Raw genomic sequence first — 242,682 nt, forward strand, 5'->3', positions numbered from 1 at the left:
ATTGTTGAAGTAGGAAGTAGGTACATGGATGGGAATTCATTATACTATTCTCTCTATTTATGTGTATGTTTGAAAATTCTATTACCTAAAGTCAAAAGTAAATTAAAAGAGAAAAAACAAAACCCTAACATTAAATGCAAGCAGAAGAAAGTGAACCTAATTGCATATTAAATCAATAACATGCAAAGAAATGAAGCAATTTAAATAACTTTGAATATGGTACAGAAAGCATCAATACTGGTGCTGAAACTCTTCTCCCAGCTCCTGTCCCTCATCGGAGAAACTCCAAAGTGTATTTAAGACAACAAGAAGTGAGGAACACCTGGGTGGCTCAGTCATTTGAGGGTCTGCCTTTGGCTCAGATCATGATCCCAGTGTCCTGGGATCTAGTCCCACATCCGGCTCCTTGCTCAGCAAGGAGCCTGCTTCTCCGTGCCTGCCACTCCCCGCTCTCCCCTCCCCCACCCCCCCACCCCCGCTTGTGCTGTCTCTCTCTGACAATAATTTTTTTTTAAAAAAGACGAGAAGTGGGTAGAGTGCTGTTGCGAGTGAAGGGCAACTGAGTGGGTCAAGGTGGCAAGAAGTGTCCAGTGGTATGCTCTAGCTCACTGAAAATTAGTTATTTTTAGTTTGCAAAGGAAAGTATTAAAAGAATGGGGTGCCTGGGTGGCTCAGTCAGGTAAGCATTCAACTCTTGATTTCCACTCAAGTGTTGTGAGATCAGCCCTGCATCAGGCTCTGCACTGGCCATGGAGCCTGCTTAAGATTCTTCCTCTCCCGCTGCACCTCCCCTTCCAAATAAAAAAATAAAATAAAAGATTAAAGTGCTTCTGGAAAAATTATAATGGAAATTATTTTTCATCACGGGTGAATTTAACCCATTTGCAGTTAATGTTTATTGATAGGCTATTATTTATTTATGCCTTTTTTGTTTACTATTTACCTTTTTTTTCTGCACCTTTCATCTTTCCTGATCGCTGTTAGATTTATTAAGTTTTCCTTATTCCTCTCTTCCGATATTTTATTTCTATGTTTTCTAGTTATCCTTACATTTTTTTACATCTTAGATGGCCTAAACATTTTCCCTTTTTCTAGAACATGAGGACTCCTAAACTCAGACTTCCCTTTTCCACTTTTTGTTTTCTTCTCTTCATTACATTTTCTGTATTTGAGTCTTAAAAATTAGCATATATGATATAATCGGAAAAATGAACCGTTTCATTGGGGGGGGAAATGCCAATCCACCATCCATGTATAAATAAAAGAGAGAGAAGGCATTTTTGAATGATCTCTCTATAGAGTGAAAAAAAGAAAATATCAAGGTATGACAAACTCTTAGAGGTGGGAAAAATCAAGGAATTTCTCACCTAAATGCTCTGTTTCGGCCACAGAGCACAAACAGACTAGGGAGTTCTGGGAATCCAAGATGTTTGGATAGATCCAAGCATAGTTTTGTTTTTCTTCTTGCCAAAATCTTGTACAGCCCAAGACAATGGGTCAGTGACAAAAGCTCCCTAGGAGGGAGTTTATATTTGCCCAATACTGGAAATAATTTTATCTTCTACTGTATTCCTACTTCCACGTAAAGGAGGGAGCAAAATAATTCATGAAACCCAGATTACATGCTGATCTATTACAATCAAAACTCCCTTATTTTATTCCGTTATTTGCAGAGCAGACCATTGCACACTTCTTGCCACCTCGACCTACACAGCTGCTCTTTCAAGGGGCTCACATCATACTGGCAACAGTAGAGCCCCCTGCTCCCTCTCTTCCTGTAGACTTAAGTAGTTTGGAGTTTCTCAGATGAGAGGCACAGGCTTGGGAAAGGGAGATAGGATGGAATGGCAGAACTAAATAGGACAAAATGAGGATTTTATGTAGGAAATGAGAAAACGGTTGAGCTGAGAAAAAGGCAAGTCCTGTGACTATAAATACCTAAAGAATTTCCTGCGTGGCTGTCAAACTAATTCTGAAGACAACTCCAAAAGAAAGAGGTTCCAGAAATTTCTGGAACTCCAAGAGTGAAACCAACATGTAGCCTCCTGAAATACCTGGGGAGTGTTGAAAGAAGATATTCAAGGACACTTGTTAAAGATGGCAAGGTACTTTATTCAGGACCATCGCAATAGGTAGAAGAACCACCGTAATGGAATTTCTAGTCAGATAGAGAATGGGCTCAACTGTGAATACAGCATGGTCAAGTGGGAATTTATAGCAAAGGAGGGGGGAGGGGAGGAGTGGTGGTCAATGGATGGAAAATTACTAATAGAAAACGACAGAGGTAAGGAGTGTTCTGGCTAAATTGACCTAAAAGGAATCCTTTCTTTTTTTAAGTTTATTTATTTATTTAATTTATTGGAGAGAGAACATGCACGTGCAAGGGAAGGAGGGAGAGAGAGAGAGAGCACGCATGAGTATGAGCAGGGAGAGGGGCAGAGGGAGAGGGAGAAGCAGACTCCCCTTTGAGCAGGGAGCCTGATATGGGGCTCAATCCCAGGACGCTGAGATCCTGGCCTAGCTGAAGGCAGCCCCTTGACCTAACAGGAGTCTTGCTGAAGAAAGGCCAGGGTGATCACACCTCACCTGATGGAGGGTGAGGAACCCGATCAGACATCAAGGGTAGGGAATTCTGGTTAAACCGACTTAGTGAGATTCTTGCTAAAACTAGATTCTACAAGGAAGTACACAGAAGAGAAGACCTAGGAGAAGGTTTGGGAGCCTGATTAAAGTTTGGTCAATCAAAGAATTTTTGTCAATAGACAAGATTTAATTTAGTTCCTTAAGTTCTAGTATGCTTGTTCAAAAAAGTACTATCATTCATTTATAATGATTACTCAACATTACTCTTCAAAAAATGGCTAATGGAAGAAAAACAACACAACAGAGTCGTAACTCAGCTTAAACTTGAAAAGGCATGCTATCCAAATTTAGGTTCGGGTTGTTTTGTCACCACTCAAGAAGGCATAAAGGTTTTTGACATTATCAAGGAATACTGTGGACAGCAATAAAAACTCAAGCTTAAATAATGGGTGGTTTGTCCTTTTAAGGGAATATGTGTAACTTACATAATGTCACATTCCAGAGGGAAGTTGCTAAGCAGAGAAACTGGCTCTTTTCAACTTGATTAATGCTGCCTACGCTGTCACAAAGACAATTCCACTTAGCTCCCTAAGAGCTAAACTTGTATCGATTTCTCACAAGAAAACAAAAACAGACACAAAAACTCACTCCCCAAAAGTTGCAAAGTATCATGACACCCTACTTATTAAAATCAAATACAGATGGTACCCGATAGTCACTACTTGAGCTACACTCACATCTTATGTAGATACGCCGATGAAAAAGAACAGGAATATTTGAAGTGCCAATGTTTTATTTACAAACTTACTTAAATACTTATTCTTCTCAACTGAATACTTATTGTAATACAGAATACAACTGCTTTTCCCTCTCAAATGGTGTCTTAAATTGGTTGTTTTGCTGTTTACATACATAGGAAACTGTTTTTGTAACAAGCTTTATAACTAGAGGAGACAGATCAATAACCCCACCTTGCCCATTAAAAGTGCCAGCAAATGGATAAAAATATTACTGAAATTCATATTTCATATTAAACATTTTTTCACTTGCATTTCGTTAGGATTGGAAGAAAAAAATGACATGTACTTCACTCTTGATACAATTTAATGTAATACATAAGCATATTTTATACTCACACTTGTGTAATTCTATAGTTATAAAAATAAAAACCAGAGCTAATAAGTATAGTTTTCACTGATTCCTTGATTAATTTATGCTTACTTTCTAAGCTCTATGCTCTATTATTTATAAATCAATGTTTTCTGTGACATTTTCTGTAAAAACTTTTTTATCACTTCCAGAATATGATTGGCATGGATTCTTTTTTACGGGAATCTACTCTTCCAAATACATTCAAAATGGTGGATTTCTCACTCTGAATTTTGTTTAGTAAGATTTATCTAATATTTAAGCCTTTGTCATATTCACAACGTGAATATTATGTATGAATTTTCTGATGGACGATAAGATTTGACTTCTGGGAAAATGCTTTCCCACACCTATTACATTCATAGGGCTTCTCTCCTGTATGAGTTATCTGATGTCTGAGCAGATGTGACTTCTTGACGAAGGCTTTGCCACATTCGATACACCCATATGGTTTCTCTCCTGTATGAATTCTTTGATGTGTAACAAGCACAGACGTGTTACCAAAGGCTTTGCCACATACAATACATCGGTAGGGTTTCTCTCCTGTATGAAATCTAGAATGTTTATAAAGGGATGAGCTATACCTGAAGGTTTTCCCACATTCCTTACATTCAAACGAGTTCTCAAGTGTGTGCGATTTCACATGTTGGGTAAAGGAGGAGTTCCAGGTGAATGACTTCCCACACTGATGGCATTCGTAAGGCTTCTCTCCAGTGTGGAGTCTCTGGTGGACCACCAGTTGTGCTTTATGCATAAACGCTTTCCCACAGTCATTGCACACAAAGGGTCTCTCTCCATTATGGATTTTCTGATGAGTTGCAAGGTGAGCCTTCCTGCTATAGGCTTTCCCACAGTCATTGCATTCAAAGGGTTTTTTTCTTGTATGACTTTTTTCATGTCTAATGAAATGAAACTTCTTTTTGAAGGCTTTCCCACATTCAGTGCATTCATATGAGTTTTCTCCAGTATAACATCTATTATAATTAAGTAAGTCTAAAGTAGGTTGCAATCTCTTCCCATATGATTTATATTTATATGATTTTTTTCTTGTAGAATTAAGACTTGTGCTCATGTTATAACCATGGAGTCTCTCCATAGTCAGAATTTTATTGAATGTGAACAAAACTGAATTCAAAAAATTGTCTTTGCTTTCCTGGTGCTTCTCTGATTCATCAACAAGTAGGCAATCTGCTTCTAAAAAGGAGTACAATAAAACATGCCTAGTTAATTTTTTCCATAACAGTTATAGAATGAAACATTATTTCAAATCTAGTATCTAATTCTGCAACAAATCCTGTATTTGCTTTGTTCCTGAGCTTTAAGAATAAAACTGCTGAAGAGGAAATGGGAGCAGATAAATGACAATAATGAGAACAGATGGCTTCACTTGTGACCTATGGAAAGATCGTGAAAGAGGCACAGGTTACAGTGCATAGAGTACAGACATCAAGGCCTGCTTATCTCACATGAAGAGAGCCCACTGTGGAGATCTGACCAATGGATGAAGGGACCTGAGGAACAAGAGACTAGGGAGCTAAGGGGAGATAGCAGAGGAAAACCTAGATCTGGAGGTGGCAGATCTAGAAACCTCACTACTCCTGTCCTAGATTACCCTGGTGGGACAGCTCCACATTTCCCTCATTCACAACTCTTTTTCCTCTTAACTACCTGGCACAATGGCAGCTACCTCCAGGAACATTCTTATATTTCCAGCCCTTGAACTCCATCCATATCACAGGTGAGCCATGCCTACAGACTGAGCTCCAACTCTACAACAGCTGGGATTCATTCTCCCATGTACTTGTAAGCCCAGGCACAGATTCTGTCTGCTTCTAATGCTTTTCTTCTGGCTGTGTTTCTTTTTTTTTGGAGGGGGGGCTCTACAGATGACCATTTGTCATATTTATATCTGACAAGTACTGTTTTTACATGTACAAGTACCAATGAACTAGTCCCCAGAAAGCTGAAGTCACTTTTTTTTATCCTGAAGTCACATTTTTTCATTCCTATCCTCAAAACCCTAAAAATCTCCACATCCCCAAAGGCAAGAGAAACAAAAGATAAAATGAATTTATGGGACTTCAGATTAAAAGTTTCTGCACAGACAAGGAAACAGTCAGAAAAACTAAGAGGCAGCCCACGGAATGGGAGAAGATATTTGCAAATGACACTACAGATAAAGGACTGGTATCCAAGATCTACAAAGAACTTCTCAAACTCAATACACGAGAAACAAATAAACAAATCAAAAAATGGGCAGAAGATATGAACACTTTTCCAATGAACACATACAAATGGCCAACAGACACATGAAAAAATGTTCAAAATCATTAGCCATCAAGGAAATTCAAATCAAAACCACACTGAGATACCACCTTACGCCAGTTAGAATGGCAAAAATAGACAAGGCAAGAAACAACAATTGTTGGAGAGGATGTGGAGAAAGGGGATCCCTCCTACATTGTTGGTGGGAATGCAAGTTGGTACAGCCACTCTGGAAAACAGTGTGGAGGTCCCATAAAAAGTTAAAAAGTGAGCTACCCTATGATCCAGCCATTGCACTACTGGGTATTTACCCCAAAGATACAGACGTAGTGAAGAGAAGGGCCATATGCACCCCAATGTTCATAGCAGCAATGTCCACAATAGCTAAATCGTGGAAGGAGCCGAGATGCCCTTCAACAGATGACTGGATTAAGAAGTTGTGGTCCATATATACAATGGAATATTACTCAGCTATCAGAAAGAACGAGTTCTCAACATTTGCTACAACATGGACGGCACTGGAGGAGATAATGCTAAGTGAAATAAGTCAAGCAGAGAAAGACAACTATCATATGATTTCTCTCATCTATGGAACATAGAACTAGGATGATCAGTAGGGGAAGAAAGAGATAAAGAAAGGGGGGGTAATCAGAAGGGGGAATGAAACATGAGAGACTATGGACTCTGAGAAACAAACTGAAGGTCTTAGAGGGGAGGGGGTGGGGGAATGGGACAGGCCGGTGATGGGTAGTAAGGAGGGCACGTATTGTATGGTGCACTGGGTGTTATACACAACTAATGAATCATCGAGCCTTACATCGGAAACCGGGGATGTACTGTATGGTGACTAACATAATATAATAAAAAATCATTAAAATAAAAAAAAAAGTTGTGGTCCATAAATACAATGGAATATTACTCAGCTATCAGAAAGAACGAGTTCTCAACATTTGCTACAACATGGACGGCACTGGAGGAGATAATGTTAAGTGAAATAAGTCAAGGAGAGAAAGACAACTATCATATGATTTCTCTCATCTATGGAACATAAGAACTAGGATGATCAGTAGGGGAAGAAAGGGATAAAGAAAGGGGGGGTAATCAGAAGGGGGAATGAAACATGAGAGACTATGGACTATGAGAAACAAACTGAGGGTCTCAGAGGGGAGGGGGGTAGAGGAATGGGATAGGCTGGTGATGGGTAGTAAGGAGGGCACGTATTGCATGGTGCACTGGGTGTTATACACAACTAATGAATCATCGAGCCTTACATTGGAAACCGGGATGTACTGTATGGTGACTAACATAATATAATAAAAAATCATTAGAAATAAAAAAAAAAAAACCTAAAAATCTCCAATCCATTTCTCCATTAAAAGGGGGGGCACCTAGCTGGTTCCATCAGAGGAGCATGAGGCTCTTGATCTCAAGGTCATGAGTTCGAACCCCACACTGGGTGCAGAGATTGTTTAAATAAATAAACTTAAAAAAAAATAGGGAGAAGAGGTTATATTCCCCACTCCCGAGTTTCCCACCTTGTGGAATGTTAGTACAACACCCCATCTTCTTGCTTCATGCCTCATTCTTCTCTGTGGGACTGCCCCGAGTAGTGGGCTATAGCCATTGGTGCACATTTCTTTATGGGGATTGGGGTTCCTGTCTTCTTTCCTCTCTACTTCAACAAATGCGAAGCAGCATCCTGTGTTCCCTCAACTAGCTTAGTTCCCTTAACCAACTGAAAAATCCAAGGCACTCAGCCTGGTGAACAAAACTACACATTATAATGAATTCACTCACGGTATCTAAGCATGCATTCTTCTCGTCCTGAACAAATACCTTCTGTTCCAAGAATTCTAGACTTTAAATAACTACAGTATTTTGCTTATGTTCCTTCCCCACCTTAACATGTCCTAGCTCATCCCCTCTCATCCTATCTAGTCCTTAGATATTCTTTAGGGAGGATCATTGTTCCATAATCTCAAAAAAAGATTCCTCTAATCTTTGTATATTTTATTTTATTTTTTTTTAAGATTTTATTTACTTATTTGACAGAGAGAGACAGCCAGCGAAAGAGGGGGAACACAGCAGGGGGAGTGGGAGAGGAAGAAGCAGGCTCTTAGTGGAGGAGCCTGATGTGGGGCTCGAACCCAGAACGCTGGGATCACGCCCTGAGCCGAAGGCAGATGCTTAACCACTGCGCTACCCAGGCGCCCCTAATCTTTGTATATTTTAAACTTTAAGCTCCATTTTCTCTGAATTTCCAAGATAGTCACCACTGCTCCCCGAAACCATTCATTCTGACAATTAACTAGAACAAAACAGCAATGTTATTGTGCATTGAACAAATATTACACACTTATAGACCTTTAAAATGTTTTATATGGTATTTTGCCTTTCAACTACAACTTGCACACCTGGAAAACGATAATAGGTTGTTTTTTGTTTGTTTTTGCTTTCTTTGAATCCTTCTCAGGAAACATAAAAAAGCCTTATTGAAAGAATAAGAAACACACTCACAATGCCTGACTTTACAACAGTGAATTAATGAAATGTTCATTAAATATCCATTGTGTGCTCAGCAAAGTTGTAAAAACAAAAAACGGTACAGGACTTTCGCTTCAGGGCATTATCACGAGCAAACATGCCTTATAAGCCACAGGGTTTAAAAAAAAATCTAAAAGAATATATATCAAGTTTTTAGGTGGAGTCCTAGGAGAGCTAGGAAGGAGGTTCCAGGAAGGTAGGGATTACTCTAGGCTGGAGTTGCCATGAAAGAGGAGAAGACTGAACCCAGACTTACTAGCACGCTGGCCTTAGGTAGGTAGAGCACATCAGCATCCAAAGAACTGACGCACAGAAGAAAATCAGGTACAAAGTTCACTAGAGAGCCCGACTGCCACAGCGTAGGGAAAAGACGGACCATTCTGGACAAAGTGGGATCACATCAAAGAGGGCCTTTTAAATATCACAATACAAGTTATAAAGAAATAATTTGTGTGTATTTGTCAGGAGACGGACAAGGAAAGTGTAATGATTTGGATACATCTTGCAGGAACATCTACGATAAACCAGAAAACAGGATAAAATTGGCAATATAGAATCATGAACAGCCTAGACATCATATCGGGAGTTAAAATTCACTTGGTTTATGTCATTAGAAGTTGGGGTCCCAGCGGATCTACAATACACTTAATTTGAGTCTTAAACATTTGAAACATGTCTTTTATGGGCTCTGTGGAAAAAGAAAATTTTATTTTAAATTTATAATATTTAAGGAATCATAATATTTAAGGAGACACTCTTGAGAGAAAAAAGCTAAGCTGCTTACCGTAGTGATTTGAGACTGCAAAGCTGCAGGCCAGCCATTATCCTTTAGTACAATGTAAACAAACGGTGAAGGTTGAAGAATATTACATAGTGGTTAGTACGAGAAAACAGAGATCAAGGCCAGGTGGGGAAAAGTATGGGAATGGGAAGCTGGAGATGTACAGATGCCACAGAGAGCACAAAGAAAATCACATTACTTCCTCAGAAGGATGCAGTTTCTGAGGGAGTTACCGTGAGAGAAGTTCTGAAGGTGGACACAAAGGCAAGAAGCAACGGTGGGGAAGCAGTAAGTGACGGCGGGGGGAGATTAGTGAGGAACCAACTCAAATGAAGTTGGGGAATTTCCAAATGATACCAGTATCACCAAGGGAGGCAGAGAGATGCAATGTAAGGTAGAAACCACAAGTCAGGAGTGGTACTAAAGATGAGCGAGGTGGGGTACACAGGTGGGGTATACGCTACAAGAAAAGAAGGAGGGTTTTTTTTGAAGAGGGGAAATAATTATGCTATAAGAAAAGAGGTTTTTTTTTTTGAAACGGGGAAATAATTAGAAAGAGCATAATGTTACTAAAAGTTCTGGAATAAAAACAACCAACATACACTGAACACGTACTATATGCCAACTATTTGAAGGGTTTTACAGATATTAACTCACATGATCTTTAAAAGAAATCTGAAGTGAGGATTAATATTATCCCTGTTTTATAAATAAAATTGTGCTACAAAATAATTAGGTTAGACAGTGACTGGTGGAGTAAGACTTCAAATCCACATGATCTGACTACCTTATAAGAACCAGATGTATGAAAAAGATCTGTGCTCATGCTGAGGAAAAAAAGAAGAATGAAGATTTTAGGAATTAAGAGAACAAAGCAAGGACCTCCATGGAACAGGCAGTGCAGGGAGCCAGGGCAGACAGGAGAGGGCCCTCCCTCCATACAAAAGCTGAGCAAACAGAAAGAGCAGCTATGCAGGCAGAGTGAGTGAAGGCGTCAGCTGGGGACCTGACAACATTATGTCAAGTGTACCCAGTCACTTCCAAAGGTGTGTGGCTAATTTTAAGAGGTGCTTCCTGAAAGACCTGCCTCACAGGTACCTGTCCCTCACTGACCAACTGGAATCTCAATTCCAAAGTCTCCCACCTGCCTGGTTTTCTTTCACTCACCTGGATAGCGCCAACGTGGGTTCTCTCTCTCCCCCACCCACGGCTCTTGTCCTTGCTCTGCCTTGAAGATCACTTTTGTTTTGGTAACTGGGCCCCCTGTTCATGGGAAACAACACAGAACTGGAGACCAACTGCTAGAGACAAACGACTATCTCACAACTCAGGTCTGCCTCCTTGAGTCTCAGGGCCTGGAAGGATGACAAACAGGCTTTAGAACAGAAAAGACCCTTCTCCTCCATTTGGGAGGTAGAAGCATAAACACACTATCTGTTTATGCACCATCTCAAAGGGGATTAAGAATCAGTGACCGCTAACAGTCAGGGCCAAACTTAGGAATGCTTCAGAATGTCCACATCCTCCACAAGTCCGAAAGGAAGGGCACTAGGAGTATCTTCTTAGTTCCACTCAAGAGTGACCACCCACTGTCCTTACCCACTGAGATGAGGTTTCTAAAGTTCTCCAACATCACATTCCAATACAAGGTTCTCTGATCACAGTCAAGCAGCTGCCACTCCTCTGGGGTGAAGTCCACAGCCACATCCTGGAATGTCACTGATCCCTGTAACAGCACATTCATCTTCAAACTAAAGTGTGCATCATTTGGGGACTTGCAAGAGAATCATGGTAGCCTCTTATGATCGTATCATATTCATTGTTGAATTTGCAGAAAGTTATATATGATAACTACTGTATGTTTGACTCAGAAATATATTTTGTGATAGAAACAGAAATCACATTAAAAATATTCACTAATGTCAGGACAGTTCAATTGGGTAGAATAGTCTTTTTAACAAATGGTGTTGGGACAGCTAAATATCCACATGCAAAAGAATGAAGCTGGACCCCCTTCACACACAAACACCTCATATCACACACGAAAATGAAGTAAAAATGGAGCAGAGACCTAAATGCAAGAGCTAAAACTATAAAATTCTAAGTAAATCTCTGGATTAGGTAGTGGTTTCTTAGATATGACAGGAAATATAAGTGACCAAAGAAAAAAAGAGGTAAAAAGGAAATCGTCAAAATTTAAACTTTGTGCTTCAAAGGACACCATCAAGAAAATGAAAAGACAACCTACAGAATAGGATAAAATATGTGCAAATCATATATCTTGATAAGAGACTTGTATCTAGAATATGAAAAGAACTCTTACAACACAACAATAAAAAGATAACCCAACTTAAAAATGGGCAACAGATTTGAACAGACTTTCTCCAAAGACACACATGGTCCATAAGCATATGCTCAACATCATTAGTAAATACAAATCAAAACCAAATGAGGTATCACTTCACACCCACTAGGATGGTTAAACTCAAAGACAGACAATGACAAGCAGTGACAAGGATGTGGATAAACTGGAACTCTCATATATTGCTAGTGGGGTTGTAAAATAGTGCAACACTATGGAAAACAGCTTTATAGTTCCTCGAAATGTAAAACATTGAGTTATCATATGACCCAGCAATTCTTCCTAACTATATACTCATTTTAACTATGTTAATTCTTCCGATCCATGAGCATGGAACATTTTTCCATCTTTTTGTGTCTTTTTCAATGTCTTTCAAGAGTGATTTGTAGTTTCTAGAATATAGGACCTTTACGTCTCTGGTTAAGTTAATTCCAAGATAACGTATGGTTTTTGGTGCTATTGTAAATGGGATGGATTCCCTAATTTCTCTTTCTTCAGTCTCATTATTCGTGTATAGAAATGCAACTGATTTCTGAGCACTGATTTTGTATCCCGCCACATTACTGAATTGCTCTATAACTTCTAGTAGTTCGGGAGTGGATTCTTTTGGGTTTTCCATATAGAGTATCATGTCATCTGCGAAGAGAGACAGTTTGACTTCTTCTTTGCCGATTTGGATACCTTTGATCCCTTTTTGTTGTCTGATCGCTGTTGCAAGGACTTCTAGTACTATGTTGAATAATAGTGGCGAGAGTGGGCATCCTTGTCGTGCTCCTGATCTTAAGGGAAAGGCTTCCAGCTTTTCCCCATTGAGAATGATACTTGCTGTAGGCTTTTCATAGATGGTTTTTATGAGATTGAGGAAGGTACCCTCTATCCCTACACTCTGAAGGGTTTTAATCAGGAAAGGATGCTGTATTTTGTCAAATGCTTTTTCTGCATCAATTGAATCATATGATTTTTGAATTTTTCTTTCTGGATAAAATCTAAGACACTGATAGATTTGCGAATGTTGAACCACCCTTGCATCCCAGGGATGAATCCCACTTGGTCATGATGGATAATCCTTTTAATGTACTGTTGGATTCTATTAGCCAGGATCTTGTTGAGAATTTTGGTGTGCAGATTCATTAGGGAAATCGGTCTGTAATTCTCCTTTTTGATGGGGTCTTTGCCTGGTTTGGGGATCAAGGTAATATTGGCCACATAGAATGAGTTTGGTAGCTTTCCTAAGTATATACTCAAGAAAACTGAAAATATATGCCCACATAAAAACCTATACACAAATGTTCACAGAGAAGTATTCAGCAAAGTGAAAACAATATGAGTATCCATCAGCTGATGCACAGATGGATAAACAAAATGAGATATATCCATATAACGCAATATTGCTTGGCATACATGTAACATTGATGACCCTTGAAAACACTGTGTGAGGTAAAAGAAGCTAGTCCAAAAAAATCACATATTGTACTGTCCTAATTACATTAAATGTTCAGAAAAGGCAAATCCATAGAAACAGAAAACAAATTAGGGCTGGGAGATGGGAGGAACAGGGAATGACTGCTAAAACGGGGTTTCTTTTGAGGTAATGAAAATATTCTAAAGTTAGATAGTGGAGATGGTTTTAATGAATAGACTAAAAACCACAAAGTTGTATATACTTTAAATGGGTCAATCTGTAATATTTGAATTATGTCTCAATAAAATTATTTAAAATATGTTTCTATGTCCTTCCTTAATTCACTCATAAAATGTTTAATAAGGACCTACCAGACACTGTACTAGTGATACAAAAAAGAATAAAAGTATTACTGGTCTCAGAGATCTTACAATCTAATAGACCAACAAAGTAAATATATAACTTAGAAGGGCTATAAGGTTAACACGTCAGACTCATGTGACCATAATAAAATAGAAAATAAGGACTCTTTTTTACATGATAAAATACATCCTCTCAACCATACAGCCAAAATCTTCTTTAACTAACTTAAGCTGAAATTAAAAAGACATGTAGTTACATGTCTATCACAAAGAGATAGTTAAGACCATAGAGAACAGGAGTCAGCAAACTACAACCCATACACTGGCCTGCTGTTTTTGTAAATAAAATGTTACTGGAACATTTATACCCATTCATTTACTTCAGCTGCAAAGTCAGAGTTGAGTAGTTGCCACAGAGGCTGTATGGCCTTCAAGCCTAAAATATTTACTATCTGGCCCTTTAAAAAGTTAGGAGACTAGCTAGGGTTTGTCCCATGAACGCATAGGTATTTCAGTATTAAGAAATGTACTAGAAATTCTTTAAATTGCTGTATTAAAGAAGACAAAATATATTATCAACAGGTATTCTTAAAAACATATATGGAAAAAAGTTTCCAATTTATGAAAACAATCTTAACAAGCTAAAAAAATTTAACTTGATTAAAAACAACAAAAAACAAAACAAACAAAAAAAAACACCCAACCATCTACCAAAATACAAGAGAAAATAATGAAACACTGGAACCATTCCCATTAAAATTGGAACAAAAAAGATATTGGCTAGTAATTACATTGAAAATTATAGTTCCTAGAAGTCCTATCTATTGCAATAAGACAAGAAAAAAAACTGAAGACATACACCTTGAGCAGTAAGGAACAATGCTCCATTTGAAAAGTATATGACTGTCAACCTAAAAAAAATCTAAGAACCAATTTAAAAATTCTTGGACTTAATAAGAGTCCTGTAATTGACATAAAGTCAAATAGATAAATGCCTATTTTCCAATACACCAAAATAGCCAATTAGAAAATATAATGGAAAAAGATCCATCCCATTCTCAACAGCAACCTAAACCGTATGTAAGAATAAACATTACAAGAAAGTACAAGAATTATAATAATAAACCTATAAAAATGTAAAGAAGGACCTATAAGAAAAATTGAACGGAGAATACATTATTGAAAAGTTATGAATTCTCTACAAATCAATGTAAAAGTATACTGCAATCACAATTAAAACACATAATATACTCCATTATAGAGCCTGACAACTGATTCTAAAATTCACACAGAAGAGAAAATGCTCAAGAATACCAGGAGACTCTGGAAAAAGGTACAAGGTTTACTTATGGTTCCAGAAGAATATTAGAAAGGCTATGTACCTGAACTTACAAATTGAGTTCATATAGTGCTGCTTATTGGCACTCTGTTCTCTCCTTACTCTGGGAACCACTTTAAGAAAGTCATAGGAAATGTGTTATATTTATCACAGGGTTGTTGCTGTGAATGTTATTTCTAGCACTATCTCTATGAAAACCCATTATAAGATTTTTTTTTTCACAGAATTGAATCAGGAATATCTTCACTCATCTGAGGAATTATTTTGCTTCATCCTCACAGATAATACCGATACTTTCGCTGGTTGGCTATCAATTTTCTATGATTGCTAGAAAGAAAGGTACACATATGCAGCTCAAATTTATTCCAACTATGTGCAGACCCTGTGACCTGGATATCAACTTATCAATTTTCTAAATTTCCTTTTGGACTTGATCTATTCAATCCACATTTTCCCTGTCTATACGTTTCCTTTTTATATGGATTTTTGAGAGATTTAAATGATGAATAAATGGATACCTTACCTGGAAGTTGATCATTTTCTGCAGCTCTTACACAGAGATCTATGAATGTAAAACTGGGAAAAAAGAATAGAAAGGCATGAAAAACCAGGAAGCAATGTAGAAAAGAAAAGAAGCACTATCAGAAAAGAAGGACTCACATCGCAGCTTCAATAAATGTCACCTAGTGGGAGAATGATGATTCTAGGAGACGTCAGAAAAGTCCATATTTTATAAGCACCAAACTCTACTGGTGGTTCTGTTATGAATATATGAAGGTTAGGTAAGTATGCTATACATTTCTGTCCTGCTGATCTAACAGCAAGTTGTTAATCTTTGAACCAGTGACATTTTTTTTCTCCCAAAATCTATCCTAAGAAAATAATAATAAATGAATTAAAAGACTAACTAAAAGCCTGGTCTCTGAAACTCGGTATCTCTGGAACTGTGTGCTCTGAAGCTGGGTTAAGAGAGCTCAAATTAGGTTCGGTTTTCTCTAGCAGGCTGGACCCAGGAATTTTTTTTTTAAAGCTGGAGCACCTTCAGTTTAAACTCTAAATCAATCTCTCCCCCCCTCCGGAAATACACCATTTCCTACGAGCCCAGTATCGGTTTTTAAAAATTCCAACCAGCTTTGCCTTTTAGAAAGGCTAAAATATGCAAAAGGGACTCACAGCTTTTATCTACACAGTCCTCACTGGAAGATCTGAAGATTCAACAGAGGCCCTTTCTTAAAAAGAAGACTACGAATCAAAATTTACTTAGCATTCATTGCTCAAATATTTCAGAAGGAGAATAAACCCAACTCTGTTTTTTTCACAGGATGCTATCTTGCAAAAAAAAGAATAAAATTTGGAGCACAGCATAAGGAATACAGTCGATGATACTGTAATAGGCACATAAGGGGTACAGATGGTAACTACACTTGTGGTGAACATAGCATAATGTATAAACTTGTCAAATCACTAAGTTGTCCATCTGAAACTAACGTAACATTGTGTGTCAACTATACTCAAAAGAAGAAGAGGAGGACGAGGAGGAGGAGAAAGAGAAGGAAGAAAATTTGGTGAAAACTCATCTGGGTTTGAATCTCAGCTCTTCCACTTAGTAAGCTGTCAGTCTAAAGCAAATAACTTAACCTCTCTCTCAGCTTCAGTTAATTCATATGCAAAATGGAGAGAAGACTTACTTCAGATTATTGTTGTGAAAATACACTAAGAAGAGAACATAGCAGTTTCTCTAGAAATGCTTTCTTCCTAGATCCCTTTTAATATTACCTTTTGCAGGCTCTGGTAGGGCCAATGATATTCTTGTAACCAGGAAAGGTACAGCTTGATGCACATATTCCTACACAGTCATCTCTACCTACAAGAGCACGAATGCAAACTGAGCCTGCCCCAGCCCCACCCGGAATCTGGGAACCCACTGAGTGGTAGTCAGACCCTTCTCTTGCTCTCTCTCTGAACTACTCCAGAATTGGACAGGACTCATACGCCCAAACACCGAATCACCGCACGTAGGGGTTGTGAAGTTTTATCTTCGGTTGGGTAAGCCAATAAACTGGTCCTTGTCTTTCTCCCCGCCCGTCCCTTACGTCCCCAGGCTCCGCAGAGTCATACCTGCCTTTTCCCCGACACGCTCCCAAATTTGCTTCTAAGAGATCAGGTTACAGAGCTCTCCTAGAGACTCGGCTCTCACCTCCTTCCACGCAGGTTGGGAGATTACGGAATACCGGCTACCGCCCCACTGCGCGTGTGCGGAAGTAACTGACGCCCAGATTCCCAGGTCCCTCCGCGGTGCAGGGTATTCATAGGGGACTACATTTCCCATAAGGCCTCTGGACCTCGTTTCCGGAAGGCGCCAGAAGCTTCCGCCTCTTTGCGGAGAGATTCCTGGGTTGGTTTCTCTGGGGCTTCCTTGAGAGCGGAGCTCGTTTATAAAAGGAAGGTGTATATATCATTTTCGTTAAAAAATATAAAAGACATCAGAATTTTTAAGAACTGGAAAATCTAAATCAGCGGTGTAAGATAATAATCTACCCTTAGTTCAGTTTCTTCTAGCAATGCGCCAGCTTAAGTCCCTACAAAGGAGATGAAGAGGACCCAAGAAAGAAGACGAAGAGATAATGTGTGAGACAGACTTAAAAGTAGAAGAGTTTGGATCTGCGACATCAAGGGAAGAAAATGTTTTGAGAGGTGGAGAGTGATCCACTGTGTTAAATGCTAGTGGATAATAACTAAGAACTGACCATTGGATTTAGCATTGTGGAAGCTGTTAAAACATGCCGTTTTGGTGTAGTGGTAGAAGTTTGATTAAATCTGATAAGAATCTGATAAGAGTGGGATGAAAGAATGGGAAGAGAGGAAGTGTAGAAAGCAAATACAGACAGTACTTTTAAGAAGTTTGGTTTTTTAAAGATGAGTAGAAAAAGAAAGTTGTCATTGCATATGGATTTGGGGCCCAGATTTTTTTTAAAGCTAGAAGAAATTATAGTATGTATGCTAATTAAAATGATACCGGAGAAGGGGAAATTGACAATATGAGAGACATGGGATGCAGGAAGAAAGTTCTTGAGAAAAGGGACGGAATCCAGTACACATTGGAAGGATCAGTTGTGTGTATGGACCATTAATCTATTGAAATAAAAAGGGAGCCAGAATTTATAGGTACAGAGACAGGCATACAGATTTGGTGGCGGGAGAATCAGGATGTCCTTTTCGGAGTGCTTCCGTTTTCTCAGTGAAATAGGAAGCTGGAAATGAAAATAGGGAGAAGGTATTGGAGGTTTGAGGCGAGAACGGAAATACAGTATTACATTGATTCTAATACACTTTTCATATTTCAACATCTGCGAAATTGCTTTCTTACAAATGTTGGCATGCCATAGTTTAACCGGCAGCATTTTTTTTCTTTTTTAGAGTATGCGAAATATTTATGTATTTTCTAGCCAATGGCATCTGAGATTCTAATGATAGTTATTTAGGAATGTGGGAGAGTGAATGGATTAAGGAAATATAGTACTATTGCTCAGTAGCAATAAGAGCCCACTTGATATTAGTAGCCATTGATTTTACTGGCATTTTCAATGTCATAAAAACATATTTTTATATCTCATCTTTTAAAAACATCCTTTTGGGGCGCCTGGGTGGCTCAGTCAGTTAAGTGTCTGACTCTTAATCTCAGCTCAGGTCTTGATCTCAGGGTCATGAGTTCAAGCCCAGTGTTGGGCTCCACACTGGGTGGGCATGGAGTCTACGTAAAAAAAAAAAAAAACAAAAAAAAAAAAACCGTTCTTGATCTGTACCCCACTTGAGCAATTGCACCATTTCCTAACTTTCCTTCATAGAAAAATTTTTCTTAAGAGTTGTTTTTTCTTGCTGCCTATATTTTCTCTCACCTCCAATTCTCTCTGCAGTCCACTCTAATGGCTTCTTGACTCTGCTCTCTTGAAACTGATCTTGTAAAGTTACCAATAAAATTCCAGTTCTGTCCTCATTATATTTGACCTCAACAGCATTCAACATAATTAAAACACTTTCTTATTTTGGTTTCTAGAACATCTCAAAAAAGCTAGTTTCTCCCATTTCACTAAGACTACTTCTGTATTTCCTTTACTAAAACTCTTCCTCTGTTCCACCTCCAAATGTCTGAATACTCAAGGGTTTGACCTTGGGACTTTTCTTTCTGAAATTTTCCTCTAAATGATCTCATTTGGTCCCATGACTTTAAATACCATTTACTTGATGATGACTGAAAAATCTTTATCTCCAGCTTTCACCTCTCCCCTGAAGAGCAGACCCTTAATTCCTTACACCTACCTGAAATCTCCCCTTAAATATCTAAAAGTCACCTCAAACTTCACATGTCCAAACTGATTAATTCCTGCCTACTCCCATCCCCCAATCTAGCACTTCTAGTTCAATAAATACACCATCACCACCTCATTACTCAAGCAAAAATTTAGGAGCCATCCTTGATTTCTCTTATTCCTTTTCCTTTCTTTCTCTCATTGTATATATTCTATGAAAGCACAGGTTTTTGTTTTGTGATATTGTAACTTATAATAAGAAATATATATTTCCTCTTCATCCCCATTTCTAGCTCAGAGCTCCTAAAACTCTTCAAATTTCCTAAGTGATAATGGTGTCTTTTGTTATATTAATGAAGTGACTTTTGGACTGTTACCTAAGGATGGGGTTGAAGCAGTTGAAGAAAAGCACAAAAATTTTCTCAGTATTGAAAGAAAATGATGAGAATAAAATAATGAGAAAAATTAGGAGATACAGGAAGTATATATAATAGAAATACATGCAACAGTTTCCAGAAAGAGAAAATAGAACAGAGAAGCAATAACCCAGAGAAGCAATAAATAGTTGAAAACATTTTTAACCGAAGTATTTTCTTTCTTATATTTTAATGTATTTTACAATGAGCATGTATTATTTAATATGGTGGGAAAATCTATCATAGAGGAAATTAAAAGACATGCAATAAACTGGCTTTTAAGAACATTTTAAAGGATTAAAATCCTCATTAAAAATGGGCAGTGAATATAAGCAATTTTTAGGGGAAATACGAATTATCAATAAATAACAGATACTCAGCTTCCCAGCTTATTGAATAGTGCAATTTAAAACAATACCAAATTGGGGTGCCTGGGTGGCTCAGTTGAGCATCTGCCTTTGGCTCAGATCATGATCCCAGGGTCCTGAGATCGATCCCTGTGTCTCGCTCCCTACTCGGTGGGGAGCCTGCTTCTCTCCCTCTGCCCCTCCCCAACTCGCTCTCACTCTAAAATAAATCTTTTTAAAAAAAAGAATTATAATACGAGTGTTAGGAAGAACATACATGTTTATGTACTTTTCTGGAAAATAATTTGAGTTAAATCAAATTATTATGATGATAATAACAATAAGTATAGAAGACCTTTGCTTTGGGGTTCCTAGAGTCTAAAGGTATATTTCTGCAGGGCAATCTGGATCCAGGTGTATTTTAAATGTGCACATCTCCTATCCCAAAATGTCTAGGCCTAAGAAAAAGAGGGAGAAAATCAGAAAAATATTTGCAGTATCAATGTACATAGACTGTGTACATTTATGTGTCTGTATCTATTGTTGTATATGCCTATTGAGAAGGGACAGTTAAGTGATGAATATTATACCCATACGATGAAATACTATATTATCCAGCTACTGATATACTAATATGAAAATATGCACATGATAAAACTTGACTTGAACAAGCATGTCACAGAGGATTTTTTTGTGTCTAATTACATGCACCCCACTACATACCTATTTGTTTTATATGTAAATATATATTGATATAGCCATAAAAACATCTTGAAGAACCTTATCAACTTTTTTTTTTAAAGATTTTATTTATTTATTCAACAGAGATAGAGACAGCCAGCGAGAGAGGGAACACAAGCAGGGGGAGTGGGAGAGGAAGAAGCAGGCTCATAGCGGAGAAGCCTGATGTGGGGCTCGATCCCGTAACACCGGGATCACGCCCGAGCCGAAGGCAGACGCCCAACCGCTGTGCCACCCAGGCGCCCCAAGAAGAACCTTATCAACTTCTTATCAATGGTTATTTTGGGGTTGATTACTAGGTGTGTATATGAGAGCAACTTTTACCTTCTACTTTATATATTATTATAGTGTTTATAGTAGGAGAAGATAGGAAGTAACCTAAGAGTGTGTGTGTGTGCGTGTGTATATATACATACATACATACATACAGGCCTGGTTAAACAACGGTGTATCTTTACAACGTAACCCTTTGCAGCTGCTAAAAGAAAGGAGGTAAACTATAAATTCTAACATGAAACAACTCCAAAAAAAATTGATAAGCAAGGTGTCTTGATGTAAGAAAATATATCTTAAATAAGACACGAAAAGCACTAATAGGGCATTGAAACATTAAAATCTTGTTCATCAAAAGACACCATAATAAAGTAAAAAGACAAGCCACAGATTGGAAAAAGATACTCTCAATAAAGATATCCAATGAACATTGTGGTTATTAGAGTCCTTAATGAAGGAGAGTGGAAGTGAAGCTCAGTGGAATTGGAGAAACAGGCTAAGATGATGATTCTTAGCTTACTTTTGCCCCACACTCTGATTCTGCTTAAGGGGTCTAATCAGTATTTCTAGGATACTGAACTGGAATTCAATAAAGCTCATCTTTCACTTCATCCAGATTGTCAGTGCTCGGAGCCTCCTTCTTTTCCCATGTCAACAGGACCTCTCTGCGTTTTCTGCTTCTACATTTGAGGGGCTGACAACCATACGACCTGGTGGACTGATATCACTACAGTATTTCCAAACAGATACTGAGGGACAATTTACACTCTCTGCCCTCCCTTGCAGCTAGCTATGACCAAGTGGCCAAGTTTTGGCCAGTGGGATGTATCTGGAAACAGTGGTGCAAATTTCAAAAGTGTCTCCAACATGATGCCCTTTTCTTTCAGCCTTCTGCTGAGTATGTATGGGTGACTGGAACCTGGGCAGCTGTTTTGGACTATGAAGTAGGAAGATACCTGTTGATGTCAGAGAAACAAGAGAGAAGGAATCTGGGTTCCTGACACCATGGAGTGCTACATCAGACCTAGACTATATTTAGAGTTCTCTGTCATAAGCGAAATAAATTTCTATTTTGTTTAACCACTATTGTTTTGGCAATTTCTACTATAAACAGTTGAATCTAGTCCTAATTAAAATAGTCAACCCAGGGGCACCTGGGTGGCTCAGTTGTTAAGCATCTGCCTTCGGCTCAGGGCGTGATCCCGGAGTCCTGGGATTGAGCCCCGCATCAGGCTCCCTGCTCCGCTGGGAGCCTGCTTCTTCCTCTCCCATTCCCCCCGCTTGTGTTCCCTCTCTCGCTGGCTGTCTCTCTCTGTCAAATAAGTAAATAAAATCTTTAAAAGAAAAAAAAAGTCAACCCATTCTCTGGCCCAGGAAGCGAATTTTTTAAAAATCAAGAAACAGCTTTGTTATGATGTCTCTTTTCATTTACCCACTCACTTAACCAATATCCAAGAGGTCCATAATTTGGAGTACAGATACCTTTAGGCAGAATTTCCAAGGGAGAGATAACATTATTAGCCATATGGAGGCTGCAAACCAGGGAAGCATTTGCTGTAGAGAACAGCATCAATGATTCTGGGATATCCCTACAAATGTCTCAACTTATCTTGTGAGAAACCATAAAGCGATGACAAGGAGATGTTAACTTAAAATAAGGATTTGAGAGCACAGGATATTACTGAACTACAGAACTACTGAATCCTGACAAGGTCATTGTCTGAAACCAACTGATTTTTCTTTTCCCTCTTTCTAAAGTTTCTAGTATAATAAAGATGATGCCAGCAGAACTCTGAGCAAGTTGTTTTCTTGAAGACCATTAATACTGTTTATCCTATAAAGTCCAGTTTACTTACTATGTCCCCAGTTTGATTCCAAACTTCCTAGGGCCTTGAATAACATACAGTGTAGGAGGCTTAACAACAGCAAGAAATACTTTACAGAATAATGGTTAAGAGCATAAGCACTGCAGTCAGATATATCTAGGCTGGAGTCTCCCACTTTCAAACTGTAGGATCTTGGGCAAGTTTTAGAAGCCTTCTAAGCCTCAATTCCCTCACCAGGAATAATAATGGATATATAGATTTAATCATAAAAGTGCTTAGCACGATGCCTGGCACATATCACTCATTCAGTAAATGAGAAAGAGTTGTTATCATAAGATTCCTATTGTCCATAAGAAAAGTTAAATGTGTAGCTCAGAACATCTCCAGAGGTAATCTACTATAAGAAGTGTCCAGGTTTTACCAGTTCATGTAGAACATGGAGTCACATTAACAATATTCACCATGTTCTGCTGGTTCTTGACCTTCTAGTTCATATGGAAACCCCCACCCCTGCCAACTCTTCTCCCCCCTCCATCTACTTATGCAAATTCTCCAGTAGTGTCTGCATAAACAAGCCTTCTCCTTTCAGGTGATAGCGGTTTCGTTCTTTCCTCTGGCCTCCTTGGGTGATGTTTGAGTTAAGGGCTCCTTCGCCTTCTAAAATGAGATTCCTCTCCACTATCTTCACATTTTCCTTAAAATGTTTTTAATTTTGTTGGTTCTCCCTTTACAAAAAGGGCACCATACTGTATGTAACCTTTGGGGACTTATCTTTTCACTTAATATTGTGCTAAGATTCACCCATGTTGTTGCACGTCATTGTGGCTCATTTCTTTTGGCTGCCATACATCATCCACAGTCTTCTGGATACCTTCCAGGTTTAGGTTTTGCTATTGTGAAAGTACTACAAAGTATACTCCTGTTCATATGTGTAAGAGCTTCTCTTGGCCTATCCCTAGGAGGGGTATTGTAAGGTATGAATGTTACGTGTTACTTCATACATTTTTTATGTCTAATGTTTTCATTTCTTATGATCTCCTACTCGGGCTTCATTTTCCCTTATTTCTTTGAGCATATTTATCATTTTAAATTCTTGGAGTGCTCATTCCACTAATTCTCCTTCAGAAATATGTTTATGCTATGTACTTGAAGGCTTGGAATAATATACACACAACTATTTCTAGTGGTCATCTTTGAAGGATTGAGATTATGAAAAAAAAACATCAGTTCCACTGACCTGGACAGCACTTCACTTTATTATAGGAAACGTAGAAAGCCTTGACTAAGAAAAAATGGGGAAGAGACTTAAGAGAAACTTCAAAGTCTTCTTAGGAAAGCAATGATTGCTGAAGGACACCTTTTGCTCCGGCCATGATGAGCAACTGTCTTCTTGGCAATTCACAGCAAAGTTCCAGAGACCATCTAATTCCAGATTCCTCCCACTCACCCCTGAACCTAGGTCATGATTTGAGTGGTTAGAATTTGAGGAAATACGAAAAGAACTAAAATGAGAACACTCTCCAGGAAGGCCAAGCTCAAAGACTGGTCCTCTTTTATTCTGCTGAGGACATTAGGAGCAGGAAGGAGCAAAGTTCCTGAAGAAGGTGTCCCATTCTGCTCATTTCACTTTTTTGGTTTGCGGCTCTAGACTGCAGCTGGGCATCCCACCGCCCTTCCTCCACTCACAGATATCTGCATAGTTACATGTCCGGCACTTCCAAGCCTCCTCCACATCAACCCCTTGAGGCTCTCGGTGGCCCATCCAGTAGGCCATATAGTGCTGCACTTTGCCTTTCACCTCCTTCTCTTCAAAGGCCACAGTCTCTGTGCCCAGCACAGTGGCAGTCTCTTGGTGGATATATTCAATCCTCAGGATATCAATAACTGGGAGGTCAGACAGTGTTAGAGACAAGAAGACTAGCTCCATGAGGTCACCCAAGGACTTCACAGAGAAGCCTCCCTGCCGGGCATGCCTCAGCACTGAAGGTCCCAGTGGCTTGTCTGGACATAATTTTGTGTGGTGGATTAGGCTAGCGCTGGTCACTTTTCCTTGAACCATGGCATCAAAGATATATTTGTATAGGCTGACTTGAAAGCGGTCTTTTTTTTTCTGGGCTTCCAGAGGGAGCATAGGGCGCCTGCGTGTCTTGAGTTCAGCCAGTTCCAGCTCCCCCTTGGCTGTATAGCACAGCTCATCAATTACTCCAACGAGCAGCACACCCTCCACTTCTCCAAACACTGGAAACTCTCTGGTGCGTCCTTCTGACTGCAAGACAGGAATCATTGATAATATATTCAGAAACTTAACTGCCCAAGCGTCTTCTTTGGTAGTGATGGGGATAGTCACAAGATCATGAACTTCTAGTTCTCTAGCTAGGTGGATGCTGGCACCAGTGTCCAAAACATTTGCCTTCTCAGGAGCCAAGAAACCAGGAAGCTCCTTCTCATATACCATGTGCTGTTCACACCAGTCTTGAGCAGACAGGTCAGTAACATACAAATATTTAAGATGGAATCGCTCCATAGGTGGTGAGACATCCAATCTTCTTTTCCACTTTGGTAAGTTTATGAGCTTGCCATCCTTCCCAGGGAGTTCAGAAGAAGGGCCAGGCTTGCTAAGTGAAGCACTTGACTCTTGAGTATCTTCCAGGTCCAGATACTCTAGAAACTCTGAGTCACTCAAGTCTGAGAACCCTGAGGCCTCTGCTGACACCTCTTCTGCTGACACCTCTTCCCCAGTCTCTGCCATGGTACAAAGCCCTGCATATACTGTGAAAGAAATGTGTTACCCAAATAAAAAATTTCTCCAAAGCACTGTCAAATTCTAATAAGGTTAAAAGAATCATGACTATTTACAATCTTTAAAGAAGCCTATCTATTTTTTTAATTTAAATTCCATTAACCAACATATAGTACATCATTAGTTTCAGATGTAGTGCTCAATAATAGAATCCTATCTATTTATGACCAATTAGTAATGTAACAGAGTTGCCTTGGCCTCAACTTCTTCCTTTAAAAGGAGATTTGAGGTTTGCCTTTTCTGTTTCAAAATTCTACTGACTGGGGACATTATTTCATTATTTTAAGTGAGTATAGATCTTTGTAAATGTTGGAGCAATGCTGGTAAAACCACGTCCACTTCTATGATTCCTTCAATACAAAGTCCTTAACTAGGAAAACAAAACTCAATTACAAACTGTTCCTTGAGAAAAATCAGCTCCATAATGACTGGGGTTTTTTTAATGATTTTTTATTATATTATGTTAGTCACCATACAGTACATCCCCGGTTTCCGATGTAAAGTTCGATGATTCATTAGTTGCGTATAACACCCAGTGCACCATGCAATACGTGCCCTCCTTACTACCCATCACCGGTCTATCCCATTCCCCCACCCCCTCCCCTCTGAGGCCCTCAGTTTGTTTCTCATAGTCCATAGTCTCTCATGTTTCATTCCCCCAAAGAAAGGGGGGTAATCATAATGACTGTTTTTAAACGCAGCTCTCAGGAATACAGTACAGCAAAATTCAAAGACGAACTATAGATAAATACAAATAGATCTGCTCACCCACAAATTAATGGCATGAAGTAATGAGAGAGGATGTTCACAGCAACATGTGGAAATCAGCTGCTTTTTATATTTGAGATACATCAAGGAAATGGCAAGGAGGAAAAGTTCCCGGTGGGGTCTACTTTACCCTTACAGACTTTATAAATTACCCTCTGAACATTACAGAAATTGGTGTTCCCCACTAAGTTTATTTTTTCCTTCCACAAGAAATTAGCTTATGATGGAAAATATCTGTCACTAAGCACTATAAAATATCACTGTATTTGCTATAATAGTGACTATTTTATTGTGCAGTTATTGAGTGCTAGACACCAAGCCAAGTGCTTCACATGCAATACCTCACTACTCTACTGCGGGACAGGGACTCTCTTTAAAATTTTTTACTGCAAGAAATTTCACATATACAGAGAAATAGAACAATGAACACTTATATACATACCATGTAGATAAATAACTGCTGACATGTTGCTGTATTTGCATCTTTCAAGTGCGCATTTTTTTGGCTATTTTATTTTGGCTATTTTAAAGTAAATTATAGATATCATAACATTTCAGGTATAAATGCTTCAGCATACATTTCTAGATAAGGACATTCTCCTACATTAACTACAATATTGTTATCACATCTAACAAAATTAATAATTCCCTAATACTACCATCCACACTCAAATTTCCCCAACTGCCCTAAAATGTCTTGGATAGCTTTTCTTTAAACCAGGAAACAAAGACCACACATTATGTTTGATTTGCTTTGTCTCTCAAACATTTTTAATCCTGAGAAACTAGGCAAATTATCTTGTAAAGATACTCTTTTTAAGCCTTCTTCCTAACCTCACATATCTAGTCTAGCATAGAGACAAGACAAAACAAAAGAAAGTATGACCAGTCCACCAGTATTCGACTTTGAGTGCCAGGAAAACAATCTGATACAGAATTTAAACTGATTGAGGTAATAATGAGCCAAGTTTTCTCTTTGCTAACCTAATAAGCAATGAATAAATTGAATGCACCAACTCCCATATTAAAAGCTTAAGAATTGATACCTTGAAAACGGTATTAATATAGTTATGGTTGTACTTAACTCATTTTTAAATAGTCTAAATGTCCTTAATGAAAGAAAACATACACATAGCTGGAAGGAAAGTTATTTACAATGAACAAAAGTAATCCAATGTGGAGACTTCTGCTTATAACCCATAAAGTTATTGCTTTATAGGATACTTTAATAGTAATAAAACACAGAAGCTACACATTTGTACAAGTGTCTTAAATTATAAATGTGCCTTAGATGATGACAGTTTCAAAATGAGTAATGTTAGTTAGACTATGAAGTCCCTGAGAGCTGGAGAGATCTTTACCCTCTGTCAAGAAACTGAAGTTAAATGGCAATTAACATGTACATTTGGGGTGTTTCCGAACACCCCCCCCCCAGTGGGAGGGCACTAAATCCAAATCAACTGCCTTGAAAATATTTTTTTTTCAAATATTTAGACCTGCGCTGTCCAATATGTAGCCATCAGCCACATGTGGCTATTTAAATAAACTAAAATTAAAAATAATTTTTAAACTCAATTTCTCTGTTGCATGAGGCACATTTCAAGGGCTCACTAGCTTACATGTGGCTAGTGGGTACTACATCATAAGGCAGAGATACAGAACATTTCCCTGACCACAGAAAGTTCTATTGGACAGTACTGTTTTAGATTAATGCATGTGTATTAACTCCCAAAAAGAGTAAGCTCCTGAAAGGTAAGGACTTTGCACTTGTTTTACATACTGAGAACAGGGTAAACTTGAACAGGTTAAGTGAAATGTTTTGTAGAGAAGACACAAAAAGGGGGCATTCTCTATAGAATTATTCATCTAAAAGAAGAAAACAATACACTGGTGATGGACAATTTAGATTCAGATGTGTTGCCTGGACTTTCCTATGCAGAAAAAAGCCAGGCAAGAGCACGATGCAGTGCATGCACTGTGTCCTTAATGCAAGTTTGTATCTTTCTGACACGAGATGATTTTACATGGCACAAAGGTCAACATTTTTAGACATAGCTCAATATAAAACTATTAGAGTTTCCAACAAATGTACAATTTCATAGAGAGTGTTTCTTAGGACAAATATGTAATTTAAATAAATGAAAGTTAAAAATTTAAACTATGAAAATAACAACACAGGTAGTACATAGGAATGACAACAATTATTAGGTGGTAAGCGAAGGAAATGAAATGTTCAGGAAATATCAGCAATACCAGTATCAAGAGTCTAGGGTCCTATAGATCTAGATTCCAAACCTTATCGTACCTAGGTCAGTAGTATTTAGTAAGATGCTACTTGCATTATGAGTACTCCTGGGCAAGTGTTTCCTTTTCCTGAAGTTACTGACTTAGAGTGCCCCTTCCAACCCTACTCAGCTACTCAAAATAATGATAAAACATTATATACATACTAACATTCAACAAATGTGGATCTCCTTCCCCTTCCCACGGAAGAGTCAGATTCCCTCTGACAAATGAGATTAACCTTTAGGAGAAAGGAAACTTTTACTCCCCTGGGACTTGGCTGATCTTTCTCCTCACCAGGAAGAGCAGAATGCTAAAATGACACGGCTAGGGGAGAAGAAAGGAGCCCTGAAAAACCAGGTCTCCACTTAAGAATCCAGATTAGCAACTCTGCGCTGTGCTGTGGTAGCACGGGGCCTGTTGGTCCTTTCTCACCTGCCCAGTCTCTCACATTGCGGCATTTCCTCCTCTCTGATCCACTCGGCACAAGCTGTTGCCCATCCCTGATGCTAGGTAATGCTTGCCTCTCTCCTGGATCAAATTCTCCATGACTTCGTTTCCCCCACAATCCGGATGTAGTTACTTAATCCAATCTTTGCTCCCTGCAAGCAAAAGAGTCAAAAATAACCAAAGTCTCCCAGGAGCTCCAAGATCGGTTCCCTTTCCCAGCCCCAAACCTCAGCCCAGGTGCTCAGCAGGGACCTCAGGTGAGAGGCTTTTCTTCTCGGATGGGTTCCTGCTGCCTGTGGGACTGCCACGACCTTCACCCTCAACATCCTGACTTGTATGGTGCAGCCCGGACTTGTGGGCTCCGAGGGCACTTGCCCTCAGCTGGGACCGTTCCAAGAGACCCAAACCACTGCCGACGGCCCAGGAATTCCACGTCTGCCCTCAAGTTTACTGAGCACTCCCTATAACGTCTTGGAGGAATCGGAAATGACAGCAAGGGGTCGGCCTCGGGAAGGGGTCCCAGTGGACCTCCACGAAAGGCCCAGAAACCACAGGAGCCTGTCCTGCGAAGGCAGCCACGACAAGCCGCTGCCCCTGCTGCTCCCAGCCAGGGACCGCGGCGACAGCGGGGACAGACCCCTGCGCTCCACACCGCAGCCCCTCAACTCCCCACCCCGATCCGCCGGCCTTGCCCTCACCTTAGCTACTCCTCCGAACCCCGGCTCGGGGGCTCCGAACTCCTCTTCCCGGTTCCACCGAGGCCTCGGAGCCGCTCCCGGACTCTGCCCCGGACCAGCACGGCGGGGCTGCCCCGGCCCCGGGTGGAACGCACACCCAGAATGCTCAGCGGCCGCCCGAGATCCGCCCCCTCCCAGAGGCCTCCGCGGCGTCTCCTGGTCCTCGCGAGGCCCCGGCTGGATCGGCCGCCCTCTCGCGGCGGGGCGAGCAGGCTGCTAAGGTGAGGGGCCACCTGGGGGCAGGCAGTCCCTGCGCGCCGCTGGTTGTCCGTGTGGCCTAATTCGGGACGGAACTGCGCTGTCGCTCACCCGGAAGCTCTCACTGCAGCGGGGCTGGCGGCTACCTCCAAGCCAGGGGCCGGGAGAGGTGTGGGCGCGTCCCTCCCCCCGTGCACCGGCCTCTGTCCGTTCGTGCGGCGGTCTTGGCTTTGTCTCTCCTGGTTTCCGCGCCACCTCTGCTCCTCGCGCCAGCCTTCCCAGCGGAGAACAACCACGAGCTCCCTTTGCAAAGATGCCGGTGCCTGGCCTTTAACCTTTGTAACCTTTATAACACAGCTATATTCTGAAATAGAAAATAAAAGTAAATATTAAGTGTTGAAAAGATACGTCATCGTTAGATCAAAAATAGAAAAGTGACAGGTCCTTTCCAAATACACTCCCATGCCCCCTTCCTGAGGAAACACGCTAGCCTGACTTTCAGGACAGTCATTTCCTTGCTTTTCTTTGCAGTTTTATCACATATGGGAAACTTCATTTACAATAAAGGTGGCATCACATAGCAACGGAGAAAAGATGGTCTTTTCAATGAAGGTTCTGTGACGATAGGGTATCCTTATGAAAAAAATATATGAAATGAGACCGCTTACCTTCCTCACAAAAATCAATTCCAGAAGTATTAAAGTCCTCAACGTGAAAAGATAAACTAGAAAGCTTTTACAATATAATATTGTTTGGACTTCAAAATAGGCAAAGATTTCTTAAAACAGAGAATACTAGAAAGTCCGGACAGTTGGGGAAATTAAATGGGACTTGTATATTAGATAATAGTATCTAACAATTTTAAGGGCCCTGGGTGTGATAATGATTTTGTGGTTGTGTAGGAAAACGTTCTTGATCTTAGAAATAGGAAAGTTGAGGACAATCTTTTTAATCAAGTGAAACGAGTAGGCATTGCTGGGTTGAAACTGGCGACAGTTTCTGCCTCCTCCCCAGTATAATCTTCTGTAGCCAAAATGTAACTTCCAAAGTCAGGAAAGCCTCTCCTCAACCCTTTCACACATGGACCTAACTTCAAATGAAGTTGTCAGTGCAAGGTATGCTGCTGGGGGGAGTGAAGCAGAAGAGATTCCCAAGACAGTAGGACCATGTTCCCCAAACCTTTCATTCTCAACACCGTGGGACTCGAATTTTAGAAAGTGACGCCCTTTCCCCAAAAAGCTATCCCAAGAGGTGTAGGCATTTGAGGCCCATTCATATACAAAACTCATTGATACCGTTCATCCTTCTCCAGGGATATCTGTATCCGTGGAAATGCTGTTAGGCACAAATGATCTGTTTGCCTCGCTTTCCATCTTTTCCTCCTTCCTCTTTCAGAACATGGGGTTTGTCCCTCTAACATGGCACCGATTACAGTCTACCATATAAGAGCCTGTATGATAAAAGTGTTTCTCTGTATTATTACTCTCTAGAGCTACACCATCCAATGAAGTAACCCTAGCCACATGTGGCGCTCTTGAACACTGGAAATGTGGCTAGCCCAAAAAGATCTACTCTAACTACAAAATACTAGATTTTGAAGACTTAGTACCAAAAGAAAAAAAAGGAATGAAAATAACACATAATTTTTTATATTGATTACATGTTGGAATTATAATATTTTGGGTATACTGGGTCAAATGAATATATTTTAAAATTAATTTTACTTATTTTTGTTGTATTAATGTAGCTTCCAGAAAATTTTAATTACCTATGGTTCACATTTGTATTGTGGCTCACATTATATTTCTCTTGGACAGTGCTGTTCTAGGGCATCAGAGCCTAAGGGCAGGGAATTTATTTTGCTCATTTGTGTTCCTCACAGGTGCTAGAACAATTATTAACATAATTTTTACATGCTCAAGAGAAGCCCATTGACAGTATTCTGCATTTGAAAATCTTTTCTTCCACATATTAAGATCAGCCTCTCTTTAGCCAATCACCTATTTCTGGTAATTGAAAAAGGCATTGCTTGCTTAGGGAGAGCCAAAGGAGATGGAAGAGGTTGAGGGAGGTGGTAAGAGCTAAGGATGTCAGACTGTGCTAAGGATGTAAGACTGAGGGATGCTTATTCTAAAAACAGGCAGCTTCAGATGTAGGACATTTGAAGCCTTGAATCAATTAGGGCTTATTCATTTATAAGAGATTGAAAACCCAGGGTTCAACCTTCAGGTGAGGCTTGATCAAGGGATCAAGTAGTGTGACCAGAATTGAGTTTTCTGTCTCTATTACTTGGATCTTCTGTGTTTGCTCCATTTCTAAGCAGCCTCCTTCCTTTTCCACTGCCAGTAACTTCCAGGAATATAGCCTTCCAGATTTGTGTCTAATGGCAAAAAAAGGAAGTCTATTTCCCTAATACCTCAAAGATAAATCCAAAAATTGTCCCCTTGACCCTGACTAATCAAACTGGGGTTATAAGCTTGCCTTAGCCAGAGTCTTCCAGAAAACATGGCCTCGAGCAAAGACTAGATTTTTTTCCTTTTTCTTTTTGCAAGTGCAAACCCATATAGTAGCAAGGATAAGAAAAGGAAGTAAAGCAAGAAACAACTTGAAGCAAATTGAAGTGGTGTGCTATTGTGTGGCTATGGCTTCATGTTGACCCCATGGTCTCACACCCTGATTCCAGAGTAATATTATAAAATCAAAACCTCATGTTGTCAGTCTTTGATTTTAAAAATACTATAAGATAAGGTCTATCTCTTTATTTAGTAAATTCAGCCAAAAATTCAGGTGTTCATTCCAAGAAGGCATAAATTGTGTGTAGTATTTCCTGATGATGTGACACAAATTTAATCTGGGAGGGTAGGTAGGAGCTAACTGAACAAAGAAATTAGGCAGAAGGAAGAAAAATAGCGCTGTTGAGGACCAGAAACCATGAAATATATTGTATGGAATATTTACAGACTATAAGATCTTTATGACTGGAGCAAAGTATGCTTGAGGGGAAATTTGGGAGCCATTACCAGAAAAATAGGTAATACTCTATGCCAAGTATGTTCTGTCTTAAGAATACAGAAGATGACGTTTACCTTCAAGTTATGAGAACCCACTGGGGGGTTTTAAGCAATGTGATTCAATTAATTAGATTAAGTTTGATGAAATGTGTGTTTTGGAATGATCACTTTAGCAGCAGTGGGGGGGATGGAAAGATCAGTCCAAGTCCGGAGGTGAGGCAGAAGTCTGAGCAGGTGGTATATTATGGCTGACATGCAAAATCTGGTAGAAAGACGGGACAGGGCAGAGGGCCGCCTGGAGGCAGCATCCCATGCCTCTGACATGCACTGTGGGTATGGAGACAGTGCTCCGAGAGCAAGAGCCACACCACATGTGCAAGCATTTGACTCACTACTTGCTGGTCTTATGACAGAGCACCTGCAGATCAGTAAAGACATTGGGGGAGATGTGTGGAAACACGCCAGATGGTCCACACGGGTCTGAAGTTGGAGCAAGCTCTCTTGGTTACAGCCCCTCAGTGCCAGCAGGCAGTAGGCTTTATAAGCTTTCCGATTTGTTGGCACCCATCTCAGAGCAGACCCAAGAAGTGGTAACCTTCCGGGCAAACCGAGGCAGCAAGTTGTTCCATCACGTGTCAGCTGTCAGTGAAAGTATCCAGGCCCTGGGTTGGGTGGCTGTGGCTCCCAAGCCTGGTCCCTATGTGAAAGAAATGAATGATGCTGCCATGTTTTATACAAACTTAGTCCTCAAGGAGTACAGAGATGTTGATGAGAAGCATGTGGACTGGGTCAAAGCTTACTTGAGTGTATGGACAGAGCTACAGGCTTACATTAAGGACTTCTGTCCCACCGGACTGGCCTGAACCAAAAGAGAGCCTGTGGCAGAACAGAGTGGATTGCCATCTGGCCCCTCTGCTGGATCAGGTTCCCCACCTCCCCCACCAGACTGACCCTACTCACCAAGTCCCCACCATTCAGGCTCAGATGAGTCTACTCCCCACTCAGCACTATTCGCACAGATTAATCTGGGGGAGAGCATCTGAACATGTATCTGATGACGTGAAGACTCACAAGAACCCCACTCTGAAGGCGCAGAGTGGTCCAGTACGAAGTGGCCCCAAACCGTTCCCTGCTCCTAAACCAGGAGTCAGCCCATCCCCCAAACCAACCATGAAGAGGGAGCCAGCTGTGCTTGAACTGGAGGGCAAGAAGTGGTGAGTGGAAAGTCAGGAGAATGTTCCCACCTGATGACTGATGACTTGGAGCTGAAACAGGTGGCTTACATATACAAGTGTGTCAACACGACATTGCAAATCAAGGGTAAAATTAAGTCCATTAGAGTACATAACTGTGAGAAACTCGGTCTGGTGTTTGATGACATGGTGGGCATTGTGGAGATAATCAATCGTAGGGATGTCAAGGTTTGGGTAATTGGTAAAGTGCCAACCATTTTCATCAACAAAACAGATGGCTGCCACGTTTACCTGAGCAAGAATTCCCTGGATTGCAAGATAGTTGCTGCCAAACCTTCTTCTTTTTAAAAAGATTTATTTATTCTAGAAAGAGAAGAGGAGAGAATGGGGGGGGGGGAGAGACAGAAAGAGAGAGAGTGAGAGAGCAGGGGATTGGGGCAGAGGGAGAGGGAAAAGCAAACTCCCCGCTGAGCAGGGAGCCTGATGCCGGGCTTGATCTCAGGACCCTGGGATCATGACCTGAGCCCAAGGCAAATGCTTAACTGAGCCACCCAGGCGCCCCAGTGCCAAATCTTCTGAGATGAATGTCGTCATTCCTACAGAAGGCGGTGACTTTAATAAATTCCCAGTCCCTGAGCAGTTCAAGACCCTATGGAATGGGCAGAAGTTGGTCACCACAGTGACAGAAATTGCTGGATAAGCGAAGTGCCACTGGCTTCTTTGCCCTCTCCCTCACACCATGGGATAAATCTGTATCAAGACGGTTCTTTGCTAGATTTCCTCTACCTTTCTGCTCTTAAACTGCTTCTCTGCTTTGAGAAGCACAGCTACCTGCCTTCACTGAAATACACCTCAGGCTGAGATTTGGGGCGGGAGCGCAGGTCAGTTGATCTTCTGCGGGAAGGTGCGGCTTTTCCCTCCCGGCTACACCACACCGCCAGTCCGTCCTTAGGGAGCCGCCCACCAGGACTGGCGTGTTCTAGCTTTCAGCCTTTGGGGGCCATGGGACCAACAGTCTTTTGGGAGGAATAAAGCAGTCCCCAGGGATTAACAGATCAGAATGTTCCCACAAGTTCGTCTTTTTCTAACAATGAGCATGAAGGTAGCAGAGGCTGGTGTGATTCTAGCTGGTTCTTCTAACCAAACTAATTTTTCTCTGTGGACAAGTGAGGCAGGGGTTGCACCCGACCAAAGGCTGAAGCTTGGCCAGCTAGCATTCCAAGCAAAATGGTTTCCTCTAAGCATTCCTTTTATTCTGCATCCCGTCCTGGGTCGGCCTGAGCCTGAGAGTAAGTTCTCCTGCGTCAGCCGCTGTGGCAGCGCCCTGCACCCAGGCCAGTTAGAGGAGTCTTGGCCCCTTCCTTTCACTGGGATCCCTGCCCAGCACCTTCCTACAGAGACAACTTAAACAAGAAAAAAAAAAAAAAAAAGAAAACACACCATTCCAAGGAATCTGGAATTCCTTCCTCCTTCCGTGCTAGGTGCCTGCCCTCCACCTTCACTGCCTCCTTTGCCCTGTCGTGCTCAACTGCTTTGGTTTCTGTCCGGGCACCTGAACAAAGGACTAAAATCTCCACTGCAGCCTGGTTTTGGGTCTTATTAAGAATCTCGCACAGCACTGCTAATGTAAATGACAGTTTTTCTCTCTAGGACACTTACCAAAATATGCAACGTTTTTAGGGGGAAGAGAGACTGTCTTGTGACTTCTACCTATTTCCTGAGGCCTGTAGAAATAAACCTTTATGTACCTAAAATTATGCAGAAAATAGAATCAAATTAATACCAAACTTGAAAAAAAGAGATGAGTCCAGATATAGCACAGCCAGTCGGAACCCTAATTAAGCAGTTAGGATGTGCTAACAGCCTAATTAAAGAACTGACAATGGGAATGGAGAGGAAGGTAGTAAAGAGATCCCAAGTAGAATATACAGGACTTAGTGGCTGAGGGAGGCGATGGATGAGGAGGAAGTGTAAACTGGAGAATTGCATGGAGGGCGGTACCACTCACTGGATTGAGGGTACAGAGTTTATTGAAAAGATTATGAGTTGAGTTTTGGATACTTTGAGGTGACTATGGGATACCCAAATGGGGATATTCAGTAGGACATTGAATAGAATGTTTTGGAGTTCAGGAGAGATTCCTAAGATATAGATATAGGTTTAAAAAGAGTTAGACATGGGGCGCCTGGGTGGCACAGCGGTTAAGCGTCTGCCTTCGGCTCAGGGCCTGATCCCGGCGTTGTGGGATCGAGCCCCACATCAGGCTCCTCCGCTGGGAGCCTGCTTCTTCCTCTCCCACTCCCCCTGCTTGTGTTCCCCCTCTCGCTGCCTGTTTCTCTGTCAAATAAATGAATAAAATCTTAAAAAATAAAAAAATAAAAAGAGTTAGACAAAATGTGTAGCTTGAGAAAAGAACATGCCTAAGGACACAGCCCCACGGAAGAGCATTTACGTGACCAGCAGAGGGAGAAGTGCCTGTAAGATAACCAGAATGAAGAAACAGGCAATAATAGGCTAAACCAATGGATAGGCTCTAAAGTTATTAAGACCTCCTGAAGCAGTAGCAGATCTAAGAAATAAAACTTAGAATGGCAAACAACAGCTTTGAGTAGCCATTTAGGGCAGGTGTTTGGAAAGCTAGACTAAACCTGGAGAAAAAATGTTTAAAAACACAACTCAAGTAAAGGACATGAATAATTAAAGGAGACTCTCCATTTGTCTATAAAGTGAGGAGTTGTTTGTTTTGTTTTTTGGGTGTTGTTGTTGTTGTTGTTTTATTTTATTTGTCAGAAAGAGAGAGGGCATAAGCAGGGGGAGCGGCAGGCAGAGGGAGGAGCAGACTCCCAGCTGAGCAAGGAGCCCGATGAGGCACCTGATCCCAGGACCCTGGGACCATGACCTGAGCCGAAGGCAGAAGCTTACCTGACTGAGCCACCCAGGCACCCCTAAATTGAGGAGTTCTAATTAAGTGAATTCCTAGACCCTTTCCAGTTCTAAAATTCTGATCCTATGAGCGGGTGTCAGAGTGAGTTAGGATCCAGAATTCATCTATCAACAGTAACCCTTTCTGCTCTCTTGCCCCTCCAGACATCCCATTCACACCATCTACATGGTTCCACAGAAGTCCTCTGCCTACCTACAGGGGGGCACCTGACCTGGCTGAGCCAATAAGAGATCTTCCCTAGGATTTTAAGATTGGAAATAAGAAAGAAAAGGCAGTATCTTTTTTTCTGGGTGATGGAAACAATGTATGTAAAATCTGGAGCTGATGGCAACTGTGATTTACTACAGGTGTTAAAAAAAAAACAACACCACAAAAAGCCAAGGTGAGAGATGGAGAGAAAGCTGCCTGGACTTCCTCAAATGCTTCAGGTCCTAGCTCCAGTCTGCTGTTAGAATGTGTTGCAGCCCATGAATTATAGGATACCCCAATATGCCTCTAACAATACCCCCACTTTGAGACTTAAATAGCCCCCAAATGATTAGTATTATCTGACCAAAGAGTCTCAACTAATCTACTGAGTGTAGTCAGAGCGCATATGGGAAGGAGGAAAATGGGAGATGGAATTATAAAGTAGCACTAGATACAATGGAGGCTCTCAGTGCCAGGCTTTGATTTGTAACTGGAGTAGCGGCTGTGAGATGGGGATCGGGGAAATCCATTACCATTTCACAGAATCACTAAAACTTTAATAAACGTTTACCAGATTGAAAAATGAATATGTACAAAAGCATGTGGTCCTAGTCTTGGTGCTCAGCTTTCACATTAGCAGTGTTAATTAATGCTCTCAATCATTAATTAATGCTCAATAGAAAGTCACACCCTACCTCCTTTCTGTCTTCCTCCATGTGTTACTTGTAACTTGCTAACATAACCATCCTGTAAAAGGCTGTGTGGTTGGTCATCCATGGTACACCCTGCCATCCTGAGTACCCTGACTCAACTGTCAGTGTTCCTCCATTCCATCCGAGGGGCAGCCGCCAAAATTTCACTTGCTAAGACAAGTGTATTGGTCTCCTTAAAGGGACTCTCCCTGATCAGGCAGCCCTAGCCTCAGAAATCAGAGACTGGAGCAGCTGGTGGAGAAAGGGCTTCTCCTTCTCCAGCTGAGACTTTGGTAGGCTCGGCTCCTGTCCAGGAAGAGGCAGATTCCTCTCTGGCTCCAAGAATGGCAAGCACCACTCTTCCTGGGGCTGCAGCTCAGCTGTCCTTCTATGCTAAGTTACCGAGACAAACCGATACTCCTTTGATGATTGACACGGCAGTTGTTCCAGGACATGCTTCAGCAGCAGGTGGCTCCCACAGTTCTCCATCTTGCTGGTAGGAAAATAATTTGGCCCAACCTCTCTCTGAAGACCAGTTTGGCAATATCCATCATGAAAACGCACATACCCTCTAGTGAGAGATTCCAGTTCTTGGAATTTACCGTACATATCTACTTACATGTGAAAGAAATAAAAAATGTTTATGACTATTCGTTGTAACAAAAGAACAGAAATCCAAAAGTCCATCCATAGGGAACCGGCTAAATAAATTAAAGTACATTCAAACCACAGAATACTACATCATTGTAAAAAGAATGAGTAGACACTGTATCTACCAGCAGGGAATGACCTTCATGATATATGGTGAAGTAATAAAAGTAATGTGCAGGGGTGTTTAAAAAGGAGGCTGCCATTTATGCTTAAAAAGAAAAACTCTGCATTTGTATTCTCTTGAATACAAATACAAAAATCTCTGGAAGGGTGCACACAAAAAAATTAGTTATTAAAAAATGGTGGTTGCCTCTATAAAAAAATTGGTGGTGGGGGATGTGGGAAAAGGATTTTCACTTATACAACTTTCTATGCCTTTTGAGCTTTACACCACTTTTAAGTTTCCCCATTAAAAAAAAAAAAAGTTTACTTAAAAAATAGGGGTGGTGGTATTTTCAAAAGTTCTTCCCAATTGTTAGTCTATAAATCAGTGAATGCCCATGGAGAATGATTAATCCACCATAAAATCAGAAAGATAACAATTATGTGTGCATTTTCCATAATGCTGAATTTCATTTGAAGGACCATTTAATTTCAAGGGCCAATTGTTCTTGATTAAGTACTTTGTATGGAGGTGTTAGTAGACAGTAGTTATCAATGTACTATTTACATAATGGGCAAAATTAAAAGCTGGCATCATGATATCAATTCCTCAAATTTGAATCCTGGAATTTAAAAACACAGAATCACTGATTTAGAGCCAGCTTTTGTTCTCATGTAGAATAATCTATTTTCAAACATTATTTCGAAAGGCATTCCTCCTGTGTATCTCATGATGCCGACTAAGTGAGGAATTATAGCTGAAGGCTTTTCCACATTCATTACATTCATAAGGTTTTTCTCCAGTGTGGTGTCTCTGATGTTTCTTAAAGGATGAATCATGCCGGTAGGCTTTCCCACAGCGGTTGCATTCATATGCTTTCACTCCTGTATGAACAGTTTTATGGTTGCTAAGGTGTATCCTCTGCCTAAAGGCTTTCCCACATTCCTTACATTTGTAGGGTCTCTCCCCAGTATGGATTCTCTGGTGATGTGTTAGATACGCTCTATGACTAAAGGTTTTACAACACGCAGTGCACGCATAGGGCTTCTCCCCGGTGTGAATTCTTATATGTTCACTAAGGTGTCTAATCTGTCGGAAGGTTTTCCCACATTCACTGCACGTGAAGGGTTTCTCTCCAGAATGAGTTCTCAAATGTTGGATCAAGCTAATGTTCTGGCTGAAAGCTTTCTGACATTTATCGCACACGTAGGGTTTCTCTCCAGTGTGAGTTCTATGATGCTGATTAAGAGATGAGCGATGTCTGAAGGCTTTGCCACATTCTTCACATTCAAAGGGTTTCTCGCCAGTATGGATCCTCTGGTGTGTAGTAAGGGATGCGCTTTGACTAAAGGCCCTTCCACATTCCTTACACCGGAAAGGCTTTTCACCAGTATGAATTCTCATGTGTTCAGTAAGATGAATGGGTTGTTTGAAGATTTTTTCACATATATTACATTCATAGGTTTTTGTTCTTATGTAACTCGGATGATTAATCAAGTCTAATTTGTATTTGTTCCCCTTTCTAGGTGTATCGCATTTACGGTGCCTCTGCTCTATAATAACATTTGAACTGACAATAGTTTCACCAAATTTGTTAGTTTCTTGGCCACTCTTGTGGGTCAGGAGGGCTTGTCTCACATCTCTTCCATGGGTTTCCTGGTGCCTTTCTAAGTCACCATCGTATTTGGAGACTTTTCTCAATGTGGAATAAATGACATCGTCTCTCAGGAACCCTTCCGTCATAACGCCATGATATAACTGTTCCTGCAAGATGTCATTCTTTGCAGCTGATGCATCGCTTTCTGTTTTATTCTTCAAGTCTGAAAGAAATGGAAAAAATGCAAGGAACTCTTATTCATTATGCTTTAAAAAATCAATTATTGAAACGAGTATGAAATAGAAATTTAGATAACTACACATATAAAGTACGAGTTTTTGATTATAGTTGACCCGTGAACAACATGGGGACTGGCATACCAACCCCAGCGCAGTAAAAAAAAAAAATCCATGTATAACTTTTGACTCCCCCCAAAACTTAATTATGAATAGCCTACTGTTGCCTAGAAGCCTTACTGATAAGTCAATTAACACATTTTTTATGTTATATGTATCATATATTATATTCTTACAATAAAATGTGAAGGGAGAAAGAATACACTTATAGTGCTGTAACAAACCCACGTATATGCAGACCCGTGCAGTACAAACCAGTATCGTTCAAGGCTCAACTGCACAGTTAAATATGGTTATGCAACCGGGGAGGTAATGGGAAGTTAAGAAACAGTAAATAAGGAAAATGTGTGATTTTATATAGAGAGTAAAATTTGAGGACTTTAGACCTGTTCTAATACTAAATAATGAAATTTCAGAGCTATGCCTTATGAATACCTTTTTAGTTGACAACAACTTTTGGAAAACAATCTCAGAAAGATAAAAAGATGTCCCTCTCTCCACACCAGCAGCAGCAGATGCTCGTTCGAAAATAAAGTCTGAACTAAGAACTTTCATAAAAACATTAAGCTGTCTTTTACTGAAACTTGTATTAATATTTACATTGTTCTATTTTCTTAGTTATTAGTCTGTCTCTAGAAAGGAGACTTGTAAGAAACCCAGACTTTGCTGCTATTATTGCTATGTTCTATGAAAGTATCTTTTATTTTTTTGAGGGGGGAGAGGAGTCCCAGAAGAAGACAGGGAGAGAATCTCAAGAAGGCTTCCCTCCCAGCAGGGCTTGATCTCACAACCCTGAGATCATGACCTAAGCCAAAATAAAGAGTCAAACACTTAACTGAATGAGCCACCCAGGTGCCCCCGAAAATATCTTTTAACCTTTAAAATTCTGATTGGCTTTTTTACTTGATAATTTGTTGTACCCATTACCAATATTTCAACTGATAGATCTGTATCCTGAAAGGTATAACGTCTTGTGAGATTTTTTTTGGTCAACACAAAAGTATATTAGTACTTTCAAATTCTTAATGAGTAAAGGCAATAATAGAGTCTATGTTCTGTGAGCTTCTGATTCTGAATACGGGAGGGGGAAGAGAAGAAGACCGGGAAGGAAAGAAGAAGCCACCTATGTCCCTTCCCCAAATCAGTATCCAGCCCTAAAAAAGGACGAGACTATTGAAGAAGAGAAGACTCAACTTTAAATGAAGTTGAGAGTTTTTGTTACTGCATTAAACAAAAGATTTTACTAAAATCAAACTGTTATTATTTAAAGGGACTGACCTTCTAGAAGATCATGGCAGCTTTTATTATTTTCAGTATTATAAGCTGAAAAAGAGAAAACCCAAGAGAATATATAAACAAATGACTGGAATTAATAATGGAGTGAAACAAGGTGGCTAGCTATAAGATCAATATACAAAATTAACTGGGCTATTACACACCAACAACGAACACAAAACACAAGTTAAAAATATATACCATCTACAATAGCAAAATATAAGGTCTTCAAGACGAATCTAACAGGAGATGTAATATGTAGACCTTTATCGGGAAAATTCTGAAACTTTATTTTTAAAAAAGTTAGGAAATATCAATAAATGGAGCAAAACACTATGTTCTGGATAATAAAACTCAATATGATAGTATTAATTCCCCCCAAAGTTGATCTATAAATTCCATTCCCATCAAAATACCACTGAAGTATTTGTGCGTGCGTGTGCGTGTATGTGTGTGTGAAATTGGAGGCACTCATTCTGTAATTTGTATGGAAGTCAAGAGGCTAAGAATAACCAGGACAATTGTGAAGAACAAAGTGGGAGAACTATCTCTACCAGATATTCAGATTCACTAAGAAATACAGTAATTAAGACAGCTTGGCATTTGAGTAGGGCTAGAATAGAAATATAGAACAGAATTAGAGAGTGCCTAGAACAGACCCAAGTATATAAGGAAACTTGACAGGTAACAGAGTGGCTACTGAATAAATGGTTCCTGGACTGATTATTCTTGTTGAAAAGTCAAAGTAGAGCCTCACCTCATATTACATATAAAATGATTCCAGGTGAATTAACTTTAAATATGAAAAACCAAATCTGAAAGAATATAATATATATTACATACAATTTTTCTATAAATCAAGAAAAAAGATAATAGAACAATTGGCAAAGATATAAACAAGTCATTTACATAAGAGAACTCCGGATGGTCAATAAACATGAAAAGTATGCTCCTCTTGCTAGTAATCAGGAAAACAAAAGAAACAACGAGATACCATATTCACCCACAAATTTACAATAATTTCATTTTTTAAAAGATATTTATTTATTTATTTATTTGGGCGGGGCAGAGAAAGACTCTGGAGCAGACTCTGCACCGAGTGTGGAGCCCAACACAGGGCTCAATCCCACAACCTTGAGATCCTGACCTGAGCTGAAATCCAGAGTTGGACGCCCAACCAACTGAGCCACTCAGGTGCCCCTACGATAATTTTAAAGTTTGACAAAGCTAAGTGTTGACAAAGAGGCTGAGCTCTGGAAACTCTTAAGGCTTGCCGACGGGAGTACAAACTGGTGCACCTGCTTTGTCGAGCAAGTCAGTAATCTCCAGCAAAGCGAAGGCGCATATACAGCATGACCCCACTAAACAGCTCCGGAATACTCGCATATGTACACAAGAGGACGTGTGCAGGAAGACACTGCATCTTGGTAACCCCCAACTTCAGAAACAATATAAATGTATATGAATAGGAAAATGGATAAATAAATTGTGATTTATTAATTCAGTGGAAATAGAAGAACCAGAACAACATAAATATCAGCCATGTTGAAGGAGAAAAGCAAGTCGAAGTAAATACACATTTAAAGAATAAGAACATGCAAAACAATACCATATACTGCTCTGGGACAGACACCTGTAATAAAAGTATGAAGACACGGGTGAAAATGACAATATTTAAACCTGGAAAAGTTGGTTATTTCAAAAGGTAAGAGGGTAGCAGGGCTTCAACTCTTTTTTTTCTTAATCTAGGTAGAAGCTACATAGAAGTTTGTTACAATGTTCTTTATGTCTTACTAAACACCTAAAATATTTCATAATAAAGCAAAATTTAAGGAGATGGTTAAAAACCATTGAATTGGGGGGCCCTGGGTGGCACAGTCATTAAGCATCTGCCTTCGGCTCAGGGAGTGATCCCGACGTTATGGGATCGAGCCCCACATCAGGCTCCTCCTCTATGAGCCTGCTTCTTCCTCTCCCACTCCCCCTGCTCGTGTTCCCTCTCTCGCTGGCTGTCTCTCTCTGTCAAATAAATAAATAAAATCTTTAAAAAAACCAACACACTGAATTTGGGGAGAAAGTGTCTTGTGGCAATTTCTCTTGCAAGAATTTTCATACAGTAGTTGTTACAAAAAATACAAAAGATACATGAGTTGAAAAGAAGAGTGAGAATCAAAGCGGAAATTGTAAAATGGAAGTTGGCAAAAAGTGGAAATAGAATGCAAGACAGAAAATTAAAGATCTGTCGAATGCAGTGAGAGTCCTGAAAAGAGACGTGTTTCCTGTGAGGAGAGACCAGGTACTTCTGACTGCTTAGAGAAAGGAGCTTTCAATTCAGAGTTCAGGATACTAAAAATAAGAAGGAAAGTCAAGTTTAACCTTAATGAAGACAAGATTCCCTTCCCTCCAATTGCGGAGAGACTTCTGCAAGGTCAGGTGAAGGACAGGGGTGACGGAGGGAAGGGTGATGTCAGGTTTAGCGCATGCCCTGTCCAGGGGCTGTGGGAAGACTGCGGAGACTCTGGCCTATGTTTTAAAATGTACTAGCTGTCTTGGTCTTACCTGACCTGGGGTCTCCTGGGCCTTCTTTCTCTGTCATCCATGGTTCTTGTCCTTTCTCCAACTGAGATATCACACGAGGTTTGGAAAGTTGATATCCTGCTTGTAAAGTAAAAAAGAAAAAAGAGCATGAATGGTTATGCTGAGTTCTAAGAACCATCCCCAGAATTTCGTCCTAGTCCTCTAACATTCAGGGTCTCTGATCATGGAGAGGGCACCACAGGACGTCTTCCTATTCTAGCTCTACCAAGTACAGCAGTTCCCCCAAGGAATGAGACGTCTCTAATACACAACCCAAGGCCAAGCTCCAGGGAACCCACAACCTTTAATAATTCAGAAATAATGACTGTCCTGTAATGGACAGGTTTTCTGGGAGAATGTTTCACCCGTCCTTACCCACTGAGACCAGGTTCCCATAGTTCTCCAGCATCACCTCCCGGTATAGATTCCGGTGAGCAGGGGCCAGGTGTCCCCACTCCTCCTGGGTGAAGTCCACGGATATGTCCTTGAAGGTCAACAGTTCCTAGAATATTGAATATATTCCTTTTCAGACGGAGTCCACCTCCACCAAGGTCCAAGGAGTTCTGACAGAATTCTAAGTTCTGAGAGAGTCTAAACTAGGTTTACCGGGAGCCTCCTCTGACTGTGTTTGAAAATCCTCCAGAGATTACCATAAATAAATATTTAGAAAAACAGATGGTCATAGGTGCCTTAGAAAACAATTAAGCAGGATAAGGGAGGAACATGGCAAACAACAGTGAGGGGAGAGGAGGATCTTTTATGCAGGGTGGTGGGGGAAGGCCTCTCTAAAAAGGCAATATTTGATGGGAGACATGAATTCAGTGAGGGAGAGCCATGTGGAAATCTGAGGGGAGAGCGTTCCAGGCAGGTACAAAGGACCTAAAGCGAGAGCATCTTTGGTTGTCTAAGGAACAGGAAAGTGAACAGGATCACTGGTGGAAGGTGGTGAAGGAAGGAGTAGGAGATGAGGTTAGAGAGGTGGGGGAGGGAGTGGTGGGGGTAGGGAGGGAGGGAGAGGGAGAGGCTTTCAGCACATATCGTCACGAAACCAATGCATTCCTGCTGAGCTTAATTTCTGGGGTCCCACTGGAGTTTAATGCAAAGATGAACAAAACAGTCTGGAACTGTGGTCTAACCCCATCCTAGCTCAAATACTCCAAGAGCTAAAAAAGATCAGTGTCCCCACCCCCAGCTGTGGTGGCATGGGCTTTTGTAGTTGGGTTAATCAGAAATGAACGCCTCAAATAAAAGCTGTATCTCAGCCACAGCTCAGCCACAGCTCTAGGGGGGATATGAATAATCAGTCCCTTGCCTTGACCACTAGACAGAGGAAAGGGCTTAGTCTCCTGGAAATAAACAGAACTAAACAAACAAACAAACTATATTTCATCCCTCACTGTTCTTTAATACCCAATATCTGAACTACTATAAAAAACTGTTACACATGTGAAGGAGGAAGAAAATCTAATCTATAATCAAGAAAATAAAAATCAGGGGCGACTGGGTGGCTCAGTCGTTAAGCGTCTGCCTTTGGCTCAGGGCGTGATCCCGGTGTTCTGGGATCAAGCCCCACATCAGGCTCCTTGGTTGGGAGCCTGCTTCTTCCTCTCCCACTCCCCCTGCTTGTGTTCCCTCTCTCACTGGCTGTCTGTCAAATAAATAAATAAAATCTTTAAAAAATAAAAATAAAAATAAAAAAAATAAAACTTACAATTAAAAAAAGAAAAGAAAAGAAAAGAAAAATCAATAGAAGCAAACCCATAGGTGACCAAGTCATTGGAATTAGCAGATGGGAAGTTTAAAGCAATTATTAAAATATATGTTAAAAAACTTACAATAGAGGGGCACCCGGTTAAGCATGTGACTCTTGATTTCAGCTCAGGTCATGATCTCAGGGTCATGAGATGAGCCCACGTCAGGCTCTGTGCTGGGGGTGAAGCCTGCTTGAGATTCTTTCTCTCTCCCTTTCTCTCCCTTTCCCTCTGCCCCTCCCTGCCCCCCCCACGCAAAAAAAAAAAAGGACAGAATAGGTGAAAACATGGGGGTAATTGAGAACAGAGAGAGAAATGCTAAAGAACTAAGTGAAAATTCTATGAATGAGAAATATAATACCTGAAAAATCCACTGAACAGACTTAGTGGCAGATTGAACCCTGACAAAGATGAGATTTGTGAAACTTTTTTTTTTTGAAGGCAAGAATTCTCTTTTTATTTGCTAATAATGTGATTATGTTCAAAGAAAACCTTAAGGAATCTATAAAAAGCTACTAGAACTAGTATGTTTAGCAAGGTTACAGAATACAAGGTCAGTATAAAAAAATCAATTGTACTTTTAAATACTAGCAATGGACAGTTGTAAATTGAAATTACAAATAGCAATTATAAGGGATCAGAAAATTATGAAATACTTAGGGATAAAGTTAACAAAGTAAGTACAAAATCTTTACAATAAAACCATAAAACATCGCTGGGAGAAATTAAAGATCTAAATAGTGAAGAGATATACCAGGTTATGGATGGGAAGACTCAGTATTTATAAGATAGCTATTCTCTGCAAAGTGACCTATTGATTACAATACCAATTAAGTTTCAGGATTTTTTTTTCTTTTGGTAAAAATTGAGATCTGTGAAACTTAAGACAGGTCAATAGATATTATTCAAACTGAAGCACCAAGAGAGAAAAGAAAAATAATCCAGGATAATACCAAGTGGTTTAATATCCATGCAATTGGAATCTCAGAAGGAGATAAAAGAATGGGCAGAAAAAATATTAAATAAAGGCTGAAAATTTTCCAAATTCGATGGAAAAAAAAAATCAAGGCACAGACCCAAGAAGCTCAGCAAACCCCAAAAAGAAATAAATTCAAAGAAAATCATCCGTGGGCACATCGTAGTAAAACTGCTGAACAGCAAAGACAAAAGGGAAGATCAAGAAGGTGGCCAGAAGGTAGGAGCGGAGGCACGAAACACAAGAAAGGCTGGTCCGTACAAACAGAGAGGCATGTCACCTGCAGGGAGAGAAGAGTAACAGCTGACTTCTCATTCGAAACAGTACAAGCTAAAGGATCATGGAACACTCCTAAGTGCTACAAGAAGCAAAGTCACCCTAGAGTTCTATATCCAACGAAAGAGTCTCAAGGAGGAAGACAATAGAAAGACATCTTTAGATCGGCAAAAGCTGTGAGAATCCATCAGACAGCCGCACTACAAGAAATGTTAAACAACATCTCTCTGAGTGAAGAGAATGATGCCAGTTAGAAACTTGGAAATAAAAGAAGGAATGAAGAGGGCCTGTATTGGTAATTATGTAGACAGATATGAAAAGACCTGTTTTTTTCTCCTTTTCTTAATCTCTTTTTTCTTTAAAGATTGTATTTATTTGAGAGAGAGTGCGTGTGTGCGAGCATGAGTTGGGGGGGCGGAGAGAGGGCCAGAGGGAAAAGCAGACTCCCTGCAGAGCAAGGAGCTGGACATGGGGCTCAATCCCAGGATCCTGGGTCCATAACCTGAGCTGAAGGCAGACGCTTAACCGACTGAGCCACCCAGGAGCCCCTCCTTTTCTTAATTTCTTAAAAGCAATTTACCACTAAAAATAAAAATAAGAGGGGAGCACGCTCTCAATGGGCAGCCTGCTTGAGATTCTCTCTTTCCCTCTGCCCCTCCCCCTGCTTGCATGCACATGTGCTCTCTCCCTCAGATAAATAAATAAATCTTTTTAAAAAATAAAAAAAAAATGAAAATAAGAACAATGTACTGTGAGGTTTATAACGTGTAAAGCGAAATGTATGGTAACAATATACAAAGAATGAGAAAGAATAAATGGAAATAGGAGGCTTTCATACCATGTGTGACAGCATAATGTTAATTCAACTGTGATATGTTAAAAACGTGTATTGTAATGGCCAGAACAACCACTAAAAGCAAATCAAACAAGTAGAGCTCAAAGGTCATCAGAGGACATAAAGTGGAATACTAAAAAACTATACAGTCAAGAGGAAGCAGAAGAGGATGAAAGAAACAAAGATGGGTGAACAGCCAACAAAGAACAAGAATATTCAGTTAAATCGAATATTCAGTTAAATCCCACCGTATCAATGATGACGGTAACTGGAAACGCACGAAACAAGCCAGACATGGCCATATGTAAGGTCACACTTTAAATATATAGACACAGATAAGGTTAAAAGCAAAAGAACTGAAAGAACACTGGAGGAACTGTAGTAAATCAGACAAAGTGGACTTAGGAGAAGGACTATGACTAGCCATAAAGAAGAGACACCTCGTAAACTGCCAGTTCATCAGGAAGGCAACAATCCTACGCATTAATGCATCTGATAACAGAACTCAAAGCAGAGTTGAAAGAACTAAAGGGAGATAAAGACGAAACCAAGATATAGATCTTCACACTCCTGTCTCAGTAATTGATACAAGTGGACAAAAGTGTATCAAGGATACAGATTTGAACAACCCATCAGCCAACTTAAACTACTAGACATTTACAGAACACTGTACCTATCAATTGCAGAATATAAATTCTTTTTAAACTTTTTATTTTGAGATAATTATAGATTCCCATACAGTTGTAAGAAATAACACAGATCCCATGTACTCTCTACTGGGCACACAGCGAAGTTTTGATTGGAAAGGGACACGGTGGAAATGGTCTATACTCTGGTTACAGGGTGTATACATATGCCAAAATAGAACTATACACTTTCTTTAGTGTATTTTCTTATATTTAAATTGTACCTCAATTTTAACAAAATTTAATCTTTTCCTAGCACTAAGAATCCCATTGGTTTTTGATAAATGTCCAGAGGCAAGGAATTCCAGATAGTGGAATGCAGAGATAACTCTTTAAATAATTACACTATTATAACTTCTTCCCTATTGCTGTAAATAACTCTGAAATGCATTTCAATCTTAGAAGGAATCAGCGTCTGAATCAGCTGAGGAAACTGGGATTGTAAACAGCTAGAAAAAACTGCCCCCAGCACCAAGCAAATAAATACAAGAGGTAAGTTCAAATCCTGTACCATCTAACTTCAGAACCCAAGTTCTTTTCACTTAAAACTCTTCTGGGAAGGGGGAATGAAGCATGAGAGACTGTGGACTCTGGGAAACAAACTGAGGGCTTCAGAGGGGAGGGGGGTGGGGGAATGGGATAGACCGGTCATGGGTAGTAAGGAGGGCAGGAATTGCATGGTGCACTGGGTGTTATACGCAACTAATGAATCATCGAACTTTGCATCAGAAACCAGGGATGTACTGTATGGTGACTAACATAATAAAAAAAAACATTAAAAAAACCCAATATTACCCCTTTACGAATAGCTGGTAGGAATACAGAGAGCTGGCCACACTGGATTATGGACAAAAGATAAAGGCACTGTATCAATGTACATTTTTGAAGTTGAGCAGTGGTTGATAGGTGGTAAGTGAAGTTGATCAGTTGATACTGTGGTTCTCTAAGGAAACAGTCTTAGGAAAAAACACGCCTAGGTATTTAGAGATCAGGGGTCGGGCTGTGTGTTACCCTCAACTGAATCTGAAAAAATTATGCATGTGTTCCTTGACCTATCTGTATTTTTGCAGTGTTTTGTAAGTTTAAAATTATTTCCAAATAAAATAAGTTTTTAATGGGAAAAAAAAAAAAAACTCTTCTGGGGTAAGGAGTTAAGATGGCGGAGGAGTAGGGGACCCCTTTTTCAGCTGGTCCCCTGAGTCGAGCTGGATAGGTACCAGACCAGCCTGAACAACCAGGGAACCAGCCTGAGACGCAGGAAGATGCATCTGGATCTCTACAAATGAACATCTCCAGCGCTGAGTATTGAGGTATGAAGCGGGGAGCTATGAAACCGCGCACAGATATCGGAAGATAAACGGAAGGGGGAGGGAGCCGCCGCGTTCTGGCGCCGGGAAGCGGCAGCCACCTGCACGGGGGAGCGGGCGGACTCACGGAGGGCACCCGCGAGAGAGCAGACTGAGACCGTGAGCCGGGTGCGCGCGTGACCAGACTGAAACGGAGCTCCGGTGCGCTCACTGGATCCAGACTGAGACCGGGAGATCCGGGAGCGCGCGCGGGGCGGCTGGCGGCTGGCGGCATTAGAAACACAAAGGACAGAGACGCGCCGGCCCTGGAAGTGAGGGCTGGGACGCCGGGTGTGGGGCGCACATCCCGGGACGCTGCAGGGTTGAGCAGCACCAACAGTAACAGAGTTAAAGTGGCCAGAACATCAGTGGAGAACGGGCCGCAATCCTTCTGTTCCGTGACAGAGGCTGAAATTCGGCCGCTGCTGCTCTGACTCTCAGAAGAGGCACAGCAAACCGCCAGGGAAAGCTGCCAGAGAACAAAAGCCTGGAAATACCGGCTCAGGGAGTGCCCATCCCCATCCTCCCTCGCAGGGGACACGGAGACTCTACCCAAACAGGGTTGCCTGAGTATCGGCGCGGCAGGCCCCTCCCCCAGAACACAGAAGGCAGGCTGAAAAATCAAGAAGCCCACATCCCTAAGGTCTCTATAAAACAAGGGTGCATGGCCTGGGTCCCGGTCAATAATTTGGGCTCTGGACAACCCCGCAACCTCTCCTCATCAGAATGACGAGAAGGAGAAATCCCCCCGAGCAAAGAAAAGACAGTGACTCTGTGGCCTCTGCCACAGAACTGATGGATATGGATATAACCAAATTATCAGAAATAGAGTTCAGAGTAACAATGGTCAAGATGATGTGTAGACTTGAAAAAAATATTAACGAAAATGTTAATGAGAATATAGAATCTCTAAGGGCAGAAATGAGAGCGAATTTGGCAGAAATTAAAAATTCTATGAGCCAAATGCAGTCAAAACTAGAGGCTCTGACGGCCAGGGTGAATGAGGCGAATTGGAGGATGGGTTAGTAGAAGAGAAAGCTAAAATAGAATCTGGACTCAAAAAAATCCATTCTCAAGAATGTAGGTTACAGGAGATTACTGACTCAATGAAACGTTCCAATGTCAGTATCACTGGCATCCCTGAGGGGGTGGAGAAAAACAGAGCTCTAGAAGAGATATTTGAACAAATTGTAGCTGAAAACTTCCCTAATCTAGCAAGGGAAACAAGCATTCATGTCCAAGAGGCAGAGAGGACCCCTCAGAAGCTCAACCATGATAAACCTACGCCACGTCACGTCACGTCATAGTGCATTTGGCAAATATTAGATCCAAGGATACAGTACTGAAAGCGGCCAGGGCAAAGAAATTTCTCACGTACCAAGGCAAAGGTATCAGAATTGCGTCAGACCTGTCTACACAGTCCTGGAATGAGAGAAAGGGTTGGGGGGGGGGGGCATTTTTAAAGCTCTTTCAGAGAAAAACATGCAGCCAAGGATCCTCTATCCAGCAAGGCTGTCATTCAGAATGGATGGAGTAATAAAGACCTTCCAGAATCGCCAGTCATTGACCAATATCATAACCACGAAACCAGCCCTACAGGAGATATTAAGGGGGGTTCTATAAAAGTAAAAATGCTCCAAGAGTGAGACGGAACAGAAAGTCACAATCGATAAAAACAAAGACTTTACTGGCAACATGGCATCATTAAAATCATATCTCTCAATAATCGATCTCAATGTAAATGGCCTAAATGCTCCCATAAAACACCACAGGGTTGCAGATTGGATAGAAAGACATGACCCATCCATTTGCTGTCTACAAGAGACTCATTTTGAACCTAAAGATACATCCAGACTGAAAATAAAGGGATGGAATACCATCTTTCACGCCAATGGACCTCAAAAGAAAGCTGGGGTAGCAATTCTCATATCAGATAGATTGGATTTTAAACTAAAGACTACAGTTAGAGACACAGAAGGGCACTGTATTATTCTTTTTTTTTTTTTTTTTTTTTTTTTAAAGATTTTATTTATTTATTTGACAGAGATAGAGACAGCCAGCTAGAGAGGGAACACAAGCAGGGGGAATGGGAGAGGAAGAAGCAGGCTCATAGCGGAGGAGCCTGATGCGGGGCTCGATCCCATAATGCTGGGATCACGCCCTGAGCCGAAGGCAGACGCTTAACCACTGTGCCACCCAGGCGCCCCAAGGCACTGTATTATTCTTAAAGGATGTATCCAACAAGTGGATATGACAATTATAAATATATATGCCCCCAACAGGGGAGCAGCAAGATACATACACAAGCAAACTCTTAACCACAATATAGAGACATATAGATAAAAACACATTAATAGTAGGGGACCTCAACACTCCACTATCAGAAATAGACAGAACACCCATGCAGAAAATCGACAAAGAAACAAGGGCTTTGAGTGCCATACTCAACGAGTTGGACCTCATAGATATATATAGAACACTACACCCCAGAACCAAAGAATACTCATTCTATTCTAATGCCCATGGAACATTCTCAAGAATAGACCATGTTCTGGGTCACAAAACAGGTCTCAACCGATACCAAAGGACTGAAATTAGTCCCTGCATATTCTCAGACCACAACGCTCTGAAATGGGAACTCAACCACAAGGAAAAATTTGGAAGAAACTCAACCACTTGGAGACTAAGAACCATCCTGCTCAGGAATGATTTGATAAACCAGGAAATCAAAAATCACATTAAACAATTTATGGAGACCAACGAGAATGAAAACACAATGGTCCAAAACTTATGGGATACTGCAAAGGCAGTCCTAACGGGGAAATACATAACCATCCAAGCCTCACTCAAAAGAATAGAAAAATCTAAAATGCAGTGTTCATATTCTCGCCTCAAGCAGCTGGAACAGCAACAGAGGGACAGGCCTAATCCACACACGAGGAAGCAGTTGACCAAGATTAGAACAGAAATCAATGAATGAGAAACCAGGAGTACAGTAGAGCAGATCAACAGAACGAGAAGCTGGTTCTTTGAGAGAATTAATAAAATTGACAGACCACTGGTAAGACTTATCCAAAAGAATAAAGGACCCAAATTAATAAAATTATGAATGAAAAGGGAGAGGTCACAACCAAAACCAATGAAATTGGAAGGATTATTAGAAACTTTTATCAACAGCTTTATGCCAATAATTAAGCAATCTGGAAGAGATGGAGGCCTTCCTGGAAACCTATAACTACCAAGACTGAAACAGGAAGAAATTGATTTTTTAAACAGGCCAATTAATTATGAAGAGATTGAGTCAGTGATAAACAACCTTCCAAAAAACAAAACTCCAGGCCCAGAAGGTTTTCCTGGGGAATTCTACCAAACATTCAAAGAAGAAATAATACCTATTCTCCTAAAGCTATTTCAAAAAAATAGAAACAGAATGAAAGCTACCAGACTCATTCTATGAGGCCAATATTACCTTGATCCCCAAACCAGGCAAAGACCCCACAAAAAGGAGAATTACAGACCGATTTCCCTAATGAATATGGATGCCAAAATCTTCAACAAGATCCTGGCTAATAGAATCCAACAGTACATTAAAAGGATTATCCATCATGACCAAGTGGGATTCATCCCTGGGATGCAAGGGTGGTTCAACATTCGCAAATCTATCAGTGTCTTAGATTTTATCCAGAAAGAAAAATTCAAAAATCATATGATTCTCTCAATAGATGCAGAAAAAGCATTTGACAAAATACAGCATCCTTTCCTGATTAAAACCCTTCAGAGTGTAGGAATAGAGGGTACATTTCTCAATCTCATAAAAGCCATCTATGAAAAGCCTACTGCAAATATTATTCTCAATGGGGAAAAGCTGGAAGCCTTTCCCTTAAGATCAGGAACTCGACAAGGATGCCCACTCTTGCCACTATTATTCAACATAGTACTAGAAATCCTGGCAACAGCAATCAGACAACAAAAAGGGATCAAAGGTATTCAAATCGGCAAAGAAGAAGTCAAACTGTCTCTCTTCACAGATGACATGATACTCTATATGGAAAACCCAAAAGAATCCACTCCCGAACTACTAGAAGTTATAGAGCAATTCAGTAATGTGGAGGGATAAAAAAATCAATGCTCAGAAATCAGTTGCATTTCTATACACGAACAATGAGCCTGAAGAAAGAGAAATTAGGGAATCCATCCCATTTACAATAGCACCAAAAACCATACGTTACCTTGGAATTAACTGAACCAGAGACGTAAAGGAGCTATATTAAGAAACTATAAATCGCTCTTGAAAGACATTGAAGAAGACACAAACAGATGGAAAAATATTCCATGCTCATGGATGGGAAGAATTAACATAGTTAAAATGTCCCTGCTACCCAGAGCAATCTACACTTTCAATGCTATCCCAATCAAAATACCGAGGACATTTTTCAAAGAACTGGAACAAATAGTCCTTAAATTTGTATGGAACCAGAAAAGGCCCCGAATCGCCAAGGAAATGTTGAAAAGGAAAAACAAAGCTGGGGGCATCACAATGCCGGATTTCGAGCTGTACTACAAAGTTGTGATCACAAAGACGGCATGGTACTGGCACAAAAACAGACACATAGACCAATGGAACAGAATAGAGAACCCAGAAATGGACCCTCGGCTCTTTGGGCAACTAATCTTTGATAAAGCAGGAAAAAACATCCGGTGGGAAAAAGACAGTCTCTTCAATAAATGGTGCTGGGAAAATTGGACAGCTACATGCAAAAGAATGAAACTTGACCACTCTTTCACACCATACACAAAGATAAACTCCAAATGGATGAAAGACCTCGATGTGAGACAGGAATCCATCAAAATCCTAGAGGAGAACATAGGCAGCAACCTCTACGACATTGGCCAAAGCAACCTTTTTCATGACACATCTCCAAAGGCAAGAGAAACAAAAGATAAATTGAACTTGTGGGACTTCATCAAGATCAAAAGCTTCTGCACAGCCAAGGAAACAGTCAAAAAAACTAAGAGGCTGCCCACGGAATGGGAGAAGATATTTGCAAATGACGCTACAGATAAAAGACTGGTATCCAAAATCTACAAAGAACTTCTCAAACTCAATACGTGAGAAACAAATAAACAAATCATAAAATGGGCAGAAGATATGAACAGACACTTTTCCAACGATGACATACAAATGGCTAACAGACACATGAAAAAATGTTCAAAATCATTAGCCATCAGGGAAATTCAAATCAAAACCACACTGAGATACCACCTTATGCCAGTTAGAATGGCAAAAATTGACAAGGCAAGAAACAACAATTGTTGGAGAGGATGTGGAGAAAGGGGATCCCTCCTACATTGTTGGTGGGAATGCAAGTTGGTACAGCCACTCTGGAAAGCAGTGTGGAGGTCCCTTAAAAAGTTAAAAACTGAGCTACCCTATGATCCAGCCATTGCACTACTGGGTATTTACCCCAAAGATACAGACATAATGAAGAGAAGGGCCATATGCACCCCAATGTTCATAGCAGCATTGTCCACAATAGCTAAATCGTGGAAGGAACCGAGATGCCCTTCAACAGATGACTGGATTAAGAAGCTGTGGTCCATATATACAATGGAATATTACTCAGCTATCAGAAAGAACGAGTTCTCAACATTTGCTGCAACATGGACGGCACTGGAGGAGATAATGCTAAGTGAAATAAGTCAAGCAGAGAAAGACAATTATCATATGATTTCTCTTATCTATGGAACATTAAGAACTGGGAAGATGGGTAGGGGAAGAAAGGGATAAAGAAAGGGGGGTAATCAGAAGGGGGAATGAAGCATGAGAGACTATGGACTATGAGAAACAAACTGAGGGCCTCAGAGGGGGGAGGGGGGAATGGGATAGACTGGTGATGGGTAGTAAGGAGGGCATGTATTGCATGGTGCACTGGGTGTTATACGCAACTAATGAATCATTGAACTTTACATCAGAAACCAGGGATGTGCTCTATGGTGACTAACATAATGTAATAAAATAACATTAAAATTAAAAAAATGTCAGAACCTTCTTCTCTCTTAACAAAGTTTGTTTTTGAGTTTAAAATACAAAAAAAAAAAAAAAAAAGATGTACATTTTAGACTCCAAGTGGTATCTGTTTGTTTTTAGGGGCTAGAATTCCATCACTCATTCTGCTTTCGCGCAGAAGTCAGCACAGCGCTAATCTAGATGTTGGTCATAAACAAGAGTTAATAGGAAGGAAGCCACCATGAGGAGGGGATGGCCACCACTGCAGCCCAATTTTCTGTAGAAGAGCATCTTGCACTGAGCTCCCTATGTTGAATCTGTTAGCCCCACACCCCCTCACACTTAAAAAAAAAAAAAGGCAAGTTAAAGCCTTAAAAACCAAACAGCATGGCAAGGAAATGAAAGGAAACCAACCCACCTGGGATTCTGCTGCTGGGGACCCAGATGGGACTTCATCCTTCAAACTTTCTCCCTGGATCTCATCAGCATCCTGAGAGAGCAGTGCTAAAGAAGGGAAAGAGCTATGAAGTTTATATCTCCCCAAATCTCCCAAAAAGAAAAAACTGCCTGCAGATCTGCTGAACATGGCTTTTCTCTCAAAACCTTCACAGAGAGGGACACGTAGAGCACCTCAGAGCAGTAGGAGCCTCCTTAATGAGGAGGGTCTGCAGTATGTTGCTTTGGGCATTAGTACTTCCCAACGGTCAACACTGGTCCAAAAGCACAGATTTACCAGGCCCCTCCTCTGTTCGAAGGATTCTGACAAGAAGGAAAAATCCAAACACTTCCCATGGCCTTCAAGGCGCTCTACAATTCGCCTGAAGCACCCTTTCCCAACGTTAGTTTCTGCTAGCCGCCATCCTTTATCCATCCCACCCGTACATTAGCCACTTTCTTAGCCCTCGGTTAGACCAGGATAGTCCCCATTCTCTGAACCACTCTTAAGGCAATCATTTCTGCACCCTTTCCCCAAATTTTCTACAAAAAACTTAAGATATCTTTCAAGACCCAATTCAATGCTATCTGCTTTGTGAAAATTTCTCTGATAAATACAATCAGAAGAATGTTTCCTGTCTCTTGTCTTCCAAAAGAAGTTTACCCTAGCATTTTCTTATGCTACCTTCTATTACTTTGATCTGGATATGTGTCTAGCTCCTTCAATTAACAACAAGCATTGGAGATCATTATTCATTTTTCCATCGGTCAAGACCCTTAGCAAGGTCCCTGCCTGCTGCAGCGAGAACAGATATCAGCTGGACTTGAAGTGTTAAAGGTATGAACTAAGAGACCGTGTGAGACACACAAATTCCTCTGTCCATCTACCTGTCCTGACCAGACCACCAGATAAGGTGTAACCTTGGACATGTTTCCCACTGATCTCCTGTAAACTGAGAGTCATCAAGCATGTCATTCCTTCCTCTCAGAAGAAAAGAACTGCTCCTTTTGAAAAACACTGGCTTTGGGCCAAAATGACCAAAGGAAGGAAGACTTTGGGAGGGCGTTAGGGAGTAGAAACCTTTGACCCCATATACTTGGGAGCCACTGGTGGGGAACACTGCTGTTGCTGTATCTGAGGACTGGAGATGGCAGCAGCATGGAGCACATGGCGCGAGGAGCCCAACATTTCCTCTCATAGCGATCCCCTCCCCAAAAGCCACAAGCACGAACCCCAAAGACCTGCTTTCCCCCAATTTTCTCCCCAAGAGATCACCTCAATGAAGTGTACCTATCCTTTCACACACAAATTGAGAATTCTTCTCTCCCCATTCCCCTCCCTCAGCCTGGTCTCACCTTCTCCTTCAAACATCTTAGTCACGTCCTCCCACAAGGGCGCCCCCTCCTTGGCCTTCTTCGGATGGCGCAGCTTCACGCAGGTGCCGGCCTCCGTGGGCAGGGTGATGAGGAGCTGCTGCAGCATGACGACGCCCCCCGCCCCCGACTGGGCTTGTCCACTTCCGGGGAGGAAAACGGCCAGAGCCTCTCCTGAGACGCTTCACAGGCGTGTCGTCTCCTCTGAGCACAACCTCCTGCCCTTGGGACTTTGGCGTGTCCCTGTGGCACCAGAAGCTGGGGGCTCCTAGAGGCTGATGTGACTTTAACTCTGAAACACTGACTTCTCTCTTGAATGAAGAACTGCCTCCTCGGGAGGCAGCCAGTTGAGTAGGCTAGAGTGCATGCCTCTATATTCTTCTAGAAGAGCAAAAGGCAGAAGAGGGATTCAGAAGCACCCACCACACAGCCAGAACTCCAGAACTTGCAGAAATCTATTCTAAACTGCAAAAGATCCAAAAACAAAGACTTGGCATCAACGTGGATTCTAAGTATAATCAGTGCTCTTGGACGTGGCTGTCTCCCCGTTCCGTAGGCACATAGGCAAACAGCCAAAGATACAAACAGGCATAGACACTGCCTTGACGTCCCTCCTTGTGAGCTGCAAGCACCTTCTGCCTCTTCGGAGTGAAGAGGGCAAGCTTTGAAATCACACAGCTTGGGTGAGAATCCTGACACCTGTACTTAAAAAGCTCTAAGGCACTTCAACTCTCTGAGCTTCAGTTTCTTCGTCTATAAAACAGGGATAACAATTATACTTTATAGGGCTCTAATACTAATGCAAACAATGTCAGGCATGCAAAAACCCTTAATAAATATTACTATAAACCTTTTGCTTTAATGCTGCACCACACACAGCATTATCTTTTTAAGCTACTTTTTAAAAACAATTCGAGATCTAAATTTAAAGTTCAAGTGTCATAAGTGATGGAATAATCACACAGCTGCATTTTCACATGACCAAACAGCGCTAGACACAACCCCACCCACGCAGATGCCCAGCAGCCTGCAAGTCCTTTTAACCTGTTAATACGTCTCCTGGTTTCAGAAACGTTAAAATTGGGTGAGGGGTGTGTGTTCAGATGGAGGAAATGCAGTACTCTGAGTATCATGAGGACTAGTGCAGAACTGTTTGTAAAAGGAAAATCTGGGAACAACTCAAAGCTATCATCTCATCCAACCCCCCGCCCCCCGCCCCGGCATCTGATTAGGTGCCTCCGCAGCGACCAGGTCCAGCACATCTGGGGCCCCACGCACAGTCCGAGCTCCGTGCAAAGGGAGCCGGCCCAACTTTTTGAAATTTGTGAGGAAGGGTACGTAGCTTACGGGCTCCCCCCGCCCCCGGCCCCAAGCTGCCCCCGATGCACAGAAAGGAGCTGCATCCTGCGGGCTGAAGCATGTGGAAATACCCTGCCCCGAATACGTAAAAGTAAACGTGGAGTTACCGAAGTGGGGAAACTTTCGAACCATCATTTAGAAGCTGGCCCTCCTCACTGCTCCCGGCCGTGCCTCCCCAGGACGGAGGCTGCCGACCCGCGAAGCCTCACCAGCTCGGCACTGTACACTGCTGGGATCAGGGACGCGGCCGCAAGAGCGCTCGCTCCCGAGGCTTTCGGCGCCACTGGTGTCTCTTCGGAGGACCGGGAGGTAGCAGATTTTGTTCTTCCCCAGCCTTCGTAGACCACATGCCCCCGCTCACCGACGATTCTCCGAAACACGCCCCACGTTCCCGCAGGCTTCCTTCGGGAGCCCGCGGGACCTCGACCTCGGCCTCCGCCCCAGACGCCGGGCTTCTTCTCCCCGCTCCCGGCTTCCCGCGAAGCCGGCCTAAGGCCGGCCGCCGCACCGCATCACGCCGCCGCCCTCCCAGGCGGCCTTCCGCGGCCGCGCGCCAGGCAGCGGGGCTCCACCGGCCGCAGTGGGAGGGCTGCCCCGGCCCCGCTTCCCGCAGACGCGGGCGAGGATACACCTCGCAGGCTGTCGCTCTGACGCTGGGCCCGCGGCAGCGGCGGCCGGTTCCACCCGCCGCCCCGCCTCGTGGGCCGCAGCCCCGGGTCGTCCGGCGCCTCCGTCCTCCCGCCGCGCTGCGCCCTCGCTCGCGGCACCGGTCGCCCCTGCACCGCCCGGCCCACCCCCGGCCCAGTCACCCCACGCGGCCGCGTAGCCACCCGCCCAGCGCGCGCGTCTTCCGGCGGCTCCGCATGCCCCGCCGCGGGCTCCGCCCACAAGGGACCGCCCCGAGCCCGCCCCTCCCGGGAAGCCGGCGCGCCCAAAAACCCGGCACCGGAGCGGCGGACGGCGCCCGGGGCGCCCAGACCTGGGGACAGCGGCCAGCCCGCCCACCATGGGTGGGGCCAGGCGGCCTCCGGAGGGACCACGTGGCCCTCCAGCTCTTCTGGTAGGAGGGCCCCCTTCTTTGTCATCCTGTCATTCATTCGTTCAGCAACTCTCTTGAGTGCCTACCATGGGTCCCGCATTGTTACAGGCTCTGAGCATATAGCAGTTATCAAAATGATCCCTGCTCTCTTGGATCTTAACTCGTGAGGAATTAAATAGATAATGTTAAACAGAAATTCAGCCCAGTACGGTTGAAGATCTAACTGGCTTGAGTGATTCATGAATCGATCCATGATCTAGCAAGTAGAGGGGAGCACTAGAGAGTTGTATAAAACAGAAGGTTTTCTAGGAGTGAGCGTGGGGCGAGGAAATTATTAGTGAAAGAAAAGAAAGGATTGTTCCATGAAAGGTCACCTTCTCTCAAAGGTTAGAGCTGGGGGTCTAATTGGGTGGATTACCTCACTTACCTTTGGGGGATGGAGAGGGCCCATGTGACATATTAGCTTAGTGGTGCCAGACCACAAAACTCCTGCTTGACTTGTTAAACACTACATTTCTGGGGGTGGTTGGAATTGCAATTAGCTTAGCTATTAAGCCCCGGTTTAATGACATGGCCTAAGTGACCCCATTTTGAGCCTGTGGTTTTCTTCTTAACAATAAAAAATAGAAAAATTGGTAACATCCCAGATGATGGTAAGGGCTATGAGGGAGCAGCGCGTGGAAACGGGATAATGACTTTCTCTTTCTGGTAATAGTGGGGCTAGAGTTTTCATATCAACCCATCTCAGAAAACAATAAATTAAAAACTGAAGTCTGGGGCGCCTGGGTGGCTCAGTCTGTTAGGCATCTGACTCTTGGTTTTGGCTCAGGTCACGATCTCAGGGTTGTGAGATCAAGCCCCACATCAGGCATGGAACTGGCTTGAGACTGTCTCTCTCTCTTTCCCGCTCAGAAAAAAAAGAGAAAAAAGTCTGGAATATATATTTCTAATGTTCTTAAAGGAGCGCATTAGTTTGTTAGGACGGCCACAACAAAATACCACAGACCGGGTGGCTTTAAACAACAGATGTTTATTTTCTCACAGTTCAGGAGGCTAGAAGTCTGGGATCCAGGTGCCAGCAGAGACAGGGAACCTGAAGGGACTCCATTTCAGAAAGGCTCCATCTCTGCTGTTTCTCCGCTAGGCCTCATTTACTCGGGATCTTTCACCTTGCATGTGAGTAAACCAAGGAAGCTGTATGTTCCCACTCCAAGGGGGAAGTAAGAAAGTTAATCATACCCTGAGTTTCATCCTAGGCCCCCACATATCTGATAACATCTAAGAAAAACCGGATCCTGAGCTCCAGGACATGAGCTTTGAACAAACCCCTGCCAACACTGGCATCCGTACCCCCCCCCCATCTTCAGTGATTTATAGAATAACAGCTCTTGTTCACCTGACACTCACCCTTAAGCAGACCTGGATTCCTGAAAGAACACATATCCTGGACCTCTTTCCAATATAAACACCTGACCCCAAGTGACACAGAGACTCGCTTCTCCTTTCAGGAGGCTCCCAGACACTCCATCTACTGTAATCTATCACTTACACCATTCAGTACACTCTGCTCTCACTTCCTCCTGCTTGAGCTTGATTTCTATCCTGTGCAAATCCAAGGACCCTCTTGGTTGGCCCTGCGGGACCCCCTCTGGGTCCTCAGACCAGGCCTGCCTACGTCGGCAGAGTTGGTTTCTCCTGAGGCCTTACTCCTTGGCTGCAAATGGCAGCCTCACTCTATGTCTTCACACAGTCTTTCCTCTGTGTGCTTGCAGGCCCCTGGTGTCTCTCTGTGTGTCCAAATTTCCTCTTCTTTTTTTTTTTTAAGATTTTATTTATTTATTTGACAGAGAGAGACCGCCAGCGAGGGAGGGAACACAAGCAGGGGGAGTGGGAGGAAGAAGCAGGCTCCTAGCAGAGGAGCCCAATGTGGGGCTTGATCCCAGAACACCAGGATCACGCCCTGAGCCGAAGGCAGACGCTTAACGGCTGAGCCACCCAGGCGCCCCCCAAATTTCCTCTTCTTATAAAGCACCAGTCAGATTGGATTAGAGCATACCCTAATGACTCATTTTCTCTTAATCATTCCTTTAAAGTGATTAATAAATTTAATCAGTCACATTCTAGGTACTAGAGGTTAGGGTTTCACCATACGAATTTGGCAAGGGCAGGGGAGGACACAATTCTGCTTATAACAAGGTGTCTAAGAGATGGCAAAAAAGAGAAAGCCAGGATCCAGGAGGTAATCCAACTTGTAAAATGCTTTTTTGTCCGAGGAAAGGTGTTAACGACATATGTATATGGAGTGGAGGGTGTTTGCAGCTGCATGACTAAAAGCTGGGTAGGGAGAGAAGGGAGGACATGACCGGTAGCAGTCAGTGAAGAAGTGGCATAGCATTGGTACAAGTGGGTTGGAGGAATTTTTCAAACTGGGTACTGGAGTGTGTCCCTTAGGAAGAAATACATCCAAAAATTGTGTGTGCGTGTGTGTGTGTGTGTGTGTGTGTGTGTGGTAAAAACACATAACATAAAATTTACCATCTTAACCACTCTTAACTGTACAGTTCCATAGCATTAACTATATTCACATTGTGAAACAGACCTCCAGAACCTTTTCAGATTTTTGAAAATCTGAAACTCTATACCCATCAAATGAGAACTCCCCCTGCCCCCCTCCCCCTACTCCCCAGGAACCACCATTCTGCTTTCTATTAATTTGACTACTTTTGATACTTTATATAATTGGAATCATATGATGTTGTCTTTTTAAAAGATTTTTTACTTGTTTTAGAGAGAGAGAGAGAGTGTGTGTGTGTGGCTAGAGGAGGAGAGAGGAGCAGAGGAGGGGGGAAGAATCTCAAGCAGACTCCCTGCTGAGCATGGAGCCCAACATAGGGCTCAATCCCATGATCCCAGAGATCATGACATGAGCCAAAACTAAGAGTCAGAAACTTAACCAACTGGGCCAACCAGGCACCCCATAATGTCTTTTTACATCACCATTTTAACATTGGTTTATCTGGGTTCTGTCATGTTTGTTTTCTTTATACACCTCTGTGATTTATATATGAGCATTTAGGAGAAGGGCAGTTAAGATGGCGGAGGAGTAGGGGACCCCTTTTTCAGCCAGTCCCCTGAGTCGAGTTGGATAGGTACCAGACCAGCCTGAACATCCACGGAACCAGCCTGAGACGCAGGAAGATACATCTGGATCTCTACAAATGAACATCTCCAGCGCTGAGTATTGAGGTACGAATTGGGGAGCCGTGAATCCAAGCACAGATATCAGAAGATAAACAGAAGGGGGAGGGAGCCGCCGTGCTCGGGCACCGGGAAGCGGTGGCCACCTGCACGGGGGAGCGGGTGGACTCGGGGAACGGCACCCGCAAGAAAACAGACTGTGACCGTGAGCCGGGGAACTCGCGCCACCAGACATCTCGCGGAACTCCGGAATCCCGGTGTGCTCACTGGATTCAGACTGAGACCGGGACTCCGGGAGCACGCGGGGGTGGCGGGTGGACGGAGGCTGGCGGCTGGAGGTGTTAGAAATGCAAAGGACAGAGACGCGCCAGCCCTGGAAGTGAGGGCTGGGACGCCGGGTGTGGGGCGCACATCCCGGGACGCTGCAGGGTTGAGCAGCACCAACAGAAACAGAGTTAAAGTGGACAGATCAGGAGCGTCTGGGTAGCGCAGGTAGTGAATTTGGCAGAAATTAAAAATTCCATGAGCCAAATGCAGTCAAAACTAGAGGCTCTGACGGCCAGGGTGAATGAGGCAGAAGAACGAATTGGTAAATTAGAGGATGGGTTAGTAGAAGAAAAACCTAAAATAGAATCTGGACTCAAAAAAATCCACGCACAGGAATGTAGGTTATGGGAGATTACTGACTCAATGAAATGTTCCAATATCAAAATCATCGGCATCCTCGAGGGGGTGGAGATAAACAGAGGTCTAGAAGAGATATTTGAACAAATTGTAGCTGAAAACTTCCCTAATCTAGCAAGGGAAACAAACATTGGTGTCCAAGAGGCAGAGAGGGCCCCTCCCAAGTTCAACCACGACAAACCTACACCACGTCACATCATAGTGCAATTCGCAAATATTAGATCCAAGGATACAGTATTGAAAGCGGCCAGGGCAAAAAATTTCTCACGTACCAAGGCAAAGGTATCAGAATTACGTCGGACCTGTCTACACAGACCTGGAATGAGAGAAAGGGTTGGGGGGGGGGCATTTTTAAAGCTCTTTCAGAGAAAAACATGCAGCCAAGGATCCTTTATCCAGCAAGGCTGTCATTCAGAATTGATGGAGAAATAAAGACCTTCCAGAATCGCCAGTCATTGACCAATATCATAACCATGAAACCAGCCCTACAGGAGATATTAAGGGGGGTTCTATAAAAGTAAAAAGGCCAAAAGAGTGATACGGAACAGAAAGTCACAATCAACAGAAACAAAGACTTTACTGGCAACATGGCATCATTAAAATCCTTTCTCTCAATAATCAGTCTCAATGTAAATGGCCTAAATGCTCCCATAAACTCCACAGGGTTGCAGATTGGATAGAAAGACATGACCCATCCATTTGCTGTCTACAAGAGACTCATTTTGAACCTAAAGATACATCCAGGCTGAAAGTAAAGGGATGGAATACCATCTTTCACACCAATGGACCTCAAAAGAAAGTTGGGGTAGCAATTCTCATATCAGACAGATTAGATTTTAAACTAAAGACTATAGTTAGAGATACAGAAGGGCACTATATTATTCTTAAAGGAAGTATCCAACAAGTGGATATGACAATTATAAATATATATGCCCCCAACAGGGGAGCAGCAAGATACACAAGCCAACTCTTAACCACAATATAGAGACATATAGATAAAAATATGTTAATAGTAGGGGACCTCAACACTCCACTATCAGAAATAGACAGAACACCCATGCAAAAATGGACAAAGAAACAAGGGCTTTGAATGCCAAACTCGACGAGTTGGACCTCATAGATATATATAGAACACTACACCCCAGAACCAAAGAATACTCATTCTATTCATTGCCCATGGAACATTCTCAAGAATAGACCATGTTCTGGGACACAAAGCAGGTCTCAACCGATACCAAGAGACTGAAATTATCCCCTGCATATTCTCAGACCACAATGCTCTGAAATTGGAACTCAACCTCAAGGAAAAATTTGGAAGAAACTCACACACTTGGAGACTAAGAACCATCCTGCTCAGGAATGATTCGATAAACCAGGAAATCAAAAATCAATTTAAACAATTTATGGAGACACAACGGTCCCAAACCTATGGGATACTGCAAAGGCAGTCCTAAGGGGGAAATACATAGCCATCCAAGCCTCACTCAAAAGAATAGAAAAATCTAAAATGCAGTTTTTATATTCTCACCTCAAGAAGCTGGAAGAGCAACAGAGGGACAGGCCTAATCCACGCACGAGGAAGCAGTTGACCAAGATTAGAGCAGAAATCAATGAATTAGAAACCAGAAGTATAGTAGAGCAGATCAACAGGACTAGAAGCTGTTTCTTTGAGAGAATCAATAAAATTGACAAACCGCTGGCAAGACTTATCTAAAAGAATAGAGAAAAGACCCAAATTAATAAAATTATGAATGAAAAAGGAGAGGTTACGACCAACACCAATGAAATTGGAAGGATTATTACAAACATTTATCAACAGCTATATGCCAATAAATTAAGCACTCTGGATGAGATGGAGGCCTTCCTGGAAACCTATAAACTACCAAGACTGAAACAGGAAGAAATTGATTTTTTAAACAGGCCAATTAATTATGAAGAGATTGAGTCAGTGATAAACAACCTTCCAAAAAACAAAACTCCAGGCCCAGAAGGTTTTCCTGGGGAATTCTACCAAACATTCAAAGAAGAAATAATGCCTATTCTCCTAAAGCTATTTCAAAAAATAGAAACAGAAGGAAAACTACCAAACTCATTCTATGAGGCCAATATTACCTTGATCCCCAAACCAGGCAAAGACCCCACAAAAAGGAGAATTACAGACCGATTTCCCTAATGAATATGGACGCCAAAATCCTCAACAAGATACTGGCTAATAGAATCCAACAGTACATTAAAAGGATTATCCATCACGACCAAGTGGGATTCATCCCTGGGATGCAAGGGTGGTTCAACATTCGCAAATCGATCAGCGTGATACATCATATCAACAAGAAAAGACTCAGGAACCATATGATTCTCTCAATGGATGCAGAAAAAGCATTTGACAAAATACAGCATCCTTCCTGATTAAAACCCTTCAGAGTGTAGGGATAGAAGGTACATTCCTCAATCTCATAAAAACCATCTATGAAAAGCCTACAGCAAATATCATTCTCAATAGGGAAAAGCTGGAAGCCTTTCCCTTAAGATCAGGAACTCGACAAGGATGCCCACTCTTGCCACTATTATTCAACATAGTACTAGAAGTCCTGGCAACAGGGGCGCCTGGGTGGCGCAGTCGTTAAGCGTCTGCCTTCGGCTCAGGGCGTGATCCCGGCGTTCCGGGATCAAGTCCCACATCGGGCTCCTCCGCTGGGAGCCTGCTTTTTCCTCTCCCACTCCTCCTGCTGTGCTCCCTCTCTCGCTGGCTGTCTCTGTCAAATAAATAAATAAAATCTTAAAAAAAAAAAAAAAAAGAAGTCCTGGCAACAGCAATCAGACAACAAAAAGGGATCAAAGGTATCCAAATTGGCAAAGAAGAAGTCAAACGGTCTCTCTTCACAGATGACATGATACTCTATATGGAAAACCCAAAAGAATCCACTCCCAAACTACTAGAAGTTATAGAGCAATTCAGTAACGTGGTGGGATACAAAGTCAATGCTCAGAAATCAGTTGCATTTCTATACACGAATAATGAGACCGAAGAAAGAGAAATTAGGGAATCCATCCCATTTACAATAGCACCAAAAACCATGCGTTACCTTGGAATTAACTTAACCAGAGAAGTAAAGGAGCTATATTCTAGAAACTACAAATCACTCTTGAAAGACATTGAAGAAGACACAAAAAGATGGAAAACTATTCCATGCTCATGGATGGGAAGAATTAACATAGTTAAAATGTCCATGCTACCCAGAGCAATCTACACTTTCAATGCTATCCCAATCAAAATACCGAGGACATGTTTCAAAGAAATGGAACAAATAGTCCTTAAATTTTATGGAACCAGAAAAGGCCCCGAATCACCAAGGAAGTGTTGAAAAGGAAAAACAAAGCTGGGGGCATCACAATGCGGATTTCGAGCTGTACTACAAAGCTGTGATCACAAAGACAGCATGGTACTGGCACAAAAACAGACACATAGACCAATGGAACAGAATAGAGAGCCCAGAAATGGACCCTTGGCTCTTTGGGCAACTAATCTGTGATAAAGCAGGAAAAAACATCTGGTGGAAAAAAGACAGTCTCTTCAATAAATGGTGCTGGGAAAATTGGACAGCTACATGCAAAAGAATGAAACTCGACCACTCTCTCACACCATACACAAAGACAAACTCCAAATGGATGAAAGATCTTGATGTGAGACAGGAATCCATCAAAATCCTAGAGGAGAACATAGGCAGCAACCTCTACGACATTGGCCAAAGCAACCTTTTTCATGACACATCTCCAAAGGCAAGAGAAACAAAAGATAAAATGAACTTGTGGGACTTCATCAAGAGCAAAAGCTTCTGCACAGCCAAGGAAAGAGTCAGAAAAACTAAGAGGCAGCCCACGGAATGGGAGAATATATTTGCAAATGACACTACAGATAAAGGACTGGTATCCAAGATCTACAAAGAACTTCTCAAACTCAATACGTGAGAAACAAATAAACAAATCATAAAATGGGCAGAAGATATGAACAGACACTTTTCCAATGAGGACATACAAATGGCTAACAGACACATGAAAAAATGTTCAAAATCATTAGCCATCAGGGAAATTCAAATCAAAACCACACTAAGATACCACCTTATGCCAGTTAGAATGGCAAAAATTGACAAGGCATGAAACAACAATTGCTGGAGAGGATGTGGAGAAAGGGGATCCCTCCTACATTGTTGGTGGGAATGCAAGTTGGTACAGCCACTCTGGAAAATAGTGTGGAGGTCCCTTAAAAAGTTAAAAATTGAGCTACCCTATGACCCAGCCATTGCACTACTGGGTATTTACCCCAAAGATACAGACGTAGTGAAGAGAAGGGCCATATGCACCCCAATGTTCATAGAAGCATTGTCCACAATAGCTAAATCGTGGAAGGAACTGAGATGCCCTTCAACAGGCGACTGGATTAAGAACTTGTGGTCCATATATACAATGGAATATTACTCAGCAATCAGAAAGAACGAGTTCTCAACATTCGCTGCAACATGGATGGCACTGGAGGAGGTAATGCTAAGTGAAATAAGTCAAGCAGAGAAAGACAATTATCATATGATTTCTCTCATCTATGGAACATAAGAACTAGGAAGATCGGTAGGGGAAGAAAGGGATGAAGACAGGGGGGGTAATCAGAAGGGGGAATGAAGCATGAGAGACTATGGACTCTGAGAAACAAACTGAGGGCTTCAGAGGGAAGGGGGGTGGGGGAATGGGATAGACCGGAGATGGGTAGTAAGGAGGGCACGTATTGCATGGTGCACTGGGTGTTATACGCAACTAATGAATCATCGAACTTTACATCAGAAACCAGGGATGTGGGGCGCCTGGTTGGTGCAGTCGTTAAGCGTCTGCCTTCGGCTCAGGGCGTGATCCCAGCATTCTGGGATCGAGCCCCACATCAGGCTCTTCCGCTGGGAGCCTGCTTCTTCCTCTCCCACTCCCTCTGCTTGTGTTCCCTGTCTCACTGGCTGTCTCTGTCAAATAAATAAAAAACTTTAAAAAAATTTATTACAAAAAAAAAAAAAAAACGAAACCAGGGATGTACTATATGGTGACTAACATAATATAATAAAAAAAAAAACATTAAAAAAAGAAGTTGTGGCCCATATATACAATGGAATATTACTCAGCTATCAAAAAGAACAATTTCTCAACATTTGCTGCAACATGGATGGCACTGGAGGAGATAATGCTAAGTGAATAAGTCTAGCACAGAAAGACAATTATCATATGATTTCTCTCATCTATGGAACATAAGAAGTAGGAAGATCGGTAGGGGAAGAAAGGGATAAAGAAAGGGGGAGTAATCAGAAGGGGAATGAAGCATGAGAGACTATAGGCTCTGAGAAACAAACTGAGGGCTTCAGAGGGGATGGATGTGGGGGAATGGGATGGACCGGTGATGGGTAGTAAGGAGGGCACGTATTGCATGGTGCATTGGGTGTTATACGCAACTAACAAATCATCGAACTTTACATCAAAAACCAGGAATGTACTGTATGGTGACTAACATAATATAATTTAAAAACATTTATATATATATAGGCATTTACTTTTTTATAGTAAGCAGAAAAGCCATAAAATGCAATATTAATAGTTTCTGGGTTTGAGTGATTTTGTATTCCTAGCATAATAAACCTGTTATGCCGTGTCTTTTAAAAATGCAAAAATAAAATTAAGGGGCGCCTGGGTGGCTCAGTCGGTTAAACGTCTGCCTTCGGCTCAGGGCATGATCCCAGGGTCCTGGGATCAAGCCCCACCTCGGGCTCCCTGCTCATCGGCAAGTCTGCTTCTGCCTCTCCCTCTGCCTGCCACTCTGCCTCCTTGTGCTCTCTCTCTGTCAAATAAATAAATAAAATCTTTTTAAAAAAGAAAAAATAAGATTAAGTTTGACTAAGATCACAAAGGTAGGGGTGGTAGAGTTGGAATTTGAATACATATTTTTATGATTGCTGAATGCAAACTCTTTCTACTCTGCTATGAAGGCTTCGGATCTGAGCACAACCTAATATTCAGTGAAAAACAAACCCAGTTCCAAAGGCAGCTAAACCATGATTCTAATTAAGTAAAAGCACACACAGAGAAGCCTTTAAAAAGCAAAAATAATCTTTGTTATCACTGTAATGAAGGACAGTGAAACATTATTTTAGCCCTATAGCATTATATACTGAATTGTCCAGGTTAGTGCTCCCCCTCCAACCTCCAAACACCACCCATGAGTAAGTGTTCCATTTTCAATATTCTGAGAAATTTCATGAAACCAGTAACCAAAGCGTTAATGGGATGAATTGCAGCTGCAGACTAATAAGCACAACCACCACTTTTTGCCCTTCTTGTTTGCCGTTAAGTTTCCCGATTCTCCTGGGAGAGGCAGGTTTGAGATTTGCCCTCCCATCTCCTCATTTTGCTGCCTCTCCAATAGCCCTTTCCTCGCTGCATAGGCAATGCCGGTTTGTCTTTGCTATCCATTACGTGGATGAACTTGGGCTCGGTTGCAGATTTGGCGAGGAGCTCTTTGTCCATGGTTCATCGGCCCTCAGCCTGTAACAGGAGTTCAGTGATGAGTCCTAGCAGCTGCCTGGGCTCTTTGTCTTGGGGACCATCCCCAGGGCTCCCCCCTGATTGGGCGCCTCCCACTTAATTGAACACTCGTGGCAAGGAAACAGTCTTGGGTTTGGTTTGGACAGAGGTCTCTGGGTATTTCATACCAGCACATGAGCTGCTTTCTCCTGTTTGGTGTCAATCTTAGATTTTTTCCTCACATTCAGATGCCTCCAAATAGGGGGCTAGGTTCTCTTAGCCTCCTTTTCTAAAAAGTTGATGAGGAAGCTGTTGGGTTGTCGGTGAAGCCCTGACTTTTGGGAAAGAACTAACGCTGAGAGGTTGGGCTTCATTTGGTTTGTTTGAGTAGCATCTTCTGGTATCTTTGGATAAATCTGGCTATGTTCTCATTGGAAAATGGGAAATGACAATTCGACCCCCATATGCAGCCCTTTGGGCTGTATTCTCCAAAATTGGGCAATCATTTTTCATAACACTGCTTGGCTACAATACAGAGAAAAATGACCAATGAATGGGTCCATACATTATAATACCATCTTGCCATTAGATTGGTAAAAGGAGACATCTGGAAATTGGGCCTTCAAGATTTTGCTTGTATCTTGTGTACTTGTGTGTCCATGGATATTATAAATGTGAGATATTTTCTCTAGCCCGAGGTGGTATCGCTAAAATTAATTTATAAAAGAGCTCTATTTAGTTGGTTTAAAGTAAGTGGTTTTAAGAGTTGGGCATTCTAAAACTCAAAGATAGAAACTAACCCAAATGTTTTATCAGTTCACATGATCTTGAAAATATTGAGTATTAATGCTAATTTAAGGTTGTTGGTTTAATCAAATGGACATGTCTTTAGAATTATCAGCATTATATATAAAAGTTTCATTCTGCATGTGTTTACTGAAATTCAAGTAAGTTCATGTTATCTCCATTGCAAAATTTGTCAGGAAAGAGGAAAAAAAAACCCTAGAACTTTATCTGGGCCTCATGAAGTTCTGTGGGTGATCTAGGAACAAAGAAGCAGATGCGATGCAAGGAAAGTGACACTGGATATTTAAAGAGAGAAAACTTAGGACAAAATCTGAATGTAAAAAAGGAAAGTTGTAGGTTTGTGAGAAGGGAATCTGGAAAGGAATTTTGTGCGTGGTCAGGACTAAGAGTGTGGAGATTAATATGTAAAAAAGGTTTATTAGGGAGGGATCAACATGTGGAGAAGAGAAGGGAGAGTAGGAGAGCAAGATTAGGCAGAAGTTGAGGGTCATACATTATCAACAGAAGCCTTCATTGACTCTGAGTTCGAAAAGTACCATTACCCTTCGGAACCATCCTAAATTGGGGCAAAATAATAGCCTTTGGATGTAACAACCTGGGCAGAGGGAATGCCCTTTGACAAGGCAGCTGTCTTCAGTTAAGGCGACCCCTGATGGTGTGTGAGTTGAGGACTATCAGCCACATGCCCTGCAGCAGAGACCTTCATTCCTAATGGGGAATCTGGTCAGCACGTCACAGCACCCACCATAAAGACTCAGATCCATGCAGCACCCTGCATGGCCTTGTCTCAAGAAGTATGTATCAACATGGGAGATGATAGAGAGGAAAAAGGAAGGTCTGCATGATTTTTAAAGAAGTTCATCTTATTGGGGTGCCTTGGTGGCTCAGTTGGTTAAGCATCTGCCTTTGGCTCAGGTCATGATCTCAGGGTCCTGGGATGGAGCCCTGCGTCAGGCTCACTGCTCAGTGGGGAGTCTGCTTCTCCCTCTCCCTCTGCCCCTCCACTCCTGCTCTCTTGGTCTCTCTCTCAAATAAATAAAATCTTTCTATTTTTAAGTTCATCTTGTTGAAATAAATTAATATTGGAAGTACACCAGTTAAGACTGGAATTTGTTTTTTCTCTGTTAAAATGGCAGTTTTCCTGGGTTATTAGTTTAAGTTGTAAACAAAGATTATTCTATATCTTTAATCAGCCTAGAAAAACAAAGTTTCTGTTTTGTCTTTAAAACGGAATCATCTCTTGGGGCGCCTGGGTGGCTCAGTCATTAATCGTCTGCCTTCGGCTCAGGGTGTGATCCCAGTGTTCTGGGATCGAGCCCCACATCAGGCTCCTCCGCTAGGAGCCTGCTTCTTCCTCTCCCACTCCCCCTGCTTGTGTTCCCTCTCTTGCTGGCTGTCTCTTTCTGTGTCAAATAAATAAAATCTTTAAATAAATAAATAAATAAAATGGAATCATCTCAACATTAAGCTAAATTTTATTAACAATGATATAATCCTCTGCATCTGCCATTAGAATCTTATTGCCCCCTTGGCTAAATAGATCTTTTTTTTTTTTTTTTTAAGATTCGAGAGAAAGTAGAGGGGGGAGGGGCAAAGGGAGAGGGAGAGAGAAACTCAAGCAGCCTCCCCACTGAGCATGGAGCCTGACACAGGGCTCGGTCTCATGACCCTGAGGTCATGACCTGAGCTGAAACCAAAAGTCAGATGCTCAACTGAGCCACTCAGGTGCCCCAATTATTAATTTTTAAATGTTCTATAATCTTACTTAGGCACGTACTTTAAAATCTTCTGATATTTCAGAAAAACTTCCCCAAATTCAACTTCTAAATGAAGTCTTTTTGACTAATTAGGCTTACTTGGTATGTCAAATCACACGGGAAGCACTGTCAAATAAGTGACAATAAACCCCCTCAGGTTAAATTACACGGTTGAATATTAGAACTATTCCAGAAATTATGTAACATTTCTAAGGCTTTAATATGACACTATAACAGGACATATCACAAGTTCCAGCAAAGCAGATTAAAAACGACGACGACAACAACCCTATAGGACCAATCACTATTCTTGCTGTGCCTATTCCAGGGCAGGAGGGGGCAGCTATTCACGCACCATAGAGCAGGAGTGGTAAACTGCAGCTCTCAGGCTAAATGCATCCAAACACCAGTTTTTTACATGAAGCTTACTGTTTATTGGAACAGAGCTACACCCATTCATTTAGGTCAGTGGTTTTCAAGTACTTCACAAGTACAATGTTGACCCTGCAGGACACATCTAGCAACGTCTGGAGACGTTTTTGGTTGTTACAATAGGTGGGGGAACTACTGGCATCTATGACTGGCAGCTGGTGGCCAGAGATACTGCTAAACCCACTACAGTGCCCAGGACAGCTTCCCGAAACAAACATCTGGCCCAGAATATCAGCAGCACCCAGGCTGAGATACCCTGGCTTATGTGTTTCTCTCGATGTTTTTGCACTAACATGTAGAGTTGAGTGGTTCTGACAGAGCTCGTATGGCCCACAATACCTAACATATTTACTATCGGGCCCTTTATGAAAAGTTTGCCAATTCTCTACAAGAAACCATAAAATATACTTAAGCATTTCATGTGTAGTAGGTTATCTATCAATTCTAGAAAGCTTCCTTTGACATTATTTCTTCTAGAAATGAGCCAACCAGTATTTTTATTTATACCTCTTCTAGCCATATAAAGGTCTATAGTAAAAAAAAATATACTTTATATTTCATTCTAATTATTTAAGGGATATTTAAAACAGTGATTCTCAAAAGCCAATCCAAGGACCAGTAACTTGCCATGATGAACTTTTCACTGGCCCATAATGAAATGAGAAAAATAAAGACAAATTTGGGAGATTTTCATAAAGCTAACTTAACTCAATGTTTAGGGTTATTCCTAATGATCACATCCTTCCTATATTTAAAAATATTAAAATGCCCTTTCTTTTCTGAATCAATGTTGATAAAAGGTAGTTTCTTTAACATGGCAAAACTGATAGCTGTAACACTGGATCGAGTCGTTAAAAAAAAAAAAAACTCATCGCTTCTTGAAATCCAAAAGTCAGAAAACCTCTGATTTAGAGGCTTTTGTTTCATTATGCAGATTCTCTGATGTTGTACATACATCACATATCATTGCTGAAGGTATTTCTTAAATGTGTTTTGCAGTGTCTGATAAGTGATGAATTACAGCTGAAGGCTTTTCCGCATTCATTACAATCGTAAGGTTTTTCTCCAGTATGAATTCTCTGATGTTTAGCAAAGGATGAATCATGCCTAAAGGCCTTCCCACAATGACTGCATTCATAAGGTTTCACTCCCGTGTGGACTCTCTGATGGATAGAAAGATGAATTCTCTGGCTAAAGGCTTTCCCACATTCCTTACATTTATATGGTCTTTCCCCAGTATGAGTTCTCTGGTGTTGAGTTAGGTATGTGCTATGGCTGAAGGTTTTACTGCATACGTTACAAATATAGGGTTTCACACCCGTATGAATAATCTCATGTTGCCTAAGGTGTCTAATCTGGAAAAATGCTTTTCCACAGTCTTTGCATGTGAAAGGTTTCTCTCTAACATGAGTTCTCAGATGCTGGATCAGCCCAATGCTCTGGCTGAATGCTTTCTCACATACACCACATTCATACGGCTTCTCCCCAGTATGGATTCTAACATGCTGAGTAAGAGATGATGGATGTCTGAAGGTTTTCCCACATTCCTTACATTCATAGGGTTTCTCTCCAGTATGGATTCTCTGATGTGGAACGAGGGATGAACTTTGGCTAAAGGCTTTTCCACATTCTTTACATCGGAATGGTTTCTCTCCAGTATGAATTCTCATGTGTTCTGTAAGGTGAATGAGCTGCTTGAAGATTTTTTCACAAATATTACATTCAAAGGTTTTCATTCTTGTATAACTCCTTGAATGATTGAGCAAATCTAAATTGTATCTACTTCTCTTTCTAGATATATCATATTTATGGTCTTTTTTTCTTGGAGGACCTTCTGGTCCGGGAATAACTTTTGAGCTCACATTAATACTTTTCTCAAATCTGTTAGATTCTCGGCCTTTTTCCTGAGTGAGTGTTTTCTTGTGGGTCAAGGGGATTTTCCCCTCACCTAATCCTTGGTTTTCCCGGTGGCTTTCTAACTTATCACATTTGACGACTCTCCCCAATGTGGAATATAACGTGCTTCCTCTCGTGGACTGTTCCATCATTAGGCCATGGTGTAATTCTTCCCATGAAATACCATTCTTTAAGGTTGACTCCCTGGTTTCTGTTTTATTCTCCAAGTCTGAAAGAAATCCCAAAACACAAATCACCCATATTCAGTGCACTTTAAAAAATAAATGGCCATAGTGAGAATAGGAGGGGGAAAAATGAACATGTACTAAGCATAGAAACCTTGGACTATCTTCAAATGTAGTTCTGCCCCCTAGAAAGCTAATATAAAAAGAAGTGAAAAAATGGTCTACAGAAAGAAGCTTTTAGAGTATGTAAGGTGACTTTCAGGCATTGGGAGGAGTTCATCCATGTGAATTCCAGAAGGAAGTACACTAAGAGGACAGCATCATTGTAAGGGCAAACATCAAAAGATAAGATTAAGGAACACAGGATTCTAGCACCATATCATCTCAAGCTCGTATTTCTATGACAAAATTTTCTCTATTAAAAAAAGTTTTTTCAAGTATTTATCTCATACTTTCTACACATTAAAATAAAACATTAAATAATATAGGAGAAATAGCCTCTCTCAATCTCATCTCCTTTCCCTTAGTGTCTTGGGATTTTGGAATACATCCATTTAGATATTCCCAACAGTATGTATACGTGAATGTGTGTGTTTATGTATGTACGGTCACAAATATACATTTGCACAAAAAAAGGGATCATGGCGCATATATATATTTCTGCATCTGTTTTTTTCTTAATTCACCTATATCTTATGGGCCCCCTTCCTTGTCTGTACATTTATATTTATCTCATTCTTTTTAACAAGTGCAGTGCATTCCACTGGATTCCACTGATGGGCATATCATAATTTGACTTTTCTTTACTGAAAAATATTTAGGTTGTCTCCAGTTTTTCATGTTATCATTATACAAACATTTGTTTACACTCCTGTCAATATTTCATAGGATTTACTAAAGAGAAATTATTGGGTTCTGGGTATGTGTGTTCTCAGTAGATATGGGTGCCCTTCCCAGCAAGTTCACTCGATTTTTATCAATCTTCATAATTTTTGCCTATATCTATGAGGTGAAAAGTGGGCTTCTTAATTTGTGACACATTATTAACTAAACTGTAAAATCTTAAAGGATAGAGACTATATAGTCTATCCATAGTATATATGGGACAATATTTTTGGAAGAGGGAGTTTCTCTAGTTTTTATTCTCTTTCTATTCCCTTCCATCCCTTCTGGACCCTGCCACCTTAAACCACCAATATTTTCTGTTCACAACAAACTCCTATTCCCCAGGATTTCTAACCTCACCTTAGTAACAGCACATACAAAGTGCTTGAGAATAGCTGGGTAAATCTTGGAGTAGACTTAAAAAGCAAGTAGAGAGAAGGGGTGCCTGGGTGACTCAGTTGGTTAAGCATTCAACTCTTGGTTTCAGCTCAGGTCATGATCTCAGGGTTGTGAAATCAAGCCCCGTGTTGGGCTCCTGCTTAGCAGGGAGTCTGCTTGAGATTCTCTCTCTCCCTCTTCCTCTGCCCCTCCCCCCTACTTGTGCTCACACTCCCACTCTCTCATATAAATAAATAAAATCTTTTTTAAAAAAGCAAGTAGAGATATTTATATTACTTATTATAGGGAATAAGGAGTCACTTAACTTTTCAGGGTAAGAACAAGAAATGTCGCATTTCAAGAGGTCAAATCTGACAGTAACATTCAAAACGATTCACAAAAATAATAAAACATCAACAAATACAACTAAAAATCATAGTAATAGGCATGAGATGATGGGAACTTGGCTTGGCACGGCATCAACAAAGATGAAGAGGAGAAGTGGATCTAGCAAGTAATACCAGAGAAGCATGAGAAATGAGGAAGCACTGAGAGTAGAAAAACATGATACATTCTCACTGATACCATAATTTTTGATCTTTGAGACTAAAGAATAGGAGGAGTCAGGATGAGAAATTTGCTTGGGAGAGAAGACGGTCTCTGTTTTCGGGCGTATCGGGTTTGAAGTGACAACAGTGCATCTAAACAGAGATGGGATATGTGGGAATAGAGTTCGTACGGCTGTATGAGATGAAGAGGAGAATATAGGTGGCAAAGAACAACTGAAACCATTACGATACATTTGTGGGCATTTGTGCGGATACAGAATAGCCGCGTAAAAGACAGAGGCCCCTCAGGGACTGTGGCAGACTCTGCTGGATATTCACCAAAATCTGTTCTTCCCATTACTGGGCACACAACAACACTCTAGTTCCCAATCTTGATTTTGATTTGAGTGAAGGTTTCTCCTGTAAGTGACTCAGAGTGAAAGTCATGTGAGTCACTCCAGGCTGGCCCATTCAAACCTCCCAGAGGAACTCTTGTGTGCTCTTATTCTGCTGCTGGCTATACTAAGATGATGAGGAGGCCTTAGGGGATGGTGCAGCCACCATGTGGAAGAAATCTCAACCCCAGATTCGCTAGGTGGAAAAGAACTGTCCATTGGCCTAACCAGTTCCCTCAGACCAGTGTATGAGCAAGAAATTCCTACTGCATTTGAGCCACCTTTTTGAGTCTGTCTGCTGTAGTAGTTTAGCCTATCCTGACAGAGGTGGAAATGGTGTATCTGCATTGAAAAGGGTATTGATGAGAAGCACTGGAAAGGCAATAAGAGAGATAGGGGAGATAACAATTATTAAACTGGCTGGTGGAGGAAAGGACAGATACCAAGAAGGCGGCGAGGTCTACAAGGCTAATGCTGCCATGGAGAATAGCGTCGTAAGAACACAAACCGTGGAGTCAGAAGGATTCAAATTCAAATACCGACTCCACCGACCAGTAGCTAAGTGATGCTGGACAAACTCCTTAACCTGTGAGCCTTCTTTTCCTCCTCTGTAAGATGGGACTAATGTACACACAGGACTCACGCAGGCCAGCTGGATGAACAGCTGTCGTTATTGTTCTTAGATGAAGAAAGCTATTTGATTTGGTAAGAAGGAATTCTGTGGGGATTTCTCACTGAGTCCTAAGTTATCTGAAATAAAAATTAAACCACACAAGTTATAAAGAGAATCAGAACTGAAGCTATGATTACAGAAAAAGACTCAGGAAAACATTTTATATGGAATCGTGAGAGTGAGATCCAAGATAAAATGACATGAGAATCTGGTGCAGGGTGCTGTACTTAATGAGGGGAGACCCAAGAACACCTGAATGGACAGGAGAAAGAAGCTATGATCAGGGCAAGGCTTGGAATGTTGGAGAAAGCAAGAAAATCATGAAAGTCGGGTCAGGAGAATTAGTCAAGAAAACTAACCCTGGTAGGAAAGGCATCTCTTTCTCCCCCTACTCCAGAGAAACTACCGAGAAGAGGCAAGTGCAGAGTGGTAATCAGGTTTCTTGTGCGACCCATCTGGATGGCATGGTCTTCCCCAGAGCCTGGAGAAGGCTTCAAGTGGAGCTCTCTAACAAACATGATGAAGGCCCCATCTGCCTTGATCTTACCTGAACCTGGACTTCCTGAAATCTCTCTCTCGATCAGCCATGGCTCTTCTCCTTTCTCCAACTGGGAAATCACACCAGGTTTGGAGAGCTGACACCCTGCTCATGAAGAAGAAAACACTGCATGTGCTGAGGTCAAAGAGCCATCCCAAGAATTTAAAGATAGTTCTTTGGTAATCAGGCCTGCTGAGGGGTAGAGTAGAAAGACCGGGGCAGAAAAGGACACAGCCATCCCGACGCTGTTTAGAAGGAACTAGAAACCTCTATCACAACCCAAAGCCCAAGCATAGCACTTTGGTTAGAAATAAAGATTTTCGTCCCATAGGCAGGTTCTAGTTGTAAGGGGAGCTCGTCCTTACCCACTGAGACCAGGTTCCCATAGTTCTCCAGCATCACCTCCCGGTATAGATTCCGGTGAGCAGGGGCCAGGTGCCCCCACTCCTCCTGGGTGAAGTCCACGGATATGTCCTTGAAGGTCAACAGTCCCTAGAACATCAAATATGTTCCTTTTCAGTTCTAACATTGCCTACATGCTAAGAGATTCTAGCCAAGTTTTCTTGGGAACTGTCTTGAAGATCGGTTGGCTGACTCTCTACGGGAGGTTACAACACAATGCAGAAAGCATGGAAGCTGTCTTCTGCAACTTATCATTTGGCTGAAGGAGAAATACTCATGAAATAGTAAAGAAGGTCTCAGAGCAGTATATAATAATTTGGATTAAGGACAAAAAAGATCAGGAATATTTGAGGAAGGGGAGAGTTCAAAAGAGGCTAAGGCCACAAGAGAAGACAGGGACCTTTGTTGGGCTGAGAGAATTGGTTAAAATGAGAACATTTCAACCGGGGATGTACTGTATGGTGACTAACATAATATAATAAAAAATCATTATTAATAAAAAAAAATGAGAACATTTCAGCATAGGTAAAATACCATTAGCTGGGTATTTCTGTTAGTAAGAGAAGTATGTGAGAACAGCACATTTCTGGAGGGAGCATGAATTCTGCCTAGTAAGGAAGATTTGACCAAAGCAGATACCATGTTGTGAAGTACAAGAGCCTGTCATGTAAGATCTACACAAATTTAATAACCATTTTATGATTATTTTTAAAAATATTACCAAATGCAAAGAAAAGCCGGAAGGCTAAGGTAATAACACATCCCTTAAGTATAAAGATGATTCTAATGCTTTTTATGTATTATAATAAGTCTGGAAGGCATTTCAGCCCTATTGGGCTGGCAATAGCATGACATTTAACCCATTAGGAAACTGAATTTGAGGAATGTTAAAGATATGGGATTAAACCCTATAGTATGTTATTTTGGAAACTAAGATCACTCCACTATAAGAGTCTTCTCTTCTCTAAGAATATCTCCTTCTATATTGATGTTCTCTGATTACTCTCTAATTTTCTTGAGTTTCCCTGTGATTCTGGGGTTTGCCCGTTACCAGTGCCAATGGTTTTCTGATTAGCTCATTTATGATACACAGACACTATTAAACTGCTCTTGGAAGTTTTCCTTCCCTTTCTGGTCAGCCTATTCAGCATGTGCCCTTCATGACCTGCCAGAAACTTCTCTACTCATCTCCCTTTTCATCTACAATTCTGCTCCAAAACATGGCCAGAAACCCTCTCTTAAAGGTCATTAATGAAGTGTATACATCTCCAGGAATGTCAGAACCGCACTCTGTTAATTTTTAAATGTTGCTTAAAATGTTTTACATCTGAAACTAATGATGTACTGTATGTTGGCTAATTGAATTTAAATTTTTTAAAATGTTTTACAATATTTGTCTTTCCCCTAGATGACATCTGTGAGGTTTCAGGGCAAGAACTACATTACGTACTTTTACAAACACACACACACACACACACACACACACACACACACACACACACCAGCAGGATTTTATTTTTTTATTTTTATTTTTTCAATTTTTTATTTAAATTCTAGTTAGAATATAGTAGAAAATGGTGTAATATTGGTTTCAGTAGAATTTAGTGATTCATCCTTACCTATAACATCCAGTGCTCATCATAACAAGTGCCCTCCATAATACCCATCACCCATTTAGCCCATCTCCCACAATTTTTAAATGTGTTGGATAAATGACCAGAGGTTTGGTTGAAACAAGAAGGTTCCTGAGGAACCTTCTGTTATGGTGAACCTCCTACTATGAGGAACTTTCTACTATTGGTGGGAAAATTACTGGTGAAACCAATCAATGTGGCCTAGTTTAGAACAGGCTAAGAAAATCAAAGTCCAGGGCTCTTAAAATCTGAGAAACAATTTTAAGAAAGGGACAGGAAACTCCAACCCACCTGAGACTCCACTGTCGAGGGCACAGAGGTGACTTCATCCTTGAAACTTTCTCCCTGGGTCTGATCAGCATCCTGAGAGAGCAAAACTGAGAAAGGAAAAGAGCCATGAGGTTTACAACTCACCAACTAGAAAAATGGCTTGCAGAGCTGCTGAACACGGCTCCTCTCTCAAAACATTCACGGGGAGGGACACTTAGAGCAACTCAGAGCAGGCCAGAGCCTCCTTAACGACAAGGAGCTACAGTGCGCTGCTTTGGGCATTAATACTTCCCAACAACCAACACTGGTCCAAAAGCACAGATCTACTGGCCACTCCTCTGCTCAAAAATCCTCAAGGCTTCCCCACTGATAAGAAAGAAAAATCCAAGCATTTTCCCATGGATTTCAAGATCCTTCCCAACCCGTCCATCATTGCTTTTCTAAGTATCATCTCCCTCTAAATACCCTTCTTCATCCACTGCACACACCCACCCACAGAGCCCCAGTCGAGTTCTTTGAACATACGTCCCACTTGGTGAAAAACCAATATCCTTCTGGACCGGTTCAGGTGAAGTTTTCTCAAACACTCTTAACGAGAAGAAAGCTTCCACTTCCCTGTACTCTTTCCAAAGCCTGTTTTTAATCTCTATTCGGATATTGATATCAGACTGCCTCCTGTTATATTTATTTATATAATTATCTCCCTCAATTGAATATTAGTATGAATAAATGGGTAGAAACTATCTGGTTCATTTTTTTTTTTCTATCTGGTAAAGTGTTAAGCATAACATCCTGCCAGGTTGCTAGAATGCCAACAATACTGACTGAATTTGAGGTATTAAAAATATGAACTAGGAATTAAGGCAAATGAATTGTTGTCTTTGTATTATTTCCCAACTTTTTTTTTTTTAAAGATTTTATTTATTTATTCAACAGAGATAGAGACAGCCAGCGAGAGAGAGAACACAAGCAGGGGGAGTGGGAGAGGAAGAAGCAGGCTCATAGCGGAAGAGCCTGATGTGGGGCTCGATCCCACAACGCCGGGATCACGCCCTGAGCCGAAGGCAGGCGCTTAACCGCTGTGCCACCCAGGCGCCCCCTATTTCCCAACTTTTTATCATGAATATTGAACACCCATATATCCACCACCTGTATTCAATGTTAACATTTGCCATATTTGCTTCATCTATCCATATATTTTTTGAACCATTTCAAAGTTGCAGACATCATGATACTTCATCCCTAAATACTTCAAATAAGGATCTTCTGCATAACCACAATACCATTTATCACACCTAAGCAAGTTAACAATTCATATTCAGATTTCCTCAACTCTTCTCAAACTGTCTTTTATTCTGGATTTATTCCAACCCAGAAGCCAACCAAGGTGCACACATTCAAAGTGCCTGTTATCTCCAGTCTCTCTAGAATAGTACTTCCCCTTTTTCTCTTGACATTGGCTTTTTAAGAGACCAACAGTCTGATTGTGCTAGGGCTTACCTTACTTCTTTAACTTGTATTTTCTTTAAACCAGAAGTTCAGTCTTTAAGCTCAATTTAGGATCAGGTTAAATATTTTGGCAGGAATTCTTCATGGGCGATACCATGTGCTTTATATTACACTACCCAGAAGATCCAAAATAGGAGATTATCCCATCACTGACACACTTGGTTAAGGCAATGACTACCAGGGGCGCCTGGGTGGCTCAGTTGGCTAAGCGTCTGCCTTTGGCTCAGGTCATGATCCCAGGGTCCTGGAATCAAGTCCTGCATTGGGCTCCCTGCTCACTGGGGAGTCTGCTTCTACCTCTCCCTCCCAAGTAAACAAATAAAATATTTTTCAAAAGACAGTGACCACCAGATATCGCCATTGGAAAAGAATGTTCTTTCCTTGGCATTTTGCAAGTAACTTATGGGGGCAATACTTTGGCACCCTGTGAACACCCTGTTCACCATTAACTTTTCAATTATTTCATTTATAGTAAAATATTCTATTGTTCCTTCTATTCTTTTTACTGGAAGATATTTTCTGCAAAAAGCTTTCCCTCAACAACTGAAAATGATGTAAAATGCAAGGTAAGCGCATTCTTCATTCCCATAATAATTTATTTTCAAAGTAAGAAATCAGTGTATGAATCACCACCACTGGTAAATGAGTTTTTCCCCTTCCTCTATTTTGTGTCATCATGAACTTCTGGAATCTTGTTTATTCAAGGTGTTACAATCAATCTGGATACTTCACAGTCCTGAGTTTGTCCAAACTTGGCATCCTGCTCGTACGTGTCCATTAGCCTTTGCACCCTTCCCTGCTTTCTAGCACAAGATACTCCAGGCTCACCTGGTACTTGCCCTGCTGCCTTCTCCTTCTGACCTAGCCACCAAATGCCTGCACAGGTCTCTCATTTGACTCACATTTCCTCAGTGTAAAATAAAGAAAATTAGGCAAGTCTTCCCTGCCCCACACCCCCATGGGGAAAATGAAAAGAAATAACATATACAGTCATGACACTTAGATAGTGGGGTCAGGTTGAATTCACCACTACTATTCAGGAAAACCCAAGGCCAGAAGCCATAATCAAGAACTCCAGAGACCTTTTACCCAATTGCCTCCCCAAGGGATGCTTCTGCTCAGGTGTCTACCTTCCTTCTCACACGAGAGGATGCCGCTTTTCCTCCTTCCCGCCAACCAGCCTATTCTCACCTTCTCCTTCAAATATCTTAGTCACATCCTCCCACAGGGATGCCCCCTCCTTGGCCTTCTTTGGATGGCGCAGCTTCACGCAGGTGCTGGTCTCCATGGGCAGGGTGATCAGAAGCTGCTGTAGCATGTTGACTTCAGCACTCCTTTCTGGGGCTCTCTGCTTCGGCCCACAAGGCAGAAGGTCCTATTTGGGCTTGGCCACTTTCAATAAGCAAACTGCTGGAAACTCGGGCTTCACAGTTGTGCTGGAGTGCTCCACTCTCGCGCGCCCAGGGAACACACAGTACCAAAATCCGGAGTCTGGATCTTTTAATGTCTAGGCTCCCAAGGAGCATCTCGTCTTGAGCTCCATCTGTCTCCTTAGCAGGCAGCTGGAGGCTCCAGGTTTCTAGGCAGCCACCTCTCTACAGTCCCCTGGTGATGCTGGACAGAAAACATTAGCCAGCAAAAGGATCTAGAAAGCTCAGTCGCACAGTCAGAATTCTAGAACTGACACCAATGAATATTTTTTACAAAAGGTAAGTGGAGACGGTGGATATACACAGCCCACGCGGTCCAAACCACTGCGCTGGTGTCACGCAGCACAAAGAGCTGAATAGCCCAATTCTTTGTTGCAGGTAGTACGACGTTTAAACTAGTCTTGAGATTTGGAATCCCAAAGGCGCTGGGTTTGAATTCCAGCTCCTTCGCTTCGCTTGGCCGTGGCAAATCACGGAACCCCTCCAAGCCCGTCTTCTCCTCCCGCAACCGAGAGAATAAACCTTTCTCCAGGCGTGGACCTCGCCGCAGTCTTTGTCTGAATGCGACCCCGGGCGGTTGGGCGCACCACGCGCCACTGAGAGGCACCAGGCGGGGCGGAGCCAGAGCTTCCCGTCATCCCCACCCCAGACCTCGCACAGCTTCCGGCTCACCCCGCAGGTCAGCTCGCCCCACTCGCCCTCGCCCCCTTGCCCCGCTGCCGGCCGCCCTCCGCGCAGCGCCGAGGTGCTCCCACGTAGCGCAGCCGTGGCCTGTGCGCCTGCGCGGCAGCGGCCTCCGCGCGTGCTTCCCAGCGTCCCCCCGGCAGTCTCCGGCTCGCGGCGCCTCCCGGGATGCTCGCCCGGCGGCCCCGTCACTCCAGGTTCGCTGCCGCCCGGGATCCCACACGCGGGGACGCAGCCCCACTGCTGAGGAAGCGGACGGAGCCGGTACTCTTGTGCCCACCCAAGCCCCTGAATAGAGCCCTCTCCCCTCTGCCGGCAAGAGGCCAGTGAATGTTTCCATGGGAAGATTGGAAACCCGTGACAAAAGGGAAACATCTGTATCACTTTTTTGTCCAAACAACATTGCTATAAACGAATCCATAGCATTTTACTTCATATGTACGTGGAAAAGACTGAAAATGGAATGGAATCCTGTGTTTTATTAAAATACCATGATCGGGTTGTTTTTTGTGCTAGCATTCAATAAATTCTTATGTTAGTTGACTTCCTTGTATTTCTGAAATGCCAGAAAATACACAAAAACAAAATAATTATTACCTAGAAGCTCATCAAGCAGAGATAAGCATTGCTAACATTTGGTGCAGACTTACACATCCACCCCGCCCCCCATCCACACACACATCCTATTTTTTTCATGCAGTTTTTATGTATTCTCTGCAAAAATGATTATACTGTAATGCACTTTTATTGGTGGGTTTGTCTCCTCAGCAAAATAGGAGTAGATAATTCCAAATACACTTCTATGTCAATAACTTACAAAAACAATTTAGAAAATAGAATGAAACTATGCACTTGCCAGCAGTTGTGGACTGAATCTTTGTGTCTCCCCACTCACCTCTGCAATTTCATATGTTGAAGCCCTAACGCCCTAGTGTAGCTGTATTTGGAGTGAGGAAGTAATTATGGTTAAATGAAGCCATAAGGGTGGGACCCTGGTCCCACAGGATTAGTGTCCTTATAAGAAGAGACACCAGAGGGCTCACTCACTCTCTGAAGGTGCAGGCACTGAGGAAAGCTCACCTGAGAATTTAGCAAGAAGGTTCTCTGCATGGCAGAAAGAGATCTCATCCTAAACTGACCCTGCCAGACCTTGATCTGGAACTTCTAGCTTCACAAATGTGAGAAAATAAACTTCTGTTGTTTAAGCCACCCAGTCTATGAGATTTACTTATAACAGCCTAAGGAGATTAACGCACTTGGCATACAGTATTTGCAGAGCATGAGGCTTCGTTCTCAGTGCATTACATATTTTAACCTATTTAGTCCTCATAAAACCCCTTGAGGTGATGCCCAGTTTTCAGGTAAGAAAACAGGTTTGGAAAAGTTAAGTAACTTGCCCTGCATTATACAGTTTGCAGGTGGTAAATCCAGGCAGTCTATGCTCCCATTCACTGCCTAACAAAAAACACTGCATGAAATAGAGTAAATTATTAATGGTAGGTAGTGGATGCACACTGTAAAATTACAACTTTTCTGTATGTTTGAATATTTTCATAATAAAATATTGGAAAATATTGTTAAGAATAAACAAGAATTATGTGGGTCATTATAAATAAAACTATAAAAGTTACTGATTTAAATGGAGAGAATAGTGACAAGCACCATATTCATGGATTGAAATAGAGCATTCCAAATATGTCACTTTTCCTCCACTTTAATGCTCCTCCATTAAATCTCAAATTTTCTTTTTTTACTCAGTTAAATGATTCTAAAGTATACTTGGAATGGTAGGTGTTCTAGTTTGGCCAATAAAATTGTGCAGCAATAATAAAGTCAGACTTGCTCTACCAATATGATATAAGATATAATCTTGTATTATAGATGGACAATAATCAAGATAAAACTAGTGCCAAAATACACTCATTAGTGACATGATTTTGGAAACCCAGAAACAGACTTGATAATTTATTTAAATTTAATATATTATAAAAGTGACATTTCAAATTAGTGGGGTAATGATGGATTGTTCAATAAGTGGCATTACATCACTAGTTAGCCATTTAGGGGAATTGTATTAGTCTGCTTGGGCGGCTACAACAAAATACTATAGACTGGATGACTTAAACAGCAGAAATTTATTCTCTCACTGTTTTGGAGATTGGGAAGTCCAAAGTCAAGGTGCTGGCAACGTAGGTTGCAATCTGAGGCCTCGTCTCCTGGTTTGTAGGTGGGTGCACTGTGTGCTCCATGACCTCTTCTTGTGTGTGTGTGGGAAGGGAGAGGAGCTCTTTGGTATCTTCTAATAAAGATACTAATCCTATCCTTATGATCTCATTCAACCTTAAACACTTCCATAAAAGCCCTATCTCCAAATATAGTCACTTTGGGGTTTCACCATGAATTTGAATTTGGCTGGGACACCAAACAGTCTATAACAGGAACAAATAAAATGGGGTTTCTACTACACATGTTATACATCATGTAATTTCGGGAAAGTTAAGATTCGCTTTAAAGCAAAAGCAAAGCTATTGAAATATTCAAAGAAAGGTGACTCTATACAGAGTTCTGTGATTAAGCCTCTTTTATTTGCAACTAACAAGTTCACCAGAATTGCTTTCTAATTTAAAAGGATGATGGTGGTGATGGTGGTGGTGATAATAATTGGAAGGATTCTGGAGTGTCTTTGGGAATCCAAGGAAAAAGTGATTAGCTCAGTCTGTGGAAGGCTAGGGACCAGTGTTTCTGGCTGGTGCCCAAAGGGATGCCCTCGACACTCTATACCACCACCCTTAATATGGTTCAGTTTTAGCAACTACCAGTGTCCGTTACTCAATTCAAAATTCTAGATCTTGGCAAGATCATTTAATCAGTGAGCTGTGACCAGGTGGGCAAGCAGTGTCCTAGTAGACCTGGTTACTGGGTACTTACCCCCTGAGTAGGGGGCAGTTCTCAACAAAGGAGAAGTGCTCCAGACTGAGAAAATTATGTATGTTCCTTGATTCATTTAATGACACAAGAAACTTTAATGCTAAAACATGATTTTTTAAGTACAAAAAAGAACAAATAGATAAATTTGTGACTATTTCAAATATTCTAAATAAAATATTAGCAAATAAAGCCAGCAATGCATTAAAGACATAATATATATGATCAAGCAAGGTCAAGAGCAAAACCATATGATCAAAAGGCATTAATAACCTCTAGCAGTCATTACTAATATACCTTCATTTGCTTAACAAGTACTTATAGAGCACTTACTCTTCGTCAACTATTGTTCTAATTAATATACTGAAAACTCAAGGTAAAATAAGAATAGAAGGAAACTACTTGAATATTAAAAAAAGACTACAAAAGACCATAGCAAATAGTATTCTAAAATGATGCAACACTAAAACCATTTTGATCAAAATCAGAAATTTGCCAGCGCGTTTTTAACCTTGTCTTGGAGGATATGTTAAATACAATAATATAAGGAAGCTAGCAAATATACTGGAAAAGAACAGTTAGAGCTGTATATATCCTTCTGCTAATAATATAGGATAGACCATCTAGAAAAACCCAAGTCTTGAATAAAAACGACTAAAATAAATAGGAGACTTTCATGTGAGGGACTTGCCTCATAAGAAATACACACAAAATAAATATCTTTCTTGCTCTAGAAATGAGCATCTAGGGGTGCCCGGACGGCTCAGTTGGTTAAGCGACCGACGCTTGATTTCAGCTCAGGTCATGATCTCAGGGTCCTGGGATCAAGCCCCGGGTTGGGCTCCATGCTCAGACAAAGTCTTCTTGTCCCTCCCCTTCTGCTCCACCCCCCTGCTCATGCTCTCGCTCTCTAATAAATAAATAAAATCTTTTAAAATAAGAAAGTAAGTAATGAGCATCAAGAATGAAATGTAGATGAAAGCAGTGAAAACAAACATTATTAAAAGCCATAAAACAAGATTTGAATAAATGTAAAAAAGTATATTACACTTGAGGGAGATTTGATATCATAACTGTCAAGTAATATAAAATTTCATTGCAATTCCTATTAAAATTCCAACTGGGTTTCACTTTGATTTGATTGAACTAGATAAAAAGATCTTAAGATTCATATGCAAGAATAAGGTCCAAGAAGAGACAAAAATTCTCTTTTTTGGAAAGAGAAGAGGAAAAGAACAGTGACGAAGGACTTGCCTTCCAGATATTACAACATACTGAAAAGTCGTTATGGCCATGTAACTATGATATGGTGAGAAATGACAAAGAAAACCAACATAACAGACTAGGGAATCCAAAAGTAGGTTCTCGTTTATGTAAGATTTTAGTAAATGAAAAATATGGTATTTTAATAAATGAAGCTTATAGAATCTTAGTATTTAGCAATCTGAAAGAAAATAAAAATGGATTTCTATCTTAACCCAGATTAAGAAATAATGCCAGTTGCATTAAACCCTTACATGTAAAAATGAACAAAAATCTTATAAGAAAAAAAAAATCTTGCGAGAAACCCAAGAGAGCATATATATAATCTAACAGTGGGAGAAAAGCTTTTACCCAAGTCTGGGAACCTAATTAACATGCTTGACTATATAAAAATTAAAAACCTTTGTAAGCAAAAGATGCCTGAAACAAAGTCAATATGACACAAAATATATTTGTAATGCAGATGACAGACACAACAGGTATTTGATTGACTCTAAAATACCATTTATGTTAAAACACACCATTATGTATGTACCACTAATACAAAAAATCCTGCAATTAATGCACAGCGCTTTCTTTAGCTTAGAATTTTATGTTACACTTAATGAAAGAGCTCTTTAGATTACTTACACACATCGATTTTTATCACATCTCATGCTGCTGAGTGTCTGTGCCTTTATGAACATGTCAGTGTTTTCACTGTAATGCCAAATCACTCTGTAACTATTAAGACATCTAAAACAGTAATTAAACTCAACACATCTAGTACCATCAGTGCACATAACTGATGTCCGGGCAATCACAGTCGAGGACAACAAGATCTCAGCTACTGGTTTCAGATTATCCTCAGCCACGGAAAAGGGGTGGGAGCAGAGGGAGAAAAAATAACTCCATAGGACAATGGGCAAAGGATATAATTAAATAAATCACACAAGAGAAATCCAAATAGCAAGCATATGAAAGATGGCCAAACATGGAAATTAAAAGTAATAATGAGATACCGCTTTATACCCAAATTGGTCAAAAATAAAAAGTATTTTGCAAAGGGGAATCAGAGAGAGAACATTCCCATATGTTGCTAATAGAAGTGTGCACTAGGGTGCCCGCGTGCCTCAGTCAGTTAAGCGTTGGATTCTTGATTTTGGCTCAGGTCATGATCTCAGGGTCCTGGGATCAAGCCCCACGTGGGAGTCTGCTTGAAGATTCTTTCCTTCTCTCTCTGCCTTTCCCTCTGCCCCTTCCCCTGCTCAGGCATGCTCTCTCTTGCTCTCTTAAATAAATAAATCTTTAAAAAAAAAAAAGTATGCACCAGACTTTTGGAGATCAATCTGGCAATATCTCTCAAAATAAAAAATATATACTTCTTTTGACAAAGCATTCCCACTCCCCAGGATCTATCCCTTGGAAACAAAAGCACTGTTACAAAGGACAACTGTAGGAGGATGGTTACTGCAGAACCATTTCTACCAGCAGAAAATGGGAAGGTAAATGCCCAAGAGTACAGAGACTGCTGAATACATCATGATACCCTCACACACCAAGGCCCTGTGAAAGAATTAGAGCCAAACATCAGTTGGCAGGATTTCTGTGAGATATTTTTTAAAATATTTACTTATTTATTTGAGAGAGAGAGAGAGAGCATGTGCGTGCACACTTGAACGGGGGTGGCGGGGACAGGTGGAGCAGGACAGAGGAAGAGGCAGAGAGAGAATCTCAAGCAGACTCCCTGCTGAGTGTGGTGCCCCCTGTGGGGCTGGATTCCAGGACCCTGAGATCATGACCTGAGCCAAAATCAAGAGTCGGCCACTTTACCGACTGAGCCATCCAGGCACCCCTCCTTGAGATATTTTTAAGTGAGAACGTATTAGATTAAATCATATGAGCCTCCTGGTATGTAATCACTTTAAACATACAAAAAGGCAAGTTCATATTATTTAGCCTAATAATTATCCCACAAATATGTAGTTGTGTGTGTGTGTGTGTGTGTGTATATATATATATATATATATATATATATATATATATATATATATACACATAAATATATATACACGATAGTAAGGATTATCTGAATATAGAGTATAGAGAAAAATACATACTAGGTCGTTAATGTGCAAATGAAATAAAAGGAATATAACATGATCTAAAAGCCGGCTACTATAACACTGAGCTTGAACTGGGGGTTCATGCCAAATGATGTTAGCTGTATCCTATTGAAGCTCTCAAATCCCTTTTTTATTTCAACAAATGTATTCAACAAGAGAACAATTTGTCTACTGTAAATAGGAAAGCAGAGATGCCAAAAAATATAAAAATATTAAATCCAAGAAATTAAACTTTTAAATATTTTTGTTTTAAGATTTTATTTATTTACTTGAGAGAGAGAGCATGAGCGGCGGGGGCGGGTGGGGGCAGGCAGAGGCAGAGAGAAAGAGGGAGAAGCAAACTCCCCGCTGAGCAGGGAGCCTGACACGGGGCTGGATGCCAGGGATCACGACCTGAGCCGAAGGCAGACACTTAACAGACTGAGCCACCCAGGTGTCCCTAAATCCGGTCAATTTTTAAAGTACATATCTGAAAATAAATTTCTCAATGCAAGGATTAGAATTGTTTATAAATTTAAAAGGGGAGAGAGATTTAGGTTGATGTCACTTACTTTAAAGTAAGTAAAGTAAAAAAGAAAAAAAATGGGCTTCTATATTAATAAAACATTTGTTTTTCCCTTTTGATATGAGTCAGCACTGGAAATCCATGCATAGCATATGAGGGCAAGATACTTAACTGTATTCTCTGATGGAGCTAGAAACTCACCAAAATTATCAGAAATTTGTGTTTAATAAACTTCTTTTTTTTAAGATTTTATTTATTTATTTGACAGAGAGACAGCCAGCAAGAGAGGGTACACAGCAGGGGAGTGGGAGAGGAAGAAGCAGGCTCCCAGCGGAGGAGCCTGATGTGGGGCTCGATCCCAGGACTCCGGGATCATGCCCTGAGCCGAAGGCAGATGCTTAACGACTGAACCACCCAGGCGCCCCTAATAAACTTATTTCAATAGTACATCTAATTCAGTATCTAGAATACGTTCTTCAAAATATGTCCAGTTATTTGCTTATGTCTACAAAGATGTTGGGGAAAGGGCTCCTCTTCTAGTCATCTCTGCCATTAGATTCAGAAAACCCTTATGGACACTTTATCGTCTTTCAAACGCCTCTTCATATTCTTTAAAATATAGATTCAGGGAGTAACTCAGATGAGTTAATAACCATATCATCCAAAGAGCATTTTAAAGAGCATCCCCCCAACGTCAGTTACACAATTTTGAATTTAATGTACTTCATCTCTTAAGTGGAAAACAGGTTTAAACCTTGCCTTTCAGGACTGAATTTAGATTGTTCACATTGTCAACATTTTGAAAGAGAAAAAGAAGTAATTCAGCCAGCAAAATCGAGTTTATTCGGAATAGCAGAGAAATTGCAATTCAGGATAAGCAAACGATGGCGAACCACAGGCAGGTCTGAAGAACAAAGGAGGAGAGCATCCTTTTATAGAGGAAAGAAGGAATTTGGGAGGGGCTGTTTTGAACCGAAGTTCATTGGAAGAGTTCAAGTGGTGGTAGCTTCTCACGGGCTGTTGCCAGGCACCTGCTGCCTGATGCAGTTGCCCAGCCACAAGGACATCTTCCTTCTTCCTGTTGGACTATGCAAGCTGTGACTAGTGATGCTCAAGTGACAGCCCCCCCCCCATGGCTTCCCAACTCCGATTTTGAGTTAGGTTTCCTTCACACATTTTCACAACGTGATAAAGAGATCGTGAGCCAGTGCCTCTTAGGCACACGCTCTCACGAAGTATATGTGTTCCAGAGACACGTGCTCTCACGAAGTATATGTGTTCCAGAAACACGCGCTCTCACGAAGTATATGTGTTCCAGAAAGACGAAGTCATTTATTTTATCTTGAAGAGACAAAGGGGGTTCTTCTGTGGGGAAACCAATGCGCTTCTGAATGAAACAGAAGCTGTTCTGGAATCATTGCCCAACTCTTCATGGCACTGAGAACAAGGGAGAATTCAGTGACCCACTCGCATATGACTGACAATCTTAACAGTTTCAGTAGGTACTTGTCATACATGTTCATCCCCAGGTTCTCCTTGTGCTTAAACAGTATGTTTGATTCAAGACACCACAACTGTTCATACTTTCATTACAATTTTCAGTCTTATCTCCTAGAAAATACCAATTTTTACCACTGATTTATGATTGGGTGAGAAGGAAATTAATGTTACCAATAGAGAGTCAGACCGGATTCCAATTTACAGTGATATAGCCTTCCACACGTTTTCTGTAACAAATGATTGTCAACTTACAGCAGAAGAGTGCTCAAGAGGATGCAGCAGAAATGCAGACTCGCGCTCAGAATCGCCTATACTATCCACGCTTCCAAGCATTTTGGATGGGAAATGTAGTGACAGTAGCTACTGCTGTGTCCTACGCATATCCTTCAGACCTCCCAGTGTGCTCCAGCGGGCGTCAGCTGATAGTCTGCACCTCTGTGCCTGACACTGGGCTGCCTCCGACGTTCAGGAATTAACACTCACTACCACCCCCGCCCCCCACCACAACCACCAGCCTCGACTCGGCATTGGTAAGAGAATGCCCAGTCTGCTCACCACTGGGTGGCATAATTCTGAGGTTTGTGTTTTGCAGTTTCCCAGAGTTTCCGTGAGACTAAGCTCCTGTCTCTGACAGTGGTAACTAGCTGAACAGTAAGAGCTTTACTGGCTATCTTCCTTTGCCTGTCTTATTTCCCCCACTTCCCGACTGGGATTTCCTGTGTTTTCCAAATACACTACTTGCTCTCCATCCTGGTCTCAGAGTCTGCTTCAGAGAACCCAGATCAGTCATTGAAAGCGTGAATAACGATCCCGTAAGTTACACAGTCCTTGTAAGGTGAGTTACCAGGCTGCATTACCCTCATCCCGAGCAATAACCTTGAAATTGCAATTTTAATGTACAGTTCTAATTCTTCTAGTACACAGTAAAATGGATACACAGACAATTCATCAAGCTATACATTTATAATTTGTGCACTTTCTTATATGTAGGATACACTTAAATTCAACAGTTAAAAAGATAAATACATAACAATTAAAATTGTCTTTCAAAGTCACAGTCACCCCTGGATTTGAGCTTCTGCTTCCAGTGAATTCATTCAGCTTATAAATCATCTTGCCACTCCACTTCAATAATCCAGAATTTTGCTGGAGTCCTTCTTTCTTTTCAGGGAACAACCTTCACTAACACATGAGAGTAAACAGAAATTATTCTCTCTTCTCTGATCTTCTCTGGAACGATCTCCAGAAAATTTTATGTTTGCAGCCACTGGTTTCACTAGAGGTGGGTCCCCAAAGCTAATGTCCCTTCTCCATCCTTGGAAACAATGGGACAAAGCCATCTTCATCTTGCTTTCCTTAAGCCCCCACAAAATGAATAAACCAGACACTATAGTTTTGTGACACTTTTTGTGGAAGAGTCAGGGAAATTCAGAACTCAATTTGTAATTAACTTGAACTCTCTTAAAGAGAAAGTACTTGACAACATGGGACTTCTCAAGTACGGTGGTCACAACCCCCATCGCACAGGTACCCTTTGCTTTGAGGCTCCAAACCTGCAATTCCCGCCCCTGGGAAAATGACACACCTTCCCCATAAAGGGTCTCATCCCCTGGACTTTCTTCCTTCCCAGTCTTTGTCTTGTGGTCTTACAGTCTAGCTAATGGGAACAGATGCCATGCATGTATTTGGCTCCACTCCCTCACAAGATCCCATCATAACACAGAGAAAGGGATTTGAAACCAAAGCCATAAACTCACAGGGAGAAACTGAATGGAGAAGACAAAAACAACAAAATTTCGGAAACTAGAAAACAGATGGATGAATGATGACAGACTTATGAGTTCTGAAAAGGCTGGATCTTAGGTAAGCAGTGGAAAAAGCCAAGAAACAATCCAATTTACATTGCGGAATCCCAAAAAAACAAAGCAATGGGTTGCCTGGGGAATCTTTGAAAATGGGGAGTGAAAGTAATGCTAAAAAAAGGATGTCGATTGCAAATCTATTGCAGAAGCAGTTAGATTTCCAGCACCCCTACACTATCTAGCTAAGTGGCTGTCCTTCTTTTACCTCTCTGCAGGAGACTGGAAGAGTGATCGCAGGAGAGGATAAAACGGAGGGGTCTCTGAACTGAAGGACACCAAGCGCACTTGAGGCAAAGGAAGAGGAAATGGGGCAAGAATATATGAAAATGTTCATATTGAACTTGAGACTCCCCACCTTCTTTCCAGAATGCTTCTACCCAGGTCTATACTCCCTGGGCAACAAATTAGAAGAAAAAAAAAAAAAGTCTCCTGTGACTCCAATAGGCCTATGAAAAAAAGATCTAAGTATATTGACATTGAGGGTTCCCCCAATGATATGGCCCAGGCACACCGCCGCCCAGTTTGTGATGGGCGGATCTGGTCCCATGGCACCTAGGTCTCTTGATCTGGGATTCAATCCCCACCAGGGCCAGGTAGGGAAATAGTCAAAGAGGGCATAGCTTCAAAAACCACAGTTTCCTCCGTGGTGGTTCTTTAACTGGGGCTGTAAGAGTCTCCACACAGTATCTGCTACAGATGTAAGGAATCATATGGGTTGAGGACAGAGCTGCCTGTAGCCTGAACTACAAGAAACCTCTCTTACTCGGGGCTCTACGTAAAGTACGCCACTTTTCAGGTCAGTCCAATAATTGACAGGGCCAACACACCCATCTACACTATATGTGCTTAACAAATCCAAAGAGACTCACCAAGTGCTGTATTTTTAACACAGAGGGTTGAGAGTTCAGGACTTTAAAGGGGTTATCCCAACATGCCTAAAATAATTCATTGATGTGGCTAGATTCCTTTTAGATTCAGATTATATTACAAATTGCCTATTACTTCCTGCTTAAAACAACAAGAATCACTTATAATCTCTCATAGTTTCCATCAATCAAGAATTTAGACAGGACACAGTGCAGACAGTTTGCCTTTGCTCTATGACATTGGGAGCCTAACTGAAAAACTCAAAGACAAAAAGCCAGAATCAGGGGCGCCTGGGTGGCACAGTGGTTAAGCGTCTGCCTTTGGCTCAGGGCGTGATCCCGGCGTTATGGGATCGAGCCCCACATCAGGCTCCTCTGCTATGAGCCTGCTTCTTCCTCTCCCACTCCCCCTGCTTGTGTTCCCTCTCTCACTGGCTGTCTCTATCTCTGTCGAATAAATTAATTAATTTAAAAAAAATTCTAAAAAAAAAAAAAGCCAGAATCATCTCAAGGTTTATTTATTACCAAATATGGTGGCTGAGTTTGAAGGGCAAGAATCCCAAGGGTGGGGAATGGTAAGCCATATTGCCCTGTTCTAATCTAGCCTTGGAAGTCACACTGGGTCATATCTGCTGCATTCTACTGGTCAAGGCAGTTATAAAGTTCTACTCATTCAAGAGGAGAGAAAATCACCTCACCTTTCAATGGAAGAATGCCAACATCACCTTATAAGATGAACATGTGTGATGGGATATGCATTGGTGAGCCATCTCTGGAAAATATAATCTACCATAGTGATGCAGTCAAAGTCTCTACAGACTAAACTTGGCACAGCTCTAAGAGCTGGCATATTCTCCAGTTGGGCTGGAAAACTCATACTGCTATTCTATCAGGTGGAGCCAAACTGCTTCTGATACTTTTGTTTGTCAAAAATATACAAATAGGGATAGATGCCCCCTCCCAAATTATCATGGTAAAAGATGTCTATCAGGTGTCAGGCACTATCCTGACTTGATTCAATAAGGAAATGACTTCTGGAATAGCAGCTGCAATGGGCATCACTCAGTTTGGAGCTCTTAGTATGATTAAGTTAATGATAATCTACTGTCATTCCCCCAAACCCATCCATCTGCTGCACCAGCTAGACTGACAAGTTAAATGGACGTGTGATGGGAATCATCACTGCTACATCTGTCTCTCTGGTAACACTAATCTCTAATTCCCCCAGAGATGGAGTACTGTTACTGATTCATTAGTTCGGCAGAGAAGGGCTCTAGGAGCTTCCTCTTCTCCATTCATTTCTTTTTTTTTTTTTTAAGATTTTATTTATTTATTTGACAGAGATAGAGACAGCCAGTGAGAGAGGGAACACGAGCAGGGGGAGTGGGAGAGGAAGAAGCAGGCTCGTAGAGGAGGAGCCTGATGTGGGGCTTGATCCCAGAACACTGGGATCACGCCCTGAGCCGAAGGCAGACGCTTAACCGCTGTGCCACCCAGGCGCCCCTTCTCCATTCATTTCTTAACAGTTCTTACTTCACAGGTCAACAAACCAATGTGGGAATTCCATCAGTTGCTAAAGACAGCTTTTCCAACGAGACATGCAGGTCAGGGGCTTAAGATTCCACTAGGCCTATGGTGGGGCTGAATTGGGTCAAAAGGCCATTACCTGATCCCCACGTGCTTCCACCCTAACTTGTGGACAGTGACATTTTGGGTACTCAGGAATTAGTGATATCTAACAGCTAGTATCCAAATGTTGCCCAAGTGTTTGCATAGTTGCCCCAGTGTAGTTACCCAGATAAAATGGTAATGGGTCCCTTTGGGGAAAGCCGGGAGTTTGCACTTACACAGGGCTCTTACTAAGCTCCCCCCGAAGGATACCTGGCCTCTGCATTATTCAGTCAGCTTTAGATCTGTGAACTAGTGCAGGTCTAACAACAGAATGCAGGGCTGCATTTCTATCTTGATGACCTCTGTCTCTAAACCTGGAGAAATTTTTGCTATACAGTCAAATAAGACTTTAGGGTGTGGCCATTTATCTGGGACTCTATCCTCAATTAATCACCTCCAAAGATCTTGGTATCCAATCTGATTATCATAAATTGCAGCCAGGTCACTGTTAAAGACTTCTATTTTGGAATATCCCAATTTTACTGAAAATAGGAAGTATGTGTCACTAGCATTCTTGACCTACAGGAAACACCTACTAAGCCATGTTTTAATGATACTAGTACTTCTATAACAAAAGATGCCTCAAGCCTTTGGTAAAGAGAATATCTTCAGGGTTCTTCTAGGGATAGGTTGGAAAAAGGTGTGACATATTTGGTAATTCATTCCAGAATTCCCCGAGTCTTGGATTCTTTTCTCCACATTAGACAAAGGAATTCCATCATCTCAGCGTCTTGGATTGGTCAATATTACGTTTAGTTTTCTCCATACATCATGCCCAGATGCTAGATCCATGACATTAAATCTAAAATCTGTGGTAGGTGCATCCATATTAATAAATACCACCATACGGTAAACTCTTTCTCTTCTTGATTGAACACCCTCAATATTTTCATATGAATGCATTTTCTTTTTGCCAGTGACTGTATAAGCCCCTTCCTCTGAGAATTAGTTGTTGCCTGGTGTGATATGGTGTACCCCAAATAAACTATGAGAGATTCCTGCCAACATATTTAACCTGGATCTAATTGGGCCTCTAGACCTAATTCTCAGTCTCCAGGTAGATCAAGCATACAGAAGTTTCTCCAACTGACTTGAGCCCTTCAAAAAACCGATGGCCCTGCTCCAAACCAAGAGAAATCAAACAGACATAGTAATCGAATGCAGTGCATAAACCTAGATTAGATCTTGGTTGTTGGTTGTTTCTTTTTTAAGCAACAAAAGACATTCTTGGGATAAGTGGCAAAAATAAAAAAATGGACTGAATTTTAGGTGATATGGAATTATTAATTTACAATGGTGTGAAAATGGTGATATATAGACTATACCATTCTTAGGAGGGGCATGCTCAATATTTAGGATTGAAACATCAGTATGCCTACAGCATACTTTCACATGATAATAGTGAAAACTGTGTTCAACATTACGTTTGTGAGATTCCTCTATGTGGTTGTATAGAACTGCAGTTTGACCATTTCTATTGCTGTTGTATGAATTCTGTTTCTGTTGTACGAATTCATTTCTATTCTGTTGTATGAATATGCCACAGTTTATTCATTTTTCTGCTGATGGACGTTTGGGTGCTTGTATCCGCTTATACTCCCACCGGCTGTGCAGGAGAGCCCCACTGCTCCCCATTCTTGGCAACACTTGGATTATGTTTTTCCATTTTAGCCATTCTGGTAGGTGTTTAGTAATGTCTCAATGTGGTTTTATTTGTATTTCCCTAATTACCAACGAGGTTAGGCATCTCTTCATATATTTGTCATTTGGGTCTCCCCCTGAAGTGGCCAGTTGGGCCTCCATTGCCTAGTTTTTACTAGGTTGGCTGTCTCTTTCTTATTTTGCAGGACTTCTTCATATATTCTGGATACAAGACCTTTATCATGTGTTTCAAATATATTCTCTAATTCTGTGGCAAGCCTTTCCACCATCTTAATGGAATCTTTTGATAAACAGTTCTTATTTTTAATCTAGCCAACTTCATAAATCTCTTCATGATTAACGCTTTTTAACTCCTGTTTCAGTGTTTTTCCTTCTGCCATGAATAAGATATTCTCTATTACCCTTTATGAGCTTTACCATTTTGATGTCACATTCACATGCACAATCCATCTAGAACTCATTTTCGTGACGGTGTGAGGTAGAGGGTCAACTTTCACGTTTTTCCTGTCTGTATATCTAATGTTCCAGCATCCTGTATTTGGATGACTTTTCTTTCACTGCTCTGCGTTGCCACTTTCATAAATCAATGTGTATCAGGCTGTTTCTGCGTTCTGTATTCTATTCTGTTGGTCTATGCCTATTTTGTACCAGTTCCACATTGTCTTACTCTAGTTTCATAACAAATCTTAAAATCTGGTAGTGTAATCTCTCCAAATGTTTGTTCTTTTTCCAAAATCATCATGCTAATCTAGATGCTTTCCATTTCCACATAAATTTTAGAATCAGACTGTCAGTTCCCAAAAAAAAAGCCTGGTGGAGATTTTTTTAAACACTGAGGGTAGATTGTCTCTTTCTCCTTGAAGTTCTATAAATTTTTGCTTTATTTTGAGGCTTAGAAAACGCATACTGGTTTAGAATGATATTTTCCTTGTGAATTGAACCTTTAGTTATTACAAAGAAATCCTTTTTCTAATAATGCTGTCTTAAAATCTATTTTGTCAATATATGGATCCCTGCTTACTTTTGATTATTTGCCTGCTCTTTCTTTTTCCATTCTTTTATTTTAAACATTTTCCTGTCCTTATACTTTAGGCAAAACTCAAAGAGACTTTCACTAAAGGAACTTCAAAGGATATACTTCAGTTGAAGGAAAGTGGTCTTAGAAGAAAGGTCTAGGATGCCACAGAATGGATTTTAATTATCCAATCTGACAATCTCAATATTTCAAATATTCCATTTATTGTATTTTTAGTTCTATTTGTTCACTTTTCTATGCTTTTTTAAAAAAGATTTTATTATTTATTTTAGAGAGAGTACATGAGTTGGGGGAGGGACAGAGGGACAGGAAAGAATCTCAAGCAGACTCCATGCTGAGCGTGGAGCCGACCTGGGGCTCAATCTCACGACCCTGAGATCATGACCTGAGTTGAAACCAAGGGTCGGATACTTAACCGACTGAGCCACCCAGCCACCCCTCTATGCTTACTTTTTATTCTTACTTGCCTGAAGCTTGAGGGAGAGGCTTGATATTTTTGCTTATTTGCATTTTCTTATTCCAAGGTTCCCTCTTCATTGGTTTGTGATTTACACTCTATTTCTATTCTTAAGAGCAACCCTTAAAACCTACCATGTATATTTAACTGAATACATCCTCTTTCTCTACTTTTTCAACTCCTGCAATTCATTTTCAACCCACCATTCTCTGGCTTCTGGCCCCACCATTCCACTAAAACTGCTTCTGCAGAAGTTTCCAAATGCTGAATTCAATAGTCCTTTTATCAATCCGTATCTCAATGGGTTTTCCTAATTTGATATTTGTGATCATCCCTCCTTCTTGATATTCTAGTCCCTAGGGTTCCTTGACATTGTACTTTCTTGGGAGTTTTTTGTTTTGTTTCACTTTCCTTAATTCTCTGACTTTTCCTCCTCATTCCCATACCACCTCCTCTCCTTCTCTGGTCTTTCCTCCTTAAACCTTTTCAGAAATGAGTATTTCCCCCAAGCTGTGCCCAGCCCTTTGCCTTATTTTAAAAATCCATCCTTGGGGCGCCTGGGTGGCGCAGTCGTTAAGCGTCTGCCTTCAGCTCAGGGCGTGATCCCGGCGTTCTGGGATCGAGCCCCACATCAGGCTCCTCCGCTGGGAGCCTGCTTCTTCCTCTCACACTCTCCTTGCTGTGTTCCCTCTCTCACTGACTGTCTCTCTGTCAAATAAATAAATAAAATCTTTTAAAAAAATCCATCCTATATGATCCCCTCCACTCCAATGGCATCAATTACCACCTCCACGGGGCTGATGCTCAAGTTCATTTCTCTATCTAAGCTTCTTCCTTGAACAAATCTCAGACTCAAACCCATTTCCCACTGGTCAACCAGACCTGAATATATCACAGGCATGGCAAATTCCACATGCCTAAAACCAAACTCCTAATCTTCTATATCTCCCCTCTGAGAGAGACAAGCCAATTTCTCTCACACACAAGCTAGAAACGTGGGAGATTGGATTCCTTCCTCTTCCTCTCCCTCCATCCCACATCTCATCCTCATTCTACTACCTAAAGTACTTCTTCTGGTTGTTTTTCCCAAATAGTATAGTTATTAGGTATTCCAGGGAAAAAAAAATGGATTTCATGGGGAAATAAGTCTTGATAAATGCTAGAAAACCATGAAACAGGGGTCTTTAGTCAAGAGAATGAGAATACAAGCCACAGTCTGGGAGAAACTATTTGCAAAAAAACAAAACAAAACAAAACAAAACAAAAACACCTCTGAAAAAGGACTGTTATCCAAAATACAGAAATAACTCTTAAACCTCAACACTAAGAAAACAACCTGATTTTTAAAATAAGCAAAGACCTGAACAGACACCTCACTAAGGAAGGTATACAGATGCCAAGGAAGCATCTGAAAATATGCTCAACATCAGGTCACTAGGGGATTGCAAATTAAATCAGTGACATACCACTACACATTCATTAGAACGGCCAAAATCAAAACCACTGAGGACACCACATGCTGGCAGCAACGCAGAGCAACAGGAACTCTCATTCATTGCTGACGGGAATGCAACATAGTTCAGCCACTTTGGAAAAGAGTTTGGCAGTTTCTTACAAAAGTAATCACACTCTTAATATATGATCCGGTGATCATACTCCGTACTATTTACCCGAATGACTGGGAAAGTTGTGTCCACACAAAAACCTGCACTTGGATGTTTACAGCAACTTTATAATTGCCAAAACTTGGAAGCAACCAAGATGTCTGTCAGTAACTGATAAACCGTGGTACGTCCAGACAATGAAATACTGTTCAGTGCTACAAAGAAATGAGCTCTCAAGCCATGAAGAGACACGGAAGAATCTTAAATGCATATTTCTAAGTGAAAGAAGCCAATCTGAAAAGGCAACATGTTCCGTGACTCCAACTATAGGACAGTCTGAAAAAGGCAAAACTATGGAGACGGGAAAAAAAAAAAAAAAGTGTGTGCGTGTGTGTGTGTGTATCTCAGTGGTTGCCAGGGGCTAGAGAAGAGGGAGGGATGAATAGGCAGCGCACAGAGGATTTGTACCACTGTGGCATGGGATGTCGATAGTGAAGGAGGTTGTGGGAATGGGGAACAGGGGGCAAATGGGAACTCTCTACTTTCCACTCAATTTTGCTGTGAACGTAAAACTGCCTTCAATAAAGTCTATCGATTTTTTTTAAAGTCTTTAACACAGGACTTTTCAGAGCCATTACTATGCGGATAATATATTCTAGATGCACAAGAGCTGATGGAACATGCAGTCTTTTCCAAACTTATTTTAGCATTTTTGTGGAAAACCTTTTAGCATCTCACATGCTTCATAAGCAGCTCATGAGCTGCTGCTTTAAGCCACTCCATTCCCCCCTACCCCACCTACCATGGCCCTAGTTCAGCTTTTTGCCATCTCTCTGCTCCCCTAGGTCTGGTCTTGTTCCCTCAAACACATTGTTCTCTGCAATGCAAGGGTGAGGTGCCTAAAACTCAACCCTGACAATGTCACTCCACCGTTCATAGCACTAAGGCCAAACTCCCTCCTAGGGTTTAGGAAGTGCCCATGGTCTGGCCTGGCCACACCTGAGTCTTATCTCTCCCCATACTGACTCACATCAGACCTTACAAACATTGCACTGCTTGTGCTTCCCCAAAGGTGCTGTGTCCTTGCAGGTGTCTTTATCTTTGTTCACAGGGTACTATCTGTCTGGAATACTCTTCTCCCTACTCCCATCCAACCTGCTGGTTAACTCCTACCTCTCCTTTAGGACTCAGCTCAACGCCCTTACCCTTAGAGAGGCTCCGCTGACTGGGCTAGGAGCCCCTTAGCTCCCATAATACAACGTCTAAGCAATTCTAAGTCTGTTGCCCCGTGAGACTGTGAGCTTCTTACGAGCAGAAACTATATTAGATTCATTTTTTCCTGATCTGTTCTTCCCAAATTCTAAGAGCTGATGAGCCCCCACGGTTCAGTCCTCTTCTCTCTCTGCTTTCTCCTTAGGTATTTCATTTGATCTCACGGCTTTACATACCATCCATACCCTGATGACTCCCAGACTAATACCTCCAGCCAAACAATTTCCAACACAGACAATTACACTATGCTCTATTCTTCCAGATCTCCACACAAGTGGCTGCTTATCCAGGTCTCAGTTCAAATGTAACTTCCTGACTACTCCATCTTAGCGGTCCCACACCCACTCTCTCCCTTTCACTTGTCTTACCTTGTTTCTGAAATTAAGTAGTTTACTTACTTGTTTATTGTCTGTCTGTCCCACCACACCATCCCCTGAAATTGGGGAGTATTGATTCATTGCTTTGTTCTAGAGTCTATGACAGTGTTTAGCACATTGTAAAAACACTTATTAAATATTTGTTAAATGAATTAATGCCCAACATGGGTCTGGCACATACTACTTGTTAATATTCGAATGCTAAGGGTCCAATACGGTGCAGAACGTACCACAGGAATTGGTCATTTGACCTTAAATATGACCATTAGCTCCATTTTACCCCGAGACTCAAGGGTTCAGTAGCTTGCCTGGGAAGGAACCTGGATATTGGCAGCCTGATCCAGAGCTTAATGTCTTGGCCACTACACTATCCTCTCATTTACCTCTGGAAGTATTTAAAAGGTGTACTCAAAGGAAAGAAGGAAGGGAGGGAGGGAGGTCAGTCTCAGCTTCTCTATCTGGTGGGGGAGAAAAGGACAGCTAGTTTTGATGTTCTGTGGCTCTAGCCACAGTTCCCTCAGCTCACAACTCCAGACACCACTGCACAAAGGACAAAGGTCCCCTCTCTGACCGCCTAAGCCTGGGCCTGGTCCTTGGGCATCCCCAGTATACATTTTTTTTAAATACAGGAAGTGGAGGAACTGTGCCAGAAAAGCAGAAAACCGAGATGCAACTCACCCTCCTCCATGAGTGATACAGAGTAACAGCCATGCAAAGGGTCCTTCCCTGCAATATTTATTAAGGAATTTACACATACACAGGAGAAAGGCAACCAGGAATTGTAGTTCCCACAGGCGAAATCTTTTAAGCAAAGTTTTCTTGTTTTAATTTTCAAGTAGGGTGAACAATGACTGACAGGAAAGCTGTCCAGGCTCTCTGCCTCACACACCTGGAGAAGGTGGGGACACAGAGCAGCCTGGGATACACAGGCATGAAAGAGTGACTGGCCGACTGGGAGAGGGGGGAGGAGGAAGGGAGCTATGCGTAAGACTACAATTTTTTTTTTAAACTATACGAAAAAGTGGCAACAGTTTTAGGCTGTTGATAAATTAACTCCTCTCTGTGTAAACCTAAAACAAAAACAAAAACAAAAACACCGAGAGCAGATGGGGAAAGAGTGGGAGGTGAAATACACACACACACACACACACACACACACACACACACACACACACACGCAGTACACACATTAAGCTCTGCATTCCCACTGGAGGGGCTGGTCCTCCAGCCATAGAGCCAGATCCCACTGCAGGTTGGATGGAGGCGGGGCAGGGTGTGTGTTCTTGTGTGGGACCTTCACAAAGTCTTTGGTGCTAATAAAGGCTGATGGAAGCGATGAGTCCTGAAGCCTCAGGTCCAGAAAGCAATTCAGGGCAAAGTAGAGTAATATTTTTGCTCATCCTCATGGGAGGGGGTTTGCCTCAGCCCAGGGCTAGGGCCAACCGGATCTAAGACCCAAGGAGTATTTAATTTGATTTCAGTACTTTCTTCATTCCCATAAACTATGGGACCATGGTGCCTCCCTCTCAACCAAAAATTTAAACATGTAGAAACAGCTTAGCAACACATACGGAAGTACCTCTAAACCCTCCTCTCTTTGCCTAAAAGACAACACCTCCAGACCTTTCTGAGAGTTTGATAGGAGGTTTAACCTCAGGGGAAAGGTACTCAAGGTGTGTACCTTTCTCCCACAGTTTAAGTGCCTTCTGCTAACAGTTCCTAAGGTGCTGGTGCCGGGAGAGGAGTGGGGTTGAGGCTGCAGAGGAAGTCGGGATGGCTAGGGGACATGTACAACATAAAGCAACAGAGAGGTCTGCGTGTCCGGGAAGTGGCTGGGCTGGGCAGAATGCCAAACCCCAAACAACAAATTGAGCAATTTCTAAACCAAACAGAGGTAGGAAAAGGGGATGGGATGGGGCAGTTGGGGAAAGAGGAAAAACTGGGAGAGAGAGGGCTGAGGAGAGTGGTAGCCATACAGGTGTTCTGGTTTTATTTCCACATCTGAGGGCTGAGAGTCTGATTTGCTGCCTGTCCATTTCCGCCGCTCATCGACTGTCCATAGCTCAGCATGCCATGGGCTCCACAGAAGTTCATCCCAGCCATCTGCTGGGTCATCTGAAAGGGAGAGAGGAGACTTTCAGACCAGGCTGTGGGCATGCAGCCAATTACCGCAAAAAGGCAGGGTAGGAGTCCTTCCGTCTGCGGGGAGGGGTTGGATAGGACAAAGGGAAACTGTTAGGGTACAGATCTGCCTTGAACCTTAATAGATCATTTTGAGGGCTCCAGACCATGTAAATGAAGGACTTCTCAGAAGGGAGATGTGGACAGAGACTAATGCTCAGGGAGGGAAAGGAGTCCTGGAGCTAGTCAACGTAAAAGCAGCATGAGACGTTATTCTCTTTTTCCTTTCTAGTCTCTCATCCTAAAAAGAAGGGGCCTATTGTTAACTTGCCAGCCCTGAGAGTATGCAGACGAGCCCCCACAGCAGCGCTCCTGTCTTACCTCCAGCAGAGTTATTCCTGTCAGTGCCAGTGAAAGTGCTTGTGTACGCTCAAGCAGAGAGAACAGGGAAAAGAGACTGGACTGTTCGGAATGGCCAAAGGAAAGAAAAAAAAGAAAGAAAGAAAGAAAAGAAAAAGAAAAAAGACCAATGGGTCTTCAGTGTGTGACAGGGGAAGTTGCTGGGAGAAAAGAACCAGTAGAATAAGGTCTGGGTGGGGCTGGGGCCTCTTTATGAATGAGATTGAAAAACTGGCCTCTGGCAGTGAAGAGAGTAAACTATTTATCAAGAAAAATGCCTTAAATCTCCCAAGCCCGGTACATTTCTGTGTAAGTTCTTTTTCTTGAGGAGAAAGGCTACTTTTCTCCCACCAACTTTTTTAAAGAAAACCTCTAGCTTATAGAAGAGTTGAAAGAACAATATAATAGAATCCATATATCTTTCCTTAAATTCACAATTGTTAACACCTTGCCCCATTTTCTCTCTGAGATCTATATATCTTGTAAGGGACCTTTGTACATATATATATATATGTAAATTTTTGAAGAGCACTGAAAATTGAAGATGTCCTGACATTTCACCTCTTAGTAAGTCAGGAGGCATCTCATAAGAAAGAACACTTTCCTAGACCCACAATACCAGAAATTTAGTATGAATACAATAATGTAGGTTACATTTCATTTTTCATATCTCTTTAGTCTCCTTTAATATAGAACAGCTCCTCTACCACATTTTCTTTTCTGACATTGTTTTTGGAATCCAGGCCAGTTATTTTGCAGAAAATCCTTCAGTTTGGATTTACCTCACATTTTCTCATGATTGGATCCAAGTTAACCATTTTTGGCAAGAATTCTATGGAAGTGATATCGTGTCCTTTTCAATACAAGATACCAGGAAGCACGTGATGTTCGCTGGTCCCACTGTTGGTAATCTTATGTTTCAGCACTCAGCTAGGGTAGTAGCTACCATGGTTTTTTTTCTTCATTGTAATTAGTAAGTAATCTAAAGGTTATTTCTTTGAGAATATGTGACTATCCTGTTCTTTCTACAATTACTAGCTGCCATTCTTCTATAAAAAAGGCTTTCCCTCCCTCTTACCCACACCCATTTCAAAAAAATATCACTACGGACTCATGGATTTCTCCTCCTTTAGTTTTATAACCCACCAGTGTCATTCCTGTTGATGCTCCCATATTTGGACAGTGGGGGCCTCCACAAGTTGGCTCATGTGTGCTTCTGACATGTTCTCAACATTTCACAGCACTTCATTACTTATACAAATAAACAAGAAGGACTGAAAATAGCGAATTAAAATCCCAACTATGAAAGCCAGAAAAAGAAGATCAAAGTAAGTCAAAAGGCAGCATATAAAAGGAAATAATAAAGATAAACCAGAAATTGAGGTAAAAAAACAAAGAAAAAACGTAGAATAAATAAAACAAAATCCTGTGGTTTTTTAATATATGTGTATGTATAACCAACAAAATAGACCACTAGTTAACCTAACTGGAAGAAAGGGCAAGGGGGAAGGAAACCACAAACATACAAAATAAGACACGACAAGGGAGAAATAATCATTGAAACAGGAAACTTTAAAAAAATCATGAGACAGACTGTTTGGTTTAACCTTTGATAAATGAATTTGAAACCCAAGATGAATTAGCTAATTTAGGTAAATAGAGTTTTCCAAAGCTGACTTTCATAGAACAGAGAATGCCATCAAAGAATTACTACACAAAAAAGCAAAAGGCCTGTACAACTGCACATGGGAATTCTACCCAATCTCCAAAGACCTAAACTATTCCAGACTACAGAGAAAGGAGAACATGAAAAGAGTTTTTATACAGCAGGTGAACATTGTCACCCAAACCTGAGAAAGAGTGTGCACGCATCCGTGTGCGCAAGCACACACCGCTCCAACAATACTTTTCGCCCATCTCTTTGTGTTCAGACTTTGAATCACTTTGTTTCAGCTGGATATTTTTGTATCTAGTATAAAATTAGGCATTGCTTTGTGAGCCAATTTAAACATCATTTCTTTTCATAGAAGAGCTGCCTGTTGATATGACTGGTGTTTAGTCTTAATTCTACCACGTTACATTTTTACTGTGTTTGTTATATTTGCTGTACTCCCTAGTCTATGTTTTCCATTTTGTTGTAAAATATTCATTTGGTATTTATAAAGTTTCATTTTTTGTTCTAGTGGTTACCTTTACACTAATAATTTCTGTCTTTTGTTTCCTTTGTTCTGTACTCGAGCTTCTACCATTGGCATGTCAGCTTATTACATCCTTAAACTTCCGCCTGTTTCCTATGCAACAATCAATTTATCCTACCTCCTCCTTTTTATCTTCTCCTCCTCTTTTTTTTCTCCTTCTGTTATCAGTTTGCTCTGAACATAACATCTATTTTTCTATCCTTGTCATTACCTTAGTTTTAGTCTTAGATTCTCAACATTTAATCACCATCAGTCCTTTTGCCAAAATGTCCCCAGTCATCTCTTAGATGGATGAAGCTTATCTTCTGGTACATTCCACAAGAAAGACGTGTTAGTCTGATATTCTCTGATTTCTTGCATATTTAAGATTTTTTAAAATAGCCTCAATCCTTGAAGGATGGCTTGTCTGGCTATAAAATACTACTCCCATTGCTGTTTTTTTAATGTTGCTGTTAGAAGTCTAATGTCAACCTGGGTGTTTTTTCTAAATGGAAGATCTGGGGGAATGGGAGGTAGGCAGACAGTTGGAGCCCTGAGAATTTTTCTTGTTCCATAAAATCTAGAAGTTCACTGCGATATATGTTAGAGTTGACCACGCTGGGTCAACTTTTCCAAACACAGTGGGCTCTTTCAATATTATATTCAAATCTTTCATTTATAGAAAATTTTCTTGTATTATATATATATATATATATTAATTCTGCTCCACTATTTTGTTTTTCTTCTTTGGTCATCTCTGAATATATTCATGTTAGGCCTTCTTTGCTTAATTTCTGTATTACCTTGTCTTGGATTTATTTTTCTGTTTCCTATATTTAGTTTCCATTCTCTGACCTGTGTCATACCTTTCTTCAATACCAAATATATTTTCAGTTGAATCTGTTTTCTTTTGGCTAATTTGTAATTCAGACTTTATTTTCTAAGATAATTGTTTCTTTTTTCCATTTCTTTCCTGAATTCAGTAAAGTTTCATTCCATAACTTCCAGTTTTTTGTCCATTTTGGTCCTAAGTTTTTAAATTTCTGACCCAACTGTTTTGTCTTTAAGTGTTAAAGGACATTCCAATCAGGTTGGTGGTTTGTGTAACAGTTTTCTTCCGTTCGTGGCAGTTTTTGGGGGGGGAGAATTTTCATTTCTTGATATGTTTCAATTTTCATTTTCTATTTTCTTCTCACAGCAGTTCTGTATAAATGTTACCTGCCACTTTCTATTTATTTTGTAGCGCCTTATTTTTCTGAATCGGAAAAACAGACGGGTGTGAAGGTTTGGGGAGGCTTACTAGATTTCTTAGTCCAAGAGCACCCTCTTCTGTTGGCATAGTGAAAAGATTATTTGGAAGGAGGGGAGAGGATGGTTTATCTTATTTTGTGATTCCCTTCTTTCACTTCTCATTTCTTACTTTCCCTTCACTACCAGGTCCCCAAAGGGCACTTCTTCCTTCTAAGTCAGCCCCATAGGGGGGCGCCTGGGTGGCTTAGTCGGTAAACATCAGGCTTTTGGTTTCAGCTGAGGTCATGATCTCCGGCTCCTCACCTGGCTACGCGTGGAGCCTGTTTAAGACTCTAAGTTATCCCTATTACCCCAGAAGCAATGCTTTTCCAGAGCGACCATCTTTAAGCCTATACATTTCAAGGCCCTCATTTTCAATTCTCCACATAACCAGAGTTCTAATTGCCAAGTCTCCGACCTCTTCTATCATGCCTCTAATCAGCATAGGTCTTCTTTCCAGGGGGAGAATTTTGTCTGTGTTCTGTTACCTCCAGCCCCCTGCTCCCTCTCCTCTGTCCACATAGTCCCTCTGACGCTGGCCTTGCTGGATATCGGGTTTTCCTGCCATGTAATTTGAAGTTTGCAGCATTCTGTCTACTAGATGGGGCAGTCATGGGTTATGAGTGGTTTTATTTGCACTCCTTATTTACCTGTACAGATTGTTTTTGTTTTGAGGAACGTGTGGAGAAATTTAGATTGAGGCAATTACCCTCATTCTACAGTAACCCAGAGCTCCTCAGAAAGTCTGACAGGTAGACCTTCCAGAAAAAAAGGGGAGGGGGGTTGGCAAACCTAAGAATGTCTCTGCATTACCTCATTTATACTGTAAGGGTTCAAAGGATAAGGGAGAGATGACGTGAGACAGCCTTGAGGAAGGCTCGAAACTCTTGTCCCAAAGAAAATGGGGTAGCTTACCTGAGTAAGGTTCCACTGCAGCTGCTGAGCTGGCTGAACCCCATACATAGTCTGGGGCACAGCGGCCATGCCTGCCATGTAGCCAGCCTGCTGGGTGGTCATCATTCCATTTGGCACACCCATCATTGAAGCCTGCATGCCACCCATATAGCCTGCAGGCATGGCCATGGGGGCAACCATCCCAGAAGCTCCTGGCTGAGCTACCATGCCTACTGGTGGGGGCATCATGCTCCCCATTATGCTGTTAGGAGGTGTGACCCCAGGGAAGCTGGGGTAGGCTGTGGGATATGCCATCTGAGCTGGAGCCATGAACATTGCTGCCAAGAAAACATAAACAGAGAACTGTTTTGAGGAAAGTATACAAAGTCAGTCCAAACTCTCACTGGCTACTCCTTTCCAGCTAAAATTTCTCAGTAGCATTTCTACTCAACTCAGAAGGCTCTTTTACACAGCAGAATAGTTAGATTCCCTACAAGACTTGCAATGGCTTACCAGTGGACTGCTGACCTAGCCATTTTCCTTTCAGGGTCCAGCTCCAGACCCTGAGTCAGACTTTACAGAGCTGCGACACCAGACACCACAAAAGTATGGCTCTGAGTTACATTAATATCTATCTGCTGACACTTTGTGTAGCTTTACAAGAAATGTCATGTTCAGGCCTATTTGGGGTCTAATGTCCTGGCCCCCAAAGCAACAGCCCCCTATTACAACAAATGATTCCTGCATGTAAGTCCTCATGTCTCTATCTGGCATAATGCCACCATCCCCGTGAAATCTACCTTGGGCAGGCATTTGAGGTGTCTGAGATCCATACAGTGAAAGGATGGAGTCTTTAGAGAGCTGTTTCTTGCCTGTTTCTTCTGATTTGCTCCCTGGCTCTGGAAACAGGTTCAGGTTTTCAGGAACAGAGCCGGCACTCCCTGCAGTTGGCATGGAACCTACAACCTTAGGGCAAAGAGGGCAGAGGGAGAGGGGAGAATTGGAATGGTCCTCATAGAGGTTCGGTAAGGACCGCCCTCATTTCTCTGCTGCTTCTAACATCTGCAATAAGAATCCATGGGCAAGTTAACAGCTTCCTGACATTTCTACCACACAAATATCTGAAAACGCCTGATAGTTAAGCTGTGGTACAACTCTTTGTTCTACTGTTGAACAATGTGATTTGGTGAAAACAAACAAAAACAACCTACAAATGATGCAGCCACAGAGAACTGAGTTTAGATCCCAGCGCAGCCATTTACTAGTTGCTAACAAGAGGCTAGTCGTAACTCTTCTGAATTAATGTTTCCTCATCTATAAAATACCCATTTTGCATGGCTGTGGTATATATTTTAAGTTGTAAAAGAAATATGCAAATGGATATACAAAATCACGTAGCACTCTGCCCGGTCATAAGCAGGTATTCGACGAATGGTAGCCATTAACAGTTTCAAGTCTCTCACACCTCCAAATTCTCTGGCAGTAACCCTCATGCTGGGGAGCTGACCTAAAGTATCAGCCTTTACGATGTAACACATCTTCAACAGAAGCCCACTCAAAGGACCCACTTTTTTGGGGCACGAGACAAAATGGAATGAATGGTAAACCTAGGCTGTGGGGCGCCTGGGTGGCACAGCGGTTAAGCGTCTGCCTTCCGCTCAGGGCGTGATCCTGGCGTTATGGGATCGAGCCCCACATCAGGCTCCTCTGCTGTGAGCCTGCTTCTTCCTCTCCCACTCCCCCTGCTTGTGTTCCCTCTCTCGCTGGCTGTCTCTATCTCTGTCGAATAAATAAATAAAATCTTAAAAAAAAAAAAAACCTAGGCTGTAACAGAGATGACACAGGGTTAAGGGAAGAATCAAGAATTAAGAAAACCAAAGTCCAATTCCAGCAAGGAAGTATGACTTGGTTCCATATTATCAAAATTATTCTTTCAGAATGTTCTTTAATTCTAAGGCACCCACATGACTCACCTTTCTGGAAACTGAAGAAGAGGGGGATGGAACAGAAGCCAAAAGATCTAAATCCTTCTCTAGGGTATTGCTGGTCTTACTATTTGCAATGGAGCAGGACACAGGAGCATCTGGAAAGAGAGAGCGAAGCTCAACTGCAGCACTGCTCATGAAGCCCGTGCCCTCCTTCTATTCTAGACACAAAGCAGAAAAAACCTAGAGGCTCCAATCAGGGACCTGGAAATCCTGGCTTCGGAAACCATCGAGCCTGGATGGGGCATCTCACAAAAGGCCTCACCTCAGCTTCCCAGGAGCACGCTGGAGAAGGCTGGGGCCCAGCTATTGGGGACAGGGCAGCAGAAGCCCAGGCCTAGCAAACGGGCTGGCTGGCTCCCTTCTGGCTATTTGAGGGGTACAGCTGTGTAACTTTTATCTCTTTTTCAGGGATAAACGGAAGGTATAGAAATTATAAACCTAAATAGCCAATAACCTAAATCAGCAGAAATGCACTGAAACCAAAGTACAGCCATGAGATCTGTGAAAGTAAAGAACACGTTCCATTTCTGAAAGGGGCAGAACCTGGGGCGCCTGGGTGGCACAGCGGTTAAGCGTCTGCCTTTGGCTCAGGGCGTGATCCCGGCGTTATGGGATCGAGCCCCACGTCAGGCTCCTCTGCTAGGAGCCTGCTTCTTCCTCTCCCACTCCCCCTGCTTGTGTTCCCTCTCTCGCTGGCTGTCTCTATCTCTGTCGAATAAATAAATAAAATCTTTTAAAAAAAATGTTATTTAAAAAAAAAAAAGAAAGGGGCAGAACCACTAGTTCAGGGTTTCAAAGGTTTGGAGAAAAATAACCACAAGGTTAATAGGCCATCTCAGAAACAGGCTGCACCTAAAAAATGAGAGGGACTGCGCATGGCTCATGGGTGCTGGTTTGGTGAAACTTGCTAACACTTACTGAATGCTTAGTTTGTGCCAGGCAAGGGGCTAAGAGCTTGAGAGGAACTATCTCATTGAATCCTCCCAACAACACTTTTGGAGTAGAGACAGTTATCATTCTTATGACACAGATTAGGAAAGCAATGTTCAGAGGTTAAGTAAACTACCCAGGGTAGTTTATGTAGATAGTAAATGGCAGAGATGCGACTCTGACTCCAAACCACTACACTATACTGTCGTTCTGAGACGTGTAAACGCTTCTTAGAATGACGGCTCAGATGTGAAACAACAGCAAAACATGAGAGAACCATCTTACTGATGAAGACACAAACTGAAGAATCCCCTCACTACCTATCTTCCCAGGGTGACAGAGAATTCGTCATAATGTATACGTTTATGGGAGTGGAAAAGTCTGACTCTTACCAAGGCCCAACAAATCCATGACAGGGGCTGAGGATTTCGGGGAGCTTTTCCGAGGTAGCTGTGGATCTTCTTTTTTCTGTGGCTAAGGTGAAAATATGTTAAAGAAAGAAATAAGCACGTGTTTTTTAACGCTTTTCCCCCCTCGTCTCTGTAAAGCCACAGGTGTTCTTGTGGTACGGCTGCTGTTATTCAAAGAGTTACCAAAGAAAGAAACAGGAAGTGTCAGGTGAAAGAACCAAGTCAGGAAGCACAAGTGCATAAACCAAACCTAAAGTAAAAAAGATACCATCTCGCTTGTTTGGCTTTCTGAAACCAAGACAACCACAGAGCAGGAGAGCCAACAAAAATAGGTTTTTGGTCCCAGGAAAAGCCACGAATAAAGGTAGGTGTCTGATGGTATAAGAGCTGAGAGCCAACAAATCTCCCAGTGGTTAGAAAAACTTTAATACCAAAAGGGAGATCAGTTTAAAGATCACCTAATTCACTCTGCCAGTATCATTAATGACTGTGTTCTGCAGACAGTGGATTCAGAATGATAATCAAAGACTCTTCCTTAAGCAAATAGTAAAAGGTCCTTTCTCCCAAGATTCCAAGCTCTTATATTAGAGTATCTACTACTACAGCCACAATATCCTGTGAAGAAAGAAAGGTGTCTACTTCAAGATGACAGAGCAAGAATACAGGAAGGATTAAACGGCTTCTGGACTGCTCTTCACCGTAACAGGAAAACGAGGTGAAGAGCGTCTAATGAGAGAGGATGCATGTAGCATCTGCCCAGGGGGTATCTCCCAGTCATGGCATTCTGGCATGGAACGTGCCTCTTGCTCAGATGGGACAGATGCAGCTCCCAAACTCCCAACTGGCCCCAAAGAGAAGTGTCACAGAGCAGATTAGGCAACCACAAGGCAATGGGAAAGCATCAGAAATGGCAGCAGGCAATCTAACCTAAATGTGGAACTCTTTGGCCCCAGATAAAACGGCGCAATATTCTAGCAAACCCACCCTACCCACCGGAAGGCCTCCTACCCCTCCCCTCTGCATATAAACACACCCTAGACCACCCACCCAGTGCAAAGACTCTCCCACTTACCATTTTAACTTTCTCAAAAACTACAGGTTCCATCTTTTTCTCTGGAGCTGGTTCACTTCCTCTTTTCCACTTGTCATCTTTTTCTTTCTATAATGATTAAACAAAACCAGAAAAAGAACACAGGCCCCACGGTGACTAACAGTTCGACAAATTACAATTCCAAATGTGCAAAAAGGACACAAAAAATTCCTATTGCATCTGATGCAGGAGTCTGACAAACTTGGGGGTTTCTCTGTACGGGGCACGAGAGCTGGCCTCTTCCACATCAGCCTCAATGCTGTAAGAGGCATTGTTCATGTATCATTAAGTACCTCCTCGTTCTACCTCACCTATGACTCCTGAAATGTGAGTCCCGACCACCTGTAGAGGTTAAAAACGTTTCACCAGTTTGCTGCCCCTTTGTGACCCAAGTTTAATTTGCTCATGCTTTGAGGGGCCCCCTCATCTTGGTACACCAGTAAATAAATTCAGGCTCATCTTACTTGACATACATCCTTTGTGATTTTAAATTCAATCATAAGTCCTCTCAATCTTTATCTCCTTTTTTTAAAATCAGAAAATAAACTGTAATTTCAAGCTTAAAGATTAGGAAAACAAAAAATTAAGGAAATAAGGCAAAAAAAAAAAAGAAAAGAGAGTGAAAGGATTAAAGTATCCCTTTTAGGGTGTCCTGAATGAGCTGCCTGAATAAAATAAAAAAGCACATCAAAAATGTATCTTAATAATCCAAAATATGGAAATATAACTTCATGCACAGTTCATCCCAGAATTATTTATGCTGAAGAAAAATTTAAACAACGTTTCTTGTCTTTTATATTGTCTCCTCCACAGAAGGAGAATGGTAAAATATACTGTGATCTAGTTACTCACTGAAGGATGCAACAATTAAGTTATGAACATTATATAAGTAACATAAAAATACATAATATGCTAAATTGAATGAAAACAGTAGACAATCTAGATAACTATTATAATTATGCCCCTAAAAGTAACTATAAAAAAGAAGGAACTGGGGCGCCTGGGTGGCATAGCGGTTAAGCATCTGCCTTCGGCTCAGGGCGTGATCCTGGCATTATGGGATCGAGCCCCACATCAGGCTCCTCCGCTATGAGCCTGCTTCTTCCTCTCCCACTCCCCCTGCTTGTGTTCCCTCTCTCGCTGGCTGTCTCTATCTCTGTCAAATAAATAAATAAAATCTTAAAAAAAAAAAAAAAAAGAAGGAACACACCCAGGTGATCATCACTGGTAAAGATGATAAAGGTAGGCATGGATTTTCCACTTTAATTTTCATATTATCTGTAATATGATGTTATAATCACAAGGAACACATGTGGCTATGTCTGCTTCATTCATGATGTAATGCTTTAATACAGAACACTTTATTTCTTGAAGTGAAAAACGCTTTATCTGTCCATTTAAAAATCATACTCTAACCACTTTTTTTCAATTTGATAGTAACTGTCTTCACTTAGCAAATATTAATTCTTGGCATTTAAATCTTCACAAATATATTTTTAAAAACTAAGTACATCAAATAAAAATTCTTGGAATAGCTTTTTGGTAAACAGGAGGTATTTCTTTTCTAAGTGAAAACACTCAGTGAGTAAAACAGGCTGTTTTAACATGGGTACAGTACAACTAGCAACATAATTATGAATGAACACTATCTTCATATGGCAACTCTTCCCTCCTCCCCCATCTTCTCGATTATCTCACATACTCTTTTCCTGACCTCATCTGATTTCATATCTTTTGGTACAATGAACAGAGCTAAGCAGACCGACCACAGTTTTCTACAAATCAAAGGAAATGTGTGTGCTTTGGTTCCAAACTCTTTTTGGTGATGCCATCCAAGCTGTGGCTATACACTGGGTTGATTCTTTCGTGGAACAGTTAGGACAAATTCTGTGGATGACTATAAAATAAGAGTCCTTCACACTAAGCTGAGAAGGAATTACCTTTACCTAACTAAATTATTCCCTTGCACTTACTTCCTACATTGAAACTCACCTACCAGTTGATGCCCCTTTTCACACAAGCCCAAAAGATCAATCTGGAGCAGATTCCAATTAGTTTGACTTTAAATTACCTGGAAAGACTTAGAGCCCTGTATATCCTCTGTTCAAATACAAAACTAGATAGATGATAGATAGATAGATAGGCAGATAGACAGATAGATAGATAGGGCTCATGCTAGAGCTGGAGAATCCCATCTCTATACTTCTGTAGCTAAAGAAATAGTCAATTATTCCTAAGCAAATTTACTATAGAATTTAACAAAGGCTCTTTTAGGTTGTCATACTGGTTACTCCTCAGTTGTCATTAGTCAGGCGCCTTATCTTCTTCCAGAAACCTTTTGTATTTCCTCCTGTATGTTATACTTGTCCTAGCTACACTGTCTTCCAGATTCTAACCACATGCCTAGGATGGAAAGTGAGCTTGGCGACTGGTAGTCTCCTTCTAAAACCCTTCTCAGGAACAGGGTTCCACTGTGTCCATCAACACACTGGAAATACACACTGGTCAAACTGAAGATAACTTTGGTGATTTAATTAATTTTGTTGACTTCATTTACAGAAAAAAATACATATATACACACACATTTATACACATACATACACACACATATTCTTGTTTGATCTAGTATGCCCAACATGTCCATTTGAAGAAATAATTTGGAACTGGGAATCACTAACACCTAAATACAGATTAAGGCAAAGAACTCACTGATGGTTTGCCCTGTCTGTCCCTGACATGAAAGTCTGCTCCATGATATCTCGTGACCTTGATTCAATAATTGGCTTTTTACTACTTGTTTTTATGGTTTTGGAGTATTTCAGTAGCTCTTCTCACATTCTTCCCTGACCTGATTTGTAAGCAAATTACTCATTTTGAACAAAGCTTTAAAGATTTATAACCAACCCTAAAGGCATTGATGTCCAAGCTTCGGTCCATGTATTTCTTCTTCTCATATTTATCTCGAATAAATCCCTCGACAGCTCTGCAAAAAGCTTATTAAGGATAAATCAAACAAATCTTTCCCATAATATGACTCTAGGAGGTCGATCTGTATTCCATGGAATGCTGTTCTCCTCTCTCCCTCCTGCCTGGTTTCTCCACATGGCTCCTATTTCTTCACAAAACCTTAAAATGCTTCCTTCACGGTTACTGCAGGGAATCACAATTCCCTATGATTTTCCTTCAGGATAATGATGGCAGCAAATGGGATTAATCTTCATATGACATCAGAGGAAGTTGTGGGTCTTCTAGAATACAGGTAAAGCAGTCAATTATCTATTTTAAAGCCCTTGGATCAAAAGCCTTAAACAGAGGTACCTTAGTGCCCCTTAAAACTATAAGCCCTTGTGCCCCACTACCAGATTCTGATCAGTGTCTCTGATCAGGGCCCCAAATCTGCATTTTAACAGGTTCCACCTGCACCCAACAAAAAGCAAATTCTAACAAGACAGTCTACAAACCACATTTTGAGAAGCACTGCCTTTAGGGGGTTTGGTTTTGTGAGTAGGGTGCTTATCCCTGTTGAGGGGATGGGGGAAGAAAGTTACTGATTAACTGGTCAGTAACAGTTCATTCTTTCACATAGGACATAGAAAAGGCATTAAAAATGAAGGGTAGTTTTGCTGATTCAATACAGCACAGTGAGAGAATTCAGTGAAACACTGCAGTCTTAATTCCCGAATAAGTCTTCCCCATTGACGGCACCATTCCGATACCAGAAAGTATGTTTGCTTTTTGTGTGTGGTGGTGGCAGGAGAGAGAAAAGCAAGACTTTGACTAAACCACATAGAGATGGCCTGGTCAGACGAAGGGGCTTGAGTCTTGTGTGACTCTCCCAAAGCACCAAAATACCAGTCAGCCTTCTAAGTTGCTCCAGAAAAGATACGGGTCTATTTGAGGTCGCCGAAAAGTCTCAGGAAGGTAGGCTTCATAAAGTCGGTTTGCCTTTCCATTCCCCATCTCTTGCATGCACTGAAATCAAAGAGATGTGGAAACATGGAATGTCAGATGAGGAAAAACCTGAAAAACTTCTCACCCAACTGCAGCATTTTACAACTAAAGAATCAACCTGACAGTGGCAGAACCAAGATCTATGTGCATACTCTGATTTCCGGTCCACGATTCTCTCTACTCTATTGCCAATTATTTGCCTCCATGGTTGTCCTTCCCACCCTCCACCCCTAGTTCTTTTTATTGAAAAATTTGTCTGACAAGATACATTTAATTCAGTAATAATTCAAGACCCCATTTGAAAGCCCAAGACATATAACTACCAATTAAAATGTCTACTTGATAGGCAATAATCAGTGCCTAAATAGGCAGGCAATTATTGAGCAATAACTATAATTCTGAGTTTATACTATGAATTAATCTATTCAGCTTTATTATTAAGAAATGTGTTTCCCATTAGGCCTTTGAAATAGATTCCTTAATACTTGTGAGGGACAAATCCCAGGATTTTTTAAATCTTCAAAATCCCAAATACCTCCATGGCATGTAATTTCCTTCATAAGACATAGTAAAGTGTAAATGAAAAATATAACTAATCTTTTAGACTTTTAGCGAATCTATGAAAGCAGTCTAAAGTAATTTCTAGGGGCGCCTGGGTGGCACAGCGGTTAAGCGTCTGCCTTTGGCTCAGGGCGTGATCCCGGTGTTATGGGATCGAGCCCCACGTCAGGCTCCTCCGCTATGAGCCTGCTTCTTCCTCTCCCACTCCCCCTGCTTGTGTTCCCTCTCTCGCTGGCTGTCTCTATCTCTGTCAAATAAATAAATAAAATCTTTAAAAAAAATAAAATAAAATAAAATAAAGTAATTTCTAAAGCCCTTCTCTGGTTAAGAAAACCTCTTATTTCCACCACCAACTTTAGCAACGGTTTTCTTTGGATCCTTTCTTCCCACCCCACCCCAAGAAAAGAAAAAAATGTTTAATTACTTTTAAAAGTTTTGATGTGGGAAGAGACTAGAGAAGAATGAAGCCATGCAGAGGTGCAGATCTTAAGCCAGCTAGACTCACTAACTTAAGTGTCTTGCTCCCAGCCCACCAACTGAACGGCAAGCAAGATTCACATACATATTTTAGCAAAAAAAATTGTAAGTTGGAGGATGAGGGTGTGTGTGTGTGTGTGTGTGTGTGTGTGTGTGTGACTATCTAAAACTACAAATGTTAGATCTGCACATGCCAGGGGCCTTAGAAAATAATCCAAAGATCCCTCTTTATACCTTGAGGGTATATCCATGGGGTCCTAGGCCACAGACTTTGTGTTTTGAAGGAGGTAAAATATGGGTAGAGTAACTTATATCTTAAATAGAAAGAGTAAAAATTTCTCTATTAAGGTATAAGACTCTGACATAAGTGTTTCACAACTAAATTTTTCTTTATCTTCACCTTTGTGCCCAGTATGACTGAAATTCATATGGAACTATCCTTACATGGAAATACGGGAGCAGCTGACTCACTGTCGGGCTATTAAGTACCTGAATCTGTTCTTGAGTCCACTGGTCGAGGTTAACTGATTTTACCCTGGATATGTGCACCCCCAGATTCCTGTGGATTCCAGCACATCGAATGCAGATGAACACACCAATGTTCCAGGAGGCCCATCGTGGCCCTGTAAAGGTCAGGAACAGGGCAATAAAATGCAAATTAAAACAACATTCAAGGCCCAAGCTGGACTACTTAGATTATCAGACAACATTTCTGCTAGAACATTAATGAGAGAACGGTTACCACATTCACCTTTTTTATTGGTTCTGTTCACTCCTTCATGGATCAGAGCTTTTTTTTTTTAAGTTTAGTTTAAATTTAAGGGTACAGTACTGTGTTTTAGTATATTGACTCAGCTGTGCAACCATTACAACTATTTAATTCCAAAACATTTCATCCCTCCAAAAAGAAATCGCAAACCCATTAAAGACACTCCCCATTTCCTCTCAATTCCTTCCCACCAGGCCCACAAATCTCTTTCTGTCTCTATAGATTTGCCAATTCTGGATATTTCATGTAATTGGAATTATACAGTATGTGGGCATGTGTGTATGGAGTAGCTTTTTACAGTGTCTGATGATATGACTGCTAAAGTACAGATGTTATAATACTGTTAACTTATATAAAAAAATATCCCAGGAGAACAGTGCAAAGTCATGTCACACTGTATTTAGTATCTTGCATGAATAGCCTTCTCTCAAGAAACTTTTCAATGATTGTGGGGCCTGGATTCAGTTTTCCTACCAGGAAAAAAGATACAGACCTGCCATGCCAGCCCAAGCCTCAGCCTGAAATTTAAAACTTTGTTTATCTTCCCCTCCCCACCAGGCCTATAAAATATGCATCCTGATTAACTTAATAGGATCCTCTCCCCTTGAGCTGATGTCCCTACTTTACCCAACTACAGAATGATCTCGATTCAAGATTGTCAAACAGCAAAGATGCTTATTGCAATAAAAAAGAAATGTCAGGTATATATTTTAATAAAAAACTATTACATAATTCCCCATCCCTTGCCAACTTTACTCATTCTAATAATCACGCTGGAAAATCATCAAACTCCTCTTCATAGTTTTTATATAGGAAAAAAAACAACTTGCTTTTATGTGATATCTGCCAAAAAAATTACTGAAAAATCACTAATACTTACTTTTCCATCATTTCACTAGGCAGAAATTTACCATGTAAAATGAACATGATAGCAAAGTTAGAGGTTGCAACAGTGAAAAGACACCAAATGATTTTTTACAGAGACAAGCAGGATCTGTTGGAAGAGCCAAGGGAACTAGACTTCAATTCTGCCAGACACAATTACTTGGTTGGTCTGCAGGTTTTGACAGCCATTTTAATGAAACAATGATAGACTCGTATGGCAGAAAATTATTCTTAGAAATCTGAATTCACGATTATTAAAAAAATGTAATTTTTAAAAATATTCTGATATTATGGCAAATCCTATAAATACAGAAAGCTCAAATCTTCCCTATAATCACCAGGTGGTGTTCTCTGCCTGAAATTTTATCCCAATACCTTCTCATCGCTGCTATCTTGATAGGCTCAGATTTATCTTCTAAAAAGACCTTCAGTCCCTTGAAATCCCTAAATGGATTTGCAGAGTAGGTCTGCCATACAGTAAATACACGCAGATGAAGAACACATCTTTCAGTGGCGGGGAATTATATAAAAACAAGACGAAAGGCCTAAACAGGTATGAATGAGGTTTGTTAGGGTGTTGTGTGTCTACGTCGGGCTACAGTTTTCATAAAGGAATACAGGTAAGATTTAAGTTATATAGGATTAAAAATGGGACCAAAAGCTAATATTTCATGTTTCTTTACCATTTTCTCTTTGCTCTAGATTCGAACTCATAACACGATAGTTAAAATATATTTGTTTGCTAATACAATCAGAAGCCACAACACTAACTAAAAGTTAGCTGGGGAATGTTACGCTGTTTGCTTCCAGGCCCTAAGTCCACAGAAGGTGATTCCCAGTCATCTAAGCCACTGTCACAGCTGTGGAATTCCTCCAGCTCCCATTACAGAGCATGTAAAGTCCCTCTGCCTCTGAGGAATACAAGGCCAAGACCTGATACTCTGGAGCCACTAACAAGGCCTCAGGAGAGAAATGCAGGCAATATTTTCAAGAAAAGTCAGAAAGCCTCCTCTGCTCCACTCCCACATCTGTCCACCACCTTTTCCCAGTGAAATAGTGACAGTTCTAGCTCAGACACTCAGCCTCCTTTAGTTTTAAGCCACTAGATTGATTAGTCAATAACTGCACACTCCATAAAAGATTATGAAACTGGAGAAGAGGAAAACACAAAAAACAAAAGTTACTTTATATGGCTGAAAATGTGGGAAAACGGTGTTGTTATTAAAAGTACAATTTTTTGCAGCCAGAAAATGCTTAAGCTTGAATGTTATCTCCATCAATAATTAGCTGTGTGACCTTCAGAGAGATACTTAAACTCGCTAAGCCTTAGTTTCATCATCTATAAAATGTGTACCTCACAGAATACAGAGGGATAATAATATAAGAGAGCTACATGTAATAGCATGGTATAGAATGAGATTTCCAAAACGCATTTCCTGTTCATCACCTTCCCTGTAAAGGCTGGTTAACTCATTAATATGCATATACCAACATTCTACGCAACACCACAGAATGCTTTTTTTTAGACAGGAATATGAGTTCCAGTTCTAAAATGTCAGAACTAAAATTGACTGACTGAATATCTGAAAGAAAAAATTTACCCTGGATCCAATTCCAAATCTTCTAAAAAACATGAAATTCTATAAGCAGATTCCTTGATCTCCCTGAAAATATTCCTTGAAAATATACTATCTAAACCCCCACCTATTCCCCTTCTCTGCTGTACTCCCCGCCCTGCCTTTGTGCCCACACATACATTCTCAACACACAGAAAGGCCCCAAACTGTCAACCTGACACACTTGGATTCCACAGTACCTGGGATTGCGGAAACAAGGCCAGCCTACTTAAATCTGGTAAACTTGCAAAGATAAAACAGTTGTTCAATACGCATTGGTCGGGGCAACGAAGGAGGAAACAGAAGATACCCCTTCAAAGCTGAAAATGGAAAGAGACTCTCAACTATTTTGAAAGCAAACAGGAAAGAGAAGCGATATAAACTGGTAGTAATTAGCACAACACAGGAACACCGTTATGGCTAAGTGAACATATTCCACAGGCACCGAACAGCAAGTTCCAGAAGCATTAAGTAATATTAAAACTAACATACGATCACTCTGCAATATGCAATCAGTGAAAAATTTAAAAGCATATGGATTTGGTTGCTCTGTCAAGAATTTGACTGTGGTAAGTACCAGCCCAGGATCAAGGAAATCTGGGCTTACACTGACTAGTTGCATATGTTCTGACAGGTCTCTCTAGGGCTTATGTTTCCATTTGTAAAATGGAAAGCATGTAAGTAAATCCTATTTACATTCAAACTACTGGACAGCTTCTACACACCAGCTACAGCTGCCCTGCTGTAAACTTCCTCTGCTGCTACGACTTCCCCACCACCAGAGCTGCTAGCCTTAGGGGGTTCTGGGCTGGAGAAGTCAGTAGAGAGAAGGAAACTAGAGTTACAGATAGCTTGAAGCTACTATTATAATAATTACAGCTTGTTGATCTCTAACCTGTGGAGCTCTAAACAAATAAATATTGAGCAAAAGAAAAACACATTGATACACTGATGGCTACACATATTGAGACCTGCCAGCATCGTGGAGCAGTTGAAAAGCTCTTCAACAGGAAGGGTCAAGAAGGAAAAAATCTCTTCCATCTTACATCCAAGCCCTGTTGAATCTACCCTGGGAACTCCCCAAATCTATCAATCTCTACTTAAACCTATCTCACCTATAAGCATTCGCTCTTTGAACATTACTTACTGAGTACCTACTATGTGCCAAATACTCTGCCTGCGTAGGAACTAGGAACACAAAAGCAGAAACAGTGCAGATGGGATCCGCTGACTCAAAGAGCTCCTGGACTAACTGGTCTCTAGCCTCCTACCAGAATAATCTTTCTAAAACTCAAATCTGTACAGATCAGAACGCTGAATACAAACCTTACACAGGTCTCATATAGAGATGTGAAATGTAAACTGGTGCAAATCTTCTGAATGGCACATTCCAAACTAAGCTCTCAGTCTCTTGCCACAAAACCTGCTCTCCCTCCATCCTTCTTAGGATCTTAGTCAATCACACCTCCACCCATTCAACTGCATCAGTCAGAAATATATACCTTTCTCCCTCAACCTCACTATATCTACACTATCACCATGACCGAAATATCTCTCAGTTCAGCATCCCTTCTCTCCATCGGCAACCCTATTTCTCTAATATGAAGTCTCCAGATCTCCTGGACTAGTGCAATATCTTCCTGATGTCTCTCCACTTTTACTTTTACGTTTTCTTCCCCTCTAGCCCCAAACCAAAACCATTCTCCACAAAACAGCCAGCTTGAACTCTTAGAGAAGCACAAGCAACCTCGTCATTCAGCTGTGTAAACCTTTCTGTGAAAGTCTTCCTACTATCACTGTCGGATGAAAGAACAAAATCCTTAACATGGTCTCCAAAGTCTATGTGATCTGGCCCATGCCCACTTCCCCAGCCTCCCAACTCTGATACCAGTCTTCTTTCATTTCCTCAAAGCACCAACATGTTTCTTACTTAGGGCTTTTGGCCTTTGTACACACGGACCCCACTGCCTAAAAAGCTCTTTACCTAATCACCATCTACCACTTGTAGCCTGGTCGACTTCTATATATATATATATCAAAGGTCTCAGCTAAAAAGTTTCTTCCTCAAAGTAATCTTTCCTCGGCCCCCCAATCTAAATCAGGTGATAATCTCTCTTCCATCTTTTCTTCTGGTTTTTGCATTTTATTATGCAAAATTTCAAACACACAAAAGCAGAGTATAACTAAGTACCACCTTCTGCAATTATCAACCTCTGGCCCATGGTTTTTCAGCTATACTCCCACACACTTTCCCTTTCTTCCACCCTTGGAATATTTTGGGGCAAATCTCAGATATCACACCATTTGACCTGTACATAAATCAGTATGGTGTAAATCTGTAAAAGACAGGACTTTTTAAAGGTTACAAACTTTCATTTACCTTTTACTTTTTCCTAAGTTGTACCACACTTTATCATATTTTTATTTGTGTGATGGTTTAACAAGTCTTTTTTTTTTTTTAAGATTATTTATTTATTTATTTATTTATTTGACAGAGGCAGCCAGCGACAGAGGGAACACAAGCAGGGGGAGTGGGAGAGGAAGAAGCAGGTTCCCAGCGGAGAAGCCTGATGTGGGGCTCGATCCCAGAATGCTGGGATCACGCCCCGAGCCGAAGACAGACGCTTAACGACTGCGCCACCCAGGCGCCCCAGTTTAACAAGTCTTTTCCACTAAACCGTGAGTGCCCCAAGAGCAGACAGCAGACCTGTGATGTTTGCTGTCCTATTCCCAGAGCGTACATAGCACAGTTCCTCAGAACATTAAGAACATTCATTAATATATTAAGAATGATTTACTAAAAATTAGAAATGACAGATTACATAAATGTTGTGACTCTCTAATATATAAATATGTCCATGTTACAGTAATTTTTTTAAAGATTTTATTTTTAAGCGATCTCTACACCCAACATGAGGCTCAAACCCACAACCTCCAGATCAAGAGTTGCACACTCCATCAACTGAGCCAGCCAGGTGCTGCCATATTATACTAATTTTAAAATCCAGTTTTGAAATGGTATATGCAGAACAATTCCATTTTTAAGAGTGTGAATAAATATACACATATGCACAGAAAAATGTCTAGAAGAACATATGTAAAATATTAAAAGCTATTATATCCGGGTAGTAGGGTTGTGAAAGATCTATTTTCTTCTCTATATTTTTATGTATTCACTGAATTGTTTGCAATGAACTTGTATTCAGATATTTGAAAAACAACACAGCCATCCATGACTCCTTATTGGCTGCAGGAGAGGCTGAAACACCTTAACATGACATATAAAAACCTCTAGAAGCTTATACTTTACACATGCTGAGCAAATCATCATTCTGAAATTTGCCATGTACTCACACCTGTTTACCTACACCATTCTTCCTACCCAGAATGGCTTTCTCCCCATTTCCTGCTTCACAAACTTCAAAATCTAGTCCAGTGTCACCTCCTCTGTGAAGCCCTCTAATGGAATAAATCCTGACCTTCTTTGTGGTTATCAGTCACTGTATGCTTTGCTCTTCTAATACTTAATATCTTATTATAGCTAGTTGCTTACAAGTCTCTCTTGCCCTAAATAGACTGTGAGCTCTAGACGGCAAGGACCACACTCCTTCATCGTTTATCCCAAATACTTAGCACAATGCTTGCAAACAGTACATCCAAAATTAATATTTGTTAAATGAAGTCACCAATAAGATAAAAGTATATAATTATTTTTCCTGTTTTGCAAAATGAAGGGAGAAGATGTTTTCAAACACCTTAAAGGTGAAGCTACCACACAGAAAAGGGATTAGGTTACTCTGGTGAGGCTCCAGAGGCTGAACTAGCACCAGTGAGTAGAAGTTAATTTTAGCACACTCTGGGGAAGAAATTTGTAACAGTTCAGGCTGTGTGAAAACAAATGCAGCCTATCCAGAAACGGCAGAATCCAGGGAGTGCAGGTGTTCAAGGAGAGGCTGGATGAGCATCTCTCAGGGGTGGCAGAGACATGATCCCCACACAGTGGATGGGCAAACCACGAGCCCCAAGGTCACTTCTACACCACAGTTCTACTAGCTGATTTGTAGGTAATTTGGGGGTCTTCCTGCTTGACATTCAACGGCTATGAAAATGCAGCATGAGATAATCAATTTATGAAGATGTTAGGTCTTGATGAACCTAAAGAACTGAATCAAATTCAGTGTGTGGAGCCTGTGACTGGCACTGAAAACTGGTCTGATTATGACAGACACATGGGAAAGAAGCTAAATCAACAAACTCTGGTTTGAAAACAGAGGTTATTTGACTTGGCCCGTCTTCAACTCCAACACAAAATTTGGGGGTCGAAGTGATGAGGAAGCAGTGATTACTTGAAGAACAATTCTAATGATAGTTACCTCAGTTCCACTCATCATGTCCCTTCACCCCCTTATTCACTACAAAGAATACACAGAAACACCAGGGCCATCTCGGAGAAATTGAATAAGGCTGCTGAGAGCCTATTTTCATCTATACAAAACAAAATTCACTTAGTTCCCTTTTCTAAAATAACAGTAAACAGTAACTTTGAATTTCTGTCTGCGTGAACATTTTAAGGAACCATCAGATCAACATAAGGGCTTACTCAATCAACCTCTGCTCTCAGAATGTTCTGCAAGAGAAGTTCCTTTCCATCCGGTCTGTCTCGCAAGAATGCTGTTTCCTTTTACAAAAGAGACACTGTCCACATTCATGTATTTGAAAATAGCAGAAGTTAAGCTTTTTAAATGTTTGAGACAAAGCAAATTGAAACACTTCTGAGATTGATTATAGAATAAAGGCAAATACTACACCAAGGAATTTTAAATTGGGAAATCAGAGGTAGAAAGAACGTTAGAAGTCACTGAGTCTAATCCCTCACTGAATGCAGGAGATCCTTATACAGGAGACCACCTGGGTCCTCCTTGAACAGCTCCAGTGATAAGTCAGTTATGTACCATTTCAAAAGGTGGTCACGTTTATTGTTAGATGGCAATCACTATTAGAGATGCCTTCCTAGTACTGAGTCCCATTATTCTGCATTTTTATCTCTTAGTGCTGCTTCTAGACTCCTCCCATATTTATATAAAATAACAAGGTATGCAAGATAAAGATGGAACTTAAGATACCAGCTACTCCGGGGTGCTTGGGTGGCTCTGTCAGTTAAGCATCCAACTCTTGGTTTCAGCTCAGGTCATGATCTCGGGGTCCTGAGCTCAAGCCCCATATCAGACTACACACCCGGTGCAGAGTCTGCTTGTCCCTCTCCCTCCCCCTCTTCTCCTCCCTGCTCTCTCTCTCTCTCTCTAATAAACAAATAAAATCTTAAAAAAAAAAAAAAAGATAGCAGCTACTCATAAACCCAACCAAATACAAGACAGATGAGCCAACTCAATCCAGGAGGTCAGTGACAGAACAGAGATAGCCATCAGACTGCTATGACATCAGTGGAGATGAAGCGGAGCAAGATCATCCCACCAGGTAACCCCCAAGAAAGGTTGGTGAAGTACAACACGGCTGAGCACTCACGGATGAAATGATTAATCAATCTACATCTAAACCTATTTCAGCAGTTAACTTAAAATGTCTTTTCTCTAAAGACATTAAAGCTTAGAAATCAACAGGGAAGCAGGCATTCTTCTTTCCATAGGTGTTAGCAGTGCTTACAGACCTGGATTTGCCTTGACTTTGCTCAGCCCTGGGCAAGGGAAGACCAAAAAATTAAATACAACTGCAAAAGAGCCTAGAGGAATCAGTCCAAAATAATAACCTAGCCAAAGGGCCAGGGGCCAAAACAAGGCACATGTCCACAGCTGGGTGCAACAGCTTTCCTCAGCAACTTTATACGGTGGCTATTCATTTCTTTGATATCCTAGCAAAACCAGGACTTGCTTTGAACTAGTCCAAAACATGCTTGTACATATCTCATGTTATTTACTTAGCTCTGGCTAGTCACACAGTTAAAGATGGGGTTATCTAAGCTGTGCCACTAATCAGCTGTTTGACTTCAGGCAAGTCAATTCACTTCTCCAAGAGTCAATTTCCTTACCTAGATTAGAGTATCTCTGAACCCTACCTCTTTTCAAAGGTAGAAACGGTATCTCTAAAATTCATTGAGCTACTCTGAAAAGACTAAAGGAAGGCAGTTAACTTTCATAAATTTGGGTCCATGCCAGTCTTATTCTCCTGGTTAGGAGTGGGTGGGATTCACTGTACAGACTGTAACCCTTCCCTTCTGTCTGTCCCGGCAGCAGATGATAACCAGTACATACTTAGGTGATGTTTCTGGTAATAAAAAACTACCAAATCAACAACTGTACCATTATTACTCAACTCTTCAGAACACTTCAGAAGGGAAAGGGCAGGTCCTAGTATGGCCTCTTCTTTTTTTTTTTTTTCTCTGAAAAGGACATTCTGGCAAGGTATGTTCCGATGATGTTATCACCCCATTCAAAGACATGTAACTGGACCCCCATGGTCAAGTGAACTTGAAACTCCTAAGTGTGGCTTAAATTCTTGCCTGATCTGGGCCTTTCTAGAATCAATTCTTATTACTCCTCTCTTCACCTCTATATACCAATGAAGACATCAATTCCCCTTAAAACTATGTGTACAGGTGCTAGCTGTTATATTTCAGCCACAGAGAGAAATGTCTGAAGGTAAATCCTACCCACAGACACCCAGAGGCCTTTTTCGCATTCAGGAATGGGGCACAAACAGAGAGACTCCTGGGCGAGGTGAGTCCCTGATTCCAACCAGACGGCCTCCAGCCAGTCCTGGAGCAGTTGTGAGGTATTCTTGGTGGTCCTGTCTGAAAGCTTGAGACAAGGTCCAAGTCTCTTGGGGTTTCCCTGGGAAAGTCTGGTATGTGCTGCTATGATTGTTTTTGTAGTAAAGAGCCAACATATTTTAAGGAGGGAAAAAGACCTAGTCAAAAGATTTTCTGCCCAGGGTTGAAGAATCTCATGAAGTCAGTGAGAAGATTCAGCGGATTACACAAGCTGATGCCTCCAGTGGCGGCCAGTCCTCTGATGTTACAAACATAGAATATGGCAAAAAATACAAATCTGAACACGGCCACCTCTTCACTTGAAGACACAATAGGTTTTCCTGAAAAAGAACAGAAAAGTGAGCCCCCTAAGCTTTCATTTCATGCAGTGATGACGGCTTGCCTTCAAGGACACCCACACGGTCACTCAAAGACACATCAAAATCTCTCCAATTCCGAATGACTGGTGCCAAAACCACTAAAAGCATCTCAGAAGAATGTAGAGCAACTTCAGAGGAAAAGAATGGATGGTATGGTTGAAAATACTTATCTTCAGGAAAGCCTAGAGCTGCTTTCCCAAGAAGCCGCAGGGTGGAAGCAAAGAGCGTGGGAACAAAAGGGAAAAAATGCTTGAAAACTCAAAGACACAAATGAAAAAGGTTGTAAATGATACAGAGAGCCAGCTAAAAATCTCTGACTAAACCTGTGCTGGGGATGATAAACCTGCCTGCTCTATTTAGAGATCTATGCATAATGGCAATTCGGGATTAGATCAAAAGAGTGGATCAGAAAATGGAGACCACCTAGACAATGAGTCCAAAGTCGACTGACAAAACTCATCCCTGACTCAAATGTCCCCTTAAAAAGGCCTGAAGGGAAAAAGCAAGGAACATTTAAAAAACTATGTGAAGAAAATCAAATGAAAAAAGAGCTTACAGGTCCAATGAGAAATTGCCAAACTGAGCAAGCATCTTTGCAGTTTGAAGATTCACAGCTTGAAAGTGAAATTCAGGGGCGCCTGGGTAGCGCAGTCGTTAGGTGTCTGCCTTTGGCTCAGGGCGTGATCCTGGCGTTCTGGGATCGAGCCCCGCATCAGGCTCCCTGCTCTGCTGGCAGCCTGCTTCTTCCTCTCCCACTCCCCCTGCTTGTGGTCCCTCTCTCGCTGGCTGTCTATCTCTGTCAAATAAATAAATAAATAAATAAAAATCTTTAAAAAAAAAAAAAAAAAGAAAGTGAAATTCAAGAGCTTCAGCTGAAACTTCAAACACTGACCCAACTACAGCAAGAACATATAATGAAACGTGCAGAAAGCTAATCGACGAGGTAACATACTGCTTAGAAATGAAGAAACTTCCCGAAGTGTAAGAAAACATCAGCAGTATACACCAGAAGTGCAGCTCCTATGGAAAGAGGGCCAAAGACCTAGAGAGAGAACTGGAAAGAAACACTTCCTCTGCCAAAGATGGATTATGTCCCGTGAGAAAAAAGCTCATTGGCATCCCTGTCAGCTGAGAGGAAAGCTCAATGAGCTAAGAAAGAAGCTGGCCACAGCAGACAAGAATTGGCTAAAAGAGAGTTTAAATTCCAACTTTCCCCCAGGGACTACTCAAGAATCGGAGGCCTGAAAGGGCATCCCTCTCCTTCATCAGGTTCCCCAGGAAGGAAAGGGTTAAACCATGAGACCCGAGGGACCCAGGGTCACAAGCAGGTTTGATTTAGCTTCTCCAGCAGCTGCCCCCTGAACATCCACAGTCATCCATGGGACATTTGCTTATTTCTCTCTTTAAAAGTAATTTTGATTTATCCCTTTTTAGGAAACGGCTGTTACTTAATGGATGCTACATTTGCTCTCATTATAATTCCTAAGATACTGCTTAATATCATTCTTAGGAACATGTTATCTCCAATTAATTGGACTCTCCAGAATTGGACCATACAACTATTGCACTTTGGTGGAAATAAAATATCCACTATTACTTAAACCATTCATTGAAGTTTGACACGATTATGTAGAGATACTTGAAACAATACAGGAAATGCAATGAGTTGTTAAAAATCTACAAAAGTAACTTAACATTTATCTCAATAAATGTTGATTAGTTTTAAAAACAATGCAACACAGGGGCGCCTGGGTGACTCAGTCAGTTAAGCATCTGACTCTTGATTTCAGCTCAGGTCATGGTCTCAGGGTCCTGAGATCGAGTCCCAAGATGGGCTCCATGCTCAGCATGGAGTCCGCTGGACAGTCTCTCTCCCTCTGGCTCTCCCCCCTCTAAAAAACAAATAAACACACAAACAAAAACAATGCAACACAGACAAAAAGTAAACGACACCCCAGCTAAACTTAGTAATATTTATATTCATTAGGCCCTAAATTCATAGATTAATTTAGGGGAATTAACATTTTGCAATTATTTGTTTCTTAAGTTTTAAATTTCCTTTTAACCACTGTTACTTCATTTAGAATGTGCTTTGCTATAAAAAAAAAATGTGCTTTGCTGTTTAACTGTTTCTAAATTTTAAGGCAGTCAAAATAGAAGTTTTCCCTTCTTAAAAAAAAAAAACAAAACCCAGTATGTACACAGTTCTTGTTAAATAAATGCTCCCATGAGAGAGCAGTATACAAGTTGTAGTACATGGTGCTGGGCCTCCAAGCGGGAAGCCCCACTGCTTCTGGAGAACTTTCATTTCCACTTGGAGGATGAGGTCTCTTATGTCAACGACCTCAGGAAGAGGCCTGGATGCCTAACTACAGAGAAATGAGTAAAAGAGCCCTATGTGAACAGCAGCACCAGAAGGCTAATTTGGCTTTTACCTCAGGTCAAGTTCCCCAGAGAGTAAACTCCTGAGAGGTGGATACTTCGCGCCTTTCTCATGGAGGAGAGCATGGTGCTCAGCAAAAAGAAATCAAGCAAAGTAACCAGGAAGCTACACTGGTCCCATAAAGCGAAGGCACAGAGACCTCAGGATTAGGAAGTAGAACAGGGACTAAGAACAAACCAAGGTAGGATCAGCAATTAAACTCTGAAAGGGTGATTATTTTTTAGCTTCGTATATTTTGTAATAAATTCCCGTTTTCGTTCTCCCTTTGTACTCAAAGTTCTAAACAGTATTAACAGGGCTGAGGGGAAAGAATCAAAGGAAGTGATTTCTGTCTCTATATGAGCCAGAGCTTTAGAGCAGAGATGGCAACATGATGAAAGCATCGATAATCCAGAAGAAGCAACCCAGAGCGGGAAAGAGGAGCAGGACACACTGAAGCTACCTGGGCAAACTATCATTTCTACTTTGGACTCTCCTTCCTGAATTCATACTTTGGAGGTTCTAAATCGTGGTCAGTAAGGAAACTGGACTACTTGTACTTTCCTGATTAACTTTGGATCTCTCATAAATAGCTGTACCTGGGCTATTACTTGTATTTGCAAAAAATCATTTTGTGAAAACCTTGCTCTATCCACTTTCCCAGTCAAGCCTCTTCTTCCTGCCCTGATCCCAGAGCATCTTGTTGTTGTCCTGTGGCACTCATCTATGGTTGTTTTGTTGTTGGGTTTTATTTTGTTTATTTCTGTAAGCTTCTTTTTGTAACAATTAATTTAGTATACTTTTTAAAAACCTAGTATTTTTCTTATGTGGACTTGAGGTTTAAATTGCTTATTACTCAGAAAATCACAAAGATAATTTAAATATCTTACATAGAAAGTTAGGGAAAGGGTATCCTTAATGCTCTTTGTCTCCTGGTTAGCCCATGATATTTTGGCTCTAGCCAATTTCCTCTGCACAAAGACTCTGCTTAAACCATTTATGAATAAGATAGAAGAGTGGCGGCTGAGACATGGCATCTCCAAAAAGGGAGGGGGGAAATAAAAAAATAGCTGCTTTCATTGGGGGCAGGAAGGAGATTGTTTCATTAGGAGCTAAACAGTGAGACTATCTCAGTACGAACAATTGTTTGGCTTGAAGGCTCTATGTGGGCAATTACTCCAGCAAAGGCTCAGCTGGGATGGAACACGGAGCCTGCCAGGACTGAGGGATAGGGACTGACACAGGCTTAAGTGTCTCAATCATGGCTTTGGGATCCCACAGCATCCCAGAAAGGATACTCACAAAACGTACTCTACCCCAGTTAGCAAGCAGCATCATTCTGTACCTAACCCAGTTAAGACTGTGGATTTGCAAGAAATGAGGAAAATATGACACGGTGCGGGGGGGGGGGGGGGGACTGCAAAGTTATTCAACCTAAAATCAACATATTACAGCAAAAGTGGCAAGTATTAAAATTAGATCTCATAAGAGAACTAGTACATTTTTAATCACTACCTCAATGGCTAACAGCAGGTTGTGGGGAAGAGGTATACAGGGAGAGATCGCTGAGCTAAAAGCTTGGCAATCATTTCAAAGTCGGCCAGGTGGACCTGATATTTCAAAACTTGATATTATAATTAAATGAATTTCCTATCACTCATGACCTCACTTCAGATAACAAAAGCTCAACCTCATTCACTAGAAGTCATTGTCTTCATCCTCTAGGGACATTTACGTCTGTACATTTTTTAGGTTGCTTCAGGTTAAAACCTTAACTTCCTCTTGGCAACAACCAGCATCTACACATATTCCGAAAACAATACTGAAGACGCAAAGTGAGCCCACCCAGTTAGGAAAGGCCTATCTTGAAAAGAAGCTACTAAAGAAGAGTGATATAGCTCCTGACCAATGAGGTTGCTCATTCTCCATCCCCAGGATCGGTAATTAGCCGAAGAGGAACAATATGAAAATAGATATTAAAAATAGCCCACATTCAAACAGTACACTTTTCTCTTTCTGGAGCAAAGCCTCTCAACTGAAGCAATTTCCCCCAGGGGCCAGTGTCAACGTCGGGAGACATTTTTAGTTGTCACAGCTGGCAGGGGTGGTGGGGGGAGAATGTTACCGGCATCTAGTGGGCAAGGCCAGGGATGCAGGTAAACATCCTACGGGGTACAGGACAACCACTCAACAAAGAAGTATCCAAAATATCAATAGTGCTGGGGCGCCTGGGTGGCACAGCGGTTAGGCGTCTGCCTTCGGCTCAGGGCGTGATCCCGGCGTTATGGGATCGAGCCCCACATCAGGCTCCTCTGCTATGAGCCTGCTTCTTCCTCTCCCACTCCCCCTGCTTGTGTTCCCTCTCTCGCTGGCTGTCTCTATCCTGTCGAATAAATAAATAAAATCTTTAAAAAAAAAAAAAAAAAACAAAATATCAATAGTGCTGAGGCTGAGAAATCCTTCTCTACAAGAATCATTTCTAGGCCATTTAGTTTGAAGCATGTGAGATATAAGAATATTCCAATTCTGTGGAAGAGTCTCTTCTCTTGTTCTGTAACAAACAGATAAACATTTGGATACAGAGTTCCAAAATTGGAAAGAACCTTAAGGATTACCTAGTCCAAGCACAGTTGGAGAAACTAAGGTCCAGAGAGGTCAAGTCATTTACCCAAGTTCATTGAAGAAATCACCAGCTGGGCTGGAATTAAAATCGTCTTTATACACCTCCAAACGTGTTACACGTGGATGCTCAGTAATGGTGGCTAAATTGATATCTGTTCTTTAGGTGGTCTTTTCTATTATAACATACGACTCGCTCTCTGCTGCTGGGAAGTCCAACATCTGAGATTGTGTATGAACGTTTATTCACACCCCTTCCTACCCATATTCTTCTCCCTCAAAGGAAGACCAGAAGTGGAGATCATACTAGAGCTCAAGAACAAGTGGCCAGGCAGAATACGCCTTTCCATTATTCGAAGGGAGGCTCATGCCTTTCAGCCAGAAGGAGGCTTTACACAAAACCTGAGTCCACAAACAAACCCTTGTGCAAAACCATGGACACATGACGTTCTCTCCCCAACGGTGTGCAGCAGCTTTCCTAACACATCAGAGGAGCCCAACCAATGGCAAACAGATGGAAAATCGGTGCCAGTTTAACTGAATCACAGCCGTATCCAAACAAGCTAGAGAACTTCCATTTCCAAACAAACAGCAGTCTAGAAATTAATTCTGGGATCAAAGTACAGACGGTTGGTCCAGTGGCACGCTGAATGTTAGTCATCAAAACAGCCCTGGCTTAAGGGAGGAGAGCAAAGGGTGAAGATTTGGCCCTTTCAAAAAGAAAACACTACCATGTTTCAAAACTAGATGTTTCAGAATTGGGTATAATGAGATTCGGGTCAGGTGTGGTGCAAGGGGATGGGGCAAATGTCAACCGTATGGATAGAAAGATCCTGCAAAAAGAACGCTGTGTAGAAGAACCCAGGGCAGGTCTCTAGGGGAAAAAAATCACAGCTTCAAAAGAGCTAAAGCAAGGTTCTTCAAATTAAACCTGTTCCAGTGGGTACAAGAAGAGCTTCTAAAACTGCTACAAAGTTATTATTAATTTCTGCAGCACCTGAGAACAGTGTCTAAATATTTACTCCCATCCCACAAAAAGGCTAAAGGAGTGCTTTTTCGGCCTCCTGTTTCACACCCCATGCAAGATGCAAGATAATGTGTCACACTAAAACCTCCTACTGGGAGGGCAGAGTACTAGCTTCGTGACTGGCTCCAGCTTTCAATGCAGCACGGATGCGAAAGTACAAAAAAGAAATGGCACAAAGAAGTAACTACAGCAAAGCAACCATGAAATTCACCTGCTCGGCTTCCTGGAATGTCACAGATCTTCAAATATGTGAGTTAACAGCATGAGGATGACTTTCAGAAGACAAAACAAAAAATGAGTATGATTTGAACACACATTAATAGAGTAACAGTGTTCATGATGGAGGCATAGACACTATGCGCCAGATGCTGCCCATTAGGCATACAGATATACACGGGACACAGTCCCTGTCCTGATGGAATTTATAGTCCAAGGAAATCTCTTATTAAAAAAAAACCAGGGGTGCCTGGGTGGCTCAGTCAGTTAAACTCCCGACTCTTGGTTTCGGCTCAGGTCATGATCTCAGGGTCCTAAGATTGAGCCCCACATCGGGCTCTGCACTCAATGCGGAGTCTGCTTAAGACTGTCTCTCCCTCTCTCTCTTCCCCTGCCCCTCTCTCTTGTTCTTTCTCTCAAATAAATAAATCTTAAAAAAAAATAAATAAATAACCCCAAAAAAACCCCAAACAAAAATGCGGTAGTATTAACCCCTTTCTACCAATGTAGGACCTCTAATCCACCTTCCCAGTGGACTGGTTAAGTGAAGGAGGACGGTATGAACAACAAAAGATGCTGATCAATACACAATTTCCATATATATTCCCATATACCAAGCATATAATGTGGAAGACTGTGCATGAGGTAAGAATATATCTTGGCCCATCTTGCTGTGATCATGTTCCATAAATCCGTTCCTTACGGTCAAGCCGGATTCTCCACAGCTCTCCACTCCCTGCCTCAACAGATGTTCACCACGGTGAAGCAGTTTAGAATGACAACTCCACAGCAAAGCTGTCTCTGCATGGGCTCAGCCCAGAGGACTTCCTGACAACTTTTTAAAATTAGAGGGCCCACGCGACCACTCACCTCTGAACACATAAAGAATCCATCAGTGTAACAGCAACACAAAAATTTACATTGCAGCATTATTTATAATATTGAAAACCTAAAAATTCAAACGTCCAACAATTGGGCAAGAGTTAAATAAATAATGACATATTCAAACGATGGAATATAATAAAGGTATTTAAATATTTTTAAGGTCATGAAAAATGCTTATGATAAATGTTAAGCAAAACAATAACGACATAAGTGCAAGTAAATAAATGGATGACAGGGATTATGTGAAATATCTTCTCTATCATTATATTTTTTCATATACTTCCCAAAGATTTTTTTTCACAAGTGAGTAATTTTCAAAATCAGGGGGAAAACAAATAGTGTTCACTTTTTTAAAAAGATTTTATTTATTTATTTAGTTAGTTAGTTAGTTAGTTAGTTATGAGAGAGAGCTCAGGGGTTGGGGGGGACAGGGACAAGCAGACTCTGTGCTCAGCGTGGAGCCTGAAGGGGTGACAGGTTGGGGTGGGGTGGGGGTGCTTGATCCCACGACCAAGATCATGGCCTGAGCCAAAATCAAGAGTTGGCTGCCCAACATACTGAGCCACCCAGGCTCCCCAAAGTGTTTGTTTTTAAAGAAATAGCATTTAACGATGTTTAGCTAATAAGCGTAAGGACCCTCACGCCTCCCCACTCCCCAGTATCCCACAAGACAAAAAATGACTGGTCTATGGTAATGAATCTTTTTTCTTCCTTCAACGCATTAAGAAGTCTAATGAAACTGAGTCCTATTTTTACTCTGCCCACAGTATGGACCCTTGATTTGAGTCACTTGTATCAGACTCCTGTGCAGAAACTAGGCTCAGAACAAAGTCAGAATGCTCAGAGGGACTGCTTTGGAATCCTCCTTCCAATGCTGCTTTAATGATTCTTCCCTTCTCTCACCTACAAGCTGGGATGTTAACACAGCGCTCACACGTCAGGAAAGAGTTTTTCTCACAATTCTCCTCAGTCTAAAACAGCTCCTCTAAACAAACTCCTCAGGCCTACCTTCAGAGAGACAGGGTCCCCGGTTCCAAACAGCTGTTCTTTCAACAAATATGCTTTCAACATAGCAGAAGAGCACGAATCTTTTCACTCTTTCTTTCTCAAATCAGCTGTCACGTTAACTTGGTTTCCAGTAACTGTGCTGTTTATTGCTATTTTGAATAAAAGTGTCATGTAAGAACAGGGAATTTCCTTCCTATTTCTCATTGAAGGGCTTGTGTCAGTTATAACCCAAGTGGTAAAGTATCACCAAGAAGAAGGCACCAGCACCCTCTCCTTTACAAGCTTTATATTGCAGCATAAGATGTTACCAGCTCACACAGAAAATTCTGTAAGAAATTATTTTTTGAAGGCATAAGAACAAAAGCAATCATCTAACAATATTAAGACAAAACGTTTAACTCAAGGCTTGATACACTAGAGAACTCATTTCTAAATCTACACATTGGGGGACTTCCAGTAAGGCAAGGAAAGAGGAAGAGGTTGAACAAAATGTACTTTCAGTGCACTTCAGGAAGTAACATTGTAGGATTAATATCAGTAAACCTGAATCTAAAGATGTAAGCTCTGTGGTACAGGCTTGGGGATTTTATGGTCTTTCCAACACTAGCTGTAAAAGACAGCATGATTGTTTGAAAAAAAAAAAAAAGTAAAGGTACTCTATTTTCTCAAATCACTATGCTAGCTAGGCTTATCGACTATAGCTGAGAGGAGCTCTCTCTTACTCCTGTATTTGCCTTATTGTTTTCAACACATCATAAAATGAGAACATTACACATTTATTTTTTGGGTGAGGAGAAAGGACATGGAGCTTGAGGGATCCAGTTCTCATTGTTTCAAATTAAGAAATTTCTTTTTGAAAGTCCTGACTTGAAATTTTTTAAAAAATCAACATTCTCCAATTGGACTTATGAAATCCAAAACTTTCTAAATAAATTGTATCCTACATGCATTTAAAAGCACCCAGAGGGGCGCCTGGGTGGCTTAGCCATTAAGTGTCTGCCTTCAGCTCAGGTCATGATTCCAGGGTCCTGGGATAGAGCCCCACATTGAGCTCCCTGCTCTGCAGGAAGCCTGCTTCTCCCTCTCACACTCCCCTTGCTTGTGTTCCCGCTCTCGCTCTGTCAGATAAATAAATAAAATCTAAATAAATAAATAAATAAATAAATAAATAAATAAATAAATAAATAAATAAAATAAGGGGCGCCTGGGTGGCACAGCGGTTAAGCGTCTGCCTTCGGCTCAGGGCGTGATCCCGGCGTTCTGGGATCGAGCCCCACGTCAGGCTCCTCCGCTATGAGCCTGCTTCTTCCTCTCCCACTCCCCCTGCTTGTGTTCCCTCTCTCGCTGGCTGTCTCTATCTCTGTCGAGTAAATAAATAAAATCTTTTAAAAAAATAAATAAATAAAATAAAATAAAAGCACCCAGAATACCCATAGGAAATATGCAAACGGGGGGGGGGGGGGAACAGGGCTATGGTCAACAAAAATGGTCAGAGACTACTTTACATTACTTGAAAATGAAAAATAGCAGCAATATTAAAATCTTATTACTAGATTTTACAATCTAGTAATGATATGTTACAAAGGTGTGATTCCAGGGCAAGTTTCAGCCACACATGAGGATCGGGGTGGGGGGCGGCAGAGGAGTGTTGGACAAACTGAAGACAACCACCAGGGCAACCTTACACTGATGGATGGCCACAGCTGAAGGCAGATTTGGCTCATCTCTGGGGTTTTCCACTGGGAAGGGACCTGCAGTTCAGCCATCAATGGACCAGCATCCACAAAGCCTGTGGGGAAATACAGGAGCCAGAAGAGTGGGGTAGGGGAGGAGAAAGTTTGGAAAATGGAAGAGTCAAATACAGTAGCAAAATGTTGTAATTACCAAACATGAGGCTTCAAAAATGCATAGATGTAACTCTTAAATTGAAATGAACAGCCTGAAAAGAACTGGTACTCCGGGAAGCAGTCTGATACGCTTTTTAGAACCAAATTACTTTTTAATTACATCTGTGAATTATACCTGCCAAGAGGAAATTAATTTTTGGAGGAAAGAGAAAAACAATGAAACCTATGCAATTTTTATATACGGTAACTTGACTCAGAGTCCCCTGCCCGTGGCCTCTGTGGAAAATAACAGCCTAAGAAGAAACATACACTCCACTGAAAACCTTCGCTGGCCTAGTTCCACCAATTTCATTAATGTAGCAGGGGCCCAAAGGCAGGTGACCTGATTGACAAAAAAAGCCCTTCTAGAAGGTGCCAAACTTCTATCACATAACTCATTAAACGCTTTATAATCAAGAAGAAAACTACTAGCAATAACTTGGAAAGCTTGGCCTTTAAATGGAGCAACAGCAACCTTCCTTATAAGACAAAAAAATACTTTTCAGGTCCAGAAGAAAGTTGATCCAGGGGTCTCACCTCCCTTCCCCAGTGCTAACCTATCTGAAGCCGTGGAGGAAAAACTCCATACAAACTAGTAAGACTAGTTAAAGTGATATGTGGCACAAGGAAAATTAGCTCAACTGCAATTACCTTAACTGTCAAGGAAAGTCTAATCTGTACCATGAGGCTGCAATCCTCAAAACTCTGTACATCTTATGTGTGGACTCAAGTTTTTCAGTTGTAGATGGGACAAGCTCAATGTATGCGTGTACATACACATGTGTACACACACACACACACAATCATGCCCAAGGCATCCCAGGATCAACAGGGTAGGAAACTTATTTCCTGAGTAACCAAATTGATAAACTGCCCCGGAAGCGACCAACAGTAAGATATAGGTTCAACAGAAGACAATTTTCCTAGACACACATCCTAACTATTTAGGCAATGACTGGGTTGTTAAGTTACCTACTGGGACTAATTATTGTTTCAGCAGCAGTTAAGAATCTTTAGAAGCACAAAAGGTTGTATCTACCTGAAAACCCTTCTTATCTCTTGTCCAAAATAATTTAACTATTTACCTACAAGGAGAAAGAATTACATCTTGGGAGATTTTTTTTCAAGTGCCTTTGTGCCTCAGCCTGTTTCCACTTGGACCCCACCCTTGCTCCACTCTGTCAGTGGGAGCTACGTCTTCCAGGCTCCCCTGCCAACCAATTTCTGGGTAAGTTCCATCAATGGGAGGTAACCGATAATGATAAGATGGAGGAGGGAAGCCAGGGTAATGCTCTCTTAACAGGGTCACAGTTCCTGCTGCCACCAAATAGCTCTTCTTTCCATGCTTCTAGCTCACACCAGATAGCTCAGACTTCTGGCCTTTGGTGACACCAGCACCTTCTAATTTCCTTAGTGGCACACTAACTCCCAGGTGTTGCTAATCTCTGGGTTGCCTCACCACCCCATTTACCTTCTAGACTCTTATATCATCCATGTAACCTATTCTATATATTAAATTCCCTCTACTTGGGGCACCTGGGTGGCTCAGTCGGTTAAGTGTCTGCCTTCGGCTCAGATCATGATCCCAGGTCCCAGGAAGGAGCCCCACATCTGGCTCCCTGCTCAGTGAGGAGCCTGCTTCTCCCTCTTCTCCCCACTTCTGCTTTCTTGCTCTCTCTCTTTCAAATAAATAAAATCTTAAAAAAAAAAAAAAAAAAAAGAACGCATTGCCCTCTGCTTGTACTATCTACAGTGGGGTCTGTTTCTCTGCTAGGTCCCCGACTTTAAAATATGTTTTCAAACTTAGGTTTCTTAAGAATTAAACAAATACTCAGATAACCTGTGAAGGATTTCTTCTAATAAGAAACAAAAGATTTATAGATGTCAAGATCAATTCATTCATTTAAACAAATATTTACTAAGAGCTACATCTATACCAAGCACTACTCTAGGTGCTGGGAATACTACAGTGAATAAAACAGGCACAACCACCCCTGCCCTCATGGAGCTTACATTCTAGCAGACATGTTAATGGTGGCACAGTATAATTTTTAAAAATTTATCAATATAGGAATATTTCTTTAACAATAGAGGAATTTGGTAAAAGTGAATTACTTTAAGGTGTTCTACTCTACATAGATTTGGTTCCTACCTTTTCAGTGTGGTAAGCTGAACTGTCACCTTCCAGGGGCCAATACAGAACTTCTTCAAAATTAGTATCTACTTAAACTGGCCACTTGCTCAAACAGAAGTACAACTGTGATAAGGATTTAAGCAGACACAATAACAGAAGTTAGGCACTGTATGCTTAGAATGTAAAACATGTGTGTTTTATGCAGATATCTGCTTGGCAACTTTTCTACGGGGGATATCATTTGGAGGAGCTGAGTCTCAGTCCATTTAACAAGTCCCTTTGTCCCTTGTCTGTGGCATAGGTAGGGTCCATCAACATAACATACAGAGCCAGCTGCAATGTGCATAATGAGTAAAGTGCAGCAGTCACTAATTGCATGACATCATTTCCAAGATGGAATTTTCAGGCAGAAGAATAGAAACAGACAATGACTCATGCGGTGAACAGTTATATAGACAACTGTGCCCAAGAAAGCTGCCACCTACATATCATAATGACATCAGATGAAAAATGCAGAAAGGAGTTTTCTGATTTATTGGAAAGCAATAGGTTTGCTGAAAAGTATACTGAGAGATCAGGCAGCAGCTACCTGCTTACACCTCCTAAGCAGTGAGCAACCAAGAGCACACATCAAATATTCAGCACTCCTAGACCACTTGAGTACATAAGCATGCTCAGCCTCAAAAATCAACGTCAACTCCAGAAATGACATAATATCTACTGCTGGCATTTCACTAGACTTTTCTAAGATAATTTAATGTACTCATGTACACTTCCATGTTGGTCTTGTGGGCACAATACTGAGACCTTTCTTACTACTCATCAGTTAGAAAACATTTCATGATGCAATACTTGTAATTTCATTTGAGTAGCAGGTAGACTTCCAATAGTGTGGGCTTCTTACACAACAGAGAGTCTAAAGCATATTCATAATCTCAATACTATACAGCAAATCGACTACAGGGCTAGGATTTTAATCTTATTGGCCCCCGCCTACCTTTATCCCTTGCCACTCCCCAACATGTAGTTGAAATATACTAGAGAATTCCCCCCCCACACACACACACACTCAATACCTGTTTGAGGTATTGTTTCCTCTGCTTAGAATGCCAAGTCCCTAAATTCACCTGGCAAAGGCATGCTTCTCATTCAAGACACAGCCTACTTGTCTCTTTGAAGTCATGACTTCCTGAGGCAGACTTGTTTGCTTTCTCCAGAGCTTTCATTTCTCCCTGCACACAATGCCATCATGATAATACTACATTGCATCACTTACCAGTTTACACATCTGCTTCCCCATTCAACTGCATGATCCTTCAGACCAAAGACACGTCTTTAAATCGACCACATATCCTGATACGGTGTCTGACACAAAGTAAGTGCTTAACAAATATTTTCAGAATGAATATATATAGTGTGGGATTGCAGGTTTGCAGAGTTCTCCCTAAACAATAAGGCATTTTCTACTCTCTATCCCTCTGCCACAGAATGCTATTTAAAGGACAGAAGAACAAATAGGAAAGTATCTCCCAGGGAACGGGCTTAACAAGTTGATATTAAAAGACAATCTAATGAGGACTTTGATAAATTACTTTCAGTATAACTGTGTCAACCTAACCATGACTGTTTGAGTTAAGGTGCATTAGCTGTAAAAACCCAGAAAAGTTATTTGATCTAGGCCGGAGAAGGGTGTTTACCAACTAGAGATGGACACAAGACATCTGTTGTCTAGAGCTGATGGAATTTTTTTTAACCTCTCAAAAGGTGCCACAGATACAAGTAAAATAATTTAAACATTGATAGGCAAGTTCATGGTTCTAAGGAATGCTACTTAACAAGCAATGACTTAGCTATCTATCAACACAAAACAGATATAAAGCGAAGCTAGCAATTAATTTACTGGAGTTAAAATTTAGGACTACTGTAGAAAATTTCTACACAAAGACTCCCTGGTCTAATCTTTCATACAAGTTTAAAGAGTGAGGAAATATCCAGGACCATCCTCAAGGGTGCCATAAAGTATATCTGCAAGAATGCCAGAACCCCCATATATAGGAAATGGTTTTGGCTTAAAGACTAGGGAATTATTGGGTGAGTCATTCTAACCATGGCTTCCAGTAACCAGAGTATTTAAGGGAATAAAGTCAGAAAGTGAAACAAATAAAACCAAGATAGAATAAATAAACCCAGCGATGGTGGTAATAAGTAACGCTTACATTTGTGTAACACTTTAGTTACCAGGCACTTTCATTTTTCAAATGAGGAAAATTAAACTGAGAAAGTTCAGTGCAGTGCCGACAGTCACAAAGCAAAAATAAGCAGAGTGAAGGAGTTTAAATGAACATTTCAACATCAAGTCTACAGCCCCTTCCATTACTTTGACTCTTTGCCACCTGAAAGGTGGGCTTATATGAGCTACGGATGGGCCTAGGACACTTCCTAAGATGCCTTCAACAAGAGTAGATGTTTCTAAATCACTTAGGCATATCTTCCAACTTAATCAAGATAACCTAAGTAGAGCCTTAGAAAAATCCCTTGAAAGAATGAAGTGTGCATGGAGAGAGCACTTTCATGCTTTCCACGTTACACTGTTGATTGAAAAACGCAAGGTGCCATGAACCGTAATACTCTACTACATGCATAAAAGCACTGCAAAAGAATATACTTAAATGTAGTTGTTTGCCTGTGCATATATTATCTCTTAAAAGTCCCATAAGAAATTACCACAAGTGGTTACTTCTAGGAAGGGAAAATGGTGGCTCTGGGATCAAGAATAAGAACACAACTTTTCATTGTATATATTCGCCTTTGAACCTTTTATATTTTAAACACATGAAAGTGCCACCTTTTCCAAAGAGCAAATTTAAATTTGAGGGTATATAATGGAAACTGGAACAGAGGCAATGGTTAGGTAATTCAAGGTAAAACATTTCAGAGATAAGATGTCACAGAAGGGAAAAGTACAAAATATTACAAAGTTTCTGTCAAACTCCAGACTTTCAGGTGGTGTTTCACAGTCCGAAGTACATATTCCACAAGACTATCATATCTCTTCTACTTTAGTTCTTGCTCATTAAAAAGCTCTCAATTTTTTACAAATCTTGATACTGAGAAAGTAATATCCCAATAGTGGACACAGGTATTCGGGTCATCAGAAAGATAGATCCTTACATGGTAAATAAGATGGCGCCTAGTTTAAACCAGTCTCTGAAGAGGTTGATTAGGAGTTATTCCAGGCACACTGATAAAATACGGAACCGCAGAGCTAAAGAGTAAGCCTTGGACTAGTACAACCTCACAAGGGTCTATCCAAAAATGGGACCCAGCCTAAACCACGTAGAGTTACCACTGACATATCTGGAATTTTCAGTATGTTTGTCCTTTGTCCTATCACTACTTAAGTCAGTCCAAAAATTTACCCTTAAAGGTCACAATGTCTTTGGGTGATGAGGAAACCATATCTTTGGGCTTAAAAGTAAGTCAAAGCATTTTTTAAAAGGCAGTATCTAAGCAGCTTTCTATGCCACACAGGAATCACTTCAATGCCTTAGGGGTCCCAGAAACCAGTGAGTCTTATGCTCAAGAGAGTTAAAAATCCCAGGACCAACAAAACTCGTACTATGTAAAGAAAACACATGCTTGTTGTCTACTCTGATGTTCACATTACATATCCAAAGCTAATAACATCCTTAAACAAGTACAAGATTTTAAAAGAAGAGCCATTGCCAAAGGGCTATTTTAGAACATCAGAAAAATACACAGGTCTGCAGCCCAGGGCTACATCATCTGATTTAATATTAATAGATTAGCAATCACTCACCAGGTCCTGTACAATTAGCTCTCTATTTTCTAAGAAACAACATGAGACACAGAGATAAACTCAGATCCAAATCTCATTTTCCAAACCCAATAGTTTTTAAATACCTCCTCCCACTATGTGTATTTTTTACCAGAGTTAACAGGTAACTTAATCTGGTACGAGTGTCTCTTCCTCCCAAGATCCAATAGTTATCTGTATGACCATTATGACAACGGAAATTAGGGAAAAGGAGAAGGAAAATGAGTGAGAAGGGTTGAAAGCGTGGAAGAAGCCAGATAATACACAAACTGGATAAACTAAGGCCTACACAACATGTTACTTAACTGAACTGAAAGATGACTGACACCTTGTCATTTCATGTTTAATACAATGGCCAAGTCAATGAAGCCACCAAGCCAAAATGCAAAACTAATTTGTGAAAAGACATCGTTTCAGGAACCAGGATTCTACCATTGATAGTGGTTAATAAAATTTACAATCCCGCAGTTACTAGCTCTCATCAAGAATTAACTAATGTTTCATTATCTGATCCCCAGTAATGTTATTGATAAAGAGCAATGGAAAGTTTTGGGGGAAGAATTGATGAATCAAGCTCTCTCTTCCATATGCTATATTTCATTGGAATATGAGTAAGTATGAGTGGTAGGAGAATTGGGGAGTTGGGGGTAGTGCTAATCATCAAAATGGCATCCCAAATGTAGCAATGCTCACTCTAGTGGGTTGCTTCACTGTGACTCAAGATCTGTCAACTGAGGACATTAGGGAATTTGAGTAAAGCCAGGAGATATACTCCTAAACTTTAAACTGAATCTTCCAATAAGTCTAGGACAAGATTTAACAAGAGTCAACTATAAGAAATTAACCTACTCGTGGCGGGATACAAAATCAATGCTCAGAAATCAGTTGCATTTCTATACACGAATAACGAGACCGAAGAAAGAGAAATTAGGGAATCCATCCCATTTACAATAGCACCAAAAACCATACGTTACCTTGGAATTAACTTAACCAGAGACGTAAAGGACCTATATTCTAGAAACTATAAATCACTCTTGAAAGACATTGAGGAAGACATAAAAAGATGGAAAAATATTCCATGCTCATGGATCGGAAGAATTAACATAGTTAAAATGTCCGTGCTACCCAGAGCAATCTACACTTTCAATGCTATCCCGATCAAAATACCGAGGACATTTTTCAAAGAACTGGAACAAATAATCCTTAAATTTGTATGGAAACAGAAAAGGCCCTGAATCACCAAGGAACTGTTGAAAAGGAAAAACAAAGCTGGGGGCATCACAATGCCGGATTTCGAGCTGTACTACAAAGCTGTGATCACAAAGACGGCATGGTACTGGCACAAAAACAGACACATAGACCAATGGAACAGAATAGAGAACCCAGAAATGGACCCTCGGCTCTTTGGGCAACTAATATTTGATAAAGCAGGAAAAAACATCCGGCGGAAAAAAGACAGTCTCTTCAATAAATGGTGCTGAGAAAATTGGACAGCTACATGCAAAAGAATGAAACTTGACCACTCTCTCACACCATACACAAAAATAAACTCCAAATGGATGAAAGACCTCGATGTGAGACAGGAATCCATCAAAATTCTAGAGAAGAACATAGGCAGCAACCTCTACGACATCGGCCAAAGCAACCTTTTTCATGACACATCCCCAAAGGCAAGAGAAACAAAAGATAAAATGAACTTATGGGACTTCATCAAGATAAAAAGCTTCTGCACAGCCAAAGAAACAGTCAAAAAAACTAAGAGGCAGCCCACGGAATGGGAGAATATATTTGCAAATGACACTTCAGATAAAAGACTGGTATCCAAGATCTACAAAGAACTTCTCAAACTCAATACACGAGAAACAAATAAATCAAAAAATGGGCAGAAGATATGAACACTTTTCCAATGAAGACATACAAATGGCTAACAGACACATGAAAAAATGTTCAAAATCATTAGCCATCAGGGAAATTCAAATCAAAACCACACTGAGATACCACCTTACGCCAGTTAGAATGGCAAAAATAGACAAGGCAAGAGACAACAATTGTTGGAGAGGATGTGGAGAAAGGGGATCCCTCCTACATTGTTGGTGGGAATGCAAGTTGGTACAGCCACTCTGGAAAACAGTGTGGAGGTCCCTTAAAAAGTTAAAAATTGAGCTACCCTATGATCCAGCCACTGCACTACTGGGTGTTTACCCCAAAGATACAGATGTAGTGAAGAGAAGGGCCATATGCACCCCAATGTTCATAGCAGCAATGTCCACAATAGCTAAATCATGGAAGGAGCCGAGATGCCCTTCAACAGATGACTGGATTAAGAAGCTGTGGTCCATATATACAATGGAATATTACTCAGCTATCAGAAAGAACGAATTCTCAACATTTGCTGCAACATGGACGGCACTGGAGGAGATAATGCTAAGTGAAATAAGCAGAGAAAGACAACTATCATATGATTTCTCTCATCTATGGAACATAAGAACTAGGATGATCAGTAGGGGAAGAAAGGGATAAAGAAAGGGGGCGTAATCAGAAGGGGGAATGAAGCATGAAAGACTATGGACTATGAGAAACAAACTGAGGGCCTCAGAGGGGAGGGGGGTGGGGGAATGGGATAGACTGGTGATGGGTAGTAAGGAGGGCACGTATTGCATGGTGCACTGGGTGTTATACGCAACTAATGAATCATCAAGCCTTACATCGGAAACCAGGGATGTACTGTATGGTGACTAACATAATATAATAAAAAATCATTTAAAAAAAAAAAGAAATTAACCTACTCATTTACATCAAAAACCAGGGATGTACTGTATGGTGACTAACATAATATAATAAAAAATCATTTAAAAAAAAAAAGAAATTAACCTACTCATTTACATCAAAAACCAGGGATGTACTGTATGGTGACTAACATAATATAATAAAAAATCATTTAAAAAAAAAAAGAAATTAACCTACTCATTTACATCAAAAACCAGGGATGTACTGTATGGTGACTAACATAATATAATAAAAAATCATTTAAAAAAAAAAAGAAATTAACCTACTCATTTACATCAAAAACCAGGGATGTACTGTATGGTGACTAACATAATATAATAAAAAATCATTTAAAAAAAAAAAGAAATTAACCTACTCATTTACATCAAAAACCAGGGATGTACTGTATGGTGACTAACATAATATAATAAAAAAAAATTAAATAAAAAAAAAAAGAAGAAATTAACCTACTCAACATAAATGGATTCCAAAATACTTTTTAAAGCAAATTCTGGCTAAGGAAAAAATGCAGGAAAGAAGTCTGGGGACATGCTTTCCTAAAAGTACAGGCCATTTATTTATTGGCAGAGGACATTAAAGTATACTACTAGGTGTTTAAATCAATGTTCTCCTTACATAACCTTATTTTTCTAAAATAAAAGATAATTACCTAAAGGCATCAATTAGGCATGTCCTTCCTTTCTCAATATTGATAAACACAAATACATTTGAATCTTTGTTGTAGACTATGCAACCAGTATGCTATATGGCAAACGATAGTGATAAATCCACTGAATTATGAACAGAAGCAAATTAACAATAGCTCCCAACATATAACTATGCCCTTCTCCCCAAAGGGAAATGAATTTTCCCAACTTCTCCAACTTCTCCAATTACAACCCAAAGACTTCAGAAAGAAAATAAGGAAACAAAATATTTACAGAAGTTGGTATCTATAAATTTTGAGTGCTAATAACCAAACTTTCACTTATAACCAAGCTTTCCTATCATACTGATTTTTAATTGGATCAAACCATGCATCTTTGAGGGCACAGCAAACAAAGGCTAAATGTCTCCAACAATTTACAATGATCACATTTCACCTTCATTCATATTGGAAAGGTAATGACCACGGAAGCAACAAATTTGATGCATCCCCTGCTTCCTTCTCTCCACTGATTAAACGGATCCTGCACTACAGCCACAATCTGGTAGTCTCTCCCACCGCACACGCGCGCGCGCAAACACACACACACACACACACACACACACACACACACACACGGCCTCCAACGCACTCCACGGCCAGGGCTAGGCTGTCTAGAAATCCGCACTGTGTCACTGCATACGGCAGGTTCCCACTTCACACATTCAGGAAGAAGAAAGCCACCTATGCGCTCTGTCAGATCTCAGCAACTGTAAAATGCCAGAAGGAGCTGCTAAGCAAATAGCGGGCAGCAACAATCACCACCTTAAAAAATTATTTAAGCGGTTTTCCTGCCGTCATCTCACTTCCCTCCTCCCCCTCCCTCCTTCTCTTCCTCCCCTCTCTCTGTCTCTTCCCCCCCTCCCCGCCTCCACACACACACACACACACACACACACACACACACACACACACACTGCAGTTCACCCCTCAGCTTTGCAAGTGGAAGGCGGTGAGCTCTGGGCTGTCTCTGGAATGACAGTCGGCCCAGAACTCATTCGGAGCCCCGACATACAGACATTCTCACCTGCACACACCACGCCACAGCCACCCCCACCATCACCGCCCCCTCCCCCAGCACTCACACTCGCCCTCGCGATCCCGGCGCCGCAGAACACCCAGCAGCCTCCTCAGCTAGAGGAGCACGCGTTACCATTTAACAGGATTCGGGCGGCCTAAGCTCCAGAAACCCCCTCCCCACACAGGCCACCTCCCAGACGCGGCCGGAGGCTGGACCCCTCGCCCGCCGGGAGGGATGCGCTACCTTTGGACTGGCAGTCCGCACAGAACTTGTTATCCTCCTCCAGCAGCAGGTTGGCCAGGACCGCCTGGTACCGATCCACGTCCTTCACCGACTTGCCCGTCATGGCCAGGGTGCCGGCGGGGGCAGAGGGCGACGCGCCCTCCCCTCCCCAGAAACCCCTGCCTCAGTCGGGAGGTGAGGACTCCCGGTCCCCCGCCCAGGGGCACCTCCTGAGCGGGGGAAATCCCTCCCCTAGGGCCCGGCCCAGCGCCCCTTCTCTCGTCAGCCGCGCCCGCCCCCCACTCTGCAGCCCCTCAGTGCGGCGCCCCCTGGCGGGTTCAGGGAAAGGCCCGAGTCCAGAGGAGCCTGCCGGACTAGAGACCCTCAGCTCAGGCAAACGGGGCGCGCAAAGACGACACCCCCGCCCCCCGCCGGCCTGTCTGCGTCCCGCGCCTCGGTTTCCCTGGCAGCTGCCGCCTGCTCGGCCACCACCTCGGCCGCCTACTTCCGGCAGCTCTTCCTCTCCACCTCCACCCTGCCCAGCCCGCGCATGCGCCCCGCCCCTACCGCGTCGCACAGGGCTCTTCCCTCGGCTCCGCCTCTCAGGAACCAATCCGGGCAGAAGTGAGGGGCGGTGCTTGAGGTGGGCGGAGGGAGGAGTGGGCACGCCTCCTGCGTGTCCTTGGAAAAGAATGAATGGAGCCTGACAGAAAGCTAGTGTAAGGAGCGGAAGAAAGTGAAGGAAAACAACAATTAACATTTGCTGAGTTCTTATTAGGTGCCAGGCTCCTGTGTTAAGCGCTTTATATGAATTAACCCAATATAATCTTCAAAACGTCTCTATGAGTTAAATATTTATCATTCTTATGTAACCTGAGGGTTATGGCTACTCCAAAGTCATCCAACTTATTCTTTTCTTCAACAGCCAAATGGAGAGCCCAACCTCCTAATCCAGAATAAGGGGGACAGCACCTCCTCCCCAAGTTTTCAGAGGATTCTGATCACCTGTCCCTGCTCCCACTGAATTCTGGGTTTCTCTGTTCATTACATTTCCTGCCATCTTTGGATATTGTTTACCTGGTGCCTGGATACTTTCTTTCATTTCTTAAATCCTCCCAAAACAGTGCAGTTTCGTGCAGCAGACTTTCACTGAAGGTTATTTGGAAGGATGTGGTGGAAGGAAGGGTGATTACAGCAAAACACACAATAGAGAACTACTTAAAATGACCATTAAACATCAGTGTCCAGGGACACCTGGGTGGCTCAGTGAGGTAAGCGTCTGCTTTCGGCGGCCTAGGTAATGATCCCAGGGTCTCGCATCAGGCTTCTTGCTCTGTGGGGAGCCTACTTCCCCTCTGCCTGCAGCTCCCCCTTCTTGTGCTCTCTCTCTCTCCTCCCCCAAAAAATAAGTCCGTAAAAAAATAAAAATAAAAAAATAAACATCTGTGTCCAAAACCACCTTCACTACACAGAACTCCTCCACAATAGTCCTTTTCTTGGGGCGCCTGGGTGGTTCAGTTGGTTAAGGAGCTGTCTCTTGATTTCAGCTCAGGTCATGATCTCAGGGTCCTGGGATCGAGTGGGGAGCCTGCTTCTCCCTCTCCCTCTGCCACTCCCTCTGATTGTGCACGCACCCTCTCTCTCTCCCAAATAAATGAATAAAATCTTTAAAAAAATGATTTGAAAAGTATGACAAATAGTAAAAATACCAGGTGTGAAGACTATTCTTTTTTTTTAATTTTTAAAAAGATCTTATTTATTTGACACGCAGAGAGAGAGCACAAGCAGGGGGAGCAGCAGGTAGAGGGAGAAGCAGGCTCCCCGCTGAGCAGGAAGGCTGATGTGGGACTTGATCCCAGGACCCTGGGGTCATGACCTGAGTCAATGGCAGCTGCTTAACGACTGAGCCACCCAGGTGCCCCTGAAGACTCTTTTTCTAATATGATATATAAGAGAAGGGAAAAACTCTGACTTCACACTTTTCCTCCCTCTGCCCTCCAGCCAGATGCAATTTCAGTTCTTCTAAGAGTTAGGAATTTCCTCCCCTCTGGGCTTCTATTTGCTGTTCCCCCTGCCTGGAAGACCACACCTTACTCCACATCTCTCAGACCCACTTCATCTCTCCTCTTCCCTTGGCCAGCTCCCACTCAGATCTAGACCCCAAATCATAAGCAGAAACCCTGGAAACATAAAGATTGGTTGTATTAAAAAAAAAAAAAGTCAAACTCCTCTCAAGAATACTGTGTATAATGGAATATTACTCAGCTATCAGAAAGAACGAGTTCTCAATATTTGCTACAACATGGACGGCACTGGAGGAGATAATGCTAAGTGAAATAAGTCAAGCAGAGAAAGACAATTATCATATGATTTCTCTCATCTATGGAACATAAGAACTAGGATGATCAGTAGGGGAAGAAAGGGATAAAGAAAGGGGGGGTAATCAGAAGGGGGAATGAAGCATGAGAAACTATGGACTATGAGAAACAAACTGCGGGCTTCAGAGGGGAGGGGGTGGGTGAATGGGGTAGGCTGGTGATGGGTAGTAAGGAGGGCACGTATTGCATGGTGCACTGGGTGTTATATGCAACTAATGAATCATCGAACTTTACATCAGAAACCAGGGATGTACTGTATGGTGACTAACATAACATAATAAAAAAAAACATTAAAATTTAAAAAATAATAATAAAAATAAAAGTAAAAAAAAAAAGAATACTGTGTATAACTGTTGGGTGGGGATGGAGGGTTTGAGACTCCAAGGCTTTGCTCAAGTAACCACTGAAGGTGATGCAGACAACTTTTTTTTTTTTAAGATTTTATTTCTCCATTTGAGAGAGAGAGCAAGCAAGCATGATCGGGGGAGGGGCAGAGGGAAAGGAGAAGCAGACTCCCCACTGAGCAGGGAGCCTGATGCGGGGCTCCATCCCAGGACCCGGGGATCATGATCTAAGCTGAAAGCAGACAGTTCAGCAACTGAGCCACCCAGGCGCCCTGCAACCAACTTCTAAAGAGGTTGGGTGAGGGGTGCCTGGGTGGCTCAGTCAGTTAAGTGGCTGCCTTTGGCTCAGGTCATGATCCCAGGGTCCTGGGATGGAATCTCACATCAGCGTTCCTGCTCAGCGGGGAGCCTGCTTCACCCTCTCTGCCTCCCCCTGCTTGTGCTCTCTCTCTCTCTCAAATAAGTAAATAAAATCTTTAAAAAATAAATAAATAAAGAGGATGGGTGAATTTAGTCAAAAGCAGAACTTTTGTTTTGCAAGTTTGGGGCCAGAGCTGAATTGCTTAGGATATAATGAGCAGGAAAGAGACCTCCTTCTCCAACCTTTCTTTTTATAGTATTCATCCTCTCTACTAAATAAATTTCTAAATAAATTTGGAATAAATATTTAAGGACTACTGGCTTAAGTGGTGCCAAATTAATAACCTGCCCCAGACACTCAAGGAAACATCCAGCCTGCTTCTGCTTATCTGCACAGTGCAGCCAAAACATCACTCTCATTGTTGCAGGCTCAGTACTGAGCACTCTAAAAAAAGCTTATAGAATGAATAAGTAATGGGATGCAGTAGAATGGAGACATGACTGGTTCTTTCAGAGAGATTTAATAGGAAACTCGGAACTCTAAAAAAGAAGACCATGACATAAGCCCATTTTGTAAACTGGGGTGTTGCGTTCTCAGCCAGCTGCTTCCTGCTATGGGGGGGCCAGCATGACCTGGTGGAAATAGCTCAGAACCGAGATTCAAGAAAGCTGATTTCTTTCTTTTTAAAAAATTTTAATTCCAGCATTGTTAACATACAGTGTGATATTAGTTTCAGGTATACAGCACAGTGATTCAACAATTCCGTACATTAGAGCTCATCATGATAAGTGTCCTCTTACTCCCCTTCACCTAGTTCACCCAACCCCCCACCTCCCCTCTGGTAACCATCTGTTTGCTCTCTACAGTTAAGAGTCTGTTTTTTGGTTTGTTTCCTTTTTTTCTTCATTCGTGTGTTTTGTTTCTTAAATTCCACATGTGAGTGAAATCATTTGGTACTTGTTTTTCTCTGACTTATTTCCCTTAGCATTATACCCTCGAGATTCATTCATGTCATTGCAAATGGCAAGATTTCATTCCTTTTAATGGCTGAGTAATATTCCAGTGTGTGTGTGTGTGTGTGTGTGTGTGTGTGTGTGTGTGTACACACATACGTACCACATCTTCTTTATCCATTCATCTATCGATGGACACTTGGGTTGCCTTCATATGTTGGCTCTTGTAAATAATGCTGCAATAAGCATAGGGGTGCATATATCTTTTCAAATTAGTGTTTTCATATTCTTTGGGTAAATAGCCAGTAGTAGAATTACTGGATCAAATGGAAGTTCTATTGTTAAGTTTTTGAGGAAGCTCCATACTGTTTTCCACCGTGTCTGCACCAGTTTGCATTCCCACCAAAGGGTTCTTTTTTCTCCACATCCTCACCAACACCTGTTGTTTCTTGTGTTGTTGGTTTCAGCCGTTCTGACAGGTGTGAGGTGACACCTCACTGTGGTCTGACCAGCATTCCCCTGGTGATGAGCGACATTGAGCATCTTTTCATGTGTCCGTTGACCATCCATATGCCTTCTTTGGAAAAATGTCTGTTCATCTCTTCTGCCCATTTTTTAATTGGATTATTTGGGGGTTTTGGTGTTGAGTCGTATAAGTTTTTCAGATATTTTGGATACTAACCCTTTACCTGATATGTCATTTGCAAATATCTTTTCCCATTCAGTATATTGTCTTTTAGTTTTGTTCATTGTTTCCTTTGCTGTGCAGAAGCTTTTTATTTTGGCGTGGTTCCAACAGTTTATTTTTCCTTTTGTTTCCCTTGCCTCAGGAGACATATCTAGAAAACGTTGCTACAGCCAATGTCAGAGGAATTACTGCCTGTGCTCTCTTCTAGGATTTTTATAGTTTCAGGTTTCACATTTAGGTCTTTAATCCATGTTGAGTTTATTTTTGTGTATGGGGTAAGAAAGTGGTCCAGTTTCATTCTTTTGCATGTAGCTGTCCAGTTTTCCCAACACCATTTAAACATACTTTCTTTTTCCCATTGCATATTCTTACCTCCTTTGTCATAGATTAATTGATCATATAATCATGGGTTTATTTATCGGATGTCTCTTCTGTCCTATTGATCTATGTGTCCATTTTTGTGCCAGTACCATACTGTTTTGATTTCTACAGCTCTGTAGTATATCTTGCAATCTGGTATTGTGATACCAACTTTTCCAAGGTTGCTTTGGCTATTTGGGGTCTTTTGTGGTTCCATACAAATTTTAGGATTATTTGTCCTGGTCCTGTGAAAAATGCTATGGGTATTTTGATAGGGATTGCATTAAATGTATAGATTGCTGGGGCCCTGGGTGGCTCAGTCTGTTAGGTGGCTGACTTTGATTTTGGCTCAGGTCATGGTGTCAGGGTTGTGAGATGGGGCCAAGCCCCACATCAGTCTCCACACTCAGAGTGGAGTCTGCTTGTCCCTCTCCCTCTGCTCCTCCACCACTCATGCTTTCTCTCTCTCTCTCAAATAAATAAATGAAATCTTTTTTAAACGTGTAGATTGCTTTGGGTAGTATAGACATTTTAACAATTTTTGGTCTCCCAATCCATGATCATGGAATGTCTTTCCATTTCTGTGTTTCATCTTCAATTTCTTTCATCAGTGCTTTATAGTTTTCAGAGTATAGGTGTTTTACCTCTTTGGTTAAGTTTATCAAGAAAGCTGAGAGGGAACATTTTTAAGAGATGGGAATCTGAATGCTATTTTCTATTTTGTTTTTTACAAACAACAAAAAAATTGAGCATATAAGCATCAGCCTTTCGAGTTCTTTTCCATCCACGGAAAGGAAACTCCTCCTTGACTAATCTGGAGTGTGACAGCAGCAGGTCCAAGTGCTGCCTCCCGAGCTGGGAATCAGCTGGAACCCTCACAGTCATTAGTGGTCGGGCCGCCGCTCAGCCTTCTCGCTTCTGCCGCTCCCTTCACAGCTCGGATGGCTCCCGCGAGCATGATGATTGCCTTGAGCACCGCTGCCAAAATCCTCGAGCAAGTCCTGCAGTGCGAGCTCACAGAACAGAAGGTGTGAGCTGGAAGGAATCGTGCCCATTACTTCTCAAAGCAAACACTCAGGAAGAGCCTCTCTCATACCGGACCTGAGCTGGGCACCGAGGACGCAGCAAAGGGGCAGACACAGTCCTGTCCTCATGGCATTTGCGGTCTACTAGAGGAGGCTGAGAAGGTCACTGTCATGCCAACGCCGTAGGATACACCCTGACGGGGGAAGTGCTGGAATATGTTGCAGGCGGGGGAGGGGGAGACACACAACCCAGGAAAGGCTCCTGGAAGAGGATGATGCCTGAACTTGACCCAAAGAACAGTAAGAGTGAGCCAGCTGAACCGTGACCTTGATGGCGTCATGGAAACTGCGAGGCTGCCAGCAGACAGCGTGGCTGCAGTGCAGGGTGCTTGAGGCGGGAGGGAGGGAAGGGTGGGAGGTCATGTTTAACAGCAAGAACAACCAGATCACAAAAGTGGTTCTAGATCAGCTGTGGTAGGGATTTGGTCTATATCCCGAAGTCCGTGGGGAGTCGTTACAAGTTTTAAACAGGAGACAAATATGACCGAGGCTGTCGGGAGAGACCACACTGCCTAACGTTTGGAGGGTGTGGTGGGCAGAACAATGCTCCTTCCAGATGTCCACGTCCCAATCCCTGGAACCGGTGAATATGTTACATGACACGGCAGAAGGGACTTTGCAGGGGTGATTAAATTGAGGCTCTTGAGAAGAGGAGACTGTCCTGGAGGAACCAGCTGGGCTCATCGTAACCACAAGCATCTGTGAAAGTGGACGAGGGAGGAAGGAGAGAGAGGCTGAGGAGATTGCGTGGTGGAAGGCTGGTCAAAGATGTGTGGTTGCTGGCTTTGGAGACGGAAGAAGGGGGCCGCAAGCCAACGAATGTGGGAAGCCTTTAGAAGGTAGGAAGAGAAAGGAAAGACTCCCCTAGAATCTCCAGAAAGGAAGGCAGACCTGCTCACATTTTGATTGTAGCCCCGTTTGATAGGACGATGAACGTGAAAGGCGCTGCCTGTAACGCCTAAGGAGGAGACGAAGAGCACATTATTGGAAACCCCTTCCACGGTAGCAAGAGGCCTCGAATCCAACGTGCTGCAGTCGTGCGTGTGGAAAGCAGGATTTATGAACAATGAACTTGGGTATTTAGCCGAGAACATGTTGAAGCAAAGCGTTGAAGGGTGTGGCTTGGCTTCTTGCTGCTCGCGGCCACCGCGAGGGGACACAGATACACTGAGAAAAGAACCATCGAACAAAAACGAACCTGGGCTTGGTGATGTGGGGGAATTTGCAGCCTATCTAGATGGCAAATGATACTAAAATGAAGACAGCCGCTGTCAGGGAAAGGGTGCTCTAGAGAAAAAGCTGAGGGTGTGACCGGACGACCTGTTGTTAGCATCTCTGAAAGATCCGAAGGTCCAAGTCGGTGGTCACGTAAAAGGCTTTTTGAAGAGATTCAGTGTGTGACTCATAGATCACATCCTCTGTCTCAGCAGAAGCCAAAAACAGAAACGGGATTATCCAGGGAGCATCTGTGAAGGAGCTTCTGGTGTAAGGGAGAGAATCTCCGAGACACACGCGAGAGACCCACAAGGTTCTTGAGACTTTGATACCGGGAGAAAGAGTGGAACCTGGACTGAAAGGGACAGAGTCTGAAATGAAAGAAGGTTGCAGGACTCCCAAAATTCTGCAGGCAGGAGACAGGCTGATAAAATGGCCCGGCTGAAAGCAGGGGCTGTCTTTCACGAGAAAGGAAAAAAAACAACTCAGAGGGCTGAGCCCTGAGCTACAGAGTCTGATCTGAGGCCTTGAAGCCTAATGGAGTTTGTCCAACCTAATTTGGAAATGACGTGGGACCCATGACTCCTTTATTTCTTCCACTTTCTCTCTGTTTGCACAGGAATGTCTGTAACCGTGACCACATGCCAGTCCTGACATTCTATTCTGGGAGCAGAGAACTTGTTTTCTAGTTTCATGGGTCCGCACATGGAGAGGAGCCCCACCCCGGCATAGATGACGCTGAGTGTCATACCCAGCAGAGATGACGTTGCTGATAAGATGGGAATGTGAGCTGATGAGATTTAGATTCTGGACTTTGAGTTTATACTTTAATGGGCTGAGACTTTGAGGTACTTTTGGGAACTGTTTGGAACGAGGTTAAGTGTATTTTGCACGCAGGACAGACGAATATTTGGAGGTCAGAGAGAGGACTGTGGTAGGCAGAATAGGAGCCCCCCAAGGATGTCCACACCTTAATCCCCAGAACCTGTGAATTTATTTGTTAGGTTACATGGCAAGAGGGTCTTTGTAGATATAATTAAATTAAGGATCTTGCGATGGAGAGATTATCCTAGATTATCTGAGTGGGTCCAATGCAAACACAAGGGTCCTTAGAAGTGGAAGAGAAAAACAGAAGAGAAAAGTAGAGGGACATCCGACGATGGAAGAATGATCAGAGAGGTGTAACTGTTCTGCCTTTGAATATAGAGGAAGGGGGTCATAAATCAAGGAATGTGGGAAGCCTCTAAAAGGTAAAAGTGTTCAGAAATGGACTCTCTCCTAGAGCCTCCAGAAGGGAACACAAGAAGCAAAGAAGGGTAGAACTGAAGCCGAGAGTCAACAGAGGTGGTTGTAATACTCCAAGCAAAGGAGGGCGGTGTCCAGGGTGAGGCAGTTGCACCGGGGGGAGAGGTGGGAGGATTAGATAAACACATATGAGCATAGTGACTGGAGCGTGGTGATAAAACTGGGGGAGGAAAGAGGGTACAGTCAAGGCTGACACCTGTATTTTTGGCGTAAGCAATAGGGCAGAGAAACCATTGGCTGTGCAGGCCACACAGGAAGAAGAGTGGGTTTGGGGGCCGGCAGATAATTTCATTTTGAACATATCGACTGCCTGTGGAGCGTCCAAGAGGCAGTTGGATAAGCGGGTCAGAGGCTCTGCAGAAGACACAGGTGATAGTTAAAGTCGAAGGAGGGGGTAAGATGGCCCAGGAAGAACATGGGGAGAAAGAAGAGAAGGACAGGACAGGATGCTTCGGGGTGGTAAGTAAGGGTGTGCAGAGAAAGGAAACCCACAAAGGAGCCTCAGAAGGAACAGCTAGAGAGGTAGGAGGAAAAACACGAGAAAATAGTTCGTGGAAGCCAGCACCACAGTCTGTCCATGTTGCACCAGTACTGGGAAAGAATCAGATGGAACAAACAGGGGGTCAGGTGGAACCAGGAGCAGGGTTGGGCAGCTCAGAGGAGTTCTCCCTAGTGGGAGAAGGAAGTACGGAGGTTGGCACGCTCTGCTGAGGCATATGAAGGTGGCCAGAGTCCAGAGTGAGCAAACCTGCTTAGGACTGGAGCTCAGCCTAGAATGGGCAGCTGGCTCCCTTCCAGGGAGGGATTCTAGCAGGGAACGGGGATCATGTCACTACCCTGTGTTCTGAACGCTAGCCCTCTTCCCTGCCTTTGCTTACAAAGTTCCTTCTGCCTAAAATAAATATCCAGAGCTTGCTCGGCACTGTGCTAAGCACTTCCAGGACATCAAGAGGCATTGGTGTTCTCCCCATCTTACAAATGAGGAAACCGAGACTCAAAGAGGTGAAGTGACTTGCCCAAGGTCACACAATTAATATGCAGTCCACCTGACCCCCTGTTTGTATTCAGTCTAGCTGAATACAAACTCTAAGCTCTAGTTCCCCAAAAGCCATGATCGTTCCCCTGTTGAGTTCCCACCGTGTTTTATTTTCTTCTCTCCCCATTTCATCTTGTCAAGAATTTTTCTCTCTGAGAAAAGGGCTTTTATTCAACTTGTCAAGTTGTCGGCATTGTGTGCTGCAGCAGAGAACCACTAGGTGGCGCCAAAGTACCAGACAGCCTGGTTTCCTGCAGACCAGGAGTTAGAGCCCCTGAAGAACGGAGGTACCGCGGGGGTTGGTGCCTGGGGTGGGGGGGGGGACGACAAGGGAGCCTGGCCTTTTCTTCTTGCTCCCCACGCCCACCCGTCCTCCCCATAGGAGCTGGGGAGAAAGGAGCAGGAGATTCGAAAATTAGGTATTAGAGGTCTGAGGATTGTAGACTGGGGTGGCCCAGGCCTCAACTCAAGAAGATTCTAAGAATTGAGGACCAGCAAAATAAAAGCTTGTGGCAAGCTTGTGGCTGGGGCTGGATTTCAGCCCCACTCCCGTCTCTGTCATCCGTTTTTGCGCGGAGCCCGAACTGCTGTGATCTTCGGGGGGGAAAAGGGAGGAAATGCACATAATTGGCACTTATCATGAGCCAGAAATGGTAGAAATACAACGGGGTGCCCTTGGGAAAACCGCCTATTTCTCTAAGCCTCAGTCTTTACATAAAATGGGGATAATCACGGGACCTACTTCACTGAGTGGTTGTGAGGCCTTAACAAAATGCACAGAACAGACCAGTACAATGTCCATCCTATAGCAGGTGCTCAAGAAGTAGGATTATACATATAAAATAATTATAATAATAGAAATACGTAAATGATACATTTTATTAGTAGTAATTAGTAGTTCCGAGGGGAGCCTGGCTGAAGTCCATGGAGCACGCGACTCTTGATGTCAGGGGTGCAAGTTCAAGCCCCACTTTGGGTGTAGAGCTTACTTTAAAAAATAAAATAAAATAAAATCTGCAATAATTAGTAGTTCCTAGCTACTCTTTTTAGGATTATGTCAATTATTTAATTATTTCCTCACACTATAGACCTAATACATAGCAGCTCCTTGGGAAATATTAGGGGAATAAAACATTTAAAAATGAATTTCAGTCATGTTCTTTGGGCTGCTCCAGCTTGCAGAGTCTGGAAAGACTTTCTGGAAGTGGAGTCTTCAAGGACAAGCTAAGGATAACCACACTCTCTGGTATACAAAACAGTGCCTGGGGACAGAGGAAATGCTCAGTAAATACTTTAGAAAAAAGAGAGGGAATGAAGAAGGAAGGAAAGAAGGAGATGAGGGACGAAGAGAGACAGGAAGTCAAGAAAGGAGAGAGAAATGAAAGAAAAGCTCAAGGAGATTTTGAGTTGAGCTGAGGATCTCTGAGAACGGGCTGCAAACAGGACCCTTAGCAAAATGCTTAGTAGAGACTTGATATCAATATATGCTAGGTCCCCATGGTCTTCCAAATTTCCCCAAACACAGTCCTTGGCACCCTTCTTTCTTATTTGAGCCCCGTCCCCCAGTGTGCGTTCTGTGAAGGCAGGAACTGTGTCTGTATTACTCAAAATTATATATCCTTGTACAGAGCAGATGTTCACTGAATAGTTGTTTAATGGCTAAATTGGGCTGAGTTCCAGTTCTGGTCCTGGTGCAGTAAATTGTCAAAACATGTAACAGAAAACTGTAAAGTGACCAAAAACAAGCATAAACTGGCGGGGGATTCATGATTAAAAAAAAAAAACTTGGGCGCCTGGGTGGCTCTGTTGGTGAAGCGTCTGCCTTCGGCTCAGTCATGATCCCAGGGTCCTAGGATCGAGCCCCCAGTCTGGCTCCCAGCTCAGCGGGGAGACTGCTTCTCCCTCTCCCTCTGCTGCCCTCCCTGCTTATGCTCTCGCTCTCTCTCTCTGACAAATAAATAAATAAAATCTTAAAAAAAAAAAGAAAAAGAAAATGAGAAAAGGAAAAGAAATCCTGAGTTCATTCAGATGAAAAGGAAATAGAAGGGACATCTCTCTTCCTCCTAGACTTGCTGGAGCCCACAGGAGGGAAGCATCCAGGCCGTATTCTCTCTTTGGGAGAAAGGAGGCTGACTGGGGGTGGGGGGAAGGTGTCAAGGCTCCCTTCTGGTCCAGGGCCTTGGATTCTTGGGCCCCCATTTTTAAGCTTGTTCTTGCAGAGTAAATTACTATGGTAGGTAGAAAGACAAAAGCAGACATTTGAGTTTCTCTTTTTTTCATTTTTTGAGGTGATCTTAAGCTTTTCTACTTTAATCTATTAATGTAGTAAATTACGTTAATAGATTCTCTAACTTGATATTTATTTATTTATTTTTTAGATTTTATTTTTTAAGTAATCTCTACACCCAAGGTGGGGCTGGAACTCACAACCCTGAGATGGAGAGTCCTGCTTTCCACCAACTAAGCCAGCCAGGCGCCCCTTAGATTTTCTAGCTTTAGATCATCCTTAATCTCCTGCTATGAAACCAACTTGGTCATGATGTATCTTTCAGTAAATCACTACATTCAATCTGCTAATACTTTAAATAGGATGTTTCCATCTTCGTTCATAAGACAGGCCACTAATATCCCTTTCTCGTGCTGCCCATTACTGGTTTGAAAATCAAAGTTTATTACTTCCATAAAACCAGTTTGAGTGTTCTTTGTTTTCTTTCATTCTCTAAAAGCTTATAGGAGATTTAAGTTAGATATTCCATTAAATGTTTGCTAGACGGGCACCTGGGTGGCTCAGTCGGTTCAACATCTGCCTTTGGCTCAGGTCAGGATCTCTGGGTCCTGGGATGGAGCCCCACATCGGCATCCGACTCCCTGCTCAGCGGGGAGGCTGCTTCTCCCTCTCCCTCTGCCCCTCCACCCTGCTTGTGCTCTCTCGCTCTATCTCAAATAAATAAAATCTTTAAATCAATCAATCAATATTTGCTAGAGCTTGCCTTATTGACTTGTAGGACTTCTTTGTGTGTTACCCATATTAATTCTTTGGTAATATAGATTATAAATATTTCCATTCTGTCTTTTAATTTTCTCCATACATTTTTATTATAAAGACATTCTTAAAGGTTATGAAGTCAAACCTGAGCAACCTTTCATGGTTTTGTGTATTGGTCAGGAAAGTTTTCCCCACCACAAATTTATTTTTATTGATTTATTGATTTATTTTACTACAAAATTATTTTTAAAAGAAACACTTTCCTTCAGATCTTAAAAGTTTGTTATTATATTTAGGTTCCCAATTAATTTATTCCAGGAATATATTTTTGTATACTGATATAGAAATTTAACTTGAATTTTTTCTTTTTTTTAATCTTTTATTTATTTATTTGAGAGATATATATATAGGGAGAGAGAGAGAGCTCTCATGCCTGAGTGGGGGGAGGGGTAGAGGGAGAAGCAAACTCCCCGCTGAGCAGGGAGCCTGACCTGGGGCTTGATCCCAGGACTCTGGGATCATGACCTGAACCAAAGGCAGATGCTTAACTGACTAAGCCACCCAGGCTGCCCATAACTTGGGATTTTTTTCTGACTATGCATCCAATTGCCTCAACCTGTACTGGCTGGGATACTCTTTCCTCAATAACATTTATTTTTTTATTTTTTTATTTTTTTTTAAGTAGGCTTCATACCCAGTGTGGAGCCCAAAACGGGGCTTGAACTCACAACCCTGAGATCAAGACCTGAGCTGAGATCAAGAGTCATAGACTTAAACGACTGAGCCACCCAGGTGCCACTCCTCAATGACTTTAAATTTAACCTTTATCATAAACTAAATACATAGACCTTTCTCATAAATTAAACAGATATGATAAATGTGTGTGTGTGTGTGTGTGTGTGTGTGTGTGTGTGTGTGGTCTTTTTCTTTAAAAAAAAAATCTATTCTTGGGCTGATAAAACACTATTGAATACACTCCCTTATAGTATGCTTTGACTTGTGGTGGGGAAAGACCTTTCTCATTAGCTTTTTCAAATTTTCTTGACTATTTCATGTCATTTCTCTCCTAGAATATCTACACCCAACATGGGGCTTGAACTCCCAACCCCGAGATCAAGAGTCATGTGCTCCACCAGCGGAGCCAGCCAGGCGCCCCTAGATTAATTTGACATCTTTGCAACATAGAGTCTTCCTAACCAGGAATGTGAGTATATGACTCTCCGTTTATTCAGGGTCTCCCCGCCCCTTAAGAGCTGCATATGACTAGCCCCAACATCTAGTCCATGATTTGTGGGCCCAAAGCCCTCCCTGCAATTTCCCTTGATCAGCTCCTGCTTAGAGCTTCACTTTCCACTGAACTGGTTCAGGTTATAATCCCAAGTGTGGTAGGTTACATCTTCCACAGACGGCTGCACCAGTCAGTATATGTTTATTCCACTCCCCTACACACATACACTCCATGCTCCCCTTGAAATGTTGTTACATTGATACTCGTTCATCAGGAGGTGGAATCTCTGTTCCCTCCCCTTGAAACTGGGCAAACCTCAGAAACTGCCTGGACCAAAAGGATGGGGTGACATTGATGCTGTGTGACTTAAGTCCTCAGAGGCAATTCTGCTTCGGTGGTGTTTTCCCTCTCTCTTTGAGCTGCTATGTTGGAAGTTCAGCTACTTTGAACTTGAAATTGCCATGCTGGAGAGACCCTATAGAAAGCCCACAAACAGATAAAGGAGAGCGCTTCCCAGGAAATTCCAGCTGTTCCACCCCAGCTATTGGAGGCTTCCTAGTACAGCCATCAGACACATGAGTGAAGAAGCCTTCTAGATGAGCCAAGCCCAGCCACCATCTAACTGCAACCTCATAACAGACCCGAAGTCAGAACCAACCGCCAGAGCCACCCCTGAATTCCTGATCCAAGAAATTGCTGCTTTGAGCCACTATGTTTTTCGGTGTTTCTCCTACGCAGCAACAGACAACTAATACACTAATATGTGCCATCCAGAGGCAAGGAGCATCCCCTTTCCATAATTTCCACACACACAAAAGAAAACTCACTCACATGGGGCACTGGTGTGTTTAGCCCACAAAGAGATGAAGAAATGAACACAAAAACCAACAAGTTTGGCCATCCCCTTTCGGAGAGGTCCCTTACACATGTTACCCTCCCACCTGAGGCAGTGCCCACCATCCCTCCCTCACCTCCTCCTCCTCTCATCTTACTTCCTATAAACTCCAAATTCCTCCTCACTCCGTGAGGCAGAGCAATCAAATTCTCTCAAGCCCCCTTTCTCCCAGACTCAGCTCCAGAAACCCCTCTCAAAGCCCAGCGCCCTTTGCTCGTGTTCCGCGTGGGGTTGGGCTTTCCCAGGTTCCAGAGGGTTTTCTCCTTGACTATTTTAGCTGATCTTGCGGTTTTTCTCCCCCACACTGTGTACAGGATTGGTAAACAAAATGTCCTCCACAAATCACAATGAAAGCCAAGATTTATGAAGCACCTACTATGTGCTGCTGCTAAGCTAAGTACTTCTATGCATCATCTAATCCAATCTCCACGAAAACCCTGTAAAGTAGGGACTATCATTAGCCCCTTTTACAGATGAGGAAACTGAGACAGTATCCAATTCAAAGTGCCCGTGGTCGTAGTTAGTGACAGATTCCAATGCACTTTACCAATATTGCTTAAGTGAGTGAAAAGGAAGCTTAGAGACTGGAAGAGAGGCGATGCTGGACAGGCGGGCTTTGGAAACTCTGGTCAATAGGGGGCTGGTCGTTTCATGGAGGAGGTTACCCCCAGCGAGAGAAAGCCAGGCCAGAGAGACTGTGGTGCTTCAAGGAGCTGCAGTGAAGAAAAGGCAACAGAAGGAGGAGGGCTGGAGGGTGGAAGCCTGGGCAGGGAAGGCTTCAAGGAGAGAACCGCCGAGGGCAGTTCCAGGAGCAAGAGGAGCTTCAGTGTTTCAGGGGGCACTGAAGAGGGACCAGGCCTCACTGGTGACCTCCAAGAGACTGACCCCCCAGCGGGGGCGGCAGCAGGGAGGTGAGAGGGAGATGAGTTTGCAAGTGGGGCACGGTCAGGGGAGTTAGCGGTGAAGCAAGAAGGAAGAGGTGGGTGGGAGTATTCCCAGCATGGCTGATCGAGGAAAGGCTTTGGTACGTTTTCAGACGGAAGAGGCCCGAGCGTCTGCGGAGTTGAGCGAGGTGGGTGGAGGCCTCTGCCACAAGGTCTGCGGGACCTAAGGCTCGCCCTCGGCCTGGACCCTGGAGGAGAGAGGATGGACCCAGGCCAGGGCTCGCAGGCAGAAGAGGCTGAGGACGGGTCAAGCGATCGGGCGCGGGCTGCGGGTCAGGGGGAAGGTGCCGGGCCCCTGGAGGTCAGGCTGGAGGGGGACCTCGGCCGGCCCTGTGCCTCCCCCCAAAGAAACGGGACCACGGTCCGAGTCCTGCGCCCCGGCCGCTCCTCGGCGGGCAGAGGGTGGGCACGGGCTGCGGGACGGAGCGGGGCGGAGCTGGGCGCAGGGCGCCGGCCTCCCTCCCCCCGGCCCTCTCAGGTGACAGACCCCGCGGCCCCCGCCCCGCCCCGCAGCATATTCAGGCGGCCCGGCCCGCCCCGTCCGAGAGCAGCCTGCGCCGCCGCACCCGGAGCCTCTGCGGGCCCGGACGAGCGTGGACCCGGGCACCCGTCCTCCGCGCCCCGCCGCCCGCCATGGCCGCCGCGGCCGCCCCCCGCAGCCTCCTGCTGCTCCTCCAGGTGCTCGGGCTCGCCCTGGCGCAGATCGTAAGTCCCGCGGCCGCCCCCGCGAGGGAGCCGGGGTGCGTGGAGTGGGGTCTGGGGCGCGGGACCCGGGAGGCTGGTGCAGGGCGCGGCCTGTCTCCGCGCTCGCCTGGCACCCTCCCTCCGGCTGGGCGCAGCCCCGCGGCGCACGTTCCCTCGGTGGGTGCGCCCCGGGGGCGCGTCCCGGCGCCGCCAAAGGAGGCGGACGAGCCGGGGAGCCAGAGGGACCCTGCCCGGAGACGCTCGGCCCAGCCTGGGACAGGCAGCGTGGCCAGGAGCTGGCGCCCGGTCCTGGCAGCCCCGAGAGCCCAGGTGGCGGGGGAGACAATGGTGCCCATTCACGGGGCTCCGCAGCCTCCGCCCCGCCTCCTCTCAGGGGGCGCCGGCTCCAGCCAGACGCCGCTCCCCGCCGGCGGCTGCCCCTCCGCCCCGCTCCCGCTCCGGCTCCCCCGACGCGCTGCCGAGGGCCGCCGGGGGGCTGGGGGCCTAACGGGACGGGGGCGCGACGGGGCGGTGGCCGGGCGCCAGGCTGGCACCTCTCTGCCGCCGAAGGCCGCGGGCACCTGGCGGGCGCGGGCCCCCTGCCTGGGTCGGGGCCGCCCGCCATAAGGGGACAACCCAAGGGAGGACGGAGGATCGGTGCTGGAGAGCGGTGCTCTGAGGGGAAGGGAGAACAGGCTTCCCTTCCCTTCGCCCCCTCTCCCCGCGCCGCCCTCACTTTTCTTGCGGGTTTATCCGCACTAGGGGGAGAGGGAGGGGTACCTACTCACCCTCTATACCTGTTGGTCATCTAACTATAATGGTACGAGCAGCCATTCATTGGCGCCAGCTGTCTGCTGGGCAGTCCCCCGCCTACCGTCTGTGATTCAGTCGTGCCTCCCCACCGCGACACCGCGGTCCCGTGCAAGGAGGCGGGCGGACTCAGCCCGGAATCCTGGCTCCACCACGGACTCTCTGTAATCATTCCCAATCTTTCTGAGCCTATTTCCTCAGCTGCAAACTGGGGCTCGTAATAGTATCCGCCTCCCAGTTCTGAGCATTCTGCAAGATGAATTACGTAGTGGGGCACAGCGCGGTCCACAGAGGTTTCCCGGGGAGGCTCGCCGCTGGGACTCCCGGCTCCCCGCACAGTCTGAGGGCTGCACCCCTGTGTGTGCTTTCAGAGAGGTCCGCCCGGAGAACCGGGGCCCCCGGGTCCCCCAGGGCCGCCGGGAGTGCCTGGATCTGACGGCATCGACGTGAGTCTCTAACCTGGGACGCGAGGGGGAGGGAAGCTGCGGACAAAGGGGAACTTTGTGAGCCGGGCCGGGGGCGGGAGCGCTGGTGGTGGGGTCTGTGCCTGGAGATGCAGCGCCCCCCTGTGGTCAGTAGGCGGCGCCGGCCTGCGCCACAAGGAGCCCGTTTGTTCCTCGAAAACCTCAAAGTAGCCCTGAGATGCAGAGCCCGTTATAACCGCCCGCGGACAAGGAGCTGCTGTTCGTCTGCCCGCCGAGCTCACAGCGATTCCTTATCCCCCACCTCTACTCTCCCGTCTTTTTTGGGATGGGAGACGTCTTAACCTCTCACCCTAACCCCCTGGCACGTCTGGATGCTTCTTCAGGGTGGCTTGGAAGCCTTGGTCAGACCGCTGACCCGCTGAAGCCAGACTCCTGTCTCTTCCTTTGCATTTTTTCTCCCTGATTTAGAACCAGCAGGCCTTGTTCCCTGGCCTCCCTAGCATGGGGACGGCTAAATGCCTCATTCAGGAGGCTCCCCCAGGAGGGCAGCCCCATGTTTACCCATCTGGACAGACTTCTATTCAACCTGGTGCCCCCACCCTCCACACACAGGGCGCTGGGTCCCTGCCAGGCTCTCCGGCTGCTGCAGGCCCTGGACTGCCAGAAGGCCTCTCTGGGGCTGAATGTGACTCCACAGGCCCTGTCTGTCCTCCACCACGAGTCCTTTGTCGCTGGGAAAGAAGGTCCTTCCTGCCTTGGGAACACACGGAATCTGCCCCCTTTCTAGGCCCTCTTGGTCCTTGTCCTTGCCCCAGTCTCTTCTTTTCCTGACCCCAATCCAAAAAAGAGCTACTGCCCACCCGGCTCACCTCCCCTTCATGTTTTTCTGAAAGTCCCAGGTTTCTCCCACACTTACCCAAGTCCAAGAGGCACCCACTCCCTGGGGTAACGTGGACTCGCAGCCCTCTCTGTGGGTCTCGTAACGGGCACCTCAGCTACACCGGTGTGTCTCTAACCCTCTTGCATGTTGACAGCACCCTCTCTAGTCTGGCTGGGGCTCATCTCAATCCACCTATGTTTGGGTTTTTGTTTTTGTTTTGTTTTGAGGGAAAAGGAGCTACTTTCAAAACAAACAAACAAACAAACAACGCAAGGCTGAGGGGACCCAGGGCGGAAGAGAAGAGAGTGAGGAGAGTGGCCTGTGGGGCCAGCCAGCCAGGGCCTGCATGTGCCCATTTGGGTTAGCTTGAGCCACGGGGTGCTATCTGACCAACTTGTATCTTGCAGGGTGACAAGGGGCCCCCCGGGAAAGCTGGCCCTCCGGTGAGTACTTTTCCTCTTTGACCTTGGACCTTTCCAGTTCTTGCCGTCCTCTGACTAATATCTGCCCCACCTCTGTGTTTAAGGGACCTAAGGGAGAGCCTGGCAAAGCAGGGCCGGATGGGCCAGACGGGAAGCCTGGGATTGACGTGAGTACCCGAGTGTCTGCTAAAGCAGTTAGGGCTCAACTCACTGACTTCCAGAGCCCAGTTCTGCCATCTTCCCCTCTCTTCTGTTCAGAGCAGGGCAGCAGGATGGGGACTGTATAGCTATGAGTTCCCTTCACCTTCCTATGACTTGTGACCTCCCGGCCACCCCAGAAGCATGAATCACGGGCACATGGGGGGCCAAAGAGGGTTCTGTTCATCGGCCGCAGCCAGGATTTAGTCTCACATTTCTGGCCTCCAAATAGCAGACTGCATGCTGTGGATGGAGCGGTCCTTTCCTTCCCCCTTCCCTGCCATACCCACCCCCTCACAGCCCCAGGAGTAACTCAGGAGAGGAGGATTATTGGCTGATACCACAGAATTCCCAGGGGCCCAAGGTCATGGGATTCTGGACACAGCCAGAACCATTGGGACAGTTGTCTGATTGAAGAATACACTTGGGTCAATCACTAAAAGGGGAGGAAAAAGAGGTCCCATGAGTTGCCTTTGTCCTGCTGGCTCAAGAAGTGTCATCGGGGCTATGAGCAGCCACCAGGGCCTCTCCAAATTTTCAACACCCTGCAAAGATTAAAAAGTGCATGGCTTTCCACTAGCACAGTGGTTCTCACATCTATGCAGAAAGGTGAACACGATTAACCCATTTTGCAGATGTGAACACTAAGGTTCAGAAAAAGTTGCCAAGGGCAGACAGCAAGAAAATGGCCCATCCAGACCTACCTCTAGGTCTACCAGGCTCCTAAACTGGGAGGTGTGAGTCCTGTGCAGACAAATCCTTGGGCCATGGTTTCTCATCTTTCAAAAGAGGGTAATCGTTTTGCCTGCGTGCCTCCCAGGGTTGCTGTGGGAACTGGGGAAGAGAAAACAAGGTGTTGAGGCCCCTTGGCCTTCATGGAGTGGAGTGAAACGCAGCTTGGGCCCACCCAGGAGAGACCTCAGGCCCTGGCTTGTCCCAGGGTTCAGGGAGCAGGTTTGCCCTTCACTGATCTACCATCTCTTTCTTCCCCAGGGTCTAACTGGAGCCAAGGGGGAACCTGGCCCCGTAGGGATCCCTGGAGTCAAGGTAAGTGGCCTGGGAACTGGGCGTGGGCGGTCGGGGGAGGGGCTGTAGTAGAGAGGAGCAGGGACCAGGAGACCCAGCCTCTGAGCCTCTCCCATTGCTCTTCCAGGGCCAGCCCGGGCTCCCAGGTCCCCCTGGCCTGCCGGTGAGTGTAATCTGCAAGGGCTTCAAGGGACCCTTTGGTGGGTGCCGGTGGGGAGGGGACTTGCAGAAGGAGTCATGAACCCAATCTCCTTTCCTTCTGTTCCAGGGCCCTGGCTTTGCTGGACCTCCTGTAAGTCCTCCTGGATGGGACAGGGCCCCTGGGACTCTTGGGGAAGGAGGAAACAGAAGGGCTTCCGGGGGACTAGCCATCCAGGGGAGGGGCCAGCATGCTGTGATGGTGTCAGGAATGGGAAGACGTGCAGAACTCTGGGCCAGGTCATGCTGGGCCTATCTGCTGGCTCGGGGATTCTCTGGCCCTTAAAGCCCTAAGCTGTTGGTCTCTCTGGGCTTGGTTGCAAAGGAAAAGTGGGAAAGGGGCCTCTGGGTACCAGTCCCTACCTGTGTATCAGGGTGGGCTAACCCTCTGAGGCACCCTGGCCAGTGACGCCTCTGCTCCTAGGGGCCACCTGGACCTGTCGGCCTCCCGGGTGAGATTGGAATCACAGGCCCCAAGGTGAGCCCCAGCCACCCCTTTCCTCACTCTGCCTCCTGCCCTTTACCTCCAAGCTGGCAAGCTGGGCAGTCTTGCCAGCAGTTCCTGGGCCTCCTTCTGGCCAGCAGGGAGCTCTTTTAGGTCTGGGACAGAAACCCCTTCTGCTGAGCCCACTCGGCTATAGGTCTTTCAGGGAAACCAAGGACTGGGGCCATCCCAGATCTCAGAAGGCAACCTAGAGGACAGGGTGGGCAGGGCAGTAGCAGGGACTGGAGGAGGGGGCAGAGTAACCCTGGCAGAGCCGGATGGGAATATGATTTTGGCCCCTCTTGCTTCCAGGGGGATCCTGGACCAGAAGGACCATCAGGGCCCCCAGGGCCACCCGGCAAACCGGTAAGTGTCCTCAAACTTCCCACAGCGGTAAGGACGGGAGTCTTTGGCACAAGCCTGGGGTGGGAAAGGTTCGGGTGAGCCTCCATCTTCATACACCTCCTCTCAGGGCCGACCCGGAACCATCCAGGGCCTGGAAGGCAGCGCGGATTTCTTGGTGAGAGGTGGCCCTGGGGCGGGGCTAATGTGGGGAAGGGGTGGGTCCTCTTTGGAGGTAGAGTCAGGGGGATGGGGAGGGGCTGCGGCACAGAAGTTCAACTAAGTGGGGTGAGAGGAGGGTTTGGGAGTTGGCAAGATGGAGAATCACTGCCCAGCTAGCCTGAGGCAGGCCGGTGACAACAGAACCCAGTGGGATTTTCTTTCCAGTGTCCAACCAACTGTCCAGCGGGGGTGAAAGGCCCCCCAGGGCTGCAGGGAGTGAAGGTAAGCTACCGGCCTACGTCTTTGGGGGGCAGAGAAGTGGTTGGGAGGGGACCTCACATGGAGTTCCCCCCTTCCCTTCAGGGGCATCCTGGCAAACGCGGGGCTCTGGGAGATTCTGGCCGCCAGGGGAAGCCGGTAAGTGTGTGGGAAGAGGGCCTTACAAGAGCCCCCCCTTCTTCATCTCTTCTCCTTCCCCTGTGGGTCTCTGGGGACCGATTCTTGAGCTGAGAGGCAGGAGGCCCGTGTTCTAGGTCACTGTGTCCCCAGGCAAGTACCTTCTCCTTGCTGGACCTCCATTTCCCCATCCGTCACATGGGACTATATGGGTTTTAGGGTCCTTCCCGTCTGCTTTTTCTGGGAAGGGAATGGTATCTTCGGTTGTCTGTATGTTTGTCTCTTGATCTGCATGCCTGTCTGATCACTCATTCCTGCCCCATAGGGTCCCAAGGGAGATGTGGGTGCCTCTGGAGAGCAAGGCATCCCCGGACCACCGGTAAGGAACACTCCCCCTCGGGCCCTCCCCTCCTCATCCTGGGAGAGCTTAGTGGAACCATTCCCTTGGTCTGGCCTCCAGCCTGTGAAAGAAACCCCTGTGTCCAGTTGGCATGTCTCTGGGTGGGGAGAGGGCAGGTGAGTCTGTCAGAAACTGGGGGACAGGAACCAAGACTGTCAGCCAGAAGACGCAGCTGAGGCCCAGGCTTTGCCTCTGTCCCCTGAGTGACCCTGGGGAGTCCGTCCCCCATTCTGAGCCTCAGTGTCCCTCTCTGAGATAGGGACTATGCTGCCTGTCTCAGAGGGGCGCTGTGACAATCAGGGGTGGGGGTCAGAGAACATATGATGAAGTGGGCCTTGAAATTGCCATTGCTGTCATTCTTCTGTCTTGACAGGGTCCCCAGGGCATCAGGGGCTACCCCGGCATGGAGGGACCCAAAGGAGAGACGGTAAGTAAGTCGGGAGTGGACCACAAGAGTTGTCATGACCAGCGCTCTGGCCTCTGGGGCCCAGCCAAGGACTGACTGTAACCCTTTCCTCTCCGCAGGGTCCTCATGGGTACAAAGGCATGGTGGGCTCCATTGGTGCTGCCGGGTCACCAGTAAGTGTCCTCTTGCTCCTGCAAACCTACCTCCTCCAGGCTGGAGATCCTGGGGGTGCAAAGGGAGTGTGGCGCCCCCTGAGCCCGTGTGATCTGGATTCCTGTTTGTCCTTCTTGCCAGGGTGAGGAAGGTCCACGGGGGCCACCAGGCCGAGCTGGGGAGAAGGGTGATGTGGTAAGTCCACTCAGGGACCCTGGAGAGTACGGGGCGGGACTCAGCTCCCCCTCCCCCAGGGCTCATGAGCGGATGTGTGCATTACTCTGTGTGTCTCTGTGGCTGCATGTGTGTGAGTATGTGCTACTCTGTGTCTGTGTGGATGCATGGGTGTGTGTGCGTGTGTTACTCAGTGTCTGTGGGTGAGTGACTGGTGCCCAGTCACCCCACCAGCCCCCACTCCTGCAAGCCCAGCCGGTGCTGATCAAATTCAATTTGGGAGAGGCCACGGGATCCAGTCCCAGGCTCGCTGTGGCCAGACAATGAAATTCCAGCAAATCAGCCATGGGGCTAATGGGATTTGGTCCACATCCCAATTCTCTTAACTTTTTTTTTAATTAATAGACTTTATTTTTGAGCAGTTTTGAGTTTATAGAAAAATTGAGCAGAAAGTAAACTTTTTAAAATTATGTACATTTTAAACATACATAAAAGTAGAGAGAATTATATAATGAACCTCCATATACATGTCTCCCCAAATCGACATTTTGCCACACTCAATCCACCACTCTGTTGCTCATATTTTCAAGCAAATTCCTTAATATCATGTCTTTTCACCCCAAAATACTTCTGTATGCCTCTCTTAAAAATAAGGCCTTTTCCTCACATAATCACAGTATCATTCATTATCATACCAACAAAAGTATCAATGATTCCGTAATATCAGCAAATAGCCAGTCTGTGTTCCGTGTTTCCCAATTATCTCAAAAATGTCTCTTCGGGGTTCTTGTTCAAATCAAGACCCAAACAAAGCCCACACATCAGAGAGCAGATGAAGGGGGTCTCAGTGAGTCCTGGCTCCTTCCCTGTACTGCTCAGCCCAGCAGGCCCCTCAGCTCGGCGCTACCTCTACTCCCTCCCAGGCCCCCCTCCTCCAGCCCCTGCACAGTGTGGCCTGTGCCAAGAGGGAGCCTGGGACCCGGAGGTCACTGTTCTCAGCTGCTCCCCTCTCTGAACAGGCAGGCATGGGTTCAGCATCCTGAAGGTGACCTCATTTCTATCTACTTGCAGGGCAGCCAAGGTGTTCGAGGACCCCAGGGAATAACAGGCCCAAAGGGAGCAACCGTAAGTGGCCCGGGTCTACCCAGACAGAGAGCGGGGTCAACTCTGTCCAAGCTCCTAGAGGATGAGGAGCCTGAGATTCTAGACTGAACTCTGTTGAAGGCGCGCTGCTCTGTGACCTTGGGAAATGCCCTCTTGTTGTGCCTTAGTTCTTTCACCCGTAAATATGGCACATGGCGATGCAGCAGAGATTTGGGGAAGCTTGCGGCCATCTGGGACACCTGTCACCCACACAGAGGAAAGACTGTGGTCCATCCCCCCAAATCCTTTTCCTATTTCTGCTCCCCTCTGCCAGTTGGCTGGTGGGGGTTCTCGAGATAAACAGACCCACTTCCAACCTGCACACTGCAGCTGTCACAGAGGGACATGGGTGGGTGGCCTGACCCCAGGTATCTCCCCACTGAGTCTCCCTTCAACTTTCCCTCTGAGCAGGGCCCCCCAGGCATTGATGGCAAGGACGGGACCCCAGGCATACCTGGCTTAAAGGTAGGAGTGGGGACCTCTGGTTGGTTGGGGAGGGTCAGGGCCCCTCCCACCTCAGGCCCTGAGTCTTATCACACTGATCCCCGAGGCCTAGGAGCCTGGGATCCTCAAGTGTGTCCCTGACACATCCCTGCTCACCTCTGGGCCTGTTTCCCTACTTGCACTTGGGTGGAAGCCATGGACCCTCTAGCTGGAGCTTTCATTTGTGCCTCTGGTTCTCTGTCTCTCGCAGGGCAATGCAGGACAGGCGGGGCGGCCAGGAAACCAAGGCCACCAGGGCCTAGCGGTGAGTATGGGGTGGAGTCCCAGGGGCTGCCCCATGGGCAAATTGCTTCTCCTCCTCAGTGTTGCCCACTTCCCCATGGTGCCATGAGTGGCTGATGAGGCAGAAATCCACACACCCAGGGTCCTTGCTCTAGTCCTTGTCCCCACCCAGCCCAGGCCTCATCACCACTATCACCACTTCTGTGGCCTCTGGCCTGGCTTAGGCCTCATCGTTTGGACAGTTGCTCCAGCCTTCTCTTTGACCATTCCAGTTGCCATGGCTGGGCCTCCTGTGGCCTCCTGTGGTTCAGCTCCCACAGCCAGGGCTGAAGAAGGGAGGGGATCTGGATTGGGGGTGGGAGGTAAAGCAGCCAGTGCCTGGGGCTCCCCAATGCCAGGGTAGAAACTGATACCAACTTCTTTCCCCAGGGTGTGCCGGGCCAGCCTGGGACAAAAGGAGGCCCGGGAGACAAGGTAAGGTGACTCCAAGCTGGGGAAAGAATTGGCTTCATGGGAGCAAGGGAGCCCGCGGACAGGGTTCGGGGGCATGACTAAAAGACTGCAAGGCCCAGGCCTCGCCCCAGGCTCAAGGACGTGGCCTGGACACAAGTCCCTCAGGCCTAACCACCTCCCTTCTACCACTTCCGCCCACCCTCTGTGCAGACAGGATGGCAGGGCTCCCAATCCAGAGGACCTGACCAAGAACATCTTCTCCCCAATTCATGTGATTCTAGATTCTGTTTAGGGTTCATCAGGCTTCTCCAAGGTCAAGGGCTTGATGGTCCCCGCCCCCCCCCCCCCGACTCACCTTAAATCTGTGTTTTCCTGCAGGGTGAACCAGGCCAGCAGGGCCTCCCTGGATTCTCTGGTCCTCCTGGGAAGGAAGTAAGTGCTCTTCCCCTGACACAAGCTCTTGCATTGGTTCCCCTCCCAGGCCTGAAGACCCTGCACTCAGCCTATGGGCCTGGGTGAGAGTGAGAGTGTGGGCTGAAGCCCTAGTTTGGGAGGTGCCCTAGATGCCAGTCTGGGCTGTGCCACTGACCCACTGACTCAGGGACACTCCCTTTTCCTCTCTGGGTCCTTGTTTCTCTACGTGCGATGCAGTGATGGTGGGCATTAGCTCTGTCCCGTATGGGCATGACCTCCTCAGATAGCCAAGCTTACTGGGGCTAAGAATACAGCAGAGTCATTCATTCATTCATTCATTCATTCATTCATTCATTCATTCATTCCATAAACATTCACCAAATACCTGCAATATGTTAAATGCTGAGACAGTCTCCTACTCAGACAGAACTTAGAGTTTAGTGGAGAAGAGAGATCTTGAACATATGATCACATGATGGCTAACTACAACTGTGTGGGGTCCTACTGAAGGAAAAGTACAGGGACCCAAAGAACAGGGGATAAGGGAAGGCTTCCCTGAGGAAGGGAGTTAGCTGAGACCCAGGGTGGGTAGGGGTTAGCCAGCTGTGGAAGGGAGGGATCCAACCAAGCCTACTGCTTACTCCCAATTTCCGTCCCCCAGGGAGAGCCAGGACCTCAAGGAGAAATCGGACCCCAAGGCATCCTAGGGCAGAAGGTAACAGTGGTTCCCCCTCCCCCAGGGGCCCTGGCAGCAGCTGGCACTACTGCACCCAGGATCTGGGTCCCATCAATGGCTCCAGCGCCCGCCTAGTCCAGCCCAGCCCGTTTGAGGCCTTCCCAGCAAGGGCCCCAGTCCGCTGGTCTGTGAAGTGGAGCAAGGGACCTCCACACTGGGACAGGAGGAATGGAGGGCATCCTGACCAGCAGGGGCGGGGGGCCTGGAGAGGGGGCTGAGGAGGGGGTGCCCCAGCTGATTGTTGGTGGGTCATCCTCTCTTTCTGTTTCAGGGTGACCAGGGTGAGAGGGGACCAGTGGGGCAGCCAGGCCCTCAAGGACGGCAGGTTAGTGGAGGCCAGCTGTGAGGGGCAGTGGGGAGCAAGTCTGGGCACCTCATTTGATTTACTGCTCTGGGTTCTTTTCTCCTCAGGGCCCCAAGGGGGAGCAGGGGCCCCCCGGAATTCCAGGGCCCCAAGGCTTGCCAGGCATCAAGGGAGACAAGGTACCAAATGGGGTTGGAAAATACCTGGAAAAGAGGCCCCAAGACCTGCGGGGTGGAGGGATGGGCCTCAGTTAGATCCTTCCTGAGCGCTCCAGGTCTTCCTGGAAAAAGTAATGGGGCGGGTCCCCCGCGGCCCTGGGGGGCGAGGCGGAGCTGCAGACGGGTGTGGCCAGGACCCAGGGGTGGTGGTGGAGGACCCCGTGGACCCAACCGTCCCGGGAGAGGGGAACTCACCTAGTCCCTGACTCCCGGCTTGCTGCAGGGCTCCCCGGGGAAGACCGGACCCCGCGGCAGCGTGGTGAGTACCAGCGCCTCCCCTTCCCCGGGTCCCAAGCGGCGGCGGCGGCGGCCGGTGGGGGTCCGCAGGTGCGCTGACTCGCTGTGCTTCATTTGCAGGGCGACCCGGGGGTGGCCGGCCTCCGGGGAGAGAAAGGCGAGAAGGTGAGTTGGCTGCGCGGGGGCGACCGGCGGGGCGGGGGGCGGACCCGGGGGCTTCGGAGGGTCGTGACCGAGCTGCCGTGTACCTGCAGGGCGAGTCTGGCGAGCCGGGGCCCAAGGGGCAGGTGAGTCCAGCCCCTGCGACGCCGCCTTCTTCCTGTCCCGCCACCCCCTGCCCTGGGCACTGACCGGGACCGCCGCCATCCGAGCCTCCTCCTCTAACCATCCCCCCGCCCCCTCCCCCTCCACTCTCCACCTCCGCCCCCTCTCCCGCCCCGCGCGGTCTTGCTCTCACCCTTGCTCTGCACCGCCCCCCGCCCCCGCAGCAAGGAGTCCGCGGAGAGCCCGGCTACCCGGGCCCCAGCGGGGATGCGGGCGCCCCGGGGGTGCAGGGCTACCCCGGGCCCCCCGGCCCTCGAGGACTGGCTGGAGACCGAGGCGTGCCGGGACTGCCCGGGAGACAGGGCGTGGCGGTGAGTCCTCCCCCCCCCCCCAAGCCGGGAGTCTCCCGCGAGGAAATCCCTCTGTGGTGCTGCTCATGCCCCAAAGGCTGGGAGTTCCCGCAGCCAGCTGGCTTCTCCGAGGCTGGTTCCAGGCCCCACAGCGGACGGGTTGGGGGTGGGCGCGGCAGGAGGGATATCAGTCAGATCTGCATATACTTCCGGGAGGGGGGGAAAGGGGGGCCAGCCAGGGGCTCCTTCCTGGAAGGCCTCGTCTGCCTGCAGGGCCGAGACGCCAGTGACCAGCACATCGTGACCGTGATGATGAAGATGATGCAAGGTGAGGGCGGGGCAGCAACCCCTCCCCCTCCCAGTCCAAGTCAGCGCCGTGCCACCCTTCAGGAGCTTCTCCAGGTGGCCTTGCCCGAGCGGCTGCAGGCCTGGGCGCTCTTTCCAGCTCTGCTTCCAAGAGGCGGGGGGCCTGTGTACAGCTCCGCCCTCACCGGATCTTCGGTTTGCGCAGACCGCGGAGGAAGCGCGATTAAACACGCAACTTTAGCGGCTGCACACCCAGGGCTGGGCCGTCGGGACGCTCTGCCTTCCCGTTTTACCGAGCTGACCCCCATCTCAGAGACCTCTCATCTCCCTCCCTTCCTCCAGAGCAACTGGCAGAGGTCGCTGTGAGTGCCAAGCGGGAGGCCCTGGGTGCAGTCGGGATGGTGGGTCCTCCAGGACCCCCTGGGCCTCCCGGATATCCGGGCAAGCAGGGACCCCATGGGCACCCTGGCCCTCGGGGAGTTCCTGGCATCGTGGGAGCCGTGGGTCAGATTGGCAACACAGGGCCCAAGGGTGAGTGCTGTTCTGTGGTGGGGGTGGGGGCTAGGCTATCTGGACGCGCCAAGGCCAGGCCTGGGTTGGGTTATGGGGTAGGTGGGCGGATGGCTCCGCCCCTTGTTTTCTTTTTCATCATCCCCCATCTCAGGATGAAGTACACTTTCCCCCATTCCCTCAGCAAAGTTTTCCAGAAGTCATATGTGACTCCTGGGCTTGCCTTCTCAGTAGCAAATTGATGGAAATTAATGTATTATTTTATAACTTGGGGTTTTTTTGGGGGGGGGTTGTTTTTGTTATAAATTTGCTTAGTGGTGCCCCATAAACATCTTTCCGTGTCTCTGGAAGCCCGAGGCAGGTTAGCAAAGTAGAAAAGCGTGCAAACTGGAGAGTCACAAGACAGGGTCTGTCCAGACTCCGCAACTTGCTCCTTGTAGACTTGGACAACTTACCTGATAATCTCCCTGGGCCTTAGATTTATCGTCTGTAAACTGGGGGATGTTAGTAACAACCACCTCAGAGCTTGTCCTGAGGATTACATGTGGAGGTAACTTACGCAGAGTTGGCACATAGTAAATGCTGGCTACGATGATTATTATTAGACACTTTCCTCTAATGAACTTGATTAGCCTTCCATCCTGTCTGGACCTTCCTTTATATAACCAGTTCTGCAGACATTTCCAATTTTGCCCTAGTATAAACTAGCAGAAAACAGGAATAATTGCTCTGTGTGAAATAGAAATGAAATCACAACCAAAGTAGAAAAAACATTCTCCAGTTCTGAAAAACGATAGCTTCTTTCTTTCTCTGCAGGAAAACGTGGAGAAAAGGGTGACCAGGGAGAGATGGGACGCGGGCATCCCGGGATGCCTGGGCCCCCGGGGATCCCAGGTGAGACCTGGGCCCTGCCCAGCAGCCCTGCCCCTCAGATCCGCGGCTCATGACTACAGACACCTGGGTCTCTGCCGTGGAGGCCTCCTGCTCAGCCCTCTCAGGCCCACGGACCCAGCCTTGGCCTCCCCTTGGAGCACCGGGTGGGGTCTGGCTGGGAACTAGACAGCTGAGATGCTGAGGACTTTCTGGCTTGCACCAAAATCTGCTTCAAGCAGGAAAGTGAGGAGGCATTTGCTCCCCACCTCACTGACTGGGAGTCGGAAGTGATAGACAGTGCCATGCGACTCACTCAGAACCTGTGTCTGGGGCCGTCTCTTCAGGGCCTCACTCGATCTCATCCAGCCCCCCACCTCCCTGGAGAACGGAACTTAGAATCCTACAGGTGACACAGAAGGCCCTGATGTCTTGGTCTTCTTCCTTTCACAGGACTCCCTGGCCGGCCCGGCCAGGCAATCAACGGCAAGGATGGAGCTCGAGGGTCCCCAGGGGCCCCGGGAGAAGCAGGCCGACCAGGCCTACCAGGCCCCGTGGGGCTGCCAGGCTTTTGTGAGCCTGCGGCCTGCCTTGGAGCCTCAGCCTACGCCTCTGCACGCCTCACGGAGCCTGGATCCATCAAAGGGCCATGAGCATGAGGCCAGGACAGAGCCTGGCGGGCATCCTGGGGGGAAAGGACTAGGTTCCTCTGGGTGGACATGCATCCCATCCCTCAGACCAGGAGGCCAGCTTTCCCAGGACCTTCCGTCTGGGACCCTGGAGTCCTGAGGAAAAGGAAATTCTAAAATATGGGGAAGGGAAGGGAGGGCATTGGAATGAAAAGGTTGAGGCCAACAGACAGGGCAAGTGTGACTGGAGAGTCCCAGCTCCGAAGAGATGGGTGGCTTTCCTTCCCACAGCACGACTCAGAAGTTACCAAAACAAATGTCTCCCTAATCTGTGCCATCCTCCAGTGGCCATCCTCTTTAGGGCAGGTGGACTGAGGTCTCTGCCGGTCCCTGATCCCACCTTCCTCCCCTGAACTTGCTGGGTGACTGCTGGCGGGGGACTACCCTGAGGTAGCCGTCCTAGAGCCAGCCCGACTACTTTCTCCCTGCCTCCCTCCCATCTGAGTATTTAAACACCCTTTCCCCTTCTCTTCTTGGCATGACCCCCTCCCACCCACCCCGAGATCCACCCAGGCCTTTCTGTAAATAAAAGCCCCTGACTTGGGTACAAACGAGGGTGGGAGTTGCTGGGCTTCCTTCCTGGTGGACTGGGGGCGGGAGGTTGTTGCTGGGCCACCACTGTCTGGGCAGGATGGTCAGGGGCTCCTCAAGGGGAGGCATGTGCCTTCCTCTGGTTATACCCTGAATTGTGAGCTTGAGGACAGCATGGTACATTTGAGTTATGTCTGTGGGAAGAACCTGGGGTGGAGTCAGGATGGTGACCTGCTGTGTAACTTCGGGCAAATCCCTTCACAGCCTTTATATGGCTACGGCAGGGACTCAGCCGTGCCCATAGGACACACCCAGTGTCTTGCCAGGGCCCAGCACCCACTCTATGCTGCCCTGGGGCGGGAGCTGGTCGAGCAAGACTGAAAGACTTGCTTCTTGCCTTCAGGGGTTCGCAGGTCTGTGGGACCTGGATGATGAAAGCAGAAGTGACGTGCATTCACGCCGCTTTCGCTCCGGACGTCTAGGGGAGACAGATCTGATCTGTACCCCGGGTGCTCTCCCAGCCTCACAGCTCTGTAGGCCAGCAAAGCTGCTCCAAGCAGCAGGAGCAGCAGGAAGGCATGACAGGTACCTCGGACCCACGCAAGCATGGGGGCTTTTGATCTTCAGGGAGTGACCAATCCCTGTGCTCTGTTATTGATTCAGGCATTTGTTCCCAAACGAAGCGTTCTGCTGGCCCCAGCCCCTCCTGAAGGCACAGGACTCCAGTCTGAGATCTAAGCATTTGCTAAAGTCTGGGCCCTCCTACACCTCACCCTAAACGTGGCACTAGGTCCCCACCCAGGCTGGGTACCCTTTTCCTCCGACCAGTAGGGAAGAGAACTCTCACTAGCCCACCCCCCTTCATCCCTTCCCTGCCCCACCACACACGCACACATGCACATACACACTAGTGATGTCTCAGTCCTCTATCCCAACTGAGGGACAAACAGGAAAGATATGGGGAGGGTAGTCCCGAGGGCCACAGAGGTGGCTTCACTCTCGATGCTTTGACAAATCCTGTATCACAGCATCCCAGCCCCCCCGCCCAGGCCTCCCCTAGGAGGCCCCACTTCTGCTGTGGCTACTGGAGCAGGCTCAGGGATGAGGGGAAGAGGCTGGGAGCAGCAGGGAGGCGGTTCGTACCTGAAGGGAAGGGGGGACCCCCTTCCTAGGCCCAGTCACTGCTTTGCGGGGAGCCTTGGGCTTAGAGAGCCAGTGTACGCCTTGCGGTTTCTGCACGTGCTGGCCCTGGGCTTTCCATGTGCCTCTCCGCAACTTCTCAGAGACCAGGTCCACTGCAGGACTTCCGTCACCACCGGAGGACGATTTTGAATCTTAGGCAGAGTCACCCCTCATTCCTATGACTCAGACATCTGAAAGGGCTGAAAGGCGGCTGCTGATTCCTAGGCACGAGTGCCTGGCAGCCTTCCTAAGATGCCTGGAGGCTGAATTTCACCAAGGAAAATCCCATGCCCTCAGTCTGCTGCACAAGACTCTCCTAAGCCTCTCCAGCCTCACATCTACACTGCACTCCAGCCCTGGCAGCCCCAGACACGCTGTGCCTCACACGTGTTGTGCCCCTGCGGAGCCTATTCCCCACAATCCCATCCCTGCCAGTGCCCTGGCTTCGGGTCTTTACTCCAAAGTGACCTTCTCATCCCCACCCTGCTATCCCAGATTCCCCTCCCGCGCTTTATTCTCTCTCCTTTGTACTTGTCACTATTCAACAACATCACGTAAGCTCTGTAGGACAGCAACTTTGGTCTCTCGTTTGCCGCTCCATTCCCCAGCACCTAGAACAGTGCCTGCTGTGAAGATCTAATCACATGGTGACTACAGCTGGGAACAGGTATTGTATCATTAAAACTGGCTAAGCACTTAAGGGTACACAGACACAGACACACACACACACACACGAAAACATTTGAAAGAGAAAAAGTTTCAAAACTGAAACCAAAAACCAAACCAAAAACATGCCTGGCACATAGCAAGTGCTCAATAGTTATTAAGTAAATGAGCAGTATGTTCAGGATGCTGAAAGGAGGACCCCACCAGTCATCATGCCAGGAAGGAAGGGATCTGGTCTCAGCTTGTGTGGGGAGGCATGTCCCCAAATGGCCCGCAGCATCCAGGTTACTCCTTTCACCAAGAATGAACCTTCCCAACTGAACCAAGAGACAGAAGCCTGGTGTAACGAAAATGAAGTAGGAACTCTACCCTCTTTGCAATCAAGAAGCCTAACTGCGCGCTGCATCGAGTCAGCCCGGCTCCTTCCCAGAGGCTCAGCAGCTTCTCCTCCGTAACGGAGCCTGTGAGAACTCAGGGTCCCAAACCTGCCCCTGGCAGAGCTCCAGGAAGTCTGAGTGATGGGATTTGGTTTCAAGTCATTTAGTAAGTCACTAATCTTCCAACCCAAATGGCCAGCATCCAACCCACGTTGCTAAAATCAACAGTGACAAGGGCTTTCAGCCAGAGCTCTGTTGTTTGACTGACAAACAGGGTCTCGAGTTGGCTGCTGGGGATTCTGGCAATTTCTGAAGCGGGCGTCGGTCTGGTGGCACTAGGTGGGCTTAGAAGCTGACAAGGTCGTCTGCCAGGTAAGCACTGCACAAGAACAGTGGGGCAGCTGCCCAGAGGCTGCTCTAAAGGGTCCGGACAAGTGCAGAAATATTCCCAGGATAAATGGTGAGCTCGTTTCTTATCTACAGAACAAGGCTTCGATGGGTGACAGGACCCACAACCAGTCGCTTTGGTTACGGACCTCTGTCACGCTGCCCATGAGGTCACAATCAGCCAAAGTCGAGGGGGTCTAGCTCTAGGTGGATGAGGAGAAATGTACCCCAAGCCCCTTTGCCTACCCTATTTGATAAAGACCTCCAACTCAATCTGTCCCAAACTGAAGAACTTGCCCTGCCCCCAACCTCATTCTTCAGCGTACCCATCTCAGTAACTAGTTCTACAACCTACCAGATGCCCAGGCCTGAAACCTGGGTCATCTTTAACTCCTTCAGTTTTCACCCCCATCACTAATTCGTCTCCAACCTGGTCAGTCTCTCCTTTTCACTCATTTGTTCAGCAAATAGCCATTCATTCCACAAATACTGTTGTCTCCCCAGCTAGAACGTAAGCTCCATGAAGGCAGGGGATTTTGTGTTTTGTTCACTGCTGGAGCCTCTGAGCTTTCAACAATATATAGTATTTAGCAAGAACTTAATACCTATTAGCTAAATGAATATTATTTGGGATAATATCCCTATGCTTTATTATGGCACACAAGCCCCTTTGGGCCTAGCCCATCTTCCTCTTCAGGGTCATTTCTCACTCCTAATTTCTTGCAATTCCTAAAATGCCCTATGTTCTCATGTTTTTGTACCTGCTGTTCCCTGGGATGCCACTCCTGTCCTTCTTTAGAGGATTCCTACTCCTCTTTCACAACTTGGCCCTGTCCTCTGGCGACCCTCCCCCTCCCCCAACTGCAGCTGGGTCAGGCACGTCTGTTACATCATAGCCATTGTGGTAAATTATTAAGAGTAACTATTACTACTACTTACCACTTACCGAGCTTTTATCATCAGCTATCGTGCTAAGCCCCCCGCAAACATGATCTCATTCTACCCTTGCAGCAACCCTGTGACACAGGTAGTATCCCCATTCATCACGTTAAAAAAACCAATAACTCTCTCGACCCCACTTCTACCTACTGCTACCATCCCAGAGTTTTGCTCCCTTTTATGGGAACAGAGTGTTGTCTGAACTGGCTTCTAGCTTCCCACACTGTCCTCATCAGACTCCTCTGCTGAGTTCTCATCTCCTGTACATGAAGGTCAGGGGCCATGTGGCTTGTCCTTGGACCACTTGTTCTCTCACTCTTCTCGTGACCTCCTTCAGTTTCATGGCTTTAAATTCCATCCCTACATCCCTAACTCAGACTTATCCCCTTAAATCAATCCAATTGTCCAACTGCCTCCTCGGCATCTCCCGAGAAGTCTGGTAGGCATCTCAAATTTACGCTGTCCACAGTGCAAGGCCGACCTGCCCCTCCAGAACGTCCTTCTCCTTCCTCCTTCCCCATGTTATGGCAATCCCATGCTTCCAGTTACTGAGGCTAAACACACTGCAATCATCCTCTACTCTACTTTTTTTCTCACACCCCATATCTGCTCCATCAGCGAATCCTGTTGGTTCACCCTTGAAGATACATCCAGAATCCAACCACTTCTAACCACCCCGACTACCACCCAGGCACCATTTTTAGTTCTTGCCAGAAGTATTTCAAGAGCCTCTCAACTAGTCCACTGTTGGCACCCTTGTTCCTCAACAGAGCAAGCATAGTGATCCTGTTAAAACAGAGATCAGATCATGTCACTTCTTGGCCCCAAACCCTCTGATGGCTTCCCCTGTACTCTAGCAAAAGCCAGAGTTCTTACAATGGCCTACAAGACCCTGTAAAATCTGCCTTATCCCTACCTCTCTGACTGTATCTCCCACTATTTCCTTCTGGTACATTCCATCCCAGCCACTCTGGCCTTCTGGGATTTCTCAAACACACCAGACTCACCTCCACATCAAGGCCTTTATAGCTGCTATTCCCTCCTCCTAGAATGTTCTTCCCCAAAACACCCGCGTCCTGCAAACCACCTACTCACTTCCGTCAGGTCTCTGTTTGGACATTACATCTAGCAACACCTTATGATCACCCTATTTTAAATTTAACTCCTGGTGCGCCAGGGTGGCTCAGTCAGTTAAGCATCCGACTCTTGGTTTCAGCTCAGGTCGTGATCTCAGGGTTGTCAGATCGAGCTCCACTTTGGGCTCCACGCTGAGTCTGCTTGAAATTTTCTCTCCCTCTGTTCCTCCCCTGCTTGCATGCAGGTGTGCGCTCTCTCTAAAATAAATAAATAAATAAATAAATAAATAAATAAATAAATAAATATTATTTTTTAAAGAAACTTAAAAAATAAATAAAATCTTAAAAAAACAATAATAAATTGCAACTCCCACTCCCCACACATATGCGCAACTCAGGCTCTCTTTTTTCTCCAAAACATGTATCACTGTTTACTATGTTATATATATATTTTATTGTCTATCTCCCTCACACTAGGATGTAAACTCCACGAGGTAGCGATTTTTCTATCATCCATTTACTAATGTATCCCCCAGAGCCCAGCTTGGTACAGAGTAGGGACTCGTTATTTGCTAAGTAACAGACAGAGAAGTGAAGGCTCAGTCTCATTTCTTACCCAAGATTTTACTAGTAAGTGGTATGTGACATGTTGGGTTCTAGAACCCTGGATCTTAACTCTTACATTACACCTGTTTATCAACCATCCCCCAGAGGGCGAGAGACGAGCTCTAACCTAAAGGCACAGGTTGGTACCGAGATGCCGGCTTTGTCCTGCTCACCGGGTGTGGGCAATTCTGGTTTCACAGATTTTTAGAAAATGTGGGGTATCATCCTGTCTCTGGTCAAAGCGTTTGGGAAATCCTGCTCCCTGGAACCCATCCTGGATGAGAAAACCCAGAAGTTTTCCTATCCATGTCATCTGCACAGGACTATACCATTCCACTACCGGTTATTTCTGCCTTCCCATCAAAATCTATGTATAGCCTCATACACAAGTTACTTGCTCACATCGTCATGGTCTTGGAACATATGTTTTTGTATATAAGTTCCCTGTAATTTTCTTTGTATAGCACCTAGGACAAAACTTAAGGCTCTCAGGTAGGACTAAGTAAGCTTCCTGCTAGTGATGATAACACACTCAAAACAACATAAAGCATGTATGTGCAGAGAAATCCGAAGGACTGATGAAGAAGACTGAGCAGAAGGAGGCTTCCTCAGGGAGGGGAATACCACACAAAGGATTAAGGATGACAGTGAGACTATAAACGCCAAGGGCAAGCTGGCACCATCACTGGAACTAAAATTATTGAATTAATCCTCGGAACTCTGCTCCTATCCTAAACAGAGGTAAAATTTACTAGAAGCTCTCAGACTTCCACGAAGGGCCGAGTTAGACAAAGGCAGTGTACACTCCACCTTAGTGGAGACTCTACCTTCGATTCACAGATCAACACTGCTGAGGTCATGCCCTTTCACCCAAGGCCTGGATCTGCTTCGTCCTGCCCCCTGCATATCCACTGCGTATTAGGGTACAGAGTGCCATCTCCTTCCTTGGCTGGCCTCTCTCCTCCTGCCCCTGATTGGTCAGTATCTCAGAAACCTACTGTACTGTCCAGCCATCCCTAGGCCTCTGCCATCCCTAAACTGGAGGGGACTAGGTCAAAACAATCACATATTAACAAGCTAGTTACTGTTGCCACGGGTAAAGGAGTCCAAAGAGGCAGCCGGGAGCAGACCAGACAGGCCCAGGACCATCTGAGCTGATGGAAATGGAGGAGTGGCTCCAAACGAAGCTTCTGAGGAAACATCAAGAGCCAGTGGCGCTCTGGAGTGGAGCAGGAGGCAGCCCCCAAGAGGACTGTGTGGGTGCAGCACAGGGTGGCGCTGACGTCACTCAGCGGTGGGGCTGCTTCTTCCTACACTTCATGACTAGCCCTCAGTTCTTCTGGGGTAATAAACACATATCCAGGTAACAAATGACACACAGTTTTGTCAAATCAAAGACAAAGTCCATCAATCTGCATTGGCAATGTTTAATGTTTCACTTGTGCAGAACTGAAATTGGCATTGAAAGGCACAGAAGAAGGAAAGGCAGTTATCACAGCGTGAATTCACAGATAAAGGATGCTGGATAAAAGCAAAAGACTGCTCCTCTTTAGCTGTAGGGAAATAAATAATGCAGTGCTACGCTAGACCTTTGTTTTTATTGTATTTCCATGTAAAGACATTACCCAAAGATGAGCTGAGTAAGACTTTCCGGCCAGACAGACCAAAGGTGCACAGTTGCTTCTGCTTTGGAATAAACGCCCGAAAGGGAAACATGACCAGAGCGGGGGCGCTCTAGGCCCAAAGTCAGTTCTCATTCCGGAAATGGACAGAGATTTGAAGCAGCCAAACACACAGCTTTGAAAACTGGAAATCTTTCATGACATTTGTTTTGAAAATAAAAATTAGCTGCACGTCAAGAACTGTAATTTTCAAAAATGGAACCGGGCCTGATTAAAGAGTACTTATGACTTCCTGACAACAATTACAAAAATAAAAACTAAAACTCTTCTGTCCTTGAAAGAGATATAAAACTATATTTTTTTCCTGAAATACCTTAAGAGAAACATCAGTATTTCACCCTTATGTCTCTTAACATTTCCTTTCTTCTTTCCACATTCTGCCACTTTAAAAATAGCAAAACCTGTTCAATAGGGCAATTTCTGCTTAGTGAAAGGATGTACTATTTTTGGATAAAAGAGTATAAATGAGGAAAAAGCTGAATGTTCTGAAAAATACTAGTCTACCCCTAATGGGACCCTATGTTCCAGGTAGAAAGATAAAGACTGATATTTTCCTAAAAACAAAAACAAAACCCAGTGATTTAAAACATTCTCAACATAATTTCTAACTTCAAAGTACTATCAGAAGCTCCTGGTGAATGTGAAGCAAGAGAGGGAACCAAGAAATTCGGTAGGACAGCAGAACGTATTTCTCACTGCTTTCATTTAATTAACATCAGCCTTACCGATTATTTTTGTCCTTATTTCAAACACTGATTGGCCACGTTAGATCACGAAGGCATGAAAGCAAAAACAAATCTCGACTTAGGTATGAGCACAATGATTTGGGACCACTGTCTCTGCCTCACACAGAGGACTCTGAGGTGGTGTTCCTCTTTTAAACATATGCCCCCGAACACATTATATGCAGAGTCCATATAAGTGTATGAATAAAACAAGTTTTGTATTTTCTCAGATAATTTTAAAAGTCAATGGCAAATTAGACGCTAAAGATAAAACCATGCCTTTAAAAACATTAAGCCTCAAAATTTCGTCCAGTGTTTTAAGAAATGGATTATTAAAATCATTTTTGACATGAGATATTAAATGTATTTAAATCTGGGTTTTTCTGTACTTAATAATTTCCCTTTAAAAAAAAACTTTAAAAACATCAAGAGCTGGAACATGCTGCCAGGACAGAAATAATCAGAAATGTCTTCAGTCGCAGACCCTGGGCACCTCAGTCTTGTTTTGAGTTTTCCAAAGCTTGCAGCCTCTCCAGTAGCGGAGGGTGAGAATAATGCCACATTGAAAACAGCCAGTCCGAAACAGGGAATCCCAAGTTATCTTTGTTCAGTTTGATCAAAGCAGAATATAAGTCTTTAGCTTTCCCAAGTTTCTTGGCAAATGCATCAGCTTGAAACTCAAATCTGCGGCTTAGGACGGTTAGGCAGAAAGAAAGAACCTGAAAAAGTAAACAGAAGGGTTTTAACCACTGCCCCCTCTTTGCTGCCCCTGTCGGCTGCATGAGCAAGGCCTGAGGGGAGTTAAGCTCAGGATAAGAGAAAACAGCAGGCCCAAAGAAAGATCACTCACATTTAGGGAACCTAAGGTGGGGAATTATAATTCGAGCTTCCCCTCCGCCCCAAGCAAACAGACTAGAAACAGATGTATATACCAATGAATGTGATTCTGACCAAAACCAGACTAATTTTTAAGAATCTGCCATGTGCCAGCCGCTGAGGTAGGCACTGTACATATTCCCCAACAACCCCACATAGTAATTACTCTCACTGTTGGTTCACAGATGAGGAAGGCGACGTTCAGAGGGTGAATTAACTTGGTGGGAGTCGCACAGCTAGAAGGTGGGGGCACGGAGAGTCTCGGGGGCTCCACAGACCACGCACACCACCTTCCTCAGCGTCACAGTTAGGTCGTGGTGATTTCCATTCAGACTCTTTCTTTCTCTATAAAAACATATTCTTGCTCACTAATTCCACGTAAGAGGCTACAGCCTCTAATGACAACCTCAAAACTGAATTTTCTACAGTGTTCTGAGCTATGGCGGCATTAACAGAACACACGTCTGGTCACTGAAGATGATCATTACAAAGGAGTCAGATTTCATTTGGAAATATAAATTTCTGAGGGAAAAACAGTTTCTTTGCACACTGGAGTGCTTCAGGATCAATGACACGAATTCCAGTTCTTACCTTAAAATACTTCATCATTAAAACAAAAAATAAGTTTAAAAAAAAAGTCTCTCATTTGTGCCTCTAACTGCCACTGGCAAACAGAGAGCTTCAAAATAGTCTGGGAGTTCCTAATACCTTCTTACACATATTCAAAAAGCTATTATCTGAATTCTGCCTGCAATTTCTTTCTATATCTTAAATAGTTTTTTAGGATAGAATCATTATGTGGTTGGTCCCTATCGACCTATCTGATTTCAAGTGTTCTTTGACTCTCTTATTTTTTTTTTTTAAGATTTTATTTATTTATTTGACAGAGATAGAGACAGCCAGCGAGAGAGGGAACACAAGCAGGGGGAGTGGGAGAGGGAGAAGCAGGCTCCCAACGGAGGAGCCTGATGCGGGGCTCGATCCCAGAATGCCGGGATCACGCCCTGAGCCGAAGGCCCAGATGCCCCTCTTTGACTCTCTTATTAACACATAAGTAAAAACCTATGCAGATACTATACCTGCACCTTCCTGCTCTGCTGTAGGTTTCTACACTCTTCTCAATAGGGCAATTTTCCCAACCTTTCCAAGAAAGCAGCTCTTTCCTATCATGCCTTTTTTTTTCTTTTAAAGAAAGAATGTCATATTGGGTTCTTTTTTTAAATTTTATTTGTCGGAGTGGGGGCAGCACAAGCAGGGGGAGTGGCAGGCAAAGGGAGAAGGGGGTTCCTTGCTCAGTGGGGAGCCCAATGCAGGACTTGATCCCAGGACCCTGGGATCATGACCTGAGCTGAAGGCAGTGGCTTAACCAACTGGGCTACCCAGGCGTCCCTCCTATCAAGCCTTCTTAAACACTGCCATTAAGCAGAAGTTTTTTGTTTAAATATCTAGTCCTTCTGAAACAAATCTTCCGGGCTAAGATTTTTTAAACAGTTGCTATTATCTCTGCAGATTAATCACTTTTCGAATTACTCTCATGCCCTACATTTATTTAGGTGGTTTTTGAAGTGAACTCAACCACTCAGTATAAGGAAGCAAACAAGCAAAACAAAACCTCCTGCACAGCTAAATTAGCTGCCACAAAGCATGACCACTAATGCTGTGCACGCCTAGCCTTCGAACAGGACCCTACGAATCAGTCAGAATCTAGTAACCGCCCCTTAACGAGTCTGATGATCCAATTTCCCCATCTAGGGTAAGTTAAGGATGAAAACTAGACAGAGATAATGATGTAAAGCAAAGTCACATTGAGAGTAGTAGGATTATCAGCCTGACAGTGAGGAAGAGACAAAAAAATTAGTTAAATAAATAGCATAACTGCTGAAAAAGCAGCGGGGGTCATTTGGTATACATAGTTCACTGTCCTTAAGGCATGCCTGAACTGTGACAGAAGACAGAAATGGCAATATCGTTCATAAGTGTTCTCTAGGGGCGCCTGGCTGGCTCAGTCAGTGGAGCATGTGACTCTTGACCTCGGGGTTGTAAGTTCAAGCCCTACACTGGGTGTAGAGGTCACTTAAAAATAAAATCTTAAAAAAAAAAAAAAAAGTGTCTCTATAACCTCCTTAAGCAGTAACAAACTGCATAAGGCATTTTTATAATTATTTTCAATAAAAAAAAAAAGATTTTAAAGGTAATAAATCTCGGTGCTCTGGAAAACTTTGTTAGTTAATGTGGACAATGCTATGCAAATATGATGTAGTCCTCTCTACTCTTCTTTCCTAACCTCTTCCTCCTTTGTAATGGAGAAACAGGATTCATTTGGTTTATCTTAAAATCTTTATAACCTGTCTCAAAGAAAGAATCTTTCTGAATGGAGACATCTCAAAATCCCCAATATTATTTCTTGGCTTAATTTGACTTAATTTACCAAATATCATGACATGCTGCCATCATCAGATTTGTTAATATAGTCTCATTAATCTGTGCCTTACCATCTGCATGGAGTCCCCTGACTGAGCAATCTGAGCGGTTATTCTTAAAATTCACTTACCATAACACACGCAGTTTTGATTTAAAGGGCCTGTGGTGGGACCCCTAAGGCTGTTCTGAAATGGGTAGTCAGAGAACAGATCAGAGCAACAGTGTCACACAGCTTCCCATATCTAGCCATACATATACTCAACTATCATTGCTTCATTCCCTCACACAGAAGATTTTCAGCCAAGCACTGGTGAATATGTGATCTAGGACACAGCATTTCAATAGTTAATCTCCATCTACCAAGTCCCTGAGGTACACGTTAGATCAAGGTTTCTAGCACTGAAGTCTAGTCCTCTACTTTTTTCCCCCTGTCAACAGTATGCAAGCATTTGTTCATCTGGGCTTGGGGTTTTCTGCTACTTTCTTAGACGGGCTAGTTAATCTAGGGACTAAAAGACTTTGTTTCATCTACTTGTTAAAACTATAGTTTTGTTTCTTTCTTTTTTCACTATCCTAAAGGCTTTAGATTTGAAATGCAAGGGCACATGTGAGATAAATTCTAACGATTATACATTACCTCATTGTAAGGTGAAAAAATAAACTGGAAGATGATCAATAATCCAATTAGAGTGGGTTGGCTGGTATAAAAACCAAATGCAGCAAAAAGCTCCTTTCGACCAATTAATACAGCAAACAAGAAGAAACACAGGAAAGAATTCATCTAGAAAGAAAGACACAAAATTTCTAACTTATTACTAAGGTGATATCACTGTGGGATCAGAAGCACCAAAAAACTAGAATCAGACATCATGGTGTGATTCTAAGAATGGTGTTAGTGTAATCACAGAAAAGGTTATTGAGGTAATTTTATAGTTTTATTCTAGAAAGAAAAATAAAATTTCCCCAAATGTCTAAGCTGTGTAGTTTTCTGTAAGGACAGGCTTAAGTGGAGCCTCCTATGACTGAGGGTTTGAAGTGGCCAATAGCAATGGAATATTTTCCTTCTGTAAAAAGTTAAAGGGCTAGAATGGATTCTGGCTTTGTTTGCACTAAATCATAATCAGACACGAGGTCTTCCACCTCACCTTGATACAGAAGCTCCAAAAAAAAACAAGATCCCCTTGAATACTCTTTGGGACCACTGGAGCTGTACTGAGTAGTTAGGTCCAAGAAAAAAGTAGATGTATCTTTAACAATAAACGAGAAAAAAAAAAAAAATCAAGTCTGCACCAAAATATGAGTAAAGGGATACTGGAGTGAGGTTGAAGAACAAATACCATTCTTTTCCTTGGCAGTCAGGATCCTGGAGGCCAGAGGTACCATATTTGAATGTGCTGCTCCAAACCATGTGCCAGATGACTCAAAAGCTACCAGCCTAGAGTGGGGCTTAGCGTAAGGTTCGCCAGCTGGCCCAGGATGAAGCACAAACAGCTCTACCATTCAGTCCTTGTAACTCAGCGAGTCCAACATGACAAGCTCCAAGAAAACTTCACGCACAGGGAAGGCCCCTAGGATTATAAACTATGCATGCCATTTATGTCAAGTGACTACTTGCCTTTTAAAAAACAACTTTTGGTTTGTTACTGGGCCCTACGAGAGACCGATTCCTGACCGTGGGACACTAGGATCCTGCAGTCTGAGCTGCCCTCCTGAATGGATCCACCTGGCCAGGAAACGGGTATGCCCTGACACACTCCAACATCAGGTCTAAGTGGCATATAGGCAAGTGGGAACGAAGGATGTCCTGAAGAGAGAAGTTAAGTGAGCAAATAGCTCATACTCCCAGTATGCCACCCCTCAATCAACCCTTACTCATGGGGAGCTCCCTATAATCATTTAATTGAGGATGAAAAATTTGAGCCCATTTTACAAATAACACAATACGCTGGCACCGGCTGAAAGTGGACTGCTGTGGCATTACAAATCACTTGGGGCTGTTCCTGAAGACGGCGGTGAAGGAAATGCTCTCAGCGAGGGAAACTTTAGGTAGTCTATCTCATTGCCCACTCAGTCTGGAAGGACAGAAGGCCTGAGCTAAGAATATATAATCACTGGCAGTGGGCAAATAATGGTTTGGCTGAATGATCAGGGCCTTGGAATGAACTGAAGGATGGGTAACAAGATCTAGAAAAGAGGCATGTGGAAAAACTTTAAAAAATAGCCCAGAGTATAATAACACTTTGGTCCAATGTGAATGTTCACTAAGAGTCCACAGTAAAGGAGGCTGTCGGTAAGGTAGAGAAGATACCTACTCTGTGGGTGACAGTCAGCTTCTCTCTCCAGCCACTCTAGGACTTGCTCAAGGGCTCTTGAACAAAGTGGCCAAGGTGCCAGGGGTAGAGCCAATGCATTAGTCAACAACCCAGACATCCCCCCACTGGATCTGCTGAGTGCACAATCTATCAGAAGGGGCAGTCAACCCCACCCTGGATCAGGTACCACACCGCAGGGGCCGGCCCACTACCTCGTGGTAGCCTGATTCCACTGGGCCCCTTCCTTCATGAAAGCAGCAGTGATTTTCCTCTTTAGACCAAATGCTTTTTTTTTAATTCTTTTTTTTTTAAGATTTTATTTATTTATACATGAGAGACAGAGCGAGAGAGGCAGAGGGAGAAGCAGGCTCCCCAAGGAGCAGGGAGCCCGACATGGGACTTGATCCCAGGACCCCAGGATCATGACCTGAGGCGAAGGCAGACACTCAACCATCTGAGCCCCCCAGGTGCCCTAGATTAAATACTTCAAACTTGGATTTGGACTTATTTACTGTCTTACTCACTGCCATCTATCCATACAACTAGCTTCAAGCCAAGGACCTCATTTTTTACTGAAAGATGCAAGGCAAGAGGAAGGGCCCACAGGGGCTCACAAGTCTTTCCATGTAGACCATCATCCAGAACCGGCAGGCCTTTAAAAAAATACAAAGACCTACTTCTGATCCGTTTATAGTTCATAAGTCTGATGACTGGATGTTTACGCTGTTGTGTGACATCTGCCTCCCTCAAACCTTCTTACAGCCTTAGCACATTACCCGTCTGACATGAAAACAAAACAAAAACACCCACTTCAGACTCGGGTAAGGCCACTCCTGCTCAGAACCAGTCAACAGGATATAGTGCTATTTCACCTGGAGCCTGACAATTAGAGAGTTGATTTACAGCCCAGGGGACGAATGTGACAGGAATTGTTATTTTCTTCTTTATAGCTACTGCAATTCTCTTCAATAGATGTATAGTGGCTTGTAAATGAGAAAAAAAGTTTAAGAAGAAAGCATTTTATTTTTTTTTTAACTTTTTTTTTTTTTTTTTTTAATTTATTTGACAGAGATAGACACAGCCAGCAAGAGAGGGAACACAAGCAGGGGGAGTGGGAGAGGAAGAAGCAGGCTCCCAGCGGAGGAGCCCGATGTGGGGCTCGATCCCATAACGCCGGGATCACACCCTGAGCTGAAGGCAGACGCTTAACGACTGCGCCACCCAGGCGTCCCAAGAAGAAAGCATTTTAATGTCCAGCTTATCAAGGCTCACGGCTTTTGATCTTCGCAGTTCCTAGAGCTGAGTGACTCTGGAGGTGGCCACAACGGTGGTAACAGCATTGAACACTGACACAGTACTCACCGCTTCTACATGCCACTCCAAACTCTCTACATGCATTAACTCATTTACTCTGACCTCAGTCCTTGGGGGTATTACCATTCAATAAGGGAAGGAGCCGGAGGGGCGCCTGGGTGGCTCAGTCGTTGATCGTCTGCCTTCGGCTCAGGGCGTGATCCCGGCGTTATGGGATCGAGCCCCACATCGGGCTCCTCCGCTGTGAGCCTGCTTCTTCCTCTCCCACTCCCTCTGCTTGTGTTCCCTCTCTCGCTGGCTGCCTCTCTCTGTCAAATAAATAAATAAAATCTTAAAAAAAAAAAAAAAATAAGGGAAGGAGACGGAGAGAGCTTAAGGAACGTGCCTGAGGTCACAAGTACTAAGTCGGAGAGCCGTGAGACGAAGCCACCTCTCCAGCCTGCCATACTTCTCCTTTGACTACGGTGCCATAAAAAGAGAACTGTCACTCCCAACTTACCTGGCTGATAATGATATTTTTGACTGTGTGTCCCAACTTCCAGTGCCCCAGTTCATGGCCAAGTACAGCAAGCACCTCCTCATTTTTACATCCTTGTTTCTTATTCTAAATCAAAGAACACATTGAAAATAAATTATTACAACCTTCAAAAAGTTTATGCCTTTTAACCCAGTAAGAGCCCTTCTTAGAGTCTAACTAAAGAAAACAATCAGATTTTTGTGCAAAACTTCTCATCCACTTAAAAGTCTCTGAATCACTCCACGGTAGACACCGGGCTAAGTACTGGAGAAAGAATCATGAACAAGACAGACATCCCCTGACCTCATGAAGCTTACAGTCTAATTTGGATTAGGAAAAAGAATGATAAAAATATAAATCTTTATCAATAGGACAATATTCAAATAAATCATGACAAAGGTATATGACAGCCATATTTGTAAACCCTTTAGAAATGTTTCCAAAATTATGTTCTGACATGGGAAAATGGTTTATTAGGTGAAGAAAACATGATACAAAACTAAAAATAATGATTCCAATTATGAAAAAATGTGAATGTGTATATAAAAACACACAAATACAGAAAACAAACTGGACGTATATCAAATGTTAACAGCAGTTTTTTCTATATGATACAATTATAGTGATGTTTAACTGTTTTATATCTTTCCTATATTCCAAATTATCTACAAATACACACAGCACTTATGATCCCCCCCCAATACACCATGAATTGCCATTTAAAAAATCAAGACTTCCAGGGGCGCCTGGGTGGCTCAGTCGTTAAGCGTCTGCCTTTGGCTCAGGGCGTGATCCCGGCGTTATGGGATCGAGCCCCACATCAGGCTCTTCCACTAGGAGCCTGCTTCTTCCTCTCCCGCTCCCTCTGCTTGTGTTCCCTCTCTCGCTGGCTGTCTCTATCAAATAAATAAATAAAATCTTTAAAAAAAAAAATCAAGACTTCTAAGTTAAGATGGCAGAAAGAACATTCACAAGTCACAACTAATGTTACTCCCTCCAAAATCCCCAATAAAACTATAGTCAAGGGACTTTTTAAAAAAATATAAACCCACATGGATGGGGAAAACATGAGAAGTGACAACAGCAACATTTTGGAAGCCCGAAAGCAGATGGGCAAATGAACAAACCTAGCAGACTAAAGAAAGCTGACTCACAAGCCAGCAGCGGAGCAAACAGAACCAGCCTGATTTACACCACACAGTCTGCAATGGGCTTGGGCACTAACAACACTAGGTACTTCTGGAACTGGGAGAAAGGGGGAAGGCCCTAAAGTAAGAATTGAGTAAGAGTAAGAGTAGTTTCAGAAGTGGTTAAAGTTCCAGATTCCTTCTCCAGCTCCACACCAAAAGGCAAATGTTCCTCCCTCACCGTGGCAGGAGCCTAAAAGCTTATTCTCTCTGGATAGGGCAAAAGAGAACCTTTCAACCGAGGCTTGGGCATGGGGGCGGGGGGGGGGGGCTAGAGTGCATTAGCAACAGACCTCGTATCTGGTTAGCTACAGGTAGGGTAAGCTGAATACTGAGGGCTCTCTCCTGACCCAGCCCCCTCCCCGCACCGGGCTCCCAGAACACTATCCTCCAGGTAGAAGATCAAAAGAGTACTCCCGACCACTCCACCAGGAAAGACTGGAGAATACTAACACCAGGTGCTGCCCCGCAAGAACCCACCCAGGGGAGCCAACAGTGAAGCCCAAAGCGAACACACCTTAGCGACAGGCTCAGAGACTCCAATCAAGTTTTTAGTCCCATTCTCTTACCAAGGAGTAGACAACCAAGAATTACCAGATATATGAGGGAAGCTGTTAAGATGGAAGACTAGATCCAGAAAAAAAGCAGTATGGAAGAAACAGACATTACATAAGGAGAAAATTTTAATTTTTTCCCCTTTGACACATATGAAGACTGGGCCAGGAAGGTGAAAAAAATAACTACAAAAATTGCTAACATTTATTAAACAATGACTACAAACATAGGCCCTCTGTGCTAAATACTTAATAATCTCATTTATATATCACAACCACCATATGACATATTCTTACTACTACCACTTTACAGATGAGAAAATCTAGGCACAGAGAAGTTAACTAATTTTCCTCTGGTCACACAGCCAACGTCTGGCATCTGAAGCCAGGCAGTCTGGTGCCAGAAACCTGTGCTTTCAAGTTTTATACAACTATGAATGTAAAAGTAAATTACTCAATATTCATCAATCAAATAAAATAATTTTAGTGGACACATGTGTAACCATTTGCATATCATTACAGTACTGCAAAATAATTAAACATAAATGGCAGGTGGTCATATCAATGATGACATATGCTTCCTAAGCCAAATAAAATTGTTCACAAACTTCCCAGATTCAATGTAAATAGTGCCAAGACACAATGAACAATTTAATCTTATACACACTCACCCATGTACACACACATATTCACTCATCAACACAAACACGTACACACCCACCACTAGACACCTGCTTCTGGCAATGTTACTAACTAGACAGTCTGAAAAACTCTCAGACCTCTAAAAATGCTTAAGAGGTTATAAATATCCTTTAAAAAATTGTTTTTGAAGATTTTATTTATTCATTTATTTGAGAGAGAAAGAAAGAGCACGAGTGGGGAGAGGGGCAAAGGGATAGGGAGAAGCAGACTCCCTGCTGAGCAGGAAGCCCGACCTGGGGCTCGATCCCAGGACCCTGATACCATGATCTGAGCCGAAAGCAGCCGCTTAACTGTCTGAGCCACACAGGAGCCCCAAAAATATCCTTTTAGACATATAGTTTAGTTCATTAGAAAGTAAGGAAAAGCCAAAGGTGAGGAGTTGAAATTGAGATCCCTCGCACAAATCCATGAAGGACTATACTCTTGAGTCAAAGAGTGCGCTAGAAAAAAATACGGTGGCAAAATCACCCAATTGTGTCAAGTCTTACCTAAAGTGGGGAAAAGAGCCTCTGATTAAAATTCAAAATCACGATTTGTATGGTCCAGAAAAATCCCAAGCTGAGAGATTAAAGTACTTCCGGTTTGGTAGCACTGGGGACAGATGACAGAAGGAAATGCAAATCCTCTGAGGACTGTACCCTGAACCCAGACCCCTCAGGATTCCTAAAGAGTAAAATCTGCGACACACTATGAGCTCACAACAAAAACTGCCAAAGACTTCAGAAAAATGATGGAACAATGAGTAAGAGCAGAAACAATGAAGAGCACCATTAGCTCCATAAGACTTTAGATAATGGAACTGTTAGATACAAAGTATTTTAAAAAGCATACTTTACACAAAGAAGAGATCTAAGAACATGAGGAAGGAACAGGTAGAGACACCCAGAAACAACCAAACTGATTTGAAAAAGAAACAAATAGAGCTTAAAATTAAAACACAATGGGCTAAAGACTAGAGTAAATATATCTAGAGAAAGAATCAGTGCACTGGAACAGAAAGACAAAAAGAAAATAAAGAGTGATTACCACTTGTGGGAGACAGGATAAGGTAGTGTAAGAATCTAATTTGAATTCCAGAAAGACAGACTGGAGAGAATGGGAGAGAGGCAACACTCAAAGGTACAACTGGCTATGAATTCTCAAAACTTCAGGAAAGATCTAAGCTATTAGATTTAGGAACGACAATATATCCCAAGTAGGACTGAGATAAAGAAGTCCATACCTGCAGAACCTGAAAATCAAAGAGAAATCTTAAGAACAACCAGAAAGAACTATAAAGAAATGACAATAAGCTCAGAGCAGACTTTTTCAACAGGAACAAAATAAGCTACAACATAATGGAATGGCATTTTTTTTTTTTTTTTAAGATTTTATTTAGGGGCGCCTGGGTGGCTCAGTCAGTTAAGCATCTGCCTTTGGCTCAGGTCATGATCTCAGGGTCCTGGGATCGAGCTCATGGTGGGCTCCCCACTCAGTGGGGAGTCGGCTTGCCCCTCTCCCTCTGTCCCTACCTGCAACCTTTGATCTCGGGGTGGTAAGTCTGAGCCCCACACTGGGGGAAGAGATTACTTAAAAATAAAATCTTTAAAAACAAACAAACAAAAAAGATGACTTGACAGCATTATTAAAGAAGGTCACCAAGGAATGGTCAAAGGTTCAATTTACCAGGAAGATGCATTAACTGTGAATTTATATGTGCCTAATACTATTTCTTTGGAATATATCAATTTTAACAAATCTATCATACTAAGGAAGTTAGCATACCTCTTTTAATAACTGAAACATCAAGCAAATAAAGTATCGAAGAGATATAAAGATCTGAACCAAACAATAAACAAGCTTCATCTACTGACACACACAGCATCCTGCACCAAACAATTAGAGAATATACATCCTAGAAAGTGAAGGCTAAGGGTTTTGAAATAAACTGAAGCTACTTAAAAGGGTGAAGTACAAAAAAATAGATGAATGTGGAACTGATTTTGTTTTATACAATTTAGAAAAATGCAACCTAATGGGAACACAAGCAGCCAGATTTATTCTACCACTTTTCCCCTCCTTCCCCAATTCCACTGGGTAGATACATGAGAAAGAGAATAAGGAGATTTGCAAGATAGTATTGACATTTATTATCTCTTTTCCTTTCAAATATTAGAATTTAGGTCAGAGCACATCTGGTAGGGGAAGAAAAGAATGAGAAAACTGACCTAGTTCTTTAAAAGGCAGAGAGACACGTGTGTATCTGTACCTTCAGGGCCATTAAGAGTACCAATTTAAAGCACCAATTAATAATCTAAGGGGGAAATTAAGAGCGAAGATTCACATATGAAGATATTCACTACAAGAATATTTTAACAGCAAAAAATTGGAAACAATCCATATACCCAATAGGAGGAGAATGATGAAAAAAATGATAGTTTATAAAGATGAGAAATACATACAGTAAGATATTTATGGTCAATTGGATTATTCATGTTTTCTAACTTTTCTATTGCTTTCATAATAAGCAAAAATATGGCTATTTTATTTAATAATAATTATAATAATGGTAATAGCTCCCACTCAGTAATGGCCTATGTGGCAGACACGGGATGCTATCAGACATTCCACATGCTGTTCACGACGCTCCACGGCTGTAAGGCAGCTATCAGCAGCCTCCTTGTAGATAAAGTAACACGGTCCTCAGGCTTCTGTTTTCACTAGTTGCCAGCTTCCCGATATGAACTATGAATTCTTTCACAGAACCACCAGCTCTCTACTAGACAGCACAGGCCTCCGTGTCCTGGCATGTGGCTGGGTTCAGGATGCTGTGTGGAAGCCCACAGAGTCACAAAGATTTGGAATGACGAGAGCTTAAACAAGGGTCACTTTCCTCACAAAGGAGACTTACTTCCTTGTGATAGATTCTTGGACAACACTGGATTTCCCTTACTTCCCAAACTAACTTCATGTAAAGGAACAGAGAACTACCACACATCTTTTACTTTTCTTTTTTTTTTTTTTTAAGATTTTATTTATTTATTTGACAGAGAGAGAGCCAGCAAGAGAGGGAACACAAGCAGAGGGAGTGGGAGAGGAAGAAGCAGGCTCATAGCAGAGGAGCCTGATGTGGGGCTCGATCCCAGAACGCTGGGATCACGCCCTGAGCCGAAGGCAGACGCTTAACCGCTGTGCCACCCAGGCGCCCCCATCTTTTACTTTTCTATAGCACTTTCTTTTTCACAAGATTCACCCACTGACTTGTTTGATCCCAACACCACCAAACTGGGCAGGACGGGGGGCATTATCTTCATTTAAGAGATGAAGAAAAGGAAGCTGACAAGTTAAAAAATGTCTTGCTTCAGATCATCTTGCTAGTGAGTAGAGGGTAAAGCCCAAACCCGCATCTCTGGGGCCTGTGCCCTTTCTAGTACTCTTAACTGAAAAGACTTACACATAAACCTAGCACTTGCTGGGACTTACTTCTTTTCTTCTACAACAGGGCAGCTTTTCTATAGTCTTACTTTTCCTTTTACTCAAGCTACTTGCAAGACAGGTTGTTCCAAATACTCTGTCTCCAGAAGGGCAAAAGCCCACAGTTAAGCTTCCTCAACATCTTTTAAAATGTTAATAACCAGTATAGAGCCATTCATCAAAATGTTACTAGCTCTGAGAGGAGGGATTTCAGATCACTTAGTTTTCTTCTTTAAACTTCTGTTAAAAATGCAACGCTTCATTTTCTCTACCTCATCCAGATTGAAAACCGTCTCTGCACCCCCCACTGCGCTGTACACAGTAGGCATTCAGTAGCAGGTGAAGATAAACCACTGTTTCCTAAACTTCTGCTACAACTGTGTGCTCTCCATGTGATAACTGACTCAACAGCCTTCTTTAAACCAATTCACTTTTTAAAACTTAGCCTTGTCCTAAATGGTCATATTCATGAAATCGCTGGTATGCTAGTTCTGTCCTTGTCCTAATATACCTTAATAAATATATAACTATTCAAATTTAAAATACTGCTATGCTACCTAAAATAACAGTATGGCACATGCACTAGAAAGCACTACAGTTAATGAGTGTTGAGTCGATATTTGCTGTTGTTGTTTTTATGAAGTTTTTTATTTTAATTCCAGTATAGTTAGCATATGGTGTTATGTTAGTTTCAGGTGTACAATATAGTGATTCAACACTTCATACAACACCCAGTGCTCATCATAAATGCATTCCTTAATCCCTATCACCTATTTCACCCATCCCCCTGCCCACCTCCCCTCTGGCAACCATCAGTTTGTTCTCTATAGTTAAGAGTCTGTTTCTTGGTTTGCCTCTTTTTTTCCCCATGCTCATTTGTTTTGCCACGTATGAGCAAAGTCATATGGTATTTGTCTTTCTCTGTGTTGAGTCAATCTTTGACTTCCTTCACTCCCCACAAGAGCAATCACCAGGTCCTTTAAATCCATCTTTTACTGTGACTCTTGCACTTACTCTGATTCTCACTCTAGTGCAGACCCTCATTATCTTGGTTATCTTGGTGCAGTAGGCCCCTAGAAGTCTCCCTACCTCCAGTCCGCTCTATCTTGTATGCTGCCACCAAAATGTAATCTTCCTAAAGCAAGCTTTCTCTACTACCCAAATGAATGTAAACCTTCCAGGCCACAGGAAACAACCGCTTGATGTCTTCAGGAAGAATTTTACAAACTGGTCCCAGTCTACCTTTCTATCCCCATCTATAAAAATCCACATAATCATTAGTTTTAGAATAGCCAGCATGTAGTTTTTAAAAATCTCTATAGCTTTATTCATTCCATACCTTCAACCTGAAAAGCCCCGTTCCCAAGTCAAAATTCTACTTAGGTCAAATATCTTCCCTTTTAAGAAAACTGTGTATTAGAATTCTCATTAATTTCTTAATTTCTAAAAGCCACACTATTGCAGCCACTACTTACCACACCCTGCTTTAATTTATGGGCTATTTGTGGACAAGGCTAGACTCCTCTACTATAGGTTCTTCAGGGCAGGACTACGTCTAATTACAGGACTTCGTCATGTAACCTATACCTAGATGCTAAAAATTTGTAGTTATCAACAAAATTAAGCAGGCTTTTCAAGAAGTCAGCAAAATAACTCAAACTCCACTCAACACACTTCTAAAGACTATCTAATCTTTTGTAAGATTTAAGCCTAAGAATAATGTTCCCCTAGATACTAAAGGTCAGTAACTTCATTATATTGTTTGAAATCAATGGACCACTAACAAACGTCATGGTTTGGCTATGTTTTCCACCCCTATCCCCGCACCCCTGTATGTGGATACCTCTTAAGCAGGCTGACCTGCTGAACCTGCGTGTTTCCCCAGTGCCGCCACTGGATTACCCTTTCTGGACTTCAGTTTTCCTACTGATAAAATGACCTTAAGATCTCTTCCGAGCTTAAAATCCTGATGCTTGGTCAGACCAAAGTGACTTTTATTCCAACATCCTAACTGGCAGGATAACCCCATTTCAAAAATAAGCGAAATCAAAGCAGTTAGCCCTCTCCCAATGCTACTTCATCCCTTCACAGAATCTTGTCTCATGCACATATTTATGACAGGCTAGGCACTTCACTTGACTATCTTTTTAAGATCAAAATGGATATTCAAAAGATAATAGTTATTTTCTGGTAGTTAGAATGTATAAAATGGAGTACAAGTTATTTCCTTCCCCTATATTGTTTCATTTAATCCTACCAATCCTAAAAGGCAGGCATCTTTGGAACAGTGTTTCTCAACCAGGAATGATCTTGTCCCCCAAGCACTTCCCCACAGGGCTATCCGGCAATGTCTGGAGATATTTTTGGTTGTAACAATTGCTGGGGGTAGGGGAAGCTGATCCTGGCATATAGTGAGAAAGGTGAGAAAGGCCAGGGGTGCTGCTAAAACATCCTACGATGCACAAGATACCCTCCCACAACAAAAATTACCTGCCCCAAAATGTGACCAGTGTCAAGGTGAGAAACCCTGCTAGCATCACCTTTTAGTTAAGTAGTCTATGATTTAGAGAACTTAACTTACTTGCCCAGAGTTACACAGATCCAAAATCATCTCTGAATGACACCAAAGCCAATAGCACATTCCCATACATATACAAATACTGGCAGCTGTTTCTGATTCAATCTGTGTTGGTTCTTACCATTGTCCCTTCTCCCCCATTTAGTCTTGGTACTTGAGATCTTGCTTATCAGCCTCAGCTCACCTCATCCAGGAAAGAATTCAGAGAAAGCTTCTGAGACTCAGGTCAGATTTAAGAAATGTCTTCTCTTGTGCTCTCACTGCATCCAGGATACACAGCTTTACTGTTACAATTAGCCTATTATACTGGGCTTCGATGACTTTCTCCCCTTCAGACCATAAGCACCTTAAGAACAAAGCTTCCCCTCTTTATTCTTGCACTTCTAGTGCCAAAGTATCTCAGCACAGAATGTGTGTTTCATAAATATTTGTCAAACAAACAAAAGAAAACTGACCACATTACGGAGTGTACCCAAGGACACACAGCTATTAAATGACAGAACCACGATTCAAATCCAAGTCTCTCCATTGCCAAAGCCTATTATTACTGTGTCTCAATGATCTAAAAATCAGGTGTTTATCTTCTCTTTATCCTGTCTGGTGGAATTCTTTGAACATAAACATATAGGGAATATATACAACATCCCTGTTTTAAAGATAGCTTATAATCATAAGAATTTTCCTATCTTATGCTTCCAATTTTCATGTATACATTCTATAAAAGCTTGCAAGGTAATTAGCATGTAATAATAGTGATAATCTCTCCCAAATACCAGAATTATAAAGGGGCCATGGGGTTCTTATTTGATAGTCTCCTTGAATTTACCACTTACTACATAGAAACTGATGTTATTTTGAGTTGTCATAGGAACTGTTTATAAAAACTAAGCCAGGGTCTCTTAGGAAAAGAAGAACTCACTTTAACTTTAGCTTTTATTTCTTCACTGTCCCCTTCTCCATCTTTGCGGGGTTCCATGCCAGACTCCTCCAGGATGTCTTTGTTTAGTACAGAATACTCCTCTAGTAGAGTGTCAAACAAAACTATTCGCTTGTTCTTGAAGAAGCCATAAAAATAAGCATTGCTGTGGGAAGAGCGTTTAGATCCTAAGGAAAAGACAGTTCAAAGCATGGAAAATAATTAAGAAGTCTGGGGTCCTCTGGAGAGACTCCTAGAAATTGCATTACTGGAAAGGACATTAACATTTTCAAACTGTTTAATACCTAAAGAAAACTGTTAAATCAACATAAATCACCACCCGCAGTGGAGAGTGTCTGCTTTCCTATAGTCTTGCCAACAAATACTTGTGCTCATTGCAGCTTTCTAGCAATAAGTAAATAAGTCAAGTCTAAATATCCAACAGTAGTGGAATGATTAAATTATGGTAGAGCTGTGAAATGGAATTTTAAAGAGCCAGAAAAAAAGCAATACTTTTGAAGAATCTTAACAAGATAGGAAAAAGCTCACCAATATACTGTGAAGGATATAATACTTCATATATATAAGGTTCCATTATTGTCATGAAAAAAAAGTACATGTAAATAGAAAAGCATAAAACAAGCCTATGAAGACATATTTCAAAATACTGAAGTGTTTACCAGTGGCTTCTAGAACTATGGATTTTTGTTCCTTCCTTTATACTCTTCAAGGGTTTTTAAAATAAGTATACTTCTATAATCAGAAAAGGTTAAAGCTGTTTTTAAAAAGACTGGAAAAAAATATACCTAACAGTATGTGGCTAACAGGAGCTGAACTATGGTTGATTTTTTATTTGCATCTTTATATTTTTCTTTATTTTCTAAATGTTCTACACCGTGACAGGGACCTGTGTGGTTAAGAGCAGACTTTGGGTTCAAATCTTGGCTCTGCCATGTAGTAGTTGTGTAAATGTAAGAAACTTCCTTAATTTCTTTAAGCTTTATTTACCTGTTTATGACGTGAGGCTAACCTCTACCTCATTGAGCTGGATTACAGACTACATGAGAAATTCTAAGCAAATCAATTCATATACAGCCTGATCCATAAACTACTACTATTACTTATATACATTTTTTAAAAGAAATTATAAAACATTTGTTTCTCTTGAGAATTTGAGATGTCTCGCAGAAAGTATGTATTTTGTATCTACTCGTATTTCTAATATAAAGTATGGTTAGCAATAAGTTTAGGATACAATATACTCTACATTTATGGCAGTATGCTTGGCAGTACGTTTAGAATTTAGGAAGGCTCTGATAAATAGTAGCTTATTTATTTATTTTTTCATTTTTTGGTTTCATTGCCTCAAGAAGAGCCAAACGTGGTCTAATTTTGTCAGTGGTACAGGACCTCAACATCTGGAAAGCTATGTATCATTCAGATGTCTTACACTTCTCTCTCATTTCTGTCTTCTCTGATTCTAATTTTTAAATAAAAATATTTCTTAAAAGCTGCCTTCAGTTATTCATGGAAATAGGCAGACTGTACGCTTATAAACAAAATAAAATTAATGTCTTAATATCTCCCACTGGTCCAAATTTCTCAGAGTGTAGCCCAAGGAATACCTACACCAGAATCACCTAGGGCTGCTTGTTAAAAGTACATACTAAAACACCTGGGAATGGAGTCCCAGAATCTGTCTTTCAACAAACCCTCCTGAAGATTCTTACAGTCACTAAAGCTTAGGGGTCCCTGCCCCAGACCATAAGCTTTCTGTATCACTATGCTGGCATGTAATTTGCATAATGCGTGTTTACCGAAAGGGCTGATGAGACCACGTGAGGTACGAGAACTTTGAAAACCAATGTAAGGCACTGCCATCTGTATCTTTATGTTTTAGGACGTCTTACCTTCACCTCTCAACAGCATCTGACACAGCCGACCACTCCCTCCTCGAAAGACTTTCTTCTCCTGTCTCAAAAGAAATACCACTTTCTCCTGGCTTTCTTCCTACCTCAACGGTCTCTCCTCCTCAGCCTCTGTTACTGGCTCTTCCTCCCCCGCTGACTCCAACCTGAGCCCCATCTCTTCTCTAAATGCTCCCATCCATGGTATTAAACACCATCTCTGTGCCAGATGCTTTATTATCAATATTCTGGCCCTGACCTCTCCCTAGAACTCCAGCCTCGTAAATCCAACTGCCTGCCATCTGTACATCTCCACAAGGATGTCTATAATGCAGACTTGTTTATATTCTTGTGTGTGTGTGTGTGTGTTTTTTCCCCCTGCCCAGTGTTGAATTCTCCTTTCAGAGTTCAGGGACTTTCTCACCATGTAAGTGTTATGGGAGACTACTACTGAGAAATCTAAAAGGCCAGATATTTGTGTCCCCAGCACTCCTGGCACATAGCCCATGCCCTGGCTCAGTCAGAAATACCCACTGGGGACTCTGAAGATTTAGCTAATTATGCAAAGAAGAAGGGCAGTGAGGAATGGGTGCTAGCGGCGGGATGTTAAGAGAGCAAACTGCTGAATTCAACAGCAGGAGGCAACAGCAGGGTCCTAATCAGACTGGTTCTACAGCGAGATTCTGAGCTCATCTCCCTGGGAACAAACAGCCCATTTCCCAAGCTTGTAAACTTAACTTCCCTGGTGATTTTATGAGCTATTAAAGACTGTCTCAATAAGAGTTTTCCTGCTTCAACCAGCCACAGTTGGTTAGACTGCTTACTCGGAGCTAACTCCTGCCTGAGGAACTCTAATACAGTGTTCAATAGATACCTCAAAATGTAACATCCAACAGAACTCCATTCCCCACACACCTGCTCTTCGCTCAGTTTTCCCATCTCAGTAAACCACCATTCATCCAGCTGCTCAGACCAAAAATCTAGGTCATTACCCTTAATGCTTCCCTTTTCCCAATTCCTTCACAGGTAATCTGTGAGTAAATCTCATCAACTCTATCTCTGAAACATATCCCCAGTTCATCTACTTCTCTGCATGAATTACTACTGTCCTAGTCTAAGCTGCCCTATCTCTGCCCTGACCACTGCCACAGTCTCCGAACTGCTCACCCTGCGGCTACTCTTGCCCTCCCACTACAATCTCTTCATAGAGCAACCCACAATATTTAAAAACTACAAACCAGACCATGTCACTAAAACCTTCAATGGCTTTTCCCCCCAAACTTACAATAAAACCCAAGCTCTCATCCTGATTTATCAAGGCCTATGTGGTCTGGCTCCTGCCTGTGTCTCACACTTCATGTCATAACACTCTCCTGCTGTGCTGCAGCCACACTGGACTTTCTTCTGTTTCTTGCAGACACAAAGAAAGCTCTAGAAGGTCTTTCCACTGATCTCAGCATGGATGGCTTTGTCCTTCAGGCGTCAGCTCAAATTCATTTGCTCAGAGAGCTCTTGCCTGATGACCCAATCTAAAGTACCTACTCGAGTCATCCTTGATCACACCACACTAGTTTCATTCTCTGCACACCTGCTATCTGGTATTTTTTGAGAGCATAATGTTGGCTTTTCATTACAGTATCCCTATCAACTTACAAATCCATAATATATGTTGTTACTATTAGTAACGACACTTAATCATTCAAAATATTTCTGAGGATTGTTACCATTAACAAAAACTTACATTACAGATCAGTAAACTTCTGTTCAGCAAAGGTAAGTTGCCGAAGTCACACAGGTAATCTGTGATAAAACTGGGATTCAAATCCAAGCCTATTGACCTCACAGCCTGACCTCTGAAATATTACCCTCCACCTACTCAAATCTTTTTTTTTTTTCTAAATAAGTTCTGGCCAGTTTTATTAAAGAAAACATCTTGTATGACTCACTTTTCACCGGTCTGTCCTGGCATGCTTCTAATGCTATCAGAATCACCTGGATCAATGAGAGCCAGTGTGCATACTCCGCAGTACTTTGCACTTTCTATGCCCAGTTCAATAGTACTGCCACTGTGGTGATGGACACCAGTTTTGGCCAACACAGCACAACGTTCTACTGCAGTTTCCCTCAAGGCTGGACAGTTATGAGGATGACCAGTTTCACTTTGCCATGTCCGGTCATTATCAGAGTCTGCTTGTACCCAGCACATACTTTCCACTTTTCATACTGATTAGGACCCCAGAGGAGATCAACTCCAGTGGCTTTTTTTGTCTTCTTTGCAGTCACTGTCTTCCTGCCTTAGGTGTGGGCTGGCCCCGCAAGATGGTCGGGGAGTGAGGAAAAAAAGGCTAAATCCTGATATTCCATTCGGTACCAGCTCATGTTACGATTCTCTATAAAGCCTTCCCTATTTCATCTAAAACCATATAGCACTGACAGTGTATATATCACACATCTTATCAATTACCTCTATTGTGATATCGTTAGCTGTCATTTCATATTATCTGATTATAACTTAAGTGATAAGCCACTTAGGTTGCCCCATCAGTAGAAGTCCCTAAAAGATGGTCCTACTGTACTGATTAGTATACTTCTAGTTTACTATTAATCAGAGCCTAAAAAGTAGTAGAAATTGTCATTCTACCATTTCTCCCATAGAAATGTCCCAACTGTGCCATCAGCTAGGCTGTATAACCTCAGAAGCCACTAGATGTCTGAGACTTCTAAGAGTCTGAGACTCTTCAGTTGCTGTTAATTCATTCTTTCCTATTGTAGCCATTTCTGCTCTCCACGACCCCATAATTATTTCTGTTTCTACTCCTTCATCCAATACAGCTGTTTCTCACTGGTGATTTTTTTTTTTAAGTTTAGAGGAGGGATGGGCAAAGTACGGTTTGCAGGCCAAATCTAATCTGCCACTTGTTTTTATAAATAAAGTTTCATTAGAACATAGCCATGCTCACTTGTTGATGTATTATCTGTGACTGCTTCTGTACTATAATAGCAAGGTTGAATGGTTGTGACAGAGACAGACCATGTCGCCCACAAAGCCAAAATATTTACTGACTAGCCCTTTACAGAAAATGTTTGCCAAACTACGGTTTAGGGGAAGCAAAATTGAAACCTAGAGAGCAGTAGGGATTCATTCAAGATTCCAGAGCTGCTAGGTGGCAGAGGCAGATCCAATCTCACGCATTTATGTGGATTTTAATTTACAGATTCTGAAAGTCATGGTATCATACAACAGTTTTACTCTACATCTTTTTGGGCTTGGGACTTTAGTAGAATTATGCAAGCTAATACATAGCTTAACTCTCAAAAGCAATTATCAAAAAAGCAGACAACAACTGATCTGAAGTATCCAATGGTACTACAGTTTTTGGTAAAGTGCAAGTGAAATCGACACCTGCAGAACACTGGAAGTTTTGTTGGATGAGACAAAGCCAGTAATATTGGTTTTATTTATAAGCCCCCAAACTAATGCTAAATGGAACCTGACTATGCAAAAGTCCAACTCAATTACCTGAGGGAGCCAGGCAGGTAACAGAAGTACATAAATCAGTATAATACACATGATATAACAAGGAGTGAAGAAGGCCTTGGCCAAACAACACTACAAAGGCAACCAAACACAGCTGCAGGTAAGAGCAGCATTGGTTCAGGCTACCAGCTTCTATCCCTGGACTATGCCATCAATTCCTAGAAATCTTAAAAGGCCAAAATATAAAATCCTAACAAATCAAAACAAATTACTTGACTTAAACTTCCTTACCCCCAGGTTGCCTTACCTTCAACAACATACACCTTAGTCAAAGGAAAGTCAATACTCTTTGCCATTACTTCAATTTCTTGTTTAAGCTTTCCCTCAGGCAGAGGTGTGAATTTGTCAAATAAAGGGGCAATATAATCAGCATAGATTGTGACAAGCACCTGGAAAATAAATGTCAGAACAACCTATGAATATGTTCTTAAAGAAACACTGCTATTTATATAGATTATATTAAAACAACTATGTGCTCCAGCCTTGAGAGCATGGATCTTTTATTTGCTCTGGTATTCCCAGCCCCAAATAGTACCAGATAAGTGCTCAATATCTGTTCGTTAAATTAAATCAAAGTGAGTAGTCTCTTTGCGGTAATAACTGAAAAGTCAAATGGTCCATTCAAAGCTATCTTGAGAATTTCTGACACTTCATAAGCCCATCATAACTTAGAATTCTGCCTTTGAGAGTAATCATGAGAGACCTGCAGTCTTTGCTAGAAAATAATTACTAGAGCTTGACTGTGTGCTATTATTCGGCTGGTCTGCTGAAATGAATTACCTGCAGCACACAACTATAACTGTGTTTGAAACAGCACTTCCTTAAGCACTTCTGAAGCACTTCCTCTGTTCTCTTTCCTCTCACTTCATCTGCCACACACACGTGTGTGTAAATCCAACTAGCACCTGTTTTCAGAGTTTGATCCCACCAGTGGAAAGTGAAGCAGTGAGCATCACGGCAATTCAGGCTAAAGTAAACCTCACCATCAGAGGAGCTAAAGAGCTAACAGATGCTATTTTCTGGAGGATGTGAACAGACCGTTTTCATTGTGCAATGAATTCAGAATATGGTAGAGAGAAGCAGCAAAGACGTGAGGAAGGGAAGATGGGGGGTGAGGGGACAAGGAGGGAGAAGGGAGAGACAGAAGGAGAGAAAAGAGAGAAGGGAAGGGAGGAGGAAGGGAGAAGGGAACAGAGAAGAAGGGGTAAAGAAGGGAGAAAGGAGGAGAGGAAACGCAGGGGAAGGAGGGCAGAAACATATCAGGTAAGTTTATGCTTTCTTTTTCTTATTCCTCTTCAATCTAGTCTCTCTTCAAAACATCCACAATGTTTAGGCACTGGAGCTCAGTAAAGAGTCACTAAATGATCAAACTTAGTCATCCATTCTAGTGACAACCACAAATGCAAAGCCCAAAATTGTCTGACAACTGGATCATTAACCGTAACTAACAACCAACTTCTAGGATCTGACTCAGCATAAGGAGAAAATCTATGGTCAGAGTCAGCTCTATTTCTATACCCAAAAGCAGAAACCAAGAGAGAAATTTGTATGACCACTTATGTATATTTCATTTGCTTTCTTAAGAACTGTTCAATGCTAATGAAGATGAAATTATCTCACCAAGGAAATTTTGTAAAAGAAAACAAAACAAAGATTTTACTCACCAGAGAAACAACTAATGTGAACAACCAGGCATATATAAAAAAATAGTCACCCCCAATTTTAATAATGTAAAGTAGAAGTGAAGACACGGGCAATAAAATGCACTGAGTCACAATAAATTTCTTGACCGCGTCTTTCATGAAGAATCCCAAAGTCTGAAAAAAGAAAAGATCATCACAAGAAACTGAGAAAATGCTTTTAAAATAACTAATAAATGAATACAAAGGATACATTATTAAAGGAACTTTAAAAGTTAAAAGATGGTGAGTCTACATTACATGACACTAGGTAGCCTAAGACCATAAATAAATGTCTGGCATTTTACAGTTCAAAATACACCATTTAGGGGCGCCTGGGTGGCTCAGTCGTTAAGCGTCTGCCTTATGCTCGGGGCGTGATCCCAGAGTCCTGGGATCAAGCCCCGCATTGGGCTCCCTGCTCCAGTGGGGGCCTGCTTCTTCCTCTCCCACTCCCCCTGCTTGTGTTCCCTCTCTTGCTAGCTGTCTCTCTCTCTGTCAAATAAATAAATAAAATATTGGGGGAAAAAAAAACACATTTAAATGCTAGTAGAAAAATACTAACCTTTAGTACTAAAGAGTTTATGGCAAGACTTTAAGCTATGATCTTTATCATATCTGCAGTTCCTTTTACCTCAATTAATTCATGCTCTAAAATAGCAAATTATGGGGCCACCTGGGTGGCTCAGTCGGTTAAGTGTCAGACTCTTGATTTTGGCTCAAGTCGTGATCTCAGGGTCCTGGGATGGAGCCCCAAGTCAGGCTCTGCACTCAGTGGGCAGTCTGCTTGGGATTCTCTCTGCCTCTCCCTCTTCCTCTGCCCCTCCCCCCTGCTCTCTCAAATAAACAAATCTTTAAAAAAATAAAAGAGCAAATTATGTTTTAATTATTACCAGTAGAGGGAAAAAAACACAAAAAGTCTTTATATTTAAAAGAGAACAAGTACATTCTCTGGTTTACCTGTTGATTGAAACCATGTTTTTCTTCTATCACGAAAGTATTATAAAGACTCCATGGCAAACCAGTCAATGCACTAAAAAGTGTAGCCAACAGGAGGAACACCAAGGACTGAGTGATCTAAACACAAGAAGAAAAAAAAATGGCAGTTTTTATAGTGTAATATTAATTCGTTCTTCAAATGAATGATCAGTGAACAAATGAACAAGGAGTTGCTGAACACTTACTGCATCTCAAGCAATGTGCTTGATTCTATGGGCAATACAAGGTCTGAAACATCATCTCTACCCTCCGAGTTTACTTGGCAGAAAAGGAGGCAATAAAACAATGTCTCTTTTTATTACACAGGCACTATGTCAAAGTTACCTGAAGCCACAGAGACAAAGAAGAACTAAAACCTGAGAGACAACCACACACACTGGTGAATTCAAGCAAGGCTTACAAGGCTAAGGAGATCTGGGATGCTACTCTGAAGAAAGAGGTAAATTAATGGGACAGGAGATTCAAGGAAAGGAGGAGGAGTGCCTTGCAATTCGCACAAGCATGGAGCACCCTGTAAGAGGAAGAGGACAAGATGACAGGCCTTAAGACAATGTTGGGACAAGGCAGAGAAATTTATCCTAGAGCATCAAAAAAGCTGGACTAGGGCAGGTGGAGTGGGGCATCCTAAAGTTTTCACAAGAAGCCAAAGACCAATAGAGAAAATTATCTTCAAGAACTACTTTAAGTGCCTTCACAATAGATCCTCAGGAAATCGAAAGCCAGGAACTGCCTCATTTCTCTTTGCCAACTTTCCCTAAGATAGTGGAGGAAAAGGGCTACTTAGTATGAAGGGAGTTGGGGGAGGGAGAAAGGGTCATGAGGCAAATAGAATCCTTGCTCTCCCTCTCTCACCACATGGTGTAAAATGGAATTCTTTTAAGGTAAATGTGAGTATAGCATGCACCACCAAAACACATTTGATTTGGTAACAAAGATGCAGCCAGTATACGTTTCTAAGCATAGGAAGAAGGGAGAGGGGATGAGAAAGGAATATTTGTCTGGCTATTAACATGCAGGGTGGTTTATTTCAGCACTGTTCCCAAACAGGAAATGGGGAAAAAAATTTAAAAACCGATTCTAGGACCTTCCTCAAAACTACTGAATCAGAATCCCATCTTCCAAAAATGCAATCATATTGTACTGATTGTGTGAATACTTACTTTTCTCACATAACATCTCATAAAAATTTTCCTTATCAGTATGTATCTATTTCTTTATTAAAGGCTCTAGAGTATTCCATTGTGTAAGTGGACACCTAGGCTACTTCCATGATAGCACTCATTCCAATGCTATAATGAACTCTTTATACATGCATCTGTACATTCATTCTCCATAAATTCAAAAAAGTTAAATGTCTGGTGTCAAACTTTTTGAAGGCACTGGTGACAAAGCAGTGAAGAAAATATAGAGGGTCTCTGTCCCCTTAGAGCTTAAAATTCTTGTCAGGGAGACAGAAAAAAATAAACAAATAAGGTACCTGCAGAGAGTGGTAAGTGCCTTTACACAGAAAATAACGTGCTGTGTGTTACTGAAGAGCGACAGTGGGACCATTACTCTTGATGGGAGTGACAGGGAGGGCCTCTCTGAGAAAGACACATCAAAGGTGAGAAGTGCATAAGGAGTCTGTCATGATGTTTACATGAACCACCTTAAATAACTTCTGAAACAGTGGGGCGCCTGGCTGGCTCACTCCAAAGAGCGTCCAACTCTTGATCTCGGGGCTGTGAGTTTGAGCCCATGTTGGGAGCAGAGATTACTTTAAAAAAAAAATAAAATCTTTACAAATTTCTGAAACAAGGCAGAGAATATGTAAGTAAACCACAATCCTACATAGAACAGACCAGGGCATGAGTCAATGAAGATACAGAGATAACCCAGGAATAAGAGGTCTTCAAAGAGTATGGCTGCTTTAGAAAAAGGTATATAGAAACAGGACACAGGATGAGCTGAATTAAAACCCAAAGAACCTATACATGTAGAAGAGAGCCATCATTTCAAATAATCAATCAGGAAAGAGGAAAGAGACTTGGCAATTTCCAAGAAAAAGTCAGGAGGCACTGTCGTAACATCCACCACCGGTGGAGAGTCTCAGGCTTAAGGCTTTGCCCAGTAAATGGAGTTTCTGTAAGACTGGGTAGTCAACTCAAGCAGCTCCATGGAGATTCTAGAAGTTACACTCTGTCCCTGTCTGAAGTATCTGCTAGGTGCATATGGCACAGAGTATCTGCTTAGTGGGTTCAACAAAATTCAGGCTTCCCCCTTCACCGCAAGGGGCTGTCCCTGAGAAACAGCTGCCTAACCAGAGACCATCATTTCCCAGTTCCCTTACATCTGAGACTAAATGACCGGTTCGCCAACAAAATGTGAATGCAAAGGACACTTCAGAAGTAGTTAAGAAGGTAGTTAAGAAGAGGATATACTTTCTCTACCCCCTCATTCCATCTGCCTGTTGGATGCAGAGAACTCTGGGGTACTCAGGGAATAGCAGAGCCATAAGATGAAAAGAGACCAGGTCCCTGGCTTCCCATGTAGAAGAATGTCACCTGCTGACCAAAAATACTCACACTAGGCTATTATGTGAATGAGAAATAAACTATTATGATAAGCCACTGGAATTCTGGAGTTTGCCACAATAACTAGCATTATCCTAACAGAGCATGTGTGGACAAGGACTGTACAAACAGAGAAGCAAGCCTAAAGACAGAGCCAAAAAATTGACTTTCATATAAAGCTGGCCAAGCAAAAAGACTCTAAAAAATACATGCTAATGAATCACATACCTCATATTCTGGTCCAAAGCCAGCATAGCCACAGAACCGTCCAGAAAGTCTCCAGAGATAAGGAATTCCTCCAAAAAGAAGAATAAGCTATAAAACAAGACATACTTTGGTTACATTTGAACAGACTAGAAAGTATCAGATGAGAGCATTTTAATGACAAAATATCTGTAAAGAAAAAAAGGACAAAATAATTATCTGTAAGGACAAAATAAGGACAAAATAATTATCTGTAAAGAAAAAAAGAGACCTATCTTATTTAGGAGAAACTATGCATTTAAAGGAATACAAACCAACTGAGATACTAAGTTTAGACCAGTAAAGATTTTTGCCTGTACATTTCATTTTTTATTTTTATTTTTTTAAAAGATTTATTTATTTGAGAGAGAGAAAACTCAAGTCGTGGCAGGGGGTGAGGGTAGAGGGAGACAAAGAATCTCAAGCAGACTCCCCGCTGAGCACGCAACCCGACACAGGGCTCGATCTCAAAACCCAGAGTCGTACGCTCAACCAACTGCTCCACCCAGGCGCCCCTTGCCTGTACACTTTATATGAATAAATTAGTATGGTATGTGAATTCTATCTCTATAAAGCTGTAAGGAAAAAAAAACTTGCCAAAGACCATGAATCAGGAACTAAGCTTAGAGAAAAGGTAAGCAATTTGTTCAGAATCCCACACGCGATGAGTGACATATATGGGATTTGAAGCAGGCTACGTGGCTTCCTAACTGGCTTTTCCTTAAAAGGAAACGGCCCCCTTCAGTTAGGACAAAGTATTAGTATCAGTGTTAAGTGGAGAGTCAGGTCCACTTAGCAAACTGAGAGACAGAATGGGCTATCTCTGCTTTCCCCAAGTAAGGAAAAGGTGAATCCTGAGGTAGGAATCAGGGTTTCATAGGAGGAGACCCCCTTCTCGGCACCACCCTTTGTCTTGGGCAGATAAAGTGAATAAAGATACTCGCCAAATCACCATGACATTCGAATGAGTGAGCTGCTCTTAAAATTTAAAAAGAATACATGCTTATAAAACACAACTTCCCTCAACAGATATTAAATTTATGGAACTCAAAAGGAATCAACTTTTTTTTCCTTTCTGTGGAGCCTCAGGAACACAACATTCAATCACACTCCTTGGTTAGAAACACAGTATTCTCATTGGTTCACACATGGTTCCTTGTGGTTTTGAGGAGTTTTGGCACTATTATATATTTCATGGGTAGCCTTCCAATCTACTTTCCATTTTTATGTATGTATCCATAAATACTACAGTGATTTATATATGCTTTTTAAGACTATCTATAAATGACTTCATATTGTACTTATCATTCTACAACTTGCTTTTTACACTCTACCTATTTTTAGATCCATCCATGGTGATTTGTAACTTTCTTCGGTATTATTATCAGCTCACTCTTTCTCTACAGTGTTTATACCAAATTACACTCTCATCAGCAGTACCTGACGGTTCCTGCTCCCCATAATCTCAACCACACTTGGTGCTATCCACCTTGGATGTTTTCCTGTGTGCTGGCTTGGTTTAATACCATGGGTCTCAAATATGGTCTCTGTCCAGCAGCAGCAGCATCACCTGGGAATGTGTTAGAAATGCAGATGCTCAGGCTCCACCCCAGAACCACCGCCTCAGGAACTGAAAGTGGAGCCCAGCAGTCTCTAGGTAAAAGGATGTACACCCAAGTCTGAAAACCACTGGTTTAATCAACTGCTGTCTTAAAGGCTTCCTTAACTCTACGTCCAGCTATTTCCACTCTACTGCACCTAACTCAATCTTGGATATAAACCCTGTTTTCCCAGAAGACATGCTTTGGCACCGCTGTATGGTATATGCTCTGCTTGCTGAACTAATTGACTTGAGATGGCACTTCTTTCATCCTATTCTCCCAACTAATAAACAATGCGAAATTAAGGATTTATAAGTCTTCTGGTGAAGGGTTGAAACACCTATTATTAAAAGTCCAGCTTTTAAGTATGTGTCAAGGGTAGCTTTAAAATGAACTTTGAATGCATCTATGAATGCTTTTGGAAACTGCTGTTGCAAGCCTTGTTTAGTATACTCTGGGGAATGAAATATAAAGCCCAGTGAACAGTAAAGCTTCTATTGATAATCTCACTGAGCATGCTGCTGGGGATGTCTTAGAACAGAACTAACGAACCCAACAAAGCAAGTCCAGGACTTTTACATATATGATTTCACTAGAGTCTTGAAAAGCAGGCATGGCATATAGTCATCTCTACTTTACAGAAGAGGCAACTGAAACTCAGGGAGGTTCAAGTCACTGCTATGTGTTGATCACTGTACTAACTGCTTCATTTACACTGTCTCACTCACCTAGTCCTTGCCACAAATCATGTAAGACGTGGTTTAATATGTATTGACCTCTCATCCTTTTTTTTTTTTAAGATTTTATTTGAGAGCAAGAGAGCGAGAGAGTGTGTACAAACAGGGGGAGCAGCAGAGGGAGAGGGAGAAAAAGGCTTCCCACTGAGCAGGGTGCCAGATGCAGTCTGGAATCACAACCTGAGCCAAGAGCGGACACTTAACTGACTGAGCCACCCAGGTGTTCCTCGACTTCTCATCTTAAAGAGGAAAAAAATGAGGCTCAAAAGGCTAAGGTGCTCACTCACAAATGGTAGAAATTGGAGAAGCGACAATTTGAATTTCTCTACACTGTCCTCCTTGACTGCCCAGCCATTCCACTTCCTGACAGAGCTCTTCACTGACACCTGTGAGATATCAGGAAAGTCTGTCTCAGAAAGGCTGGACATCTTCTCTCTGGGTGGTCTGTCACATTTGTGTAAACAGGGGCACCTTTAATTGGTCACACAAGGCCTCCGCTTATGTTCCCTCAGGTAGAAAAAAGGAGGCCAAAAAAAGCCTAAATTAACCTTTGCACTTGTTCTTTGTGATCAAAAGATTAAAACCTATTAATTTTAATCAATACAAAATAGAAATTAATGAACTTGTTTTCGAACAAACAGGATTTCAAAGTATGGGGCGCCGGAGTGGCTCAGTCGTTAAGCGTCTGCCATCGGCTCAGGGCGTGATCCCGGAATCCCGGGATCAAGCCCCACATCAGGCTCCCTCCTCCGCTGGGAGCCTGCTTCTTCCTCTCCCACTCCCCCTGCTTGTGTTCCCTCTCTCGCTGGCTGTCTCTCTCTGTCAAATAAATAAATAAAATCTTAAAAAAAAAAAAAAAAGAGTTCAAAGTAACACAAAATGTTTCCCACTGAATGGTAAATATAGCTACTAATTCCCCAAGGATAAATGTAGCGCATTTATGATGTGGTCCCTGGAGTTTTAAGAATAGCTTCTTCAGGGCACCTGGGTGGCTCAGTCAGTTAAGCATCCGACTCTTTTGGCTCAGGTCATGATCTCAGGGTCCTGGGATCAAGCCCCACATCGGGCTCCAGGCTCAGCGGGGAGTCTACTTGAGGATTCTCTCCCTCTCCCTTTGCCCCTCCCCCAGCTCTCTCTCTCTCAAATAAATAAATTTTTAAAAAAGAATGGTTTCTTCAGTATAATTTTAAAGACTCAGAAGAGCAGAGTTTGAAACCCAGTTCTCCCACTTATTAATGTCACTTGGCCATTAAATGGACCAGCCATTTAATTTCTCTGAGCCTTTGCTTTCTTGTCCATAAAAAGAGAATAACAACGCCTATACTTTCTACCTCTAAGCACTTTTGTAAACATCAAAACAAAATGATAAATTTAAAAACAATATATGAAGTGAGAATCACTACTACTCATACGATGATGATGATGGTGGTGGTGATTACTGTCCCCACCTTTAGCGCAGGACAGGACTAAACCAGTACTGTTTCTGGCTTGGGCCACAGCATACTACGAAGCTCTCATGCTCTATGTGTTCTCCCTGCCTCTGTCCTCTCCTGGAACAGACTAAGCCATCCCCATGCTCACCAACTGTAACAACCAAGCTATTGCCCATCTTTCCTGGAACTGTTCACTGTTGACAACCAAGGAGACTGAAGATATTCTGCCTTTTTTTCTTATAATGGCCCTGTGGGGGGTAAGCCAAAGAATTTCACAGAATCAAACAGTAGTGAGGAAAGAGGATGGTGTCTGAATTCACCACCTCTACTTCCATCTCTCTCTAAAGGCTGATTTCCTACTTGGACCCTAACAGAAGAAATGCTTCGGATAAATTAACCAAAGCCAAATATAATCCACAATAAAGCTACCTTTCCTGGCTTGGCTGGAAAGCATCAGGTTTCAATACTAATTTTCAATGTCTTAGTAACTAAACCAGGCTTGGACTAGTAAAAATATAATTAAAAAATCAATATTGGGGGAAAAAAATCAATATTGAAAAGACAAATTACTAGCCATTTCTATGTATGACAAAAACCAAAGCAAGTTTTTCGATCATTTACTCATTCTTCCAAAATACCTAGATTTAACTCTTAACTCTTTGCTACATTTTCCTGAGGAAATGGGAAAGTCTTCTAATATTTGGTTCTAATTATACTAGTTCATAACCGTCAAGGAAAATTTTGTGACTAGCTAGACAAGGTTTTCATCACTTAACAAAGCCACAAACAGCTGGTTTCTTCTCTTTAACTGATGAAACAGCTGTGGTAGCTGATCTCATTTATTTTCAATAGGAATCTTTCTCTTATGGTACTGGGAGATCTAAGGGAGATCTGGAGGAAAAATGATGATAATCAAGATCATGATGGTAAAAATAACAACAGCCAACACTTGCAGAGCACTTACAATGACCAAGCACTTTTCTAATCATCTTACATACATTAACTCATTTAATCCTCTCAACAACACTATGACTGAGGAAATATTATTACCACACAATTTTTTTTTTTTAAGATTTTCTTTATTTATTTGTCAGAGAGAAAGAGCACAAGCAGGGGGAGCGTCAGGCAGAGGGAGAAGAAGGCTTTCCACGGAGCAAGAAGCCCAACACAGGGCTCGATCCCAGGACCCTGGGATCATGACCTGAGCTGAAGGCAGACGCTTAACCGACTGAGACACCGAGGTGCCTCATTACCACACAATTTTAACAGACACGAAAACTAAGGCACAGAAGCGGTGACTTGCTTGAGGTCCCACAGCTGGTATGATAGAGCTGAGATTCAAACTCAAGCCACCTGAATTCAGAGTCTGCTCTTAACTTCAGCACCACGCACTTTCAATTTTTCTTGGAGGTGGAAAACCAAGAACTGGTCTTTGGGAATGGAAAAAATTCTTACTCATTTTATTTATAAAACACAGATATACATACGTATAGTTCAGAAACAGATATACAATATATCTGGTGGTATTAAAATTTCATGGAGGGGTGATTAAGAAAAAAATGTCTAGGGGTACCTGGCTAGCTCAGTCGGTAGAGCACGCAACTCTCAATCTCAGGGTCGTGAGTTCAAGCCCCATGTTAGGCATGGAGTCTACTTAAAAAAAAGAAGAAAAAGAAAAAAGTCGAAAAATATACAGGGCCAGGGGCCAGAGTCAATCATGAACAAAAGACGGAGAACACTGCTCTAAACTATATAGCCTTTCTTCTTTTAGTATGAGGGTAAGACTGGGTCTGTTTCACTAAGTAAAAATGATCTGTCACTTGTTTCACTCAATAAATATGGATTCTGTGCTTATTTTATACCAGGTACTAGGTACCAAAAGATTACAAAACCTTAAAGTATCTTTTCTTTAAGGAACTCCCAGCCTGTCAACTAAATAGGAAAACTCAATAGAATGTGATAAGTACTCTGATAGGAATAATGATAGGATGCTACCTTATTCAGTCCTGAGAGACAGAGGAAGTTTCAAACTGTTTCTCAGAAGAGATGATGTTTCAGCTGGAACCTAATGGGAGGAGTGGGGATTAACCAGCTTCCAGTGAGAGTGGACTCGAAGAGGTGGGCACCCCTGGAAGGCACCAGCATGTGAAAAGACTTGAAGTCACAGAAAACCAAGCTAGGTATGAGATGGACAAAAAAGAAGGGAAAAGAACTTGGGGGAAGGAATAAAATGATGAAGCTGAAGTAAGAAATGGCCAGGTCAAAAAGGACCTCAAAAAACCATACAAAGAAATATGGGCTTCACCTGAAGGAAACAGTGAGCCAGTGATAGGTTTCATACAGGAGAATAACATGATCAGAACTGTGCTTCAGAATTCCTTTGGCTGCAATGTGGAGGACAGTGAGAGTTAAGATAGAGGCAGGAAGGGGCTCGCTTCTCAGCTGGGAGACTGCTTCTTCTCCCTCTCCCTCTGCTTGTGCTCTCTCTTCCTCAAATAAATAAAATAGGAAAGGAAAGGAAAGGAAAGGAAAGGAAAGGAAAGGAAAGGAAAGGAAAGGAAAGGAAAGGAAAGGAAAAGGGAAGAAAGAAAGGAAGGGGAAGAAAGAAAAAGAGGGAAGGAAAGAAGGAAGGAAGGGAGGGAGGGAGGGAGGGAAAGACAGAAAGAGAGAGAAAAAGAAAGAAAGAAAGAGGAAAGAGAGACAGAGAGAGAGAAATTCTGAGGGGCACCTGACGGGCTCAATTCACTTGATCTTGGGGTTGTTTGAGCCCCATGTTGGGTGTAGAGATTAGTTAAATAAATATTTTTTAAAGAGAGAGAGAAAGAGGAGGAGGGACTGCTAATTAAAAAAAGGGGGGCTGCCTGGGTGGCTCAGTTGGTTAAGCCTCTGCCTTTAGCTCACGTCAGGATCCCAGGGTCCTGGGATTGAACCCCACACTGGGCCCCCTGCTCAGCGGGGAGTCTGCTTCTTCCTCTCCCTCAGCCCCTCTCTCTCAAATAAATTAAATCTTAAAAAAAAAAAAAAAAAAGAGGCAGAAGACAAGGAGGGACTGCTACAAGAATAACTTAACAATATAAGGTTGTTTTTCACACCTGACCTGTGACAGTTACATACACCACAGTCTTCAACTCCCTAACAATTACGTTTCAGCCTCTTTTGCTCTACACCCATTACTACTGATAATGAAGGTTAAGAAAGCATTCTGGGGGGCGCCTGGGTGGCACAGCGGTTAAGCATCTGCCTTCGGCTCAGGGCGTGATCCCGGCATTACGGGATCGAGTCCCACATCAGGCTCTTCCGCTATGAGCCTGCTTCTTCCTCTCCCACTCCCCCTGCTTGTGTTCCCTCTCTCGCTGGCTGTCTCTATCTCTGTCAAGTAAATAAATAAAATCTTTAAAAAAAAAAAAAAAAGAAAGCATTCTGGGGGGGCGCCTGGGTGGCACAGCGGTTAAGTGTCTGCCTTCGGCTCAGGGCGTGATCCCGGTGTTATGGGATCGAGCCCCACATCAGGCTCCTCCACTAGGAGCCTGCTTCTTCCTCTCCCACTCCCCCTGCTTGTGTTCCCTCTCTCACTGGCTGTCTCTCTGTCAAATAAATAAATAAATAAAATAAGAAAGAAAGAAAGAAAGAAAGAAAGAAAGAAAGAAAGAAAGAAAGAAAGAAAGAAAGAAAGAAAGAAAGGAAGAAAGAAAGAAAAGAAAAGAAAGAGAGAGGGAGGGAGGGAGGGAGGGAGGGAGGAAGGAAGAGAAAGAAAAGAAAGAAAAGAAAAGAAAAGAAAAGAAAAGAAAGAAAGAAAGAAAGAAAGAAAGAAAGAAAGAAAGAAAGAAAGAAAGAAAGAAAGAAAGAAAGAAAAGAAAGCAAGAAAGCATTCTGGGGGGCACCTGGGTGGCTCAGTCGTTAAGCGTCTGCCTTCGGCTCAGGGCGTGATCCCAGCGTTATGGGATCAAGCCTCGCATAGGGCTCCTCCACTGGGAGCCTGCTTCTTCCTCTCCCACTACCCCTGCTTGTGTTCCCTCTCTCTCTGGCTGTCTCTCTCTCTGTCAAATAAATAAAATCTTAAAAAAAAAAAAAAAAAGAAAAGCAAGCAAGCAAGCATTCTGGGATTTGTAAATACAGTACCCTCTTTTGTGTCACAAAAATACAAAATGAAAACAAACATTACAAAGTATTAAACAATTTGATAGATTGTTTCTCCAAGAAGTAAATTACTCACCGTGCCTTCAATCTCTGAATAGAGTCCTGACCAGAAGCTGAAAGTACTTTTATCCAGCTGATACAGTCGGGATTTTTCAAAGGTTTCTGAATCCATGATCTGTCCTAGCTCTGGTGGCACATGAGTTGTTGTTTTATATATCCGCCTCTGAAATATTTTGAAGAAAACACTTTGAGATAGTCAAACCAACTCATTTTTTATTACAGTAGTCATTTGTCATCAAACATTGAGTGGTTTGTAGCATTTATTGTCACTTAAGCCTACTGAATTTGCTTTATATATACATAAATATTGCATTTAATCAAGTTCGTTGACCATTAAAATAACTGATTCAGGAAAGTAAAAGCAGAGCAAGAGAAGCTGAGGCTAGCCGACTAGGTGAAATTAAAATCTGGGCTGTCATCACACTTCAGTGTGCACATGTAAACCCAAACTGTACAGCACAAAGGGTACCACTCACTCCAAGTAAAACATACATCCTATATAATTGAGAAAACAAATTCATGGTAAGGAGAAGGAAGCAAATATGCTAGCTCTAAGTATTAACAAATATTGTGATTAGCTATTAATCATGGTCCTAGAAACCAAATTAAGGGAAATTTGAGGAATGACAAATAGAAACAGATCAGGTCTTCAAGAAACACAACTGTGATCATTACACCAAATTCTAAACGGTAATTCCAGCCCAAGGGACATAATACAGGGCACAGAAACTAAACAATATAATGGACAGCATCTCCTACAATGGTTCAATGACACATGGCTACTCTATATATTGTTGGGCACTTTTTACCAAACCCTCAATAAAAGGCATTACATTAAAGCATAACAGAGTAAAGGAGACATTATCGAAAAGTAGTTAAGGTAATTGGGCTTACCATTAAAGAGAGATAGATGTTCAATACCCCATCCCTGACTTAGACAGCATATACTCTGTGTGTACTTTATGCAAAGAATCTTCTCTAGGCCCTCAAGATTCTGTACTAATGAAGTTAGCCAAATATATCTGTGTCAGAGAACCTCGTGCTATCCACTTGGGCTAGGAGCACCTGGATGGCTCAGTTGGTAGAGCATGTGACTCTTGATCTTGGGGTCATGAGTTCCACCCCGATGTTGGGCATAGAGATTACTTAAAAAAAGACAGACAAAATGACTCAAAAGATTATTTAAAAATAAGTAAATAAAGATTCTGGACTAAAAGAAGAGATCAAGATACAACTCAGACATTGACGAAAAACTAAAAATTTCAATTTAAAGATTCATGCAGAATGTAATCTGAGAAGAAATCTGCAGAGGAAAATGGCTGTAATGCTTAAGAAAAAGAGTTCCAGCAGTTAAAAAGAGAAAGGCTCTCTTAAATAAATAACCATCGTGGTTGACACAATTCAATGACTACACAGAAGAGTGCAGGTAAAGCAAATCAGCAGTGAGAGACTGAAAGAAAGCAGACAAATTTAATATCTCATTTAAAAGTTCAGATCTGTAATCCAACAGGCTGTTCATTATGATTATCTACAGAAAACTGTTAGGTAACTTTCACTTCCTCCTTTACAGTTCTAATTGCTTAAACAATAATAAAGACGTTTTTAAGAAAAACAAGAAAATATTGCTCTTTGGGCAAAACGACATACTGTATCCATTTTTTTTTTTTTTAAGGAGAAAAGTTCAGGATGGACTGTGAAGTCTTTATTTTCAGAAAATGGTTTCCTAACCCCGTGGTTGAGCACGATTACACGAATGTCATAGGGAAGTTGTGACTCTAAAAATGTTGCCTCTTCGTTTAGACGGCACCTGGGTCGCTGCCAAACACAAGGCGGTGAGTCCGGGCCCGAGGACCCTGAGAAAGCTGTGGGCCAGAAAGAGCTCAAGTCCGACCAGGCGGCAGCCCTGCTTCCCTTTCACCAGGCCCTGACCGGCTGGGTCCCAGGATCACGTTGCGGAAAACCTCCCAGAGGCACGAGATACCCTCAAGGCCAAGCCCGCCATCGGGCCAAGTCAGGCCTCCCAGGGGCGCACAGGGTCGAAGCGGGTGCTGGGGCCGCAGCAACCATCCAGGGACTCGGGGTCGAGAGCGACGCTGGCCTGGGTTGACCAGGTGTCGGAGTCGGGTGGGCCCTGTCTAGGCTCACCTGCCGCTGTGCGAGGAAGGTCTCCCAAAGATACACCGTCCAGGAGAAGAGCAGCACGGCCCCGAAGATACGCTTCTCAGCCGGCATCTCCCACATCGCGTCCAGCGACGCCCACATCCCCATGGCCACCCGGTTCCGCCGGCTCCTTCAAGCGTGCACCAGTGCCACACCGACACCAGTCCCCTCAGAGCGTCCTCGCAGTGCCACAGCGATATCCGTCCCTTCCGAGCACCCCTACACCGACACCCGCCTCCATCCCACGCCCTCGGCGCAGTCCGCAGTGTTACACCAACACTCTTCCCCATGGCGACGCCCCCAGGGCCTCCTACTTTCTACCGGAAAAGGACAATCGCGCTTTCCCCCACTTCCGGCCCGAGGCGTGCCGAAGTCTTTCTGCCGAGTTCCGGCCTTAGCCCGCCCCCGCCCGGCCGCTCGGTGCGATCGCACTGAGCTGCGTTACACCAGCTTTCTTCCCCCTCCCTCCTCTCCACGCCCGGTAGCCGTCGACGGTTCCGGCCTCCCTCCTGGGTCAGGCGGCGCGGCGGAGCTCTCGCTTTCTCCCGAGCGGCAGGCGCACCTTCCGGTCCGGGGCTCGCCTTGGCGTTCCCGGCCGAGGCGAGCCCCCTGGGAGTCCGGACTAAGCGGGGGCTGACGCAGACCGGGCCGCCGCTCCCGCCCCGAGGTGGAGGGACCGACTTGGATCCTCGGAACTGGCGCAGTTCCGACTGTGGCGTGTCCACGCCCGGATACCGTAGGGCTAAAAGGGTCCTAAGAGCGGCAGCATTTTGGCCCGCATCGGGGTTCTGAGTGCAGGCCTGTCGGAGAGCGGGCGGGCGGTAGTGAGGAGACGCCGCCCCGGCCACCCCAAGTGGAGGTGGAGGTGGCGTTTCGCCTGAAGAGTGTGCTCTGGGGCACAGCATAGGTGAAAACACCTGAACTGAAAGGGCCTTACTTTCTCTGAGGACAAACGCGTCAAAGCCCAGCGCCATGTTTATCTTGGGAATTGAGACGTCAGATGTGGTCACGGGAACACCTGTTAACACATGGATTTGACTTGGAGAGGGAATTTTTTTTCTCACCAAAGAAAAGTCTAATTTGGTTAATTGGTTTGTCAAAGAGACTGGCGTTGCTGATTTGCATAATTATTATTTACAATAAATCGAGCTAAGCCTGCAGCTGCAACTAAAATCTATTTAAATTACAGTAATATTGTAATGCTAAAGATGTGTTGAAATTAACGTCTCCCAACTTCCCAGCTCTTCCTAAATGCCTCTGAGAGAAAGTAATCAGTATAATTAAAAATCACTTGAGAAAGAGAAGGACTCTAATGACAGGATAACAAATTCTTTTGCTAGACAGATTGTTTCCGTTTTGTTTTGTTTTTTTTTTTTCCCTTCAACAGTATTAGTAGTAGACCTGATTGAACTGTCAGCTGAGGAAGGAGCACTACTTGACTTTTGGCATACTACTCAGAAGGAAACCAAAGAATTGATTGACATTTCTATAACAAAATTACCAGCTTTCCCATCTATTTATGTGAGTAGTATTTCTTGGCACTGTATCTATGAAAAGAGAAAACTGAAACTGAACCCTGTTAATCTAGCAGTAAGAAATAGTCGTTTAGATACATGCATTAATTGGTGGGGAAGCCCCATCCATCTCACTGAGAGATGCATTTCCAGTAGAATTTCACCTTTTATATTTATGTATTATCAAAATGTATAATTGTGTCATTTTGAGCAGCTGTATATTAAAGATAATTGTAATGATTACTCAACTCAGAAGAAATCTAATACACAGAGCTATACAATTATAGGAAATTTTTTTAAAATTCCCTTAATACATATTTTTGTCATGAATAAGTGATCAATAAAAGGTTTTTGAAACATAATAATTATTACCTTTGGATAATATTTTATGGGGGAGTAGAACATAAATATAATTTAGAGATGATAAAAGAACATATAGAATTACCAAATGTTAAGAGCTCATTTGTGTAATTTTAAATGGATGATGATGGTCATTGTTGCATAGTCTGTTGGATACATTATAAAAAGTGATTTAACAGTTTTATCTTAAATTGTCATTATTTACAGTTGCCAGAGTTTACATTTATTGCAGCTATTTAAATTTACGATGAAAACTTTTTTTAAAAAAATTTTTTAGAGAGCCCATACACACGCATGAGTGTACACCAGTGGGGGTGGGAGAGGAGAAGAGGGAGAGGGAGAGAGAGAATCCCAAATAGGCTCCATGTCCAGCGGGACTCCATCTCACAACCCTGAGGTCATGACCTGAGCTGAAATCAAGAGTTGGAGGCTTAACCGGCTGAGCCACCCAGGCGCCCCTATAATGAAAATTTTTAGATACCAACTTAAAAATATGAGGGGATAAACACTTTCTCAAAATTCTCTCTCCCTTGGGCTGTCATTGCCATGCCCTCTTCAGTTTTCTTGTCTTCTTCATCTGTCTGGCTTCATCCATCTCCATCCTGCTGCAGTTTGTCCAAAAGCCTTAGAGAAACTCCTGCCAACCCAACTTTGTGGCTAAGAGCACAGATTTAGAATCAGGCTGGTTGAATGCCAGTCACAGTTGCACCACATATTAGCAAGTTACTTAACCTTGCTGTGCATCCGTTTCTCATCAGTAAAATGAGCATAATAGTACTTACCACCTCCTATCGTGAGGAAAAAATGAGAAAAATCATGTAAAGCTTTTAGGAATGTATCTGGCTCTATAACGACTAGCTACTAGCTCCCTGTACTTGGGAGAACCGTTGATCTGTCACCGTGTGTCTGAAGAGATAAGGGAACAGGAAGCTGGTAAGAGGTTTCTAAAAGAGAAGACTGGAATTCAATCCTTCATTCAATGATTATTGAATATCTGCTAAGTACCAGGCATTGTTCCGGGTGCCTGGGATACAGCAGTGAACTAGACAGTGAACTCTGTCTCCTGAAGCTTACATTCTTAGTGGGCTGGGGTAGATGGAGGGGAAGGTGGACAATATGCAAATACATTACAGTAAAAGTGGAGGAGGTGATAGGCACTGTGCAGAAAAGGCAGGGAAAGGGGGATACAGCATGTTGGCACAAGGGGCACCTTCTTTATCTAAAATAGTCAAGGAAGGGGCGACTTGGTGGCTCAGTCCGTTGGGCGTCCAACTCTTGATTTCGGTTCAGGGTGGTGGTATTGAGCCCCGTGCCAGGCTCCAGGCTCAGTGACAAGTCTGCTTGGGATTCTCTCTCTCCCTCTGGCACTCCCCTTGCTCGCTCTCTCTCTCTGTCAAATAAATAAAATCTTTTAAAGGAGTTAAAAATAGTCAAGGAAGTCCCCTCAGATTGACATTTGAACATAAACCCAAAGAAAAGAAGCCACATGGGTATCTGGGGAAAGTGTGCCACAGTGAAGAGCAAGTGCAAAGGCCCTAAGGCCAGACAATGGTTAGCACATTTGGGGAATAAGAGGGTGTGAAAAGAGGAGAGGAAGAAGGAGGGGGAGGGCAGATCATGTCAACATACACAATCCTTTAGTTAAGAACTTGACTTTTACTCAGAATGAAATAAGAAGTAACCATTGGAAGGTTTTGAGCAGAGAAGTAACATCTCTTTGCCCACTGTGTGGAGAGTAAATTGAATGGGGACACCGATGGAAGAGGGGAGTCCCAGTAGGGGGCTATTTTAAGAATCCAGGTCAGAAATGATGGGGGCTTAGACTAGGGTGGTATCAGTGGAGGGAGAAGTAAAGTATGGAAAGTGAATCATTTGTTCCCCCGGGCAGAAAGATAGTGTTTGTAAATAGAGGGGCTGGTGCGTGTGAAGACCGAAATAGAAGACTCAAAACAGGGTATTGTCAGGGTTTTGCCAAGGGAGACAGACTGAATTTGGAGGATAAGGATTCTCCTCTCTAGAGTGGTGGACACTGGTGTAGGATAGTTCATCTACCCCACCTAACCTGAATGATAAAGTAGCTCTCAAGCCCTTTCTCCATTTTGCCTTGATTCTCTGCTTACCACACGTTCAAGTGTCCTTGACTGATGCCCTGGACGTAGGTGCTCTGGTCTGAAGAATGACCCACTCCCCACACTGGGAATGAATACTTGGTATCAATCTCTTGTGATTGTGGTGTGAGTCACACACCCTTTCTGGGGAGCTAAGAGCCAGAAACAAGGTGGCTCCCTCAGTTTCTACCACACTGTGTATCCTCATAGAAGCAGCCAGCCTGTTTTATCTTCTGCATCTAGCTCATTCTATTCTGTCTCCCACACAGACTACCATATCTATGTTACTCCCCTGTCTAAAAAGCTACAATGATCCATTTCCAACAATATGGTATGACCTTTAAATGCCTTCACGACCTGACATCAGTCTATTCTTCTAGGCCTTTCTTCTGACACTTCCCTTTGAAATACCCCAGAGACGTAACTAAGACAAGATGACTGGAACCATACAGGAAGACACTGAAATGTAAACAGTGCAAAAAATTGAAACATTGACTTTAATTTTTCCAAATTTCTTTTAATTAAAAAATTTTAAAGTAATCTCTACACCCAGCGTGGGGCTCAAACTCATGACCCCGAGATCAAGAGTCACATGCACCGCCAAATGAGCCAGCCAGGCGCCCAGAGAAATTGACTTTAAAAGATTGCATGGCACTCCTTCAGCAGCACAGTTAGCCAACTTCTCACCTACACTGTCAGATAACGCACGTTGTTGCTAACTTCCATCTGTTCTGTTCCCCACATCATGAATTAAAGCTGATCTGAGGATGAGATCAGTGTGTCTTACCCTGAAGCCAAAATTCTTTACTGTAGCTTAGAAAATAGCCGGTGCTTCAGCCACCCTGGAATTCTCCTGTTCTCCAGTCAAGCCACCCTCTTTTTTATATGGCTCCACGGTAATTCCTAAAGCATGAATACCTTCCACTGCATTGTCTGCCCATGTAACTCTTTATGGGACAGGACTACCCAGTGTCACTTCCTCTGCAAAGCCTTTCCTGGCCCTACCCTGTATTCATTGACCTGTTTTTACACTGAGTACAATGTACTACACAGAGGTTGCATTTTAATGCCAGTGCACTGGACAAAAAATTATGATCAATATTACCCTCATAATTCCTTAGGAAGATGCCACTAGGGAGATTGTTACATTGTCTCCTGTTGACTAGTACAGCCAGTTTTTCTTCAGCATGCAATAAATCACTGCTTCTTTCTTAAAATATTTCATTGGGGTGTCAGAGAGTTACAAAGTATTTCAATGACTGTATAATCACATTTACTGTGGCAAAAATGCACACACTATAAGGCTTGTGGAATCTGAGACCCACCCACTGAGGGGATAATCTACTGCCACCCCCCCCCCCCCGCCCCGTTTCAAAGTACACGCTCATCAAGTGAAATGACAGGCAGGTGCCTCCTTCCCTCCATGCCAAGCTGGGATTCTCACAGGTGAATTCAGCTAAATTCAAGATGATGTGATCCCACTGCATTATATATAACTCCTTGCTCTGAAATTACCTGCCCAACCAGCCAAACTGGGTGCTCCTGAAGCACAAAGGACAGATTCCCAAGGATTATCATAATGCTTAGCCCAGAGTAAGTATCAATAAAAGTTGGATAAAAGTAGAGTGTCCTTTGTACCCAGCCCATCCTTCTTCATCTCTGGGTAATTAATGCAGACAGACTCATGGGCCACATATTTACCTGTAGGCTAAAGGCCAGCGCAACAGCCAGCCTACCTCCACAGGACAGTACACAGCACTGCCCTTCAACTGCACAGTTTTGCTGCTTTTATGATACCTCATCCAACCTCTTCAGCACGGAGCTCAAGGCCAGATCCCTGACCCACTTTCCCTTCTTTTCCCGTGGATTCCAGTTTGGCTCTCCTTTTCTATCTGGCTGTTTAGTGCCTCCAGCCTACCGAGTGGCATCATTATCTCCGAGACATTTTTGACTACTAGTACACCCCACCACACACATAAGTAGAAGCTGGGCCCTCCCGAATAGAGAGCCAGTCCTTGCAGGGTCATTGCAATATAGTTTTCTATCTTTATTGATACACCACCACACACATGAGGGAAAAACAGTGCTTTTCTGGAAAAGACTGGAGTCCATCACATTTCAGATGTGGAAGTAAACCCCGATGTGGGTAAGGGGCTCTGGCAGTCAGAGCAGCTGCAGTAAGGCTCCGAGGAGCAATCCCTCTTCGTGGCAGGTTTGTGGGAAATGATCATCCCCTCCAGGTCCTTCACTTTGTTCTCCACTGCCTGAAGTTTTTTCAAAATTCTCTCTTGCAGACCCAAGGACAGGAAGAAATTATTGTCTTGAACTGGGAGAAGATTCCCTTCTGGGCTGACCAGCAAAGCCTGAAAAAAATCTGAGCCCTTCTTGTAAAGTTTGTAGAGGGTGATTACAAACAACAATATTTTCTAAAATAAAACAACAGAAGTTGCACGTTACTTGTTTATTCATGGGAATGCCTCAGATTCAAAATAAAACAAAAACCTAGTAGTAACAATAATCTCTCATTCTTATGCCAAAGCTTCTGTTTAACAAAACATCTTCACATCTATTCTGTCTTTTGATCTTTATCACAGAACAGAGTGATTGGCAGGTCAGGGATTGTTATTTGCATTTAATTAATAAAGATGATAAGAATAGATACGTTTGCTAAAAATGTGCCACACACAGGGCTCTGTGCGAGGAGGTTGTTTTGCCTATTACTTGCCTATTTACGTAGAAAAAAACCCCAGAACTGGGTAGCCATTTAAATACCTTCCAGTTTGGACCCTGACATTGTCCAAGGTCATATGCTTGGAAATGATAGAGCCAGGACTGAAATCTAGGAAGTCTGACTTCCACGTAAGTTCCCTCAGGACACAGTGGTTTGAAAACTAGATTTCCTGGTCATGGGGAAGCACACTTTTTTTTAATGACCTAGGACCGATTCCTGTCAGGAGCAAAATTAAAAACCAATTATCTTAATGCTAAGTGAAATAAGTCAAGCAGAGAAAGACAATTATCATATGATTTCTCTCATCTATGGAACATAAGAACTAGGAAGATCGGTAGGGGAAGAAAGGGATAAAGAAAGGGGGGGTAATCAGAAGGGGGAATGAAGCATGAGAGACTATGGACTATGAGAAACAAACTGAGGGCTTCAGAGGGGAGGGGGGTGGGGGAATGGGATAGACCGGTGATGGGTAGTAAGGAGGGCACGTATTGCATGGTGCACTGGGTGTTATACACAACTAATGAATCATCGAACTTTACATCAGAAACCAGGGATGTACTGTATGGTGACTAACATAATAAAAATATATTATTATAAGGAAAAAAAACCAATTATCTTTTTTCCTTATTATGGTAACTGGCACTGTTTACTGAGCATTCATTATGTGCTGAGCTTTATACACACAGTATCTCCTTTAACCCTCATGACCACCCTAAGGGAGGCACTGTTGACAAACCCATCTTACAGATAAGGAAAGTGGGATTTTGGAGACTGGCTGCTCTCGGATCACACAGCAAGTGATGGGACCAAAGTCTGAGCCCCAGCAGTCCGACTCCAGAGCTCATGCTCTTAAGCACTGGTTATACTACCTCTTTCTTGGCTGAGGTGTCTGGAGGGCTGCAAATTCATCTAATTGAGTTGAACATGAACCAAACAAGAGTAGAACCCAGAAGTACAGACAATAGTTTGAGGGTTGTTGTTGTTGTTGTTTTACCTTGTATTCTTCTATTAGCTAATTGAAACACGTGTATACCCACATATCCCTTTGGGGATTTAGGTTAGTTGGATTATATTAAATGAGATTCTGGAGAAGATCTGAATTTGGAATCCTAAAAATTAGGTTCCAATCTCAGATTTGCCAGTTTGTATAATCTATGTCACCTTGGTTCAGTGATAACCAAGTTTCCTTGACCACAAGACAGACAGGATACTCCCTCCTTGCCTACCATGCAGGGTTTTGAAAGGTTAAGAGAATGGATGTGACCATGATTCCTCACCAGTAGTGATATATGAAAAAAGTGAAAGCTACAAAATGATCCAGTAATAATTTCTCTCAGCATTTACCAAGTAAACCTTAAGAGAGCCCTTTTAAAATCCTACCCCCTTAGATTTCCACTGAACGTCAATGCACCTCAGTTTCCTTGTCATACGAAAATAACCTCTATCCATTTCATGGAATTGTTGGGATTCTAAAAGCATTTTGACTATATTGTAAATATAGCTATTATTTCTGGTGATTAAACTATTAAGTTATTATTATTGGTGATTAGAAGTATGTAAAATCCTAAATGTTTCTTACAATCCCAGCCAATTATACTCCTAGTCCCAAAAAGAACCCTTGCGTATTAAGCCTGATACTGTTAAAACAAGGAAATAATGAAAATATTGTGATGCCTAAATGAATAGACATGCCTTGCCATCAGTTATAGAACAAAGTCACATTAAGAACAGAAAGGCCAAACCCAAGATCCCAATTATATTTGCAATGCCTATTCTTTTAAAAGATACCCCTCATGGCGTCTGGCACATAGTAGAAAATCAAAGATGAACATGTGATCAAATAAATTTGGCGTTAGGCTGCCTTCTCAGTTTATGAAATTGTTTGATCTATTTTATTCTAACACAAGCCAAAGACCACTGTGAGAAAGAGCGTTTTATGCTCAAAACCTAATTGGCAAAAGTTTTTAAGGTTTAACCTAGTTTCAACCAATTTCAGAGACTAGGGTTAATCTTTGCGCATCTGCATGGCCTTAAAACTGGGTAGCAGCAATACAGGAAAGAGCTAACTAAATTTTGATTTAGAACGATTTAAATTCCTCTGTAACAAAAGAGTATAACCTGAATTGACTGAACACTTCGTTTCCATAAGGCATATACTCCTACTCCCAACAAAAGCAAAAAGGAAATCCCCAGGATAACTTGCACAGCTGGAGCAAGATTATCTAGTACACCCAAATTTGTTTGCTGAGGTGATCTAGTCTCTCCCAGAAGACTTGCTTGTAGCCAATTCCATATTGAGCTCAGAGAAAGATAATCGACGATGTTGTCCCAGACCGATGAAGGAAAAGATGTTGACATTTTAATAAGACAGCAGCTCCAGGAACTACATGTGCAGAGGCTTCAGGAACCTAGATACGAGTTAGGGAGAGTGGCCAGGGAGCCCAGGTGTTCTAGAGCCATTGTGGACTGTGCATTGTGAGGTCACTGTTCTAAAGGCCAGCTTGCGTCGCACTCACCCAGTGAACTTTCTCACTCAAAACCAACCAAACCTTGGCCTGGATTTTCAGTTCAGTCATGTTGTTTCCCTGGATCGTTGGCAAGTTCTAGCTGTAGCACAGCACTGTCCAATAGAACTTTCTGCAATGATGGAAGTACTCTATATCTGCTCTGTCCAATACGGTAGCCAATAGTGTAATCAAGGAATTGAATTTTACATTTTGTTTAATTTTAATTACATTTAAGTAGCCAATGTGGCTAGTGGTTACCTTCTTGGAAAGTGTAGATATGGAACATTTCCAGCAGTACATGGAAGGGACAGCAATTATTTTCACATGGCAAATGACAAAACTGAGGTTAAGTGGAGATTTGAGGAGAGAATTTAAGGAAAGCTTTCTCAAAGAGGGAATAGTTTACTTGGTAAATATGGAGGGATTATTACTGGATTATTTTGCAGCATTCCCCTTTTTCACATGTCACTATTGTTTAGAAATTGTGATATTTGGGAAGACTATTGAAACATATTTGAGCCTCATTTTGCTCATCTGTTTACAGATGGGATTCCACATCCTTTGCAAGGTTTATATTAGAAACAGATGGTATGGGACGCCTGGGTAGTGCAGTCGTTAGGCGTCTGCCTTCGGCTCAGGGCGTGATCCCGGCGTTGCGGGATCGAGTCCCACATCGGGCTCCTCTGCTGGGAGCCTGCTTCCTCCTCTCCCACTCCCCCCGCTTGTGTTCCCTCTCTCGCTGGCTATCTCTGTCAAATAAATAAATAAAAAATCTTTAAAAAATACTTTGAAAAAAAAAAAGAAACAGATGGTATAATTTTCTAAACACTGTAAACTGTAGGTGCTGTACAATAACTTCTATGGCATGTTATCAAATCAATTATTTACTGACTAGTACCTATCTACAGATTCAAGCAAGGAGGTATGAAAATACAGTATGTACGGTCTGTACCCAAAAAACTTGGAGGAGAAAAGAGTTCACACACGTGTATATTCTAAACTGAGATCAATTGTGAAGACAGCAAGAATCCAAAAGAGAGTTTGCACCAATAGGAGAGGAGAGGCAAAAAGGAAGAGGAGAAAGGGTCAGTTATGACAATTTTTAGAAAAATACTGTCTGAGGTTATGCCAGTGTGTTCTTTCTGGTTAAAAGAACAGTAATAGGGAGGCTTGGAACAGGAATAATTGTTTTGTTCTTGCAGGAAGGGGTGGTATGGCAAGTTGCTTGGAGTGTCAGAGACACATCCAGAAAATGGAGTCTAGAGTGTGTTGGAAATGTAGTACTTATGTCAGAGTGAAATGACCTACTGATTTATGAGTGACTGCTATTGATATTAAACCCACAGTCTGCTAGTGAGTGACAACAGTCGGAATCCTTTCTAGCAAGGAATAAAATTGATTCAGATAAGACTTTGGATTTGGCTATTATAGGTTAAACATAGGTCAGGAACCGGTAACCAGAAACTTTTTGGAGAAAGATAGGGCTGTGACAACTAAATCATTATTTGAGACTCTCGATACTAGATTACATCTCCCTGTTACATGGCACCTTACACTTTACTTTCAACGCACTTAACACAATTACAGTTATTTGTGCAATTTTTGGTTTAACATCTGTCTTCTCTGTTGTAAACCTAAGGAAGACGGGGACCATGTCCCTTTTATTGACTACTGTATCCCTAGGTCTTGGCACATAGTGGGCATTAAATATTAGGTGAATGCAAAGTCCCCTGGAAGAATTCTAAATATCCTTACAGCCTAAACTGTTCATTCATCAAGTGCTTATTACCATATCTGTGTACTTGTTCATATAGAATCTTTACAGAGTAGATGTTAAGAGGATAGGCCTTTGGGAGTACAATGGATCTGGGTTAAAATTTTTGGCTCTTCTATTCACTAACCTTGTTACCTTGAGCAAATTACTTAGCCTGAGCCCTAATATCTTCATTTGTGAAGTGGGAGTAATTCCTACCTTGTAGGTCTGTAATGAGAATTTGGTAATTTGTATGAAAGAACAAGCTACCCATATAGATAAGTATAACTATGATTTGTAGTGCCATCCACGACCAAATACAAGGTATTGTCAATCTCAATAGTGTCAGGTGCCTTCGAAGAATCTAGTCTGAAAAGCCCATTAATAGTTTGACTTCCTTCTTAGATGCCTGAAAACCTCCAGTGAAGAATTATCACTATGCAAGGCATGTCATCTCACCTTTAGACAGTTATCCGCCCATGTATCCAGCCAGCCAGCCGTCAGTCACTTCCACCCAGGAGTCTTCCACATCAGACTGCATGAGGACTTTCTGGCTTTCACACTGCAACTTAGGACTCCTAGGTTCTTCATTGCCTTTCAAACAAAATCCAAAATCTACAAGCTGGTTACATGGCACTCAACTATCTGGTTGCTGTTTACCTATCCAGCCTTCTCTCCTTTCCCTTTCCCATCTTTACTCTCAGCACTAGCTATGCCAGACTTGTCAATGTCACAAACACACCACAAAGCCTCTGCACACAACAGGATTATGCTCTCTGGCTAGTTCCTACTGGTTCTTCAGGTTTCGGTTCAAGTATCGCTTCCTCCAGGATGCTTTTCCTGGCCTTGAGTTCCCATCACAGCCACAGCTTCTTTTGTAGCCCTTCGTTTGTAGTGTTTTGTTTATTGTCTATCTTCTAAAAGCAGTGTTCTTGTTTTTTTAAGATTTTATTTGAGAGAGAGAGAAAGCATGAGCAGGAGGGGAACAAGGAGACTCCCCACTGAGAGGGGAGCATGATGTGGGATTCAATTCCAGGACTCTAGGATCATGACCTCAGCCAAAGGTGGATGCTTAAACCACTGAGCCACCCAGGCACCCTACTGTCTATCTTCTTCACTAGACTCTAACTTCCACGATGCAGGAAACCTACTGTGTCACGTTCAACACTCGGGAACTAGCAGATGGTATGTGCTTAGTGAATATTTGGCTACAGCTTTCCTGTGCTTCCAGTCTTCTCTATTTTACCGGCTAAACCTGTCAAATACAGGGTGACAGGTTTTTAAATCTCCTGACTATCCTGGTTACCTTTCTCAAAGTGGTTCGGCCTTCCAAATGCAGTGTGTCACAGAATCTATTCCTGCAGGTGTAGACCAAGCAGGTCAGATTAGAGTGGGGCACTCTCCAGACTCAGCTCTACCCGACAGGAGGCTTCGCCCCTGAGCCAGCAGTATAAAGCCAGGAGGCATCACAGTCTGTTGTGGGGGTGGGAAGTGGGGAGAAGGGACTGAGCAACTTCTCTTTTACAAGTTTCTCTCAGAAAGAAAAATGGACTCACAGAAATGAACTGGTTTTCCTCTCTTTCCTCAAATGAGAAAATATCAATAATAGATGTGTGATTGGAACTGAATCTGCATGACCTGGCTTTTACTTACACTTCAAACTTTATTTCCCATTATTCACTTCCACAAACAATACACTCATTTAATGACAGAAACTATGGTTTTTTTTGTACTTTAAATGCCACGTGCAACTTTCCAATGTTCTTCCTTCACATAAGTTCCCCTGATATCCTTCCAGTCAGAAGAAACTGGAGACTAGGCTCCATCTAGTCCCAGCTTCTATCGGCTAGGCAAAACACTTCACCTTTAAGTTTTTATCTGTCAAATGAGGGTTAACAGTACCTACTTTATGAAGTTATGAAAATTCAGTAAGATATTTTATGTAAAGTGCTTTTAGAAAAGTGTAATTATCCTGAATTCTCACAGTACTTTCCATTTTGTTCTAGTCATTGCTTCACAAGTTTTTCTGTGCCTATGAATCATCTAGAGATTTTACTAAAATGCAGATTTGGGGCCAGAAGGCCTGGAGTAGGGCCTGGCCTGACATTCTACACTTCTAACAAGCTCCAAGGTGATGCCCATGCTGTTGCTCCACTGCCACAGTTGGAACAAATTTACTTTGGTATTTTTATCTCCCAAAGCACCTAAAACTGTCTCTAAATATGGGTGCACTTAAATATTTGGTTAATGACTAATTCCATCCTCCAGTGACTATGTCCTTGGCAATGCAGTCAAAGTAGGCAACCTGGGACAAAGAGAGGATAGACTTGGGATGGAAACTCTAGGAATACTAATCAAAACTTTCTTCGCCATCATCCCCCACCCTCTCTCTCACACACGTGTTCATGAACATGGGGAAACAATGAAACAAGAGAATGCTGGGTAAACGGATAGAATGAAAGTGTCTGGCACTCTCAACTTATACACCTAAGGGGGCATTCTTGAATTTAAAAAGGCTCTGAGGGGCACCTGGGTGGCTCAGTCAATTAAGCCTCCAACTCTTGATTTCAGCTCAGGTCGTCATCTCAGGGTCATGGGATAGAGCCCTGTGTGGGGCTCTGTGCTCAGTGAGGAGTCTGCTTGTTCCTCTCCCTCTGTTCCTCCCCCCCCCCCGCTCTCTAATAAATAAAATCAATCTTAAAAAGTAAAAATAAAAACAAATAAAAAATAAAAAGGCTTTAAGAACAAAGTCAATGCTTCCAGGTTTGCACCAGCATTGGGACAAATCCCAAAGACACATGAAGTAAAAATGATAGTACTAAAAGCACAGAAATAACCCTCTTACCTTCTGTATTATCATAGAACTGCACATGCTCCGTTTGACATAAAACATTGTCTTTAATAAAGATCAAATGAAGCAAGCGCTCCAACTGGAACAGAAAGTAATCTTATGATGAACCACTGTGGCTTGTACTTGAAGCAAACTTCCAATAGAGTTTTGAAAATTAGGGTTTGGTTCCACTACAAACGGACTCACTTGGTCCTTTCAGGGGGTAGAAGTTAGGAGTAGTTGAATGGATATAGTTCAGCAAATTACCAACTTTCTCTTGTTCTGGGCTAAAAATCTCTAGTATAAGGAATTTAAAGAATGAAGCCACCAGATGTTTCTCATACTTAGATCACAGAAAGTGATTTTTCAAGAGGATATCCCCTATCTTTTCACTTATAGGTGAGGAAACTGAAGCCGACAGAAAAGGTCCCAAGGAATCAGTAGTAGCCTTAGCCTCTGAGATGTTCCCCAGTTTCTGCCACTTTTTCTTTCAACAGAATCTTGAGAACCCTCTGTTCAGAACCTACCAGGATCTGAACCATGAAACCACCTGGGCACGGGGCAGGGGTGTGCTTCAGACTTAGGGTAAGGAGGTGACAGAATGAAATTCCTTAAGAGCTGACAAAACAAAACAAAACTACAAAGTTTAAGAGTCAGAGCAA

The 242,682-nt window shown here is 43.0% G+C and overlaps 8 protein-coding genes, 2 long non-coding RNA genes, 1 other non-coding gene and 2 pseudogenes across 30 annotated transcripts; 3 read left to right on the top strand and 10 right to left on the bottom strand.

Moving 5' to 3' along the window:
* Nucleotides 1–490: 490 nt before the first annotated feature.
* Nucleotides 491–29,120, bottom strand: ZNF684 (zinc finger protein 684). Of its 5 annotated transcripts, none has more exons than XM_045771906.2 (5): nucleotides 28,984–29,120; nucleotides 15,311–15,363; nucleotides 10,922–11,048; nucleotides 10,490–10,585; nucleotides 491–4,926 (listed from the first exon to the last, which is right to left on the bottom strand). In XM_045771906.2, exons 2-5 carry the CDS (start codon nucleotides 15,323–15,325, stop codon nucleotides 4,022–4,024), a joined length of 1,143 nt encoding a protein of 380 aa, XP_045627862.1. In that variant the 5' UTR covers nucleotides 15,326–15,363; nucleotides 28,984–29,120; the 3' UTR covers nucleotides 491–4,021. The 5 variants fall into 5 exon arrangements, with proteins under 5 accessions (XP_045627862.1, XP_045627864.1, XP_045627863.1 ...); XM_045771908.2 differs by lacking the exon at nucleotides 28,984–29,120 and adding an exon at nucleotides 16,985–23,813; XM_045771907.2 differs by lacking the exon at nucleotides 28,984–29,120 and adding an exon at nucleotides 16,906–23,813.
* EXO5 (exonuclease 5) lies at nucleotides 23,936–29,118 on the bottom strand. Its single transcript, XM_045771909.2, has 2 exons — nucleotides 28,984–29,118; nucleotides 23,936–25,466 (listed from the first exon to the last, which is right to left on the bottom strand). Exon 2 carries the CDS (start codon nucleotides 25,444–25,446, stop codon nucleotides 24,316–24,318), a length of 1,131 nt encoding a protein of 376 aa, XP_045627865.1. The 5' UTR covers nucleotides 25,447–25,466; nucleotides 28,984–29,118; the 3' UTR covers nucleotides 23,936–24,315.
* Nucleotides 29,121–33,188: 4,068 nt separating the features above from the next.
* Nucleotides 33,189–35,574, top strand: LOC123776108 (adenylyl cyclase-associated protein 1-like; annotated as a pseudogene).
* A 3,644-nt stretch (nucleotides 35,575–39,218) lies between these two features.
* Nucleotides 39,219–60,350, bottom strand: ZFP69 (ZFP69 zinc finger protein). Of its 5 annotated transcripts, none has more exons than XM_045771932.2 (7): nucleotides 59,674–60,350; nucleotides 58,190–58,588; nucleotides 56,817–56,902; nucleotides 44,897–45,023; nucleotides 44,504–44,602; nucleotides 41,948–41,992; nucleotides 39,219–40,536 (listed from the first exon to the last, which is right to left on the bottom strand). In XM_045771932.2, the coding sequence occupies exons 2-7, from the start codon at nucleotides 58,314–58,316 to the stop codon at nucleotides 39,407–39,409; spliced, it is 1,614 nt and encodes a 537-aa protein (XP_045627888.2). In that variant the 5' UTR covers nucleotides 58,317–58,588; nucleotides 59,674–60,350; the 3' UTR covers nucleotides 39,219–39,406. The 5 variants fall into 5 exon arrangements, with proteins under 5 accessions (XP_045627888.2, XP_045627890.2, XP_045627887.2 ...); XM_045771934.2 differs by having other exon boundaries at nucleotides 44,504–44,599; nucleotides 58,190–58,672; XM_045771931.2 differs by having other exon boundaries at nucleotides 58,190–58,672.
* Nucleotides 60,351–73,860: 13,510 nt separating this feature from the next.
* On the bottom strand, nucleotides 73,861–84,721 carry ZFP69B (ZFP69 zinc finger protein B). The gene is made up of 5 exons (XM_045771952.2): nucleotides 84,534–84,721; nucleotides 81,855–81,940; nucleotides 79,893–80,019; nucleotides 79,537–79,632; nucleotides 73,861–76,154 (listed from the first exon to the last, which is right to left on the bottom strand). The coding sequence occupies exons 1-5, from the start codon at nucleotides 84,658–84,660 to the stop codon at nucleotides 74,986–74,988; spliced, it is 1,605 nt and encodes a 534-aa protein (XP_045627908.2). The 5' UTR covers nucleotides 84,661–84,721; the 3' UTR covers nucleotides 73,861–74,985.
* A 20,559-nt stretch (nucleotides 84,722–105,280) lies between these two features.
* On the bottom strand, nucleotides 105,281–152,543 carry SMAP2 (small ArfGAP2). The gene is made up of 10 exons (XM_045771894.2): nucleotides 152,034–152,543; nucleotides 121,339–121,472; nucleotides 119,747–119,832; nucleotides 118,765–118,843; nucleotides 115,843–115,929; nucleotides 114,753–114,834; nucleotides 113,416–113,525; nucleotides 112,243–112,408; nucleotides 111,464–111,780; nucleotides 105,281–106,676 (listed from the first exon to the last, which is right to left on the bottom strand). Exons 1-10 carry the CDS (start codon nucleotides 152,134–152,136, stop codon nucleotides 106,551–106,553), a joined length of 1,290 nt encoding a protein of 429 aa, XP_045627850.1. The 5' UTR covers nucleotides 152,137–152,543; the 3' UTR covers nucleotides 105,281–106,550.
* Nucleotides 140,068–148,280, bottom strand: LOC148107200 (uncharacterized). Its single transcript, XR_015722765.1, has 2 exons — nucleotides 143,478–148,280; nucleotides 140,068–141,228 (listed from the first exon to the last, which is right to left on the bottom strand). It is a non-coding gene; the product is annotated as an uncharacterized LOC148107200 (long non-coding RNA).
* An 8,416-nt stretch (nucleotides 152,544–160,959) lies between the features above and the next one.
* COL9A2 (collagen type IX alpha 2 chain) lies at nucleotides 160,960–182,724 on the top strand. 11 transcript variants are annotated; one of them, XM_087858517.1, is made up of 38 exons: nucleotides 160,965–161,160; nucleotides 161,879–162,024; nucleotides 165,406–165,515; nucleotides 165,794–165,927; nucleotides 167,161–167,290; nucleotides 167,883–167,918; nucleotides 168,304–168,495; nucleotides 169,656–169,730; nucleotides 170,997–171,032; nucleotides 171,116–171,178; nucleotides 172,203–172,256; nucleotides 172,363–172,398; nucleotides 172,504–172,527; nucleotides 172,858–172,911; nucleotides 173,230–173,283; nucleotides 173,390–173,437; nucleotides 173,647–173,703; nucleotides 173,785–173,838; nucleotides 174,143–174,196; nucleotides 174,591–174,644; nucleotides 174,743–174,796; nucleotides 174,918–174,971; nucleotides 176,022–176,075; nucleotides 176,505–176,558; nucleotides 176,788–176,841; nucleotides 177,249–177,293; nucleotides 177,651–177,704; nucleotides 178,348–178,401; nucleotides 178,694–178,747; nucleotides 178,834–178,905; nucleotides 179,168–179,203; nucleotides 179,302–179,346; nucleotides 179,436–179,468; nucleotides 179,670–179,816; nucleotides 180,069–180,123; nucleotides 180,444–180,632; nucleotides 181,428–181,505; nucleotides 181,935–182,724. In XM_087858517.1, the coding sequence occupies exons 5-38, from the start codon at nucleotides 167,210–167,212 to the stop codon at nucleotides 182,132–182,134; spliced, it is 2,304 nt and encodes a 767-aa protein (XP_087714643.1). In that variant the 5' UTR covers nucleotides 160,965–161,160; nucleotides 161,879–162,024; nucleotides 165,406–165,515; nucleotides 165,794–165,927; nucleotides 167,161–167,209; the 3' UTR covers nucleotides 182,135–182,724. The 11 variants fall into 11 exon arrangements, with proteins under 11 accessions (XP_087714649.1, XP_087714643.1, XP_087714644.1 ...); XM_087858518.1 differs by having other exon boundaries at nucleotides 165,409–165,515; XM_087858519.1 differs by having other exon boundaries at nucleotides 161,944–162,024.
* LOC148107201 (uncharacterized) lies at nucleotides 174,814–179,568 on the bottom strand. Its single transcript, XR_015722764.1, has 4 exons — nucleotides 179,140–179,568; nucleotides 178,930–179,040; nucleotides 177,628–177,693; nucleotides 174,814–174,951 (listed from the first exon to the last, which is right to left on the bottom strand). It is a non-coding gene; the product is annotated as an uncharacterized LOC148107201 (long non-coding RNA).
* Nucleotides 182,725–189,347: 6,623 nt separating the features above from the next.
* ZMPSTE24 (zinc metallopeptidase STE24) lies at nucleotides 189,348–228,466 on the bottom strand. 2 transcript variants are annotated; one of them, XM_045771895.2, is made up of 10 exons: nucleotides 228,203–228,466; nucleotides 226,074–226,220; nucleotides 218,075–218,161; nucleotides 215,256–215,372; nucleotides 214,281–214,433; nucleotides 212,864–213,005; nucleotides 207,175–207,359; nucleotides 197,764–197,868; nucleotides 194,276–194,419; nucleotides 189,348–191,060 (listed from the first exon to the last, which is right to left on the bottom strand). In XM_045771895.2, the coding sequence occupies exons 1-10, from the start codon at nucleotides 228,323–228,325 to the stop codon at nucleotides 190,836–190,838; spliced, it is 1,428 nt and encodes a 475-aa protein (XP_045627851.2). In that variant the 5' UTR covers nucleotides 228,326–228,466; the 3' UTR covers nucleotides 189,348–190,835. The 2 variants fall into 2 exon arrangements, with proteins under 2 accessions (XP_045627851.2, XP_087714651.1); XM_087858525.1 differs by lacking the exon at nucleotides 189,348–191,060 and adding an exon at nucleotides 197,388–197,572 and having other exon boundaries at nucleotides 194,291–194,419.
* LOC123776134 (small nucleolar RNA U13) lies at nucleotides 196,633–196,736 on the top strand. Its single transcript, XR_006775285.1, has one exon. It is a non-coding gene; the product is annotated as a small nucleolar RNA U13 (small nucleolar RNA).
* On the bottom strand, nucleotides 207,366–212,630 carry LOC123776106 (large ribosomal subunit protein eL30-like; annotated as a pseudogene).
* Nucleotides 228,467–234,310: 5,844 nt separating the features above from the next.
* TMCO2 (transmembrane and coiled-coil domains 2) lies at nucleotides 234,311–237,288 on the bottom strand. Its single transcript, XM_045771937.1, has 2 exons — nucleotides 237,049–237,288; nucleotides 234,311–234,625 (listed from the first exon to the last, which is right to left on the bottom strand). The coding sequence occupies exons 1-2, from the start codon at nucleotides 237,286–237,288 to the stop codon at nucleotides 234,311–234,313; spliced, it is 555 nt and encodes a 184-aa protein (XP_045627893.1).
* Nucleotides 237,289–242,682: the final 5,394 nt, after the last annotated feature.

This window comes from Ursus americanus, chromosome 33, assembly GCF_024610735.1.
Source record: "Ursus americanus isolate L20-20 chromosome 33, mUrsAme1.1.p, whole genome shotgun sequence".
NCBI classification, from domain to species: domain Eukaryota; kingdom Metazoa; phylum Chordata; class Mammalia; order Carnivora; family Ursidae; genus Ursus; species Ursus americanus.

Bases quoted from the DNA above. Each gene is read 5' to 3' on its own strand.
- ZNF684 (XM_045771906.2), bottom strand. The intron at 10,586-10,921 runs GTAAGGACAGTG...TCCCATGAACAG, and splicing joins TAGAAACCTCATCTCAGTGG to GGGGCCCAGTTACCAAAACA. The intron at 4,927-10,489 runs GTGAGTGAAAGA...ACTCCTTTTTAG, and splicing joins CCCACGTTGGCGCTATCCAG to AAGCAGATTGCCTACTTGTT.
- EXO5 (XM_045771909.2), bottom strand. From the start codon at position 25,446: ATGGCAGAGACTGGGGAAGAGGTGTCAGCAGAAGAGGTGTCAGCAGAG.
- ZFP69 (XM_045771932.2), bottom strand. From the start codon at position 58,316: ATGCTGCAGCAGCTCCTCATCACCCTGCCCACGGAGGCCGGCACCTGC. The intron at 44,603-44,896 runs GTAAGGACGGGT...TTACTTTACAAG, and splicing joins TGGGAACCTGGTCTCAGTGG to CAGGATATCAACTTTCCAAA. The intron at 40,537-41,947 runs GTCAGTCCCTTT...CATTTCTTTCAG, and splicing joins CTGCCATGATCTTCTAGAAG to ACTTGAAGAATAAAACAGAA.
- ZFP69B (XM_045771952.2), bottom strand. From the start codon at position 84,660: ATGCTACAGCAGCTTCTGATCACCCTGCCCATGGAGACCAGCACCTGC. The intron at 79,633-79,892 runs GTAAGGACGAGC...CTTCATGAGCAG, and splicing joins TGGGAACCTGGTCTCAGTGG to GGTGTCAGCTCTCCAAACCT. The intron at 76,155-79,536 runs GTAAGATCAAGG...GATTTCTTTCAG, and splicing joins TTCAGGAAGTCCAGGTTCAG to ACTTGGAGAATAAAACAGAA.
- SMAP2 (XM_045771894.2), bottom strand. From the start codon at position 152,136: ATGACGGGCAAGTCGGTGAAGGACGTGGATCGGTACCAGGCGGTCCTG. The intron at 115,930-118,764 runs GTTGGTTATAAA...TAATCATTATAG, and splicing joins TGGACATCAATGCCTTTAGG to AAAGAAAAAGATGACAAGTG. The intron at 111,781-112,242 runs GTAGATTTCACG...TTTTCTTGGCAG, and splicing joins ACCTCAAATGCCTGCCCAAG to CAATGTTCATGGCTCCAGCT.
- COL9A2 (XM_087858517.1), top strand. From the start codon at position 167,210: ATGAAGCACCTACTATGTGCTGCTGCTAAGCTAAGTACTTCTATGCAT. The intron at 173,704-173,784 runs GTAAGCTACCGG...CCTTCCCTTCAG, and splicing joins CAGGGCTGCAGGGAGTGAAG to GGGCATCCTGGCAAACGCGG. The intron at 178,402-178,693 runs GTAACAGTGGTT...TTTCTGTTTCAG, and splicing joins AAGGCATCCTAGGGCAGAAG to GGTGACCAGGGTGAGAGGGG.
- ZMPSTE24 (XM_045771895.2), bottom strand. From the start codon at position 228,325: ATGGGGATGTGGGCGTCGCTGGACGCGATGTGGGAGATGCCGGCTGAG. The intron at 218,162-226,073 runs GTGAGTAATTTA...CTTGTTTTATAG, and splicing joins ATTCAGAGATTGAAGGCACG to CTTATTCTTCTTTTTGGAGG. The intron at 215,373-218,074 runs GTATGTGATTCA...TCTTGTGTTTAG, and splicing joins GCTTTGGACCAGAATATGAG to ATCACTCAGTCCTTGGTGTT.
- TMCO2 (XM_045771937.1), bottom strand. From the start codon at position 237,288: ATGTCAACATCTTTTCCTTCATCGGTCTGGGACAACATCGTCGATTAT. The intron at 234,626-237,048 runs GTTATACTCTTT...GTTTTATTTTAG, and splicing joins GAAGTGTTCAGTCAATTCAG to AAAATATTGTTGTTTGTAAT.